This window comes from Pseudorasbora parva, chromosome 2, assembly GCF_024679245.1.
Source record: "Pseudorasbora parva isolate DD20220531a chromosome 2, ASM2467924v1, whole genome shotgun sequence".
NCBI lineage: Eukaryota > Metazoa > Chordata > Actinopteri > Cypriniformes > Gobionidae > Pseudorasbora > Pseudorasbora parva.
Window position 1 is genome coordinate 14,234,338 of NC_090173.1, and position 283,074 is coordinate 14,517,411.

General features: G+C 39.2%; 6 protein-coding genes across 14 annotated transcripts; 2 read left to right on the forward strand and 4 right to left on the reverse strand.

The window, feature by feature from the left end:
• Positions 1-806: 806 nt before the first annotated feature.
• On the reverse strand, positions 807-113,339 carry kcnt2b (potassium sodium-activated channel subfamily T member 2b). Its single transcript, XM_067426941.1, has 31 exons — positions 113,032-113,339; positions 73,169-73,248; positions 72,786-72,885; positions 71,541-71,594; positions 67,820-67,868; positions 67,315-67,374; positions 62,825-62,899; positions 60,505-60,588; positions 60,101-60,195; positions 57,066-57,246; positions 52,170-52,334; positions 51,796-51,932; positions 50,531-50,594; positions 48,355-48,463; positions 37,354-37,462; positions 35,271-35,327; positions 31,237-31,389; positions 30,896-31,146; positions 29,095-29,413; positions 27,522-27,627; positions 27,266-27,438; positions 26,786-26,857; positions 23,935-24,069; positions 23,747-23,858; positions 23,550-23,651; positions 21,717-21,782; positions 21,450-21,578; positions 19,426-19,777; positions 19,311-19,340; positions 14,209-14,293; positions 807-9,025 (listed from the first exon to the last, which is right to left on the reverse strand). Exons 1-31 carry the CDS (start codon positions 113,118-113,120, stop codon positions 8,908-8,910), a joined length of 3,711 nt encoding a protein of 1,236 aa, XP_067283042.1. The 5' UTR covers positions 113,121-113,339; the 3' UTR covers positions 807-8,907.
• A 1,682-nt stretch (positions 113,340-115,021) lies between these two features.
• On the reverse strand, positions 115,022-124,854 carry qtrt1 (queuine tRNA-ribosyltransferase 1). The gene is made up of 9 exons (XM_067456868.1): positions 124,163-124,854; positions 124,002-124,070; positions 123,230-123,368; positions 120,954-121,148; positions 119,276-119,414; positions 116,846-116,921; positions 115,628-115,737; positions 115,362-115,446; positions 115,022-115,266 (listed from the first exon to the last, which is right to left on the reverse strand). Exons 1-9 carry the CDS (start codon positions 124,442-124,444, stop codon positions 115,114-115,116), a joined length of 1,248 nt encoding a protein of 415 aa, XP_067312969.1. The 5' UTR covers positions 124,445-124,854; the 3' UTR covers positions 115,022-115,113.
• Positions 124,855-125,292: 438 nt separating this feature from the next.
• On the forward strand, positions 125,293-200,709 carry dnm2a (dynamin 2a). 8 transcript variants are annotated; one of them, XM_067456819.1, is made up of 21 exons: positions 125,293-125,763; positions 155,811-155,884; positions 159,927-160,076; positions 160,318-160,521; positions 161,207-161,305; positions 161,945-162,105; positions 162,254-162,396; positions 162,485-162,620; positions 162,824-162,891; positions 165,364-165,502; positions 171,608-171,694; positions 171,778-171,848; positions 178,880-178,928; positions 180,517-180,549; positions 186,120-186,230; positions 188,105-188,214; positions 188,296-188,407; positions 193,222-193,386; positions 193,481-193,704; positions 194,546-194,773; positions 198,483-200,709. In XM_067456819.1, exons 1-21 carry the CDS (start codon positions 125,603-125,605, stop codon positions 198,547-198,549), a joined length of 2,592 nt encoding a protein of 863 aa, XP_067312920.1. In that variant the 5' UTR covers positions 125,293-125,602; the 3' UTR covers positions 198,550-200,709. The 8 variants fall into 8 exon arrangements, with proteins under 8 accessions (XP_067312920.1, XP_067312933.1, XP_067312913.1 ...); XM_067456832.1 differs by lacking the exons at positions 165,364-165,502; positions 180,517-180,549 and adding exons at positions 168,763-168,901; positions 180,328-180,339 and having other exon boundaries at positions 198,480-200,709; XM_067456812.1 differs by lacking the exon at positions 165,364-165,502 and adding an exon at positions 168,763-168,901 and having other exon boundaries at positions 198,480-200,709.
• Positions 200,710-208,055: 7,346 nt separating this feature from the next.
• On the reverse strand, positions 208,056-220,511 carry tmed1a (transmembrane p24 trafficking protein 1a). Its single transcript, XM_067456698.1, has 4 exons — positions 220,139-220,511; positions 213,804-213,901; positions 212,241-212,427; positions 208,056-208,653 (listed from the first exon to the last, which is right to left on the reverse strand). Exons 1-4 carry the CDS (start codon positions 220,337-220,339, stop codon positions 208,435-208,437), a joined length of 705 nt encoding a protein of 234 aa, XP_067312799.1. The 5' UTR covers positions 220,340-220,511; the 3' UTR covers positions 208,056-208,434.
• A 6,682-nt stretch (positions 220,512-227,193) lies between these two features.
• tnfsf14 (TNF superfamily member 14) lies at positions 227,194-235,797 on the forward strand. The gene is made up of 4 exons (XM_067428783.1): positions 227,194-227,475; positions 231,379-231,418; positions 231,551-231,625; positions 232,091-235,797. The coding sequence occupies exons 1-4, from the start codon at positions 227,272-227,274 to the stop codon at positions 232,468-232,470; spliced, it is 699 nt and encodes a 232-aa protein (XP_067284884.1). The 5' UTR covers positions 227,194-227,271; the 3' UTR covers positions 232,471-235,797.
• Positions 235,798-247,568: 11,771 nt separating this feature from the next.
• Positions 247,569-252,632, reverse strand: tnfsf18 (TNF superfamily member 18). 2 transcript variants are annotated; one of them, XM_067428785.1, is made up of 3 exons: positions 252,309-252,632; positions 249,093-249,159; positions 247,569-248,365 (listed from the first exon to the last, which is right to left on the reverse strand). In XM_067428785.1, the coding sequence occupies exons 1-3, from the start codon at positions 252,492-252,494 to the stop codon at positions 248,028-248,030; spliced, it is 591 nt and encodes a 196-aa protein (XP_067284886.1). In that variant the 5' UTR covers positions 252,495-252,632; the 3' UTR covers positions 247,569-248,027. The 2 variants fall into 2 exon arrangements, with proteins under 2 accessions (XP_067284886.1, XP_067284885.1); XM_067428784.1 differs by having other exon boundaries at positions 249,093-249,162.
• Positions 252,633-283,074: the final 30,442 nt, after the last annotated feature.

A 283,074-nucleotide genomic window follows, 5' to 3' on the forward strand; every position in this document is an offset into this window, starting at 1 on the left:
AAACTAATATATATCTATATACACACCTTCTTCCATTGCTCTGTGGTCCAGTTCTGATGCTCACATGCCTACTGTTGGCAACAAACTGGGATGCACTGTGTATTCTGACACCTTTCTGAGCTGTTATAACTGCATGGAGGGACCACATCCTTATTATTGTTTAATATGTAATAATCACAATGATTTTCTACATATACTCTATATATTGTTTTGGTTTTTAACAAGTCTTATAAGTCTCTTTATTTAAGTTTTCTTTTGTAACAAATTATACTTTTTTTTACCCACTTTGTATTAGGTGGCCTTCTATAAGGCCTGTATTTTAGGTGACCCACTTATTGTGTACATGTTTTTACATTGTATTTACATTTTAAAAATTACCTCAATGTAATTACATCTGCTATTAATATCTGTAGTGACATTTACAATTACACTGTCGACTCTTCCCTTACACCTCTTCTGTACTGAAGCATTTCTCACATTTCATTGATTTCTAAAGGGGGTGAAATTGACTTGTGATGGAAGGATTTGTTACTTTTTAAAATGTCAAACACTAAAGTCCTTGAATCCAGGTAACATTTTTTTTTTTTTTGACAACTCCAATGAACACTCAATTTCTTCAGTTTCTTTTAAAAATGAAGTCCAAAAATATCCTTAGTAATATGTAGGCTGTATATTTACATCCCAAAAAGGGGTGGGTCAAAGAGATCAAAAGGCGTAGGTGAGATATTTGCCTGGAGTATTTGGTAACCCTTTAGTGAATTTTCACACAGAATCATGAGAAGAGACAAGTCATCAGTTTGGCTGATTTTATTATGCTCGTGTGTTTAAATGGCACCGAATCAAGGCAATAGTGCACTATCAACACAGAGCAGCGGGACGGTACATTCTCGCTCACTCCTGTACTTTATGGCAGGACGAACAAATCCCTGGTCTATACATGCATGATCTTTAGCATGCATGCCAGCAACAGGATATTAAACTGACAAATGACAAAAACAGCCTTAACAAAGGCATAAACATCTCAATGGGGGGTGGGGGGGGGGAATAGAAACCCACAAATAAACCCACAAACCCAAAGCTGAACAGATGACCTTATCAATGCAAACATCAAACAGACTTGGGCCATTTCACAGAAAGAATCAAATTTAGTTTAAAGACGATGACTTCAAAATGTCACTGACGACACAGAAGACCTGTTCCCAAAGCCTCCTCTGAGAAAAACAAAAACAAACCAAACAGACGTCGTCGTGGTGGTTAAAGAATGAGAAAGATTGCAGATCATTCATTTGGTCCAGTAGGCATTTAATAAACTCCATTTTGCCATCTTGCTGCTTATAAAGCAATATGCAAGTCCAGAGCGCTTGAGAATTTAGAATGTTAGAAACTGTTCGCAAAATGTGCGAGCGCTGCGATTCTGATACAGGCCGACTAATCGTCCCACAGTCCGCTGAGTGGCTGACAGTTACTGAATGCACATGAGCAACAGAGAACAAAACCCTTCCACATACATTTGGCAACGCGTTCCTTTGGCAGTCCAAGTCAAGATTGGCAGTGTTGTCTATTTAACACACATGCACAGAAACTAATACAAGTTACATCATTAAATGCACTTACGTGGCCTCGTTTGTCTCGCAACAAAAATAAATCAAATGCAAAACAGTTTTTCAAAGGTCCATGCGTTGGAAAGTCCTTTTGTAATAAAATAAGGATTAGTTTACACTGCAAAAAGTGATTTGTTGCTTAAATGTATAAAAAGTTCGGAATCCATTTGCATTGATATGATTTAAAATGATCAAGTTAATCCAGTATTTTATTTGGAGAAACCTTTTTTATACACATTTACTGTATTTAAAAGCAATTAAACATATATTGTATTAATACTCTGCTTGTCTTGACAAATTATAAAGCCTCAAGTGTCACCTTATCATGGTGGAGGGGTTTGAATACCTGAAGGATCCTAGGAGCTATGTTGTCCAGGGCTATATGCCCCTGGTAGGGTCTCCCAAGGCAAACAGGTCCTTGGTGATGGGTCAGACTAAGAGCTGTTCAGAAGCCCACTATGATTGTTTCAAAACCAAAGGCTAAGACGTCGCCCGGCATGGTGCAACCGGGGCCCCACCCTGGAACCAGGCCCGGGGTTGAAGCTCGTATGTGAGCGCCTGGTGGCCGGGCCTTCCACCATGGGGCCTGGCCAAGCTCAGCCCGAAAGAGCGATGTTGGAACGCCCTCCCTTTGGCCCACCACCTGCCGGAGGGCTCATAAGGGGCCGGTGCATAGTGGATCGGGCCACAGTCGAAGGCGAGGCCTCAGACGACTCGATCTCTGGACACGGAAACTGGCTTTAGGGATGTGGAATGTCACCTCACTTCTCGAGAGAGGCTGGACTATCTACCACTCTGGAGTTGCCCATGGTGAGAGGCGGCGGGCTGGAGTGGGTTTGCTTATAGCCCCCCAGCTAAGCTGCCATGTTTTGGAGTTCAACCCAGTGAACGAGAGAGTCGCTTCCCTTCGAGTCGGGGATAGGTCTCTCACTGTCGTATGTGCCTACGGGCCGAACGGCAGTGCAGAGTACCGGCCCTCTTGGGGTCTCTGGTAGGGGTGCTGGAGAGAGACTGGAGACTCCATCATTCTACTAGGGGACTTCAACGCCCACGTGGGCAGTGACAGAGACACCTGGAGGGGCATGATTGGGAGGAACGCCCCCCCTGATCTGAACCGGAGTGATGTTCTGTTATTGGACTTCTGTGCTAACCACAGCTTGTCCATAACGAACACCATGATCAAGCATAAGGGTGCCCATCAGTGCACATGGCACCAGGACACCCTAGGCCGAAGGTCGATGATCGACTTTGTGGTCGTCTCATCTGACCTCCGGCCGTATGTCTTGGACACTCGGGTGAAGAGAGGGGCGAATCTGTCAACCGATCACTACCTGGTGGTGTGTTGGATCCAATGGCGGGGGAGGAAGCTGGACAGACTCGGCAGATGCAAACGTACTGCGAGGGTCTGCTGGAAATGATTGGCTAAACCCCCTGTCAGAGAGTTCTTCAACTCCCACCTCCGGCAGAGCTTCAAATGGATCCAGAGGGAGTCTGGAGATATTGAGTCTGAATGGACCATGTTCTCCACCTCTATTGTCGGAGCTGCCACTCGGAGCTGTGGCCGTAAGGTCTCCAGTGCCTGTCGATTCGGCAATCCCTGAATCCAGTGGTGGACACCGGAAGTAAGGAAAGCCGTCAAACGGAAGAAGGAGTCCTATCGGGCCTGGCTGGCTTGTGGGGCTCCTGACGGAGCAGCTGACAGGTACGGACAGGCCAAGCAGACTGCAGCCCGGGTAGTTGTAGAGGCAAAAACTCGGGCATGGGAAGAGTCCGGTGAGGCCATGGAGAAAGACGTATCGATTGGCCTCGAAGAGATTCTGGCAAACCGTTCGACGCCTCAGGAGGGGGAAGCAATGCCCTACCAGCACTGTCTACAGTGGAGATGGGCTGCTGTTGACCTCAACTGGGGATATTGTTGGACGGTGGAAGGAATACTTAGAGGATCTCCTAAATACCACTGACACATCTTCCTTTGAGGAAGCAATGGCTGAAGGCTCGGAGGGGGACTCGCCCATCACCCGAGCTGAATTCTTCGAGGTAGTTAATAAGCTCCTCGGTGGCAAGGCGCCGGGGGTGGATGAGATTCGCCCTGAGTACCGGATGTTGCGGGGGTGTCTTGGCTGACATGCCTCTGCAGCATCGCGGTTGGGGACAGTACCTATGGACTGGCAGACCAGGGTGGGGGTCCCTTTTTTTCAAGAAGGGGGACCGGAGAGTGTGTTCCAACTACAGGGGGATCACACTTCTCAGCCTCCCTGGGAAAGTCTATGCCAGGGTACTGGAGAGGAGAATTCGGCCTATAGTGGAAGCTCGGATTCAGGAGGAACAGTGTGGTTTTTGTCCCGGTTGTGGAACACTGGGCCAGCTCTATATCCTTTCCAGGGTGCTGGAGGGTTCATGGGAGTTTGCCCAACCAGTCCAAATGTGTTTTGTGAATTTGGAGAAGGCATTCGACTGTGTTCCTCATGGCACCCTGTGGAGAGTGTTTTGGGAGTATAGGGTCCGGGGCCTCCTGCTTAGGGCTGTTTGGTCCCTTTACGACCAGAGCAGGAGCTTGGTCCGCATTGCCGGCAGTAAGTCAAATTTGTTCTCAGTACATGTTGGTCTCCGGCAGGGCTGCCCTTTGTCACCGGTTCTGTTCATCATTTTAATGGACAGAATTTCTAGACGCAGCCAAGGGCCGGAGAGTGTCCGGTTTGGGGACCACACGATTTCGTCACTGCTCTTTGCAGATGATGTTGTCATGTTGGCAACCTCAGACCAGGGCCCTCATTTATCAACAGTGCGTAGAAAAGGTTCTATATTTCGTCGTATGACTGAAATTTAGAATGTCTAAGTACAAGAAAATCCATATTTATCAAACGTGCGTACACAGTTCTTACGCACATGAGTAAGCAATCGTTGTTGATAAATCCCACAAGTGCGTAAGTGCCATGCTCGTTCACGTTCACAGTCATTAGCATTCAGAAAAGCCTCCAATGAACCATATATGGTGACAACACATCCCTTTAAAAATCACGCGATTGTTTTTTTTTCTGTCACCGCAATTATGGCAAAAAGAGGAACTTCACAAACACAAAATGAGTCAATCATTTTGATGTTGACGGCAATGACAATGACAATGACGACAATAACGTTTAACAACAACAACAACAAATTTGCAACACAAATGATGATTTGTCTAGCAGAAAACAAAATGAAACACTTTTCTATTTACATAGTTAAATTTGTTAGTTTATGATGGTGCTTTTATGGCGATGTGGGTGCAATCTGTGGCTCCAATTCTGTTTGGAAATCTGACGATAGCATGCAAGCCCCATTTTATTTTGGCTTGTTGAGGATTTCAGTAAGGGAACTGTGGGTTGGGTCCAAGGAAATAATTGCATCCAACATTTGTCACAACTGTTTTTTTTAGGGTTAGAAACCAATTACGCATTGTGTTTAAAATGACTTTATATCTATATCTATATATCCATCCATCCATCCATCTATAGATAAAGATATAATCATTTTAAAGACAATGCATAATTGTATATATAAATTTAGTGTCAAATAAATTTAGCACGATCATTCGAATATACTCCAAGGTTTCAACTGATACAAAGCCAAATACGTTAATTGCTGAAGTAACCCTTTACATGCTGTTTTATGTGTAGTATCGCTGTTCTACCACTAGGTTCTCTGCGTAAGCATGCTCAGAGGTGTGCTTATATTTACACACATTTCTACGTATAAGTACAATCCCACACTTTGCGTGAAACTGTTCTTACGCACTCACTACGCACAGAACTGTGCGTACGCACCCTTGATAAATGAGGGCCCTAGACCTTCAGAATGCACTGGGACGGTGGAGGAAGTGGCTAGGGAGAAGGAAGTCTGGGCGTCTCTGCTAAGACTGTTGCCCCCGCGACCTGGCCCCGGATAAGTGGAAGATGATGAATAGATGGATGGACAAACGTAGTTTTTTTTTTTTACTTAGTTGTTTTCAGTTGCATTGTCTTGAGTCTCAGTCATATATTTACATTTTCATCTTTTATTTTGTTACTGTGCATCTAAAGTGAACATTTTAAAAGTATGTCTTCCCTGGGAATCAATCTCATGAATGACCTACAGGAACATGACTTTTGAACATGTTGAAAAAACTACTTTCACTGAACAAAATTATAAACAACAATTATGGTTTGCCTCCATTTTTTATGAGCTGAACTCAAAGAGCTAAGACTATTTCTATGTACTCGACCTATTTCTCTCAAATATTGTTCACAAATCTGTCTAAATTTGTGTTATTGAGCACTTCTCCTTTGCTGAGATAATCCATCCACCTTACAGGTGTGGCATTTCAAGATGCTGACTAGAAGTCATTTTTAATCTAAATGTCAACTAACTCTCATTTGAATATTAGTACTGTCTGCTTAATATCTGCTCACACTTTATTTTGATGCTGCTCTTGTCAGGTTTTAGTTAAGCGATGAAGTGAGGACTCAGTGATGCAGAAGACTTTGCGCTTTTTATTATTAATAAATTCAAACAAAAAACTACCACGTGGAGGAAAACAAGACTGGCATCCGGTCAAAGCAGGACTGGAAATGGTAACAGGATCAGGCATGGTAGGACACAAATGGTACAATAGACGACAAACGGACCCAGGACTGAAAATCCATTGGCTGCATCCAAAATCCCATACTTTCTTGATTAGGTACTTACTTTTAAAGTAATTACTTCACAACTGCTAAAAAGTATGTTCTATATAGTATGAATGTGTGTAGTATGAATGTAATCTGGACATACTACATTTGCCAGGTTGCCCTTATCATGTGACCTACAAGTGTCATTTATGTCGCTTCACTGTCTTATAAGTACTGTGAATTTCAGACATACTTTTGTCACATACTGTGAGAGCAAACAAAGCAGGAAACAAGGGCGGACAGGTGGGGCACATGGCACATAGAAACAAGCATGACAAGCCATGTCTCCCACCGAACATAACAAAAACAACGAGTACATGGCCAGGGAAAACAATCACAAGCCATGTGCGCAAACAAAACATGACACGAACACAGCCAATGAAAGCACTCGCCGACTGAGTGTCCACACAAAACAGGACAACGTGAAAGCACACAGCCAAAGAAAAACATAAGCTGCGTGAAACACAGCACGACAAATGCCGGCAAGTCAAGATGCTTGGGTGGAGCTCAAAGACTGTAAAAAAAGAACATGGACGTAGTGTCGCGACGTCAATCATAGGATTCTGAAGAGCAGTTTTGAAGCATAAAGTAGATACGAGCTGGCCGTTGCCATCTTGCCAGCGCGTCACGCCCAGATAACAGAAAATGGGCAAAGAGGCGGGACGTGGGCAGAGCTGAGGTGACACAATGACTAACAGAGAGCGGATAAATGGCTATCTACCTTTCAATCAAAGTGGCCACACCCTTAATTATGCAGAACTTTAAGGCTTTATATAATGTAAACGAATGAGTTACAAAAAAATTCACCCCCTCACAGTTGTCATGAAGGGCAAAATTAGCCATAATAGTCCAAAACCACAATTTGTACCAGTTTGTAAACATGTTTTTTTCTACTGTAAAGTTGGGCATTTTAACATGGGGCTCAATGAGATTCTGCTCTCTTCTGGAGCATGTCCCTAGTGGCCAGTCGAGGAATTGCAGTTTAAGTCACTTCCATATTGGCTTGAACAGAAACCGGGGAGGTTGCCGCTTGGTGGAGGCAGTAAAGGCGCTTCCTCCTTGGTAGCGAGAGAGTTCCGAAGTGACAGAATCCAGAATCCTCAACAGACACTCTACTGACTATAAGAAACTTTGCAGCTACATCAACTTATTCAACTAATGACAGTTAGTTAACAAGTTACTTATATTAATTAATATATACTATACAATATATTAATTAAATGGTAAAGTATACAGTATAATACAATATTATATAGTATATGTAATGGTTATGTTCGGTGTGTGGACTCTTATGTTGTTTGCCTTTGGTTTCCATGTTTCCTTGCTGTGTTTAGTTCCTGTTCTCTTTGCTAGCCGATTTTTATGGTTACGCATTTTTTTATTAAGTTCACCTGAGTCTTGTTTGGTTCCTCATTGAGGGTACGTTTACACAACAACGATGTACTAAAAACAGAAAATTTTTGCGTTGTTCCGTGTACAGACGACAACGTTGTCAAAACATTCCCTTATTCACAAGGATCGGCGAAAATGACTTAAACACTTTGTTATTCATGCCAAGCCAGTAGTTGCTGATGTCACATTGTAAGAAACTACACGGCAACACGTAATACGCATGCGCATGACGTCACCGTTTTTGCGTTTCTTTTGTTGTTTACATGGAGACAGTAACGTTCAATTTATAACCCGATTTCAAAAGCTTGCGTTCCCAGGTCCCCTTGAGTCATCGCCAAGGAAATGTGCGGCCAAAACGCATAAAAAGTTTTCAATTTTTAGTTGAAAGTAATGTCATGTAAACGCCCCCTTAGCCATGCATTTAAGCCTTTGGTTGGGTTCTTCTCTTCGACATATATTGTCTTTAAATGCGTGAAGCTGTTACATTGATTTTTATTTTATTTTATGATGTAACCAAGCCTTGTTTACTGAAATCAAATGTGACTTTGCCAGTTTGGATACAATCTCCAAATCACTGGTTCGAAACAAATGATTTGCGAAGGTTTTAAAGCCTTCATCACTAGCTGCTGTTTAGATCCTCCACTCCTCTTTCCTTGCCCGAATCCTAACGGTATAATACGTCATGGTAGTATTTCTTGCACTGTTTATGCTGATTTAAATAAAAACTATTGTATTACACAACTGTTTTATTACAATATAGTAAAATGTAATTGGAATATAATGAAAATAACCACTGAGAATGTTAATTACAAGGTAGAAAAAGCTAAATTTCCCAATTTGGACTGGAAATGTGTTTAATTTAATTCAAAACATCTAAAAATTGTCCTAATACAAAGTATATATATTTTTTCTTTTAATTCTGGCATGAAATGTGATTTTTTTTTTTTTTTTTTTTAAGTGAAATGCATCTTTTTGTAGTTTATTTCACTGAAACCTTTAAAAAAAAAGTGTTTTCTCAATTTCAGTTGTATTGATTAGTTGACATGAAAGTTGAGTGAAGGCAACTAAAAGCAAGATCACTTTTTACAGTGTAGATTCTGCTCACAGTCCCATCTGCACAGGTATTCCTCCCTCTTGCTCTCATGCTCAACTGTACAAACGCACAAACATCAGTATGACCCATCTCCTCTGGAGGTGATTCTCATGCTGGTGGCCTGTGGCGATCGTGTTCATAGATGAGTGCTGTCCTGTGTGTCAAATCTGTGTCCCTCTGCTGGCCCTGCGCTAGGCTTGCGAGCGCCGGCCTGGTTAGGCACTGGTGACAGAAGATCTGGTCTGATCAGATACCTGCAGAAATGACCAATGTTCATGAGCGAAGTGTTAAACAGCCAAGTGTGTGTTTCCTCAACAGAATACAACATCTATTAAAGCATAAAAATACAAAAAAGTATATACTCGTTTTTTAAATTACAATTGAAGTATGTAGTTTCTGTAAACCTAGCAAAATTACAATAAGCATACGTTTACATACCCCTTACAGAATCTGTGAAAATGTGAATCATTTACATTTAGCACTGTCCTTAATAAGATATTTTACAAAAAACATGTCTACATAGTCCACAAGACAAAAAAAATAAATAGCTGAATTTATTAAAGGTGTCATGAACTGCCTTTTTTATTTTTTATACTGTATTCTGAGATCAACTAATGACGTTTGTGTGGTTTTTACATTCAAAAACATCATAATGAATAAGTAATAGGCTATTTTCTTCACTGGTTTTTGAGGCTCTCTCCTGAATGCTGGGTTTTGATGAGAGTGCCGCACTTGAGACATAAGCCCAATTTATACTTCTGCGCCAAGTCCACGCAGAAGGTACGGCGTACCATATGAATAGATGCGTTACATACGCCGTACCTGATGCGCACCTCTCTAAAAATGTAACTACCCGTCAATTCTATGCAGGCCGCAAGCGCCATGATTGGTCTGCCAGAACCAGCTTCTTCAGATCTAAATAAATAAATAAATAAATCTGATAAATAAAATAAGATATATAAATAAATCTGCGATAGGAGTGTGGGTGTCCAGAAATGATCTGGATAGTTTCATCCTATATCTGCTATATGACACAATATTTTGTAGTGCAGAGAATCTTTATGTTAGTGAATAAATACATAGATCTGCTGTGTATAGTTAATTTATTTTCCCATTAAAACCAAAGATGTTAATCAGTGATTGTATATCAAGAACAGGGACACATCACAATGGGTGCATTACGTTTTGTGATTTCAATGGAATGAATAGTCTCTGCAACAGGAACCGATTGAAGCGCTAGTCAGTGCACAAGCCACCAATACTGAAAACAGCGGCCACGAGCACTCTGCATGATTTCACAAACGCATTCAGTGTCAGATCACCTCATGTTAATCTACTAGTCAACAAGAAATGCTTCATTTGTATACAACAACTCAAGGTGCAGAAAAAAACGCTTTCTGCCAGCATCACTGCTGATACTTCAGGTGCATGCAATGACAGTGTAAACAAATCACTTCTTCGGCATTTGCCTTGAGACTGGGGTTAGCATCAACATGCCTGTGGACACTGCCCACTAGCGGTCTGCATGTGTAATTGCATATTGACACGGACAACAATGCAGAAATATAAATGAAATAGGGCATAGAGGATACGGCGTAGGTCCAACGAAGAAGTATAAATGAAATAGGGCATAGAGGATGCGGCGTAGGTCCAACGCAGAAGTATAAATCAGCCGTTAGAAGTAAACGTCCACGGTTTACGTCCGGGAAGTAAACGGGAAGTAAACGTCCACGGGATTGATTGTTTTGAAAGCGTCAACTGGAATAATTCTCTGACCGGGCTCTCAAAACGTATTTATCAAACAAACACAATGACTTATCACGCCCTTCAAATATCAAGTCAAGAGAGTGAACAAGTGAACATTAACAACGCAGATCAAGCAATGAATGTTATTTCACTATTTAAGATTCACCGGCCTGCCGACGTGCTTATGTTTTGGTAGCCCGTCTGGAAAACACATAGCCCCGGGATGTTGGGCTTTGCGAGCCCTGGCTCACACGTCTGAGTCTGATCCCGAATCACAATGAAACAACAAATAAAGGATTCTCCAGCCTGTGACAGCGTGCTAAAGGTATGTTCTGTTAGACATAATCAATACGATCTGTAACAATGCAATACTATCACATATTTAAAAAAAAACCTGTTTTGCTCACATAAGTGTGTTGCACCATTCCTGTCAGATCCAGTATAGAAGGCACAGCATTGTGTTTTAATCTCAATATGTGACCAGTCACGGAAAGTAGGGACAAAAGTCGGTTCTGGGGCATTTTGAGTTATTCACAGATTCTGAAAGTGTAGTCTCCAAGCTTTCCAACGATGTGTAACACATGGAAATCTGATAATATTTGGAGAAGTTGTGGCCATCCTAATGTATGCCTTTAGAAAAGTGTAAACGAGAGAAAACAGCCTCTAAAATTTGGCAGTTCTCACCTGCTGGGAGTGACAATAGGGCTCATTTACATCTCATTTAGATAAGCCATACCCCCTGTAAAGCTGCATGGTTGCTAGTAACGACAGACGCAACGGGAAAAATCGGACCACATAATAATTAAGATGCTAACATTACCATCTAGAAGCCCATTATAGTAATGTTTTTTTTTTTGGCAAGTGATACGATGCTAACGATTACAATTAAAACGACAGTTAAGAACAATAGGTAGGTGTGGGAAGGTCTAAACATGAGATAACGTGTGTGTGTTCTTAGAGATGTGGGTACACTTCTTAACCGTGGCTATAATGTCGGGGTATGACGCATGTCATCAAGTTTTGACGCAACTCGATCAGAGGATCGACTCCGCCTTTTGCCACACACTCTAACCGAGAAACACTTATTAATAAACACGTGTTAGATGCTTTATTTCCACTAACATTTTCTCAATTCTTTTTGAAAATAAATGCCTTTCCGATCTGATATGTGATGGGAAAAGGGAGTAGAGAGAGTGTGGCAAAAGGCAGATTCGGTTACAGATTTGAGCCATTTCTCTGCCTTTATCCCTGTCAAATGTTACTATCGATATAGCCTCTGATTTCTTACGGTCCAACTCGTCTGACCCAAGTCTGATACATTCTTCCTCTTCTTCATCTTCGCTCAGTTGTAGATTAGGGATATTATCCAGTCTTATTATGCTGCTTTCATCATCGCTCAGATCATCTCTACAGCTGGCCAGAGCGCTGCATCAATAATTAGCCACGCGTCCCTTGGAGGGCGGGGCAATAATAAAGGCCAGTATGGAAATACACAGACAAAACAAGGTGATTTCAACCTAAAAATATACGCTTTTAAATATACAATTAATGCCATCTCAAACACGTAGAGGCTTCTTCGTGATTTCAACTAAAAGATTATGCAAAAAAGCGAAAATCACATAATTTGAAAAAAACCCCTCTTCTTTCTCATTTTTCTCAATAGTAGAGCTGCCGACTTGTGTCCCTGGTTTCCGTGACGGGTCACATACAGTCTTGTTCAAAATAATAGCAGTACAATGTGACTAACCAGAATAATCAAGGTTTTTCGTATATTTTTTTTATTGCTACGTGGCAAACAAGTTACCAGTAGGTTCAGTAGATTCTCAGAAAACAAATGAGACCCAGCATTCATGATATGCACGCTCTTAAGGCTGTGCAATTGGGCAATTAGTTGAAAGGGGTGTGTTCAAAAAAATAGCAGTGTGGCATTCAATCACTGAGGTCATCAATTTTGTGAAGAAACAGGTGTGAATCAGGTGGCCCCTATTTAAGGATGAAGCCAACACTTGTTGAACATGCATTTGAAAGCTGAGGAAAATGGGTCGTTCAAGACATTGTTCAGAAGAACAGCGTACTTTGATTAAAAAGTTGATTAGAGAGGGGAAAACCTATAAAGAGGTGCAAAAAATGATAGGCTGTTCAGCTAAAATGATCTCCAATGCCTTAAAATGGAGAGCAAAACCAGAGAGACGTGGAAGAAAACGGAAGACAACCATCAAAATGGATAGAAGAATAACCAGAATGGCAAAGGCTCAGCCAATGATCACCTCCAGGATGATCAAAGACAGTCTGGAGTTACCTGTAAGTACTGTGACAGTTAGAAGACGTCTGTGTGAAGCTAATCTATTTTCAAGAATCCCCCGCAAAGTCCCTCTGTTAAAAAAAAGGCATGTGCAGAAGAGGTTACAATTTGCCAAAGAACACATAGACTGGCCTAAAGAGAAATGGAGGAACATTTTGTGGACTGATGAGAGTAAAATTGTTCTTTTTGGGTCCAAGGGCCACAGGCAGTTTGTGAGACGACCCCCAAACTCTGAATTCAAGCCACAGTACACAGTGAAGACAGTGAAGCATGGAGGTGCAAGCATCATGATATGGGCATGTTTCTCCTACTATGGTGTTGGGCCTATTTATCGCATACCAGGGATCATGGATCAGTTTGCATATGTTAAAATACTTGAAGAGGTCATGTTGCCCTATGCTGAAGAGGACATGCCCTTGAAACGGTTGTTTCAACAAGACAATGACCCAAAACACACTAGTAAACGGGCAAAGTCTTGGTTCCAAACCAACAAAATTAATGTTATGGAGTGGCCAGCCCAATCTCCAGACCTTAATCCAATTGAGAACTTGTGGGGTGATATCAAAAATGCTGTTTCTGAAGCAAAACCAAGAAATGTGAATGAATTGTGGAATGTTGTTAAAGAATCATGGAGTGGAATAACAGCTGAGAGGTGCCACAAGTTGGTTGACTCCATGCCACACAGATGTCAAGCAGTTTTAAAAAACTGTGGTCATACAACTAAATATTAGTTTAGTGATTCACAGGATTGCTAAATCCCAGAAAAAAAAAATGTTTGTACAAAATAGTTTTGAGTTTGTACAGTCAAAGGTAGACACTGCTATTTTTTTGAACACACCCCTTTCAACTAATTGCCCAATTGCACAGCCTTAAGAGCGTGCATATCATGAATGCTGGGTCTTGTTTGTTTTCTGACAATCTACTGAACCTACTGGCAACTTGTTTGCCACGTAGCAATAAAAAATATACTAAAAACCTTGATTATTCTGGTTTGTCACATTGTACTGCTATTATTTTGAACAAGACTGTATGTCTGCAAATCCAGTGTCGACTTGTGTCTTGTTAACAAACGATTATCTTGCTATCTTCTGCGTGTTTATTGGTAGTTTAGCTCCACAAGTCGGTGGGCGGGGCTACAGAAGCAGCAGTACACATTTATCTGTAGAGGTGGCAGTTCCCTTCTTCTAATACATCACTGATTTGAGAGCTCACGTTTTCTGGGCCTATAAAAGCTTTTCTTTGACTAACAAGGACGTTTTCAGCTCTGAAATGTACAGGATATTCTTATATTACCATGACCTTTTATATATCAAAGGCTCAAGGGAAAGTTGATTTCACAATTCATCACCCCTATAAATGGCTACTGTTGTGATGTCACTGTATACTCACACGACATCATGGAGCTCCAGGCGTGTGTCAGGGGAAGGGTTGATAAGAATATAGGACAGTCTGTTGCCCTGGTCCGTCATCCCATCTGACACAAGAAGAGCAGGACACAAGACTATTAGTCACAAAGTCCAAACATACGATATCAGATATGATATATTAAAATGAGGCATAAATATTTTTGAAGTATTTGTTTTGCATATAACATTTCCACCCATTTGGATTACATAGATTTTAACCTAAACTAGTAAACCTGATGTGGTGCATATGTGTCAGTCATAAAAGAAACAAGATTTTATAATACTGTAATACTAATGAACTCAATGTGTTTTAATAGCTTTATAAATTTGTCATCAATAAATCCAATTCAACTGCATTATATTTTAATTAACTGCTTGTTCCACAGCTAGACATATTTTAACCATGTTCATATTTATTTTAACTGAATAATTTTTTTCCACATAAGGGGGAAAAAGCAATTTGAATAAATGTTCAAAAAAAAAATGTGTCTAATAAACAAGTCTCATTCTGCATTCATTTGATCAAAATGAAAGTAATTCAGAAATCATTCTAATATGCAGATTTGCTGCTCAAGAGTCGCCGCTTTGGACTTTCAGTTTGTTTTCACTTGTCACGTGTTTCTTTGATATGACTCCCGGCACTCTGTCACCATAGTCACCGTCATTACTAGTTCATATGTGTCAGCTGTTTTAATTATCATCCTCGGTTGTGTTGCTACTTAAGTTGTTCCTTCCCCTGCACTCCTTTTCTGCTCACTGTTATGTTTGCACTGCCTGCCTTTCAGAATTAGTTTTGATAACTCTCGTGGATGCTGGCCAACAAATTCAGGCCCCTCTTATATCGAAATCCCCCTCCATTTCTCTTAAAAAAATTCTCCTTTTAGACTCTAATTCATGACTGGTGTTTTATTTTGCTCTGTCCTCAACAGAGTCTGCACTTCTGTGTTCGTCAATATGCATGCGACAGAGTCTCAAGGGTCAAGGGTTACTCTTTCGCTGTAAATCGATGCTTATAGCAATCCGCCAGAAGTTTGTTATTTTAGTCTATGAAGCTTTAAATATCAATATTTTTCTTACACAAAGCTGCCACTTTGCTTCAGAAGGCCTTTATTAAAGGTCCCATGGCATGGATTTTTTTTTTTTTTTTTTAATAATGTTTTCTGAGGTGTACTTTTTAGTTGTGAGGCGTATATTGTTAGTGTGGTTTTTACATCAAAAAATGTCATAATTTAGAAATAAAAGGCATTTTTTCTATACTGATATTAGCCCTCTTACTGGAATGCTCTGTTTCAAGGGGGCGTGTCTGCTGTGAGTCTTCAGTGAAAACACCCACTGTTGTGATTGGCTGACATCTTTGCATTTGAAATGAGATTATGTGTGGAGGGGGCGTGGACATTACTCACTGCCAGTCTAAAGAGAGAGAGATGAAGCTGGGGAATGTGTGCTAAAAAAACTGTTATTTTATATATATAGTCACGCAAGTTTATTTTGTTTGTATCTGAGAGCTCTAAATTAACACGAGTGAACTTTGCAACGTTATTTCTCTCACAAAATGCTTTCCCCACATTTGATCGCTCTCTGTAGTTTAATCATTTAAATAACAGATTTGTTTCATGCTGCTAACAGAAATGACGTGAAGTTGATTGTTTTAGTCACTGGCTTGATTCACTGATGCATCAAAACGGCGAGCGGCAGGACTGACAGTATTAAACGACTTAGAAAGAAAGTCTGTGTTAGGGATGTCAACGATTAATCGATGATCGATTAATTGTCGATAAGACATTTGATCGATAAGACTTATCGATCATCGATTAAGCAGGGTCATGCGCGTGCGTGAGGAAGCGGGAGGAAAAATGATGCGAGCGTGCCCGAGTTCTATTTGGAACCATTTTACAGCTGGAGTTACACACCTTCATCAGGAATGCAAGCTTGCATGTGCATTCACAGCCTTTTGTTTTGTGCAAATGTAAGTTGTAATATTGTGTTTATATTGTGCAGGCCTATCTATAGCTGATTTATCTCGTAAGGATGCATTTGGTTAATAATTCCGTCCTTCGGATGAGACGTTAAACCAAGGTCCTGACTCTCTGTGGTCATTAAAAATCCCAGGATGTTCTTCGATAAAGAGTAGGGGTGTAACCCCGGCATCCTGGCCAAATTTGCCCACTGGCCTCTGTCCATCATGGCCTCCTAATCTTCCCCCTATCCTGATTGGCTTCATCACTCTGTCTCCTCTCCACCAATCAGCTGGTGTGTGGTGAGCGTTCTGGCGCAATATGGCTGCCGTCGCATCATCCAAGTGGATGCTGCACATTGGTGGTGGTTTGAGGAGATTCCCCCTTCTATGTAAAGCGCTTTGAGTGCCTAGAAAAGCGCTATATAAATGTAATGAATTATTATTATTATTATTATTATTAACGTTAGAGGTGAGCGGTAAAAGCGTGGCGGTGATCAGCCTCAGCGTGCAGGTCCAACAGCACTAATAATAGTGTTTCATTGCGTTGATCCAGGAAGAGCGTGTGCACAACATGAGTCACGCATTCTGACTCGCGCATGTAACTTAGTTCAAGTTCACTTGTGCATTCGCATCAGATTGTGCTGAAGTAATTTGTAATATTACATTTATTTTGTGACGTTATATATGTGATCAATCATATAGGATGCGTTTCTTTCAGCGAAATAAAACGCACTAACAAAAGGCTTCAGTCAGTGATGGCTACCGGTTTTCATTCAGTGCTTCGGCTTTAGCGCATACAGAGCAATGCATAATAACGATGATTGGGATGGTCATATTATATAACAGAAATGAGAACACTTTTAATAAATGGTTGTAGTCATTGGGTTTAGGTGCCGTGTTCAGAGTGTTGTTCCTAGAGCGCGTGAGCATCACGCGTCTCCCATTCTGAAGATGAATATCAGCAACTCAATTCAAGTTCACTTGTCCATTCGCATCATTTTGTGAAGATATATAATTTGTAATATTTTGTTAACTTTATATAAATCTGATTAATCTCATATAGGAAGCTTTTTGTTGAGTTAAATAATGCGCTAACAAAGAGATTCAGTGCCTTGCCTAACTTACCAGTGTTGATTCAGCGCATCAGCTTCAGCTCGCGCTGTTCAAACAGCAACGCACGACTAATAATAACTATCATTGGGACTGTCACATTACATAACATTAATGAAAACAATATTGTAATAAATCGTTTTGAATTAACTGGGTTTAGGTGACGTTTCAGCACGTTGCTCTTGCAAGTGCGTCCACAAATTATGTATAACAGATCTGAGGCGGCGTTCGTGTTGTATTACATGTTATATTTGGGTATTAAATAAGTAATTAAATTAAATTATAAATAGCATCGACTAATTTTACAATCCCATAGCCCTTTGTTTAGATAAAAAAAATCCTTCTCATTCATTTGGTGAAGAACATAGCGTTTTGAGCAGCATTGCACATCCAAGCCACTGCTAGACGCATATTTCAGTATTATGGTTAACGATTAATCGATTAATTGATCGTTAATTTAAACGACGATCGATCATGGGAATTTGTGAAAATTGACATCCCTAGTCTGTGTAAACTTCAATGATTAGCTACACATCAGAACTCACTGATCCCAGATCAGGCATTAATGAACACTGTTACTCACTGTTTGTGGCGGTGCTGTTGAATCTGTATGGTAAAGCCTGTGGTGACATTGCGACTGATAAACTGAATCCATTCTCTACTAATTCTCTGGGCGGCAAAGCAGAGGAAGGGAAGGAAACCTTTCCTAGTATGACGTCATTACAGGAGAATTCAAGATCAGCTCGTCTCAAAGGCAGAGAAAGACAGCTAGAACTCAGTATACACCGATCAAAATGTCTAGCCACTTGGGGACAATATTCAGGCTAGGGGAACTCATATTAATGTTGAAAAACCTCATAAAATAAAAATGTCATGCCATGGGACCTTTAACCCCCTGGAGTCGTGTGGAGAAGTTATATTGTGGATAGATGCACTTTTATAGACGTCAAAAACAACAAACGTTCACTGCCATATAAAGCTTGGAAGAGCCAGGACATTTTCAATCTAACTGATTTGTAATCGCTTGATAGAAGAATGCCGTATACACCTCGGATGACATGAGGGTGAGTAAATCATGGGCTAATTTTAATTTTTGGGTGAACAATCCTTTTAAGTAAACTTAGTTGTTTGGAATATTATTCTTGTGCCATCTTCTTGCCTGCATACACCTGTGACCAGGGGCGTCGGACTGGGGGGATAAAGGGTACCGAGTAACCAGGGCCCGAGGCAGGGGGGGGCCCTTAGAAGTCAGTTTTCTATACATACACATACATGGTACGGGGGCCCAGTAAGATGGTTTGTACCCAGGGCCCAAAATTTGGTGCTACGCCGCTGCCTGTGACATCGATATATTTCTTATTATTGTCAATGCTTAAAACAGTTGTGCTGCTTAATATTTTTGTGGAAACAGTGATGATTTTTTTAAGGATTCTCTGATGAAATTTCAAAAGAACAGCATTTATGAAATCCTTCATTTTTTTTTTATAGCTAGTGATATTTTTTAGGATTCTTTGATAAATAAAATACAAAAATAATAATTATACTTGTATTCAGCTTGTATTTTTAATATTGATAAAAAAAATAGTGAAACATTTTGTTTGAAAATATTTCTAGTTTGAATAAATGGTTATTGATCTTGATACATTTTTATTTCATTAAAGAATCTGTGTCACACATTGATAATTGAGTATCAAATCATCATATTAGAATGATTTCTGGAGGATCATGTGACACTGAAGACTGGAGTAATGATGCTGATAAAATTAAAATATAATACCATTATTTTAAATATTTCACAATATATTGTACTATAGTACTGTTTTTGTTTTTCAAAAATATATAATACTTATGTAAATAGTAATGTTTTCAAACTTCTGACTGGTACTGTATGTATATATACATAATATATATATATCTTTAGTCTTTTTTTTTTATTATCTGTGTACTGTTTTTGTCTCTGTGTACTGTATGTAAGCTTCTTCTGTCACCAAACAGATTCCTTGTGTGTGCAAACATACTTGGCAATAAAGCTCTTTCTGATTCTGATTCTGAAAAAGATAGTAGATATGCAATATTATATATTTAGCTACAGTAAATCACCCAGTCTGAAAAAGAAGCGGTGTGCACACTCACTAAATCCAGATGGCGAGAGCCCCAGGTGCTTCATGCGTGTGCGGACCAAAGCGTTGAGCTCCTGCCTCTCGGAGCGGCGGAAAAGGCTGAGTCTCTGCTGGCTGATGCGCTCCGCAGCGCTCCCAACTCCCTTGGCCCCGCCGGAGCTCCGTCCACCTTTACGACTCAATCGACGAGCCCACTGCATGCTCTTCCTCCTCAGGAGCGGGTGGTCCATAGCCTGTGACGATGAAGAGGACGACGAGGGCGGCTCGGACGATGTCGAGTTACGGTGAAGCCCGGAGCGGCAGAGCAGAGGCTCACGCGGCTCTCGCGTATCCTCATAATCCTCCACCGTGATGGACACCTGAGACTGAGACAAGGCACACAGTCATTCCTCCACAGAAACACGATAATATCCACAGCAGAAAGATGTGACTTTTTCAAGTAACCTGTTTACATAACTCGTTACCTGTAATGTGTTACTTTACAAGTTACTTAAAAAAGTAATCTGATTACGTAACTCACATTACTTGTAATGCATTACTTGTTACTTGAAAAAGTAAACTGATTACAGAGCTCACGTTACTTGTAATCTGTTACTTGAAAAAGTAAACTGATTACGTACTACACATTACTTGTAATGTTACATGTTACTTGAAAAAGTAATCTGATTATATAACTCACGTTACTTGTAGTGTGTTACTTGAAAAAGTAATCTGATTACATAGCTCACATTACTTGTAATGCGTTACTTGAAAAAGTAAACTGATTGCGTAATACACGTTACTTGTAATGTTACATGTTACTTGAAAAAGTAATCTGATTATATAACTCACGTTACTTGTAGTGTGTTACTTGAAAAAGTAATCTGATTACATAGCTCACATTACTTGTAATGTTACATGTTACTTGAAAAAGTAATCTGATTATATAACTCACGTTACTTGTAGTGTGTTACTTGAAAAAGTAATCTGATTACATAGCTCACATTACTTGTAATGCGTTACTTGAAAAAGTAAACTGATTGCGTAATACACGTTACTTGTAATGTTACATGTTACTTGAAAAAGTAATCTGATTATATAACTCATGTTACTTGTAATGCATTTCTTTACTTGTTACTTGAAAAAGTAATCTGATTACATAACTCATGTTACTTGTAATACGTTACTTTACGAGTTATTTAAAAAATAAATCTGATTACATAACTCGCGTTACTTGTAATGTGTTACTTGTTTCTTGAAAAAGTAACCTGAATACATAACTCGCGTTACTTGTAATGTGTTACTTGAAAAAGTAATCTGACTACATAGCTCACATTACTTGTAATGTGTTACTTGAAAAATTAACCTGATTACATAACTCATGTAACTTGTAATGTGTTACTTTACTTGTTACTTGAAAAAGTAATCTGACTACATAGCTCACATTACTTGTAATGTGTTACTTGAAAAATTAACCTGATTACATAACTCATGTAACTTGTAATGTGTTACTTTACATGTTACTTAAAAAAGTAATCAGATTATTTAACTCACATAATGCGTTGCTTGTAATGCTTTGCGTTACTTGTTACTTGAAAAAGTAATCAGAATACAGAATACAGAATCAGAACTCAAGTTACTTGTAATGCTTTACCCCAACAATGTCTAGAACACCTTCACAAACACAAAACAACATCCTGGCTACAACACAGAATAAATTAACAACTACAAAGTAACAAACTGAAAGTTGTTTTTAACATTGATAATAATAATAATAATGAGTAAATGTTTCTTGAGCAGCAAATCGTCATATTAGAATGATTTTTTGAAGGATCATGTGACACTGAAGACTGGAGTAATGATGCTGAAAATTATACTTTGATCACAGGAGTAAACTACAAATTAGAAAACTGCGATTTAAACTGTAATAATATTTCCCAATATTTCTGTTTTTAGAGTTTTTTTCTATCAAATAAATGCAGCCTTGGTGAACAAAAGAGACTTCATAGAAAACCATTAAAAAACAATTGTTCCAAACTTTTGGCTGGTATAATGTACCTCTGAAACAGGAAGTTTCTGTGCTTCAGTGCGGTAGATGCCAATGGGAATGTCTCCTGTCGACGAGCACAGCTTCTGGTAAAGCCGGCCGTAAGTGCGAATCCACAGATCCTCCTCTGTGATCTTCATCTACAAGGAATATCAAGACAGTATTATCATCAATGTCCTAAAATCCATTATGACCGCCATCATTATTGGCATAATTGTCCAGATACTAAGTTATAGTCTCATTATGACTGAGAGATGAGCCGCTGGCACTCACAGCACACAGAAGCCAGATCCAGGCATGGAGTCCAGACCGAGCAGTAGTCTGGTGATGGAGATCATGTAGTCCTTCACAAAGACTAAAACACACCACACAGACATAATGACTCAACGACACATTCAATTCAGCTTAGGGTTGCTTTTACTGTGAAACTGTACATTCAGTATTGGCTCAGAGCTTCTGTTTTGGGATTGTGTTATTGACTGTGTTCCATCCATATCATGCTCAAAATCTGTTAATCTTAAACTAAACAACATGGAAACATGGAACATGGAAATCAAACAAAATAATGTCCAGACATCTAAATAAAGCCTCTCCCATGATTAGGGCATTGACACATATAGTTACAGGACTTATTATTGGTCATATTGGATCATAATGGCAAGTCTACAATCTGCCTTTCGGACCCGAGAATAAACACTCTTATGGCTCTATTAATCAAAAAAAAAAAAAAAAAGGAATTACTTCTGGTCTGAAGTTTGTCTTAAACTGTGAACAGGTATAACTTAACTCAGGGCCGGCGTTTGCTATAGGCGAGCTAGGCGGTCGCCTAGGGCGACAATTGTGTTAGGGGCGCGAGCGCACTCTAGTGCCGCCCAATTACTTCCCATTAAGCATAGAATCGGAACAAGCGAAATACAACATAATGTTCATTAAACATGATCGTCATAGGGTGCCCCCTCAGCCACACGTTTAATTACTTATCAACCTGATTATTAGATGAATTGATGGTGATTATTAATTATTAGTTCAGGCGTTAGGTCAGGCAAGTGCTCATCTGCGCGTTCATCAAAAATGAGGCGCCTAAACCACGCACAGGGACGGAAAAAGAGAAAAAAAGAAAGGAAGAAAATCAAAAGAAAGCCCAGTATAGAGGTTAGTCTTCTTATCTCAGCCAATAAGTTGTCAAACTAAATAAAATTACTTAGTATCAATCTTATCAACTAATATTTATTTTATAAATATTATTAATATTGTCACTAAGCTATCCCTTGCTAGTTTTCTACATAATTACTATACGTATTGCAAACATAACTTCACTGACAATAATCTACAATAACCTACATGGATGTCATTTAAATATAAAAAGTCCAGTTGGTTATGAATGTAACGTATGCATTTTATTTATAAAAAGTACAAACGTACGTGGGCGTCGGAAGGAAATAAATACGGCCTCTCGTTTTTTTTTTTTTTACTGGAGCAGCCTAACGATAGACGCCATATTATTTACATTAAACACAAAATATGCTGTGTTCACCTAATTCTTTACAGTGGCTGTAGTGTAGTGTAGACGCATGGCATAAAGATTTGATGCAGATCGATCAGAGGTTCGATTCTGCCTTTTACCACACTCGCTCTATTCCCTTTTCCCATCACATATCAGATCGGAAAGGCATTTATTTTCAATAAAAAGTGAGAAAATGTTTGAAAAGTGGAAATAAAGCGTCGAACGTGTTTAATAATAAGTGCTTCTCGGTTAGGCCTAGGAAAAAGACGTGCTGAATTAGAATAGAGACGATAAAAGTGAGTGGGGAGGGGTGGGGGGCGCAAAACTCCATCTCGCCTAGGGCAACCAAAGACCTAGAGCCGGCCCTGACTTAACTCATTCAATGATATTGTAATTTGTATAGGAATTGATATAAATCGATCTTTATATAAATTGTAGCACTGTACGTGTGAACAAAAATGAACAATCATTAAAACATGAATCAAAACTCAGTATGATGACATTCTCTCATAGTTTTCCACACAGAATGAACACCCTTTTACGGTATAATTAAATTATCATAATCAAAGGCAGCAGTTCAGTTATGGGATGTTTGCTTTATGGTTACCTGATACAGCAGAGTGTCTACACATACTGACACTAAACACCTTCCAGCTGCAAACGGTAATCTGAACATGAAGACCAGGTTAGAGCCTCTCTCTCTCTCTTTCTACAGCACAAATGGAGCAAAAGAGGGGATTGAGTTATTTCGGGACTGTTTAGAAAATATAATGATGTTTATATTATATTGCATTTGTGTCTCACCTTTTCCAGTTTAGAAAGAGCTAGAGAATAGTGGTCTTTCACTTTGAACTGCATGAAACGCATGTTGGCTGGGTGGGTGAGTTCAGTTATGATACTGAGAGCTGGAAAAAGCCTTTTGAGAAACAGTGAGGAGAGGGTGTCAGGTTCCCCAATGGTTCAAGCAGAAAGACGCGTGTGGAAGAACCTACCTGAAGAGTGTCTGAACATTAACTATGGTCTTTGCATCAGCCATGTAATCCTCCTCAGCGATCATGGAGCTCTCTTTATCCACCACAACCATGGTGTCAGCCAACGTCACGCCACAACGCAGAAGACTATCCAAACTGCACACAGTTTTTAAGGGACAAGCTCAGTAAAACAACATTATCACACAGTACGGAATTCGAAAAAACCCAAAGAACTCAAACAGATGAAAAGGTATTTTTGTTACAGTTTATATCAGATGGCCTTAACTACTATGATTTGATACAATTGACTAATTATAAAAATACATGTTGGTGCATTGTAATTACATTTTAAGGACAGTTAACATTTACTGTTATCTATAACCTTAACTGTAACCCAACCATTAACCCAAACCACTAACCCCTATAATCCTAACCCTAAACATACAGTGGGTACAGAAAGTATTCAGACCCCCTTAAATTTTCACTCTGTTATATTACAGCCATTTGCTAAAATAATAATTTTAAAAAAGTATCATTAATGTACACACAGTACCCCATACTGACAGAAAAACACAGAATTGTTGACATTTTTGCAGATTTATTAAAAAAGAAACGCTGAAATATCACATGGTTCTAAATTCAGACCCTTTGCTTTGACACTCATATATTTAACTCCGGTGCTGTCCATTTCTTCGGATCTTCTTCATTTGAGTCCAGCTGTGTTTGATTATACTGATTGGACTTGATTAGGAAAGCCACACACCTGTCTATTTAAGACCTTACACCTCACAGTGCATGCCAGAGCAAATGAGAATCATGAGGCCAGAGGAACTGCCTGAAGAGCTCAGAGATGGAATTGTGGCAAGGCACAGATCTGGCCAAGGTTACAAAAACATTTCTGCTGCACTTAAGGTTCCTAAGAGCACAGTGACTTCCATAATCCTTAAATGGAAGACGTTTGGGACGACCAGAACCCTTCCTAGAACTGGCCGTCCAGCCAAACTGAGCTATCAGGGAGAAGAGCCTTGGTGAGAGAGGTAAAGAAGAATCCAAAGATCACTGTGGATGAGCTCCAGAGATAGAGTTGGGAGATGGGAGAAAGATGTAGAAAGTTAACCATCACTGCAGCCCTCCACCAGTCAGGGCTTTATTGCAGATTGGCCCGATGGAAGCATCTCCTCAGTGCAAGACACATGAAAACCTGGATGGAGTTTGATAGGACATCAAGATGGTGAGAAATAAGATTCTTTGGTCTGATGAGACCAAGATAAAACATTTGGGCCTTAATTCTAAGCGTTATGTGTGGAGAAACCAAGGCACTGGTCATCACCTGTCCAATACAGTTCCAACAGTGAAGAATGGTGGTGGCAGCATTATGCTGTGGGGGTGTTTTTCAGCTGCAGGGACAGGACGACTGGTTGCAGTCGAGGGAAAGATAAATGTGGCCAAGGACATATCCTGGACGAAAACATTCTCCAGAATGCTCAAGACCTCAGACTGGGCCGAAAGTTCAACTTCCAACAAGATAATGACCCTAAGCACACAGCTAAAATAACTTCACAACAATTCTGTGACTGTTCTTGAATGGCCCAGCCAGAGCCCTGACTTAAAACCAATTGAGCAACTCTGGAGAGACCTGAAAATTGCTGTCCACCAATGTTTACCTGACAGAACTGAAGAGGATCTGCATGGAGGAATGGAAGAGGATCCCCAAAAACATTTTGCACCTTTCCCAAAAAGACTCATGGCTGTTTTAGATAAAAAAGGGTGCTTCTACTAAATACTAAATAAGGGTCTGAATACTTAGGGCCATGTGATATTTCAGTTTTTCTATTTTAATAAATCTGCAAAAATGTGTATGTGCATTAATGAGAAAAAAAATGAACTAAAACTATTTTAGCAAATAGGTGCAATATAACAAAGAGTGAAAAATTAAAGGGGTTCTGAATACTTTCCGTACACACTGTACCTCAAAAACATTAGCAGTAAATGTGGGAATATTCAAGAATGACATGAAGTTACACAGTAAATACACATATAGCGTATCATTATCTATACTAAAGTCTCAAAAGAAACCAGGTTATACCGGTTTAGTATTGTTCGGTTAATATGAAAAATCTGGTAAATTTAGCACCCACTGATTGATTTAATAACTCACTCTTATAGAACGCCACTTGTTTGTTCTTAAATTAATCTTTGTATTTGAATAAATCGGTTGAGGGAATGATTCAATGACTCACTAATGAAAAGAGTCACTAGTTTCTGAATGAATCTGTGTTTGAATAAATCAGCTGAATTAATGATCTAATAATTTAATTCATGAAGACTGTCACTAGTTTCTGAAAGAATCTGTTTGTTGGAATGAATCAGCTGAATTAATCATCTAATGATTCATTCATGAAGGCAGACACTAGTTTCTGAATGAATGTGTTTGAATGAATCGGCTGAATTAATGATCTAATGATTTATTCATGAAGACAGTCTCTAGTTTTGTTGTTGTGTTTGAATGAAATATCCGAGTGAATGTTTTAATGACTTTTTTATTAAGGCTTCTACTTGTTTCTTTTCATAATGAATCAGTTTATTTGACTTAATCGGCTGAATGAATGCTTTAATGACTCATGAAGACACTTGTCACCACCTACTGATGTTAACTGATGTAACCCACAGAAAGTGTCTCTTTCTGCCTCACTAAAGCACAGACTGACATTCTGCCAGGAGCGAACACAGTGAGATGAGTGATACAAAGCGTGAAAAATGTCCCAGTGCTGTTGGACCGTTTTTCAGCACTCAAATTCAACAACCAGAACTAAGTGTTCCACAATACATGTGAATACCTTTATAGGCAGGCTTCAAGTAAAGCTTCTCTTACTTGTCGATGGAGCCCACTGTGTAGTAGACCATAGGAAACCAGCAGATGGCCTCCAAGAAGTCTGCCTCAGGTCTAGCAAACATCACAGAGAGAGATGTTGAGAATCTGATGTGATGCCTTGACAAAAACATGCAAACTGAATTACAAATGTCTCTTTCCAAGTATTTTACAAAAATGACCCAATGTCTATAAAAATCCCACAGCTTCGCCCTGCTCCAGGGCATCTCAATAATGAAATCCAGAGTGCAGCTGCTCCCCAGTGTACATCCAATCAGGAAAAAAACAAGATGACTCAGAGTTTTATTACATTTGATTGAATTATATGACAGCGAATCTCCCCATATTAGTTTTCTGTTACAGGAGAAACAATTATTATGTCATAATAAATACGGAAAGGTGATCAGTGCTGTGAAAAACAAAGGATGAGAGGTATCTAAAGGCTTGAGAATTTCTCAATGTTTCTGTTTTTAGGACACTCACACGTTCTCCAGTAGCAAAACAATGGGGTTGAGCTCCTTCCTGGGCCGGTAATACGCCCGCAGCGGAACTATGAAGTTATAGAGGCCGTTTCCAGCACTTTCTGCCGACACGATGATCAGTTTGTTTTTAAATCCGTACGAGCGAGCGTCCTCATAGGGCATATGATGACAAGCCTGAGAAAGCAATCTGCTGTTAGGACCTTGTGCTGAGAGGGGTGTAGTTAGTGAGCGTCTATGGAGATTTGGAGATTTCTCACCTTATCCAGGCGCAGACAGCAAAATGGCATTTTCTCCTGCAGGAGGTGGCAGAGGGCGGGAGAGCTGCCGATGTATGGAGAGTTCAGCGGGTAGCCTTTAACCCATCTGTGTGAGAAATACAAGTGCACGAACATCACATCTAACATTCAAATGTTTTTGAAATTTTTGAAAAACTGTACTGTTTTTAAATGCTATTATAATTTGAAATAACTAGTTTTCTATTTAAATATGTTTTAAAATGTAAATGTTTCCTGTAATGGAAAAGCTGAATTTTCAGCATCATTATTCCAGTCTTCAGTGTCACATGATATTATCAATGTTGAAAAAAAATATGTTATGCTTAAAGGACAACTCCGGCGAATTTTTAAGTTTATCTTGATCATTATATCTTTGTGAGTACAGTCTATAGAAAAAACAACTAACCGGATTGGTGCTTGCAACACTGAGTTATTACAGTTAATGCCCAGAGCCCCCCCCCCCCCCCCCCCCCCCTCAGCTAAAACTGCAGCATTGGGGGCATACACGTAAAGAGTGTCTTTGTGCCTATTAACAGACACAAAATGCAATTTAAACCTCTGTCCAACATTAACAGGTCCCTCACACGACAATGAGATGCGTTTAGCCACTTAGCCATTGTTTAAATTCACCTGTTTTAGCCGGCTAGCTGCGTCTCGCGCTGAAGTCCCGTGGGGACTCAGTGGTAGCCGGAAAACCAGTCCAGTGGGGAGTAGAGGCTCTGCTCATCGGCTCGTCGGTCCTCAGTATTGAACGTGTCCGAGAGAAATAGTTTTTGATTCTGTACTGCTGATCCTGAGGAGAGGACCGCTGCTCGTTCAGTTACTCGCTCATCCTCAGTATCAGCGGCTCGTGAGTTCATCGGTTCTCTCAGCAAAACATGACTCAGTTCAGTGAACGGTTGGAGTTACAAAATATAATTCAAGACATTGCTTTATTTATATTCGGAGGGACTGTCACTCATGTCAGAAAGTGAGTAACTAAAGTAACTTTTGTGATCAGCGCTGATTTGAGACACAAACCGTTTAGAACGATTCAGTCTGATTTGGTGAACTGGTTCGCCCGGTTCACTGAAAAGAACCAGTTAAAAATCACTAGAGTGATGATCTGATTGGGCTCACGAGTGAAGAAGAAATAGTTCGAGTTTGTGGCTTTCTGAATTGTAAAAAATTTTCCCCTATAGACTGTACTCACAAAGATATAACGATCAAGATAAACTTAAATTCGCCGGAGTTGTCCTTTTAATGTTGTTGTGGAAACCATGAAACATTTATAGATTAAACTTTAAACTCTTATTGATTTTGCAATGAATAGAAAGTTCAAAAGAATCCTTTTTCTTAATCTTTTTATCAGTTGAATGTGTCCTTGTTGCATAACGTATTCATTTAAATTCTAAATCTTTAATGCTAAAGTTATGTGAATTGTACTTCATAACTATACTATAATGTTAACTGAAATAGTATTATTTTAAGGAAATGTTATATTATTGGAACGTACATAATTTACATAATCTGGTCTAGAGACCAAGACCTGGTCCATTGTGGCCGTAATACTCACTCGCAGTGTGCTCCCCACCACTGGCCTTTCTGCTCTCCCCCCTCTTCCTCCTTCCCATCCTCTCCTCCCTCATCCTCTGATTGGTCCCCCAGTAGGTCAAACGTGGGGTTGTGCACCCTGTCAACCACCTCCAGGACGGGGGCGATGCTGTGCCTCCTCTCCTCGCCCGAGCCACCCATGGCGGGCAGCGCTAGAGTGTTACAGCCCCCCACTTCTGTCCTGGACCCGCTCCTGCTCACAGTCCCACTGCCCAGAACCGCTGGGCCTGTCCCCTCCGGACTGCTGTCGCTCGAGTCCTGCAGGTCTATGGCTACTGTGCCTGTTACAGGACAAAAGAGATTTAAGACTGAAGATTACATTAAACCAAAACGGACCGAATTTGCATTATTAAAGGAATAGTTCATCCAAAAATATGATTCATTTATCATTTACTCACCCTCAAGTTGGTTCAAACCTGTATTAATGTATTTCTTCTTCTAAACACAAAATAATATATTTTAAAGAATATGGGTTAACAGGCACAGGGCTCCGTTGACTTCCACAGTAAGAAAAGGGGGGAAAAAAACTATGGAACTCAAAGGGGCCTATCTGTTTGGTTTGGTCTTCTGTGTTCAGCAGAAGAAACAAAGAAATTCATACAGGTTTGGAACACCTTCAGGGTGAGTAAATGATGACAAAATGTTGATTTTTAGTTAAACTAACCCTTTAATACACATTTCTAGTCTTACTTTTCTCGATTCATCAGAGCAATTATTCCTAATCTTTCATGAAAATGTAATAACGTTTGATGGAGTTTTGGAAAGCTGAAAAAGGATAGAAATGAGCAGATCGGCTCCAATCTCTTAAAGCAACTTTAATCAAACCACTGAAGGCCAAAAGACGACAGATGATTCATGAGTTCCTGCGCTTTTCACTAGATGGTGATATTGCACTAAAATGGAATGTTTTGTTTGCAAAAAAAAAAAAAAAAAAAAGTGAAATTATAGTGAATTTAAGAAGCATGTTTCTCTTTTTCTGTCTACATCCATCTCAAATCCACAGTAAAGAACAAGAGTAACTGAATTTACTGGTCTGTGAGCAGAATATATGACATTTTACTAATACATAATGAAAAATATTTAATTCAGACAGACATAATGTAATTTAAATCTTCAGAAAGTTTTCATACAGTGAAAATGACTGCCTCAATAATTAAATTCAAGTAAATATTTTAAACTTTAAAATGTAATTATTTATATTTAAAATATTTAAACAGTGTAATATTAAAAATTACTCATCATTCTAATCCTGTGCAATATTGGCTTACAAAACATTAAAGGAAATCACACAGTTAACTGTATGATTTCAGATTCAATGTGAATAAATTATTAAAGTCATGATGAAACTGAAGTGAAATATATTTTTGTTCATATTGTGATGTTTATTGGATTATGAAACTTAAAATTATGGAGGAAGGGGAGTAGGATGGGGACTTAGTTATATTCATTGGTTTTGATTGGATGGAGGTCGATCTGAATGCAAAAAAAGGCGGAGATTGAATGGACTAAATGATTGGAGAAGTCCTGCATACATCAAAACAGGGAAGTCGTTTCACTTGAAGATCCAGTTATGACATTACAAGGTCAAAAAAATATGGATGGATGAATCATTCACAATAATTCGATAATATGCATGTAGAAAATAGAGAGGGTGAACTTCTACTTCATGCCAACTATAATGAAAAAAAATATTATTATAAATAATAATATTCTCAATAATCTGTGTGATGATTAATCATAAAAATTTGAGTCGACAAACTTACCCATGCTGGCTATAATGCTGTGCACTGGCAGGCGAGTGAGCCCATGATAGATTGTCTGCGGGACCCCTCTGGATTCGCCCCCAGGGCCCCTCACTGGCTCTCTGTGGCCCCTGACAAAGGCTGAGTTCTCCTCTTTGGAGATATTGATGTAGAAACAGGTGTCGGAGGTTCCCATGATGTGGCAGGGTCCAGGGTTCAAGAGGATATTGGCTGTGTCCATCCTGCGCACCCCAATCAGACACACCCCGTATCTGCCACAGCAGTTAACAGCGTTATTGTGTGCATATACTGAAATGCAAATTTAAAAAATGGATTCACTGGTGCTTAATCCAAAGGCTTACTTCTTATGTGCATGAAAGGAGGCAAAGGTGAAACTCTTTCCCTGATATTCTCCAAAAAACTTGCTCTCTTCTAGCCGGATGTGGTGCACCTCATTGGCCGCACAGCGCCTGTAGGTGCGCTGCCATTGATCGACTGAGCCAGCACCGCCTTCCCTGTGACAAAAAGACATGGATGATCTTTTAAAACCTGAAAGATTTTTGTTCCTCCATTGAAAGTCCTTTACACCGACATTTTGAGACTGTGACAAAGAGATTGTGAAATTAATTCATATAAATTGAGTGATTTAACTCAAGTCTTGTGAATAGATACCATGGTTTCCTGAGAAGTGGAATGAGACATTGCATGCTCTAGAGAATGCCTCCGGCATGACCGGTGTCTGAAGCACGCATCTACAAAATAAACAAATACCCACTCTGCCATGCCAAGGGCAAGGCAACCAGAGGGAGTCAAAATACCCCAAATAACGCACCAGCTACTAACAATGACACTATTCCCTACAGCCACTGCCCAAGCTACATACCCAAAAAAGATACTGTTCTTTGCTCCTCACTTGCAGGAGCCAAATAGAAATTGGCCTATGGGTAAAGCTCAAATACTTGAAATCATACTTTAAAAAAGAGATTCCTTAAACGGAATATGGCCAAAGCCAAATTACATGAACCCTGGCCTATCACCTCAGGGGGACAACAACACCCCCCTAAAACCACCAGGGAAGCTATATCCACTCCCTTGTCAGAAAAAAGCCTACAACCTGCCTGCCGGTGCAAAATCTCTAGATTTACCACTCTCAAAGAGGCTGTCACTGATCTGTGAGAGATTACTCAAAAAAAGTGTTCATGGGTTTATTAAAAAACAGCAGATAAGTCAAGATATTGTGAGGAGATGAACACAGTCGAAACAGTGGGCATGTATGGGAAACAATCACAGGCAAGCAGGAAGAGCAACCACTGTAACCAGCTCAAGATGAGGGCATGCTGGAGAGCAGTTTTTGCAGAGCAGAACAAGACCAGAGGATACCAGTGACAGCCAGGCAGGAACTCTAAGTACAACAGGCAATGTGCTCAGGTATCTCAGGCTCTGCACCAGGTTTGCTGCTAGGCAAGGAGAGTAAGCAGTCAGGGAAGCTCTAGGACAGGACTGAAACTAGAGACACGGGAAACAAGACGAGACAGACAGGACTGATGGCAGAACTAATGCACTGCAAAACTACAAGAAAAGTACCAGGCAGCACAGAAGTACACAGTGACACAATGTTTAACAAACTAGCAAAACATAAGGGAAAACGCACATTAAAAAGGAGCAGAAAACATGAGGAATAGGTGACAACAAAGAAGGAGTTCAGAAAATGAGGATAGAGTGAGCACACTTAGACAAGGAGCAAGTGGCACACACAATTGGAAATGAGGAAGGAATAAAGGAGCACACGACCAACACAAACAAAGACAGAGCCATGTGTTTAAGTACAACACAAACAAAGAAACATTAAACAAAGACACGATTGACAGAACTGTCAGAAGGGAACCCTGACAGAGGCCCCTAATGAATAGGGATTGTATTTCTTGAACCAATACCGCTTCACATAGGATTCCAGAGATGACAGTCCCGGAAAAAAGAGACTCAAATAGCCGATCAACTTGATATACCCGTCAAACAGAGCACTAGGGAGCGAAATACTCTATATAAAGACCCTAAAAAACAAGGGGAACGATACTTAATCACACACTGTAAACAGAGTTTAAAGAGCAGACAAAAACAACTCTTTAAACCGAGGGGATGCCTAACCACACTCTATGCCAAAAGCACATCATATGCCAAAGGCACATCATCACACATAATTTCCAAGGAGCTATACACCCTGACAATAATGTCTGTCCGGAGCCCTGGGAAATGGAGGACTCAGTAGGATGACTCTCTAGAAGGAGAGGAGACCTCACAACACTCATCCCTAAAGACAGTTAACCAAGGAGCTTCACAAAGATCCTACAACATTGTTTCAACTGTCTGTATGGAGCTCTAGGAGCAGAGGCCTCTCTAAAATTACTCTCTAAAACAAGATGAGGCCTAACAAAACTCTATGCCAGACACAGTCTAATCCAAGAGGCTGCTAAAGAGCCATCTTACTGATAACACTTTGTGTGGAGCTCTGGAGAGCGGACGCTTATATGCACCTTACGCCTTACACAGTTCCATCAAAGAGGCTCCAAAGAGCCTACAACTCCAGTACTACTGTCTGTTTGGAGTTCTAAGAGCGGAAGCCTCAACAACACTATCCTCTATTCGAGAGGAAGTCTAACTATACTCTACATTGAAGACCATCTATCAAGAAGGCTCTAAAAAAGGATAACTGTGGAGGCTCTCGAGAGAGCTTTTGAATATAGCACTACCTGTATCATGGTATAAGGCAAAAGACAGACTAATATCTATGTGAAGCTAGTTCTCCACAGTATGACTCTCTATAGGGGACCTCACAATGCTCAACCTAAAAACAAGTGTGTCTAGGGGGCTACAGCCATCACCGGACAGTGCTAAAAAACTCAATTTTCTGGGGAGCGGAGGCATATATCCTGCCTTTCAGGAGTGATGTAGTATTATGATGTGATGTAGTGATGTATTTTAAAATTGCAGTATGGAGGCATCAATACATCTCCATGCACATGCAATCCCTTCACATTTACTTGTTGTGATAAAAGGATAAATGCAGACCAAAAATTGTTTCTCTTATGATCTCTCTGCCTCCGTGTAGAGATCAAAAGTGAACCAGACGGCTCATAGGAGCGTAACAGTTATGCCACAAGCAATCTCACAACTTGTGTGCCACCAAACCAGATCTTAATCTGTTCGTGGCACAGGCTATAACTCCCCACAGCTCTTAAATTACTATATTAATTACAACTATCCACTTTCTGCTTTGAGCAGTAGCAATATTTGAGCCAACAATGACTCCAAAATTGTAAAGTTCCTGTATGATGCCTCCCTTGCACCATCAACAACTGCCTGAGCGTGCAGGTGCTGGTGCTCAACACTCTTTTTCAAGGGAGAGTCAAACCTAGGTGGAACCAATTACTGCAACCACATTGTAAAATTATGAATGCGCTCGTACAAACGCTAACTACTATCCCTCTAGAGGGCACTATGTGAGTGTAACTTCACAAAACTCTCTAGACACTCTAGTGACTGGCACTAGGGGCTGCAGTCTTTATCTTCCTTGTTAGAGCATCCGAATTTCATGCCAGCGGACCCAGGTTCGAGTCCCGCTTGGAGTGGGCGGTCCGAACAGAAGGGGTTACATTGGTGCTGTGACCCGGATAGGAGTGAGGTTTAGGGGGGTGAGTGTAATGGAGGCCAGCAAGTAGTTGGTGTGCGAGTAAACCTCACTCCTCTGATCTCAAGAGACAACCTGTAGCCTCCTTGTTAAAGTCTAACTCTCATGCTGGCGGATCTAGGTTCAAGTCCTGCTTGGAGCGGGCAGTTCAAACAGGAGGGGTTTCATGCGTTCCCATTTAAAAGAAAACTCTCAGGTGAAATCATTAAATATATTGTCATTTGTATTTTAAAGATGAACAAAAGTCTTTTAAAACATCATGAGGGTTAAATATAAAAATGCATGCTCTCGCAGGTACTTTCTTATCCAAGTTAGAATTTGACAGCATAAATCACCATCCAGTTTTGTTGTATGGGAAAGAGCAGTGTGGACATTACATAACACAACAAAGAAAATCATGCATGGGGATGAGTAAATGATGGCAGTATTTAATATTTTGAGTAAACTCTTCGTTTGACTTGTCCTCCAAATGTTTTCACAGCTTGCAGAAGGGCAGAGAAAATAAAAACAGCTTGATGTGTCTTTGATATCCCCGCGAATGGCTGAGATGATGTAGGGGAGGTGAGAACCAGAGGGAGTAGGGAGTGTTAAAATGGAGGGGGTGAAGAAACAAGGATGCATGACTCATAGATAAATTCACAGTTTATGGGATCGTTGCCGGTGTGTGTATTGATGTGTATGCGTCAATAATTTCCAGTCAGTGGGTCTGACCTGTTGAGTGGCTGGAAGGCACCCGCTCGTTGCTTGAAGGCCTCTGAAGATGCTGTTCTGATAATAGAAAAAATCCACAGTTAAACACAAGCTGATGGTTCAGTGAATGAGGACTCTGTATATCTGCCCCTCATTTCATAGTTGAAGAAATCTGTGAAGCAACACAAGCATTGTGGTCTATTCCAGGCATCATTTGTGTAAATATATTTAAAAGAGCAAATTGGCATCCATCTACATCATAAATGTAACCAATGTCTTTAAACAGAGAACACAACAGAAAATGCTTTATTGACACATTAGCCTCAAATGTATATACACAGTGTATTTATAGTAGCTGAAAATGCACTTAAATGTGGTTGGTCACTTTCAATGTTAGTCAATAGATCTCTTCCATGTGTAAAGATGCAATCACATTAGTGAACAGTTATGTAGGGGTAAATAGTGTAGCGATGTTGTTTGTAAACAGCTATGATGTGTTCTGGTGACAATTATGCAGTAGTAGTCTATGAAAGCCACAGAGTTTGCGAGTTTACACTGATAAGGTATAACATTATCATATCCTAATGTGTTGGTCACACTTTTGCTGCCAAAACAGCCCTGACCCATGGACTCCACTAAACCCTTGAAGGTGTGCTGTGGTATCTGGTACCGATATGTTAGCAGCAGATCCTTTTAATTCCTGTAAGTTTCGAGGTGGGGGCTCATCCCACAGATGCTCGATTGGATTGAGATCTGGGGAATTTCTTAAGTCAACACCTCAAATTCATTGTTGAGCTCCTCAAACACTTCCTAAACCATTTTTTGCTTTGTAGCAGGGCACAATTATCCTTCTGAAAGAGGCCACAATCATGAAAGTGTGTGCATGGTCTGCAACAATGCTTAGGTAGGTGGTACTTGTCAAAGTAACATCCACATGGATGGCAGGACCCAAGTTTTCTCAGCAAAACATTGCCCAAAGCATCACACTGTCTCCGCCGGGTTGCCTTCTTCCTATAGTGCATCCTAGTGGCATATCCCCAGGTAAGCGACATGCACCCAGCCATCCAAGTGATGTAAAAGAAAATCTGGTTCATTAGACCAGACCACCTTCTTCCATTGCTCTGTGGTCCAATTATGATGCTCACATGCCCACTGTTTTCGGCGGTGGATAGGGGTCAGCATGGGCACCCTAAGTGGTCTGCGTCTATGCAGCCCCATACGCCACAAACTGAGATGCACTGTGTATTCTGAGACATTTCTATCAGAATCAGCATTAACTTCTTAAGTAATATCAGCTACAAGATCTTGTCTTTTTGATCACTCCCCACGTGCATTATTGAGCCTTGGCCGCCCATGACCCTGTCGCCGGTTCACCACTGTTCCTTCCTAGGAACACTTTTGATAGATACGGACCACTAGTCCAGTCCAGTCTGCCTGTTTAATGGCTTGCAACCATAAACGTCTGTGTTTAGCTTAAGAGGGTGTCTTTGACGATGGTATTCTATAAAAATTAAGACCATCTTTTTTTTACATTTCTGACATCCAAAGGGAAAGGACATTTTTTTTCTTGCCTTATTTTGTGGATTTTGTCCTTTTCCCCCCACTTCCTACCAATATTTGTTTCTGTCACCATAGTGCACAAACAACTTCAGTGACGTAGCTGTGACATCTACTCCCTAATTTGCTATTGTAGTATAAAGCACAGCTCACAAAGAAGTCACTTTAAAACTAAGCAGCTTTCTGTTGTTCAGCGCAGCAAACTCTTTCGACCATCTTGAAAATGAGCTAAATTAGCTAGTGTTGGGAAATCTTTCATCCTTATACGGAACTCAGAATTCAGATTCAAATTACCGGATTTCGCCAGTGAAATCCATTAACTGTCCGATTACCAACATTCTTCAAAATATCTTCTTTTGTGTTTCGCAGATGAAAGAAACTCATACAGGTTTGGAACAACATGAGGATAAGTAAATGATGACAATTTTCATTTTTGGGTGAACTAACTCTTTGAGCCTGTAAGCTACAATCTGACTAGATTTAATGCTGTTGTCAAAATTCTGGCTACTAGAAGTGAGTGAGTGTGAGAGGGACGATTTATACTCACTGTCCTCTGGAGGAGTGAATCAATAAGGTAATCAGGGTGGAGGTGGCAGGACACACACAGTTGAGGGCCAACATGGCGTACTTAAACTCTTCCTCACAAACCACATGGTCTGCAAAATAAACACACAGGATATATATTAATTCTTAGATTTTTGTGTCAATGGATGTATTTTCATAATTAAGGAATGTTCAAGATAATTTAATCTTTTAACATCGTATTGATTACCAGAGAAAATAATACACAGTTCTGACATGAAACTCTAGATGGTGCGAGCTGATAAGTCCTTAGCTCAATCTGCTTGCAATCATATCCTTTTCAATAGGGCACAGCTGATTGGTTCCTGCAGTATCAGCAGCCAATGAGCTCCCCGCTCAAGCTTCAAGTAAAAATTGCATAATGCACAATCAGTAACTATGGGGGAAATGTTTTTCTTCACAATTTGTACAATGCCGCAACTTTTTTGGAATTGAGTTTGTATTATTTTTATGTGACATCCCAAAATATACTTGGATGGAAACAGTTGTGCTGCTTAATATTTCTAACCTGTGATTCAGTTTTTTTTTTTCAGGATTCTTTAACCCTTAAAGACCTAGAACATTTTTGGGGCGCCTGATGTGCCTCTACTTTTCTTTGTTTTTCTCCCCCATTCTAGCAGTTATCATCAAGTGCTATATATCATTTTAAACAGGAGAACCTGAAGTTTCTATCTAGCTCATTTGATGTCCCAATTTTACATTTATTTATTCTGAGAATGGATTAAATTAATATAATTTCAAGAAAAATGGCAGCAAAAATGTGATATTTTTACTGTGAACTCAAACAGAACTTCATGAAGTTTGGATTTTTTCCTTTAGAAAGTTAGACTTGGTTGTTTTACACTTCCAGATTAAATTTTGTCTACATGTAACAATCCCTCAACAAGTTATAGCCATTTATTATAACATTATTCTAGGCGTTTCTAGGTTTTTGAGTGAAAACAGGTGTATTTTATTTACTGATAATGTGTCCAAAAAAGTTCAAGTAATAAAGTAAATAGAAAGATTGTTATATAATAACAACACTGAAACAAACATTTTTCTTCATAGAAATATATTATAATTTGAACATGAAAAACAACCGCAAACAATACATCAAGTTGTGACAACAAACCATGAAATAAAATATACTGAGGCGACTTTTACATGTGGGCGGCTATTTTCATAAACGGACATTTCAACCTCTCTGCACATAATCTTCTCAAACACAAATTGAGGAAAATATAATAGTGAAAATTGTGTAAAACACAAACTACATACAAATAGAGAAATATACTAGCTGTGCTCTGAGAGAGCGCTTTGCACGCGTTTATTTCTGTTTGGTTTCATGATGCATGCAAATTCACACCCACGTTAATTTTTCAGAGAAACGTGATTCGTGGTTCAAAAGACCAAACACTGTGTTTATTGGTTGAATTGATCAAAGTTTCAACGAATCTGGGCACAGGTGGGGTGGGACTAATAAAAAAAAAAAATCTGTTTGGCTCAGGGGAACAACCCACGTGTGTTTCCTGGACAAATCAATGCTGCATATTTTGTTGACGCATCCACGCTGACTATGGAGCCTCTGAATGATCAATCGCGAGACATATTATACCTATGGAAAGCAGAGATTCTCCTCTTTATGGTGCAGTTTACAGCATACAGATTGGATTAGCGGTTTAAAAGTTATTAAACATTTTAGAACGATAGTTATTTTTAGTCAATGCTGCATATTTTGATGACGCATCGATGCTGACTACGGAGCCCCTGAATGATCAATCGCGATTAATGTTATACCTTTAGAAAGCGGAGATTCTCCTCTTTACGGTGCAGTTTACAGCATACAGATTGGATTTGCGGTTTAAAAGTTATTAAACATTTTAGAACGATAGTTATTTTTAGCCGCGGGCGGCTGTCTCGGTCTTTAAGGGTTAATGAATAAAAACTTCAAAAGAACAGCGTTTATTTGAAATATGAATATTTTGTAACATTATAAATGTCTCTACTGTCACTTTTGATCAATTTAACGTGACCTATGAACATTTCCATGACTTTACCAAGCCTGTAAATCAAATCAAACTTTTCTAATATCTGACCATACACTGATGGAACCCTACTAATATAGCATGCAGAAAGGCAATCCCACCAGAACATAAATTGAAATTATCATCAGCACCGATTAGTATTGCTAAACCATATGCACGTCTCAGTTCTCTGCATTTGATTCTCAAAGACACATTGCAGAGGTCAAAGCCTCTCGATGCCATTAACAGAGTGTGAAATAAGGCAACTCCTGAGATATCATGCTCCTTTAACTCCCATGCTCAAAGCAGCTGCCCTCTTAAACACCATCCACACAGATGAATGAGCACACATCAGGTTGAGACCTCCACTGCCATTTAAATGCCAGCAACAGTTTCAGAGAAACACACAGAAAGACAGCTTAGAAAAAATGGGGGCAAAAGAAGACCTTCTTCTTTCGGCTGTTTCCTTCAGGGGTCACCACAGCAAATCATCTGCCTCCATCTAGTCCTATCCACTGTATCCTCTTCTCTCAGACCGCCTACCTTTATGTCTTCCTTCACTACATCCATAAAGACGTCTTTGGTCTTCCTCTTGACCTCCTGTCTGGCAGCTCTAACCTCAGCATTCTTTTACAGATATATTCACTCTCCCTCATCTGAACCTGTCCAAACCATCTGAATCTGGCCTCTCTAACTTTGTCTCCAAAACATCTCACATGTGCTGTCCCTCTGATGTCCTCATTCCTGATCCTATCCATCCTCGTCACTCCCAAAGAGAACCTCAACATCTTCAGCTCTGCTACCTCTAGCTCTTTCTCTGCTACCTCTAACCTGCCTGCACACACTTCTTCACCTCTTTTCCACACTCCCTATTGCTGAGGACTGTTGTAAGTATACAGTCCCTGACAAACATCTTGTCGCTCATCTATTTTCTAGAAATACCTGATATTAACCTGATTTTTAATTAATTAATTGGTGTTAGAAATAGCTCATATGAAGAGCTAAAAACCCTCCCAAATGATGTTTAATGCACTGAAATAAATAATTTTCACAGAAAAAATATTTATCATTTAATCAAGACAGAAAGGTCAAATTTTGGCAAGACAAAAGTTTCCGAATCCGACAAACTGTTCTGGTTGACACAGGGACTTCAGGTGACCAGGTCTCGTGGAGCTCTGCTGCAGTGGAAAATGGGCTGGCCTTGGATTTTCGAGCCAACAAACGGTCCTCTCGAGCAGTTGTCTTGCGGGGTCTGCCTGACCTGGGCTTGTCAAAAACGTCTCCAGTCTCTTCAAATCTTTTTTTTATCCTCTGTACTTGACGCTGAGACACATTGAAGGTGTCTGCCACATCAGCAGTGGATCTGGTCTTCAGCCTCTTGATAATCAAAACTTTAGTCTCTGGGTGAATCTTAGGCATGTTTGCAGAGGTCTAGTTGCAGTTGATGTGAAGGTCTAGTGTACTGGGGTTCTTTTTATACACACTTGAGACCTAATTGATCCATTATTAGTCACAGGTGAAGCTCATATGACAAGGTGACAACACTTATGTCTTTGCAAAAATTGACTCAATGGGCTTTACCAAGCTGTGAATATTAGAATACTTTTTGAAAGTTTAGTTTTTCACTGAAACATTATCACAAAAGCTGGTGGGATTAAAATTAGCCATTTCTTGTAAAAATATCTTGATTAGAAATATATTTCAGCGGCACTTTAGGTCAATTTGTACACGAGCGACAAGACTTTTGTCAGGGACTGTACATATAGTAATGATGCATTCATCCGGAGGAAAAAATGGCAGGCATGGCGCTAATGACTTCCTCGCGGATGGAGAGCAATTTTGATGTGGCTTGTTAGCAATGAGTGAAAACACATTTGCTAATTTTGCTAATTAGGAAAATTAGTCAATAAAATCGCATTAGCATTGAGGAAAACATTGACTCTGGTTTACCTCGGATTCTGTAAAAGCTCTTTGTCCTTTATGAGAGTGTTTTTTTTTTTTTTTAATCTCTTATATGTTGTCTTCAGTCCAAGCCAGCATTGAATTTAGTTAAATAATAAATGGAATAAAAGTAGCCAAAAGGCATGAGAGGGGTGGATTTATTATGGTGGATGAGTTAACACAGTATGGTCGGAATTTATTATTTTGCTCTAATACAATGTTGTGTTTTCTCTCAGAAAGGATTTGAGGAATTATAATTATTTTAGTGTTGCACAAACAATGTGGAACGTGTGCTGCATTTTTTTTTTGCAAGTCTTTTATACAATAGAAAAACCATCAGACAACCATAGCTAGATTTTACTGCATCTATTCAAACATGCTACTCAACTAATGATAGAAGAATGCTGCAATTGTTTGAATAACCCGAGTCAATTCAGAGAAAAGCGTAGGCAAAGGCACGAAGAAGGATTGAAGGTAAAATTGTGAAATGGGGAGAATCAGGAGGAGAGTAGGACTGATTGTGCTCTTTGGTACAATTTAGCAAAAGTGTAACTTTGAAGCTTAAATAAAGTGTTATTTGACTAGGCTACTTTATATTTTTTTTATTTTATTTTTTACTTTTGGTCTAATTGTCTTTGTTATGCTCAACATATCTATTTAATGTTTAATGAATGTTTTGTATTTTTATTACATTTCTGTCAAGCATTTAATAAGGTGTTGCTTTTTTTCCTTTTCAGCTAATCTTGTTAAAATTCAATTATAAATTTTTGATAGAATTTTAAAAAATTGTATTCATTATTCTTTAGTATTTTCTATAAATAATAGTGTTATTATTCATGTAATATTGTTTTGCTAGACATTGCTTTGTCTATTTGTAGTTTATTTACTGTTGTGGTTTAAGTTTCTGCTAACATATTTTGTTATTTATTTATTTTTGTAGTCTATGTTATTGGCATAATATTGATTTGATAACCAATGCTGTGTTTATTTATTTTTTAGGTACACTATATTGCCAAAATTGGGAATTTTTGACCGTTCATCCAGTACAGCATTTGCGACGTTCAGGCACTGATGTTGGTCATCCCCAAACTGTTCCCTCAAAGCAGAGAGCGTGAAATTGTCCAAAATGTCTTGTCATGCTGAAACATTAAGAGTTCCTTTCTCTGGAACGGCTTCTTTCTTTCTTGGAATGGAAACGTGTTGAAATGCCGACGCTATAGGGGTCCCTCTTGGAAGCCCCAAACAACTCTGGAATTGGCTAATCATAGCTTCATGACAATTAAGATAATTTAGTAAATTAGTCATTGAGATAAGTGACAATGTGAATGCCCACCTCCCTTAATTGGGCAAGGGCAGCCTCTGCGACTTTCGCAAAGATGCGAGGAGACAGGGACATGGAAGGAAAATGGTCCCTTGAAGGAAAACGGTACAAATGGTCTGTGTCAAAAAAAGGGTCGAGACATAAAAGTTTTTTTTTTTCCTTCAGGTCTATCACCGCAAACCAATCTATCCATGTATAACACATGTGAGTGGGTGGTGTCTAAGCATATTCATATTTTTTGAAATGTGTTGCAGGTCTGAATGACAGGAAAGGATGCATATTTACAAATGACATGAAGTTGACCAGACAAAACATGAAATATTTTGTGTTCATATTGTCTGCAATGAAATACAAGTCAAAGTAATTTTAGAAATCACTTCTTTTTTATTTTATTTGCACATTCCATACCGTCCCAACTTTTTCTGATTTGGGGTTGTACTTTAATCAGTAATTAATAAAGCTTTTTATACTTTTTGATTTCTTTTTATTTCTGTCAATGCATCTTCATGAATATATAACTAAATAGGCCTTGTTCTTTGAATTATTCTCCATGTCAGGCTGAAGTACTGGAGGCAGCACTTGAAGATGCACATTGACTCATAAAGATCAAACAGTGAATAAAAGACCTCAGTTCCTCCTTATGCAGGCCCTATCTCTTCGACTATCTCCTCTTCCACTAACTCCCTCATTTACAGCAACCTCAGAAAGCACACACTGACCTCGACTAAAGCGGGGACGCAGCACAGCAGGCTAGAGCACTGTCATAATTGTGTTTCTACACTCCGTTTTTCTCTGAAGCTGCTGTTTTTGTCCCCATTTGAGGACTGTAGCAGTGAGAGATTGTGCTCATTCTGTGAACCCCAGCAAGACGGTAACAACAGAGCCACTTCTCTGCCATTAGCATTAATTAAAACAGCATGCTGGTTATGTTTATGAATGACCTGGCCATTGATATAGCTAGGCATAACACTGCAGAACTGAAAGAGGCAAAGCAGCCGGTTGCTATTTCCAAACATGCCCACGGAAAGGAAAAGAAAATCAATTAACGCAGCAAAAGTCAAACAAAACAAACAGTGGCCCAGAAGTCCCGGAATAGCCATGCGAGAACAGGCTGCATGTGAACAAAACGCTCTTCTCATCAGACGAACCACTCTGTGATCTCCTGTTACAGTGATGTAAACATTAAGGTGCGATTAAGCTATTTGTAGAGCTGAAGTCAAGTCCACAGTCATACTCATTTATGCCACCCACTCAGGCACTTAGTGCCTATATTCTAAGCACTGTCACAACATGTCTGCCACGCAGGGAAAACTGCATATTGATGCGTTCTGCCGAACTGTCAAGAAGCAAGCGCTCTGTAAAACACCAAGACGCCATGCCGCCCACAGGGGATAACCACCTCTGACTGATATAAAACATAAGTATATATAATCGCAAGTGTTATTTTAACGATAACTCTCTATAAAAGATTAAGTCTTTTTCATAATTCAACATATTGCACATATAGTCGAAGCAGATAAAACCAAAATTTGGCAAATGCATCATCACTTTTACATCCTACTTCTGGGAAAGTTTGCCCAATGTCACATCCGCCTATATATTTTAATTTTCATAAATATATGTACACACAAAAAAATAGTCTAGATTTGTTAAAGTATTAATATATTTACTAGATTTCACTTGATAGCCATATTGTATATACAGCTGCTGGTTATATAATTAGAATATCATTAAAAAGTTTATGTATTTCACTAATTCTATTCAAAAAGTGAAACTTGTATATTAAATTCATTCATTACACTCAGACTGATACATTTCAAATGTTTATTTATTTTTATTTTGATGATTATAACTGACAACTAAGGCAAATCCCAAATTCAGTATCTCAGAAAATTAGAATATTACTAAAGACCAATACAAAGAAAGGCTTTTTAGAAAACTTAGCCAACTGAAAAGTATGAACATGAAAAGTATGAGCATGTACAGCACTCAATACTTAGTTGAGGCTCCTTTTGCCTGAATTACTGCAGCAATGCGGCGTGGCATGGAGTTGATCAGTCTGTGGCACTGCTCAGGTGTTATGAGAGCCCAGGTTGCTCTGATAGTGGCCTTCGGCTCTTCTGTATTGTTGGGTCTGGCATATCGTATCTTCCTCTTCACAATTAAGGTCAGGTGAGTTTCTGGCTAATTATGAACAGGGATACCATGGTCCTTAAACTAGGCACTGGATGTATTGGCACTGTATGAAGGTACCAAGTCCTGTTGGAAAATGAAATCTGCATCTTCATAAAGTTGTTCAGCAGCAGGAAGCATAAAGTGCTCTAAAACTTCCTGGTATACGGCTGTGATGACCTTGGACCTCAGAAAACACAGTGGACCAACACCAGCAGATGACATGGCACCCCAAAACCATCCCTGACTGTGGAGACTTTACACTGGACCTCAAGTAAAGTGGATTGTGTGCCTCTCCTCTCTTCCTCCAGATTCTGAGACCCTGATTTCCAAAGGAAATGCAAAATATACTTTCATCAAAAAACAGAACTTTGGATCACTCAACAGTTTAGTCCTTTTTGTCTTTAGCCCAAGTGACACGCTTCTGACGCTGTCTATTGTCCAAGAGTGGCTTGATAGAAGGAATGCGGCAGCTGAAACCCATGTCTTGCATACATCTGAGCGTAGTGGTTCTTAAAGCACTGACTCCAGTTGCAGTGCACTCTTTGTGAATCTCCCCCACATTTTTTAATGGGTTTTGTTTCAAAATCCTAACCAGGGTGAGGTTATCCCTATTGCTTGTACACTTTTTTTCTACCACACCTTTTTTTCCCTTCACCTCTCTATTAATGTACTTGGACACAGAGCTGTGAACATCCAGCCTCTTTTGTAACAATATTTTGTGTCTTGCCCACCTTGTGCAAGGTGTCAATGGTCGTCTTTTGGACAACTGTCAAGTCAGCAGTCTTCCCCATGATTGTGTAGCCTACAGAACTAGACTGAGAGAACGCCTTCGCAGGTGTTTTAAGTTAGTTAGATGTTTAGAGTGTGGCACCAGGTGTCTTCAATATTGAACCTTTTCACAATATTCTAATTTTCTGAGAAACTGAATTTGGGATTTTCCTTAGTTGTCAGTTATAATCATCAAAATAAAATCATTAAAAAAAAAAAAAAAAACATTTGAAATATATCAGTCTGTGTGTGATGAATGAATATAATATACACGTTTCACTTTTTGAATGGAATTAGTGAAATAAATAAACTTGTTGATGAAATTCTAATTATATGACCAGCACTTCTATGCAGTGACATGGCAGCAAGAAATGAAGGTCCCATTCGTCAGTTTCAGATACAGAAAATAGTGAACAACAGACTAATTTCTCCTTTTCCTTTGATGGCAGCACTCTACAGTGACTTTGTTCGACTGACAGATTGTGTGATGCTGTGTAATCTGCGGTTATCTCTGGGTAAAGCTCACTGACTCTTCAGCTGCCTCAACCACTGACTCATCATGTCTGTTCCTCCTCCGCATTCTCATTGACCCTAAAACAAGTGCCGGCAGACCATCATGTCCTCAGCATCACAACCACAGGTGATGTGTCTCTACAGGTCATTACGAAAGTGAGTCTTCAGACAAGAGAGCAATGCGTCTTCTTTGCATTTTTCATTTGCTGCTCACTGAAGCAGCGAAGGCAGCTGTGATCTCACTTCACATCCTGCTGCACTGTGAAATTCATCATTTCCCGGTAATCGCTCCAAAATAACCCTCACATACACACACACACACAGCAATCCCACAAACTTTCTGCAATTTTTGTATGTATCCCACAGGGCTAAGAAAGCTACTGGATGTGAATCTTCCTAAACAAGAACAAACTCTCAAACAACCGTTGTATCTACTAGTCCACTAGTTATCAGTGGTACTTCCGTTCCAGGGAGGTTAACAGAATGAAATTGGATCCCATCGGTTTCCAAATAAAGAGCAAATGTGAAGTGTGAGGTTGGAGTGGAATAGAAGCAGGTGGAGGGTGAAGAGAATGAATTTTCTTCATTTTTCCAACACAAGTAAATGCGGACGGGTACAGTTGCTTGTGACAATCATTGTGCAACAGAGCCTGGAGGTTTAAGTACTCCAAAAAGTATGCTTGATTGACCGGGGTTTTCCACACACCGGAGACTTGCTCTGCCAAAAACAGCCTGGATGACTATGAGCCAGTCATTATAGTTCTGAATATTTTAGTTTATTACAAAATTGTAATATAAAACATATAAAACATTTTGGGGTTTAATTTCAGTTTATTTTAGTACATTTAAGTTTTTATCTTTTAGTTTAATAGTGCATAAATATATATATTTTGTATTTTTAATGACTATTTTTAGTTTTTTCAGCACAATTACTCCATAATAACAACATATAGACTTTAAAGGTCCCGTTCTTCGCGATTCCATCTTTCAAACTTTAGTTAGTGTGTAATGTTGCTGTTAGAGCATAAATAATACCTGTAAAATTATAAAGCTCAAAGTTCAATGCCAAGCGAGATATTTTATTTAACAGAAGTTCCCTTTCAAAGCCTACAGCGAACGGCAGGTTTGGACTACACCTCTGCACTTCCTTCAGGGAATGACGTCACTAGAACCGTTTGTTGACTAACCCTCCACCCACAAGAACACGCAAAATAGGGGGCGTGGCCTTGTTGCTATCTCACGTGGAGAAAAGCGCGCATTCAGCGCTTGCATCTCCCCATTATGGTAAGAGGCGGGACCTTTCCGGGCAAAGTGCGCTAAGCTGCTGTCCAATCACAACACGGGAAGCGCTGGCCCAATCAGAACTCGTTACGTGTTTCTGAAGGAGGGACTTCATAGAACAAGGAAATCATCAGGCCGTTTTTAGGACAGAGGAAACAGCGCTGTACAGATAAGTCAATTGTGTGAAAAATACTGTTTTTTTACACGCGAAACATGAACTCATGTTATATTGCACTGTAAACATAATCAAAGCTTCGAAAACACGCAAAGAATGGGACATTTAAATAATGACACGTATTAAAATCATAAATGAATACTGCTTTATTGGGACATCCTTGTCCCTAAAGCCCTTCCATTAAATAGTTTTTCCCCCACTATTAAATGCATGTTAGGCACTTTATTTACACTTTTTGATATTTACATATTTTCTTCATTTTATTTAAAATAAATCCCTTTCCGAGCTGATATGCGATAAGAAAAGAAAAAGTATTTGTTCAGAAAAGACGGATTCGAACTCGTGTTGGTCTTGACAAAGGTTAATGCCACTCACCTTACTCTCCAAACCACTGATTGTGTTGTCTGTGGGATTTAATTTGCAAGTTTGCCTGGCTAAACCAGACAATAGAGGGCGGAGTTAGTGTAAATATGCTCTGCCAACAAGGCAGACTATTTGCACTTGGCGTAAATGGATGGATTATGTGTGTGTAGGCCAGTATTATTACAGAGTGTCTATCACAGCATAGCATGTTGTGAGGAATGGGTGGACTGAGGAAGTAAAAAGCATTATTCACATTTACACAGCTGAAGAGGGATATGAAGTGGGTTGAATGTTGAAGGACAGCTTCAGAGGGAAGGAGATTGGCTGATCGCCTGATTCTCAGCACACTCACATATCGCATATAACACTCTCCTCCACTCTCCACACATGCATCCCTGAGAGAAACACATTTTTCACGCTGACCTGCGAACTTGATGTGGAACTTATTCTCAGGTTTGAGGATCTGCACATAGAGAGGGCAGTTTGGGGCAAAGTCCTTCACGGCCCAGGCTCTTAGAATGGTCTGATGGTCCTGAGTTAAAAAAGCAGAGAGAAAGAGAGGCACATGAACAGAATCATACCATTAGTCCGTCTGCTCTTATGTACCAGCCATTACCCTCTTTACAGCAAAATTAACATCTAAAGTGCCTGACAACTAGGTGAATCTCATTAAAAACTGTACAGGTCTCAGTTTACCACAAAGAAAAATGAAAAAATAAATCTGGAAATTCTGTTTTTCATAATGAATATAAAGCCTATTTTAAGGACAAGCACTTTTTTAAGGACAAGTACATTTTTCACCACATTCTGTCATGGGTAGTGTGTCTAAACAGCACACAGATGAAGGAGATTCAAATAATCGTTTAATGACAACACTCTGGAGAATAGGAACATATACAAGCAACATACACAAATGAAAATGGACAGTGAATGAAGGAGAGCATCGGGTATACACTCACCTAAAGGATTATTAGGAACACCTGTTCCATTTCTCATTAATGCAATTATCTAATCAACCAATCACAAGGCAGTTGCTTAATTGGATTTAGGGGTGTGGTCCTGGTCAAGACAATCTCCTGAACTCCAAACTGAATGTCAGAATGGGAAAGAAAGGTGATTTAAGAAATGTTGAGCGTGGCATGGATGTCAGTGCCAGACGGGCCGGTCTGAGTATTTCACAATCTGCTCAGTTACTGGGATTTTCACGCACAACCATTTCTAGGGTTTACAAAGAATGGTGTGAAAAGGGAAAAACATCCAGTATGCAGAAGTCCTGTGGGCGAAAAGCACCTTGTTGATGCTAGAGGTCAGAGGAGAATGGGCCGACTGATTCAAGCTGATAGAAGAGCAACTTTGACTGAAATAACCACTCGTTACAACCGAGCAAAACAATTGTGAAGCAACAACACACACAACCTTGAGGCGGATGGGCTACAACAGCAGAAGACCCCACCGGGTACCACTCATCTCCACTACAAATAGGAAAATAAGGCTAAAAATTGCTGATCGTGGTTTTGAGTATCGATGCATCTGGCCTCTTCAGGGAACACAAAAACATGCAGATATCTCAGATAATAATACAATCCAAAAATTAGTTTGAAGAACCAAATTAGCCAGAGATCAGTTATCTCGATTAGAAGATCTGGGATCTGTCAAATCATCTCCAATGTATTAAGCGAGGTAAGAAGAACGGATCCCTGGATTCAACTGCATGTTTGTATTTTGGTTTATTGTCAGTGTTGGGAAAGTTACTTTGGAAATGTAATTGGTTACCAATTTCAAATAACCCTATTTAAAATGCTATTTAAATTACTTGATTAAAGTAATGTAAATGATTACATTTGATTACTTTTGGATTACTTTTCGCCATGATGGCAACACTCAGACAGCTTTCAGCGGAAATGTGGATTGATGCAATTGGCAGATGGGGTGTGCTGCAAATTCAAATGAGAGCCAATCAAAAGCATCAGAATAGCCTCGCTTTACTAATCAGCCTATAAATGGCAGGAGGAATTGTGCACATCATAAACAGGCAAAGCAACAAATTAATAATAAATTATTTAGATCTAACTAAAAAAATATTTAGATCTAACCCTCTTTGTAATCATTTACATTTTCATAAGTAATTGTAATTTAATCACATTTTTTTTCTCAGTAACTGTACATTTTATTTTGTAATTAAATTACGTAATCCAATTACATGTAACTAGTTACTCCCAACACTGTTTATTGTTAATAAAACATTTTATTTATATATATTACAGCAATGAAATCATTTTTTATTATTGTATGTATTACAGTAATGGGAGATAATTAATGTCACAATGCAAAATTAGGCAATTTTTTCTTAATGCTAAATATAAAATATAAGTTTTCTTGACAGGTTTTGATGAGAAAAACTTTCAACTGCCTTCAGGATAAATCATTTCATGCCGAACTGTCAAAATGTGAAATCTGTAAGGAGAATGAGAAGGAGTAAAAGAGAAACTAATACACGGGATGTCTGAATCCGCTGCTTTCTATTTTTCGGACAGAAATGAGGTTAGAGAAGTAGAATGGGAAAAAAAAGGTGAGAAAATTGAGCTGGAGGGGAACGTACAGCGGCGAAACGGTCCACTTCAAACCGGTTGCTTAGGATAAAGCAGGCCTCGGCATCGTCCATCCTGCAGCCAATCACGATGAAGAGGATGCAAGCGACCAGAGAAACAGGGTCAGGTTCCATAACGGGGAAAAGGAGGGAGACAAAGAGAGATAGAGAGTGAACAGAAGAAAAAAATATTTTCATCTGACATCTGTGGGTTTCTACTGATCACCACAAAAATAACTTCAACTTGTCTCTCGTTCCAAAAATTAATGGGAAATGTGAGTTCTAGTTTATCAAAAAAGCTTTACTTAACTAGTTAGAGCTGACATGCTAAGCTAAGATGTTAGCTTGCTACTTGAGACTAACTGAAACATAAAGAAAGGGACATTTTTGACCATTTTAGCAATGAAAATGTGATATATGAGATATATTTTCATGATTAGTACTAAACACCACAAACAAACAGTGTTAGAAATATTTAGTAATACATGTTTTGTTTTTTTTACTCAAGTGCATTATCATTAATATAAGCTAACACTGCTTTTAAAGCCTCCAGTCAACATGGCAGTGACTCTGGGAGTAAGAAAATGAGTCAAATGTATTGATTACAAGCTAATGAAATGGAATATTTATAAAGACTTAAAGCACAGTTGGTGAAGTCCCTTGTGAGAAAAAAGTATGCTTTAGCATACTTAAAAAAGTACTGATTATGGAAATAATATACTACAAAAGAATACGTACACTTATGTTAAATGCAATTAGCTGAACTTAAGTGTGTTGTTTGACCCACTTAAGTAGGATTTATGAACATCTTTATATGTAATATCATAATTACTTCTATTGTCTTATTTTTACAGGCAAATGTATACTGACAAGCATTTATGCTAAACTAAAATATAATGGGTTACGCTATTTTAAGGTGTCCTTGTTACAGTCTAATTATGCATTTAACTCTTCCCCGCCAGCATAAAAAAAAAAGATTTTCATGGCCCCCAGATTATGTTGTTGTATAAATATATATATATCAAAAGACACACACAAACACACACACACACACACACAGGTTTTTGTGAATTGTGGGGACTTTCCATAGGCATAATGGATTTTAAACAATGTAGGTGATCTCAGGTTTGTATTACATTGTGGGAACATTTGCTCCCCATAATGTAGTATAAACAAGTACACACACACACACACACACACACACATACACACACACAGACAATTCTAAATACATATGACATTATCTGTATCTACTTCTTCACGTGCAGCAGGCTTACTTTGCCCTCATTAGGTCCTGGTCTTTGAGAGCAGATCCCTGCAGGTATATGACCCTCTGGGCCCACAGCGGGATATGGAGTACTCTCCGCACCTGGACGTCCATTTCAGCAGGACATAAGATGACCACATAGTAATCCTGGACATGATGAGCGCAAGTTAGTGGGAAACGGGGTCAGAGAGACACTACAAGCCAATGCAGCCCGTATCAAACACAAATAGGTTAAATTAAATTGATGTTCAGTTAATCCTAATACAAGAACCTCCGCTTCCAGCGCTCCTGAAGAGGATTAACAGCGCACAGCAGGCTGTCTGAGCTCAAATTAACATGAACGTACACACATTTACATGAGAACATACGCACACGCACACTCACCTGCAGTCTGGGGTGTGCGAAGAACTCGTTGAGAAAGTCCATGAGTAGGTCTATCTTGAGACAGCTGACACACAACACCACATGTTTCTCGGTCTGGGCGCGATAGCGGCTGTAGTTCCCTCCGGACTTCTGTCGCTCCATCCACAAGAAAGCCAACTGCTCAAACTAGGGGAAACCACAGTGAACGAGGCATCATTAAGACGAGTTTAGACTACATCAGACTACACATCGGGTTATCAGAGCCTGAGATAACCATCAAGACATCCTAGGTGTATATGACTTAATTTTTTGTAATGTACAAAATCAGAGTTATAATATCCGGATGTTTCCAAGCTTTGTAATGGCAGTGAACGCCTTTCATATTCAACTTTTCAAAGAAAGTGTAACGCCTCTTGCAGTTCAAAATGCTTACATTACTGTATGTCCTGCATCATATGGTGCAGCAGTTACATTTTCGTATAAGTTGAATACGAAATTACTCGCTTTGCCTTTTATAAGGCCTTTATTAACCACCTTAAGCCATGTGGATTACTTTTATAATAGATGGATGCACTTTTTTGGGCTTCAAATTCTGGACTCCCATTAAAGTTTGGAAACATCTTGACATTTATAACTTTGTTCATCAGAAAGAATGAAGTCATATACTTAGGATGTCTTGAGATTGAATAAATCATGGGGCAATTTTCATTTTAAAGTGAACAAATCCTTTAAGTTCAGCAGGCAAACTAATTCTGAATACATTCTGATTCATATAATGAGGTATATTGAGGAAAGACAAAAGATGGGTTTGATGTGGATTGTACTCATGTTTTAACCCTTGAATGCATGAATGTTTCGCCAGTCATTATTACATATTTGGGTCTTTAGCGACCCGGATCAATATCTAACATGGATGGATCTCTACCTGTCGTGATAATATAAAACTCTCCTGATATTAGAGTATAAATTACAGAAGAATAATATGAAGCACATTTTGTTTCCTTGTGGAGCTTGTAAGGGTTCAGTTTGAGCAGATGTTTTCCACCATCATCACTGTCCTCATCAGAGCTCATTTCAGTACATTCAGCATCTGCCTCATATTCACCATCTCAAACATATTCTCAAAACTATCATTTTCAACATCTTCAAAATCAATATTTTGATCTCTAACAGCTTCTTCAGCAGATCCGCCATCAGTGACAGTAATATCTGATTGTGTTCAGTTCTTGCTCTGCAGTAAATCTCTGAGCCATTTCAAGTTTTGCTGATGATTCTTCCTATTCTTTTGTTTTCTGCCTGCGGTGACTGTGAGTGAAACGTCACTTCATCATTGTGTATCAGACACTGACACCTTGAGGATCAAAGGTGAATTACACTTATTTAGTCATCAAAGATTCAACTATGAATCATTTATGATGTTGTTCAGAAAAAAAAAATACCCTCACACAGTTACACACAAATGTGTTTAAGGATTAAACGCGTAGTTTTGAGTTGACTAGTCTTGAATATTGCTGTGGACTGTTTGCGTAGAAACCGTTTCTGTTTTTGATCATGATTGTGGATCATCTTTCCGCAAAGAGATGGCTTATGTTGTGGTTTGTGTGGGTGATATTGGCAGTGAGGATCTTTTATATGTTCCTGTATAAAAGAGCTCAGACGCATTTTTAATAGCAAGCGTAAATATCTGACAGAAGTGCTTTGCACCCGGTATTGAGTACATAAAGGGATTCTCAGCAAAGATTCGAGGTGTTTTATTGGTAGTCGTGGGTACTGTCTGCTATTTAATGGCTTTCAGGCAAAGGGTATTTGGGAATTGAGATTTAGCACTGTTTAATTGCAACACAAAAGCTACGAAGAAAAAAACAAACTCATTGAGATGTGTGCACAGGGAGCGATGGGATACGGCGGCTGCTGTCAGTCTGTGCTGTAGGATGGCTCTCTGCGGGCCGTGAGCCATACCGGGAGATTTCCCCTGTCAGGCCAGAAACAAACACAGGCTCAGGCGTAACGCTCGTGCGCCAGCTGTATGTGGGGGGCAGCAGTAAATGTCAGCTGGTTTTTTGTAGATGAAAAGAGTAGGAGGGCCTCGCTGGAGCCACTGCCATTTCCTGTGTGACGGAAACATAGCAGCCTCCCCAAAGAGGAAGCTGGCAGGGAAGCCCTCACATCACACATGAAAGACAAGCCCACTCTCATTTCATTCTCTCCTCAGCCCCATGGGAGGCTTGTGCTCGTGAGTGAGCGAGTGTGTGTGAAACTTGTTTGGGTGAGTGTGTGTCAGCAATACAAGGTATACGCTGAAATGGGATATAAAATGCGTTTCATTAAAAGCACTGTGTACATGGACGAGCTTGTGTGTGTCAGACTGTGAAAATCACCAGCCGTGGAGCGTCTCAAGGGGCCTTTATAACACAAAAGTGATTCAGCTCAGTGCTTTTGTCCTCACAGACGCACAATATTTGCATAAAATGTCTGACAGTTGAAAGCGGAAAACCTTTTCGAAATCATATTGGTTATGTGAAAGACCAATGCAGATAGCCTGACGTGGTCATACTTAATTCTAGTCAGAATATGAGTCCGAAACTGCTGTGATTATGGGGCGTGTCTCAACCGAACCAGGAAAGACCTCAATTGGATAGAACTACAACCAATCAGAGCAACGGACCGACACATGGTAGTCAACAGAACTCAACTGCATGCACGCTGGAAGAAGTAAAAGAGGAAGATGAGTCTAAAGGTACGTTTACACCATCTGGGGCGAATGATCTCCATGTTAAGTCAATGGAAAGACGCGTTGACCCGCGTCTGAAGGTCCTGCGGCGAGATAGACGCGTTTCGCGCGACGCGATTCCGCCTCATTCACGGGTCCAGTTCGCGCGAATAACGCGAATTTGAAGCAAATTGAGCGTCTTGTGCGATATGCGCGAGTGGTGCTTTTTGTGCATTCAAAAAATACTGATATTTTGTCACTGAATGTAGTTTTAATGCTTTTCAGTTGATAATATAATTGTTTAAAGCTAAAATATGTGGTTTACTTATAAAGACAGTGCCTATTTAAAAAGAATACTCTTGCGTTTTTGGAGTTGTGAGATCCAGGGGATCTCCGGGCGCTCAGCGCTCTTTAACACCAGTGAGAGCAGCCTTTCCTCGGCCAGTCCTTCTGCCGTTTGCCGCTGGCTCGGATGTCTATTTAGAGGTTAAACATGACATATACTTTGTCTTGTGTACATCTAATGGGCAATCTTTGGTCCAATTAATCTGTTGTTGCCTACCAAATCATTTTGACTGAAGGCAAAGTGAAGTTTCATAACTTTATATTTTATTTAAATATACATGCAGTGAAGATAATCCAGGAAGTGCGTTGGCTGAACCACATGCGTGGCTGTTAATGCTTAATATATTTGACGTGCGTCTATTTCGCTTTAAATGCTCGATTTCTACGTGCGTCCAATTAGCTGCGGACGTGCGAATGGATTCAAAATGTTCATGCGTCAAACTAAACGCGGTAGACGCGATTTTGACGCTCAATTCGCGTTTGGTGTGAACGCAGTGTAAACGATCTTTGCCGGTGTTGTAAAAGAATTTAAGGGTACACGGAGTACTTACCAACACGATCATCAGTTTTGAGTGAGATAGTAAAGGTAATGCATATACGAACAAGTTCTCCATTTAGGATTAGAACGAATTCAACCCAAGAGCTCTATTGTGACCATGAACGCTTACGTTACTGTTAATCTGTCCATCATCGTATATAAAAAGCCTGCCCTGACAATTTGATTGGTCCGAACAGCTCCTGTTCGGGTATAGTTTCTCCACAAGAGATCAAGTCCAGACCGAACTTCCCGACCACAAATGTTGTGGGCGGGGCTAAATTCGGCTGGCCTACAAGCTACAATGCAGAACTACTGTTAAGGGAAACTGAGCGAAGTCAAGATGAAATAATCCCTTTCATTCACTAGAATCACTGTAAAGTTCCACACCATCTCACAAAATTTGATTAAAATTCACTCTAATTCACTAAAAGCTCCTTATAAGAATTTGTCGAAAGCTTGATGTGAATATCAAGTGGAAAATGTAAACATAAGTTAACTATTACTATTAGTACGGCTACTATGATTGTTAAGTTTAATCCTCTGAAATCTTTTATTAATCTTTTTGAATATCTGCAATTTATAAAATGTCAAAACTGTAACAAATATCTACCTCATTTAACTTAATTTGCTCCCTTAAATTTTTAAGTATAACCATATTGAACAAATAAGTAATTTCAAGTCATTTTTATAAAATCGTTTCTAGTTGAAGCCTAAAACAATTAAGCGCTAATGGTTAAATGATTTAACTATTTAAATTATGAAATGGTTAAGTTAAAGTTTTGGGGAAAAAATTATGTTGCCATGATTTATAGATCATATAAGCTACAGCTTTTTGACCAATCAATAAACATGTGACAATGTAAAAATAAGGGGCTTGGGGCAAAAAAAAAAAAAAAAAAATTACCCAAATTAATAAAAGCCACCACAATTTGAGATATGGGTGCTGGGTGCAAAAATGCCTCTTTATTAGCTTTTAATATTTATTTTTATCACTTAAGCAATAGTGCTGTTTTCTGTTTTGTAAGACATGCTGCTGAATGAACAGACATACATAAATCCAATGCCAGATTTAGACAGGTATAGCTGGAGGAGGTGGAGGGTGTCAGAGGAACTCTGATAGCATGCTGCAGGACTAGCTTACAGCAAACACTTAACCAGACCTTTTTAAATGTTGAGAAAGCAATCTCGTTGGCTGCAGGAGCAGCAGCAAATCAGCTTTGTGACGTGTGGTAATGATGTGATGGCTAGAAGATTTCATGTAACTGGCCAGCCTGCTAGGGTTTCATGATGGAGCGATATACAGTCAGATCGTGTATTTATTTACCTGTATTGGTAGAACTATAAGAGCCACACAGATCATGATGACCACCAGAAGCTGAGAGGGCCAGATCTGGGGTGTGACATCACCAAAGCCCACCGTAGAGAAGGTGACGACACAGAAATACAGAGAGTCAAAGAGCGTCAGGTTGTTCCCTGCTCGTTCCAAGTGCTGAATCCCACAAATACTGGAAAAGAAAGAGAAAATGGTGTAAGAACCGATCTAATATGAATTTAAAGACATAGTTCACCCCAACATTAAAAGTCTACCATTCTTTACTTACTCTCATGCTGTTCCAAACCTCTATAATGTTATTTTAATAATATATATATATATATATAAGTAATCAGTAGTTAATAAGTAATATATCTGTTTTCTGTTCACCATCAGCTCTGTTTCTGTTCAGTTTTCTGTGTTGGTTGATTGTTTGTAGTATTCTATATTTTTACTTGTTATTCTTTTTTTTCTTCTTTTTTTTTCCTTTGTTGCACTTTGAGATTCTTCGGAATGAAAAGTGCATTATAAATAAAATCTATTATAATATACATACATACATTAGGGGTGACCAAGAATAGTTGAAGATTCGATGCATCGATATGTGGAGCCGGATTCGACCACTGATCTCACGGTCAAATCTTCGCGGGTGTTCGCCAAACATTTTGGCAATATGGGGGTGCTCAATATTTTAAAGACGTATATGTACATACTAATTTCACCCTGTCCTACAAGATAAACCCATTGTGCAGCTCCTCTGTCAGAAGTCGATTCAAAATTGAGCTTGCATTTGCTATAATGTGCGCATCTGGTGGCGGTGTGAGATACCCGAGACGCGGCGCTGAGTTTCGTTTTTGGTGTGTGACCACCTTTAGGCACTATTGGCTTAAGAACGTGCATGTAAACACACTCAAAGGGCTCTATTTTAACGATCTGAAACGCAAGTGTCAAAGCGCGAAGCGCAAGTAACTTTTGTGGGCGGGTCTCGGCGCTGTTGCTATTTTCGCGGCGGGATAAATGGCTCTTGCGCCCGGCACAAATCTAAAATGGGTTGGTCTGAAGTAGCTTCATTATTCATAGGTGTGGTTTGGGTGTAACGGGAATAAACCAATGTATTTACCAGGCGCACGCCAGGAGCGGTTCACAGCCGAGGAGACTGATGTTCTTGTAAGAACAGTGAAAGACAGAGAAGTTGTGTTGTATGGGGATGGGAGAAACCCACCCAAAATAGCGTCGGTTAAACAGTCGTCGGTTAAACAGTTTTTCAGTCGATTTTTTTTCCTGGATCTTGACGGACAAACCAATTTGTCAGATGTCCTTATATACATATATGTCTTGCCACTATTGGTCAAACCGGTCTGATCCTTAATTACTACAATTGAATAATTTGTAAGCTAGATTTATGCCTATTTTTTCACATCTTCGTCGCACACCACAATGATTTCCGTCATCTCATGTGTTAATATTTTTTTAGTGTAACAATTTAGGATTTGCAAAAATAACTGTTGCATCTGTGTAGATTTCATGAGCAAAGTGTATGCGCGTTGTGCACGCTATACATTATGGTCAAGCATGCGCCCTTAAAATAGCATAATGAACAACGCGCAACACGCCACTGACTTTAGACCAGGTTTTTTCTGGTCAGTGGCGCAACTGTTTAATGGAACAGCAAAATAGCACCAGGGATTGTTTGCACCGGAACACGCCTCCTTTTTTGCGCTGAACCGCCCAGGGAGCGCAAGTTCATTCACTAGTTTAGCGACGTGCTTCTGTGGAGGGAAAAGCGCGCTTTGCGCGGGTGCAAAATAGGAATGACACATGCGTCGGTGTACAAAGTCAATTGCGCTGGGTGCAAGATAGGGCCCATTGTGTTCTTTTCCTCTCTAGGCAGGTATTTTTTTAGGTTTATTTATCAAAATGTTATTTTATATTTGTGTGATGTTCTGTATTTCGATCACGGCTTTAACATGTTATGAGAAAACTGTTTACGAATGTTCATCCCCCACATTACGTTTTATTTAAACCTCAATAAGAAAGCCATTGTCAGTTCGTCTGTCAGTTGGCAGGCAGTTTTGGTCACTTTATTAAAAGTTGTTGCTGTGCGCAGTGTGTAAAGGAAAATAAAAAGTAGTTTTACCATCCTGCTGACTGGTGTCATGCCCCTCCTAACCCATTCACACACACATAGATGATTCGACTATCAGTCGACCATAGAGAGATTCGACAATTCTGATTCGAATGTGAAATTCCTTAATCGGGGACACTCCTAATATATACATATATATATATATATATATATATATATATATACACCGGTGAATCTCTGAAAAAAAAATTCTATGAAAGGCTTTTCAGGTGGACAGGTTTGCAGGCATTTGCATGTGTATGGAAAGCCAGAGGATTTATGTTTTGGAGCAAACTGTGATAAACACGAGCCAAAACGGTGTGGTGAGCCACATGTAAGACGACATGATGTAAGCCCTGTTTGTGTGCCTGTGTGTGGGTTATCTTTCAGTACCTCTGGTGTGTGTGTGTGTGTGTGTGTGTGTGTGTGTGTGTGTGTGTGTGTGTGTGTGTGTGTGTGTGTGTGTGTGTGTGTGTGTGTGTGTGTGTGTGTGTGTGTGTGTGTGTGTGTGTGTGTGTGTGTTTGCTCAGTCAACACGCAGCTGTCACAGTGGTGAAAAGGTCATTCAATTCTCTCCGTTCGGATTTACAAATGCACCGTCACCCTGTACATTCAGCACCTCCCTGTTACTTCCCTCACAGAACAAGAGAACACACACACACACAACATGGTGTTTAATTAATCAGCTCTTTGGAAACATCATCCTGTCAAATCCTGACCAGCCACACAACCGCACCATCTTCACAGATCCCATTCTGCATTGTAAAATGGCCTTATTCTACATTTTATAGTCCACTGATGCTTTTCTTGTATCAAAAGCTCAATTTAGTGTTCTGCTCTCCCACTGATTTATTGTAAATTTAAAAAAATTATCTTAGAAATAAATGAACAATTTCAGACCCTGTTTGCGTTTTTCTCTCACCAGGTGAAGATGAGGCAGAGTAGGGTGCTGATGAGGATGAGCACCTGGTTGAACATGGCCGAGTGTGTGCGTTGAATCGCCCTGTGCAGGTCGTTCTGAAAACAACATGAAGGAGGACAGAAACAGAGATAAAAGAAGGCAGAGATGAGAGACAGTGAGACGTTTAATACCATATAGTGCAATCGTGCTTGAACTTATGATATATATATTAAAAAAAACATTCATCAAGAGGTCTGGCAAATTTGATAACAAGCAAGCTTTCAACAGCAGAGGACAGATGCAATCAGAAAAGTAAGGAAGTAAGATAGAGATGAAGAAGAAAATAAGAGCTTTGTGATGAAAGTGGATTCACACAGACACAATTTCACTGGAAGAAAGGACAGAAGATAGGCTTCATTTCTTACAATCATATTCTCAAGAGCGTGTTTGGCCAGCCAGCAGTTCAGGAAAACAGGAATGAACAAGTTTCTGAGGGAGGGCAAAATCACCTGTTTTGAAAGGGAAAAAAAGACTTAATTTACTTAAATTCAAAGAGTTTTGTGATACAGTTATAACACACAATACAGATTTTCTAGCACTGCTATTCAGAAGCACTGCGCCACTGATGATTTTTTAGCTCCATGGCAAAAAAAGAAGAAAAAAAAGACAAAGAAAATAGTGTGTATCATAGGCAGGCAAAAGCTAATTGCTGCTTATACATTGCATGATAAATACAATTCCTGCTATAGATATGCACTTTCATGAGATTGGTTCTGTTGATTTAGCCCAATCAGATTATTCAAACAGGAGTCCTCAATCTGAATCATAAACTGAATCGCACAACTCACTTCCTCACTGATTCAGCCTGGATTATTCTATCATAATTTGTATTCAATTATTACGATTTTTCAATCATAATCACAGTTACGAAAATAATGTTAAAAATGCTAAAATGTAGGTCTATACTGACTTGTAGTCATACTAAATAATGATAATAAAAATGTCAGAAGCAAAATATTGTTTAATTGTTAGTAAAATACTACTACTACAAACCCGATTCCAAAAAAGTTGGTACACTGTACAAATTGTGAATAAAACAGAATGCAATGATGTGGAAGTTTCAAATTTTAATATTTTATTCACATTACAACATAGAGGACGTATCAAATGTTTAAACTAAGAAAATTTATAATTTTAAGGGGAAAATAAGTTGATTTTCTATTTCATGCCATCAACACATATAAAAAAAGTTGTGACAAGGCAATGTTTACCACTGTGTGGCATCCCCTCTTTTTTTTATAACAGTCTGCAAACGTCTGGGGACTGAGGAGACAATTTGTTCAAGTTTAGGAATATGAACGTTGTCTAATACAGGCTTCTAGTTGCTAAGCTGTCTTAGGTCTTCTTTGTCGCATCTTCCTCTTTATGATGTGCCAAATGTTTTCTATGGGAGAAAGATCTGGACTGCAGGCTGGCCATTTCAGTACCCTGTTCCTTCATCTACGCAGCCATGATGTTGTAATTGATGCAGTATGTGGTCTGACATTGTCATGCTGTAAAATGCAAGGTCTTCCCTGAAAGAGACGACATCTGGATGGGAGCATATGTTGTTCTAGAACTTGCATATACCTTTCAGCATTGATGGTGCCTTTCCAGATGTGTAAGCTCCCCATGCCACACACACTCATGCAACCCCATACCATCAGAGATGCAGGCTACTGAACTGAGCGCTGATAACAACTTGGGTTGTCCTTGTCCACTTTAGTCCGGATGATATTGCGTCTCAGTTTTCCAAAAAGAACTTCAAATTTTGATTCGCCTGACCACAGAACAGTTTTCCACTTTGCCACGGTCCATTTTAAATGAGCCTTGGCCCAGAGAAAACGTCTGCGCCTCTGGATCATGTTTAGATTTGGCTTCTTTTTTGACCTAAAGAGTTTGCCTTTTTGACCAATGGCAAATGGGACGTTGGATTGGGTTCACCGACTATGTTTTTTGTTAGTATTCCTGAGCCCATGTTGCTATTTCCATTACAGGAGCATTTCTGTATGTGATGCAGTGTCGTCTAAGGGCCCGAAGATCACGGGCATCTAGTATGGTTTTCTGGCCTTGACCCTTGCCCACAGAGACAGTTCCAGATTCTCTGAATCTTTGGCTGATATTATGCACTGTAGATGATGGTAACTTCAAACTCTTTGCAATTTTTCTCTGAGAAACTCCTTTCTTATATTGCGCCACTATTTTTCACTGCAGCATTGGGGGAATTGGTGATCCTCTGCCCATCTTGACTTCTGAGAGACACTGCCACTCTGAGAGGCTCTTTTTCCCAATCCCGATTCCCAAACCAATCATGTTATCAATTGACCTAATATGTTGCAAATTGGTCCTCCAGCTGTTCCTTATATGTACATTTAACTGTTCCGGCCTCTTATTGCTACCTTACTATAACTTTTTAGGAATGTGTAGCTCTCATGAAAGACAATATTTGGCATGACATTTCAAAATGTCTCACTTTGAGCATTTGAAATGTTATCTATATTCTATTGTAAATAAAAGTTTATAAGATTTGTAAATTATTACATTTCCTTTTTTTATTCACAATTTTCAACTACTACTACTACTAATAATAAAAATTACAGAAACAAAATAAAATAATTTTAAATGTAAAAAACAATAATAATAATAATAACAACAACAACAGATAATCCATGTCCATTACAATCCCATTGGCACATTTTTACTCACAGTGATCACAAAAGGAACGGCGCTGATCATCTCCAGAATGAATGGAATGCGCAATACTTGCTCCCAAACGTTGCCCTGGAAATAAGGATACTTGTGTCAGGGTCAAGTACAACTAGTGTTTGTGTGACCTCTTGGATTAAAAGATAAAACTGTGCTTAGATTGGGTTTGAACCACTGAAAAACAGCAGGGTTAAAGGTCACTCTTTTCGCCCACTCGGAAATATGTTTCATATATTGGAAGCAGTTTACAAGCTGGATATATGTTTAGGTCTCACCCATGTGGGACCTGCATGGGCGAAAAAACTTGTAGGTTTTGAAATAAATCAAAGGAGATACAAAAAATGAGAGAGATGTGTTGATGCAGGTTGTACTCATCGCATGGGGATCAAACAAGGTGTAAGAGCCTCTAAGAGATCCCTTCACTATCGGTGTCTGAAGGACAAACATGCCTCGTGCGTTCTCTCACCACTTAGTCCCTTGAAAACAGCTCAACGCAAACAACTGATTGCCCCGGCAAACTCTTCCTCTTTCAGTCACTCTCTATCACTGTTTGAGAAAACTGGTCAAATCAGTTTAAGGTGGTTAAGCTTGTTTTTGAAATGCTGTAGCTTGCTTGTTTCTTGACTAAGATGGTCTGCCAGCCCTAACTAGATCGACCGACATAAGCCAGTTCGGAGTAACTAATGACCATAAATACCAGCTAAGAACATCTAGGAACCACACTGTACCAGGTGCCAGGTTTTAGATTGATAGTCCAGAAAGATTTTTTTTCTATTTGGAGATCTTTTTCTCCATCTCATTTTGTCTGACCTTCTCAAATACACTCTGAGGACTGCAGATCTAATATATTCAGGGTGAAGGAACAATCTAAATAGTCATTGGGACACAATATTAAACATATCAGCTCTGCTCATGAACATTAATTACAAGAGGTTACACAGTCTAAACGGATTTTCTAATAGCATTAGATATACCACAATAGCAATAATGATCGGCCCTTCGGATAAGACGTTAAACCGAGCTCCTGACTTTCTGTGGTCATTAAAAATCCCAGGATGTTCTGGCCAAATTTGCCCATTGGCCTCTGTCCATGATGGCCTCCTAATCATCCCTCTTTCCTGATTTGCTCCATCACTCTGTCTCCTCTTTACCAATCAGCTGGTGTGTGGTGGGCATTCTGGCACAATATGGCTGCCATGGTTAGTCAATCACCGACAATATGGGTGGTTGAGGAGACCCCCCCCCCCTCCATGTTAAGCACTTTGAGGACCTAGAAAAAGCATGATATAAATGTAACAAATTATTATTATTATTATTATTATTATTATTATCAATGCTCACAATTTGTTTAGTCTACGGCCGAGCAAACAGTTAGTTTGTATCATTGAGAGTTGTTGGTTTGTGCAGTGAGCTACTTTTTCTTTGGACTGAGCAAATCAAACATATTAATTATCAGTTATGTATTACAACGTGCAAGATAAATATCACAACAGAATATTGTTGTGTGCCATTTCCAGTCAAGCTGCAATTTTGTATGTAAAAGACATGCAACATTTTTAATTGTATTTAGGATGCATAAAATTCTAGCTATTAAATAGAATTAATTAACATTTAGCAAGGACCTAATTAGCCATTTTGTTATAAAAATGTTTATTATTCTTTGTAAAAAAAAAAAAACCACAAAAAACGCAGAACACAGAACTGTGAAATATGAAGGGTTAAATACTCAGAACTAATCAACAGAACATGGAATAGGTGCGTAATTCAAATCAGAAACCATAGGAACAAACTAGAAAAAAGGCCTTCTCAAAAAGTGGGAAAGCTTAATTCAGCACTAGGTAACTTTTCAACCTTCATAATATATTTTTAAGACTCTTGTGATACATCGACTTACAATAGGTTGAATGACACGTCTGCCATAGCCTGATGGGGTCTGTTTCGTTTTCAATCGTACTTTTAAACTTCGGGTTTCGGGTAGTAACCCGAGAACAAAAAGAACTACAAAATTCGACTGCTTTACGGCATATACGTCACTTCCACCAACACCCACACTTCCTTACATTCGGACGTGCGAGCCCAACTTTGTTCGTCGGATAATATAGTCATGTCCGAAGCAGCACAGACAAATAAGAAAGAAAAGGTTTTGTTGGAGGAAAGCAATAAGAGGAAATGAAAAAGTGATGGGATTAAAGGCAGGACGAGGATCAACATTGGACCAGCATTTGCTCGTTGGCGTGAGCTGAAGGAGGCGTGCCCGACCGATGCTGTCATGGTGATAACCTACCACTCAAACATTGAACTGAAGTATCATATAGATTCTGTAAAACGGTAACCAATAGACTACTATAATGACGCTGGCTTGTAAACGTGAGCATCGTGATTATTTGGCGTTTGAAAAAAATAAAACCCATGAAATTATAATCATATGACATGCTGAAACATGCCACTGACTGTAACGTTACCTGGGATGAAGACATTTCACACGCGACGCCAGAAGAACACCTGCATGTGAACTCCTCTTGCAGTGTTCAGGGGAACTGTTAGTGCTGCACCGACCCGCGGGACGCTTTTATGAAGTTATTTGGCCCGCACCACTGTATATATTTTTACAACCCGCCCCACACCTGCGACCATTAAATAGACATACGGACCCACGCATCACTAGTTCAGGGCTATCAGGGCTGTCATGTCAACAAATGCACGTGCGATGGCACCCCCTGTTGTAGGATGACAGATCTTACGACAGTAGTTAAGGACATTATTTTTTCCAAACTGTAGGGGGACCCCGAGAGCAAAAGTAGCCAAGTGCTGGTTTAATTTCTATCTGTAAAACTGCATTATTCCATCTTACAAATATATATCAAAATTACGGCATATGCTTTCAAAGCAAAATTCTGAACAGTTAGTATATTCATGAGCTCATGGCTAGATTATTGTAATGCTCTACTGGGTGGTTGCCCTGCTTGCTTAATAAACAAACTCCAAACTGGTCTAAAACGCAGCAGCTCGAGTTCTTACTAGAACCAGGAAGTACAATCATATTAGCCCAGTTCTGTCAATACTACACTGGTTCTGATTTTAAACATTGCATACATTTTAAAATCTTGCTAATTACTTACAAAGCACTAAATGGTTTAGCTCCCCAGTACTTAAGGGAGCTCTTAACACATTATACTCCATCACGTCTATTGCGGTCTCAAAACTCTGGCCAGTTGATAATACCTAGAATATCTAAATCAACTGCAGGCGGTCGATCCTTTTCCTGCTCAGCACCTAAACTCTGGAACAGTCTTCCTAGCATTGTTCGGGAAGCAGACACACTCTGTCAGTTTAAATCTAGACTAAAAATGCATTTCTTTACTATGGCATACACAGCATCATGGCAATTGAGCATTATCAATTTCTATTATTCAAATCAGTTAAATGATTGTTAGGCCGCATAACTAGGTCAGCCGGAACCGGGAACATATCCCATAACACCTGATGTACTCGTTACATCATAAAGAGAATGGCATCTACGCTAATGTTAGGCTACATCTACACTAATCCGGATAAATTTAAAAACGGAGTTTTCGTCTAAAAACGCTCTGCGTCCACACTATCAATTTCAATCGTTTTCCCAAAAAATTTAATCTACACTGAAACGTCTAAAAGCGATTACATCCCCGTACTGCACATGAGCAAATCCAAGAGGCTTTGACTTGCGACATTTCCGCTACTCGTTTATTTACTCTTTGAAATTTTGCGGCAATGTCGAGAAAAGGCACTGAGTTTTTTAACAGTATGTACAAAATGACATTAATATTTAACAAGGCTGTCAAAACAGAAAGCATACAAAACAACTGCTGTACAATGTCATTTACTATCTTGGCTGAATTGGTCATATGACTGCATCACATGGCTAAATGCGTCATCGTATTAAAAAGCCTCCGTTTTCACAGTCCACACTACTACGCGAAAACGCCGTTTTCAAATGTATCCGCTTTGGAGAGCGTTTTCAAAACGATACGTTTTCAGTGACTTAAAATGCTGTCTCAGTGTGGATGGAAGGCCAAAACGGAGAGAAAAATATACATTTTCAAATGAAAACGTATTAGTGTGGACATGGCCTTAGTGTCTAGTGTAGTCAGCCAGACCTGCGCCTACACACGACCAGTGCAGCCCTGAAGTCTCACCCTGACTGAGCCTGGTTTCTCTTAAGGTTTTTTTCTCCATTCTGTCCCCTGATGGAGTTTGGGTTCCTTGCCACCGTTGCCTCTGGAACTAAAACAAGCCCATTTCTCCTTTTGATGGTTGTCAAAATGCATACATGTTTTCTACCTAAATCAGAGTTGTATCAAGCAGGGTTCTTCAAAGCTAAAATGCAGCTGGCGTTGTGATGAATGGAACTCTGACAGATACAGTACTTCTCTCCAGGTATCACAGGTCTCTTTGAAGGCCTCATAGTGTACTAGAGATAAAACCACAAGCACATGGGTTGTTTGACTCACCTTGTAGCTGAGGTACACCAGCAGCATTGTCTCTGAAAAACTGATGAATGCAACAAGCACCTGGAGAGAGAAGAAAATAGACAAACAGAGACAAAAAGAGCTGGATGAGAGAGAAGCAGAGGCTGTGTAGGAAGAAACAGCAGGAGCAGTGAGTTTCACACTGTCTGAGAATAAATGACGAAGCTGTGGGCAACACAACAATGGAAAACGTGTCTGTGTGTGTGTCTTTCAACCACAGGGTTTTGTATGGACCATGCATTGATTTACTATTTATTTTTGCAACTTGTATTTACATATTTGGTAACATCTTCAGTGATGCGTGTGCATCTATTGTTTTAATATTAAATACTATCATGAGTGCCTGAATATATATATATATATATATATATATATATATATATATATATATATATATATATATATTTTAAAAAAATCACACAAAGCATGAAATTGCCTCTAGAAGAGACATCTGTGTATGTGTGTGCGTTAATGAATTTGTTCTGACCTGAAGAGCCCAGAGTGGCAGAGGCCTGTTCACCCAAATAATGAGGGACCTGATGACAGGAAGCCATTATTATGACAAAATGAGGTAAAGAATGAAAGGAAATTACAAATTAGAGACACTCGGATCAAGAAGAGGGCCTATAATTGAACCCCTTTTTCTCCACATGTCAAACAAACACACCAATTCCAGAAACCAATTCATTTACAGTGTCTGAGCAATAAACAGATTCAAATTAATATTTTTGTTAAGAATTAAGAAATCATAGCTTCGTGGTGAGTATTCTGCATTAAAGTAATGAGCACAGTGGCATCGTGTCAGACACACACCATTAAACGCTTACATACTGCCGCCAGAATTTTTGATACTTAATAAATGGAAAAAACTGGAGCGCCTTGGTAAACAGGTCACAGAGACTCCTTATGCGGTGTCCTGAAGTCAATAAATCAATTCTACTGCTGGCATGAGACAAAACAGCCTAACTGTACACAGCAAAATACATTTCCAGCAAAAGAAAAAAAAAAAAATCATTTGAATCACAGCCCATCAGAACAAGTTGGACGTTTAATAAACAGTTCAATTGTGAAGTGTGGGATTTTAGACCAATCAGATCTGAATGTGGGCGAGGCTACCCAGCACAACATCACAGAAATAGGAAACAACCACGTGTTGGAGTCGGCTAAAACCATTCTGCTTGTGTTTCATGAATGAAGAGGTTTGGTGTCACAGCAGGTTTACTCTTGTTAAAACTGTGCATGCCTTTAGAAATGTCCTTATTATGGAAATATTATACTTTAAAATAATATACTTAAGTGTGACCTGAATATTTTTAGACGCTCAACTGCATGTTATTTAATATGAAATGAAAATGTATTACATTTACATTTACATTTATGCATTTAGCAGACGCTTTTATCCAAAGCGACTTACAACTCAGGAGAACAGGAAGCGATCCGTCAAGAAGAGGCAACGAAACACAAAAAGTGCCCTAAATACTAAGATTTGTACACTGCTCAGAGTAGCAAAGACCAGAAAAGGAAAGAAGAAAGGAGGAATAAAGGGGGAAATATATATTTTTTTATTTTTTATTTTATTTTATTTTTTATGTAAGATTAAGTGCTCATGGAAGAGATGAGTTTTTACCTGTCTTTTGAACGAAGTGAGTGATTCTGTTGTGCGTATGGAGGACGGAAGATCGTTCCACCAACCCGGAACAATGAAAGAAAAAGTTCGAGAGAGGGATTTCATGCCTCTCTGTGATGGTACCACAAGCCTTCGCTCATTAGCTGAGCGAAGGCTTCTGGTGGGTGTGTAGACGCGTAGGAGTGAGTCGAAGTATGTGGGTGCTGCGCTTGTGGAAGATCCATAAGCAAGAGTCAGGGCTTTGAATTATAGTTTCAATTTATATTAAATGCAGTTGTAGGGCATTTAGAGTGGTAATAGGACATCTTTATATGTAATTTTGTCTTAATGTAATACGCATGCTAAACTAAAATATACTTTACTTTAATGTCTATTGAAGCTTGTGTATATATATATATATATATATATATATATATATATATATATATAATATAAACACTGTATACAGGTGCTGGTCATATAATTAGAATATCATCAAAAGTTGATTTATTTCACTAATTACATTCAAAAAGTGAAACGTGTATGTTATATTCATTCATTATACACAGACTGATATATTTCAAATGTTTATTTCTTTTCATTTTGATAATAATAATTGACAACTAAGGAAAATACGCAAATTTGTCTGTGCGTAGTGGTTCTTAAAGCACTGACTCCAGCTGCAGTCTACTCTTTGTGAACACATTTTTTGAATGGGTTTTGTTTCACAATCTTCTCCAGGGTGCAGTTATCCCTATTGCTGTTACACTTTTTTTCTCCTTCTCCTCTTTATTAAAGGGTTACTTCAGCAATCAGCATATGGCTTTGTATCAGTAGAAACCCTGGAGTATATTCAAATGATCCCCCCCACCCCACCACCACCACCACAGCACTCAGCTAGGGCAGCTGCGGGCATTCATGTAAACAGTGCGGCGGACGGAGCAAAGTTCAACTTCTCAAATTCCTATGAAAGTTAAGCTTCCAAAGGCATAAACTGAAAACGTCCCAGACTGAACACGCGTTGTGAATGTATGCCTCGGGTGTGGACGCTTTTACCTCAGCTCTTTAGCTCAACACGAATGTATGTAATTTGACTCCTGCTGTGTTTGTGCTGACACTTCAGCAGCTAAATCACATATTGAACAGACACATTCAGTTTTTAATTGTAGTGTCTGTTCTCTAACTGAACTGATTTTATGAAAATGAACGCACTCACGGTGTGAAAGTGATCAGTGATCCAGTAATGCAGTAGTGGTGGCTTTGGGAGTGGCTTCATAGGGCAGCGAAGCATTCTGGGAATTTTTGTCTTTCATCCCCATGAGACAAAATACATTTTCTGTCTTTTCTTAGTCTAGAAAGCACTAAATGAAACAAATATTTCACATTTCTACTACATTAATGACCCAGTTTAAATACAAATTCATCTTCCCAGCGCTGAAGTACCCCTTTAATGTGCTTAGACACTGAGCTCTGTGAACAGCCAGCCTCTTTTGCAATGACCTTCCCCATGATAGTGTAGCCTGAAGAACTAGACTGAGAGACTATTTAAAGTAGCCTGACAAGCCAGACACACATCAAGATGTTTTGTCTGGAAACTCACCATTGACAGGACTCAATCTGAGGGACGGGATAAACAGTTGCCTTTTTTATTTCCTTTAACTCCCTCTGCACACAATTGGATAGCGCTACAACCAACCAGAGCAATGAAGGTGAAACGGTGCTCGTTGACAGATGAAACTTTTGCCGTATCCGGTCGGCAAAACTCCAAACACATCTTCCTTTCTTAAGAATGACTTCAGTGCCGTTCTTTGTTCTTTTCTCAGAGAAAAGCTTAACTCCAAGTCTTCCAGAGTCGCGGTCAAAGCTGATTCGAAAGACCGCCGTTCGCCAGCTTCTGTGTTTACTAGAAGCACGCAAGCGCAACACGGCCGTCATTATGTTAAGCCCCGCACATCGACGATGTGACCAGAGTTAGGCGAATACAGCTCAGAAGTGTATTGAGAGTTGCTAGACGACAATTGCGGCAGATTAGATTTGCTGCCGCTAGAGTGCGTCTAGATTACTAGGCTATATTTAAAGGCCTTTGCAGGTGTTTTGAGTTAATTTGCTGATTAGAGTGTCGCACCAGGTTTCTTCAATATTGAACCTTTTCAAAATGTTCTAATTTACTAAATTTAGGTTTTATAATCATCAAAATTAAAAGAAATAAACATTTGAAATATGTCAGTCTGTGTGTAATGAAATAATATAATATACTTACACTTTTTGAATGGAATTAGTGAAAAAAATCAACTTTTTGATGATATTCACACATATTTTATGTAAACACAAACTTTTATTTTGGATGTGGAAATATTATAATTAACACTTCAAAGCACACTTCTTTTTCACAAGGGTATATTAAGCTTAATATGACATATCAAATGAGATGAGCTGCAAAGCTATTTGCACCTGAATAAATTAATTCAAAAATGAAGATTTACATTCATTAGATTTGTATTGATTTTCTCTATTAAAATGTCCGTATGTCTGCGTGTGTTTCGGCCCTCTGACCATGATCATGTTCATTTCTCATGCCAGAGTCAAGAGCCTGGCTACTTACCAGTCGAAATGGCTTCTGTTGTGGGCAGAGGCATTCTGTCTGAGACAGCCAGGACTGCAGGGGAAGCAAACACACACACACACACGCACAGAGATAAGAGATGCAACTGCTTCCCTTTTAAGCATGGACTATCCAAAAGCACTTCAGTCTTCTCCAGATCTCACTTTCCCTCTGTCCACCCACACTCTCTCTCCAACACCACATGAACTCAACTCTGAACTGAAAATAGAATTACACTTTTGACCATCCTTCTCCTTTCCTGTTGATCACTTGCATCTCTTTGGCGTAAGTTTCTCGCTATGCACTTTGGCAGAAAAAGTTGTGTTGTTTATTATCATTCGCACTCAGAAACTCAACAGATTCTGACCCGTTTCTCTGTCTATGCCTGTCTTTCTTCATCACTCTTTCAGTGAGAGTTGGTGATTTCCAGTGCCCTGAGTGACAACCTCTTCTGGCGATGTGCAAAGTTGAACTTTATGCAAATGAGAAGTGATGTAATGCCGCGACTACCAATACAAATGCAGATAGCTATTCGACGGATACAGCTACAGTTGAAAAGGAACACCTACTAGCAAAAGAAACAGTACAGCTAGTCACTGACCTCAAGCGATTATGGTTCATCCAAATGACGATGGATTAAAATGAGAAATCAATATTGTCAACCCAGTTCCGGGTTAATGACATTTTTATGTAACGACTGACGCTAGAGGTTGCAGCCTTTAGCCTCCTTGTTAGAGCGTCCGACTCTCATGCCGGCGGACCCGGGTTCGAGTCCCGGTCCGAACAGAAGGGGTTACATTGGTGCCGTGACCCGGATGGGAGTGAGTTTTAGGGGGGTGAGTGTAACGGAGGCCAGCTAGTAGAAGTTGCTGTGAGAGTAAACCTCACTCCTCTGACCTCAAGAGAAGCTCTAGCGACTTACGCTAGAGGTTGCAGCCTTTAGCCTCCTTGTTAGAGCGTGTGACTCACATGCCGGCGGACCGGGGTTCGAGTCCCGGTCCGAACAGAAGGGGTTACATTTAGTAAATGTGTTTTTGCTGTTTCTCTGTCTAATATTTCCGGTTGCCGGCATCACTACTACATTTTTTGCTCATGAAATGTAAGTGGAATTTTGTTAATATGAGGCACCTTTAGAATTTGGCTTAAACAATATATCTTAAAAGGCTGATTAACTTTGCCGTCTAGCAACTGAAACATCTTTCACGTCAAATAAAATTTCCTCAGTCCCATCCGTCTGTGTCTCACCAGTCTCTCTCCTCCCGCGGGTCATCCAGCAGGACTCGCACGATGTAGAGCAGGCAGCTCACAACCTTCAGGAAGAAGTTGAAGAGTCGCACTCTCAAACCTGCACAGAAGAGCGTGAGGCCGTCACCAATCAACATTACAAACAGCTTCACAAACAACAGACACACGAAGCCGAGTACTCACGGACAGGACACGACAGCTAGAGGACAGCACATCAAACGGCCAGAAACAAATACAAGACCAACCAATTACCCAGCACCAGCTCCACAGAGCCACTCACAGGGGTCAACAGCACTCCACGTGAAAGCAAAAAACAAACTACCACCTCACAGGACAAGAAAAGAAACAATTAGAGCCACCCCTCGGTCTGGCCGAGAACTCACTGGATCTTTGGTTTTTGATGAAGAACAGCTTCAGACGTTCCTTGAAAGTGTTTTCATTCACATAGAACTCTACCTGCACTCTAAAAGGAATGATGATGTTTGGTTGGAGATGAAGAGGAAGGGGGGAGGACAGGTAATGATGACATGTATGAGAGAGGAGGCAAGAAAGTTAGACATATTGCCATTGCGGTCATAATAAAAAGCAATCAGTTGAGAGCTAGAAAGTGCTTTTGCTATATTAAACTCTAATAGCTTTAGAAGGAAATGATGTTGCCTTTTGTGCGTAAGGTGGCTGTGGCTGACCTCGCTATCCACGCTGACTTAATCCAGAGTTATAAATGACTTCCACAGCGAGGGCGAACGCAACAGGAGAAGCCATAACTCTGGAACGCATTAAGAGTTTTCTATTTTTGCTGAAAATGGTGTCATATAAGTGGCCCCAAAGTAAATAGCAATTTTTTTGACAACATAAATCAATCAAAAACTTAGAGCTGGACAATAACTATTTTCTAGAGCTGATGCACAGCCAAAACTATCTCCCTTCCATTCATTTTCTTTATCACTGTAAAGCTGCTTTGAAACTATCTATTTTGTAAAAAAAAAAGCTACATAAATGGTGACTTTTCACAGAACTGACTGTAGAGTAATATTCCAGCTCATGTTCAGCCAGATGCCAATAACCACAGGCAATCATTTCGAAACAAGAATTGAAATGCGTTTCCTTGCACAAATTGGCACTAGATGGTTTAAAAGCAGAAACGGTAAGCTCTTGTGTTTGGTAAAGCACTTAGATGGACTCCTCAGCAAAAATGTTTGTTGTTTAAACTGTAAAGCTGTCCAAATCTGTTCAGAGCATTTGCATTTATTCATTTAGCAGATGCTTTTATCCAAAGCGACTTTCAATTGAGGAATGTAGCAAGTGATTCATCTAAAAGATGGAATTCAAACGGGAAGTGCAAGCAATACAAAGCTTCAGCCATCGTTCATACATGTTAGAATTAGGGAGGGATTAAGGAATAGTGAGAGCACAGATAAAAGAATAGATAGAAAAACTTGATTTGTCTTTTTTTCCAGCAGGATGCAGTTAAGTGCTGATGGAAGAGATGAGTTTTTAGCTGTCTCCTGAAAACTGTCAGGGATTCCGGACGTGTTTTCCTGACATTTATATGAGCCTGATTTCGATAAATATTTATCACTGTCAGTCATCACAATTTCGAGAGTATATCTTGCATTTATATGCGGATGGGCCTATGTATTGGAGCGTGAATGTGGCTGCTTGTCAAGAAAACACACGTTTTAATATATTATAGGCCTATTATTATTATTATTTTATATATATATATATATATATATATATATATATATATATATATATATATATATATATATATATATATATATATATATATCACCTAGACAGAGCGCTCCCTTTAAAATCACTAAAAGATGTCACTCATTCAATGAATGCGATCTCACAAAGTTCTGTTATATTATTAAGTGAAGCTGACGACACAATTAATCTCTTATTAACATAATGTCTACACTTTGTCAAAGAAGATTTGCGCGAGGACAGAACTGGACAAAAACTCGAGCAGTGAGTCGATGCTAACTTCAACGCCTGTGATTGGCCATTGCGTTCAAGAAATCAACAAACTGAATTACTCACCGAAGCGAAAACACGTTGGAAACGGAAGTTTTGACAAGCCTCAATACAGATACGCACCGGATCTTTTGGCAACTCTTTTTCTCCGATGCTGTCTCACTCAGTGGGCATAACCTCAGTCACTCTGGCCGATGTGCATACCCTCTATTAGAACATTCCTGCATCCCAATTTGCCAATACTTATACTACGTCCTAAAAGTATGTACTCTTTTTGTGAACAAAAAGTATTTACTTGCAAGTGTGTAGAAGAAGAGTATGCACATTTTGGACATTCTACTTGGTCATATTTAACTCTGTTGCTTAGTTACATGCATCTCATCACAGTTTAAAATGCCGTCAATTATTATCACATTCCAAATCCTCCAGATTCTGTTTAATTTCCTACTGCATCGGAGAGAAATGTAGCCGCACGTTGATCTCCCATGTGTGGGTCTTTAATGCAGAGACTCTCCTCATGTGTTTGCAGTTTAAAGGGGGGGTGAAACACTCATGTCAATCTTGAGTACTTATAGAGTAGTATTGCATCCTTCATATCTCCGAAAAGTCTTTAGTTTTATTATATTTATAAAAGAAATATGGGCTGTACCGAGTCTTTCTGGAAAAAACCGAGCGCCTGGAGGCATATCGAGTGGGCAGAGCTAAAAAATGACGAGTGCGCACAAAGCGATGACGTCCTCAACCGTGAAGAAACCCATGGCTATCGATCCAGAATCAGATTCGGAGGCTGAAATAAATTGAACAGGAGAAGCAGCAACAGCAGGACGTCCGTCTCTGTGGTATGTACTGTATTTAGTGGCCTGTCAACATTTGTGTGTGTTTACTCGCAGTTTATGAGGACATGATTCGGTTTATGGACTATTGTATGCGACTAAACCTTAGCAGTAGCAAGCAAAACGGTTTTGCACGTCAGACTAGTGTAACGTTATACATAGAACAACAATGGAGTAACCGTTAGCGCATTTGAATGACGAAGCACGCGATCGTGTCGTTTACTGATGTTTACTCACGCGACGATAGCCAACAGCACAGACATTTGAAGCAGTTTTACTCACCGGCTGCTTCCAAAGCAGGACCGAACCTTTATCGCTGGGACCGCTCCGTCAAAAACACACGTCTTTGGTATGATTTGGTGAAGTCCTGACAGCAGTGACTGTGGGGATCCACTTTTGCGACGCGACTGAAGTGATGTTGGGAAGCTTCCCGTCATTTCTGCGTTCAAATCGGTTCAAATGCAGCGCTGCCTTCCCAGAATGCTGTGCTGAAGCGTTTGAGTTGCTTGAGGTCCCCCATAGGAATAAAGTGGAGCGTGGCGCAGAGTGTTTATGGGCGTGCATTTCCTCTCTCGCATTAGTCAGGGGCGCGCACGCGCACCCTACCGGGAGAAGAGCCCGTACGGCCCATACAAAGACCTTCCGCTCTATTAACGTCAAGCCGACCCATACTCGAAAAAAACTCTCCGAAACTTGTGAGAAACCGGAAGGAGTATTTTTGACACAGAAATACTCCATCAAACGTCCAACATTAGTTTTTGAAACTTTGTCTATGTTTAGGATGGGAATCCAAGTCTTTAACAGTGTAAAAAGCTCAGTATGCATGAAACAGCATTCCCCCCCCCCCCCTTTAAATAAAAAGATGCATTTGAAAGTTAATGGCCAAACGTGTCATTACAAAAGTTCACAATGCTGCTGAAGGTGAAATATAATTCATTCAGGACAACACTGAATGAATATATTTTTGTCAGGCTAAATACTGAAAAATGATCACTCAAACCCCTTTATTAAAACTCTCAACTTAACCAACGGACTTGCACATCCGTCATGTTTGTAGTTTTTTAACACTTTTTTTATCCGCGTTTGTAGTTCTAATCAAAATCATGTCAAACACGCAATGGGTTGTGGGAAATATCAACTGTGAGAGTGTGCGTCGATCCGCACATCGAATTCTGACCGGAAATAGTAAACCATCCGGGTATCTTCGGAATACTCTTTTCAACCTACTACAATTTCGGACATACTAATTCTTATTTTCGAATACTATTATATTATATAGACTAGGGAAGCACATGACATGATCACATGATGGGAAGGGAATCACATGGCCAATCCAGGAACCTACCCTGCGTCCCAATTTGCATACTATCCATACTAAATAGTACTCGAAAATAGAAGTAGTATGTCCCACATCGTAGTATGCTGAAAGAGTATTCCAAAGATGCCTGGATGGTCTATTTCCAGTCAGAATTCAAAGTCTGGATCGATGCACACTGTTAACGGCTAATATTGCGAGTTGGATGAGGATTTAATTAGAACTACAAACCTAAAACTACAAACATGACGGATGTGTGAGTCCGGTGGTTAAGTAGAGAAGTTTAGATAAAGGTTTGAGTGACCAACTGTCAGTATTTAGCCTGAAAAAAATATATTTAGTCAGTGTTGTCCACATTACTTTTCACCTGAAGCAGCATTTTGAACTTTTGTAATGACACATTTGGACATTAGCTTTTAAATGCATTATAATATTTAAACTGCAAACACATGAAGAGAGTCTCTGCATTAAAGACCCACACATAGCAGATCAACGAGCGGCTACATTTCTCTCCGATACGGTAGGAGATTAAATGTGATTAAATGTGAATGTGGAGGATTGAACTGTAACGAATCTGACAATGATTGACATGGCAGTTTTAAACGGTGATGGGATGCACGTAACTAAACTACAGAGACCGTTAAAGATGTCGAAGTAGTGTGTCCCAAAGCTTGCATACTTTTCTGCTACACACTCAAAAGTATGTACTTTTTCTTCACAAAAAGAGCACATACTTTTAGGACGTAGTATAAGTAGGCGAATTGGGACGCAGCACTAGACTAAGCCAAATTACAAAATAAAAGACATGAAACATAAACGTGACCCACAAAATATTCGCATTTATTAATTTTTTTATATTAAGTAATTTGTTTCTAATAGACACTTTAAGTGGGCTATTAAAAAGTGTGATGTTTTTTTTCTAAATATACACGCAGATTTTGGCATCAAATTGTGACTGTTGTAGTGTGACTGTCAACGGTGGTCCACCTTTGGTTTTGTGTAAGACAGGCACGTTTTTTGTGTTCATTTTTATTTCCTATCACTGTGCAGGCTCTTTTATGATATAACCTTGCACAGATAAAGTTGGTAACCAATCGCACGAATCTAATGCTAGCCTGCGGGCCGGCTGACGCTCACTGGGTGCGTTTACATGCACGTTCTTAAGCCGATTATACTCAATAAGCCGATGAACATGGTCATGTAAACGCGGTAACCCGTTTTCTACCCGGGACAGGTCGTTTTTTTGCCTCTTTCCCCGTTGTTGCGCTGCATGTAAACGCATTATCCTGCTTTCTGTTGGCTTACTGAAGTGCGCATGTGTGATAGGTGAAAAAAAGGCAAATTTAGAGCAGATTTAAACGCATCCAGACAGAGCGAGCTAGTGCGTTGCATGAAATAAGGACATATATTACAAACACAGACTCTTTTAAGACCCAGAAAATTGTGAAGATGTGTTCTCTTCTCATGCAGCAGAAGTAGAAGAGGTTCAGTCAAAACGCTGCATCTGGAACTGCATGAGGGATAATATGAGCCGTAAATCTCCCGCCGACACGGTGCACGCTTTATTTAACATCACAACTGACGTAACATTTAGAAAACTCAGAGTCAGATACGGACATTATTATTTTTGACGTCACTACAAGGAAATAACCCGGTTTATTAATAAAGTCATGTAAACGCGGTTTACTTGCATTGTCAGTTTACTGGTTTGCATGTAAATGGGGAAAACTGGTTATATAAGCTGATATTTGTGAGTTATCAGCTTACTGGTGTGCATGTAAACATGCTCAATGAAGGCCAATCATCGGCTTGGTGTGTCAGGACCTTTATGCCATTAGTCTAAGGTAACCTCCAATGTGCCTTATGATTATATAGATATAATACATTTTTATTTAAGGCTTCCAAACTTTCTTTCAGTGTATGTGTTTCCAGTTCATTTAAAGACACTGAAGGCAGAGTCAATACGATAGTCTGTGGTTATTGACATCACGCCACAGAAGCTGTCCACACACATTAAGCGGTAAATAACAATTATGCTCCTTTAAAGGTCACTAATGGGAGAATGTCACACACACTGAGTTCACTGTACTCTGGCACGTTTCCAGTCCTGTTTTAATCGGTTTTCCTGGGCTCCAACTACCCAGGGACTCATAAAGAGGCATTAGCCACCGACCAGATCAGTGTGAGCCAGACCCCTCAAGCCTTTTTAAAGACTTCCTCTCAGATCTCTGGAGCCAGCCTCATTTCCACAGAGCTCTGCGTAATTGGACGGAAACACGGAAGGGACACATAATTTCCGGTGAGTCATGTCATAACAATGGGAATAAAAGACGAGAATGTGGGATCTGTCCATCTCTCACAGTCCGGAAAAGGGGTCCCGGACCCCACGTGGTGGACGGCCCTAACGTATCCTCTCCTCACAGCGAGATCCCCGTCAGAACATGCTGTGTGTTGCTATGGCGACAGAGAGTACCTCCGGGTTTCCTAACACATACACACACATCTAGTTGTAATAATCAAGTTTTGTGGGTGATTCATTCTGAGCATCTTGGAAATAATGGCCTGTGCACACAATCTTACCTACTGTAAGTACAGTGATTGCTGTGAGAAAATCAGTATCACAAAACAAAAAAACACTCTCTTGATGCACAATGTCTCATCATTTTGGTTATTGTGAGGACTACCTTAACAATATTTTATTGCTGTGTCCTTGTGTTGGGTAAGATAATATTTGTGTAAGCTAGAGAAAAAGATATCAGGATTTATACTCACAAAAACACATTAACTTCACAGCAAAATCAAAAGAAATATTATATATATACATATATATATATATATATATATAGCATTAGATTACTCTATACTATTATATTTGCATTTACAAATCATACTTTTTTATTGTGACATTATTTTAATGACAATTATCATTTGTTCACATAACAAAATAAAGGCTTTTCTCCAAAACACTTTGGCCACAATTATTGGCATCCTTTTATTAAATATTTTTGCAACCTCCTTTTCCCAAGATAACAGCTCTGAGCCTTCTCCATAATGCCTGATGAGTTTGGAGAACACCTGACAAGAGATCAGAGACCATTCCTCCATACAGAACCTCTCCAGATCCTTCAGATTCCCAGATCTATGATGGTACTTCTTCTCTTCAGTTCAACCCACTCATTTTCTAAAGTGTTCAGGTGAGTAGTGGGATGGCAATGGCAGAAGCTTCATTTTGTGCTCAGTGACACATTTGTGTGGTGATTTTGATGTTTGTTTTGGATCGTTGTCCTGATGGAGGATCCAACCACGGCCCATTATTAGATTTCTAGCAGAGGCCATCAGGTTTTAGATTTTTTATCTGTTGGTATTTGGTAGAATCCATGATACCATGTATCTGAACAAGATGTCTAGGACCTCCAGCAAATAAAAAAAAATAAAATAAAAAATAAGCCCTCAAAATTATAGGTCCAGCTGTATTTTTAGCCGTGGGCATGGGGTACTTTTTATCCATGTTTGCACCAAACCCATCTGGTAGATTTGCTGGCAAAAATCTCTTGTTATAGTTTCATCTGACTACAGAACCAGGTCCTTTTTGACTTTCCAGTCGTGTCTGACAACAGAATATGCTGGAGTTCGTTTCTGGATGAGTGAGGAGGATTTTTCTTGAAACCCTCCCAAACAACATGTGGTGATGCAGGGGTTGTTTGATATTTTTCAAAAAAAAAAATTTAACCCAAAACTCAACTAATCTAAACTAATCATCCTCCTTGTGCATTAGAACGATATACACACACATCCTCTTTCAGGCAGATTTGTAACATCTTTGTAACATACACTAGCTGGCAGTATGCCATTTATATTATCAAATTATATTTCCAATGTCTTCTTTTACTCCTCAAGCAGGGTTAATTGCTCGCATCACATTTTTGGCGTAAATCACTAATTTCTGTTATTGGATGCCCTACTTAATAAAAGTGCAACATACAAAACATAATCAACAGCTAGGCCTACTATAGCAGAGAAAAAAGAAAGAAAGTGGAGAGTGACAGCAGCTGAATTTCGGGGATGAGCTCCGTCGGGTTTTCTTAACAAAGTTGGACCAACAAGATCTAAAAGCTGCTGATTTTGCTGTCTTGCCAGACAGCATTTATTTTGAATTGCAGCTTTTGACATGGTGGCCAGGGGACTAAAGTTTTCACAGATGAAATAGTGACCATAGAAATGGTTCCACGGACAGTACCATCTTTGATTTAGCACAACAAATCGCTGTCTCGCTGCCATAGTTTGACTGAACTCCCCTCCACAATCATTCCCCTTAAATAGACTCCATAACGGTTTGCCAGCTGATGTAGCCTACCTTTGCATAATATGATTAAAAAGCCAACAACCATCAGTCTAATGACAATTGTATTATTTGCATGGAATCATATTTGTATAGACTGAGATGTAAAGAAAAAGTGGTGGCCACTATCAGAATGAACTGTCAGCATTGATAAGGTATAGCTAAAAGTGGTCCAGACCAACCTTACGAAAGAATGACTTACAGAAGGCATACTAAACTATGTTTCAGGAAACACGTATTAACGTTAAGATACACCTTAATGTATAACTTAAAAATGACTTAGTGTTAAGAGGGTTTCGGGAAATGCAGCCCAACACAATCTACCAAGAGCAATGCAAATTAGCATCTGGTTTGCTTTTTGGGGGCGTTAAATAATGTAAATTGGCTTGCAATTTTTGCAAGTCTGAGCACAAACGTAAAGTAAATCTGACAGTAATGGCAAAAAAGGAGCTAGCTGTTAGTATATTCTGGTCCTTAGTGCTTTATCCTGCTCTGTACATCGGTGGCTGTGTTTAGCCAAATTCTGACTCTACCATCTGAATGTCTCAACAGAAATCGAGACTCATCAGACCAGGCAACATTTTTCCAGTCTTCAGCTGTCCAGTTTTGGTGAGCTCGTGCAAATTGTAGCCTCTTTGTCCTATTTGTAGTGGAGATGAGTGGTACCCGGTGGGGTCTTCTGCTGTTGTAGCCCATTCGCCTCAAGTTTGGGCGTGTTGTTGCTTCACAAATGCTTTGCTGCATACCTCGGTTGTAACGAGTGGTTATTTCAGTCAAAGTTGCTCTTCTATCAGCTTGAATCAGTCGGCCCATTCTCCTCTGACCTCTAGCATCAACAAGGCGTTTTCACCCACAGGACTGCTGCATACTGGATGTTTTTCCCTTTTCACACCATTCTTTGTAAACCCTAGAAATGGTTGTACGTGAAAATCCCAGTAAAATAAGTTTAAATGTTAATGCAATTCAAATATATGTACATTTTTTTTTACTGTCATCTCACATATAGATCTGCATTCAATTAATTAATGTCAAGCTAACAATAGAATCCTTAATCTCAGTGAATAAGATTACTTATTAAAAGAAAACATTAAAAAAATTATTGCACAACCACCCAATTGATAGCGATGTCCATTAAGTAGGTTATGTAAATCACCATTAAATAAAAGAAGAGGAGGAAGTGGAATGGCAAGCTTTTACTTAGCGTCTGTTTCCATGGTGAATCATTGATTCATTGTTCTGTTGAGAATGTCTTGTGTGTTCATGGTTAACATACTCTGAGTTGTCTGAACTTACTCCCGGACTTGTTTTTGGAACCAGCATACCTCGAGTAAACCAGTTATGGGTTAATCAACCGAGAGTTCAAGGTATATGTGACGGTGAGTTAACCTTGCTTTCTGGAATACACCCCGGCATTATGAGACGGAACAAAGAAACACGTGACAAATAAAATCCAACTGAACTAAAATAAACACAATGGTGACAATGATATTATTTTGTGTGCATTTGACTGTTAAAGTACAATAAGCAGCAAAAAAATAACTCAATTTAGTATTGAGAGAGGCGGCTTTATGTGCGCACACTTTGGGTGTGAGCATGAAATCTGCAGGAAATAGTAAAATGATGCGCAATATGCACAATATTCAGCAACATAATACAGCAATAATATTCATGGTGTGATTGAGGGGAGGCAGGTTTGTGTGTGACTCGCTGTTGGAGAGATGAGAGAGAAAGAGCAGCTGGTATTGTGTGTCGATTCTGTGGAAAATGAGTATTGGAAGCGTTTCGGATATTTCATTATCGATATGTATCGAAAAAGTATTATCTTTGACAACACTGCATTGCACTTAATTTAATATTTCAGATGCCTTTTAAAAGACTACATCTGAAAAATGTATAGATTATATATAAAATTCAACCCACCAAAGTGGTTTCACGAGTTTGTGTGCCCATATAATCTTAGTGAAAGTGGTAAACAGATTTGGCTTGCTGTCTGCTATAGAGGGGCTCGGAGAGGATATTCTACCCGAGCTCCGATTGCCCCCCTATAACAGGCAAATTGAATGAATAAAATAATGAATGAATGAGTCATTTATATATCGCTTTCATAAGTACTACTGTACACCTAAAGTGCTTTACACTCATGTCAGGGATCTCTCCTCAACCACCACCAATGTGGTGTACAAAAGGAGGAGCAGGGGAGGAGGAGGGATGCTTCAGAAACCAAAAAGGGGAAGAGGTAAGCTGCTGGTTTTATACCTTGGTATTAATTGAAAGATTAGATGGGCGTACCCCTCCCGAAATTACGTTTATTAAAGGGGTACTTCAGCGCTGGGAAGATGAATCTGTATTTAAACTGGGTCATCAATGCAGTAGAAATGTGAAATAATTTTTGAATTTGGTGTCTTCTAGACTGAGAAAAGACAGAAAATGTATTTTTGTCTCATGGGGATGAAAGACTACAATTCCCAGAATGCTTCGCTGCCCTGCGAGGACATTCCCAACGCCACCAACTTCATTACTGTGACTGAGTTAGAGAAGACACTACAATTAAAAACTGAACGTGTCTGTTCAATATAATGAGTGAGTCACCGCGCGAGTATCACAGCACTGAGCACTAACTGCACGAGTGATGAGAGCTGAGGTAATCGTGACTACACTCGCGGCATACATTCACAACGCGAGTTAAGTCTGGCGCATTTCAGTTCATGCCTTTGCAAGCTTAACTTTCATAGAAATGAATTTGAGAAGTTAAAAGACTTACATTGCTCACCATAGCTCCGTTTAAATGATCCTGTAACTGCAAGCTGAGCTCTCCCTGCAAGCTGAGTGTTATCTCCCATCCCCCATGCGCAGATTCAAAACATGCGGAAATGGCTCCCTCTGCTGGCTGTAGTCTTTAGCCTCTGGGCAAACATTCCTCCTATGATGCAAAAATCGTCAATTTGCATCATAGGAGGAATTTTTCCAGAAATAAAATGCAGAAATCTCTCGTCTCAGGGAGATATGAGGGGGGAAAGCACAATCATTTGAATATACTCCAGGGTTTATACTTATACAAAGCCATATGCTAATCGCTGAAGTAACCCTTTAACTTCACTAGTAGGACTGGTTCCAGTTATATTTTCACTTGAGCTTGGTTCAGTGCGAGCAAAGTTAACGCAAATTATTATTATTAATTTTTTTAATCTGATCATCCTCCATAACGGGGGAGCTATTTACATCTCATATCATCTGTACTTTTTACCAAGGCAAATTAAAATCATATCCGCACCAAATGGGCAGGAATTAAATGGTTAAACAATGAGGACGGTTTGGCCTGACAGTAAAAAACTTCCCTAAGCACTTCCCCTTTTTTAAAGTTTATTTGGGTCGACTGTCGACCCCTCAATTTTTACCAAGGGAGTCGGTCTACTCTTCAAGCAGATCCATAGACCTCAATGAAACATTTCCATTTCCATTTAAACACATTGCAAGGGTTCCGCCAATAGTGGACACTCCTGCAACGCAAGCAATGACGTACAACCGAGTGAACGAGATGAAGGGAAGTGTGCGAGAGAAGGGCATTATAAAGTGAATTTAAATGCAGCCAGAGAGTACATTTACAGGAATGACAACCACATTCTACAACCGAATTAACCCCTGAAAAAAATAAGGTAGTGACAACATTTACAAAAATTCCACACAGTGTGTACAGAACCAAAACTCAACTAGTTAATGAATCATTTAAAAAAAATGCACATCAGATATTTCTTCTATATGCACAATGCAAAAACAAAACTTCTTTCTCATACCCCTTTGGTGAGCATATTCTGACCAGTATAATCCTAATGTATTCGTTGCTAATTAGCTCTTAAGAGTAATTGGACCACAGACCAGGGAAAGCACAGTCAAAGCATTTAATGAACCAGTGTCTAATATAAGGTGACAGACGCTTCATTAAATATACATCAAATCATGCCATATTTATGGCCATTTCTCTAACAGGCCATCCTTCAGGAAAAGCACAAATTATAGGAATGAATGCTGTATGTTTGTCACTCTCATTTCAGTTCATTCGTTTAATCAAAATAGCCATTTCTTCTTCCTTGAATTCAGTAATCTCATTGTTTATCCCGTTGATTTATTTTATTATTAAAGGAATATATAAATAACAACACTTGGGGAAAAGCATGGAAAACATGGTAAAGGATAGACAAACATAGAATTAATTAAACACAGTGAATATGAAATTAATAACAGCCAATTAGTTATAGCACACTGGGATTTGAAAGCTTAGGCCCTCTGTGAATCTCCTGGTCATGCCTAGTTAACACAACCCTGATAATATAATATAATATAATATAATATAATATAATATAATATAATATAATATAATATAATATAATATAATGTTTAGGGTGTATAAAGACCTTACATAATAAATACTTATATTTTTGTTATCTAAAAACTTGCCATTTCTATTGTCATACACCGTGGGTCACCACTTGAATTTTACCACTTCAGTCCTAGTTCGTTAGCCTGGATGCCAGCCGAACTCAGCCCCGGCCACAACATTTGAGCTCGGGCAGTTCGGTCTGGACTCGACCCATAGAGGAGTAATTATTCCTGAACAGAAACTATTCGGACCAATGAAATCATCAGGGCGGGCTTTAGACGATGACGGACAGATGATCAACAGTAACGTAATCATGCACGTCATCAAAGGGGCTTGGATTATATTTGTTCGAATCATAAACGGAGAGCTTGTTTGTATCTGCATTCACCTTCACTATTTCTCTCTGAAAGGATGATCATGTTGGGTAAGTACTCTGTGTATCATTAAATTATTTATTTTTATACAACACCGGCAAAGATCGTTTATTTCAGCGCGCGTGCAGACAAATTTGCCAGGTTTTTACAACAAATCCCGCCAACTACTAGCCCTAAACAATAGCTTCTCGGGGGGTTCTCCGGAAAAAATGGTGTTTGGGGGGTAAAATGTGTTATTTTGGCAAATTTGCCTGCTAAAATTCGCACTCCTGGGTCTGTATATCACATAATAGTCGCTTCAACCCGCGGACATGGAAAACAACCCGCGGGGAAAAAAACGCGGACTTGGCAACACAGTGCAGTTGAGCTCTGTTGACATTTGACAAGTAACGTTATGCGTCGCTCCGTTGCTCTGATTGGTTGTAGTTCTATCCAATTGATGTCTTTCCTAGTTCGGTTGAAACACGCCCCATAATCACAGCCCAATGGAGCAGTTTCAGACTCATATTCTGACTTTTGAGTATGACCACATCCAACACATTCTCACACCCAACTCGTCACATATGGACGCTTGACCAGGACCCCTTCTCGTCACTTTCAACGAACTGGGCGTACCTTTATCGTCAATTTTCGATGCGCTGGGTGCTCCATTCATTTCAATGAGAAACCTTTGGCGTCATACACAGACGCATTTAATTCTTTGCATTTGTAAAAGCAGACATGGTTTTATTAATATTTAAAGGCTACTTTTATATTTTGGAGCAACTAACCCAACTCCTACCCTAAACCTACCCATATCTAAACAATATAAAACACATAATAGGCAAATAAATGTACAGTCACAAGTATTTATTGCAAAATCTGACCAAAACAGTATAAAAGTATTAGCTCATGTTGCATTCCAAGTCTTCTGAAGTCCTACGATGTCTTCATGTGAAGAACAGAGTTGATCTTGATGTTTTAATCGCTGAAATGATGATCCCACTGCCCCGTGAACGAACTCATTCATAACTCATTCAAAAGACTCCTGAGCATGACACAATCGGTCACAAGACACAGGAGAGCCAATGACATTTTACAATCAATGCTGACGTAATGACGCAATTGGTCACAAGACATATGAGAGCCAATGCAATTTCACTATGAAATCTGAAGTACGGGCGGCAATATTTGAAATTTGATGTTTCATGATCTTCGGCGGATGGAGATGCTGATCGCTTTTGGGGATTTTCTTCATGCAAATCAATCGTTTGGCCTCGGAAAACTTGGATTACTTAACTTTTTTGAATAACTCGTGGATGCAGTCGTATGTTATATCCTGTGTTTTATATCATGTTCACACAAATGGGTAGGTTTAGGGATGAGTTGGGGTTGGGTTACATGTTAAAATGTGTCTAAATAGCGTAAATAAAATAAATGCAAATGAAATCATGTTAAAATGTGTCTAAATAGCGTAAATAAAATAAATGTAAATGAAATTATGCTTGCTGATGAATACATTTCACCATGACGATAATATTCCCATTCCCAGTGTGTCTGTGTATGGCACCGAAGGTTTCTCATTGAAATGAATGGAGCACCCAGCGCGTCGAAAATTGACGATAAAGGTACGCCCAGTTCGTTGAAAAGTGACGACAAGGGGTCCTGGTCAAGCGTCCATATGTGACGAGTTGGGTGTGAGAATGTGTTGCCACGTCAGGCTACTAGTGTGTTGCTGTCCTGCAGAGTTTGGCTCCAACCCTGAAAGACATCTATACAAGCTCTTATTGAGAATTAATAGAGGTTTAATATGTTGATTGTTTTATTGAAAATGTTTGATCACCATTATGGTGATCAATATTTCCTTTGGTTGGGCAGTTTAACTCTCGGCTTTTTATGTGAGTTTATGGTTTTTGTTGCTGTGTTAAAAAAATTAAAATAGATAAAAAGAAGCCATAAACAAAAATTGACATGAAGAAAAATGTTTGACTAAACTCATTACTAATTAAATGTTTTAATAAATAATATTTGCCAACAATACTTTCTTGCCACAGATCAGACAGTCTAAATTTTGATTTCTAAATACATCATATATCAAGAATCAGCATATGAATCTCAACAATGGTGGCACACTTAATGCTGCAATACATACTGGGAGCCATGAGTTTTATACTCTGGAGGCTTAGTAGGGTTGGAGATAAACTTTGCCAGTTTGCCAGATACCACTGAACTTGCCTACCCCTGACTTAGAGGTACACAACTGTACCCTTAAGGGTACCACCCCAGTGATGGCCATTATCACCTTAAAAGGTGCATGTGTATAAATTGACATTGCTAAGGTATTATTTGGTCACTGCCTAAAACAACACATTTTTGCTGCTGTGTGTGATTTGTTTGAAGTTGTGGATTTTGTTGTTGGCTTGGAATAAAAGAGCTATGACCCAGTGAGATTACTGACATCCATATTTCTTGTTTACAGCATTGAAACACCCACATTGCTGTAGTTAGCAGTTTGTCAACCATCACAGTTTCATGAATGCATTCTATACACATGGAATGATAATTCAAGACATTCACTTGTGTTTACATGTGTTTGAGGCTCATGTAATTTGATGCTAACCAGTGCAGAAAGTGGTCATTGTTGAACTGTTGTTTAGTATGTTCATAACTGCACAATATTGCAAAGCTTTGAGCAAAGACTGGTTCTCCACGTTTGGAAATTCACCAGAGGCTGGAGCAAGATGCATGTCCTGGAGATCACAAAATCATCCAGCCACTTGCTTGAGTAGACAGAGACAGATGATGCAACTCGCATTAACACTTACTGAGTCATGATCTCATATCTACAAGACTCACAATCTCACCAAACTAGACCTGTCTTTCTGTTCCTTTTACATCATCTTCAACTTCTTAAGAAGTAAATAATAAAATATGTTGTACTTAATAATCCCAATGTTATAAAATCTTCCATATTATGTCAGTCTTTATCAGTATTTCACCATCCGTCTACTCATCCATGCACCCTTAATTAAAGGTACATTTCTCAAAAAAATAGAAGTGTGTGTGTGTGTGTGTGTGTGTGTGTGTGTGTGTGTGTGTGTATGTGTTAGTAATGTAATTTTTATTACTCATTTTAGGTCATGTATTCTGACTACTTCTTGACCTAACTCTTTTACCACACTGATTTGAATAGTATAATCATGTACCATATTAATGTAAAAATACAAAGAGAAAAATACAAGTCATAAAGTACATTAAATATTACATTAGGTTAGGCTTTGACAAACTTAGGTTTGTGAGTTGAGAAACTAATTAAATTATTAAATCATTAAAAGTAAAAAATGTAGTAAATATTTTTAAATAAAAACAACCAAATTAAACTGTTTTTTTTACTGTTTTTTTATTATATATATATATATATATATATATATATATATATATATATATATATATATATATATATATGATATAGTAAAATATATATATATATATACATATATATATATATATATATATATATATATATATATATATATTTGTTTACTATATCATGTGACCATTAATCAACATCAAAGAACCATGAACTTTTTTATTATTATTATTGACCTAACATATTAACTTAAAATCTAAGAGGTTACGTCAAGTAAATATATTAGGGCAAAGAGATGCAGCTGATATAAAAAAGTTGGGGAATCCCTGCATTGCATGTAAATGTGAAATTATGTGAATTGGTACATTTAATGTGTTTGAAAGACAAAATCCTTCCAAAATTCAAATAATAATCGCGTCTGTTTAGAGCTGATTAGGCATGCAATGTTGCAATATTGAAAAAAGGCTTCTTAAAAGTAAAATGATTTTTGTAAATCCTGTGATCAAATGCTCTACCTCGGTTTTCAGTGATCGGCACTGTGAGTGCAATTCCTTAAACCTGGAAGAGCTTCTGAATGGATACAAACAATAGATTTTTTTTAGAAAGGAACATTTAAAAGATAACAAAGAAGGATCGATGAATTATGAATAGTTAACCGCCGTTGTGAGAATAACATGTAATCATGTAATCAATAGAAAAGAGCAAAAATGCGTGGAAGTGAAGAACTGTTTTCAAGATCCTTTAAAGCATCCCTGTGGTCTTGCTCTCTCACAGCAGGGATAATGCTCACCCTAGAGTCGATCGTTCCCTGTGTCGTACAGTAGTTATGTTATTTCAAATGCTTTTTTTCATATCTTAAACTCTTTTCCACTTGAAGGAGTAAGAGCAGTGAGCAAGTAAAGTGTAAACATCTCCACATGAAAGGAACCGAGCATTGGGTTTGATAAGACCGGAAAAAGGAAAAACAAAAAAAACACAAAAAAAACATTAAAAACTCATAAAAGCATTTGAGCTCTAGAAGCAGACACACTATCCCGTACAGCTCCCTTGCTAATAATTCTGGGAATACTGGCAATACAGTTGTTTTCTCAAAAAAGGCAATTACACAACAATCATGCCTAAAATTGCTTTTTTACTATATTTAACTTATGGGGTAACCCTCTGATGAAGTGCACACAGTTCCTCTGAAAATGAGAGGAGGGGGACTTCTTAATAATGCTGCAAAAACGAATTAGTTATTTTGTTTGTGCCCGTCACGCATCCCTGATCCCTCAGGACGTAAAGGAATATTTCACACAGAAATTAAAATGCTGCCATTACTTGCTTTCTCACACTACATTCATGTTGTTCCAAACCTACACGGTCTCACACCAACTCGTCACCTATTGACGCTTGGTCAGTTCACTTTGGCGTCACTTTTTAATGGACAGGGAACCCCTTTAGCAACATTTCTCGACAGAGGTGGACAGTAACTAAGTACATTTACTTACTGTACTTAAGTACACTTTTTGAGTATCTGTACTTTACTGGAGTATTATTTTTTCTGGAAACTTATGACTTTTACTTCACTACATTTGAAAGACAAATATCGTACTTTTTACTCCACTACATTTCTATCAAGGTCGAAAGTCGTTTCTGTAGCACCTCTGAAAGTCGGAGGATGATTTTTTCATCTTTAAAAGGTTTTTTGTTGTTGTTGTTTCAGACAGTCTATCAGGAATCACTCTTATAGAGTCATATACATTTTCCCAACTTTTTTTGAACACTGATCAGTTCATAGGAAAATGGAAGAAGACTGTTCTTAGGCTCAAGTGTGTGCACCCATAGCCATACTTTGAAAGTATGTTTCAGTTCTGAAAATCTTTCAGATTTCAAAAAAATCTAGATTAGTTTAGTTGGTATACACTTGGTGTATTTTAAATATTAAAAATATAAACATCTGGGAGAAAGAGAAGAGGAAAGTTGGGAGAATATCAGAAGTGTATCAGTGTATTGGATCCATGCATTTGGCCTTAAAGTGACAGCAGCTTTGTAAAGAGCTTTGTAACTTATATATGTAGTGATTTTTACTTTTGTCCACCCAAGGACACTAAGTAAGGTAGTGATTGGTACTCATGTCACCGCTGACGTTGTGAATTTTGGATCACACGTCACTTAAGGTGTGGTTAGGAGTACATCAGATGACCACCTTCCCCCCTCTTAGTTTGGGACACTGGTCAAGGCCTTTTACCTTGGCTGTATGAGAACACTCCGAACAGGAGGCTGCCCAGTCATTTATAATGAATGTAAAGGGGGGAGAGTTGGTCAGCTGATTTATCTGAAAGATTGGTGAGATTTCTAACTTGTAGAGCCTTTTCTGCTTTATCAGCACAAGGAAGACACAATTGTAATAAAATAGATTTTATTAACAAAAGATAAACAGACAAATTAACACAACTACTAAATGAATACAATGAATGATAAAGGAATAAAGTGCGTAAAATGCATAAAATACATGTGAGTAAGTAAAGTGTGGCTATAGAAGAGTTATGTTATCTTACGGAAAGATAAACTGTTGTTTCTCTGAAACTAAGGTGAAGAACCTTATTATGCATTAAACAAATAAACGAAAGGTTATTTGTTATTAACAAGCATCAGTTATATTACCTCTAATGTAAATTAGAAAATCATATACTGATAATATACAACAATGCCAAGGTCTCTAGAAAGAGGTTTGGTTAAGTGATATTTACGTTCCACGTGGTTGAGTAAGCAGTCCGATGGTGATGACTTCTTCCACTGGTTTTGCTGGGAGACAATGCAGTGAAGAAAGGAGCTGGAATCTGTTTCAACAGCCTTGAACACGAAGATCTGTGGGATGCGGATCTCCTGGGGCACCAAAGGGTCCTAAAATCTGGAACACGCAGATGAGGCCCTGAAGTAGGTGCAGAAGGTCCTTAATCTGGAACACGCAGACAAAGGAACCTTGAAGTAAAGGTTTGCTCTCCTGAGCTTAACCTTGTTGCAAATGTCTCTGTGTGTCTTCTGCCTCTTTGGACCAGACACTCAGAAGTTGGTCAATCTGCTCTGGTCTCTTTAGCATGGAGACTCGGGACGTGCTGTAGTCGTCTGGCTGGACTAAAACTCTGAACGTAGTGTTGGTTAATGTCTCTTTCCTCACAGGCCGGAGGCTCAGAACATTGTCGTATCTGTCACTGCCTCACAAGCTGTAGATTCAGATCCTCGGATCTTGTGTTGTCTCTCTGGTTAAACCAGAGGCTCAGAACTTGGTTGCTCTGTCACAGTCTAATCCTCAGCGGACAGACTCAGAACTTGGTGAACTGTTCGTCTCTCGGATGTGGAGACTCAGAACCTGGTTGCTCTGTCTAGGTTAGTCATATGCTAGTACGTCAGATGGAGCATCACTGAATGACTTAAACCATGATGACAGTGTGCACTTATACAACAATAATAAAATAATTAATTGGCATAAAAAAGGAAATTTACTTTGATACTTAAGTACTTTTTAAAACAAATACTTCTGTACTTTTACTTGAGTAAAAATCTGTTTTTACAACTTCCACTTGTAACGGAGTAATATTTGACCAGCAGTACTTTTACTTTTACTCAAGTAATAGAGTTGTGTACTTTGTCCACCTCTGTTTCTCGATGAGAGGGTAGGCTACTCCATTGATTTCAATGAGAAACATTTGGTGTGAGACGCGTTGAGCATGGTTAAATTAAACCATATATTGGGTTATGATTTTGCCATAATGACATGGAGTATGATTCTCAATTTAATCAGCCAGCATAATTTTATTTACATTTATTTTCTTTCTTTTTTTCTTCTTTTTTTTCTATTTACAGTATTCTTATGTTTTGAACATGAAACCCAAATCTCTTCCCTAAACCTACATATTTGTGTATCATAAAACACAGGATATAACAGGCAGATACGACTACAGGCCCAATTTATCTTAAAAAAATACAAATATTACAATTGTTCTGAGGCCAAACGATTGATTTGTGTGAAGAAAATTCCCAAAAGCGATCAGTGTTTCCATCCGCAGATGATCATGCACACATTCAAAAATTGCCGCCCTACGTTACGTCATCTTTGATAGTGAAGTTGCATTGGCTCTCATATGTCTCATTACCAATTGCGTCATTACTTCAGCTTTCATTGCAAAATGTAACTGGCTCTCGTTTGTCTTTTGACCGATTGCATCATGCTCAAGAGCTGTGTGTATCATTTGAATGAGTGGAGTGTGTGTGTTCACGTAGCGGCAAGATCATAATTTCAGCGATTAAAACATTAAAGGGGGGGTGAAATGCTGTTTCATGCATACTGATCTTTTTACACTGTTAAAGACTTGGAATCCCATACTAAACATAGACAAAGTTTCAAAAGTTAAGGTGGACGTTTGATGGGAGTATTTCTTTGTCAAAAATACTACTTCCGGTTAGTCATAAGTTTCGGCAAGTTTTTTGAGATCATGCGTTCCCATTGACGTTAGTGGGGGCGGAATTTCCTTGTATGGGCCTTACGGACAATTCTACCGGAAGCGCGTGAGAGAGAGCGAGGGAGAGAGCGAAAGCAACAGCCTACGCCCATCAAAGCGCTGGCTTGTAGGATGCTAAACAGGTGATATAACCAGTAGCTACTGACTTACCCACTGATAGGCCGGCGGTCGATCTGTATTAGCACTTTCCTCACGCGACGGGCGAATCACTTTCCTCACAGAGCGACTCACTTTCCTCAGGCGGCAGGCGAATCGCTTTCCTCACTGAGCGAATCACTTTCCTCACGCGACGGGCGAATCACTTTCCTCACAGAGCGACTCACTTTCCTCAGGCGGCAGGCGAATCGCTTTCCTCACTGAGCGAATCACTTTCCTCACGCGGCGGGCGAATCACTTTCCTCACCGAGCGACTCACTTTCCTCACGCGGCGGGCGAATCACTTTCCTCACTGAGCGAATTACTTTCCTCACAGAGCGAATCCCTTTCCTCACAGAGCGACTCACTTTCCTCACGCGGCGGGCGAATCACTTTCCTCACAGAGCGAATCACTTTTCTCACGCGGCGGGCGAATCACTTTCCTCACTGAGCGAATCACTTTCCTCACAGAGCGAATCACTTTGCTCACAGAGCGAATCACTTTGCTCACAGAGCGACTCACTTTCCTCACTGCAGCGCGCTGCTGCACACGTCATTATTTAGCTCCACTCACACGACACGCCCCCACCCGCTCGGCTTTTTTCGGAAAGACTCGGAACAGCGCATCTTTCTTATATAATTATAAAAAAAATAAAGACTTTTCGGAGATATGCAGGATGCAATGCTACTCTATAGGTACTCAAGATTGACATGACACTGACTGAAACTGAGTGTTTCACCCCCCCTTTAAGATCAACTCTTTACATGAAGATATCGAATGACTTCAGAGGACTTGGAATGCAACATGAGTTAATACTTGTATACTGTTTTGGTCAGTTTGTGTAATAAATACCTGTGACTGTACTTTTATTTGCCTGTAACACGGTTTATTTTGTTTTAGAAGTGGCTAGGTGTTGGGTTAGTTGCTCCAAAATATAAAAGTAGCCAATACATATTCATAAAATCATGTCTGCTTTCACAAATGCAAAAAATGTTATGCATTTAATCTGATGTGAGACCGTGTTGTCCGCTTCAAACCTATATGACTTTATTCTGTCGAGCACAAAAGGAGAACTTTAGCATAACGTTCATGCTGCTCCTTTTCATAAAATGAAAAGTATAGTGATCAGACTAGAGATAATGTGATTTTTTTAGTTCATTCATTTTATTTAACCCTTTCCTCTCTGGTGTATTTATTGCAAAAACAAGTATGATGTTAATAGAATATTTGTTATAAAACAAAGGTCATAAAATTATGACCATGTTTGGTGTACGGGCCAGTTCATAGTTACCAGGTCAACTATAGACTAGTGTCAAAAGTACCGACCACAATACCAAGTTGATACTGAAATGCAAAAAATGTGACGCTTAAAGCACTGTTGAGCTGGAATCATAAACACCTCTGACTGGCCATTGTGCTCACGCGCTCATCTGATGTGCCTGTGATTGCCTGTGAGAGCACACGGAAGTGTTTAAAAGTGTTTTTAAAGCAGGAGTGTTTGAAAGCACAAGCAGGCTTCAACCAGCGGACATTTTCAACATGTTTTTGAAGCGCTGGTCATTGCAGCAAAAGCCGTACATTTACATTAAATACACTATAACATTTAATTTACCTAAATGTTTTCAATCTCTTTCAATCTCAAATCTTGTTTTTGAACATCCATTCATCCATACTTTCAGAATGGATTGAAACCATTCAATAAAATTAATCAAATTCTCACAATACAATTAGATAAAACAATTTGTAGAGTTTTTGCCAAAAACGAAAACTAGCCTCATGTCATTTGAAATGTTTCAAATGACATGTGGCTAGTTTTCATTTTTGGGTAAATTATCAATCATTACAGGTTTTTCCAAACTGGACTACATAACGGAATTGAAAAGAAGTTCATAAAAATGAAAAAATTTAAATCTATAATTTTCACACACACAAAATAATAAAATAAAATAAAAAACCCTTAACTGACACCAGAACAATGTGAACATTATTAGTTGTTTAATGTTGTTAAAATGTAACTTATTCTTGAAACATTTTACTTAGTATATAAACATTGTCTGTATAAATTATAATAGTTTTATATATTGGTATAGCAGAGCCTTTTAATAAAAGACAAACTTGTCAAATGTCTACAGATTTATAAATAGATTTCTACACTACCCAGCACTCGATCAATTATATGCCTGAGCGTCCATTCACATCATTTGTTATATTGTGATAGTTACACGCAGTCCAATAAATATGATGGATACATTGCGGCGTGCAAACAGACACAAGAAATGCAAAAGAAGGACAATTTTACATTACACCTATATAAATATTCTGACCTCCAAACATTGCTCAGGAGCTACTTTATGAATTTAATTATATTAACAGCATGCATTTGAGACTGCTATCTGGCTTTTATTCATCATAAAGAAATGTTTGATTTGTAATTGAGTGTCAGTTACAGCCTCAATTAAAAAGACTAATGCTGGCACGACTCCACGATGATGAACTGTAGCACAATACTTGTGTTGATGTTGATGAAGATCTTAAAGAAATGTTTCTCCTGAGCGATAAAGATACGGGGAATACAGACACATACACTTCTCAAGGATATGCAGACAAAAGCAGCACTCTAGTAGTACAAGAAAAATTACATTCGTAGAGAGAATGAGAGACGCTCTCTCAACCACGACGCAAAGCAAGAAATTGCACACCTTACCGGCGCTACATCTAAAGAAAGGTTTGTGAGTAGTCTACTTTATCAAGCTGAAAGAAGGCTGAGGCAGCCTGAACCTGACCTACCGTCTGCACAGTGATTTCTCAAAAGTTGTAGAGAGGGACATTTAGGAGATAAACCAATTTGAGCCTTTACAGCTGAAGAGAATGTCAGAGCATATTCTGCTAAATAATTATTGTCAGGTCCGTACCTGGGAATGAGCTGATATGATGAATCTCTGAGAGGCTGTGAGAAAAAAAAGAAAGAAAAAAACTACACCCGTAAAATAGCATCTGTTTGATACTAGATGTATATCAGTAGCAGTGGTGTTCTAATATCACTGGAGCAAAGAGTGTTAAGAAGAGAAATGGAGTGCGTAGTTTAGCTCCAACATTCCTGCAGAGTTTCTAGTAATACTGAAGATCTTTATTAGCTGGTTCAGGTGTGTTTGATTACGATTGACGCTAAACTCTGCAGGAAAATGGATCTAACAAAAATGTTAAACAAAAATATCCTCAAATCCTGTCCTGCAGCGTTTATCTCTAATCAAAGACACCTGTACAAACTAATCAAGGTCTTCAGAGTTACTAGAAACTTACAGGTAAGCAGCTTTGATCAGGGTTTGCATGACAGTGGCCCACCACAGCTGAATTTAAAGAACCCTGCCTCTCATTTGATCTTGTTATAGTAAAGACCAGCTCATTTCAAATCTGGGCTGTAATCTATAGGTTGAGCCTGAGCCATGACCGAGACCAGAATAGGGTCAGGTGGGAGTCAAGACAGAGACCCGAATAGGGTCAGGTGCGAGTCAAGACGGAGACCAGAATAGGGTCAGGTGTGAGTCAAGACGGAGACCAGAATAGGGTCAGGTGCGAGTCAAGACAGAGACCCGAATAGGGTCAGGTGCGAGAGACCCGAATGGGGTCAGGTGCGAGTCAAGAGGGAGACCCGAATAGGGTCAGGTGCGAGTCAAGACGGAGACCGGAATAGGTTCAGGTGTGAGAGACCCGAATGGGGTCAGGTGAGAGTCAAAGCAGAGACCCGAATAGAGTCAGGTGCGAGTCAAGACAGAGACCAGAATAGGGTCAGGTGCGAGTCAAGACGGAGACCAGAATAGGGTCAGGTGCGAGAGACCCGAATGGGGTCAGGTGCGAGTCAAGACGGAGACCCGAATAGGGTCAGGTGCGAGTCAAGACAGAGACCGGAATAGGTTCAGGTGTGAGAGACCCGAATGGGGTCAGGTGAGAGTCAAAGCAGAGACCCGAATAGAGTCAGGTGCGAGTCAAGACAGAGACCAGAATAGGGTCAGGTGCGAGTCAAGACGGAGACCCGATATGGGGTCAGGTGCGAGTCAAGACGGAGACCCGAATAGGGTCAGGTGAGAGTCAAGGCAGAGACCAGAATAGGGTCAGGTGAGAGTCAAGACAGAAACCAGAATGGGGTCAGGTGCGAGTCAAATCAGAGACCAGAATAGGGTCAGATGCGAGTCAAGACAGAAACCAGAATGGGGTCAGGTGCGAGTCAAATCAGAGACCATAATAGGGTCAGGTGCGAGTCAAGACAGAAACCAGAATGGGGTCAGGTGCAAGTCAAATCAGAGACCAGAATAGGGTCAGGTGCGAGTCAAATCAGAGACCAGAATAGGGTCAGGTGCAAGTCAAATCAGAGACCAGAATAGGGTCAGGTGCGAGTCAAATCAGAGACCAGAATAGGGTCAGGTGCAAGTCAAATCAGAGACCAGAGTGGGGTCAGGTGCGAGTCAAGACAGAGACCTGAATGGGGTAAGTTACGAGTCATGACAGAGACCCGAATGGGGTCAGGTGCGAGCCAAATGAGAGACCAGAATAGGGTTAGGTGCGACTCAAGACAGAACCCAGAATTGGGGTCAGGTGCGACTCAAGACAGAGACCTGAATTGGATCAGGTACGAGTCATGACAGAGACCCGAATGGGGTCAGGTGCGAGTCAAGACAGAGACCCGAATGGGATCATGTGCGAGTCAAGACAGAGACTCGAAGTAAATATGTTTTCCGATTGGGTAAATGAAGTCTAGTACTTGAGACAAAACTTGATCCAAATGCTCCCAAGTCCATGATGAGAACAAGACCCTGAATGTATGGTCTTTGACTCTGACCCAAGAGGGGATTGAGACAAAGTCTAGTCTTGAGTTCTACAACACCCATTCATAATGATCTCATGCCCAATAGTCCATTCAACAGACCCTGGCATCAAATGGAGCCCTTCTTGTCCTCCTGTTGGTATTGTCATGAGTTAGTTTGCACAAAAGTCCACACATGAACCCCCTTTTGAATATTTAATGACAAATGGGACACCTTCCAGGAGGGCAACTGCACTGGTTTGCTCCAACCCAAATCAAAGATACCTGAGGAAGATAGTCAAGGTCTTCAGATGTACTAGAAAGTTACAGGCAAGCAAGTTTGATCTGGGTTTGAGTTAAAGCTTATGGACTTCATTGACAAGCAAAGGATACAAGCCATCATCAAAGTGAGTAGGACTGCGAGGGATCAGGATGCCATTTGCTGCTTTCACAAAATCGTTTGTGTCCCTGCCTCCCTAACCTTTTCTAAAACGGCAAAGAAGTATCCACTGACTGATGGGAGTGTATGTCATAGTCTCCCGCTGTCTCAGCATGCTTTCCAGCCAACAAATAAAATGAAGGCTATCATTTACCCTTATATGCAAGAGTCTTTGACAGTAAGTAAATGCACTCAACAGTTTCCCCCCTACTGAATATAGTAGACTTCATTATAACACTCATCACCTTCTATCTCCCAAGATCCTTTACTCATATTTCTACTCATGTGCCAGTGCTGCTTTTAAATCCATCAGATGTCTTAATTAATGAAGTGTGCATCTTTGGGCTTACTGTAATCAAATGAAATGTGACTGAACCTAAGTGGCAGGTTAATATGAATATAAAGGTGTAAAATGCCAGTGTAATTTGAAGAGACGTGCCCCTGGTCTAGCCCCTGCTTTTAATGTCCATTATCCCATTTAGAGTGCAATCTTTCCTTATGTTACCCCAGAGCTGCAGTACTGCCCAGAGCTCTGTCAGCATTAGCAAGAGTCACTACTTGGCGTCGCCATCCCTTCTGCCTTCTCTGTAGCCCTGTAAATTTCATACGTACACATATTTGGCATTTCATCAAATGAAAATAAATGTCAGTCTATTACATGGCCTGTCATGAACTGCCGCTAAAAGCAATTTACAAATGAAAATTTATGAAATATGGTAAGTGTATTGTTCTTCAAAGCCAATGCACTCTCTCTGAGGTTACAGAAGGCCAAACGAAATTCTGCCAGCTAACGTGATTTGGGAACAGGGGAGATCCAATCATGAGTCGAGTGTGTTGAAAAAATATCCTGGCAGCAGAGATACACAATACTACACATGCACAGACAGACATCATGGGAGAATCTGTTTAGCTTACACCAAGGCTAGCAAGGGTATTCCCTGACAGGTACCATACATTGTCAGCACACAGACCATTCAGCCTAATTTTCAGGATCTTAATTTATCCCCAAAGGACCCACAAGAATCGGCTCTGCCTTTAATTATTAATTAGATTTTGCCTTTTTTTTAAATAAAGTGTGGGAAGCTTGGTTTAATTTGGCAGGTCCACAGTCGTGATACTGTCACACTCCCACAAGCCCGAGGCTCTAAGGTTTATTATAGTCCAAGTTAATTAAACCCACACTCTAATTGATGTCAAATAAACGCAAAGTTTGACCAAATTATACAGGTCGGCAGGGTAATATGCGATGGAGGTATATATCATCTAATATATAATACATCCAATCAGGAGATGTATCTCACTACTTAACTACCATAGCATGATGCATCATTGGAGAAATTAACTAGCTGGTCCCTGGTTCATAAACCCGTAGAACCAAGGTTTTGGAAAACACCAAAATTGTTGAATTGTGTGGGTAACAATAAAATCTGCAACCATAATTGGCTAACTATGCTTTTGGAAATGCACCCCAGATATGACATTTTTTCAATGCTAGTTTATCGCCTTTTTAATCAATATATTTGAATCTTAGTTATGGGTGATGTCTCAAAATTTCACTTGGTAATCTCAGATTTGCTCAGACATGATGTTAAGGCAATCCACATAAGTGAGATGTATAGACTGTAAGTTAATTAGCTGTTAAGCTGATGTTAATATTTTAGAGGCCACATACTTTGTAGAGAGGGAATCCTGCTAATGTTCTGCATAACTGTTAATGTTTCTGTTCATCTGCTGGGTTAATGATAAGGTTAATGATAACAGTAGCTTGTAAAATTATGTTTAGGCTACATTAACAAGTGACATCCTTTGAAGGCCATACTTATACACCACAGCACTCCTCCCAAAGTTTTCAGAATTTAACATACATATGTTGTATATGTATTATTATTGTTTTTTTCCTAGACACCCCTGCAAAATAAGGGAACTCTATTTCACTTAACATGATCCTGTGCCCTTAAGAGATCTTAGTTAGAGTAGCACATTATAATTTTTTTGACAAGAATAACAACAAGGCTGTGATGGATGGACTACAGTGCATTCAATAGATTCTACTGATGTTTAACAAAATAGCAATTGTTCAGCTGACGAACCTGAGTTGTGAGTTATGACAGTTACGTGAACTAGGACCTTTTATGTGTGTGCCATTGTAAAGACTTTAAGGCAGTGTGTCCACCAAAGTTTATTAGCCAGCTGAAAATACTTAGCTGTGACAATTTCGCATCACAGCATTTATTTTTCAGTTGAGACGCTTTGCTTGCTTTGATTCAGAATATCTGCGGAAGTGTTACTAGTAATTTCTAATTTCACAGATTTTGTTTCTGTATTATTGTTTCTATAGAAAAATGTTGATGGAATGTAAAGCATTTGCTCTGGCTCTTGTTTTAAATGATTTTGTTCTGTTATTATGCTTGTTGTTGTTGTTGTAGAATGCGGCAGTGGTTTGGTATTGTATTTGTCCCGCCCCTCCTCCACTGTGATTGGACAGCAACCCAAAGCATTTTACCCAAAGTTGAACATTCCTAAACTATTGGTGTTCTTAAAAAAACACATATTAAACAGCGATTCATTGTAAAATAGATGCCTCGTTACGCTCCTGCCATTTTAAAAAGTGGTGCTCCCATTGAAAAACATGCTAGACTTGGGCAAAAACGCCTTTTGGACACCAAAGTGCTTTTTTCCTGTGTTTTCATCCTCGCGGCTTGGGGGTTTCAGCTGGCTAAAAACCAAGTTGCAACCTCCCGAAATTTCCCTGGAAGGCAATACGGTCGTGACTTAAACTGTAATTCATTGACTGGTCACTAGGGTCAGGCTCCAGAAGGGAGCAGAATCTCATTGAGCCCCATTTTAAAATACCCAACTTTACAGTAGAAAAAAACATGTTTACAGTCTGGTAAAAATAGTGGTTTTGGTCTATACTGTATGGCTAATTTTGCCCTTCATGACAACAGTAAGGACAGTGATTTTTTTTAAATAACTCATTCGTTTACATTATATAAAGCCTTAAAGTACTGCACAATTAAAGGCGTGGCCATTATGAGTGACAGGTGGATTGCCGTTTGTCTGCTGTCTGTTAGTCATCGCTATCCTCAGCTCCAGCCACGTCCCGCCTCTTTGCCCATTTTCTGTTATCCGGGAGTGACGTCTGGCGAAAAAGATGACTGAACTGCTCTTCAGAATCCTATAGGTGACGTCACTGACACTACTTACTATTTTTTTTTACAGTCTATGCTAAAAAAAAACATGGGCAGTGGAATAGTGAATAAAGACAAGTCTTTTGAAAAGCTGACCAAATTTGAACTTTTGCTCCGTGTTTTTAGAACGCTGCGCAATGCAGATGCAAGACATGAGCGCAATGGTTATATAAGTCCCTCTAGTGCGTGTTTTAATAGAAATGAAAAGGTAACACACTGCAATGGAAAAAAATTATTCTGTTTGGATGACTCATAAGCCTTGTTTTATTCCGGAATGAATTCAATATGGTATCTAACCTGAATATGGTTTATACTGGCAAATGGCTAAAAACACCTCTGAACTCCTGGTTATATATAATGAAGGTATATATACATAGGCGTAATTTACGGGTGGGACAGGGGGGACATGTCCCCACCACTTTTTTTAAAACATCTTGCTTCACGGATGAACCTAACTTATACAAACAAAACATCTCTGGTTAACTAGAAGAGCATCATTTTGTTCGTTTGTTAAATAAGAGGCGATCTGGCGCTCGTTGCCGCTGTTATCAGTGCTGCAGATTTCTCTCGCGGCTCATGCAGTCTTCACACAGACGAGCGCTTTAATCTAACGATATAACGCCGTTGCAGAGACTTTCTATTTGTTCCGGTCAGATCACGAAACAAAATGCACAAAAAATGTCCCTTCTCTTGATGTACTAATGATATTCGGTTTTGATGAGAGAAAAAATAGGCTACGAGGGCAGATTAGAAACGAGAACTTCTAACAAATTTAACACACTAGACCAGGGATTATAAGCAAAGTGTGCAAATCTATATGCCTTTATTCACGTGAAAAAACCTTGGCACAACGCTTTATTGTGTTTAGATGCAGTAATTAAATGAGATCTATATCAATAAATGAACTATTTAATTGATTTACGGACATCTTAATACTAATTTTTCTGCAATTGTTATTGTACATATTTTACATCTGATACAACATTGTATTAGTAATGCAACCCCCCTTAATACGCCATATAGTGCATATCATATGCACGCGAAAAACTGCCTACCATATGCATCCAAAACTCATTTTGACGTATGAGCGCCCCCATACGCCCCACATGAACGTCAAAATGAGCTTTAGCGTGCATATAGTACGCAGTTTTTCGCGTGCATATGATACGCAATTTATGTCCCACCCACTTTTTAAAACAAAGTTACGCCACTGTATACACATTACTTCTGTATAGTCTATCAGGGGTCCCCAATCTCGGTCCTGGAGGGCCACTTTCCTGCAGAGTTTAGCTCCAACCCCAATCAAACACACCTAAACTGTGCAGGACAGTGGCCCTCCAGGACCGAGATTGGGGACCCCTGGTCTATATCGTGTAAAGTATTTAACCAATATTATATGGTCATTCCACTGAACCCTTTAATTTCAGTTTCTTTTAAAGCATACACAACAAGTGACTTGTTGATCTAATCCAGAGCTTTCCCTCTCTGAGCTGTATAAGCTAGTTCATCAAGGTCGATGCTAGACAAGGAGCTTAAAGAGGAATAATGGGGCTGCAGGGGGAAGTCTGCGAAGTGGGAGACACAGCGGCAAAGTCAATAAAAAGATCTGGCCTGTAAGACTGAAGGCTGTTATTTGTATGGTAATACCGAGCCAAGTGCCATCACTGAGCTGCGGGCCACTGTAGTCCCATTCTACCGGTTTAGATGAACGGCGCCGCTTGTGAAGCACGTTCTGCAAAAAAAGGTGTCAGTGTGTGACTGAGCATGATGGATGGAGTGTGTTTGCGTGTGTGTGTGCGAGAGTGAATTTGTGTGCGAGACTGGAGATGTTGATTTTATCATTTTGTTTGTGATTGGATGGTGTTTCGGCATGGCTTTGGAGTAAATCAAAGATAAAGAGTGGCAGTCACGTTCTCTTTTAATCAATGCCTGAAGCTTTATTTTAACTCTTGTTCAAAGCAAAGGCTAGACTGCTCGTTTTACAGTGAGAACCGTTGCATCAACCCACACCAGATCTGAAATGCTACAGCTATTCATGTAATATTTCTGAGTCATGGGTTATTGTCAGAAACAGAAATGCTCTTGGTTTAATAGACTGGTGAGACGGTTTAATTTGGGCCTTCCATTATGTACTCGACACTGTCTGATCAAGGCTAGGTATGTATAAAAAAAGAACAGCTCACTAAAGAATATTACTATTTGGATCCTTATGGAGTGAGTAAATGCTGCTATATTTTTTAGTAGAGTGACAGTAATGCACTTTCAGATTTTGTAATGCAGCTTTCCTTGTCTTCTTTTTTTCCAACAGTATTGCATGACCAAATTCAGACTTCACGATATCAACCCGATCTTGGTGCGGTCCATTTTAACGTAGGGTGTAGCCATTCGTAAATGAATATGGGTATCGGGACACAAGAATCAATCGTAGGGAAGCAACAGGCGGTCTGAATTTAAGAAGTTAGGTCAAAACGTGTATCCTGACCATAGACTGTAAACAAATATGGACATAGTATTCATGACATCACCCATGGGATTCTGAAGAGCCGTTTTGAAGCGTAAAGTAGAGACTAGAGTCTCTCTACCGCGTCACTCCTGGGAAACAAACAATGGGCAAAGAGGCGGGGCGTGGGCGGAGCTGAGGTGATGCGATGACTAACAGACAGCGGATAAATGGCTATCTGTCAATCAAAGTGACCACGCCCTTAATTATGCAAAACTTTAAGGCTTTATATAATGTAGACGAATGATTTATTAAAAAAATTCACCCCCTCACAGTTGTCATGAAGGGCAAATTTAGCCATATAGACCAAAACCCAAAACTTTTTTTTTCCTACTGTACATTTGGGCCTTTTAACATGGGGCTCAATGAGATTCTGCTCTCTTCTGGAGCCTGTTCCTAGTGGCCAGTCGATGAATTGCAGTTTAAGTCACTTCCGCATTGGCTTCAACAGAAACTGGGGGAGGTTGCCACTTGATCATGATGTAAAATGCTGTCTACATATAGAATTATTAAAAGAAATACTTAATAAAATGTCTCCTAGCTGGTTTAAGGTGTAAACATTTAACTTAGACGTTACAGTGTATAATATTCCAATATATAATCAATAAATAGTCCCATACATGACGACAGATCTGAATATTCACTGACAACCCCCACCACAACAACAATAACTGACAACCCTCCCGCCCCAGTTTTAATGCTTTTCATATTTTGTATAATTTCCCATTTTCAGAGACCTTTCAAGGCCACGTTAATATCCTGTGGGTGGGCTAACTTAGACATTTAATGTTTTTTTATTTTTTTATTAAATGGGCTAATGATGTTTTGATTGACGAAAAATGAAATGATTAAAAAAACAATAATAATATGACTCCATTAATGAAAACATAGAGGTAATTAGATCTCTAGATACTGTCAATAATGCCGGTTTTCCGTTACGTTCCCGCTGGATCAGAAGAGGATGTCTGGAAGGCCCGGTTCCTGCATCTGCTGCCCAGAACCACATTCTGAGCTCAAGAAAATCATGGCAACTCACATGCTGCCATTAACAGAACAAATGTGCTTTTAGTATTATGTCAATTACAGCTGGGAATCCATATAAGACATTAAAACCACAGTCCTGTTTATCTTTTGAGATTAAATAATTGTCTTTTTTCCAACCAACACACGTCCGAATTAGCTGACATGCTTTACAGCAACTTGCAGATGCAAATTCTGATACATCCACAGCTCAGATGACGGCTCTTGAGCCTCCGTTGTTGGCGGTGTGAGCTTTTCAAAAGGTAATGGGGTTGGTTATATGGGTTATTCGACGAGGTACTCAAATAATCTGAACAAACACGCACAGAGTACAGGGAAAGAGTATATGGTTCAAAACAAAAGTTCAAAAACACAAGTGTGTTTAGCTAGAATCAAGAGGGCATAAGTGGCTGACAGAGTGTTGTTGCATATATATGCGTAGGCATCCGTGTGTTTGTGTGTGTGTGTACACTAGAGACTTGCGTAGGAGATTAATAGAAGTGAGAGGTGTAAGACATGTAGGACAAGATTTGGCTGCTGAATTAACCTGTCTGTCACTTTTAATCGCCGCTAGGCCTTCATTCCCCAGAACTTACTGTCTTCTGCTCAAACCTAATCAAGTCCCTCTGACACAACGTTTGTCAGGTATTTTCCTCAAATAGCTACTTGCTTCTCCCTAAAGTCTCTGTACCTTTCAGAAGAGTAAATGCGTCGGTCCTGTGATGTAATCGAATGTTTATTAAAGATTCTCAGAATCACTTCAGTATAATTATGTCAAGATCAAAAGTTAAGTAAGCTGTTTAAAAAATAAATTTGACCCTGCTTACGGAAAAAAAAAAAACCTTCTTTGAACATTTTCCCTAATGCTTACATTAAGTGATGAAAATGTTATTCCTGAATATTCTCTAAATGTTACTTTTGAATGTTCTTAAACAATTAATAATGCTCTGAGAACATTATTAAAGACCAGGGCTGCATGGGTTTCCCGATAACATTTTTTCTTACCACACTACGAAGACTCTAAAGGTATAACTTAACTAAAGGTATACCTTTTCTAGGCTTGTTCCCCGAACTATATCTTAGCAGGGTGCTAAAGGTTAACATCCTTCTCAAGTGCGACATTACCAGGTGTTAACTGTGAGAGCGGTGCTGAATTGGATTATATCAATGGCTCAAAAATCAATGATTCACTCTATGCAGGGGCTGTTTCACTGCGTTATGTGAGAAAGCAGAATATTTGAAATTGCATTTATCAGGACCTCATATAAAAATAATCAAAATTGCAAATTAAATCCAACCCTGGATATTTTATATAAATATGAAATGTCTATGCTCTCATGCCCAAGCATATCATGCATCAACCCACTACACTAACTGGCACTATGTAAGGGCATTGAAAGAGTAATTTATATTATCATAATATACAGTATATTGCCAAAGGTTTTGGCACACCTTCTGTTACAGGAACTTTAGTGACATCCCATTCTTAATTTGTAGGGTTTAATATGGAGTTGGCCCACCCTTTACAGCTATAACAGCTTCAACTCTTCTGGGAAGGCTTTCCACAAGTGTGCTTATGGACATTTTTGGCCGTTCTTCTAGAAGCGAATTTGTGACGTTCAGGCACTGATGTTGGGCGTGTAGGCCTGGCTCTCAGTCTCCGCTCTAATTCATCCCAAAGGTGATCTATCAGGTTGAGGTCAGGACTCTGTGCAGACCAGTCAAGTTCCTCCACACCAAACTCTCTCATCCATGTCTTTATGGACCTTGCTTTGTGTGCCGGTGCGCAGTCATGCTGGAACAGGAAGGGGCCATCCCCAAAGTTTTTCCCACAAAGTTGGGAGCATGAAATTGTCCAAAATGTCTTGGTGTGCTGAAGCATTAAGAGTTCCTTTCACTGGAACTAAGGGGCCAACCCCAACCCCTGAGAAACAGCCCCACACCATAATATCCCCCTGAGCACAGATTCACCAATCATCCACCACAGAACACCATCACATGGATCACATGGAACCCCTTGAATTGCAGTAGGCCACTGTGCATTGTCTATCTAGCTATCCACAGTGTGTTTGTTATGCATGTAAGGAGGTGATAGTGACAACACACAGAGAGGAACACCATGACATGGGATCTTCAGGGAAGAGGAATTACTGCCTCTGACACACACACACACACACACACACACACACACACACACACACACACACACACACACACACACACACACACACACACACACACACACACACACACACTCACACACACACACACACACGTCGTGTTTCCATGTTTTATGGGGACATTCCATAGGCGTAATGGATTTCATACTGTACAAACTGTACATCCTATCCCCTTACACTACCCCTGCCCCTAAACCTACCCATCACAGGAAACATTCTGCATTTTTACTTTCTCAAAAAAACTCCTTCTGTGCAATTTATAAGATGTTTTCCTCATGGGGACCTAAAAATGTCCCCACAAGGATAAGGATTTCGGATATTGCCATCTTTGTGGGGACATTTTGTCCCCATAACGTAGGGATTACAAGGCACACACACACACACACACACACACACACTAGATTTTTAGGTTTTATGGGACAACCAAAAATGTTCCCACAAGGGATGGCAATACAATAAATCTATAAATACATAGTTTACAAATGAGCTGTAATTAAGTAAGTTTAATGTATATTTGGGAATGCAATATAATGAATGTGGCAGATTCATTATATTGGCACATAATTTAACCAGATTTACCATAATAAGCATTTATAAACCTGCTGTCAACTAAACAGAGACAGTTTTACACCAAAATAAAAATTGGAGGGTTTAACACAACACAGGAAAGTGAATAGATTAGACATAGAGTTTAATATATGAACTTTATCATTGTGTAGAGTAAAATACAATTGCTATAATTTTTATTGTATTTCACAGAACAACTGTATTACAAAAAAATATGTCTAAAGAGGTATTATTATATATGTCACATGTATAGTCTGTTTCTGTCGTGCGTTTGTATTCGTCACGTTTCTCTGTCTTAGTTTCCCGCCACTTGTCTGTTTCCTTGGTTACCCTCATTAGTTAATTCTGTTCCAGCTGTGTCCTGTTAATCAACTTGTTTTGGTTCCCTATTTAAGTTCATCCTCTTCACTCAGTCTTAGTCTGGTCTCCGTTTGTGTTAGCTGTTATGTTAACCCATTGTTTTTCGCAGTTACTTGCAGTTCTGTTCAATTGTGTAGTACGCTTATTCCTATGTTTATTGCCTGGTTTGCGAAACTTGAGCCAAACAGTGACAATATAGTTATAGTATTATGCTGTTGCTGATGTTCTTATATTTAAACTAATTGGATTCCTAAAAACATGAGGGTTTAATCATAAATGTTTTGAAACACTATAACCACTACAAAGTGGTTTGAGTCCACTTTACAGTCCAGACACGAAGTCAATGTAAACTATGTTCAGTTTGATCACTAAAAGAGTTGAGTTGTTTTCTGTAAAAAAAAAAAAAAGTACATATCAAATAATGGTAGTTTTCATGTACCCGTTACCAAACCTCTGATGTCAAAACCTGACTCCTTTATTAAATCTGCATTTACCATTACGGATTTGCTCAAAACTTTTGTGATATTTTCTAAATGTCGATAAAAAAATGTGTGAAATCACAGCGTTTCCCATCAACTCCAAAATGTTGTTCATTTAGACCAATTTGGGAACACACACGAAAACAAGAGGCGGGATTTATCATACAAACCAATCCTATCCGTCCAATCAACGCATGATGGAGGCATTTCCTCCTCTCACGTGACTTTAACCCATTCATTCTCAATTAACCCCCCAACCACCGAACCCACTGCATGTTAAAAGCATTAAAAGTCAATGGGCTCAGGGGAGGCAAGACAGATCCTTGACAGTGTAACTTTAGAAAAACGAGTTACGATTTAGACACTTTTAATGTCACATTTTGTAATTTTGCATTGTTTTATTTTTGCAATATGAATTGTATTCTCATCCTATTTTTTGAGGAGGGACTGCCTCCCTTGCCTCCTCAGAGGAAACGCCTCTGAAACATATAGATGGAAAAGAGCAGATGATGGTTCTTCAGATTCTGATGATTCTTTCATGCCGCAATATTAATAATGAAAGTAAATTATGATAGAATGTGGATTCCTTTAATGCCCACTTTCTGTTTACATTGGCATAAAGTGATTTCCATACTTGGACTTTGCCTTTTGGCTTTACGAGGTCTTTAATTCAGAGCAGAAGGAGCCAGACATCCTTATTTGAGTCCTCGGGGAGACAGGTTGAGCAGGTTAATATTTCACACGCACACAGACACACACACGCACACACACAGAGAGAGAGTAGTGTATTGTAAGCTTTATGCAATGAAAGTGTTCAGTGGGTTGTCTGCACAGGAAACAAGCTTCCCTATCTTTATCAGCTCTACTACAAAACGCATCCACAGGGAGAGCGACAGACCACGGCGTTTGCCACCCCCGCAAGCTCGCTGATAGGCAAATAACATAATCAATCCCCAGTAGGTGAGAGTGATTAGATATGATTTCAGTAATGAGATCCCTTTGAAACTGTCAAATGGAGGCTGTTTCACATGTGGAATTATCACCTGAAGTAGTTGCTCCATTTACGAAGGCATGTCCCCTACTTTTAACCCCCTTACGAATGAGCGCTCGCCAATTAGTGCATTTTAAACGCCCACTCAGGAAGACCAGAAGCGAGGGAGAAAACTCATTCTTATCTTTCTAAAGGACTAAAGTGTCTTGGTCCTCAGTCCTCACCTAGCAACAGTGTATCAAGCATAAAATGCTCATTTTTATGTTCCACTGTCTGGCTAAATGGCATATTTAGCTCATGTGTACGTTTAGCTGCTGGTAACACAGGATAATTGGCATCATTAAAAAAAGTTAATGTTAGATTTGCAACAGTTGGCAAATTATAAATGATAACTGATAAAGGTCAATATATTAGGACAGTCAACAATTCCTGTGATTAATATTTTCTGTTTAGCACATTAAAATCGTTTAAAATATTATTAATTTTTTTATCATTACACTTGATAATTTTGATCATTTAAAAAAATGTCATGGCCCTAGGAATATTTTGTTGTAATGTGTAATATAACAAACCTTTTTTTTTGTTTTTAGCATTGTTTTATATGATTAAATATTGGTAAGTTTCATTAAAAAAAATTTTTTTAGAACAAAAGTTTTTTTTTTTTTTTTTTACATTAGGATCACATTTCAGAACAATGAGGAAAACAGATGACAAGGAACTTTATTGAGTCCATCAACACCCCTTTAAAGCTTCAAAGTCCTGATGTAGCTCATCCTGGGTTGACATTTTATTCAGCAACATTAGATCGTTTTGATTTATATGCTTTTTAATGTTTATGATCGCGTCAGAGACGCATAAATGTGTATTGAGTCTTAAAGTGACAGCAGCCTAATAAACCTGCGACAGTCAGTTGAGCAGAGAACAAAAAAAGAGAAAATGCTCACTTGACTGAATAACTTTTGTAGCTGTAATAAGGATAAATATATATATTTAATTTATACAGTGAAGACAATACAGTGTCAATTTCCATTTAAATACTTTAGTACATTTCTATACTATTTCTTACCTAAATATTACTGATAGACCTATCTGAAAAAAACTTAAAACACTGTTTGTTCCATTGTATTTGTGCTATTGCTTGTAATTTATTTGTTCTTGTCTTTAAAAATGTTTAGACGTATTAGTTAGGCTATAGTTCTTATTATGCGATTAAAAATTGGAATTGGGAATTGGTAAAAGTTTACTTGTATGTAAAATGTTGGTGCTGAATAGTTTTAAAGGGTTAGTTCACCAAAAAAAAAATGTAAATGTTGCCATTAATTACTCACCCTCATGTCTTTCGAAACCAGTAAGACCTTTGTTTATCTTCAGAACACAAATGAAGATATTTTTGATGAAATCCGAGAGCTTTCTGACCCCTCCATAGATTGATTAACACTTTAAAGGTACAGAAAGGCAGTAAAGACATCGGGGGGGAAAAAGTCCATGTAACTTGAGTGGTTCAACCTAAATGTTATGAAGCGACGAGAATACTTTTTGTGCGCAAAACACAAACAAAAATACCGTTTTGATTCGACAATTTCTTCTCGTCTGCGTCAGTCTCCTACGCTGTTTACATTGTACAGTGCAGCGAAGCGATTCATCAGAACGACCATTGGCTGCTCATGTGAACAACACCAGCCAATAGTGAGCTGCCATATTTACACTGTATTTAAAATGTAAACCTAGGAGAATGGCACAGGACTGACAGGGGGGAAAACCTACTTAATAGAGACATCCGTGGCAGTGTTGATATTAGTGGTACTGGCCTTCTTTTATAGTATAGGCTACTAAAAATATTTTATTTAAATATAGGCTACCCTCTTCATGTTTCCACATTCATTTGAAGACCTGATGATGCATTCCACTTACTAACTGCTAGATTAAATTGAATAAACAGGCAGTAATAGCATCTGAGGTGTGCAATACATCATCAGATATTAAATGTGACACAAGCATGCACGGACACAAATTTGTCGGTTTGTTTTGATCCTGCTTTTGCTATCTGTAAAATGGCTGTTGAAGTCAAAGAGATCAAAATGTAACCAGGCTGCATAAAACAACTACGCATGATAGGATAAACACACAGGCTGCCTAGCTAGACATCACAAGATGCTTAATAAGTTTTAAGAGACAGCCAGATGTATAAAGCTACACTCACACTGATAGTAGGTTACAGTAAAAGGCTGCCAATAGCCTATACTATATACTAATGCATTCCAATGATCCTATTACTACCAATAGCTATTGATCTAATTACCAGGTACTAATACTCTAATGTCAATTGGAATTTTTACTGTATGCCCACACTACTGAATCTAACACTACATAATAGGCTACTCGTACTATTACAATGCATATTAATTCTAGAGTAATTCCCTGTGCAAGTGCTCACACGCAGTTATTTCAACTGGAAGCATGTGTCATTGGTAAAGCACGTATGTAAACATAGGCTGAGGAGTTGAAGTTGCTCTACCTGTCGTCCGCCTGCCAGTCCCCGAGCAACAGGTCTCGGAACCGGTACCGCGGCGGCAGCGGCAGAACCTCCTTCTCCAGCTCCACCATAGTCGGCACGAATCAACGCGGGGTGGAAATTAAAACGCCTTCGCCCTCGTTTATCCCTCCGCTGTGACTGTTTCAGGTCGCTCGCACATATAAAGTGTTGTCATCACTCAGTAACGGAGACACGGATCCTCAGCAGCGACTGAGCAACTGGTGCCTCCCCGAGCTCACCCAAAACACTGACACAAGACCTCAGAGCGCCTGCCTGGACATCCTGCTCCACTGCTGACACAAGCGGTTACACACCGGCTGTAACAGTTGCCAGTTATTGCTGCAGTGCATTATTTCACAATTGTCTAGTATTGATTGCTATTTTAGGGGTGGGGAAGTTCATTTATAATTCAGATACTTGCAAGGCGTCTGAAGTACTAATGCTGCGTTGTAAAAATGCATAGCTCTGAGACGTCAATCAAAGCTCACTGTCAATAACAAAGCAGTTTTGTAATTAAAATCCTGCCATATAATTGATTAATTTCACATCAGCTTTACCAAAAATAACGCATGATCGAATTTACACACAAAGTGGAGGGGGGCACCTGTTGCAGTGTTTGACATGCTTTAACCGCATGTATGCAGTTAACATAATTACCTAATCAAAATCAAAGAAGTCAGATTTCCACGCTGGAGTCAAATTAATTGCGTTGTCACATTGGATTTCTCCACTGGAACAGAATCGAGTCTCAGATGATGCCGTCAATAATCCACAGTGAGATCTTGAGCGCTCTGCCCCTTAGTGGCTGCCTGTGGGAGAAGCCCAATGAATCTCCCCTGCTTTGCGACTGGAAGGATTCATACAGCATAACCTCGAGGTTTAAAGGTTTTGAGGCTCTTTTCAGACACAACTGTTCAGTGGAGGCGAACATTCTCATCATGCCAGTAAAACACAATAAAGAACATTCATGTAAAGGGTAATAAGGTTATGATATTAAACAATATAGATTACGCACAATACTGTTCAAATTGTTGGGGTCGGTACTAAGTTATAATATAATAAGTTATTATAATACATAATGTACCAAGAATGCATTAAATTATTAATCATTACGTTACACCGGATGTAACCATGTTACACCAAGTTTCTATTTCAAATAAATGCTGTTTGAACTCCCTATTCATTGCCAAATCCATAAAAGAAAACTTTGTTTCTGCATAAATATTAAGCAGAACACCTGTATTGAACTTTGAAATGTTTTTGTACATCAAATCAGCATATAAGAATGATTTATGAAGGATCATGTGACACTGAATATTCACAGAAAATTATATTTTACAATAGGCCTATATTCAAATAAGTTATTTAAATCTGTATGTGTGTGTGTTTGTATATATATATATATAATATTATATATATATATATATATATATATAATGTATGCATTTGTATAATACATTATATATATATATATATATATATATATATATATATATATATATATATATATATATATATATATATATATACACATTATATATATACACATTATATATATATATATATATCTAACATTTCACAATATTATTGTTTTTACTGAATTTGGATAAAATAAATGCCGCATAAGATACTTTTTCAACAACATTAAACTTCCCAATTCAAAATGTTTCAACTGTATATAATATAGCCTACATGTATACGAAATCCCATAATAGTATTTATGGTTAAACTAAACAAGACTATATTGATAAAATTAATGATAAAATGATCACAAGAAATGCAGTTTAAAATGGTCTCTCTCTCTCTCTCTCTCTCTCTCTCTCTCTCTCTCTCTCTCTCTCTCTCTCTCTCTCTCTCTCTCTAAAAAATATATATATATAATATATTACATATATATATATATATATATATATATATATATATATTACATACAAACACACCACATATGATCATTTTGGTGAAAAGACGGAAATAAAAAAAGAAGCTTTTATTTACAAAACAGGGATATTTCCATTAAAAACAGCACGTCTTTCTCTTCTCTTCATGTCCCCTGATGTGGGCGTCTCAGCTGAGGGTGATATTGACTGACTGCAGCGCCTCTACAGCCCAGCTGGGGTACTGCTCACGGGACGGGAACATCCTCTTCATGAATGCCTTCACGAACTCAGGAAACCTCTGATCTATGATGCTCTGACGCACTGAACGCATGAGCGTGAGCTAATGTGGACGGCAGGAAATTAAGCCACAGCAATGGTAACAGATACTGTATTTAAACAACATGTAGTACATTTGACACCACGGTTGACAATTACCTGGTAAGAGATGTTATGGATGGTGATGTGATGCATGGCTGCTGTGTCGCTCTTGAACAGGGCGTGAAGGTAAGCCCGACTGTGTCTGTCAGTGTCGAGACGAAGAAAATTCATTCACAATCATTTTTAGGTTTTGAAGTAGAGATTTTGTTTAGGATAAGCACATGTCTGGATCAAAACATTTTCCTCAAAGCACAGCTGACAGCTGAACATCAGCATATTAAACCAACGATTTAGCCAGTTAATTTCCAGACAGATGTCCGTACCTCTTGCATGTGGGACACTGGCAGTCAGGATCAATCGGCTGAAAGTCTTTCGCATATTGCTTCTGTTTGAGTTGCAGAGATCCCCAGGGAACCAAAGCGGATCCAAATCTCTGAAACAACCAGACATTGACTCATTAAAATCCGAGAAACACTGACAAGATTATAGTACACATTTATCCAAGTATTTCTACACAGTTCTAAAGCCTTAAAGCCTATTATGCCCTTGATTTTGAGTCATGATTTTGTTTTTGGGGCTCTACTAGAATATGTTTTCATGCTTGAATGTTCAAAAAACACATTTTTCACATATTTGTGAACCGATTTTACGATATATTCAAATAGAAAACTGGTATTTAAAATGTTAGTAAGATTTCACATTACCGTTTTACTGTATTTTTGATCAAATAAATACAGCCTAGATGAGACTTATTTCAAAGACATTAACCCTTGTATGGTGTTCGGGTCTGTTGGACCCGTTTTCCTTTTTTATCGAAAGAAAAATGATATGATTAATTATTTTTTCAAACATTTATATTACACACAGGATGTTCGGGTCCACTGGACCCGGGGCTCATAAAAGTGTGGGAATTGTAGGTCCTGTGTACCTTTACTCTGTCCTCCTCCTGTCAGGGCCTGCTGTTAGTGTGTGTGTATGTTCATGTACATGGTTTATGAGGACACAAATGTGTATAATGACATGGGTATAACAACCTAAACATGGTTTTTGACGATATCTGTGTCCTCATACTAAAACATACTAAATGGTGTTTTTTGGGTGGTTGCGTGTGTGTGTGTTATGGTTGTGTGTGTGTGTATGTGTGCGCATGAGTGTGTGTGTGTGTGTGTGTGAGAGAGAGAGATTGGGTGTAAGTGTGAGAGAGAAGCTACAAGAGTGAGTTCTGTTTCTACCCCTGCCGTTCTCACACGAGGTTGCAATTCTTAAATGTGATCTAACAAAGGTAAAGAGAAAATATTAACCATATATGTTGTTTATATTGCTTGTAATTGGGATGAACTAAACATCTGTTGAGTATTTTAACATAACATTTTTGATTTTGTTGAATTTAAAAACCCAAAAATGCAGCGGGTCCATCAGACCCACGAACACTGGCTGAGTAACAAAAATATGAACACCACACAAGGGTTAAAAAAAAAACTCTTACAGACCCCAAACGTTAGCCTTACAGAAAGGGAAGTCAACAGAAATCTAACACTTACTGCTGTCCGGGTTGGGAAAACACAGTCAAACATATCACAGCCCAAGGCAACACAGACCACCAGGTCTAGCGCATAGCTAAAACACACAGCAAGGAGACAATTAACAACTAATACTCAGTCACAATCAGGGCTTGACATTAACTTTTTTGCTCACCAGCCACTGTGGCTAGTTGTTTTCCAAAGTTTCTAGCCACTCAGCATTTTCACTGGCCACAATTTCGACATCAATACCATGGGAAAATCTGCCACGTAGATTTTTATCATCTCATAATTTGGCAGCAGGTTTATTAGGCTGCTGTCACTTTAAGACATGACACACGGATCCAATATACTGTTACCCATGCGTTTACTTTCTCAACTGTTTACGTTCACTTAAAACTAGGGCTTTAGATGAATTATGGTTAAAAAATGCGTTAAAATTATTAAATCATGTAACACTTTCCCCCGTATTCAGTATAGCATGCAGTTAGAAAGACTCATATTTACTCTCATATTTACATCATGATAATTAATGAGCGCTATATTACACTTCTGCTGTTTTTCCTGTCTGGAATAGCAAGTGTGCGAATGAGGATGAGGGTAATGAATGACGTCCTGGGTCACTAAAGATCTGAGGTATGCATTTAAAGGTTCATTTACAATTCATTTGATTACCGTATTTTCCGCACTATAAGGCGCACTTAAAAGCCTTTAATTTTCTCAAAAAAACACAGTGCGCCTTATAATCCGGAGCGACTTATATATGGATCAAGGCGCTCTGTCAAAATGTTTCAGTATGAAAAACCAATAAAAACTATTTAATAATAATACAATGTTTCAGTACGACTGGTAAACTACAAAGCCGCACCGCGTCTCTACAGTCACTATTTGAATGAAGGCAACAGCACTAGTACGGGGCATGAACATCGATGAATTTCGAGGCGGTCCTTCTTGGTGCTTTCGTTTTATGAAAAGACGTAATCTCTCCATACGCAAACGAACTACCGTCTCGCAGCAACTGCCAAAAGATTACCAAGGCTGGGAGATATTGTTAATATGCACATCAACGTTTGAACAACGTTACCATGGGAGTTAACAGAGTTGTCAGAACGCTTAATAAAGTTTGACTTAAGCCCTATTCGCATGGGATTAGTATCTGGGACCTCTGTGATTTAGAAATTTCTCCCCCACATCTGAGTTTTGCATGGCTCATTCGCACGGGATAAGCAAACCCTGTGATTTTACTCAAATTTACTGACTTCTCCCGGATATGATGTCAGGACTTGTAAATGTTTTTTCGTTATAGCTGTATGAAATCATAAACAGTCGTATCGATATCGTTTTGATAGTTTTATAGTAATACAAATTATTTCGTTCAGTTAGAGAACACGCTACAATTAAAAACTGAACTGAGTACAGACCAGCGGCAGGAGTCAGATTTCATTCATCACGAGTGAGAAGCTGACAATATACGGCGGAAGACTGAGTTTCAAAGCTAAAAGTAAAAGCGCCCATTTAAGCAAGCTTGTCATTGAACTGTTCTGTTGTTATGCTTTTCATTAAGAATAGTATTGATGTTAATAATAAACACACCATTCAAGCAATTTGCTCCCAAATTGGTACTCATTCAAGTGAAAGTATAATCCGTGCGGTGCGCATAATGAATGCAGCCTCCATTCTTCGTGAAAGATAAAGATAGAAATGCGCACAGGAAAAAAAAAACCTTGCAAAAATGATAAACGATCCGCCTAATCCTGGCCAAATCACAGAGATGCCGATTCGCAAGGGACTAATATTACCACAGGACCTCGGTGTTCAGCGAAATATGGTAGGTAATTTGCGGGGGAATTTTTACTTTACAAATTACAGATATGGCCGATTCGCACGGGATTAAGATCACAGACAGTCTCTGCAATAATTACAAATCACCAGAGGTCCCCAGATAATACTAGTCCCGTGCGAATAGTCAGTTTGTCTCACTGTTTTGTTGACATTCCCCTTAGCATAGCTCCATCTAGTGGATGCATAACGCAAACCCAGTCAAACGTTTGACTGCAGTAGTTTCTATTCTATGCGTCTTATAATCCGGTGCGCCCTATACATGAAAACAGTTTTAAAATAGGCCATTCATTGAAGGTGCGCCTTATAATCGGGTGCGGCTTATAGTGCCGAAAATACGGTAATTAATCACCACATGTAATTAATTTGATTAAACATTTGAATCGCTTGACAGCCCTACTTAAAACATAACTAACTGTGTTTATGTGAATACTCACAATTTTGACATAATGTTTTGTGCATTTGACTGTTAAAGCACAAGGCGCGCACTTTGGGTCTGAGCACAAATTCTGTGGGTTGGCGGGTGTTAATGTCAAGCCCCGCTCACAAATAAGGAAAAGTGTATTTATTAAACGAAAGCACAAGCACAGTCTCAAAGGAAGTGTGTCTTACCCGACTCCCATGAGATAGCGGGGCTTTTCTCTGGGGAGGTGGTCTGTGCTGAGAGTCACCATCTTCCAGAAGTCGTCTTTTTCTTCTCCCCCACTCAAACCACCAATGGCGAAGCCAGGCACGTCACGCTTTGTCATTTCTGAGGGAAGGAACAGAAAGGGAAAATTCTAGCAAGGTGGAGCACAGATAAGTTTAATGCTTCAGGATTGTGAGTGTAACGCTAGTGGATCACGTTCATAGTGTGACTGAAACCAGCTGCTAAAAAGTCATTAAAAATGGTTCAGACAATTTAAGTTCGTTCTGAGAATTTTCTTTTTTTCTGTTATAATATAGAGACTACTTAGTTTGATATTTTGTCTTTTATGTCATGACATTCAGACATTTCATTGTAGTCTTTAAGCTCACCAAGGCAGCATTTGTGTGATCAAAAATACAGCCAAAACAGTAATATTGCGAAATATTACAATTTAAAATAATAGTTTTCTATTGTAATATATTGTAAAATGTGATTCATTATTTATTCTTGATTTATTCTTGTGCATTATTAGACTTTAGGGTCACATGATCCTTCAGAAATCAATATAATATGCTGATTTGCTGCCCAAGAAACATTTATTTGTATTATTGATAGTTGTTTCCATACCGGTTTGTATGCAAATTTTGGGATATTGCAACAAAAAACATTGGATGGAAATGGAGAGATAAAAAACATATGCGCTCAATCGACGCGGACCATTTTAAATCTGATGAGACGACATGCGCATAAGTTACGATGCAAACGTATTTACCAAAATAAATAGAAATAAATCATAATAAAATCATAATAAATCAGACCAATTTCCTCGCACAGCATCTCAAATATTGGTTTGGTTGTTCCGAAATGCCTTAGCTAAAGAAACATAACTTTTTAAAGCAACTTCCATTTTTATTACTTATATTTAGTGCCAGTTTCCCAGAAAGTGATGAGTTTGTTGTCCTGAACGCATGGGATGGGAACGCTGCTCTGTTCGCAAACATTTTACACAATATTCCAAGTTAAAGCCACAACTTTGGATGGAAACAGATAATGTTGAAAACAGCTGCTGCTTAATAATTTTGTTAAAATGATTCTATGATGAATAAAGTTGTTTGAAATAGAAATATGTTGTAATATTATAAACATCTTTACTGTCACTTTTGATCGAACTAAAGGTCTACTATGTAACTTTTCCATCCGCTAGAGGGCGTCTATTCAAAACAAGGCGTAGTTTGATGACAGCAAGTTTGAGCTCAGAATCTTGGGACATTTGGTCTTCATCTCACAGCCGCTGGAGAAGAATCAGGATAGGACTCATGTTGATGAATGTGATTATTAACGTTACTGTAGTGTGAAGCAGAGCAGGACCGAGTGTTGAGGAGCTGAGCACAGCTGCTGGAGCGATTGTTACGCAAACACACGCCTCGCGAGAAGCGGGACTTTTATTATGACGGAACACAGTCGCGGCGCCATTTCCGTTTTTAGTAGTAGTTCAAGTAATTTCAGTCGGCGCCACCTTTAACGTGTCTTTGCCAAATGTCTTTAAAACTATTCTTACCGACCCCAAACATGTTCATGTATTTTAATGGTTTTATTGATGTGCTGTCGCACTAATGCCACTCAATTGTGACAGGCAGACTTTTGCTGTCCTGCAGCGCTCACCATCTAAACAGGCCTTCCGCAGTTTGGCATCAAGCCCCCCTTGAATAATGGCGAACAGGTTCTGTCGATCTGGATTCTTATTGGCCGTGATGCAGCGGTCCAGCCAGCGCACGGAGCGGTGCATGGCCTCCTCCACCCGCGGGCCTCTCACCGTACTGCTGACCACGTCATCCAGCTGCATCATGATGTCTGAACCTGCACACACACATTTCAACAGGCATCAGAGTGGAGAGCAACACGACTCGTCGTTTTAGCATCATTCACATACACTATGTACTATACATAATCTAAAAAGGTTCTATATACTAGTAAATACTAGGTTATGTACGAGTTTTTATTACTATTTTGACTTTGTTATTATTAGGGCCGGGACTTTAACGCGTTAATTAAGATTAATTAATTACGTGACTTTAACGCGTTAATTTATAATTAATAAGGCAAAAAAAAAAAAAAAAAAAAAAATTAAGCACACGCGGAACGTTTTTCAATGAATGAGTTTCGACGGACCGATTATACTGGAACACCAACTAGCGCTCCGGAGTCACGATAACAACAAACCATGGGTGCGTGTCAATCAGCTCCCTAGTTCAGTAGTCAGGGCACTGATCAGGGAGTCAGCCCATTGCCTTATGTCCTGATCAGTGCCCTGACTAGTGAACTAGGGAGCTGATTGAGACGCAGGGCATGAGTGAACATGAACGAAGAAGCTGATGAGACTGCTTTGCTTGGCCCCGTGGATGGGGAATTTTGTTTTAAAAAACGAAAGAATGGAAGCGTCGCCAAGAGCGTGGTTGTGAGCAAGCTATACAACAAGGAGTTAGCGTATCACCGCAGCACATCGAGCCTCAAATATCACAAATATGCGTATTGCTACACATAATGGCAAACATTGCGCTGGTCTGCTGGACTGAAATAAATAAACAATATTTTGTTGATTAAGCTTATGTATTCAGTCATTATTCAATGGTATACTAAAAATACATGTGAAAAATTACTTCTCATTGTTCTCAGGTCAAATATTTATATGCAATTAAAATGTGATTAATTTCGATTAATTAATTACAAAGCCTCTAATTAATTAGATTAATTTTTTTAATCGAGTCCCGGCCCTAGTTATTATATTTATGTTTTCCATTTTTATTTTAAATTTAAAGGTTTAGTAATTATGTTGTGTTTTTGACATTTATTTTTTATTTTCAAAAGTTATTTTAGTACATTAAGTTAAAGCCGCACTGTCATTTTTTCGTCGGCTAGATGGTGCATCTTCAAAACAAGGCGTAGTTTGATGACGGCAAGTTTGAGCTCAGAATCTTGGGACATGCGGTCTTCACCTCATAGCCGGTGGAGAAGAATAGAGATTAGACTCGGGCAGAAATTATGTTGATGGATGTGATTATTAACGTTACTGTAGTGTGAAGCAGAGCAGGACCGAGTGTTGAGGAGCTGAGCAAGGCCGCTGGAGCGATTGATACACAAACACACGCCTCGCGAGCAGCGGGACTTTTATTATGACGGGACACAGTCGCCGGCGCCATTTCCTCTTTTCCGGTCATGAGTATGAGGTAACGCAGCTCTGTTTATCATATTAGACACATTTAAGTGTGTTTAAAATGATGTTATGACGTTACTCTGTGCGTTCGCTCAGCGGCTGCTGTGACACTTGATCACACTGCTAAGAGGAAAGCACTTCTGCCGAATAAAACCAGAAACCGAGAGTAACGCAGATATGACGCCATTGACAGGCGACTCCCTCAGACGTCCCGGCTCCTTGTTTAGAGTAGCAATTTTCTCATAATTTACAAATAATTGGAAACATTTGGGATATTGTAACACTGGCCTGGTGGTTTTTGGATATTTTGCAAAAATCCTACATAGTGCCCCTTTAACAATAATAAATGTATATCTATATATATATGTATATAAATATGTATATGTATATATATATATATATATGTATATATATATGTATATATATATATATATATATATATATATATATATATATATATATATATATATATATATATATATAAAAATGTACAAAAATATATATAATTTTTTTTTTAATATATATATTTTTGTATTTTCACAATGAAAATTCTTCAAAACCCATACGACTTTTTCGTTCATATTTGGAACACAGATGAGAAAATTAAGATTTCCATCCCTCCATTTAAGGTTTATTCACCCAAAACTGACGCTTCAAAAGTTCATTAAGAGATTGTAAAATTAATCCACATGAATTGAGCAATAATGTTAAATTATATTTTACAGACCGAGGCTGTTCTGTATGGCGATGGATTGCTCAGGGGTGAGCATGATTTCCTTTCCATCGTAAGGGGAACGAAACGTGACGCCCTCCTCCGTCACCTCAGACAGCTCCACCAGAGACACCATCTGGAACCCGCCACTGTCCTATTAGAAGAAATTTGGGGGTGAAATACAGAATTCTCCTAAAACAGGTTTACATGCAAAAAACACTTCAATTTTCTAATAATATACATTACACATCACCTCATTTCTCAAAGAGTTTGTTTAAAGACTCTGTTGTGATTGGTCAGATGGTCCAGTCTGTTGTGAGTCAAATGTTGTGTTGGACAACCGGTGGCCTTCATTTGTGTCAAAAAAATGTGAGAACCATGTATTTGCACTCATAGTTACTTGCTGAGAATTGCTGCAACAGATTTCCATTTGTATACGCAAAAACAATATTTGGAAGAAATAGTATTTTTTAAATTAATTATCAGTATGCAAATGTTTTCAATAAAACATTATGTAGTCTATGAAATATTTTTGTATATTCACTATGTAAACAACAACAACTTATTTTTGAGAGTCGCTTTGGATAAAATTATCTGCTAAATGCATACATGTAAATGTGAAAACGGTGACTTTTTTTCTTTTCTTTATAAGTCTTTACTATTTCTATGATTTCTTCGAATAGACACTTCTGCCAAATCTGCATTAGAAAGAGAATAACACAAACCATGCTTCCCACATTTTACTCTTACTAGTAATTTTGGTGTCTGGGAATAAAGTAATAATTACCGTAAGGAGATTTCTATTCCACTTCATAAATCCGTGCAATCCATTGGCTTTCTCTATTAACTCAGGACCCTGTTGGGACAAAGCAGTTAAGTAAGTTTTAAACATAGTGTTTTGGTTCTGATGAAACACTAAAACAATTTGAAGTATTTCCTCTCACATACCGGTCTCATGCCCAGATGATAAGTGTTCCCCAGGCATATCTGACAGTCCAGATCCTCCAGCTGGTCTACAGTGATGCCTTTCAGGGTACCCTGGGTGCCCACGGGCATGAACACCGGGGTGTTTACAGCGCAGTGGGGCAGAGTAAGAGTGCAAGCTCTCGCCTTGCTCACGGGACACTCCGCGACGATACGAAGAACAAGAGGAGCAGCAGAGGATACAGCCTTTATTGATGCCATACTGTCTTTACACTCATGTGTGCTGTTGTTTATGGGCGCAGCCATTTTGAATAGCGATTCATCAAAAGATCCGATTCAAAACAACAGCGAGTCATCAAGAAGAGCCTATACTCCAATGATTGATTCAGCAAGCCGTATTTTTCTAAAAATGTCTAATACATTAATTATGTATTTTAAATTATTAGTTTGTTTCCTTGGGTAAAATGTGCCAACAATAAATCACATAAACACACCCTTACGAAAATTAACCACAGTTTTTACTAAATTGTAATAGAAACATGTTTAATGTACCAGAACCACGAATTAACCATGTGTTTGCTACACAGTTTTTCTACAAATACCATGGATATACAAACCAATCCGCTGTAAACGGCAAATTTGCGGGAAATTACGTAAAATAATTATTGAATGGTTGTTTTGAACGAAGTGTTTAGAAGAACCGATTCGCGAAAATGAGTCGGACTTCCCGTAACAAGACATGACAGAAACAAGATCAGAATCCAAAATCGTTGCATGATTGTCTGAACTCCACTTAAACATGTTCACTTTTTTTTTTTTTTTTTTTTTTTTTTTTACTAGATAATAAACAAAAGACCCAAAATTATGTATTCATTATGTTCTCATGGGACGAAATATGATACAAATTATTAAAATTGTAGTATGGTTCATTTACTCATGTTAATCTTAAAGTAATTGTATATTCGCCATTTAATACAATTATTAATTGTTTTTACTGAACACTATTGCAACGTTGACAATTTTATTTTCATTGAAACCAAATTGACATTTGAGCCGTCCAATAGCAATCCTCCGCTGTTTGAGTCAGAGACGAAGAGCGCGCCAATCAAAAGACAGAGCACACAAGGAAGCGCTCTCTCGGACCAATCCGATAGCACGAAATCGGTTGACAGGAGGCGGGACTCGCGTCACCGGTGGAGGTCGGATGTCGCCTGACCGGATGATAGCGAGAAGTTTTGTTTTGTGAGTTTACGAATGATTGATCCTTCCTCAGATCACAACACGGATCTTAACGAATGCGCCGTGATACGCGCCGTCAGCCTGTCAGCGAGTGATTCATGAGTTATTTGTCTTTGACGGACTGATCTGGAAGTGTTTGAAGGGTGGAAATTGAACACTTGAAAGTAACCCGAGCGCCGTGCCGCCGCGAGCCCGTTCCTGCGCGCTGAGAGACGGTCAGAAACCATGGGCAACCGGGGGATGGAGGATTTGATCCCCCTGATCAATAAACTCCAAGATGCTTTCAGTTCCATTGGCCAAAGTTGTAACTTGGATCTGCCGCAGATAGCCGTAGTCGGAGGACAGAGCGCCGGAAAAAGCTCCGTGCTGGAAAATTTCGTCGGCAGGTTGGTTACCATGTCACCCATTTCTCATTTTGGTTTGACTTCGACCGCATGCAAAAGCTCAGCTTGCTACATTCATTAATATCTAACTTAATAGGAGGATACATGTCTCGTTTATCACTTTCCAGCTGCGTTTTTCTACTCGATTCAGTTGGATAGGGTGTCATTCACAGATGTGAGTTACGCAGTTGACGTAAGCTGACGCTCGTCTTCATTCATTGAAATGACTTGGGCGTAAGTGGAAGCGCAGCGCAAAAAGGGGAAGCTGGCGGCACAGTGCATTGCACACACAAACACATACACACACAGATGAAGTTATAGCCCTAGTGTCAACCTTGAGAGTTGAATTGCCTTAAAGGGAAATCAAAACCTCTAAGATATTCATTGTTGTGTCTTAAGCCGTCAAAGTCATTTCCTCGTTTAAAGTGGTAATGTGTTGAAAATGTGTGGTAAACTGACACTGACGTCATGTGTGTGCGTGTCCTTGTAAAATCTCTTAACACGGTTGAGTAATTCTTTCAGGTAGTAATAACATTGTATTTTTAGGATATAATATGGTTGTAAAGGATTACTATCTGTTATAGAGATATTTGCTTGAGGTGTCTCAGAGAACAGTGTCACCACCATGGTTAATGCAACAAACTTTTTCCATAGCGACATTATTTTCAGGAGAACTAAGTACATTGCACTCAAGTTATTATTACTGTAAAATGCCAGAATTATTTATTTTGGAGAGTTTAATAACTGTATTATTGCAATACACTTATGTTTGTAGTAATTACACCTCTAAATATGCTGTATTTCTATTTAAATTGCAATTTATAATTTCATAAAACGCATAAATACCATTTCCTCATTGCAGTGATGTGAATTATGACCATTATTATTTAAAAAAAAGAGAAAAAAAAAAACCTGTATCTGCATTACATTCACGAGAAAATCATAATTTATTATTGGTTCTAAATATAGCTTTTGATGTATTATGGTAATACACATCTACATATTTCTTTTTAAATTGCAATTTTAATAAAATATAATTGTAATTTCTTCCTTGCAGTGATGATAATTATGACCATTGTTATAAAAAAAACATAATTCATAAAAAATGGCTATTGTTTGAATGCATAATTTTAATGTTTACTTGCTTTTTAAGCTCTTTTGAATTAGATTTTTATTATTGTAATACTATTTTTTTAAAACCAGAATAATTGTCACATAATAAATACTTTACGTAATATATAAATATTATACATTCATGAAAATGAGTTATTTTAGTTGCTATTTAAATTACACATACATGTCATTTCCTCATTTCCGTGATGATAACTATGATCATTATTGAAAAACAAAAAAGAGAACATAGTTCATTAAAAATGACAATGGTCCTAAAACTAGGCTATCATTACGGTAATCATTGTAATTACAGCCATGAGAATTCGTTTTTTTTTTTTTTTTTTTTTTGCATTACAATAATGAAAATTATGATCAATGCTATTTAAATTCATTAAAAATAGCAATGGTTTTAAAACTAGCCTTTGTATCTCATTGCCGTAAATCATTGTAATGTTTACTTTTGAAGGTTTTATAAATTAATTTCTCATTCGTGTATGCATAATTTTATTCAATTGAAATCAGGATCATTTATAGACAGTACATTATGTACAAATGTTTTCAATTAAAATAATATCAGCATTTTTTCACTTTAGAGTAAGGCGAAGGTGGTTTTTAAGCACTACAGCAATGGCCATTATCAACACAATTTTTTTTTTTTTTTAATTTAAATATCACAATGATTAAAAAAAATAGCTCATATTTGACCAGTTCACTCGTACGAGCCACAGAGTTCTGCATGCTACGTTTAGATTATTAAGGGGACAATATTTCATTATTAAAGGATCCAGATAGTGCAGTATATTTGCATTTCAAATCACTTCTGAGGGGTGAACAAGCTATTATCTTGTGAAAATAAAGTGTAATGTTTACAGTTGAGAGTGATTTCCCACCGTCCTGTTCCACCTGACCTTGAGTTTTTGTGGTTGGTGTAACCGCCTGTTTTGCAGTATTCATAGGTCACTGGCGCCACACCTGTATGATATCAGACGGCCGGCTCCAGCTCCAGCTCTGAAAGGCCTCTCGTTCAAACCCTGTCTGATGTGGAGATGTTTGTTACTTGATTCCTTTTGCATTATGAGCTGCACCTTCCTGTGTTCATTTCCTCCCGCAGTCATCCTAATGTGCGGCTGCTCTGTCTCCGGTCCAATTTGGATGAATTTTCTCGTGATGTTTAGCAGAGGACAGAATATGAGTCAAACTGATTGGCTGAAATTTAGTTTCAATTTCCCGTAGATGCAGACGTTCGTCTCTTGGGAGATTTTCTTCATCAATGAAGCTGATTAGTCACGAAAGACGGATATGTCTGCCAGAATATTTATCAGTTTTGAGATTATTAGCATAGAAGGTTTGCCGTTTGTAATTCTGAAATGTCCTGACAGTTTGGTCGATGGATTTTTAACAATATTTTGGTGGATTTTGAGTTAAAATGCAGCAAGAGAAGGGTGCATGATAAAAGCAGGCTTTATCTGATATCCTTGCAAAAGAAGCGATGTTTCTCAATGATATTGTCCTGCATTAACATCCCTAGAGGTGTCAAGTTTTCCTGGTGACAAAGGATGCATAGCAACATTACCTCGGATTTCATAGTCAGGTTGAGCAGGTTTGTCCATTACAGTATCAACAATCAGTGTTGGAACTGGCAGTAGAAGTTAGACATAAACCATTAGGTAAAGCTATTTGGCATCTTATACCAGGTTCAGCCAATCCGTTTGACGTAGGGTGTCATCGTGAGTCGAAGGACTGTCAAACGATTAATCGCAATTAATTGCATCCAAAAGAAAACTTTGTGTTGTGTTTCATAATATATATATATATATATATATATATATATATATATATATATATATATATATATATATATACACACGTGTGTGTACTGTGTATAATTATTATAATTCGATATATATTCAATGTATTTAAGACAAATTTGTTATATTTATATATCATATATTTTCTTAAAAAAATATATGAAAAAAAAAAAGTAGCCCCTCTCGCAGTTCAAAATACTTACACTACGTCTGCCGAGCGTAACTGGTGTCCAATGTCGTCAGACGTAACATAAGCATGTTGAACTACGAGAGGGGCTACTTTTTCCATAAATTGAAAATAAAAGCCGATTCGCGGGAAACTAGATAATTTACAATCAAATTTTAAATGTGGATATTTTTCTTACACAAACGTATCGATTCGCTTCAGAAGGTCTTTATTAAACCCCGGAGCCGTGTGGAGCAGTTATACGGGAAAAGCGTCACCCGGCACGCCTCAAGGTAACCGTTTTATTCAGGGGTCACACTCACACTCCGCCCGATAATGGGTAGATGCACTTTTATGGACTTCAAAAATGACCCAACAGTCACTGCCATTACAAAGCTTGGAAGAGCCAGGACATTTTTAATATAACTGGTTTTATTTGTCTGAAAGAAGAATGTCATGTACATAAATTTTCATTTTTGGATGAACTAACCCTTTTATTTTATACTTGGTTTGTGTGTGTGTGTGTGTGTGTGTGTGTGTGTGTGTGTGTGTGTGTGTGTGTGTGTGTGTGTGTGTGTGTGTGTATATATAATATTATCTACCATTTTGTGCAAATATCGACACAATGCTTTTCCATTTAACTTAAGCGTATCCTATGTCGATTCTTCAAATGTCACGAAAAACTCAGTTCGCGTGTCAGACTGCTGAAATCACATGACATTGCCGATCCGAATCATGACTCAATCCGCTGATTCATAACCGTTCGAATCTTTATTTGAGGTTTAAAAACAAACGCGGAAGAGAAGTCAAGGCTGAATAAAGTCGTAGTTTTTGTTATTTTTGGACCAAAATGTATTTTGGATGCTTCAAGATATTCTAATAAACTGATCTCTCATATGGACGACTTTGATGATGTTTTTATTCCCTTTCTGGACATGGACAGTATAGTGTGCATACACTTAGATGTGACTAAATATAAAATATCTTAAACTGTGTCTGAGGTCTTCAGGTGTGGAACGACATTAGGGTGGGTGAGTAATTAATGACATCAATTTCATTTTGGGGTGAACTAGCCCTCTAAGGCCTCCATTTACAGTGCATGATTCAAGTGACCCAATTCCAATTTTTTCCTCTCATGTGGCACAAATCAGATATGAAATGTGAATGTGTAAGCAGGAAAAAAAACCATGAATTCCAATATCCTCAGATCGGACTCAGGCCTCACTCATATATGATTTGGATGCGTGCATTTGCGTCTGCCATGTAAGCGGTCAAATCAGCTATTCCCCAGTAAATGCGAGTCGTACGTCATTGAAAAAAGGACGGAGGCGAATGACGTCAACTCAGGTGGACACGTACTGCGATCAAGGGCCAGTGTTGCCAAGTCTGCGGTTTTCATGCAGAATTGGGCTACTTTAACTCCGTTTTGAGTTGCAATTGGACGGGTTTTGTTGTGAAAACCTGGCAACCCTGTCAAGGGCTCTCCTCTTTTTCTCAGCCTTACGAGAGAAATGTTTTGCCGACCTTTAAAGATGTGTGGAACAGTGCAGACAGCAAAACATTGTGCAATCATTTTGTCTGCGTCCATTGCATATCTCGTTTTACTTCCTTTCATCGGTTAAGAACGTCTTGGGCTGTTTTGCCAGTGTACAGTGCAAATGCAAATATCGCATACGGGTCGCTTTTGAAAAGATGATGTAAAACCGGGTCGTCAAAAAAATCAGATAGTGTCACCAAATCGGAATTGTGCATCAAGACCTTCAGTGTAAATGCAGCCTAAGAGTGAAGACCAAGAGTCAGAAGACAAATTTTACTGAAGAGTAGTTTGCAGTTGTATCAGCAGAAGCCAGCTTCAGGTCTCACAAGGAGTTTGTAGGCCTTGCTCTGCATACATTAAATTTTTCAACGGTTATACTCTTTTCAAAGTCTAGCTACATCATTACTGCAGGTTGAATGATTCTGATTGGCTAAGAGTAAATAGATGATCAAAGTACATTTCCACTCATTGACTGAGGCTAAAGCATATCTAATGGATAGAACTGCTGATGCTGGTAACCGTCAAGCTCCAGACCAGAAATGTTCCCAAAACATACTGATAGCATGTGTGTTCTCTCAGGGTGCGTTCACACTTGTCATGTTTGGTTCGATTAAAACGAACCCTGGTGCGGTTGCTCGGTTAGTGCGGTTCATTTGAACATATTTGAACGCTGCCATCCGAACCCTGGTGCGCACCAAACAAGCGGACCGAGACCGCTAAAAAGATGGGTCTCGGTCCGCTTCCAAACGAACTCTGGTGCGGTTCGATTGATATATGAACGCACCACGGACCAAAGACATGTAAACGGACCAAAAACCGGACGTAATGTCACAAGACGCATAATGCAGCTGATTTGACGACGCGGAAAGATCGATGTATCCAAAATGAGTAACTTTAACGTTAGAGGGCAAACGTGGAGCAACGAGGAAGTGCCTAATCAATATTTGGTCAGACGAGCATGTTTCGAAAATGCTAGAAAAAACACAAAAAGCATACCTGGCTCTTCTCATCAAAGTTCCTGTGTTGCCCATTATTAGCAGGTACAGACGACAGAACGGCCGTCTCTTTTCTGCACAACGGAGGAAATCCTGCTACTGTTTTGAATGTTTTGAACATTTTATGAGCTCTTCATGAGTTCTCAGCGGGTAAAAATAATGCCACATGTACAAGCTTAAAATGATGGCGTTTAATCCAGCACACAGCGTTGTTTTGAATGTTGTGAACATTTCATGAGCTCGAGTTCTCTGGTAAAAAATAATACCATGTACACACTGTAAAAAATGTATTGTCAAATTAACAGTAACTTACTGGCAACAATTATCCAGTAGTTGCTGTATTTTATTCAACAGTAAAATTACTGTAATACTAACTACAGTAGTATTAAGCATACCGTAAAATTAAAAACATTATTTTACTGTATTTTTACCATGTTGAAGTACAGTATTACACTGTTGATTTTTATTAATACTGTATAGTAGTATACAGTTATGAAATGTTATTTTTATTTTATTTTATAGTGCTGCTTTGTAACCGGTAGAATATGTAGAAAATTTACTTTTAAAGGCAAATAGAAAAAGAACAATTGAAGCTTTAACTGCACAAGGTTTATTGTTTATTTTGAAACATATTTTTAATACATTAGTAATAATAATGTAATATAATACAACAATTAAAAACAAGATTTATGAAAAATGTATAATTTAACCAGTGAACAACTGGTTACATTTCATCATGTAAAAATGATCCTGAACAGGTAAAAAAAAGAAAAATAGACAGGTTAAGATGAAGGCCAGGTGAGGGAAAAAGTGGGAGCAACAGCACTTCTGATAATCCTGCAACGAAAGATAAGCACAAATCAATCAGTGGCAAGACATACAACTAATAATCAAAAAACCTTTTTAGGGGAAATAATTTTGTGCCATTAATTGCAGCGGAATATCATAAATCAGCATAATTTTGTCTGATATTAACATTTGTCAATGTGTTTTTTATAATTATTTGAAAATTAGAAAAGGATATGTTTGCTGTGCTGGGTTAGTAGTACCTGGCTGGTTTGTCATGGGTAAATATCACACTAAAACTGCAGTTAGCATCAAATATGTCATGTTGAGTGGTTTATTATAACTTATTCATTCAAGTTCAAAACTGCTGATTCTCTTAGAAACAAAGCAAGTGGCGGTTTTAATAATAAATTATTAAATCGTTCACTCAAATGATTCGTTCAAAAACAGATTTATTCAGGAACAAAACACTGCAGTGTCGCTTTAATAAGCTCTGCTCCGGCTTGGTTAAAACGTTTTTTTGTAGAAAAAGAGCAAAAACAGACACACTCATGTCTAAAGTGTAATTTATCACTTTATGTAATTTATTAATATTTTTTTTGGACTGTTGTTTAAAATCTATTAAATTATCATCACATTATTGGGGAAAACGTCTCTCTCGCTTTTGTGATATCACGTATTTTAAACTTTCAATGCGTCCCCCACCCCACCCACTTGAGTAACCAAGTCAGAACAACAATTACGATATTATAGCAGACAATAATGTAAATGTCACACCTAGCTTTGTCTTTGGGGAAAAAATGGACTTTTGAACGCTTCCCTCAGTCCAGATAGACAGTCCAGATAGACTGAGGTAACCTTAAATGAGCGCGCAACTGCACAAGGTCCTGGCAGATCGCCAGTTCAGGTCATTAAAGACGTACAGAATAAAGTTGTGATTTACACGATAATAAGCGCGAATAAATCGATAAGAGCAATCGAAAAAATTTTTTTAACAATAATCCGAGTCCAAACCTGTGGTATCAGATTTCAGTTTCAATTCCAAACCCTAATGAACGCGCAGGCGCTGGTAAATGGCAAAAAGATTCATGTTAAATTATTCTGACCTTATAAGAGTATGCAATAAATCACATTTAACCTTACTAATCATGTAACGTTAGGCTATAAGCTTTCAACATGAAGGAAATCCGCTCTTGCCTTACATACGTTAATATAGAACATGCCGTGGGCAGTTCTTATTTAAACTAACGGTAACCTGTTACTGATCATTTGATTGCATTAAAAATATATAAAGATTCATCACTAACCAGATATTTATGGCGAACACTTTGCTGACAGAGACAACGACGCGATGCGGCCTGCGCTCTCAAAGTTGCTCAGGGAACTGAAGAGAGTTCTTCTTCATAAAATGGCAGCTTGATGTTATTTTTCGCGGTCATTTCGTACTACTGTATTTAAATGAACAGTATCATGTCCCGAACTACATTGTACACAGCGTATAGCAAAATTTTGAGAAATAAATTCAATATCTAAATCGTGGTCAGCTATTCTAAATAATTTTAAATTATTAGAATCCATATAAATACAAATGCTACTTACCAGACGAAGTTCCAGGTCGGCAGAAAAGACTGATGATGCACTGTCACGACAGAAAATCTTTCAAATGGCCTCTTGTGCACCAGCACCCCCCACTGACATAAATGAAGACTGTTAATAGTCACCCAGTCCTGAAAATGTTTTATTTGTAGGCGATTTTACCTGCAGAATTGTGTGTTGTGTTTTTCGCGGTCAATTTGCACTGCTGTATTTAGATTTACAGTAGCTGATAATTTCCCAGAATGCACTGGAAATCTACAGTAAAATACTGTGAACTGTGTACACAATACATAACTGTTGAAAATACAAAATAATACTGTGAAAGCAACAAAATCTACAGTAACATAATGTAAATGTGTTATACAGCAAGACACTGTTGAGAAAACAGCATAATACTGTGAAAACAACAGAAATCATTTACAGTGCACGCATAAAATGCCCGCGTGTAATCCGCACACAGCATTGTTTTGAATGTTCGGTAAGCAGCTCCTACGTCATATAAGCCGACCAATCAGGTTGTGTCCGTCTCCCTATGCCTTTGGTTCGGTAACTTGAGGTTTGCTGTTAAAAATGCCCGTGTGAACGCTAAGCGGACCAGGACTATATGTTTTGTTTTTGTTTTTTGGTCCGGACCAAACAAACCAAACTAACCGAACTACAAGTGTGAACGCACCCTCAGTAAGAGGTACAGACGATTCACTATTTATTCTCTATGGATGGAAGTTGAGCAGTAAAATAAAAGCAACACAGTTCTTTAACTCCATTGAAACAAACGAAAGAAGAATCCATATTTCATCTCTGGAAGCACTGCACTCGTGGCCGTTATAGACCCTCAGTCCCTCCTCCGAGGCCAAATGCAGACTTCAGGGAAAATAAAGAGCAATAAACAATCAAACTTTAGTTCTTTTGATAAATTCATATCATAAACTAGAAGAAATCACTAACACTAAATGGTTGAAATGGTTCCTACAGCACCTTTAATAAAAGACATGTTGAGTTTGAATCTGTTGAAGCCGACATGACTTCATATTATTATTGTTATCCAGTAGTTTATTTCCCTATCTAAGATGCGCATGGTATCTTCATCATCATACTTCATTACCATTCGCAAATCTCTGACGGTCACGTGACTGTTACGTGACAGTTTCTACTCTGTTGTCAGGTGAATCATTGTTTGATATGTGCATGTCACACCCACAAGTTTGTGTAGGGTTCATGTCCTGAAAGAGACTTTCCATTCACATTCACTGTCTTTAATATACAGGATTCATATTGCTATGGAAAACCTGGAAATATCATGGAGTTTCCAAGCCTGGAAAAGTTATAAAACTTGTTTAATGTTAATATGTCTTTAGCTAGATTTGGCGTTTTAAACAAATTGATGCATTTTGAATGAAACCGACTCTAAATGGTTTATTAGTGAATCTGTTTGAGGTGGTGTGGTGTTCACACTTGGCATATTTGGTTGGATTGAAACGAACCCTGGTGCGAGTGCTCCGTAAGTGCGGTTCATTTGAATAAATGAACCTGGTGTGCACCAAACAAATGGATCGAGACCCCTGAAAAGAGGGGCGTCGGTCCGCTTCCAAACGAACTTTGATATATGAACGCAACACAGACCAAAGACACGTAAACGAGCCAAAAACGTAAAGATGCGACCCTAAAAAGACAGGATGCCAGTATGGTGGCCGATATCGTGCATCCCTGTGTTGCCATAAGCTAGTAAAACACGTGTGCTTGTAGAAATAACATGTTTGTGTGTGTGACAGAGGCAGGGCATTCCTTCAGGGAGGCAAAATGGAGTCAAACCACTAGCGTTCACCTGACATCTGTTTGCTCATCAGGAATTTCTGGAAGCTCTCGTTTCTAATCACAGACTCGGTCAATCATCCAGTGTTTGTTTCATCAGAAAGACTTATTTAAATGATGTTCGCATGGCACTCGTGGGCATGTTCTAGTGCGGCTGTGAGAGTTTGGTCAACTTAATTGGACGTTGTTTATGAGTCTTTAGTTGTAAGATGACTCAGAGGACTAGTTTCCTGGAATGGGCTGTGTCTCACAGGTGGTGTTATTTGAATTCACTCGCTCCAGGTTATTGAGTTTGTTCAGAGCGAGGGCTTTTTTCATGGATTTAATTTAGTTCACTTACAGTTAAAGCACTGAACCCTAAAAAATAGTTTTTCTTGGTTTTCAACTATGTTTCTGGTTTTTATTGCACTGTTAGTCAGCACTTGCTTTCTCATGACTCTACAATAAGGATTTCATTTGTTTATTTCTAGTAAACATTTTGTAATGTTTTTATTTAGTATATGCCCCAAAGCGGCCTGGCTAGTTAAAAATAATCCACATTTTGAGACTCTGTTCTGTTCCTTTCAGAGACGCTTGCTCTACCTGTTTTTCAATGCATCTGTATTCCCTTTAAAAGGGTCATATAATGACATTTTTGTACAAGTTAATATGGTTCTTTAGTGTCTAAATAAAAACTTTGTAATATACTTTAATTAAAAACTCTCATTAGTATTATAAGAACACTAATTTTACCTGGTCAAAAACAGCTCTGTTTTCACCAAGACATTTCAGTGTATACGGCTTTAAATGATAAATGACCCCGCCCCTCTGTTCTGTGGGGCGGCAAGTGGAGTGTTGCCCAAGGGGGTAATCTAGCACTCGGAAAGCGTTCCACCCATAGGGGCTGCCATTGCTAACCAAGCCATCACCTGCTGTTAGCATCCCATTGACTCCCATTCATTTTTGCGTCACTTTGACAGTGAATAACTTTACATCTGAGGCGTTTAAAGACTCCATTTGTCCACTGTTTATTTCTAAAGAAACACGACAATGCATAAAAGGCTCCATCACCTTGTATCTTACACTATCGCCCCGTAGAAGCTGTTTTTGTAAAAATAGGCTAACGATTGCGTCATAACCAACGCGACTCTGTCGCACAGTTGAGAAATTACCGTATAGACAGGAGGAGACGCTCAGAAATAATCTTTACTGTCTATGAGGCAGTCGGGGGGACGTGGAGACATAAAGTCTGATAAAGTCAAGGGGGAAGAATGGGGAGAAGCCCATAGTGAGCCAAAAGCAACGAGAGAAAACATTTAAACAACGTGATTCAGATTTCACTTTCCACAACTACTAGAAGTTTAATTACGAACATGATGCAGGGAAACAATGTACTGCAAGATGAATTAAAATGCAGTTAAAATGCCACTAGAAATCAAGAAATCAGGGCAAAAAATGCCCCTTTATGGGGTTTGTCTTGTATGATCATATGGTATAGTTTAGCAATTTCAAACAATTAAGAGTCCTTTTTCCTAAATATCTGCATAATTGCTAATGTGAGATTGAATACAACAGTTCTAGCCTATAGAAATCTAGACGCACCCTAGCGTCCTACATCTAGATGTCTTCTAGCAACTCTCCATTGGATTGTGAGCTTGAAAAACCAAACTCTGATCAGAATGAATTGAAATTCGCGTATAGATTCGGTGGGCGGGCTTAACATAATGACGGCAGAGTTGCGACGGTTCACAGTGAATTCCCTGCTACTTAAAAAGAGAAATGATGGCTAACTTGGAGTTAAGCTTTTCTTTGAGAAAAGAACAGAACGGCATTATCAGGAAATTTTCATTTTGAAGTGAACTAATCGTTTAATTTTGGAAATAATTTGTAAACCCTAGAAATGGTTGTGCGTGAAAATCCCAGTAACTGAGCAGATTGTGAAATACTCAGGCCGGCCCGTCTGGCACCAACAACCATGCCACGCTCAAAATTGCTTAAATCACCTTTCTTTCCCATTCTGACATTCAGTTTGGAGTTCAGGAGATTGTCTTGACCAGGACCACACCCCTAAATGCATTGAAGCAACTGCCATGTGATTGGTTGATTAGATAATTACATTAATGAGAAATTGAACAGGTGTTCCTAATAAGCCTTTAGGTGAGTGTGTGTATGTAAATCAGAGAACAGAATCAGCTCAACTGTTTCCAACATTGATAATGATCAGATCATTGATCAGAAATGCTGATTTCTGAAGGATCATGTGACACTGGAGATATTCTCTCCGGATTACCTGTTATAGGCTAACCTGCAATTTGGCAAATTTCCAGTTTATTCCCATTAATTCTTATATATTCCTGTTAATCCCCATGGAAAGTTTCCAGCCTTGAAAATTCCCAGAATTTTGCGACCCTCTTAATGACACTGTTATGATAGTTCAATTTCTAAAATATATTTGAGATTATAGACCATACATATCTGGCTGTGTGAGGCTAGCTCCTTCGGCATTATCCTGAACATTGTATGCATTTGTTTCATAAGAGAGGTTCTTGGGAGCGCAAATACATGTTATAACATAAGCTCGTTGGCCCAATGCAGGCAAGTGACCGTTCTGTCAGCTGACTCAACTCTTTCACACTAGCCCCTATCATTATTGTATAGCCTTCTGAATCCGTCTGGAAGCAAGGGCTCATTTGGGGACATGGGCGACACCATATTTGAATAAAAAGCCTCTGGAGCAAAGTCGAGTCTGATAAACAACGTCTGTTCAAATATAATAATAAAAAGTGCATGGCACGTTATGAGAACAGTGTTACCTTAGTGCTTTAGCACGCTCTCTGACCTCCTGTCAGGCCTTTATCCGCCATACTAACATTTAGACAGCTGGGAATTAACAAACAAAAGCACTATTCATTTCACGGACACAATCAGAGCTCAGTAAACATTAGTAAGTTACACATATTAATTAGCCCAATCCATGTCGCATCTGCCAACATGTCAAGTAGAATGAGACCAATGTTGTTGAGATTGTTGGTCATATTTCATCCTGCCGAGCTGGATTTTCGAGATCTTTCTCCAGATATGCAGGTTTAAACAGACTCGAGGCCAGCGCCTCCATCATGGCTGTTTATTGCAGGGCTGATGTCATTGTTCTGCGTGACTTCTGCTATCTGGCTCCGCCGGCTGCTTTAGGTGGGGCTGTTGTTCATTTTGCTGTGTTCACTATGGGAGGAGTATAAAACTGGAGCGAGAACACAGCGTGAACCTTGTGTAAGGCAGGCAGATAACGCCACGGGCTGTTTTGTGCAAATGTGGAACTGAACCCATCAGTTATTAATTATGAATTGGATGACACAAAGGAAGTTGTGTTTTTGTGTTACCATATGCTGCTTATTGTGCAGCATTTCCACAAAAAAAGTCAATTCTTTACCATTGGGATCATGTCCAAACACCTTCTCATTGTTGGTTAGAATTAAACAGCCTTTTTTGGTACTGTACCTTTAAGACTTGCATTTGTAAATTATTATTATTTTTTTTTTTTTGATTAGCTGATCTCTGTGTACTGGTGTAATCCAGAAACTTGATGAAGGGGGAGGAGGGGCATCAACATGCTTCAAAATATCTTATTTTTTCCATAATTGTATTCAGATTGAATGTGTTTTTGCACATAATGTATAGCTTGCTTAGATACATTCACTATATTTATTTTCATTGTTTGAGGACAATATTGGTTAGGATGTGGAATTTGTATCCAATTAAAGACGCACTATGTAACTTTTCCGTCCGCTAGAGGGCGCCTATTCAAAACAAAGGCGTAGTTTGATGATGCCAAGTTTGAGCTCAGAATCTTGGGACATGCGGCCTGCACCTCACAGCCTTTGGAAAAAATTGGTAAAAGACTCATGGCAGAAGTCATGTTGATGGATGTGATTATTAATGTTACTGTAGTGTGAAGCAGAGCAGGACCGAATGTTGAGGAGCTGAGCAAGGCCATTGGAGCGATTGATACACAAACACACACCTCGCGAGCAGCGGGACTTTTATTATGACGGGACACAGTCGCCGGCGCCATTTCCGCTTTTCCGGTGTCATGAGTATGAGGTAACGCAGCTCTGTTTATCATATTAGACACATTTAAATCAGCACTAGGTAACTTTTCAACCTTCATAATTTATTTTTTAAGACTCTTGTGATGATAAATCGACTTACAATAGGTTGAATGACACGTCTGCCATAGTCTGATGGGGTCTGTATCGTTTTTAATCCTACTTTTAAACTTCGGGTTTCGGGTAGTAACCCGAGAACAAAAAGAACTACAAAATTCGACTGCTTTACGGCATATACGTCACTTCCACCAACACCCACACTTCCCTAAATTCGGACGTGCGAGCCCAACTTTGTTCGTCGGATAATATAGTCATGTCCGAAGCAGCACAGACAAATAAGAAAGAAAAGGTTTTGTTGGAGGAAAGCAATAAGAGGAAACGAAAAAGTGATGGGATTAAAGGCAGGACGAGGATCAACATGTGACCAGCGTTTGCTCGTCGGCGTGAGCTGAAGGAGGCGTGCCCGACCGATGCTGTCCTGCTTGTTACGGTGATTACCTACCACTCAAACATTGAACTGAAGTATCATATCGATTCTGTAAAACGGTAACCAATAGACTACTATAATGACGCTGGCTTGTAAACGTGAGCATCGTGATTATTTGGCGTTTGAAAAAAATAAAACCCATGAAATTATATTCATATGACATGCTGAAGCATATGCCACTGACTGTAACGTTACCTGGGATGAAGACATTTCACACGCGACGCCAGAAGAACACCTGCATGTGAACTCCTCTTGCAGTGTTCAGGGGAACTGTAAGTGCTGCACCGACCCGCGGGACGCTTTTATGAAGTTATTTGGCCCGCACCGCACCACTGTATATATTTTTAAAACCCGCCCCGCACCCACGACAATTAAATAGACATACGGGGTCCGCGGGTTATGAGACGACCCGCGCATCACTAGTTCAGGGCTATCAGGGTTGTCATGTCAACAAATGCGCGCGCGATGGCATCCCCTGTTGTAGGATGACTGAGTTTACGACAGTAGTTGAGGACATTATTTTTTCCAAACTGTAGGGGGACCCCGAGAGCAAAAGTAGCCAAGTGCGGCTTTAAGTGTGTTTAAAATGATGTTATGACGTTACTCTGTGCGTTCGCTCAGCGGCTGCTGTGACACTTGTTCACACTGCTAAGAGAAAAGCGCTTCTGCAGAATAAAACCAGAAACCGAGAGTAATGCAGATATGACGCCATTGACAGGCGACTCCCTCAGACGTTAAATCAGACTCCCAGCTCATTGGTTAAAATAAAATTTTCTCACAATTTAATTCAACACAACACAACACAATTCAATTCTCGCTATTAGCCAGTTGCTTATTATAATTAAAGTGATAATTAAACAAACATTCTCATAAAGACTTCACTTGTTTCATTAATGGAAGAATCAGTTGTTGTTTTGGTACGAATCTTTTGAGTGAATGAGCCAATGACAAATACTTTTTTAAAAGCCCCTTGTCACCACCTACTGGCGGAACAATGCAATCAATACAATTGTAGTTTGCTGCGTCAAGTTATTTTCAAAAGAAGATTTGCTCTATTTTGATCTCTACCATAGACATCAGTGTTTATATCTGAACTATAAATGCTGATGGATGTTTGAATCAAAATCGTGACTTTTTTTAAACTATTATTATATTTATTGTAGTATTTTCATTGTTCCAGATAAATAGTACAATCACAGGACAGGACCAAAACACACACGCGCACACGCACACACACACACGTTTATTTTTGTGAAATCTGGGGACATTCCATAATACCCATGTCATTATACGTACACACACACACACACACACACACACACACACACACACACACACACACACACACACACACACACACACACACACACACACACACACACACACACACACACATCTTTTAGGTAAATTCAAGGGAGGTCAAAACAGATTTTTGCCCTGTGTGACATTATGGACAAGGTGAGATTGTAGACCAAATTAGAAACAGTGTTAATTAATAATAATAATAAAAATAAAAAAGTAAATAATTACACTTACAGTTGCTAAATAGATACACTTACAGCATAGGCAGCTTTACGATGAAAACATTGGCGAAATTTAAGCAGAGACAATTATAAAGGAAAACATTTAGATTTCGAATAGTATCATCATTGTCCCTGGATTTGACTAATGGGAAGTGGAACTAACTCGGCTTATGAATAAAGGTCATTAAAATATTCTGACTGCAGGTCACATAATGCGTTTCCAGCTTAGCTTTCCTTTCGTCCGGCTTTTAATGATCTAAGTCATCTCTTGGAATATATAAAGGCAAACAAGGCCAGATTTGTTCCCTCCAATCAGAGAGGATACACAGAAGGAAACTGATAGTTAGGTCCATAATTCATGGAGGTCCAGCTCAAAGCCCCTGATTCCACTGTGCGCTCGCTCTTATGAATATTTAACTTGGTTCCAAGATCATAACCATAAATAGCTATGAATGGCTCGGCTCCTCATTACCATAGTTAGGTCAGGTTAACTATGGTTTCTATCAAAAATATGTTCTAATAGAAATGTAGTATAATCAGAGCCAGCCTCATGGGCAGAGCTCCAGCATATAGCGTATCGGCCAACATGAAAAATATAACTATATATTATTAAGTGTGCTGATTATTTCACCTGAGTCTAGAACATATTGGCCAAACTAGTTATAGTTAATACAGATGGTTGTGCTAAACAATATTTACTTACAATATTATGCAATAAAGTTTTATCTTCTTTTCATCATCTGTTCTTTTTCTAAAGCCGTCAGAGATGTTTGACTTTCTCCCATTTAATTCACCGGCCTGTATTTTGGAAAAAAAACGTCATGCCTAGTTTCCCAATGAGCAGTTTTATATCATATACCCATACATAAGTCTACACACATACATGCTGTTCTTTTTTATTCATCCAATATTCCTGAGAAATAAATCACACTTTTCACAAAAAAAACTAAACAAAAACAGTTTTCCTCATTGATGATAATAAACTGATCAGTCGTAACATTACGACCACCTTCCTAATATTGTGTTTGTCCCCCTTTTGCTGCCAAAACAGCCCTGACCCGGCACTCCACTAGACCCCTGAAGGTGTGCTGTGGTATCTGGCACCAAGATGTTAGCAGCAGATCCTTTAAGTCCTGTAAGTTGCGAGGACATCCCACAGATCCTCGATTGGATCGAGATCTGGGGAGTTTGGAAGCCAAGTCAACACCTCAGAGTCATTGTTGTGCTCCTCAAACCATTCCTGAACCATTTTCCTTTGTGGCAGGGCGAATTATCCTGCTGAAACAGGGGTAAACCTGACTGGCCTGCTGTGCAGCCTTAAATGCAACAAACTGCGATACCTGACACCTTTCTATAAGAAACCAGCATTAATTTCTTGAGCAACTTGAGCTACTGTAGCTTGTTTGTTTGATCAGACCACACAGATCAGCCTTTGCTCCCCACGTGCACCAGTGAGCCCTGACCCTGTCACCCGGTTCACCACTGTTCCTTGGAGCACTTTTGATAGAGACTGACCACTGCAGACCGGGAACACCCCTCAAGAGCTGCAGTTTTGGAGATGCTCTTAACTGGTCGTCTAGCCATCACAATTAATTATCCGTATGGCAGAATATGGCCGTTTTCCCAATGGTATCGGATATCAATATTTTAAGGGATCGTATCGAATTTGTAAATTCCAGTGACGACACCACTATAGACTAACACTGTTAAAACACTCTCAAAAAAACCCCTCTCATCTCCTGTAAAGCACCGCCACCACACACCGACACATTTATAGACAGTTTTCTGATTGGCTAAAAAAGAGTGAGGGCTAACTCTTTATTTCTCTATCGTGCTGTCACAGAGACAGATGTGTTACTCAGCAAATGTATTTCAGCGATATCCGTCATGGGGCAGTGACATTTCGTACCTTTATATGTCACAATCTAAAAAAGCTTAATAGCTCCAAAATAGTCTTCATTATTTCTCTTTTCTTTTTTTGATTGTGGGCTGAATGCAACTCATTCTTGACGGGCCCGTATGTCAAACAAACAAGGAAAATGCAGTTTTCCATGATCCATCCTCTATAATGAGTGAACTCTTCTGAGGTGCGCTGTGTTCTGCGCGCTCATGTTTTGTATAATGAGAGCAGGCGATTATCCCGCTGGTGGACGGAGACTCACGCTGGGCGTATAGCTGAAGTGAGACGGGTCCTGTCTGCCTCTCCCCGGTCTCTTTCCACTCTCTCTGCGGCGCTCTGCGGTTGTGCATGCATAATGGATGAAATGATACACAATCTGCTCAGCCTCCTCTATCATTTAAAGCCCATGAATAATGGACAGCAGCCCACCTGCCTGTTTGCTCTGGATATAAGCGAGAAACGAAGCAATGAGTCTTCCGAAGCGCTCATTACCCACCGCGTGGGTATTTGTTCTTATTTGCGAAGCGCCTCGGTCCGCTGCGCATGTGCGCCTTTCCCGGCCATCTTTTTTCCATTGAAATGAGTGTGTGGGTGGGTGTAGGTGTTTGGCTTTGCTGGCAGAGTGGGTGTCGAGAGCCATGCATGCAGGGTTATGCTAGCACACGGCTCTCTGTGGCCTGTTTTCGTTCGCCCCTCTCCCCCTCCGGGCTTTGGCCGTTGTCATATAGTCACGTGCTTCATGCAGCCAGACGGGCTTTCTTCATCATAGGCCACACTTAAAAAGCTCTAGCTCACTTTTTCAGGGCTTAGGCAAGGCAAGGCAAGGCAAGTTTATTTATATAGCACATTTGATACACAATGGCAATTCAAAATGCTTTACATAGAAATGAAATAAAATAGGGATAACAAATGCATAATATTCTCACTCACATAACAGATTCCAGATGTATTCCTATCTGCCTGATTCTAAAGTCAAGTACTCCTATCTGGGATGGAAAGGTGGAGCAGGTTCACAATATCTCCTGGACCTTACAAGTCAGGGCTCCTGTAGGGGACGTTACCTTTGCCCCGCAGGGCCTCCCCGTTCTTGAGTACGCTTCTTTACACTGTCTGCTACCACTGGCAGAAAGAAGCGAAGCACACTTCTAACTGGGGCGGCAGTGGCTCAGTGGTTCATGTAGGTTGTCTACAAACCGAAAGGTTGGTGGTTCAATCCCCGGTTCCACCTGACCAAGTGTCGAAGTGTCCATGAGCAAGACACCTAACCCCAGCTGCTCCTGACGAGCTGGATGGCGCCTTACATGGCTGACATCGCCGTCGATGTATGAATGGGTGAATGTGAGGCAAAAATGTAAAGCGCTTTGGATAAAAGCGCTATATAAATGCAGTCCATTTACAATCAGCGTATCTGCAATGCCTATGTCCTAGCTCATTGAGAGATTTATAAACAAGTAATAGTACTTTAAAGGTCCCGTTCTTCGCGTGTTTTCGAAGCTTTGATTATGTTTACAGTGTGCAATATAACATATATATATATATATATATATATATATATATATATATATATATATATATATATATATATATATATATATATATATATATATATATATGTTTTGCGTGTAAAAAAACACAGTATTTTTCACACAATTGACTTATCTGTACAGCGCTGTTTCCTCTGTCCTAAAAACGGCCTGATGATTTCCTTGTTCTATGAAGTCCCTCCTTCAGAAACACGTAACGAGTTCTGATTGGGCCAGCGCTTCACGTGTTGTGATTGGACAGCAGTAGGCTTGGGCGGTAATACGGTAAAATGGTATACCGCGGGATCTAAAAATAGCAACGGTATCAGTTTCAATACCGTCAAACCGTCAAAAAAAAAAACAGATCAACTTACATATTGCTGATCAACAATTAATTATTAAATATTTAATAAGTTGAACTAATTAAACTATTTACATATTAAATACTATTTATTTATTAAATGCCTAAATATGTGTATGCGTTGTTGTGACAGCGTAGATGAGAGAGAGAGAGAGAGAGAGAGAGAGAGAGAGGGAGGGGAAAAGACGGCGAGTCGGGCGCTGAGTTATTCGGTCTCGAAAAAGAACACAACTTCTGCAGTTTGGAAGTATTTTGTGTTTTGACGGTAAATACAGACGAGGCAATTTGCAAATTGTGCAACAAAAAGATGACCGCGAGAGATGGAAATACCTTGAACCTAAGGGCGCATATCCGAAACCACCATCCACTCACTGCTGCGTGGATGAAAAACCGAGCGCACCCTCGGACTATGCTGTAATATTGCCGAAGCCTTTTGTCACACAGCTGGCAATGTAAGCAATAAGCATGAACTCCACAAAAATCAAGTGGACATGGGACTCACAAAAAAAAATGTCAATTGTCTGACAATTGTCTCATAACGGTAAGCATAAAACGTGCAGAGAGTTTCTCAGGGGCAGGGGCTCAAATGTAAAAAATAAAATAAAAATATAGGCATATATATATATAAGCCAAGCCAACAGTTTGTTGACGCTGTCTGAGCCTTACATCATAATGTTTTAATTATTCACGGTAATACCGTATACCGAGGTAAAATAGGGAGGAGGTTTGACGGTATCAAAATTTGGATACCGCCCAAGCCTAGACAGCAGCTCAGCGCACTTTGCCCAGAAAGGTCCCGCCTCTTACCATAACGGGGAGATGCAAGCCCTGAATGCGCGCTCTTCTCCACGTGGGAGAGCAACGAGACCACTCCCCCTATTTTGCGTGTTCTTGCGGGCGGAGGGTTAGTCAACAAACGGTTCTAGTGACGTCATTCCTGAAGGAAGTGCAGGGGTGTAGTCCAAACCGGCCGCTCGCTGAAGGCTTTGAAAGGGAACTTCTGTTAAATAAAATATCTCGCTTGGCATTGAACTTTGAGCTTTATAATTTTACAGGTATTATTTATGCTCTAACAGCAACATTACACACTAACTAAAGTTTGAAAGATGGAATCACGAAGAACGGGACCTTTAAAATCGATCCTAGATGTAACTGGAAGCCAGTGTAAAGACCTGAGGACTGGTGTGATATGGTCATATTTTCTGGTTCTGCTCAGAATCCTGGCAGCAGCGTTCTGTATGAGCTGCAGCTGTCTAATGGTCTTTTTGGGAAGGCCGGTGAGAAGGCCTTTTTTATGACAGGCTGTGTCATAAAAAGTCATAAAAAGTAATACATTTAACAATAAGAATGTAAAGCCATAAAAAGTCATAAAAACCTTCGGATTTTTCATACAAGGTCATAAAAACATAAAAACACATGTAAGGCCTAAAAAGTCTTAAATTCGCTGAAGCATTGCGTTCAAGTTCTTAAAAAAATGTTAAACAGGTCTTAATTTTCCTACGTCCATGTAACGCTATCTCGTTGAAATGCTCTCGCCTCCCGCAGCGCGCGTTTATCCCGTGGTGTTGTAGTTCTTTCTTTCACTAGTCCAACTATTGTTCGCTGTATTACAACTACAAATTAGACCAGTATGCATCTTGTATTGCAGCCAATCAGCTTTCATGTTATTGGCACGAGCCTCTTTCAGATTGTACCCCACAGACGCATAAAACAGATTTTATTTTTCAGCTGACAATTCTTCCAGTTCCCCGATCGTGAAAGCAAAGGCGAATCTTTCTCACAACCTTGCATGATGACCAAATAAAAGTATAATATACCCGATTGCACTAAAAAGAGTTAATAACAGAGATGTAAACTCCGATGTCAGACTGCCTGTCAGCGCTCCCGCGAGTGTATTGAAGGTTATTTCTAGGCTCATTAGCAATTATCAATTAAAAATATGCCTTAGTTTTGTAATTCTGCTAGGTGCCACTGCCACTAGTGTCACAGAAACTGCATACTTCACCTTTAGACTGGCAAGACTTAAAGGAGTGGTTCCATGTTTTTTTTTCTAGGCTTGGTTGTGTTTATGGGGCGCAGTATAACATGTCTTAATACTTCTTTTTTTAAACACCATATTTTTCTTATATTTTCCCTTTATTCCACACCGCTGTCTCCACTGTCCTCTGAACCGCTCATCTGCTTCCTGCTTCTATGAAGCCCATCCCTCTGAAAAACGCAATGGTCTTTGATTGGTTAGATTGGTTAGATGGCTAAATGTAGTTTCCTGTATTTTTATTGGCTGAAGTGCCAAGCACAGGTTTCCAGAAACGCCATGCCCCTTACCGTTACGGGCAGAAGTCACATCTGCGGAGACTAGCGAGGGTTTATGATGTCACCAACCCAGGAAGAAGCTCGTTGTAGTCCAAGCCGGCCGCTTTTGTAGGCAATAAACTGCCGTAAGTTTAAAAGTCAATATCTCCGTTTGCATTGAACTTTCAGCGCTGTGACTTTGCAGATACTGTTTATGCTCAAGAAGCAACATTACACACCAACTAAAGATAAAAAAGTGAAATTGCATGCAACCACCCCTTTAAACATTTGGAAATTATCATCTTTCTCGCTAACCCCGAGCCATTGGGCAGTCCTCATTGTCAAGCCCTGTTTTGTCTCATCTTCTCTTTGTGTATGAATGTCTGTGTGTGTTTTTGAAGCATGGTTTGTCTTTCCCCTCGGGCTCTGCTGCATTGTGCATTAGGTGGGCCGGTGATTCGGGGGAAATAACGGCTGGATTCACAGCTGACTGCACTGGCTTTGATCAGGACCAGATGTAGAGCAGGAACTCCTGGAGAGACAGGCTTACTCATTAAGGCAGGCTGTGATTGGACGACTCTCGAACCTGCAGACACACTTGCAACACACCCACAGCATGTGGGATGCCATCAAAGCTTCCCATGTGGAAAAGATGCAGCATTGGCATTTCATCATGTGTTTTTACACTGTCCCAAAGGCATAACACATACCGGACGCAATTAAATTAACGCAAATGCTCATAGTGTACTGTAAACTACATCTTCTCCGTATAGTTTTATCTTTTGAATCTATCTTTTTTTATCTATTTAAAGGTGCCCTAGAATGATTTGAACAATATGTTAAAGCTGCAGTCCATAACTTTTTTGGGTTAAAAATTATCCAAAATACATTTTGAGCAATTATATAACCAGCTAGTGTTCAAAACGATCTGCTTACCGTAGCTCGATTTACAGCGGTAATCTTGTAATAATATTTTTAATTCCAGTGGTAATGGTGGATTTCCCCGGGAAATTCAAGCATATGTTTGCGTCATTACGTCACATCTGTACACATAAAGAAGGAGTCCCGGTTAGCTGGCTATCGCATGGGAGGATGTTGAAAGTGGAGATAGCCTTTTCTCACACCACTTGATATAAACTTATCAATTTGATGGCGGATCCAAAAAGGTTCAAACGACAGTCACCAGTGACAACTGGAGATTCATCCGTTGTAAAATGCAAAAGTCTTTGGACTTCGGAGTGAAAAAAAAAGAGACTTCACCTGGGCGATGCGAAAACAAGGATAGTTAAAGGTGACGTGAACTCCGTGTTTTGAAGGTTTTTTTTCTGCTGGACAGGTAAGACATTTCAATGGTTGAATTAGGCTATGTAACCGTAGCACACCTGTTCGCTAATTCATGCAGTTAAGGAGTTTTCCTTTGTTGTGCATTTCTCGTTTTGCTGTGTTCATTATGGTAACATCAGTTATTTTGTGCTTGCTATGAGAGGGAGCTTCACCTCTACTCCACATTAATGTGTTGTCATATGGCGATTAGAAATTAGACTGCACAGAAATGGAAACTGTACTACAGGTAGCCCTAATACACATTAAATGTAGTCACGCAATCCTGATAACATTAACAGTTTGAAAAAGTATCATTTGCAGTTTGACGTGATATGATAAACGATCATCGCGATGTATTGAAATGCTTTTTTCTCCTTAGTTGGTCAGAACAAAAGAGGATGAGCTACATGTTCAGATGACATTCTTATGTCGGTCATACTTTCAAACAGTTAAGTCTGTGATTGTGAATGACAGTTTCCACACCGGCGCGGTGACTGACAGCGCTTCTCCTGACAGCTGCACGTTCTCCTCTAAACATTGATTCCTCCGCGCTGTGCCGACCGGGGCACACCTCACGTAGAGTTGATAATTTGGCGAATAACTGCATTTGCAGTTTTCAAACAGAGATGGCGACAATGAGGAAAAACTACGGACTGCAGCTTTAAATTGTTCTCTGATATCTACATAGAGGGTATGTGGCTTATTTAAGGGCAAAATTTGTCCAGATACAGTTTTACAGGTCCATTTAAAACCCTATAAATTGTCCCTAGGATGTAATGCTCTGTTTTTGCCTTATTTGGAAGAGTCATTAATATTAATGTTAAGCTCTGCTCTGATTGGCTTATTTCAGCAGCTCACAGCAGTTCAGTAAAGCGGCTCGTGAGTCCTGGCCGTCCTGACAGAACACAGACCGACTGAATGACACTTTAAGCAGAACATCTCAAATGGAGATCTCTTAAATGCAGCTTACTTGTTCGCGCGCTCGAGAGAGAGAGCTTGCATGCATATGGTTGCCAGATTGGACATGTTTAGTTAAAACACCAGATAGCGTACATGTTCTTTTCACAGAAAAGCTCTGTTTGGGGGATTTAAATTACTTAAATCTGGCAACCACACAAACGATTTTCTTTCCCAAACCAATACCAGTGATGGCTCGTCTTTTTTCGTCAACGTTATTGCATGTTTATATAACGTTAGTCACAATGTAGGCTACGCAGTGACTGTGGTGTACTCTGAAATACGAGCATGCAAAAACATCATACTTAAGTTCTCAAAAATATAAATATATATTTTTACAAAATGAATAGCCTTGTCAAATGACTATCGTTTTAACTTATATGGTGAAAAAGGTGACGTTTGCTAGAAGGATCGCTTGAATTATCTGTAAGCAACGTATCTATGGTTGTATTTTCTAATACAAATAATATTAACCTTTGTCATTAGACACACAATTTAATTTTGTATGGTACTTGGTGTTTCCTATTGTTACTGTACTAGCATCTTGCATCATCTAGACCAGGGTTATTCAAATCTTACCCTGGAGGGCCAATGCGGTGCAGAGTTTAGCTCCAACCCTAATCAAACACATCCACCTGTGATTTTCTAATGATCCTGAAGACATTAGCTGTGTCTCATTTCGTTAAATTTCGAAAGGCTGCGTCCTCCGGAGGACACGTCCTGTGTAGGATACAGTATACGGAGTGTCCTCAATCAGAATTAAATGAGACGTCCTTCGTAGGACACACAGGCAGGAAGTATTACTTACGTTGCTATGCCAACAAGCTCAGCCTCGTTGCGCTATTAGGCAAGTTATATGAATGAAAATTATTTATAACTTGAAAATGACCATGAAATGTTTCTTGTCTTGACAGCAATGTACTGTTTAACGTTTAAAATGCACTAAACAGTTGTAATCCTGTTAACCACAACTATCTGTTTGAGGTACTAGAGCTTAAAAAACAACAAAAAAAGCTTGAACTACTTAATTTAAACACCACACCTACGCTCGCATGTATATCTGGCGGTGGTGCCGTTTTTTCATATAATATATTTTTAAAATATGACGGTTGTTAACGGAGACGCAAAGAATTGTGGGTTATCTCCAGACGGGAAGGCTGCACCTCAGCACACTCCGAATTCCCGTGAAAGAAGGACGCATTCGAAGGTCGCGTTTGGAGTGTCCTACTCACTTTTTAGAAATGAGACGGCCTTATGACGTATGCACCCTTCAAATGCGACCTCCAGAGGACGCAGCCTTCTGAAATGAGACACAGCTATTGATTAGCACGTTCAGGTGTGTTTGATTAGGGTTGGAGCTAAACTGCACCGCATTGGCCCTCCAGGGTAAGATTTGAATAGCCCTGATCTAGACAATGCGGTTTCTCTAAGAAACTTTCAATTTAATCAGAAATTGTTTAAACAGTCAATAAGTGGATAAATCGCTACTTACTGCTTGCAGGAATACAGTTGTAATTGCCCCTTTCTTCAGTTTAAGACACTGAGCGAAGCTTGATTGAAATGGGCCGAACAAACGAACGATCTTGAATTAAATTGTTGTGGTATCCGATTATAATAAACATCAACCATGACTGTTGACATTTTTTTTATCTGTGGGAAGGGTAAAAAAGTCCTCACTGCACAGCCTGGAACATGACATGTGTCCATTCGGCTTCGTCATTTCCGCCTTACAATGGACATGTTTGGACAGATGCAAATGTTGTGGGCGTGCATATAAATGATCCCCAACGCTTGCGTCACAGTTGGGTTTATGTTGAGAAGCACTTTTTTTTCCGTGGTGTTTTTGATTTACGAGATTTACATATGAAGTAGGAGGCAATGGTGTTTGAGACTCACAGTATGTGATGTCCATGTACTGAACTCTTATTATTTCACTATGCCAAGGTTAATTCAATTTTTCATTCTAGGGCACCTTTAAATTAAAATTAAATGCTATGACTTTTTATGATTGAAACTATATATATATATTAGGGGTGTAACGATACGCGTATTCGTATTGAACCGTTCGGTACGAGGCTTTCGGTTCGGTACGCGGTACGCATTATGTACCGAATGGTTCTTGGAGTAATTAATTAGATTTGGAAAATAAAAAAGTGTGTGAAATATAATTATATGCGTTCAACAAGGTAGCCCAATAACCAAAACGACATAACAGGCAATGCCCCTGACACCGCCGAAGTGAAAAAAAAAAAAAAAACACCAAATATGTTTTAGGCTGCTCAGTCAGGTGCTCGCTTAAGCCTAGTTCACACTGCCCGATTTTTGCCCCGATTTTGAGTCGCCGACAGGTTTTGTGAAATCGCCGACAAATGCCCGAGATCACAGGCAAATCGGTGCTCGTGCACGCGAGTGACAATCACGCAGTATGAATAATCAAAGACGCGATCAGAGAGAATCGCCGACGAGTCGCCGACGCCTGTGAGATATTTGGCATGCTTAATATCTGGACCTGTCGGCGATTGAAACTCCTGCTGTGTGAAATGAGTTCTGACTGAAAATTACACCGACAGCCAATGAGAGAGTGAGATACAGGGCAGCAGGAGGTTCAGGGAGGAGTTATAGAGCAGAATTTCAGTATTTTAATAGATATATTTACAATTCTATCAAACAGAAACAAAGGCCAAACATTTGCACATCCAGCCACAGCAGCAGCACATTAAATAATTATTTATTTACCTCAAACTGTCTTTGCAGAACAAAATCCTGGCTCCCTCTGTCTCTCCAACAATTTCTTCCGCCATAATCTTTTTTCTTTTTCTCCACAAATCAGCGCAAATACAATTTGAAGCAAACTTTGTGCAGTTTATCATTTTTAATAACAATTCCAAGTCTCGCGCGAGAACTCCGGTCTGACGCACGTGTGATCTCGCGTTGTTTACTTGTCACATCGCACGTGTGTTTGGGAAACGTAGTTTGCACACCGGAGAGCGAGAGAGTTGTCGGCGATTCTTCCTCTTGTTCAGTCATGCAGTGTGAACTCCTCTGTCGTCAAACCATCGTGCAGTGTGAACACAGCAGTGACTGAATGATAGCCCAGATAGTCATGCAGTGTGAATAGAGCAGTGACCCGACGAGTTTGAAAATCGTGCAGTGTGAACTAGGCTTTACTCAGTAGGCTACGCGCTGAATGCTCGTGGCAAAATGGCTATTGGGTTTAACAAACCAGAAATAGAAGATCCTCCAATAACCAACAGATCTGGTGTTTGGTGAACTTTGGATTCTTGGTAAGCTATGATGGTGTTGGCAAGATTGATGGATTAAAAAACAACGGTATGTCGCATTTGCTGATGGTACAGCAGCGGGAATAATTCATGTCATGTCAATCAAAGCCGACAACAAGACGATCTTGTTGTCTTTACGCCGACAACAAGACGATAAAAAGGAGAAACAGCCACAAACTATCCCACAAACTATCCCCGCAGCATTTAGACAGACATTTCCAACTTATTCAAATGGCAAAAGACATCACCGCGGCGAGTGGTCCATTTATAGCCGCGGATATGAGCCCTAACGCCCGTTTCACACATACTCCGTCTGCAGTGCGTGTGCGGTGCGTATTTTTTCCCGTACCCATGTTAACGGATCACAGCTTTCAAACTGCACGCGGGTGCTGTCCGTCAGTCCGTTCCAGGAGCGTTGCGTCTGCAGCAGTGCACGGATCGTTTGCGTACCGAGTCTATTTTTTGCTGCGCTGCGCTGCGCTGCGCTGCTGCATTAAAGTGGTAGAACATTGTTCGCATTAAAATAAACATGTACTGACGCGAAAATCTAGTAATTTCACCACAGATGCAAATCATTTAAAATATACTCTTGTTTCAAAGTCAACACATGGCTTTTTTTTTCTCTCAAGTAAAGCAACAAAACGACACCTTACCTGGCATTTAGGTAAAAAAAAGTGCCATAATGGATAGCACTCTTGGAGGTGAAAAGCAAAGTTCTTTTGACCTGCAGGATTTCTTTTAAAAGGGTGTAAAAACGAAAGAAAAGTCGAGAGTCGGCTGTTTTTGAATAGACTATTGTAAGTTTCTAATTTAAAATGTTTGTGATTTAAGGCTATAAACTATGTTTAAATGTTTTGCCACTTGTGTGAGCTAAATCTAAAGTATATAAATATGAATAAATGAATTTAATAAAATGTTGTTAGTAGGCTACGTAACCTTACTTCTATTAAAGAGTAAACAAAGAGAATTGGAATTCTGACGAGGCATGTTCAGTAAAAACTTTTGGATTTTAAATAAAAAATAATGAATAAATGCTGTGTTTGTGATAAGCAACAGCGGATCAGTTGCGGACTGCAAACGCAGCTTATGTAAAGCACTACAGGGTGTGGGGCTCCTGCAACACGCACCGCACACGCTAATGTAAAGAGCTAATGTCTTATTCCTGTAACTACATAGAAGATGGGTAAAATCATACAAAAAAAAATCATACTTTGTTAGTTTTAATAAAAAAATAATTAAAAAAGGTAATTTCTGCCAATTTTTTCTTTTTGCTGTATCTAAAACATACCGAACCGTACCGAACCGAACCGTGACACCAGTGTATCGTATCGAACCGAACCGTGAATTTTGTGAACCGTTACACCCCTAATATATATATATATATATATATATATATATATATATATATATATATATATATATATATATATATACATATATATATATATATATATATATATATATATATATATATATATATATATATATATATATATATATATATATATATATATATATATATATATATATATGTATATGTATTTTATAAATGTCAGTGGTCCAGCTTTTGTCCAGCAATATTCTCAAATGTCAGGATTGCACAACTGCAAACATGGCTCTTTTATTATGAATTGACCAGGTAATAACAGTACAGATGATAATGCATCTTCTAGAAGAGCCCAATTGATCCTTGTGGAAGAAAGAAAAGGTTTGTTGATCTTGCTCAAATACTGGTAAAAATGGCTAAATTCAAGTAGAGTGTATGTTGGAGCACTTTTCACGTCAGGTACAACTACAATATATACATACTATTTGATTGTGACGCCAGACATAAAAAAGGTCAAAAAATTAATTTAAACACTTTGAAATGTCATTTAACAACTGAAACTTGTTTAAACACATTGTTCATGAAACATCTGAAGGTAACATTGAGTACTGGAGGCCGTAATCGCCACAGTAACGCTATATGCGTGTGTATTTGGCTCTGTATTTCAATCCTTCTTGCGTTTCTGATTGTCGACTGATTGAATACCTCCTCATTTTCCCTGATATTACTAATAAAATCTCACCTGTTCTGTCCTCTGTGCTTCTTATTAGAACTGTGGATATATTTGGGGTATAAAGGCTGAAATGGCCCTTCTCTGAGCTCACAGTTTGATCTCAGAGCGCTTTTATTATATGCCTCAGTGGTATTAAATGAACCCCGATTTTGGCTGCAAGATACGGCAGTGATCATTCATTTGCACAAGCAATGCAGCCTCTTAGGAATTGTGGGCCTTCAAAAGATGCCACCGTGTTTTAATATTCATTGGTACAAGGAACCGTCTTGGTTTGTCTGTGTGTTCTGATACGAATGCAAAGAGGTTTCTCCTAGACATTCGGCCCTCACTCATGAATAATTTGATCAATCTTGCAACCCCTGAAAATTGAGCTTGTTTGCTATGAATGACTCAGAAGTGTTTGCCCCTCATCCATCCATACTCACTTTCTTTCTCTCGTTTTTTTTTACAGGGATTTCCTTCCCAGAGGCTCAGGCATCGTCACCCGCAGGCCTCTCATTCTGCAGCTAGTTAACAACAAAGCTGGTGAGTGTGTTAATGAGCACAACCAAACAAATCCTTCTCAGGTACGTAATATGCATGCGGATCGTTGAAACCACATGCTTTCATGCTTCTTCATACACGGTGCCCATATTTAGTATGACAAAAAAAAAAGTGTCACATCAAATGACACATCATGGACCCTATGAAATCCATTTTATTTAACAAACCAACCATCTCCATTGACTTTGCATTGTGTGAAGCGGCCTCCTTGTCTTTTCCTGACTTATAACAAAAAGCAGAACAATGTCTAAAGGCTGATATGTGACAGGGTGTACAGCAAACAAGCTAAAAAACAAACCGCCTAAGTAATTTTTTTTAAGCCTAATAAACATCAAAATTAATAGCTTTCAATTTTGAAGCTATCAGTGATTTTGGCCTTCATTCATAAAAATTCAACAAATCTTTAAAATATAAATTCTGCATTCATTTGGAGAGTAACTGTGAAACTATTACAATATAAAAATGTAAAAAACTTTATGCCTGGTTCAGACTACACGATATTAGCCCGAATTTGGCACGATCTGTTTGACGTAAGGTGTCGTAGGGATTCGTAAACGATAACGGACGTCGGGACGCAAGAATCAACGTTTCATCTCGTATAGTGTGTCATAGTATACGACAACCGAATCCGCGTCTGCGATAGTTCATGACGTCACGACAGAAAGACTAGCATGTTTAATTTTTTTTTGCGGTCCTTCACGACGGGTTCTGTCACGTGTGACGCTGAGCAACCGGAGCACAGATAGTTTTCGTACACAGCTTTCAAACACGGCGAAACGCGTGAGCGATGATGGAGCGGGAGCGGCTAACTTTAGGTGGAATTGTAAAATGGAGGAAAGGTTCGTGGAGTTGTGGCAACAGTACTCCTGCCTGTACGATGTGTCATCGACGGACTACCACAACCAAATAAGAAAAATGCTGGCGAACGCTAGCGGAAGCCCTTCAGGTACCCGGTGAGTAACGTTACTGGAATGTAAGCTTAAAATATGTTTTATATGTTGTGGTGGCAAGCTTTTACTACTGGCTAATAACTAAATATTTAATATAAAAAGAACATTTTTTACCTCAAGTTCTCTGTGGAGGATTGACAGCCCATAATGTCCTCTTCCAGCAAGCCAAGAACATGTTCTTTGTTGGGTTTTCTTTCTATTTTTGCGCTTTTCTAAACATAAAACAGCCAAAACACGCTGCTTCAGACATCGTTTGTTTACGCTCTTGTTTCTTAAAGTCAATGACATCACGCACATCGTGACAACAAGCGATGATTGGTCGAGTAGCAACGTGTAGTCTGACATGTTTCTAGTCCAGGACACGACAAGATTTTAGGAGTAAAAATCGCGTAATCTGACACATTTACTATCGTAACAGACAAAAATATCTTGTAGTCTGAACCAGGCATTAAGAAAAATGGTGTGATTAATAATTTGTTTTAATTGATTGACAGCACTAGTGAAAATATCAATATGTAATATAATGCAAATTTTTTTGTTTTTGAAATTTTTTCCTCTAGAGTTCTTTTTTTAAACTAACTTATCAAGTTCATGCATGACAGTATTTTTTTTTAATGTTAATATTTCCGTCACTGTTGGACATGTTGGAAGCGAAGACTTGGATGTATCTTCAGGAGGATTCTTTCTTGAGAGCGTGTGCTGTCTCTAGCTGCAGTCCAACAAGTCTACTAAGGCCGTATACATTGTCTCCCCTGCCCCCTAAAAATGTATATAAACTACAAAGCAAATGGGTGACGACCAAAACAAAAGCATGTAAACGAAGTATCGGGTAAAGGAACCCGCCCCAGACTAGAGTATCACCAGTCCCAATCCAATCAGGATAATGATTCAAAAAAGGGACAGAGGCTCCAGGAGCCATTAAAGACAAAAGGTGTTATTCTCAGTAATCTTGCTCATTTGACTCACAGTAAAGAGAACAGGAACTGGCAGAAAACTCTTGCTTAACAGAATAATTCATCTGACGTCACCATCTTTACTTTAAAGGCTGAATAAAATGTACTTCCCTTAGTTTTAAGAGGATTCTTACATTTGTAATCCCACACTGGTCAAATTGTGTTATTGCAGGCCCTTCATTTTTTTATTTTTCACTCTTCATTTTTATTGTCGACGTTGTTGAGGTGCTCACTTGCCCATCGCGATGCGTGCCTACCGGCGCGTTTTCAGTTCGTTCTCATGGAAGCTCAACTTCCATAGGAATTCATTGAAAACACTCGCTTTCTCCACTCCGTTATGAACGTGCGCATTTTACTTTCGGTTTAGAGTTAGCGATTAAAAAAGTGTTGTCTACATTGTGTCGTATCTTGAACTTGAACTTGTCACGCCGATTACCCGGTGGGGAAATTTCCTCGCCGTCCCTAGTTTGTTGTTTTCATGAACACATAATGTGCATGACATTTCACAAATTTGCACGGAGTAGTCAAAGTAGTTTGCAAGGAGACGATAAAGGTATCATTTTCAAAAACTTCGAAACCCGTTTTCATTAGTTTCCGTTTTCAGGTTCCCAAAACGCAGTTATCGTGTACTGTATATGAATGGCCAAAACTTTGCCAATCCGACTTTGACAAGTTCCATGACATTCCACATTATGCATAAACATGCTTTATTGCGTTCCAGTTTGAAAACAATAAAGAACAGTTATTTATTGCAGTTCATGTTGCTAGTTGCACAATAATGACACGCTTAATCTTTAACTAACAATGGCATTTCATTCCGATTTCATACACCAGGCAGTTCTCCTCTGAAAATTCCCCTCCTAAAATGTACATCTCTCAGCCACTTTACTAGCAATTATCATTCATATTGCTTTCAGTGTGAGGTACTGTAATGTAGCGAGGACATGGAAGTGCAGATGGAGAATTAATTCGGACGGAAAGACATTACAGAACAAATTATCTCCCAAATGAGTGTAATTGACCGTAAAGGAGAACATAATAAAGCTGTGTTCTGCTTCTAAACGCGTAATGTCGGTGGATGATTCACATGATTGGGAATCGAGAAGCCGCTCTTATAAAGACCCAGTTCCATTTTGAATTAATACTATTTTGTTTGGTTCGGTTAATGTTTAATAAACGTCTGCAATCTTCCACTGTTGTAGACACAACAGGGGCTCCAGACTAACATTTGATAGCGGTAGCACCGGCGCCACTACAGATTGGTGGCACCAGCTCCTGATTCGGTAGAGCTGGGGGGATTTTCAATCATAATGGCAATTTAATAACATTTACATTTAGTAACTAAAAGTTACATAGTACAAAACACATAGTTACTAAAAATAGTACATGTTTATTTCTTGGCAATGTGCATTTGATAGTAAAGCACTGAGCTTGAGTTGAGATGCAGTTAAAATTAACTTTTAGTAACAGCAGTAACCTGTAAAAACTTTTACATGGAAATTGTACATGTTTAAAAATCATTCAAAAGAACATTTTAAAGGGAATGGTTCACCCAAAAAATGAAAACTACCCCATTATTTCCTCGCCCTCAAGCCATCCTAGCTGTATATGACGAATACAATCAGCGTTATATTTAAAAATGTCCTGTCTAATCCAAGCTTAATAATGGCAGTGAATAGGAGCCCAACATTTGAAGGCCAAAAAAGTGCATCCATCCATTATAAAAGCACTCCACACAGCTCCAGGTGGGTTTAATTTCAATTTATAACGTGTTAAATATGGATATTTTCTTACACATATGCATCACTTTGCTTCAGAAGGGCTTTATTAACACTCTGGAGCCGTGTGTACACAAGTGCCAAAACCTTTACCAAGTTTCGTACTCTTCCGATGAAGGAAAACGGGAGTGCACCAGAGGGTTATGGTTTTAGTTTTAGTTACCTATAATAACCCTGGTGTCAAGTGCTTACATTTTATGCCATTGAAAGGGTTTAGCTTTAAAGGAAAAATATACCACTATGTGGTTTTCATGTCTAGCGTGCCTTGATGCTGAAATGTCGTCCGTCCATCTCCCTATCACCCTAAACCAGACTCTCTATCTCTCCATCTCTCTGTCTGAAGAATATGCTGAGTTCTTGCACTGCAAAGGGAGGAAGTTCGTGGACTTTGATGAAGTCCGGCAGGAAATTGAAGCAGAAACCGACAGGATTACAGGGTCCAATAAGGGCATCTCTCCTATTCCCATCAACCTCAGGGTGTACTCTCCGAACGGTAATACAACACAAGGCTCCCTAAGACCACTGCTTTCCTCAGTCCACACTCGTAATCTCGGCAGACGTTGTTAAAATGTCACCTCTCTCTCTCTCTCTCTCTCTCTCTCTCTCTCTCTCTCTCTCTCTCTCTCTCTCTCTCTCTCTCTCTCTCTCTCTCTCTCTCTCTCTCTCTCTCTCTCTCTCTCTCTCTCTCTCTCTCTCTCTCTCTCTCTCTCTCTCTCTCTCTCTCTTTTCAACAGTATTGAATCTGACTCTCATTGATTTGCCTGGTATGACCAAGGTTGCAGTGGGCGACCAGCCGGTAGACATCGAGCACCAGATTCGAGACATGATTATGCAGTTCATCACTAAGGAGAGCTGCCTGATCCTCGCCGTCACCCCGGCCAACACTGACTTGGCCAACTCGGATGCCCTCAAGGTGGCTAAGGAGGTGGACCCTCAAGGTGAGAAATGTTGGGAGGGATGAAATACAGAGAGGAGGTAGTTAAGAGTTTAACCTGTGGCATAGAAACCATAGTGATTTCCACTTTATGAGCGAATCATTCTTTTTAATGAATCCCAAATGCTCTGCTTGTGAATCAACTTGAACTGGTACTGCAATCACTTTCAAATGACTGTAGAGCAGTGTATCTTCCTCCCTCCACCCCCCACCCAAGACTCGAGGTTGCAAGATAAGCTGCAGGATCAGCAGGAGTGTTTGTAGCTGCAGCTGTGGTCACTAGAGCAGAGCTGGCAACCCAGATGCCAAAACACTTCTGACTTCGTGATTGGTCGATAGGTGGAGGGCGGAGCTTCAGGCCAAAACACAACTTGACAACATCAACATCAGTTGAGGGCTGCAACAACAGCTTTTAAATGACAGTATCCGGAACAAGACTGCTGTTTTCAGTGATATAAGGATTTGAAATTAACACGATTTCTTAATGTCTAGTGACATATCAGGGCCATTTTATGATTCATTGAAATACATTTCTTACATATTGTTCCTTTAAGAATCCTGCTCAAGTAATCAACTGGAAAAGTCTCGAAAAAGTTATGGAAACTAACTGGTCAATGGAGCGGGAGCTCTGTGGAGAGAACGCAAGCCCTGACGTTGTTGTTAATGTGTTTCTGTTTGTATTTCAACAGGAGTGCGTACCATTGGTGTGATTACTAAACTAGATCTAATGGATGAGGGTACAGACGCCCGGGATATCCTGGAAAATAAACTCTTACCGCTGCGTAGAGGTGAGCAGTTTGTACTTTACACAATCACATTACAGGAGTGTAATCTACTGTCAATGTCTTATCATTTATGAGTCATGTTATGGGTTAGTGACTACTATAGTGATACAATACTGTTTAAAAGTTTGGGGATGGTAAGATTTTTGAAAGAAGTTTCTTATGCCCAACCAAGGCTGCATTTATTTGGCAGTAAAACGCATATGGTGTACTATTATTACAAATGTTTTCTAATTTATTCCTGTGATGGAAAAGCTGCATTTTCAGCATTACTCCAGTCTTCAGTGTCACATGATTCTTCAGAAATCATTCTTATATGCTGATTTGATGCACAAAAAACCCCCCAAAAACATCCATTATCAGTGTTGAAAAAAGCTATGCTGCTTCATATTTTAGTCAAAACCATGTTGCATGTTTTAGGATACTTAGATGAATAAAAGTTTAAACGAACAACATTATATTACAATGTAATATAATTAATATAATATAATATAGTTTTAATAAATAAATATATATATATATATATCGTGGATTTATTAGCAGCGATATATTAGCAGTATTGCAAGACTCCTGTTGACATATTTGTTCCATTGCATGGGGTATTGCTCTGGCACAGGCTATTTAATGTCATTGTCCTTGCCCCAGGTTATATTGGTGTAGTGAACCGAAGTCAGAAAGACATTGATGGCAGGAAGGATATTCGTGCTGCACTGGCAGCAGAAAGGAAGTTCTTCCTGTCCCATCCCAGCTACAGACACATGGCTGAAAAAATGGGAACGCCGCACCTGCAGAAGACCCTCAACCAGGTAGGAACACATCACTGGCCATGGCATTGCGCAAAAAACTGGAGTATGCTTATGGACTTTAAAGGACTTTGTTTGCTGAATGCCACCCTCTGTTTTGTGCAGTTGTGTTTACACATCACATTCTCACTTCCTTTTCTTCTCTTTTTAGCAATTGACCAACCACATCCGGGACACGCTACCTGGCTTGCGCAGCAAACTCCAGTCTCAGCTTCTCTCTCTGGAAAAGGAGGTGGAAGAGTATAAGAATTTCCGCCCGGATGACCCTACGCGAAAGACCAAGGCTCTGCTGCAGTGAGTGCAGTGACGTGACTAGCGTCTCTAACTAAAAGCAAATTCTAGGCTAGGACAGATGTTTTATAACTTTGAGTACTGCCTTCAGGATGGTCCAGCAGTTTGGAGTGGACTTTGAGAAGTGCATCGAAGGGTCCGGAGACCAGGTGGACACAGCTGAGTTGTCTGGAGGTGCCCGAATTAACCGAATTTTCCACGAGCGCTTCCCCTTTGAGCTAGTCAAGGTAAAGACTTCTATTTTCAACAGAACACTCGGTTTTGTCTGCTTTTGAACTCATCGTTTGTCTGAATGATTGTAAGGGTCTAGAATCCAGCGAATACTACTTTGATCTTAAGATAACAAGTCACAACAAGTTCCCGGAGAACCCAATATGCCACACAGGTGCAGTGGCAAGTCCCTGTTGTGAAGTCTCTCTTTCTCTTTCAGATTGTGTTTGATGAGAAGGAGCTCCGGAGAGAAATCAGTCACGCCATTAAGAACGTCCATGGTGTCAGGCAAGTGGTGTCCCATTGACGGCAGGCGCTTGTCAGCCCTGCAGTCCATACGGTGGCATTAAAGCCACGGCACTTCTTATATCCTCTGTTCACTGCCTAATCCCTCACTCGTTCACTCTAACCACACACTTTCTTTCTCTTTCGTGTCCTATGGTAAGGCCATGTCCTATGGTAAGGCGCGATCACTTGCATTTTTTCCTGACAACAACAGAAACAACTTAAAATACTCCATCATTTTGGTCATACAGATTAAAGTAATACATCATTTGAAACTGTAAAAGCTCTTTTATTTGTGTGAACTCACAATAACAACAAAACGTTGTGCATTTGTAAAATTACGAAAATAAACGGGATGTTCTTTCTGCCATCTTGAGCATAAAAATGTACAAAAATTGCATTGTTAGGCATTGTTGAGAGAGAAACACACAGGTAGGTCACAATGGTGTGTAAGTCACACTTTATTATTACATTTAGAAATAATGTAAGGTACTTGTAAATAAAAAAATTGGAACATTCACAAACATAAAATTATATAATTTTGTATTATTAGTTCCCTAAAAATGAAATGAAATATAAAAATGAAAATATGGCAAAGAAAATGATTGTTCATTCTCTCTCCACCGTTTGTTCTATTATGGTTAGTGGCACATTATTTTTCGCAGTGTTTGCTCATTATGAGGCAAAAATATCGAACATGATTAAAAAACGTAGCATCAGTGTTGGCTCAAATCCTTCTCAAATCACTTTAACTACTCACCTGTTGTAATTGAGACCAGCTCATGCAAGTCAAAGTCAAAACAGAGACCCGAAGAAGATCGAATCCAAGACAAGACATGCTCTGCCTTGACAAGACTAAGACAATGAAAATATAATCTAGAACTCAGACCCAAGGACCAAGAAAATGAAGACCAAGACCATAATATTGTGGTCTTGGACTTGAGGACTAAGACCATGAAAATGTGATCTTGAACTCGAGGACCAAGACCATAAAATTGAGATCTTGGACTCAAGGACATTGACCAAGGAAACATTATTTTGAACTTAGATTTGAAGACAAAGACCAATACCATTATATTGTGGACAGGGACTCAAGGACTAAGACCATGAAAATGTGATCTTGAACTTGAGGACCAAGACCATAAAATTGAGATCTTAGACTCAAGGACCATGACCAGGAAAACATGGTTTTGAACTCAGTTTTGAGGACAAAGACCAAGGCCATAATATTGTGGACAGGGACTCAAGGACTAAGACTATGAAAATGTGATTTTAAACTCGAGGACCAAGACCATAAAATTGAGATCTTGGACTCAAGGACCATGACCAGGAAAACAGGGTTTTGAGGACAAAGACCAAGGCCATAATATTGTGGGCAGGGACTCAAGGACTAAGACCATGAAAATGTGATCTTGAACTCGAGGACCAAGACCATAAAATTGAGATCTTGGACTCAAGGACATTGACCAAGGAAACATTATTTTGAACTTAGATTTGAAGACAAAGACCAATACCATTATATTGTGGACAGGGACTCAAGAACTAAGACCATGAAAATGTGATTTTGATCTCGAGGACCAAGACCTTAAAATTGAGTTCTTGGACTCAAGGACCATGACCAGGAAAATGTGATCCTAATCTCAAGGACCAAGACATGTGAAAATATGGTCTTCATCTCAGATTTGAGCCCAAGACCATGAAAGAAGTAGTTTTGGGCTCAGAATCAAGGACCAAGGCCAAGCCCATTAAATTATGATCTTGAACTCTGAAGACCAAGACCGTGAAAATTTGATCTTGGGGTCACAATTGAGGACCAAGACCATTGAACTTAAGGACCAAGACAATGAAAATATAGTCATGGGCTCATAATCGATAACTTTGACCAAAATCATTAAAATATGGCCTTGTACTTGGACTCAATGGGTGCATGTGGATGGTCTTGTCAGATTCAAACATTTTCTTGACTCAAACGAGCTGGTCTTGACTATGGCATTTTTACATTTTACATTCTTCTGCTTACCGAGTTTCTGCAATTGGAATTAGCATCAATTAGTCTGCGATCTGGGTATCTCTTGTGAGACCCTCAAATATTTGTCTCCGACCGCAAAAACTGCCATGAGGGCATGGCCTAAAGTGATTCGTAAAATCACTGAAGAATCCTGTCTCTGAAATGTTTAATTGAATTCTTTTTCCCCACAGCAAGCCACGCTCATCTGTCCGTTTATTATTTCGGATTCTGTCTCTAGTCTTTGTGAGCTAATCCGATGTCTTTATCCTCTTCTTTCCCTTCACCTCACCTTCAAGTATCCTATTTTCACTTGATTTCACTTCTATGGTGTTTAATTCTCACGTCATTGTCACAAATATTTGTCTTTGAGTTATTTTTTTGCCACTTTTGTCGTTTGTTTTCTTTCACCTCACTGTTTGTCTCCGTCCTCTTACGTCCTGCTGTCTGTTTGTCCTGTGCGTTCTCAGAACTGGGCTGTTCACTCCAGATCTGGCGTTTGAAGCCATCGTGAAAAAGCAGATCATTAAGCTGAAAGAGCCCTGTCTGAAATGTATCGATCTGGTTATTCAGGAGCTCATCAACACATTCAGGCAGTGCACCAACAAGGTACTGCAGTACCCCAGCCTGGCCACAGGGGGGGCTTCCTGTGAGGGGGTCACACTACACCTGAGACAAACAGACTGTGCTTTCAGCCAAAAGCACAGAGGGACAGTTAGAGGTTGAGCGATAGTCTTCGGGGAGCGTGTTTGCGTGTCGGTGTGGCCCCCTCGGCCCCCCTCCTCAACTGCCTTGTGGGCTGGCTCTGCTGTCGTGTGTTGGGGTGTTGTGACAGTCTTGTGATAAGTAGATGAACCGGGAATGACACTCTCTGGTCATCTGCTGGTCTAAAAGGGAAGAGCCGTAGGTCCGCAACATCCTGCTTAATCTCTGTAGCCAAGGGTCAAAATTAAATGTTAGGGCTGTTGAGGATCATTCACACCAAGTCCGAAATACACATCAAATAAAGATCGTGGGATCGTTCCACGATTCTAGTGAATTTATTTATTTTTTTCTTTTGAGGAAGTAACCGATCATCCTTTGCTGGGGTTAGTCCACTGAAGGCAAGTTGAATGTAGATCCATGGTATTGATATAATCCAAGGCGAACAAAACAAGACAATGACTGACGTCTTGACTGAGAACAGACATTAATCTATAACCGTGAACCAGACTTGACCTGACTTGACATCACCAAACAAGCCATAAATGGAAACATGAGGGCTATTTATACAAAAAGGAGTCACAATGAACCAACAAAAACGTGACGCATGAAACAAGGAACCAATCAGAACGAGAAAGCGCAATTGGGAAAGCAATGACATGACAAACAGGAGAACATGAAACATGGTTATGAAAACTAAAATAAAAGGGGGGAAAAAGCACAAAACTGACGTTAAATGTGCTTCTTTAACTGCATGCTGACATATGAACCTCCAGGCCTTCTCACGAGACTTTTCCTTGTGAAAAAGAAGTAAAATCAGAGTAACTGTTTTTGGTTTGTGTCGAGTTGTAACATGACAAAATAAATGCCTTGTCATTTAGAAAATAAGACCTCTTCAATCAATTCAGTCTTTAGACTGATTTAAACTGTTAACTCATGAGTCGGAGGATGTTTTTTTCAACCCTTTCCACCACTTTGGTTTAGTGGTCTTTTTAAGATTAGAGTCATTTTGACTGATTTAATTACAAAGAACCAGTGTAATTTGTCCACAAACTTGACCGTACCGGTTGTGTATGTTGTGTTTTTGCTTGCACACATGTTGTGTGTGCAGAAAGTCTCATTCTGGCTTTCTTCCTCATTCCCAGCATAGACTGCTGTTTGTCAGCTCCGTAGTGCTGTAGATTCAGTCGAATGGTATTTTAATGTGGCATTTTCTCCTCATCGGCTGGACAGAGCTATTAAAGTCGGCATGACATTCAAAAAAACAGATCTATTTTCTAAATGCAATCTTTTTTTTGAGCTCGTAATGTTTGAACAAAATGTCAAAACTGGACCTTCCGGTGAAAACGAAAGAAGTATTCGGGTCTTCTCCAATCATTTAGTCCATTTTAAACCTTTTGGGAGCAACGTCCACAAAATTCAATCAACAAAATCCAATCAACGGCCGATGCACAGAAGCAAGTCCCCGTCCTACATTTTCAATTTTCCAATAAACTGTTTCATTTGGATGTACATCACAATACGGAAGAAAATTAATTTTGCGACCTCCGTTTTGCCGCAACTTTAAAGGATTAGTTCACTTTAAAATGAAAATTTCCTGATAATTGAATCACCCCCATCTCATGCAAGATATTCATGTCTTTCTTTCTTCAGTCGAAAAGAAATCAAGTTTTTTAAGGAAAATATTTTCTTATTTTTCTCCATTATAATGGATTGCAATGGCAGCCAACGGAATAAAGGTCCAATTCAATGCAGTTTTAAAGGAAAGGCTTCAGAGCCTCTGCACGATCCCATCTGAGGAATATGGTCTAATCTACCCAAACCAGAAAAAATTAAATGTATATACTTTTTAACCACAAATGCACGACTTCGGTGTTGTGATTCATTATGGCGTATAACAACATCACGTTGGAAAGGTCATAGCCGTAACGTTGTTGGACAGTGTTGAGAAACTCCATCTCTCATGTTCACCTCCAACTTTAAAATCATACAACATCGTTGTTTTACCTTTATTTTTATAAAGGGCATTTGATATAGTCTTTGCATATTAGTTTTAACTTTAACACTGGCTCAACTTTCCAACACACACATACATATTCATTGTTTTTTATTCTATTTTTGTATATAAGTTTTGTTTAAATGGCCGATGGTTTCGCTAGAAAAGACCCTTCCTCAGATGGGATCGTGCAGAGCCTCGGAAGCCCTTCCTTTGAAACTGCATTGATTTGGACCTTCAACCATTGGTTGCCATTGAAGTCCATTATATGCAGAAAAATCTGAGTGTTTTCCTCAAAAAACGTAAATTCTTTTCGACTGAAGAAAGTAAAACATGAACATCTTGGATGAGATGGGGGTGAGTAAATTATCATGAAATTTTCACGTTGAAGTGATCTAATCCTTTAACTCTTTCCCCGCCAAACACAGAATCTTCCGTTATCTTTGAGAAAACGCTTCCAGGTCCAACACAGAATTTTCCGGGTTTCTGTGTTTTCACTGTGAGATGCTAGGGGGCGCTATTGCACAACCCCTGAATGAGAACAGAATCTCCTGATCTAAACACAAGTGATGAAGACTCAGAAAAGCGAGCGATCGCATGTAAGCAGATGCATTTGAAAAATAACGTGATCGTCAACATTAAACAGCATATGAATCAAAACTATCTAATGTTACTGAATTAAATGTGGAGCCAAGACGAGCTCTAGGACTGTGTAAGCATTAGGAGTGTTGATGGACTCGATCTACTCCATCTGGGTTTGATCGTCGCTTTAAATCTGATCTGGAAACAGTTTTTCACAAAAACGTGATTTTCTCCGCTTTTTGTACAAAATTGCTTTTTTTATGAAACCTACCCATATTCAAATGTTGAGAAAAAAAGGAATGCAGGAAGATAGAAAACGTTTGGCTTTTCTCTAGGGTATATTTATTGTGATGAAAAAAACGCATAACTCATGGATGTGAAAACCCGCGGCTCCCCCTTTTGGATCTCACTTTTGTATCTGTTAATAGAGAAGCTATGATTAATCAACTAAAAGTTTCCTCTCTTTTTATTCTTCCCCTTCTCCATGCTCTCTTCTGCCTTCTTTCTCTTTTTTCCGTCCTCTTTTAACACCTCCACACTTCTTCTCCTCCCCCTCCCCTGCCCAACGGCATCACCCTGACCCCTTCAGAACGGGGTTGTTCACCCCTGACCTTGCCTTTGAGACTATAGTGAAAAAGCAGATCCGCAAACTGAAAGAGCCCAGCCTGAAATGTGTGGACCTGGTGATGTCCGAACTCACCACCCTCGTCAGGAAAAGTGCCAACAAGGTAACCAGGAGCGTATCGAGAAAAGAGGCGGAGCCCAATAACAAAAAACTCCTCCTCCCTCCGTTCCCACGCGCCGCCGCCCACCTGCCCTATCAGCTTTCCACCTCAAATCAGCCCCGCCCTCTCCGCCACACCCATTGTGCGTCTGGAATGTGTTCGTGTCACTCATGTCCGAAGTTGGTGTTCTGTTTCATAATGAGCCTTACATTTCCATAGTCCCTGTGAACTCCAACAAATTGCATCCAGATTGCTTGGGTGTTTCTAAGTTGAATCAGCTTTAGAGCCCCAGTTCCAGTCATTGTCAGTGCCATATCACTTCCTCTCGCTCTTTGTTGCTTTAGTAGAGCATCAGTTAACCTGAACCACAGGCTGTAAAAGTAAACAAAAAAAAAAGCATAGTGACAGACGGTTTGCCAACTGCTCCAGACACAAAAGGCTGCTGCTGTTGTCATAGCAACAAAGAATCGCTCCCCTGCCATCTTGTGGTCGTAGGAGGAACCGCAGTGCAATACTTGTGTTGATTCTGTCTTCCCTCCCCAATGTCCCATGTTTTTTCCCCTTAAATTTTCACATCCTTTCCTTCTTTTCACTGTTTCACTCTCAGATTTGGAAGAGTATTGCATGATTTTTCATCTCAAAAAGTAAATATTTCCTGCACTTCACAACATATGTGTTAACCCAAAATAATTGTATCACTTAAGATTGATAAGTTTTATTGACTAGGGATGGGAATCGTGAAGAATTTATCGATTCTAGTTCCAATTTCATTTTTAAATGATTATTTTAAAACATTTGAGGAAGCACCAAATTAATGATCCTATACTATATTGTTACATAAATTATTTTGGGGGGAAGCCATTATACATATATATAGAAGTAAACGTTACTGTAGTGTGAAGCAGAGCAGGACCGAGTGTTGAGGAGCTGAGCAAGGCCGCTGGAGCGACTGATACACAAACACACGCCTCGCGAGCAGCGGGACTTTTATTATGACGGGACACAGTCGCCGGCACCATTTCCGCTTTTCCGGTGTCATGAGTATGAGGTAACGCAGCGCTGTTTATCATATTAGACACATTTGAGTGTGTTTAAAATGATGTTCTGATGTTACTCTGTGCGTTCCCTCAGTGGCTGCTGTGACACTTGTTCACACTGCTAAGAGGAAAGCACTTCTGCCGAATAAAACCAGAAACCGAGAGTAACGCAGATATGACGCCATTGACAGGCGACTCCCTCAGACGTCCCGGCTCCTTGGTTAAAATAGCAATTTTCTCACAATTTACAAATAGTTGGAAACATTTGGGATTTTGTAAGAACTCAACTGGACAAAATATATAACACTGGCCTGGTGGTTTTTGGATATTTTACTGCAAAAATACTACATAGTGCACCTTTAGTGTAAAATGGGTCCATATAACATAACACACAATTCTTGGTTTATTCCAAGTCTAATTTGACCAAAAAGTTCACCCAAATATTAAAATTAGCCCATGATTTACTCACCCTCAAGTCATCCTGTGTATATATTACTTTCATCTTTCAGACGAATACATTATAAAAGTTATATATAAAAAAAAAAATGTCCTGGATAACCCAAGCTTTATAACGGCAGCCCAAAAAAATTGTATCCACCCATTATAAAGTGTATCCATCCGTAAGTTGAATACGGAAGAAGGTCCACCAGAAGGTAGATATTTTACTTTATAAAGATTTAAATATGGATATCAGAAGGCCTTTATTAACCCCCTGAAGCCGTGTCGATTTCTTTCATAAAAGATGGATGTGTTTTTCTGGGCTTAATTTTGGGCTGCCATTATAAAGCTTGCATAAGCCAGAACATTTTTAATATAACTCTGATTGTAGTCGTCTGAAAGAAAAACGTCATATAGGATGGCTTGAGGGTGAGTAAATCATGGGGTAATTTTCCTTTTTGGGTGAACTAACCCTTTAATTTAGGACAAACTGTGTGTGATTCAGTGAGTGAGTCATTTAAAGTCAATGAGTTTGATTCATAAAAAAAGTTTTAACTAATCATTAAAACATAATGTCCTTTGCCTTGGTTTTATAGAAACCTTTTGTTCTCTCTGCATCAGTGTAAGAATGTCTAATAGAGAGGCCGTTAATGGAACAAAACACTCATTTTGCTGCAGTATTTTAAGTCAAGTCACCTTTATTTAAAAAGCACTTTGTACAATACAGATGATTGCAAAGCAGATTTACAGTGATAGAGAAAATAGTGTTAATTCACTTCAGTTTAAAAATAATCAATTATGAAATGAGTTCAATTCAGCTATAAAGGAACTTGATGTTGCAAACATTTTTTTTTTTTTTTTTATTTAAAGTCATATTCACAACCAGTATTCGATTCCCAACCCTAGTAACATCATCCCTTAAATTTGGTTTACTGCACATTTATTCATTCTCTGTCTATTCCTAGCTGGGAGTGAATGTTGTCTTACCTGCGCAACTTGCTTATATGCCCAAATCTGCATGCTTGTGAGTGTGAGTGTGTGCATTTCTGCTCTCTCTTGTGCACGGTGGCTTAGCTAAACCTAGTCCTCACATCAACCTGTGTTCAAAGGTCTAACTGTGGTTAGCTCCTACCACTTTTATGTCACAGAACGTGTGTGTGTGTGTTTATGTACGTGTGCGTGTGGCCATGTGTACATGCTGTAGCCTGCATCTATCTGGTGTTTTTCCCCACAGCTAGGCTCTTACCCCAGACTACGAGAAGAGACCGAGAGGATCGTCACCACTTACGTCAGAGAGAGAGAAGGCAAGACCAAGGACCAGGTGCGAGAGCAACGAGAGAAGATCCACTTTTATCACGTTGAGTTGAATTCCTTTTTCTCATTGTGTGAAATGGTCTTCACCAGGTCCTTCTGCTGATTGACATTGAGCTGTCATACATCAACACCAACCATGAGGACTTCATTGGATTCGCAAAGTATGTGAAGCATTTTGGGTTTTATTTCCCCCCTGAAAGTTTGACCCCTGACCTTAGCAGTGCTTTAGTCTTGCGTGTCCGCAGTGTAGTTTATTTAGACTCACTTAGACTGGAAGGGGCCATGCGTGGCCAACGTGCAACCAATCACAGTTGACTTTTTTCATACAGTGTTTATTTGAAACCACATTTATTTCTAAGAGCAAAGGAGAATATAATGAGTGTCTGTAGCAACTCAATGCAATAACTGCACATAATATAATAAATATTATATTATTATTGTGATAAAATGTTCATAATGTAATCATTTTCTTATTATAATACAATATTGAGCTCATGCAACCCCATACCATCAGAGATGCAGGCTTCTGAAATGAGCGCTGATAGCTACTTGGGTTGTCCTTGTCCTCTTTAGTCCGGATGACATGCTGTCCCAGTTTTCCAAAAAGAAATTCAAATTTTGATTTGTCTGACCACAGAACAGTTTTCCACTTTGCCACAGTCCATTTTAAATGAGCCTTGGACCAGAGAAAACGTCTGCGCTTCTGGATCATGTTTAGATATGGCTTCTTTTTTGACCTATAGAGTTTTAGCCGGCAACGGCGAATGGAACAGTGAACTGTGTTCACCGACAATGTTTTCTGGAAGTTTTCCTGGGCCCATGTTGTGATTTCCTTTACAGGAGCATTCCTGTATGTGATGCAGTGCCGTCTAAGGGCCTGAAGGTCACGGGCATCTAGTAGGGTTTTCTGGCCTTGACCCTTATGCACAGAGATTGTTCCAGATTCTCTGAATCTTTGGCTGATATTATGCACTGTAGATGATGATAACTTCCATCTCTTTGCAATTGTTCACTGAGAAACTCCTTTCTTATATTGCTCCACTATTTTTCACTGCAGCATTGGGGGAATTGGTGATCCTCTGCCCATCTTGACTTCTGAGAGACACTGCCACTCTGAGAGGCTCTTTTTATATCCAATCATGTTGCCAGTTGACCTAATAAGTTGCAAAGTGGTCCTCCATCTTTTCCTTATGTGTATATTTAACTTTTCCAGCCTCTTATTGCTACCTGTGTAACTTTTTTGGAATGTGTAGCTCTCATGAAATCCAAAATGAGCCAATATTTGGCTTGACATTTCAAAATGTCTCACTTTCAATTAGGCATGTGCCATTTTTCGGTAATGCGATATATCACGATAATGAATATGCCCGATATTGTTATCGTGGGCACTTCAAAATATCACAAATAATAATTTATACAGAATGCAGCGTTTACCCCGGAAACCGTGCAAACAAAAGCAAATGCGCCAGTGAAGTTTTTGAAACAGCCATTCGTTTTTTGTAATCTCAATTCATCACAGCACCTAATACTTAAAGACTTAATAGGCTATTTATTTTTAAACTTAAAGGGGGGGTGAAATGCTGTTTCATGCATACTGAGCTTTTTACACTGTTAAAGACTTGGATTCCCATCCTAAACATAGACAAAGTTTCAAAAACTAATGTTGGGCGTTTGATGGAGTATTTCTGTGTTAAAAATACTCCTTCCGGTTTCTCACAAGTTTCGGAGAGTTTTTTTCGAGTATGGGTCGGCTTGACGTCGATAGAGCGGAAGGTCCTTGTATGGGCCGTACGGGCTCTTCTCCCGGTAGGGTGCGCGTGCACGTGACTAGAGCGAGAGAGGAAATGCAAGCCCCATCAACAATGCTCTCAGCTGCAGAGCCACTCGTCCGTGAACACTTATGTCGTTATAGTCCTTGCCGCGCTCCACTTTATTCCTATGGGTGACATCAAGCAACTTCAACGCTTCAGCACAGCATTCTGGGTAGGTCTGACGTGCAAAACCGTTTTGCTTGCTACTGCTAAGGTTTAGTCGCATACAATAGTCCATAAACAGAATCATGTCCTCATAAACTGCGAGTAAACACACACAAATGTTGACAGGCCACTAAATACAGTTATTCTGGATCATATATCTATTAGCTGAGATAGCGATGGGTTTCTCCACGCTTGAGGACGTCACCGCTTTGTGCACTCGTCATTCTTTAGCTCCGCCCACACCATAAGCCTCCAGGCGCTCGTTTTTTTCCGGAAAGACTCGGTACAGCCCATATTTATTTTATAAATATAATAAAACTAAAGACTTTTCGGAGATATGAAGGATGCAATACTACTCTATAGGTACTCTATAGGTATAGAAACTGAGTGTTTCACCCCCCCTTTAAACATTATGTTTTAATCTGGACTACAACATGCCCTAATGATTAGATTCTTGTTTTTTGATTATTTGTTATTGTTCAGTAAAACTTTGAGACATACAACTACATTAGTTAACATGTTACTTCATTTTTACCAAACTGACAATGAAAAATACTTATAAAGAATTAATTATTCTAAGTAATGTTAATTTCTTAGTTACTATTTAATAACATTAAAATCAAAATAACTTTTTTAATGGACCTAAGATAAAACTAACAATGATCAGTATTTCTTAACTAACATTACCAAAAACATTATACTTTCTGTAACAAATGTAGCTGTTGCTCAATCTTAGTTAATGTATTAAATAATGAGACCTTATATTAATTTGTTACTTGCTGTTCTTTATAGCCTAATTCTTTTGCACTTTAATCTGTTTGAAAACTTTACTTTTACAGTTCTGGAAAAAGCTATTTTGATTTCTCAATGTTAAGTGGTCTCTTAATTTTTTTCCAGAGCTGTATATATTTTTGGTGCATTATTGTATTTAAACATTCAGTTATTTTTGTTATTACGAAAATAGTTATTAAAGCTGTTATGCTATGGCAACACTTTTTTTGCTACTTATGTCAATATCGTGATATGTCAATATCGTGATAAAACTTCAGCAATTAATCGCAACATGAAAAATTAATACAGGGTGTCCGCGGGGTTTTAAAAAGTATTAAAAAGTGATGAATCAAAATTGTCAAATTTAAGGCCATTAAAAGTGTTAAATGTGGTCTCAGAGGTATTATTTTTTTCCAAATTAGGTATTATTTTTTCAGACTATCAGGTGTCCTATTCTGATTTAAATTCTATCTGCGTTTAAATATTGGCTTTAGCATATCTGGGCACATAATCAAAGATCTTTCGTCTCCGGCTCAACGTGTGTTTGATGCTGACGTCATATTCAGTGGTCGTTCGGCATCATCTCAGAACACTGCGCGCTCAACAGAAGTGGCTGGCTTATGTTTTATTGTAGACTTGTTTCAAGGCATATCTTCAACGACTATCCTCATAAGAGCAATCTTAAATGATTTATATAAAGTCTAAAATAAACAAAAAGAGTTGAGAGAATGAGGCGCGATCCATCGACAGTATATAAACAGTGAGATCCGCGTGTCTGTCTGCTCTTAAAGGGACAGCAGCCAATAAAGCTTCCTGTCAGGGAACAGAGAAAATGACTCGCTGCTCTTGACTAAATAACTTTTGTAGCTTTAATAAGGATTAACTATTTAATTTATAGTTTATGCAGTGCAGACTGCATATAACTTTGATAACTTTATTAAATTTCTGTATATTTCCTAACTTTTAAGACAGGAAGGGCAGGAGTAAACATGTCATTTATTATGGGTTTATGTTAGCATTGTTTTAAGTTTACTTAAATTAAAAACTGTTATATTTTTGAAGCCTAATAATAAATGTAAAAAAAAAAATAATTAAACAAAAATCAGTAGCTGTATTAATATCAGTAATACTGGCCTTTATTCATAAAAAGATGCCAGTTAAACAAGTATTTAAAATATATTGTCTTTATGTTGTTTCTACATTAATTTGATTTACTGTGAAATTATTATATTAAAAACGTACAAAAACATTCTTTTTTTATTGTGATTAATCACAGAAAAAATGTGTGATTAATGTAGTTAAAGTTTTGAATCGATTGCCAGCACTAGTTTTTAGTATTTTGTTAAATTCAACAACTTATCACAGTTATTGAAATGTAATATTTGGCTCAGGCTTTGTTTTTGGAAAAAAAACACTAAATAACTGAATTGCTGAATTACCAATTATTAATGTAAATCAAATGTGTGTGCAGTAATGCTTCTCCTTAACATCCTTTGTGAATGTTGAGATGTATTTTACTGTGTCTGAATGATAACTTATAACAGATTTCCTCCTGGTGTCGATTCTAAATCTATTCTTTTTTGTATGTTATATATGTCAAAATCTGTGTAAATAATAGAAAGGTCGCTGATTAACACTTGCAATTCAGTGTCATGATGGTTTTAAAAAATATTCTGAAGGTAGTAAAAAAAGGTATTAAAAAGTAGTAAATTTAACTTAAGGATTGCTGTATATACCCTGTAATATCGGCACATGCCTACTTTCAACATTTATGTTATCTATATTCTATTGTGAATAAAATACATGTTTTTAATTTATTGCAATCACAATTTGTACAGTGTCCAATTTTTTTTGGAATCGGGTTTGTATCAATATATTGGAATACAAATTTTTTGGGTTGTTTGTTTTAAAAGCTATTACAATATGACACAATATTTACAGTGACACAATGACAATACATTTCTCATAATGTCATTTTTTTATTATGAGCTCAAGATTGTATTACGCTTTGATAAAAATATTGCATTTTGTAACATCTTATTACGACAATAATTGTGCAGTTATTACATTATAAGTTGCAGCGTCTCAAACAAATCTCTTGAATCGTTCAAAGCTATGAAGTTAGCATTTGCAAATATAAAATTCTGTCTATTTTTAATTTATTTATTTTTTTGGTATCAACATGGTTTGGAAGCCTCAGTACATTTGAGATCCCCGAGTTAAATTACCTTCTCTGTGATGTCCTTGGGGCATTTAAAACGTAAAAACAATATTTGGATGCATTTTATACATTTAGAAAAATTGTATAGGTAATTTCAGGATGTTTTTAACCCCCTAAAACATCTTTTGGACTGCATCTCCTGTGTACTGTCAGTGCAGTGGACTAAAATGATCAGTTTCCGTCCCTCTGCCCGTGAATTATGGGTAATGCATTGGACATAACTTAAGTGCTCTAAAATTATTAGTGCATGTCTTTGACCTCCCGTAGACAGCTAGTGTACAACTAAAGACTTGCATGTGCAATGTCTGCATGCTCAGTTGGTTACTGTAGAGTTGAGGCAAAGCTAGCCTGCAGCATCGAGCCTGTTTGACCCTGCTCGTCCTGCGTGTGCCCCCATGCGCATGTCGTGAGTTTGTCAGGGCGCCATTGTTAACGGTTCTCATGCCGTCACTTTCAGTCTTGACTTCAGACGGATGGATGACGGTACCATACCAGGGTACAGCAACAACAGGTGCGCTAGCGCCCCCTCAATCACCTAGCTACATTTAGACCAATGTTAAAGGGATAGTTCACCAAAAAAAATGTAATGTGATGTTTATCTGTTCACCCCCAGGGCATACAAGATGTAGGTGTGTTTGTTTCTTCAGTAGAACACAAATTAAGATTTTTAACTCCAACCGTTGCTCGTTTAATGCATGTCAATGGGGTGTGTTTCTATGAGAGTAAAACACAGACATATGAATCCATATTAAACCCTGCGGCTCGTGGCCATACATTGATGTCTTAAAGGTCCCGTTCTTCGCGATTCCATCTTTCAAACTTTAGTTAGTGTGTAATGTTTCGGTTAGAGCATAAATAATACCTGTTAAATTATAAAGCTCAAAGTTCAATGCCAAGCAATATATTTTATTTAACAGAAGTTCCCTTTCAGAGCCTACAGCGAACGGCCGGTTTGGACTACACCGCTGCACTTCCTGCTGTAATGACGTCACTAGAACCGTTTGTTGACTAACCCTCCGCCCGCAAGAACGCGCAAAATAGGGGGCGTGGTCTTGTTGCTCTCCCACGTGGAGAAGAGCGTGCATTCAGCGCTTGCATCTCCTTGTTATGGTAAGAGGCGGGACCTTTCTGGGCAAAGTGCGCTAAGCTGCTGTCCAATCACAACACGGGGAGCGCTGGCCCAATCAGAACTCGTTACGTGTTTCTGAAGGAGGGACTTCATAGAACAAGGAAATCATCAGGCCGTTTTCAGGACAGAGGAAACAGCGCTGTACAGATAAGTACATTGTGGGAAAAATACTGTGTTTTTTTACACGCGAAACATGAACTCATGTTATATTGCACACTGTAAACATAATCAAAGCTTCGAAAACACACGAAGAACGGGACCTTTAAAACACGAAACGATCGGTTTCTGCGAGAAACCAACAGTATTTATGGTGTTTTTTTTACCTCATAGCAGGCGAATCTCATCTAGTATTCCCAATGCCAGCTAGGTCAAAAACCCGGCGCGATACAGCTCTGGAAAAAATTAAGAGACCATTTAATATTGAAAAATCATTAAGTGGTCTCTTAATTTTTTCCATATATATATATATATATATATATATATATATATATATATATATATATATATAATCCTCATTAGTGCTTGCGTGGATGGTGCAGATTGGTCGAGTGAGGCATCTATGTAAATGTATATCTATGATCACGCCTGGTTTTGAGCTTACTTGATGGAAGTAATGGCATTGGGAATACTCGATGAGATTTGTCTGATTTGAAAACCGTTCATTTCGTGTTTTAAGACATCAGTGTGTCGCCACGAGCCACAGGGTTTAATATGGATTCGTATGGCTGTGTGTTTTTTACTCTCATAGAAACACACCCCACTGACATACAAGCATCATTGTACGAGCAACGGTTGGTGTTAAAAATCTTCATTTGTGTTCTACTGAAGAAACAAACACACCTACATCTTGGATGCCCTGGGGGTGAACAGATAAACATTTCATTTTTGAGTGAACTATCCCTTTCATCAGACCACCCATCTTCTCTTTTACCTCCCGCCCTTCCCGTCTTCCTGCCTCAGTGGCAGGATCGCTCCCCCCAGAGCGCTAAGGAGGTTTACACAGGCATTGTTTTACTGTTGTGCTCTTCTAACAATACAGACAGCAGCATGCACTCAGTGTGTAATCATTTTTTTTCTTGTTTCTCCCACGTGCAGCGCCCAGCAAAGGAATATTGTCAACAAGAAGAGGGCCATTCCCAACCAGGTACAGTTTTGTTCTGCTTCCACATTCTCTTGAGTCTACCCTGATAGCTCTATCTTTCCCCACATCCCTCGCTCCAACACCATCACTCCCTCCACCGTTCCATTTAAACACAAAAGGGCCTAACACTAAACCTTGAGGAATCCCTTACATCGCAACCCTTTTAGTTGACCTCCGTTGATCAAATAATGAACAATATGTTTCCGCAAGGCCTCTATCACTTATACATGTCATCAACCACACCCTTTTATATAGAGTCCTTACCAGGTGTGACAAAAACAACGAGCGATAAAACCTATGGCTTCCATGAGTTTTTGCCTTTACCAACCACAGCAAGCAAAACTGAGGTTTTGTTAATTGTCGTTTTTAATTCTGTGGCGTTTTATCCCCACCTAGAGTGAACATTCATTAGTCCAAAATGCAAATCTATGCAACTATACAAAATGTTTTAGTTGAAAGCCCTAAAACCTGGAGCTTTTTTTTCTAGCTTCGAGTAATTACAAAAATACTTTGTTCTGCAAAATGAATGACGTGAAGTCCCTTATTAACTTAGAAATCAAAAACCCATTGGAAATTTCCGAAGGAAGCAAAGGTCTATTAGCCTTCCGGGTTGGACTGCAAACTGACGTGATGACTGAACAGCTGTATTAGAAATCAAATACGGCTGTTATTGTGAAGCATCACAATTTGTGTCGACGGCTGTAATCTCGTCACACCTGGTTGGGACACAGTTGTGCGTTGTTTGATTTGAATGAACGTTTCTCTGGACTGATGAGTAAAAGTTAGAAACATGAAAGAGCCTGAAATGGGCTTGTCGTGTGTGAAGGTTTCAGTGGAAATGACATAAGCAACTTGAAAGTACGCTTTGTTATTAGACAGGGACATTCCCTTTCATTTCCTCCCCTGCTTTTGAGAAACTGCGCTTTCACTTACATCACAGCAATACTATCTGCTAGTAACACTGACGCATGACAAATTAATAACCAGTGCATTGTTTTATTTGTTACAGTTTTGCACTAATTTAATGCAAACTTCCCCCAAGTGTAATTCAGAATGTGCATGGATCCAACCGTGACAATGACACAACCTTTTAGATAATTTTGATTTGTGGTACTGTCTGTGGTTAATCTAATTGCATGTAACTTTGTTCTGTTGCTCTCTCTCTTTCTCTCTTTCTCTCTCTCACTATGTGTCTGCTTCCCTGTCTCCCCAACTTTTTTCTTGCAACTCTTCTCTCTCTCCATCCCACTCTGGTCCCTTTCGAACCTTTTCATTTCCATTTGGCAAACATGTCGTTCTAATACTTCCTCCTACATGGTCCTCCTTTTCTTGCTTTGCTTGTTGTTTGTGTCTCCAATTTTTTTCGACCCAAAACTCACCCCCTCCCTCCCTATTCACGCAGGGTGAAATACTGGTAAGTACCACAAACCTACAAGCCACACCCAGTTAAAGGTCATCAGCGCTCGTCCAGTCAGGAGAACTGAGGCCGTAAGAGGTCAACCAACTCATAATTATCAGTGCGGGCGGGATGTCCGTGTGCTGACTTGACGGCGAGAGTTATAAAGCTGATGGTTTTTCTTTCACTCTGCAGCTAGGTGGCCTGAGAGAAGGCGAAGCCGAGAAGGTATAGTCTGGTGGAAAACCAAAATGGTGGAATCTGGAATAAATAATCAAATCATAGCTGTTCAATTGCAGTTAATAGTAAAGTAAAATCCACCATAAAATGCACACTGTAATTAGTGGCATCACCTAACATTCGGTAATTCTTGTAATTAAACCAAGAGAACATTACTAACCATTTATATGGAGAAAATGTCACAGTGCACAGTGTTTTGGATTTAGCATGAAAGATTTTTGGGGTTTTTAACAAAACAATAATGTATATATGAGTGAAATTGCCTTTGGCTTTTGGCTTGCTCAGCTGGGGACACTTAAATGTCAATTATAGCACCGATCTGCCCGCATTGACACTATATGATAATTGAAATAAGCTGGATAACATCCCCATTTTCTCCTGAGGGGCTGTACAGCCGAATCAAAATCTGTTGCATTATTTTCTTGTTAACACTGTGAGCTGCTTTGAAACAATGGGCATTGTAAAAAGCGCTATATAATTAAAGTTGACTTGACTTGAAATAGAGGCCTCGGTTGTCCTGTTGCTGGATGTGAGTCCTGGCGGCCCAGGCTGGGTGAGCAGAGTTTGCCTTGTGGAGAATCAGCCTCTTCGTCATCATGGGCATATGGTGGGTGGGCGGGGCCAAAAAACATCCAATCATACTAGGGAGTCAAACTCAAATCCAAGATAACGTGGTGTTTGTTTGAGTTTTCTTTTTGTGGTGTGTATTTTTTATTAATTCATGTTTTTTTTTTTTTTTTTTTGAAGTGCTAATCAAAATTATTAGTTTTCTTCATATTAACAACACTTTTGAGGTAGGACTGGGCTATATTGATAAAAAAAAAATCTCAATAACAATATTCAATATCACTGCGTCCAAACAGCCATTCTTGTCATGATTCAAAAGTAAGCAATAAAACTGTAATTAAAGCATGATCATCATTGAATCAGAGATTTTAATTCATTTCAAGGGGTACTTCAGCGCTGGGAAGATTAATCTGTATTTAAACTGGTTCATTAATGTAGTAGAAATGTAAAATTATTTTTGAATTTGGTTCTGTCTATACTGAGAAAAGACAAAATGTATTTTTGTCTCATGGGGATGAAAGACTACAATTCCCAGAATGCTTTGCTGCCATGTGAGGCCACTCCCAAAGCCACCGCTACTGGATTACTGGATCACTTTCCCACGTTCATCTTCATAAAATCAGTTCAGTTAGAGAACAGACACTACAATTAAAAACTGAAAATGTCTGTTCAATATGTGTTCGATGTGATTTAGCCGCTGAGGGAGTGTCACAGCACACACGCTGCAGGAGTCACATTACGTTTATCCTTGATGAATGAGCTCTCGTGATGAGAGCTGAGTTAAACGCATCCGCGCGCGGCATATACTTTCACAGCGCATGTTCAGTATGGTGCGTTTTCAGTTGATGCCTTTGGAAGCTTAACTTCCAAAGGAATTAATTCGAGAAGTTGAAACACTGACTTTGCTCCGTCGGGCGCACCGTTTTAACATGAATGCCCGAGGCTGCAGCTGCGAGCGGAGTGCTGCGAGTGTGATCTCCCATCCCCCACGCGCGAGTTGAAAACATGCGGAAATGGCTCCCTCTGCTTGCTGTAGTCTTTAGCCTCTGGCCAACATTTTTAACGATGAAGCAAATTGACGATATTTGCGCCAGAGTAATTTTTCCAGAAATAAAATGCATAAATCTCTCGTCTCAGGGGGGGACCACGATCATTTGAATTTACTCCAGGGTTTCTACTGATACAAAGCCATATGCTTATTGCTGAAGTAACCCTTTAATGAAATTGGCAGTTTGAACTGATTCATTGACATGAATTGAATTTACTATCTCAAAGTAAAGCCCTTAAAGCAGTGGTGGGCACTTCCAGTCCTGGAGGGCCATTGCCCTGCAGATTTTAGCTCCAACCCTGATCAAACACGCCTGAACCTGCTAATTCATTTCTTCAGGATTACTAGAAGGCTACAGGCTGGTGAGTTTGATCAGGGTTGGAGTGGACCTCTGCAGGACAATGACCCTCCAGTACTGGAAGTGCCCACCGCTGCCTCAAAGTTAGTTCACCCACAAATTAAAATGAGCCCATGATTTACTCACCCTCAAGCCGCCCTAGGTGTATATGACATTTTTCTTTCAGATGAATACAATCGGAGTTATATGAAAAAATGTCCTGGCTAATCTAAGCTTTATAATGGCAGGCCAAAATTTAACGTCCAAAAAAAGTGCACCCATCCATCATAAACGTACTTCACATGGCTCCGGGGGGTTAGTTAAGGCCTTCTGAAACGAATCGATGGGTTTGTGTAAGAAAAAAAAAACATATTTAAGACGTTACGATGTAAAATATCTAGCGTCCGCCAGACCACCTTCTGTATTCAACGGCACTTTCTGCGTAAATTTGTTGCAAACCTGTATGCATTTCTTTCTTCTGCTGAGCACAAAAGAAAATACTTTGAAGAATGTTGGTAACCAAACAGTTGATGGACCCCAATTTGACATACTATGGAAGTCAGTGGGGCCCATCAATCGTTTGGTTACCCATATTCTTCCAAATGTCGTCTTTTTTATTCAGCAGAAGAACTTCACACAGGTTTAGAACAACTTGAGGGTGAGTAAATAGACAGAATTATCATTTGTGGGTAAAGTATTCCTTAAATGGCCAAATAAGTGTTTTAAATCAGCACAATAGTAGCTGTTTCTTAAATGTATACCTTAGTGAAATTATTTTGAATAATCAATATATTGTCTAGTCCTACCATAACTTTTGTTGGTTGTTGGTAATTAGCTCTCTCTCTCTCTCTCTCTCTCTCTCTCTCTCTCTCTCTCTCTCTCTCTCTCTCTCTCTCTCTCTCTCTCTCTCTCTCTCTCTCTCTCTCTCCCGCTCTCTCTCTCTCGCTCTTTCCTTTATGTGCCAGAAATGGCCAGAATGTGGCAGTAGTGGGTTCCTTTTACTAATCAATTGACTCTCATTTACAAAATTAACTGCTCAACCTTAGAGAAATCCTTTCTGGGGCAAAGCTAATTGGAGGATTTCTGTTGAGGTAATTAACATTCGCCTCTCACAGGTAATCAACTAATCATCTCATCTTTAATTCAAAATCACCCAGCCTATATCAACAGATTTCTGTTTGATAAGATAGCTGATCATATTTTGCCAACTGTTTTATTAAGTTAATGATAATTAGGATTAATTAGCGTAAGTTAGAGAGACAGCAGTCAGAATGCGAAATGCAAACACTAACGGAAAATGGGGTCGCGCTCTCGTTTCTTTTCAGTTGTGGGCGGCAAAGGGAAATTGGATCCGCGTTAGAGAACACCGAGCCCGAGTCGAGCTCTGACCGCAGATATTTGCTGGCTTTCTGTCTGATGAAAAGATATTCAAGAGCGTTTTTGTGGTCATTCGTATGGGCCGCTACAGTACGTTCCTCAAACACGAGATGCCCGAGCCGTACTGTCCTGCTGGTGTTCTCACCTTGTCAATCTCTTTTGGCTTTTCGAAGTTTAGGAAGGTTGATGGCAGTTCCCCACCAAGGCAAACTATCTAAATAGTATGTGCCATTAGTTTTATGTCTGTGTTGTTTCTGTTGGCACTCTCTGATTAACTCTAACCTCCTCTTCTCAGCTTCACTCCGACTTTACAGAGAACAAAGCAAAACGGAAAGGGAGAAAAGGGATGGTATCTTAGAAATGCTTGCGGTGCATATTTCTTTGTGTAGTTTAATGTTAATTGATGCCGTGTGGTATCACGAAGTAAAGATGTAGTACCAGGATCATGGAACTAAAACACGCATTCATTTTGATTGCATGTTAACTTTAGGAACACTGAATACCTTTTAACAGTTGAAAATAACATTGAAATCCTGCTGAAAACCCCTCCCTTTTTAAACTCTGTTTCCTTAACTAATATTTTATCTTCCCTTCCTACTCCCGCACCCTTCTCTTCCCAAACAGCCTCTGGTCACCCGTTTGACTCTCCAGCCGATGTCTTCTCTCACTAAATAGGTTTTCACACTTGAGTGCCCACTTGTGTCTGTCCCCATTTTTTACACCACTAACGTCGTTCTGTCTTGTGTACCAGCATGTAGGTTAGCTTTTACTAACTCACCAATTTGACCCTAACATTCCGCTGTCGACCTCTGACCTCCATTCCTCCGGCAGGTCTGGATGGCGTCTGCTGTCACATTGCTTTTGAAAGAGAAAAAAATCGACTAGCACAACACATTTTTTTTTTTCCTTTGTACTTTTATTGTTGCTCTATTTCAAGACTTCAAGACGCTGTGGTTTTGTTAGTGTTTATTCAGAGCGTTTAATCGTGACTAAGCTTTAATTGCTGCCTTATGTTCCGACTCCATGCAGGTTAACGTCAGATACTGTAGAGTCCCGTGGTTCTCAACTGGTGATTCACAGCCTAAACACGGCAGGACAGCAGGGAAATGCGAATGATACAGTGCAAATAAGCATAGGATTGTGCCTTTTTGCTAATGCGAATACAACATTTAGTTGAATGCATTTAGGCTGAAAAGTCATACGTCTGTTATTTATGCATTTATAGCCGTCACTTTGCCTGTTCAACTCATGATTATGTTATTGTACGTTCATGTGTTTGCATATCGACGGTCCCCAGTCACGACGGTTAACCAAATCAACACTATTGGGAGTTTCGCGCGAGGGCTAAAGATTTCCCCACTCAGATTTATCTCATGGTCGAGTTGGTCAGTGTGGAGGATTCAGAAAACTGCTTGGTTTTGAAAGTGGCCTTTGTACGGCCTTTGTAAAATATTTTATGATCAGAAGTTATGACAACATATGTATTAACGGTAACACTTTAGTATGGGGAACACATATTCACTTTTAACTACGACTTTTGCCTCAATAAACTCCTAATTTACTGCTTATTAATAGTTAGTAAGGTAGTTTTTGTAGCATTTAAGTTTAGGCATTGGGTAGGATTAAGGGCTGTAGAATAAGGTCATGCAGAATAAGGCATTAATATGTGCTTTATAAGTATTAATAAACAGCCGATATCCTAGTAATACAGTTAATAGTTAATAACTGAACCTTAAAATAAAGTGTTACTGTATTAACATTGCTTAATCTCATCAAAATAAGCTAAACCATAAGAAATGAGTTGAATCTCGTATAACTAAGTCAGTTTAATGTAATTTAAGTTGAAATGACTTAAACATTCAAGTTGACTGTACTTAAAAATGTAAGGCAGAAACACCGGAGCGTTTTTTTTTTGCGTTTAAATCTTCAATGATATTTCCCCAATTTGGCCCCACCTTCATGTTCCTAATCCAGTTGAGAACCACTACTGTGATATACAAAGCAGCTTTATTTAGTTATTCGGGTTAGTCGCTAGAAGTGATGAGTTTGGCAGGGTACCAGAAAATAGCAGGTAAGTGTGAAAGGTTTAGGTTTGTTCAGCATAGGACAGAAGCTTCCAGAACAAAGACTGTTGAATATACAAGTGTGTGAAATGGATCTCATAAATGTTTCCCCACCCTTGTGGCATGCCCTGCACCCCCTCCCCCCCGTCCGCCTCCCGTCCCACAGGTGATCCGTAAAGGCTGGCTAACCCTCAACATCAGCATCATGAAAGGCGGCTCCAAGGAGTACTGGTTCGTCCTGTCGGCCGAATCGCTGTCCTGGTACAAGGACGAGGAGGTGAGATTCATCTGTTCTTCATTTCTCTTTCGCAGTCCCTGCCCCCTCTCTCGCTCAAGTCGGTACCCCGTGTGTGTGTTTGAAATGAGTGCGAACGTGAGCAGATCTCCAGAGCTCTCATGGCTCGGCTGGTAGTACATGGTGCTGGTTACATCACGGCCATGGTTTGGGAGCTCATACTTTTCTGAGCTTGTTTCTTTGGATATAAACATCTGCCAAATGCATTGATGTACACGTCTTACTTTGGTCCCCAAGAGATTTGGTTTGTATGAAAAAATCCCCCCCCCGTCCAGCGGCGAATGGTAGAGTCCTTGTGCTCAAGGCGCGGGTGTGTGTGTCCCTGCCCAGCCTAACCAATGTGCGGACTACTGTTCAGCTGCAGCATGATGAACAGGTAGTCTGAACACTGGGCAGGCGGGGGGGAGGCAAGAGGGCGGCTGGACCGCAGGTCACTGCCCCGAGGACCGCACACGACTGCAGAGGAGAGTAAACACTGATAAACCCGTCGAGAACATGTTCAGGTCACTGCTTATTTAAAATAAGGCAATATGAAATTATATTTTGTAAGTAAAAGAAGGTTGCTATATTAAATATCATTTCAACAGCATTTTTTTTTACATAAAAATCCCCCAAAATCTCATTTTCATTGATGCAATGTGAATAAAAATATTGATATTACAGTTGTAAAGTTCATTACAATACAATTAGAGTCATTGCAAAGGATGGGAAGTAAAATAATGAATAAAATCCACATTAAAATCCACGTACATACTGCGTTACTGGTAATTTGGTGGAATAAAAAAATGAATTTCTCATGAAAGTAACAGTGCATTAAAATATGTTTAATTTTTAATGCAAAATATACCATCCTATGATTTCGGGGTGAAATCTGACCTTATATTTTTACGTTTAAAAGCTTCCCGTTCAGATTAATAAAGGCACACAAAGAATCGAGTACTTAAAAATTGCCCACAAACTTTATAGTAAAAGTATTATGAATCTGAAATATGTTGAAACCAGTCAGAATAACATTCTGCTTCTTGGTAATCTTTAATTGCGAATTCAAAGGTACATTCGGTATACTCACATGTCCACTTGCTGCGTGGCAAATGAATATTCCAGGCCTCTGCCGTTTCTTCAAGAGAAATACGGACCGTTGTGCCATCACGGCTCCTTTCTCACAATCTGAACCACATACAGTTGTGGTTTTTGCCATTGTTTTACGAAAAACACAGAGAAATGTTCCTTTAGCGGTGGCTTCCGAAGCAAAGAGTAAGCGGTATGCGGAGAAAGGAGAGACGAAGAGCGGGACGAAAGTAAAAAGGGACGAAAGGGGAGGCAAAGTGACGTGGCAAGCGCACTGAAATGTTCCAGCCGGGATCCGACTTTGGAATTTGCAGGAAATCGTACTGGGTTACTGGGGGGTTGTGTGTTAGTGTTTGTGTATGTGTGTGTGTGTGTGTGTGTGTGTGTGTGTGTTGGGGGCAGGGAAGTGTTCCTCTGAGTGATGTAACTGTTGGGGCCGTAGCTGTGCAGACATAAACGTTTCCAGATGCTGCTTCTCAACTCTACAGAACGAGTTGGCAGCATTAGTCTTCATCCAGACTCCTCCTCTTCTCTTTCTTTTCTCTCTCTCTGTCTCACATCCCCCTCTCTGGCTTGGCAACCTGGTGGTCCTTTAAAGGGACAGTTCACTCTAAGAAAATAAAAATTTGCTCATCATTTGCTCGCCATCATTTTGTTCCAGTCCCTATATGACTTGCTTTCTTCTGTTGATCACGAATGAACAATCTTCATGCAGAACTTTTCTATACAGCCATGTACTGTGAAGTGGTTTATAATAATGTTCTTCCTCTCTCGTTTCGCTGCAATAGGAAAAAGAGAAGAAATACATGCTTCCTCTGGACAACCTGAAGCTCAGAGACGTGGAGAAAGGCTTCATGTCCAATAAGCACATTTTTGGTATCTTCAACACCGAGCAAAGGTCAGGGCTGACCGCAGCTCTCTATATTTGTGTGTTTGCGTTTGGTGTTCGGTGACTTCATCTGTTCGATCCCCCTCGCAGGAACGTGTACAAGGACTTGCGTCAGATCGAGCTGGCCTGTGACTCGCAGGAGGACATGGATAGCTGGAAAGCGTCTTTTCTCAGAGCCGGCGTTTATCCTGAGAAAGATCAGGTACAAGCGTTTCCTTTGAACACATGAAAAGTAAAGCACTCCATGTTCTGTGAGATTTTACACATTTAGCTTTCATGATACGATGCTTTTCATATCAAAAGGAATATTCAATGGGAAATGATTGATGGCAGGACTCATCACACTACCAGAAGAATATGCTCGAAAACCCGGTGCCAATATAGCACCGCAACCTATATACCTAACCGGTATGTACCGGACCGAATCAGAACGCAGATTTCGGTTCCTCATTTCATTGCCATCAAACGTGCTTTCGCACTTTGGCTGGAGCTGAGCCAGAGACAGACGCGCTCAGCGCTTGTCACATATCGCAATGATTCAGTGTTTTCAACCACATCATGTTTATTTTAGGTGTCAGACATTTAAATGCACACAAGTAGCAGCAAAAACGCTGATGTCTATGGGCTGTTTTTTTTTTTTTTTTTTGACTGTGTTTTATTTCTATCAGACACACACTATAAGTTACTTATATAGTTTACTCTATTCTTCTCTGAGTCCACCGGTCACTAACTTTCATGTATTTCGTGAGACGAGGATGAATTTACGTGGTGTAAATCCGACAGATCCGATTCTCTGAGGCGCAAACTAACACGGCGGCGCACATCGCGCGTTATAGATCAACTAACATGAGTATTATGACAAAACACATTCACTTACACATATTTGAAAATCAGAATGTCAGATAGCTCATGACATACGTAACAAGTTTGCGAATATTTTGAATAAAAAAGAAAAAAAAACGACAAACCGATACAGCTGAGCTGTCATACAACGCTTTTGCGGCTGCTGCGTGTCATGTGAGACACACGACGCGTTGCAAATGGAAACATGCATTGTAAAATATTTAGCCAGATAATATTTTCATATTAATGCAAAATAATCCTGAACTGGATTAGAATACAGACTACTTTGCTATTATTAGTGCTGTAATATCACTAGGGTTAGTGCTGTTATTTAGTGTTAACTTAGACATATTGTAGTTGGGTTAGGTGGCTTTAGCTTTTACTGTGAATTTAAGGAAATCGTGTTTTGTATCTAATTTAGGGATGCACCGAATCCAGGATTCGGGTTCGGATTCGGCCGAATATTGGGCTTTTTGACTGGGTTCGGTTTCTGCCGAACCTTAGAATTTTTTCCCACCGAACCCGCTTGCACTACGCGATACTGGTCAAACATGATGCCGCGGTTGATTTTGGCAACGTGTTTACTAGGTGGACCGTTCGAATGCAGTAGGCTGTGAGAGAGTGAAAATGGAACTTGTGAACAGAAAATGTGTTGTTTGGCAGTACTTTCAGTCACAAGAAGACAATTCAAGTCGAGCTAAATGTTCAATTTACAATGCCGATTTGTCTCGTGGTGGCATGAAACCCTAAACAATAGCCGCTGGATGTCCGGTTCGCGGACGAATCGTTCTTTTTAACTGGATCTTTTTAGTGATCCGGTCGAACCAGTTCACCAAATTGGACTGAATCGTTCTAAACGGTTCGCGTCTCAAATCAGCGCTGATGCCACAAGTTACTCACTTTCTGACATGAGTGACCGTCCCTCAGACTAGAAATAAACTAATATCTTGAAGTATATGTTGTAACTCCAACAGTTCACTGAACTGAGACATGTTTTGCTGTGAGAGCCGGTGAGCTGAGATACTGCATGCGTGATAGCGTCGTCTTGAACAGAACTGTTTCTCTCGGAGTGGGACGGCTGCTGTTTCTCTCGGAAAACTGATGCTGATAATATATGAGCACGGGTGAACCAAGGATTTGTGTAATTTTATGTTATGTCAATGTAAGTTTATTTAATCTGTGTAAAACATCAGTATTTGCACGACAGTGGCTGTATTGAGTGCTTTTGCAAAACATGAATTAAAAAACGTGTCCAAGATGACGATGATTACTATAATAATTATTACTATACTAAGTTTTGATTACAAATACTTTACATGAATGTGTTTGAATCCGCCGGTATGATAGAAATGACGTCATTACGTAAGGACGTAAAAGAAGCGCTGATCCGTTTTTTTTTGTGCATGAAGGAATCTACTGACAGCAATACGGCACAGTCATCCTGGCACAATGTTTTTTTTTTATTAAAATTACATTAAAAATACACTGCCTTAAACGTTGTTTATGTCATTAATGTGTTTACTGTGATAATGGACTGAGGATGGGAGTTGGATTCGGTTTCGGATTCGGCAGAATCTTAACCAGTGGATTCGGTATTCGGCCGAACCTCAAAAATCTGGATTCGGTGCATCCCTAATCTAATTATATATTAAAGTATACTTTAAACTTTTCATAAATTGTTCAATATAAGGAATTAAAAAAAAAAAAACAATTATATTTAATGTCTATTTAATGTCATCCACCATTGTTTTGTGGCTCTTTTTTTTTAAAGTATCGGTTCACGCACCGTTTGGGCACCGGTACCATTTTAAAAGTACCAGTTTTGCACCGGAATCGTAAAAAAACTAAATGATACCCAACCCTAATGCTTCCCAATGTATTTTGCTCAGAAATACAGTAAAACCCTTCTCATTTATGAGTGAATTTTCAGCATCATTACTCCAGTCTTCAGTGTCACATGATCCTTCAGAAATCATTCTAATATGATGATTTGATGCTCAAGAAATATATATTTGTATTATTGTCAGAGTGGAAAACAGCTGTGCTGCTTAAAGGGGCATAACACTCACAGTTTCTGCCAGTCTCATGTTAATCTTGAGTACCTATAGAGTTGTTTTGCATCCTCCATATCTCCGTCTTTATTTTTATCAGATTTATAAAAGACTGATACGCTGTACCGATTCTTTCTGAAAACAACCGAACTCATGAAGGAGTGCAGTGGGTGGGAGCTAAAGAGTCACACACACACACACACACACACACACACACACTGAGACAGTGTTTTTGTCATCAAAGATGGAGCTTTTTAAAAAAAATCTCTCCCAAGTGGAGAAATGTGAAAATGTTGTTTTCGCCTTGTAGCGTGTACTTCGACAACAGTGACGCATGTTTAGCAATGTGGCACATATTGTACCCATAGATATCTATTATACCCTTACGAAAGGAAAATATATTCACCAATATATTACTTGAAATATATGGAATAATATATTGATGGTATTATACAATATATTATATATTCCTGTATATTTTTGGAATATAAAAATATATTTTTGTTTCGTAAGGGTAAGGATTATACCGGCATTGTTTTGCCTACTTTATATGTTCATAGTGTTGCTAAAGAGAAATGTTTCTTCATAGACTCTTCATATTTCATTCCTGCAAAGATGATTTGCTCGCAATTGCTGTCCTGCAGGAAAAAATGTGTCGTTTTGAATGCAACCTGGACACAACAGTGAATGATGGGATATTTTGCTAATAAAACGACCGTGTTGGAAGAATATCATGTATGAGGAGGTCTGGAGTGGCAGAGAAGTGTTAGAGTGGTCCAGGATATGTATGAGAGCAGTAGGACAGTGGTAATGTGTGCCGTAGGTGAGACAGAGGACTTGCACTTGCAGGAGACACACAGTGAAGGTGGGACTGCATCAAGGATCGGCTCTGAGCCCCTTCTTGTTTGCGGTGGTGATGGACAGGCTGACAGATGAGGTCAGACAGGAATCTTCATGGAGTATGATGTTTCTGGATGACATTGTGATCTGTACTGAGAGCAGGGAGCAGGTGGAGGAAAGTCTAGAGAGGTGGAGGCTTTCTCTGGAGAGAAGTGGAATAAAGGTTAGTCGCGGCAAGACAGAATACATGTGTGTGAATGAGAGAGAACCAAGTGGAACAGTGAGGTTACAGGGAGAAGAGGTAAAGAAGGTGCAGGATTTTAAGTACTTAGGGTCAACAGTCCAGAGCAATGGGGATTGTGGAAAAGAGGTGGAGCGGTCTGTTGTGTGATAAAAGAGTACCAGCAAGAATGAAAGGAAAGGTGTACAGGACAGTAGTGAGACCAGCAATGTTGTATGGTTTGGAGACAGTTGCACTGAGGAAAAGACAGGAGGAAGAGCTAGAGGTAGCAGAGCTGAAGATGTTGAGGTTCTCTTTGGGAGTGACGAGGATGGATAGGATCAGGAAGGAGTACATCAGAGGGACAGCACGTGAGATGTTTTGGAGACAAAGTTAGAGAGGCCAGATTCAGATGGTTTGGACAGGTTCAGATGAGGGAGAGTGAAATATATATCTGAAAAAGGATGCTAAAGTTAGAGCTGCCAGGCAGGAGGTCAAGAGGAAGACCAAAGAGGAGGTTTATGGATGTAGTGAAGGAGGACATGAAGGTAGTCGGTCTGAGAGAAGAGGATACAGAGGATAGGACTAGATGGAGGCAGATGATTTGCTGTGGCGACCCCTGAAGGGAAAAGCCGAAAGAAGATGATCTCTGCTCTCACAGTATCATCCCAGGAGCTTTTATTATGTTTTATGCATGCAGAGTGTGGTGATTGAAGCATTTTGTGATGTTTCGTGTGGGAGAGCAACTTTTGGAAAACTCTTGATAACAAGAGCGTGGACTGGGAGCGTTTTGAAATGGAAAACGCCATTTTAATTCAGATTAATGTAGACGTAGTAGTGTTAGTAGAAATAGTTGTAGTAGTGGTGGTGATGCTTCTAAAGCCAAACATTACTATCAGGGCTTGACATTAACTTTTTTGTTCACCGGCCACTGAGGCTAGTTGTTTTCCAAAGTTACTAGCCACTCAGCATTTTCAACAATACCACGATGAAATATATAGGTCACTTTGTATTTCATAGTCTTTCAAACGCCATAGTCATTCAGTGTATATGTGTGTGTAGGTGGAGTCAGAAGATACTGCCCCAGCCGACACCTTCTCCATGGACCCTCAGCTGGAGAGGCAGGTGGAGACCATCCGTAACTTGGTGGACTCCTACATTGGTATCGTCAACAAGACCATCAGAGACCTCATGCCCAAGACTATCATGCATCTCATGATCAACAGCGTGAGTGCACAACTGTTTAAGCAGTTAATATTGTAACGTATTGCAAACGCCATCTCGTCTTCATCTTCTCCTGTCTTTTCTTTCTGTCCCCCAGGCTAAAGACTTCATCCATTCGGAGCTGCTGGCGTACCTGTACTCCTCAGGAGATCAGAACAGTCTGATGGAGGAGTCTGCTGACCAGGCCCAGCGCAGAGAAGAGATGCTTCGTATGTACCATGCCATCAAAGAGGCCCTCAGCATCATCGGAGACATCAGCACCAGCACTATCTCCACCCCCGTGCCTCCGCCCGTGAACGACAGCTGGATGCCGGAGTCGAGGTTAGAACACCAGCAACATGCATTTAGATTCCCATTATTGTGCTCTTCCCTTGTTCAGAATGGACTTCTAGTATACAGTATAGTAGGGATGCAACGATTATAGATTGTGTTGGTACGATTATAGTCTGAGAAATAAGCCCCGTTTCCACCGAAATTACCCGGAACAATTTGTACCAGGAACTTTTTTCCGCCTAGACCTGCTACTGTCTGCGTTTCCACCGGGGTCTAAAGTACCGTGAAGATTAGGCAAATTAGTCCGGTGATGTTGGACTGCGCGCGACTGCTACTCCCAATCAGCGACGAACACTAATCTTTTTTGCGCGACAAATGTCTGCAACAATAACAAGTAGTGAGGAGATTCAAGCTGTGCTGCTTTTTCTGGTTATGTATTGGTTTACTAAAGAGGTGATTAACCAAACGGCGGAAAACAGCGCTGATACTAAAGCGTATTCTGAAAGCTTGTAAAGCTAGATTTTTGTTATAATCAGCTATTACGGACATTATTGACCGAGACGAATGCGGGCCATCAGACTGAAAGAGCAAGACTGATATTTACTAAACGCAGAATGACCCTCGCAAAAGACTTGCCGGTTGAATTAAAATGCTGCGTGAGCTCAACCAATCAGCATGTTCAGCGCCCAAGTCCCACCCTCGAAAGTTCCTGAACTTTAAAAAAAAGTACCACCTTGCGAGGAGGGGGAAATATTTACCCGGAACTTCATTTAGACCCTGGTTCCTGCGGTCGAAACACACCGAGTACCACCCCAAAGTTCCTGGGGAAAGTTCCTGCGGTGGAAACGCTTGGCTATAATCCCGTTTCTTCTTTCCCTTCCCTGTGTAGCCCCACCCCACAGCGCAGACCGCCTACAACGGCCCCGGCCCCCAGCAGGCCTCCAGCAGTAAGAGGTCCAACACCAGGCCCGCCCACTCTTAACCCCACCCCTGCCTTCATAGCCCCGCCCATTCCCTCTCGGCCCATGAATGCCTTCGGCAACAGCAGCCAGGATCCTTTCAGCGCCCCTCCTCAGATCCCGTCCCGCCCCGCCCGCATCCCTCCGGGCATTCCCAGGTAAGACCATCAGCCAGCGAGTCACCTCCATGTAGATATGTGTTCTCGCATGTGAGTGTGTGTGAGAATGAGGTGTCTGAGGCTCAGAGGAGTGAACGTTTGTTGAGCGAGGTTTCTTCAGTTATTCTCTCCTGTAACGTACTCTATTTTTTTCTCAGCATATTCTCAACCTTCCAGTGTAGTCTTTTTCCTCTTTCAATCTCAACTCATCTGTTTTCTTCAGAGGTCTTCTCGTGTAGCCTCGTCGTCTTTTCATCTTTTCTCATCTAGCCTCATCTCTTCTCCTTCCATCTTTTCTCTTCTCATCTGTTTTTTTTTTCTTTCCTCGTGCTTGCTCAGTTTCATTTAGCATTTTCTCATCTCATCTGTTCTCAACTGGTGTCTCCCCATCTCTTCTTGTGTTTTCTCATTTTCTAGTAGTTTTTTTAACAAAAAACTGCTCCAAACATTTTTCTAAATTAACTTAACAACTTGACAAACTAAACAAAATAACACTACTTCAGTCCTCCACAATACGAGTAAAACACTTGCATATGTGAGTAAATGTTCACTCTGGGCGACTAAATAATGTCTGTCATTAGCTGTTGGCTAATAAATTCTTAGATTTTACTCACCAGTGTGTGTGTTAGAGGTTGAGAATAAGTTAAGCATAGATATTGTCACTCGCTGAACACTCTGACTCGCACTGAACACTTTCAATCGTGAGAGTTTCTCAGCTCATCTGATGACGTGCCGCAAGCCAGTGTGAAGGCGCACAACTCGCCGTCGCTTTTCTCACAAACAGACACGCCCACGCGCAAGAGTTTTACATATTACGCAGAATCGACACGCTACATGTTAAAGGTGCCCTAGAATGATTTGAAACAATATGTTAATTTGTTCTCTGATATCTACATAGAGGCTATGTGGCTTATTTAAGGGAAAAAAATTCTCCAGGTACAGTCACCATTACCTTTTACAGGTCCATTTACAACCCTATAAATTGTCCCTAGGATGTACTGCTCTGTTTTTGCCTTATTTGGAAGAGACATGAATATTAAAGTTCAGCTCTGCTCTGATTGGCTTATTTCAGCAGTTCAGTGAAGCGGCTCGTGAATCCTGACAGAACACAGACCGACTGAATGAAACTAAGCAAAACATCTCAAATGGAGATTGATAAAATGCAGATTACTTGTTTATTTGTCGTTTTCAGATCATCCACGCGCGAGAAAGAGCTCGCGTTTGTGCAGTTGCCAGATTTCAGTAATTTAAATCCCCCAAACAGAGCTTTTCTGTGAAAAGAAACCCGTATACACTCCGGTTTTTACCTAAACATGTCCAATCTGGCAACCATATGCACGCTCTCTCTCTCTCTCTCGCGCACGGACGATATGAAAACACCAATAAACAAGTAAGCTGCATTTTATCAATCTCCATTGAGTATCGTCTTAACTTATATAGTGGACAAGGTGACGTTTGCTAGAAGAATCGCGAGAACGATCTGTAACCAAAGTATCTATGGTTGTATTTTGTAATACAAAATAATATTAACCTTTGTCATTAGACACACTATTTAGTTTTGTATGGTACTTGGAGTATCCTATCGTTACTGTACTAATATCTTGCGTTATCTAGACAATTCGGTCTCTCTAAGAAACTTTTTATTTTAATCAGAAATTGTTTAAACAGTCCATAAGTGGATAAATTATTTACTGCTTGCAGGAATATAGTTGCCCCTTTCTTCAGTTTAAGACGCTGAGCGAAGCTTGCTTGTAATGGGCCAAACAAACGAACGATTTATTGTGGTATCTGATTATAATAAACCTCAACCATGTGTCATGAGAGCTGTTTTTGCTATCTTCGAGTGTCTTGTTTACCATCAGTAGATTCGGCTTGTTGGACAGATGCAAATGTTGGGGGCGTGCATTATATAAATGATCCCCAACGTTTGCGTCACGGTTGGGTTTATGTTGAGAAGCACTTTTTTTTCCGTGGTGTTTTTGATTTACGAGATTTACATAAGAAGTAGGAGGCAATGGTGTTTGAGACTCACAGTATGTGATGTCCATGTACTGAACTCTTATTATTTCACTATGGTAAGGTTAATTCAATTTTTTCATTCTAGGGCACCTTTAACAGTATTCTTTGTTGTATCATCCTGTCAAAATACAAGAGTTCATTTAGAATTATTCAGCTTTTAAGAACAAGCCGTATATGCCGTTTTTTCTGGTAGTGGGCGGGACTAATGCCCAAACGGCAATCTCATTGGCTGGCGCTCATCTTTTTCTGTCCCTGTTTGGATTTCAGCAAATTACGTCGATAGCCAATGCTGTCTACTAGAGTGACCATATTTTGATTACCGAAAACCAGGACGTTTTGCCTGGCAATGAGATACTCAAATGGTACTCGGAAGTTTACTCAAGATTCCTTATAAATTTCAACACATTTAAAGTATGCCCCCTCTGTATAGATAGAAAATTGTTATATTAGGGTCAGGGCAGGACTTGAAAACAGGACATGTCCTGGGAAAACAGGACGTTTGGTCACCCTACTATCAACGTTATTAATATTCATGAACCCAGCAGCTCATCAATCCAACTTCAACTTCAAAAACATATTATATTACAATTATCTTTTTTTGTTTTACAGAAACACCAACAATATCCTAAGCACCACCACCAGTCCAAACTTCAGTTAAATGACAACTATCCATTTATAAAACAGTTTTAGTTCTGATTACTCAAGTTATATCATTAATAGTGCTAGATTATCATAATATCATAACATGATTGATACATTTGGTGTAAGTATAATATAATAAAATATATTAGTCTGGCGAGTAAACTAAAAAATGTACTAGCCAATGGCGATTCTATTGCCAAGGTGGGCATAGAGGGTTGCTACTTTGACATTTAACTATTTTAACGGTTGCAACGATGTGTAATAAAAAAATAAAAAAATCAGGCCTGGCTACATTTGAGCTTCTTGTCTGCAAGCATTCATTTTTCACAAAAGAGAGTAACGTGAGTAACAAACTCATTTCATTTTCAGTCATTCTAATTGCGTTACTGGATTAAAAAATGTTTAGTTACATGCGTGCTACCGCTAAAAGTAGTAGATTTACACTAACACGTTACTTCTAAAACTGCTCTCATCTCATCTCGTGTAGCCTCATCTAGTCTCATCTTTTCTCAACTTTTGTCTTTTCTCATCTCATCTCGTGTAGCCTCATCTAGTCTCATTTCTCCTCAACTTTTGTCTTTTCTTGTCTCATCTAGTCTCATCTCTCCTCAACTTTTGTCTTTTCTCATCTCCTCTCGTGTAGCCTCATCTAGTCTCGTCTGTCCTCAACTTTTGTCTTTTCTCATCTCCTCTCGTGTAGCCTCATCTAGTCTCGTCCTCTCCTCAACTTTTGTCTTTTCTCATCTCCTCTCGTGTAGCCTCATCTAGTCTCGTCTGTCCTCAACTTTTGTCTTTTCTCATCTCCTCTCGTGTGGCCTCATCTAGTCTCGTCTGTCCTCAACTTTTGTCTTTTCTCATCTCCTCTCGTGTGGCCTCATCTAGTCTCGTCTGTCCTCAACTTTTGTCTTTTCTCATCTCCTCTCATGTAGCCTCATCTAGTCTTTGTTGTCCACCTCGTCTAATTTCGTATCCCTTCTCCTCAGTCGGTTCCCTATGGTTGTGGGTATGTCTCACCTCTGTTTCTCACTCTTTTCTCCTCCTGCAGCAGAAGACCCCCTGGCGCTCCCAACCGGCCCACCATTATCCGCCCCGCCGAGCCCTCCCTGCTAGACTAGACCCGTGCGCCGGGCACCATAGTGTGCTCGGGCTGAGAGGAAGGGCTGGAGCGCTGCACTGAAACGTGCACGCGTGTCTACACACACAGCCTGACCAATAGACCTTAATAATCCACTCGAACTGTCCTCTGATCAGTGCTGCTAATCACATCCCTACTTTTAAAGCCCAGAGGTCTAAATTAAGCACATAACTATTCAACAAAAAAATATTATTGTTGTTGTTATTTTGTTCAAATATATAGAGTGACTTAAAGGGTGTAGTGGCCTCCAACTTTCAGTCATTGTATCACTCACATAGGTCAGGTGACCACCAGGGGGTATCCTACTCAACTCGTGTAGACGAACCAACATTAGACGACTCGTGCCTCCTCTCTGACTAGCGGCTTAATGTGGGATAAGATGTATACAAGCACTGTGCAAGCTAGTACACACTAGCCTGTCGTCTTCCTGTTCTTGGGTAACTGAAGGGTGGTTGAAGACCTCTTTCTCGTTATAGACACACTTTTTTTGATTTCATTCTGTGTTTTCTTGATTCTTAACTTGAAATGCTGAAATAAGACACCATTACCATTATTCTATGTGGAGTTTATTTTGATCTGATGTCATTCTTTCAATAGTGGTTTCCATGTTCAATTGGCCGTTTATTGTGTTCATGATTTCCGGTGTTCTGTGACCCTAGTATTGTGCTGATCCGACGTAATCCCAATCCTAACCCTACTGTCACGATTGCGCCTACTAGGGACACATCATTCGGTGGGTCCTGGAATTCAGCACCTAGTACCAGGTGACTGTTCATTATGACTTCATAGCAGCTAACCAATCAGATGAAGAGCTCACAATGAAAAAACCTAGACACTCATATTTGACGTTAACACTCAACACCCTCTTTCTGTCGTGTTGGGAAATTTGGTTCTTAAAAAGCACTTCTAGTTTCATGGACGGGAATTTTCTTAAATAGGCTCGATTTGTATGCAAATCTCTGTGATGGGCTGTTTATACAAATAATAATTTGTGTATATGAATATAATCCTGGAAAGCGCGGTAACCACTGGCGACGGGACGGCCCGTCGGCGCTCTGTAAGATAGTGTCTCAGGTAACATCCCACTCCAAATCTGGTAGCTTAGCGTTTTGATCATTGTAACTTAAATTAATCTGCCTTTATGGGGCTCTTTTATTTGGCGGGAATAATGAGGGTCGGGGGAAAGGGCGCTACAGGAAGTGGGAATGCACTCAAACATGGGGTCGCTGAACATGGTACATGCAGGTGTATTTGGGGTCAGGGGGCGTTTGCTATATGGAACCAGTCCGTTCAATCTTGACACGGGGAACTTTTTGACAGCAAAACGGTGAAACAAATTCTTCATGTAGACGTCATAGATGTACTAACACGCATATTTCATGAATTATTTATAACCTTGGCATCTGTCTTCGTGTTAATTTCCCAAACTGTTTGCATCGGAGTTGAATGAACGATATTCTTCGCTATCGACAGATTTGTGCATAAATATAATAATAGTTGAACATAATTCAGAGTGAAAGCGGTCCAGTCGGTTTCCTATCGATCCGGTTTTGGTTTGCAGAATCTGTGATGTTTGCTTCTATTGATGTGCGTGCAAATTTAGTTTTCTCGATTAACTTGAGGACCGTAATGGGGATTTGGTGCAAGCGGGGGAGCGACTTTGATTTTTAGCACTATGTCTGTAAATATCTGAAGGCTTTGAGTCGGACATGAGGTGGAACTTAAAAACTAGCTTTCAATACTGTGTGTTACGGCTACATTGATGGCAACCGTCGTTCCTTCTTCACAATCCAGTCAAGGATTGATTATAAATTGTATCCAGCTTTATCTTTTCCCGACTCAAATGACTTCAACATCTGTGAAGAACTGGACGAAGGCCGAATCACTGCAGCCGTAACTTTCCCGTGGTCTCTAAGGTTATGCTGACCCGATCCCCGTCTCTCCTTTTAATAATGCTGTCCTTTTGTATGGAGTGAGGGACCGAGGACATATTTAACGATCTTTTTGTATGCTTTTGGAATAACAAATTGTCAAGTGCCTGTGTAGCGATTTAAAATGGACTCGGAGCGAAATGCACAATGAGAATTGGAAGTGAGCTAATAAAAGGTTTTGTGTATAATAAAGGTCTGGTGCTCTGGTGGTCGGTGTTTCCTTGTGTCACGTCTCCTCGATTAAGCATGACATGTCTCTCCCAGCATGCATCTCTTCCTCTTTGTGCTCTCACTGAAATAAATCGGAGGTAACCGATGTAGTGTGATGATGCTCTTGTGTCTTTCAATCCTGCTTCACGTTTAAGGTGTCTCAGTCTATGACTGCGTCCCAAACAGGGGGAGATGGAAAACCCCAAGCCCTTGATCACTTTTATCTGATATGGAGCTGATCAATTATTCATAAATGTTTTCCTTTTACATTTGTTTACACACCATTCTATAGGCCTGTGAGAATACATGTTAACAAATATGAATATATTTATATTACATGTACAATACAATAATACAAATAAAAAAAAGTTAATACAATAAAATATTACTGTTTGAAAGAACAAACAAATAAAAACGGTTTAAGGTAGCTACGAGCATTAAATGCGGTTAAATGTCAAAATAACTCATACACTAGAGTTGTGTGTGGTGGGGGTAAATTAAATGGTTCGTTCACCCAAAAATGAAAATTCTGTCATTAATTACTCACCCTAATGTCGTTCGACACCCGTCAGACCTCCGTTCATCTTCAGACACAAATGAAGGTATTAGTGTTGAAATCCGAGGTCTCAGAAAGGCACTAAAGACGTCGTTACAAAGCCCATCTCACTACAGCGGCTCTACAATCATTTTATGAAGCGACGAGAATAATTTTTGTGTGCAAAAATAACTTGTATAGTGATGGGCCAATTTCAAAACAAAGTTTCGAACGGTTATGAATCAGCATATTGATTCATCATTCAGATCGCGTGCCAAACTGACATTGGCGATCCGAATCCGAGTTTGTCTAAAAGTGGAGTACAAAAATAATAACTGTAATTGTTAGATAATATGATTATGTTGGAACGTAAAAGGCAGAAGCACCTTGACTGCAAAGTGCGATCCCTTATGAAAGGAAAATATATTTACCAATATATTACTTCAAAATATATTATAATATATTGTAAATGCATGGAATAATATATTGATGGTATTATACAATATAATATATATTCCTGTAATATATTGCAAAATATACAAATGATTGCCGCTTTCATATATTGCAATATATTGGTGAATATAAATATTAAATCCCATATATGTGAATATATTGCCTAATGTATTACATGATATTTTCCAATATACTGCTATATATTTTTGTTTCATTAGGGATATAGTGTTGTCAAAAGGTACAATGGGTTTTTGAAGTGTCGTGTATAGTCGCTTATGTTGAGAGTGTGAACGCGATGGCCAATCGCAGGTGTTTAAAGGGTTAGTTCACCCAAAAATGAAAATGATTTCATTAATTACTCACCCTCATGTCGTTGGACACCTGTAACACGTTTGTTCATCTTCAGAACACAAATGAAGATATTTTTGTTGAAAGCTGACGGCTGAGAAAGGCTTCAGAAAGGCCTCCATTGGCATTCAGTATATTTCCACTGACCCACTCACAAGACCCATAAAGGCACTAAAGACGTCGTTACAAAGTCCATCTCACTACAGTGGCTGTACAATAATGTTACAATGCCACGAAAATAGTTATTGTGCGCACAAAAATCAAAATAATGACTTCATCCACTAAGTTATTGACGTGAACTCGACCCATACACGAGAATATGATGCAGCTCCACCGTTTGTCATAGTTCACATCCGAGACCTACACGGAAGACAATAACTTGGCGGATAAAGTCATTATTTAGGGGTTTTTTTGCGCACAAAAAGTATTATCGTCGCTTGGTAGAATGATTGTACAGCCACTGTAGTGAGATGGACTTTGTAACGACGTCTTTAGTGCCTTTTATGGGTCTTGTGAGTGGGAATGTACTAAATGCCAATGGAGGCCTTTCTGAAGCCTTTCTCAGCCGTCAGCTTTCAACAAAAATATCTTCATTTGTGTTCTGAAGATGAACGAAGGTCTTACGGGGGTGTCGAACGACATGAGGGTGAGTAATTAATGAAATCATTTTCATTTTGGGGTAAACTAACCCTTTAAAGGTAAGGTAAGGTAGGAGAAGCTATAGCAAGCTAGCTTCGGTAGCATACGATCACACTTTCCCTTCAGACTATCCAGAAAGCCATGCCTTCAAAACACATGAACGTGCAACTATATTGAGTGATTTGTACAAATGTAGTTGTATGAACAAAAGAAATTCAAGTTCAGCTGAAGTAGAAAACGGTTGAATAACTACAAGCATATTTTAGAAACAAAATGCTTATTTTTTTAAAAACCGAATTGGACAAACAAATTTAACTGAGAGCTTGAAATTCAACCAACATATGTGTCCACAGGCACCAATCTTCTGCATAATGGTAATCACAAAAACATTACAGAAACTCCTCTAAATGTCCAAAGTAACTGAACATTTAAAGTCAAAATTGGACGTGTTCTGAGTTTGTCACACCACAGACAATTAATGTGTTAACCACCCAGCCAAGTTTACTCTGCCAAGTAAAAACTACCTAACACTGAGATAAACTAACAACATATCCCCCTTTACAGAAAAACCCCGCCACAGAATAACACTTTATTCCCTATATTTACTTTCCTAATGCAGTTTCCTCTCAAAGCATGCTGGGAACTACTGCACCACTGCCAAGTTATTTCATGTCAACAAAAATGATTCATGTAGTTTTAGCACAAATAAACTTTAGTTGTAAATATATTAGTTTGATTGAACACAATTAAATTAAGTTGTGACAAAATGTTACTTAAGCTAATTTTAATTCAGCTAGCTTTTCACAGCTGCGTCGCACGATATTCAGTTAAGTGACTGAGCCACTGATTATTATTATTCATTTATTAAAAAAAAGCTGACAATTTTACAGTTTTTCGACTGAAAATTAGTATTAAGTTAATGTAACTTGTCAGAGGTGATCTTCCACAAACTCATTCATAGTGCAAGGGGTAGCCAAAAATCATATAGTTTATATATTCACCAGAAATTCTTTCTTTTTTGCATGGACTAATCTAATCGTGCATAGGAGACGCATAGTGTAGAGCAAATGTGATGCGAGTCAGGAAGGAGCTTATGAATCACATTTGCAGGGTTAAAGGTCTCAGGAACAGGATTGAAACCACATGGCTCCATCACTGCTACATCCACTGTGACGCTGATTTTTCTCTCTCAGCATGACTCATGAGCAAGTTTCCTATGTGGAAGTAAAAAAGAAAAACGGAAGATCCTGTCTGAATAATGACTAGAGTCATTAGTCAGATGTTTAGTTGTGTCAAATATCCGCATGTGACCATGAGTAACACGTTTCTCGTGTTTAACAGCCTTTGACTCAGTGTAAGCTTTTGAGATATTACTCTAACTCCACCCCTCCTTCACACAGAGCACACGGTCATAATGAAAACCTCAGCGCTTTATTCCTCATCAGAGCCTGAGTTACTGTAAACATACTCTGTACCGTACGTAAATGAAATTCTCACTGCTGATGGTGTGGTTTTGGTTGCGGTTGTTGAACAGACGTCCACCTCCCCGACGGCCGGAGAACCAGTGGTGAAGCTGATCCAGTGCTCCGGAGGAGGACCACCATAATGTACAGTGCTGTATGGCTGCTCTACTAGACCGCCACAACACGATGCCCGTTTCCTAAGGATATCTATCATTTGTATAGAAAGAAGCCAACCTAATTTCACTAAGCTATTTTATTTTATTTTTGAGCAAAGGTGAAATTCTTCATGGATCACACATGAAGTGGTCTCGTTTCAACTTCAACTTCTAATGTTGACCTACTTTTCCAGAAGTGTTTTTCCTCATGTATTTTATTCATATGTTAAAATACATATAAACAGTTCTAAGCCTTGAACAAAACAAACCAGCTGATGAACTGCAGCATTGCAAACTGATTTGAAGCAAAACACGGGTGAATAAATGAAAACTAATGAATTTGAGTCATTGATTTAAAGTAATAAATACAATATAATTCAAATATTGCAGAATTGATGTGTTAAATTTGTAGATCAATCCCTTAAGTTTGCATCACACTGTTTCCCTTGACCAAAAAAACCCACTAGGCTTTTGGATTATTGCAGAAAATAAGGTCAGTGACTGACAAAAGTTTATCATGATAATCTTCACAATGTTGAATTTTGAAGCCTAAATACAATCGCAAGAAAAGGGAGCTAAATGTAGGCTATAAACAAACTTCCGACAAAACCTTTCAGTCTTTAAATAACATTTTCCCTGAAAGTTTGCAAGAGTGGGATTATTTGAAGTTTTATTAACTAATCTCGGGAGAAGCACGCGCAGACAATTAAATCTAACTAAACACAGGTGGAGCAGGCTCAGATAATTAACCCAATTGGAACACAAGAGGAGCACATTAAACGAATCAGTTAATCAATGATAGGAGGTGTATATAGACAGCCCATTTACCTTCAACTGCTATAAATATCAAAACAATCATAAACTACAATCTAGACTATCTCCATCACGGAGGGGGGGATACTCTGGGTTCGGGCAAAATTTCCAGACAGCACGCCAAATACGCATAATTTTTACTCTATTTGAAGGCTGTAAAAGCGACTAGTGAGTTGACTTTAGAGTAAAGTTTATGTGTGTTTCTCAAACGGAAGGCTGCATCCAACAGAGACTGCGTGCATCCCAGCCCAGTCTCTCTGACTCTTGTAAAATACTTTATATTACAAATCTTTATATTAACTGGCTTTCTGAATGCAATAATACAGCGAATGACCGCCGTCTTCCAGTGACTTACGTTCTTGTCAGTTTAGTGTTAGTGAATCATTGAAAGCTAAACAAAAGATAGCATGTCTGAAAACATCTTTGTCTTACATTTAATACATTTGGACAAGCTCAGTACTGACTTGTTTTCCATCTGTGTATTTTTTGTGAATTTAAATGTGTTTGTGGGTGAGTTAAAGGGTTAGTTCACCCAAAAATGAAAATGATTTCATTAATTATTCACCCTCATGCCGTTGGACACCCGTAAGACCTTCGTTCATCTTTGGAACACAAATAAAGATATTTTTGTTGAAAGCTGATGGCTGAGAAAGGCTTCAGAAAGGCCTCCATTGGCATTCAGCACATTCCCACTGACCCACTCACAAGACCTATAAAGACGTTGTTACAAAGTCCATCTCACTACAGTGGCTGTACAATAGTTACAATGCGACAAAAATTGTTTTTGTGCGCAAAAAAAATTGAAATCGAGTTATTGTCTTCCGTGTAGGTCTCGGATGTGAACTCATGTGATAGCGGCGCTCCTCCTCTTCCGGGTCATGTATATTACGGCGGATCTGCATCATATTCTCACGCATGCGTCGAGTTCACGTCAATAACTTGGATGACTTTATTCAAAAATAAAGATTTTTGTGCGCACAATAACTATTTTCGTCGCATTGTAACATTATTGTACAGCCACTGTAGTGAGATGGACTTTGTAACGACGTCTTTAGTGCCTTTTATGGGTCTTGTGAGTGGGTCAGTGGGAATGTACTGAATGCCAATGGAGGCCTTTCTCAGCCGTCAGCTTTCAACAAAAATATCTTCATTTGTGTTCTGAAGATGAACGAAGGCCTTACAGGTGTCCAACGACATGAGGGTGAGTAATTAATGAAATAATTTTCATTTTTGGGTGAACTAACACTAAGGCCGAGAAAGGATACATCCGATGCGTCCTTCAAAACAGGCCGAATGAAGGACATGAAACGAAGGCTGCCTTTCAAGGATCCTTCAAATTGAGACGGCCTTCAGCGACTTTTGATGACGCGGCAGCCGATATATGCAGCCTTGCGTTTGAGAAACACTCGGTATCTGTTTCGCCGTGATGACGTTTAATATCCCAGATAACCTCTGTAGTCCAATTTTCCCACTCGTTATCAATTGCCTTTTACAAGACACGTAAAAGCACTAAGAAAATCGCAAGAGGTTATTTTATCGGATTGACTAAAACGTAAAAATATCTTGCGCTTTTGTTCACCACAGACCTTATTTCAGGCATTTTACCCAAACCCACTGACTTCAGGACGATGAAACCAAAAGCACTAAAATGTTAACTCGTTTACAGGTTTTAAACTACAAAAACATCATCCCTGCCACACTATAGAGACTACAGGGATGCCAATGATTTATGGGAGTGGCTGGATCCTGCCAGATCAGAGAAAGTATATGATTGGTTGACACGTGACCCAACTTGGCACAAATTTATTTTAAATATTTTAATGATGAAGTGTAGACTAGTTTTTTTTTTCTTTTTTCTGTGATTTCTGATCAGAGCAACCAATTGATGGGTTGGCCTTTTAAGATTAAGGGAAGTGTAGTTCTATACTGAGAATTTAGCCAGGTGATTTGTGGCCTATAAGAAGCATTGTGACCTTTAAACCAACCATTGTGCTCCATTTGGGAACACAGACGGTGATACACACACACACACATAGTTCCAGCATGCCGTTTGTTCAATCAAATTAGTAGACCAGTTCAACGTTTCAACACTGATGTTTTGGTCTTTACTACAGAATCATTTCCAAAGGGACTAGAGAAGTTAAAGTTTTAGGTTTATAACTTTAGTCTTTTTCTAACTTAATTTAGCAGTCTAATGAAGTATTTGCCGATTACTGATATCAAATATTAAATGTGTTTCAAGTAAACATTAAGCTTCAAAGCACGAGCGCACATTAAAAGAAGCCAGTGAATCAGATCTGTTTGCAGGACTCCAGAATCTGAGCTTTAAATATAGGAAGGCAGCAAATCATTTCACTTTCTTTCTTGGGTCTGTTTTTTGGATTTGTGAACGTTTGGAGTCAAACTGCCACATTTCATGCAGCGACGATATCGTTTAATCTTCTAATATTCATGTTTTGCTTGTTTAATGGCTCTTCTGAGATTTAGTTTTGTGATTTCTACTGAATAAAGGAGTTTTAATAGCGTGCGTAAGATGAAAATTACAATCTTTACCTGCGCGTCATGTTTTGTTGAAACTCAATGACTCTTTATGTATAGGCAGTTTCTAATGAATATGGTTGTACATAATTTTTTTATACTAGCTTTGTTGTTTAATGAAAATATTTGTATGTTGTAGGGTGATGGATGAATATTAGTAATACTGGAAATGAATCAAACCTCGGGTTAGAGATGAATGGCAACAGTCCTGAAAGTATTGTTATGCAATGATGTGATTCTGATTCCCACAATACAGTAATAACTCTTGAAGTGTGACATCACCCATATGAGTTTTAAATGCATTTTCTATTTGCACTTACAATGCCACATATGACTGAGCTGCATTTGTTCCCAAATGAGATGCTAATGTGCTGTATAATAAACCCATTCAATGCCAAACGTTCCCTTGGATCTTTATTTTACTGCCATATAAATCCATAAGAAATATGTTACTCACAATTTACTGCAGTGTTATTCACTTCATAAGTCTCATAAATTACTTTAACCACAGTGTTTTAAAAGTCAAGTACAAAAATTACATTCAAATGCTGCTACAGTACTTCAAGTCAATTTAGTGTTCACCGGTGTTAGTTTGCGCTCTAAAGAAATGTCTAACAATTAAAACTGGGAGTCAAGTTCAAGATTTCAGATTCACTGATATCTCTAAACACATTTCATTCTGACATAAACTGGAGGGTTTTTTCTTCATTTTTGGACCTGAGAGTTTTCTCGCGTCTTCATTTCCAGAATCCATTCATACAGTGTTCCAGCGTCTTCACGCTATGTGCGGCTTCTGTGTGTGTCGCTGAATAATCTGCGTACCGTGTAGACCTGTGTGAGGGCCACGCTGATCATGACCAGCAAACTGACGCTTGACCAGAAGGAAACCCGCCACAGGTTATCCTCCAGCAGGTATCGGTCGCGAGCCTCGAACGCCCGCAGCGTCGTCTGCAGCTGACGGCTCCGCTCCAGGTTCTTGTGCACGGCGTCCATTGTGTCCTGTGTGGCGAGAGAAAACACGAATGCGGCGAAACGTTTTTAAAATTTTGATTGCAGTGAGGTTGTCACTACAACGTTTGAAAAACAATTGAAGAGAACAATGTAACAAAAGCAAGACATACAACTGAGCAAACCGAACAATGTCATTGCAAATCATTTTCTTAATTGTATTCAGCCATAAAAGACATTTTGGAAACATTACAAATACCAGCCTGGTGGGTTTTCTTTAACCTTATAAAGCCTACTGTAGGCTCTCGGATTTGATATACAAATTATACACTGCCTGGCCCAAAAAAATTTGGCTTTAAATAGGCAATACATGCTTAAGAGTCTCGGATTGGATCATTATTGCAGGGATTATTATGTTTCTGACATGTTATATGTTTGGCAACAGTTCTTCTAACCCTAATTGATGGAGTGAGTAGCTTTACATTTCTTAAACCACCATATAGGAAGACAATGGGTGACGTGAGAGAATGGTATAGGTGAATAAATAAGTTCTCCATTGATGTATGGTTTATTAGGATAGGACAATATTTGGCCGAGATACAAGTATTTGAAAATCTGGATTCTTTGGGTGCAAAAAAGTCTAAATATTGAGAAAATCGCCTTTAAAGTTGTTTAAATTAAGTCCTTAGCATTGCATATTACTACTAATAATACATTTAATATATATTTATGGTAGGAAATTTACAAAATATCTTCATGGAATATGATCGTTACTTAATATCCTAATACATTTTGATAATCAATCATTTTGACCTATACAATGTATTGTTGGCTACTGTCACAAATATACCTGTGGGACTTATGACTGGTTTTGTGGATCCAGATCTTAAATTTATTGAAAGTCTTTGGGATGTTCTGGAGGAGAATTTCCAGAGTGGACTCTTGTAGCCTAGTAATCTAGACGCACCCTAGCGGCAGCAAATCTAATCCGCCGCGAGTGTCGTCTAGCAACTCTCAATACACGTCTGAGCTGTAAAAAAAAAAACACTGGTCAGGCCAATCACATCGTGTATAGAGTCAGTGGGCGGGGCTTAACATAATGACGGCCGAGTTGCCAGGCCCGGTTCCAGAATCAAATCACTGAGGGTGCTTCTGAAATTACTGAGGGTGTAATGATTCGTTTAACAACGATTCGATTCGTATCGCGATTTGAGGTTGTCGATACGATTTAAGGACGATATTGGTTCATTTAGAACGATATGATCCGAAACGATTCATTGACTTGAAATCAATTCAGTAACTTTTTAGCCAAAAATTTAAATCCGTGTGAAAGTTTTATTTCAACCGAATCGAATCGTTGTTAAAACGAATCGTTACACCCCTAGAAATGACTGAGGGTGCTCTTAGCAACGGTTCCACCATAGCGGTGTAGAGTAAGACATGTGTGGTTATTTATTTACAGGTCATTTACTTTAATGTGTTACTAGTATTTTAACATGGCAACTTCCTGAGAGCTAAAAAAGGGTATGTGAATTTAGAATTATTTTGTTCTTTTTTTTTATTCCTATGTTATATGCGATATATTCTACTATACAGAGGACACCAGAACCCCTTTATTGAGGAAATTAAAAGACATGAATAGACAAACAATGGATTTTTTTTTCATTCATCCAATCCATTTATTTTACCCATACTTTGTATAAAGATGATTCTAAATGTTATGAAAGATACAGAATAATTTGATATAGACTACCATTTTACTTAATGCAATATGTGTGTAAACATGGCCATAAATGTTTTGGGACTATATGTAATGTACAAAGACATGTAATAATATTTTCATAAGAATATCTTATATTCAATGAGAATATACAGACTTAAAACTGTGCGTTTGCGATGCCAAACCTCTATTCTGGGTCTCAGGGGGATATGTCTCTCGTGCAGAGTTCCATTTATATTTAGATGTCAAAACTTTGCAGCAAGCAATATTTGCCGTCGATTTTAACTATGAATGACTGTAGCCTCGAGAGAGATCCAAGATCGCTCACTACAATGCTGTTGTTTTGTCAGTTTATCGTGATCTCACAGTTTCGTTATAAAAAATAAGTTGTCAACAAATCTCTTACTTGCATAGTGGCTTGACATTGTTTGTTAATAAGAGGTTTCGCGAGCCTGCATTAACTCTGCGCTGAATAAGAGCTATGCAATTTCAAGTGGTGAGATTCTGATCGCGTTCCAGAGATCAACAACTATCTGTGATTGGCTGCATCTTTCACTGCTGTATCTGTGATTGGCTGCATCACTCACTGCTGTATCTGTGATTGGCTGCATCACTCACTGCTGTATCTGCGATTGGCTACACCACTCACGGCTGCAAAAACACGCTGTAAATAGATGCATTTGACGCTCTCCAGAGCTCGGTCACAAATGTGAAAATATGCCAAATCTGTTTCGCCAATATTGTTACTGTGTCAACTGAGGGTGCTTTTGCTTGCGTTTGAGGGTGCTTAGCACCCTCTAGCACCCCCGTAGAACCGGGCCTGCGAGTTGTGCTTGCGTGCTTCTAGTAAACACAGAAACTGGCGAACGGCGGTCATTCGAATCAGCTTTGACCGCGACTCTGGAAGACTTTTCTCTGAGAAAAGAACAAAGAACGGCACTGAAGTCATTCTTAAAGAAGGAAGATGTGTTCGGAGTTTTGCCGACCGGAGACGGTGAATGTTTAATCTGTCAACAAGCTCTGCTTCACCTTCATTGCTCTGGTTGGTGTAGCGCTATCCTATCACGTGCAGAGGGAGTTTGAAAGACAACCGTTTATCCCGCCCCTCGGATTGAGCTGTCAATGGTGAGTTTCCAGACCAAACATCTTGATGTGGGTCTGGCTTGTCAGGCTAGGACTCTTGCATTGTCAATACAAGATATTGACCAAAATTTGATGCACCTCTTTTTTCGTAAACCATGGCAAATGTTCCAGGTTCTAATCCGCTCTCAGATGTTTTTTTTTTTTCCTTCTTCATTAAAATCAAACTTGTTCATCAATGATTGTATATTAAGAGCTGGGACATATTTGTGTGCATTTTTTGGGGATTTCACCGGAAAGAATAGAGTCTCTCTCGATAGACTGACACACTCGTCTGTGTGTGAAGACTGTGTGCACGTGCCAGAAGAGAACGTAAACCCCGCATATTTTGATTTGATTGGCCATCTCAATCCTTTTGACATCAACCAGCAACATTAGACCTGAGGCAAACCAGACTAAAAAAAAAATGTTTTAAAACTTTTTGTCATCCTAACATAAGGAGCACTGCGTAATGAAGTGCAGCAGAGCAGTGCATAAAGGGGGGACAATTTGGTCATTTTTAATTATTTGGGGGGACTTGTCCCTCTTAATGTCTATGGTGGTTACGACCCTGGTTCACAATTTGAGCCTGATGAATCTTAAAATTGTCATCCTGCAGGAATATGGCCATGATGTGTCTTCATACATGGTTGTTTAAGAAATATAAAGATTCACGCTCCATCAGTTAGGGTTAGAAGAACCGTTGCCCAACATATAACATGCTAGAAACATAATAATCACTGCTGGATCAACCGTTAAAATCCCTTTCAGCAAATGAAGAGATATTTGACTGGTGTACCCTGATATCCTCCAGTTTGTACTCCAGCGAGTCTTCCGGTTCAGCCAAAGCAGCCCAGTCTTCCTCATCGTCAGCTTCCTCCTCTGGTCCATCCACGATCACCTCTACGTACACCATCTTCTCTGAAACACGGCTGAAGCTGTTATCAAAGCATATCCTGTAGTCGCCCTCCTCAGTGGGATCCACCCTGACAGAACACCCCCCAGGAAACATTACTCTAATGCACATCATGACGCTAAGACATTTTTGTCCATGCAATAGAAGCTCGAATACAAAATTTGTCAAAATATCAGGTTTGGAACGCCACGAGGCAAAAGATGATAGGATCTTTGTTTCATGTGTGAACGATGCCTTTAAAGGGGTGGTTGCATGCAATTTCACTTTTTTAACTTTAGTTGGTGTGTAATGTTGCTGCTTGAGCATAAACAGTTTCTGCAAAGTTACAGCGCTGAAAGTTCAATGCAAACGGGGATATTGTCTTTTAAAGTTACAGCAGTTTATTGCCTACAAAAGTGGCCGGTTTGGACTACAACAAGCTTCTTCCTGGGTTGGTGACATCATAAACCCTCGCTAGTCTCCGCAGATGTGACTTCTGCCCGTAATGGTAAGGGCTGTGGCGTTTCTGGTAACCTGTGCTTGGCACTTTAGCCAATAAAAATACAGGAAACTACATTTGGCCATCTAACCAATCTAACCAATCAAAGACCATTGCGTTTTTCAGAGGGATGGGCTTCATAGAAGCAGGAAGCAGATGAGCGGTTCAGAGGACAGTGGAGACAGCGGTGTGGAATAAAGGCCAAATATAAGAAAAATATGGCGTTTAAAATGAAAAAAGTTGTATTAAGAGGACAGTAGTGAGACCAGCGATGTTGTATGGTTTGGAGACAGTTGCACTGAGGAAAAGACAGGAGGAAGAGCTAGAGGTAGCAGAGCTGAAGATGTTGAGGTTCTCTTTGGGAGTGACGAGGATGGATAGGATCAGGAATGAGTACATCAGAGGGACAGCACGTGAGATGTTTTGGAGACAAAGTTAGAGAGGCCAGGTTTGGACATGTTCAGAGGAGGGAGAGTGAATATATCGGTAAAAGGATGCTGAGGTTAGAGCTGCCAGACAGGAGGTCAAGACTAGAGGAAGACCAAAGAGGAGGTTTATTGATGTAGTGATGTAGTGAAGGAAGTCTTGTCTGAGAGAAGAGGATACAGAGGATAGGACTAGATGGAAGCAGATGATTTACTGTGGCGACCACTGAAGGGAACAGCCGAAAGAAGAAGACGATACTGCGCCCCATAAACACAACCAAGCCTAGAAAAAAACCACGGCTCCACCCCTTTAAGTGCACTATACTCTTGAGTTGATTACACATTAAAGCATCGGATTCTGTAAACAGCCAACAGCTTTCAGTAAATTCAGTTTGGATGTGGTCACTGTCAGCCTTGCAGATAGCATGCAAAATGTGCAGCAGAGGACATGCAAATCAGGTGGGTTGTGACAGTCCGAAAATAACTGCATATGAGTAAATGTGTGAAGGCTCAGCTCGGCGCACGACGGGATGTGAAACCTACGTGTGGATACCGTCTGATTTTCTGAAGTCAGAGACCAGTCTGTATCCGCCGGGGGAGATCAGAGTGAAGCCCACATCCAGCCCAGAGCCTGCAATCACCTGCACACACAGGGTTAAAATATGACATCAAAATACATTTTTGACATGACTTTTTTTTTTAAGTGAATTACTACAAAAAAACCTTTTTTACTACAAAAAAAAACAAACAAAAAAACGTTTGGGTGAAACTGTACTGTACTGTTTTGATTGTTTTTGAAAGCAGTCTCTTCTGATCACCAAGGCTGCGTGTATTTAATCCAAAATACAGCAAAAACAAAGTATTATTGTGAAATATTTTTACAATTTAAAATAACTTTTTTCTATTTGAATATATTTTAAAATGCAATATATTTCTGATTCAACGCTGTCTTTTCATTATCATTCCTCCAGTCTTCAGTGTCACATGATCCTTTGCTATTGGTCGATCTCGTGATTGACAGGTTGTCCCGCCCTCACGCCAGTATCAGAGAAGAGATGAGCTGCCAGAAGGAGGTTAAGTTATTTTGATTAAATTAGGACATAAATTTAAATAAAATAGCAATGTGCACAGATAAATTATTTACAATAAATACCTCAAAATTCCATTACTAAAAAATCCATTTGATTTCATGGTGACTAAAATTGTAATGTGATGTTTCCATAAAGTGAAAAGTAATAAATTCACCTTACACATTTTAACACATGACGTATTCTTTGGTAACAAATAGCATTACTTATTAAGGCCTAACTCCCATAAATCATTATGTTTTGGGGAGTTGCACCCCATTTGACAAACTAAACTTTTGCCGCGTCATAAAGAAAAATCTTTTTCTGCTATTTTGAGAGACTAATTGACGTCGATACACAGTCACACATTCTATGATATCATTTTCACATTATGTTTTAATTTTTTTTTTTAAATCAAATGCATTTCATTTGGTTGAAGAACGTTTTTCAAATATTAAGCATTCAAGCAGTTTTGTTAATATTTTTCATAAGGATAATTTTTTATTCATTAAAAAAAATTATATATATATATATATATATATATATATATATATATATATATATATATATATATATATATATATATATATATATATATATATATATATATATATACATATTATGGGGTTCCATTTGTGCCAAAAATAAGTTGACTGCCCAGTGCTTTGTACTATACATGTGTCCTTGTCATCAGTTTTTGACAAGTTGTTCGGAAAAATTGGTATATGTTGATGTGTGTGTTCACTGTTTATGTCGATTTGCTCTGTTGTCCTTACTGTATTGATCCTATTTTTTCAGATTAAGTCCGAGCTTTAACTGTATACTGCTGTCCCTACAGTCATCTTAACTGTCGTCCTGTTCAGTCATCTTAACTGTCGTCCTGTTCAGTCATTTGAACTGTCGTCTTGTTCAGTCATCTGAACTGTCGTCTTGTTCAGTCATCTTAACTGTCGTCTTGTTCAGTCATTTGAACTGTCGTCTTGTTCAGTCATTTGAACTGTCGTCTTGTTCAGTCATTTGAACTGTCGTCTTGTTCAGTCATCTTAACTGTCGTCTTGTTCAGTCATCTGAACTGTCGTCTTGTTCAGTCATCTTAACTGTCGTCTTGTTCAGTCATTTGAACTGTCGTCTTGTTCAGTCATTTGAACTGTCGTCTTGTTCAGTCATTTGAACTGTCGTCTTGTTCAGTCATCTGAACTGTCGTCTTGTTCAGTCATCTGAACTGTCGTCTTGTTCAGTCATCTGAACTGTCGTCTTGTTCAGTCATTTGAACTGTCGTCTTATTCAGCCATCTGAACTGTCGTCTTATTCAGTCATCTGAACTGTCGTCTTGTTCAGTCATCTGAACTGTCGTCTTGTTCAGTCATCTGAACTGTCGTCTTGTTCAGTCATCTGAACTGTCATCTTATTCAGTCATCTGAACTGTCGTCTTGTTCTGTCATTTGAACTGTCGTCTTGTTCAGTCATTTGAACTGTCGTCCTGTTCTGTCGTCTTAACTGTCATCCTGTTCTGTCGTCTTGTTCAGTCATCTGAACTGTCGTCTTGTTCAGTCATCTGAACTGTCGTCTTGTTCAGTCATCTGAACTGTCGTCTTGTTCAGTCATCTGAACTGTCATCTTATTCAGTCATCTGAACTGTCGTCTTGTTCTGTCATTTGAACTGTCGTCTTGTTCAGTCATTTGAACTGTCGTCCTGTTCTGTCGTCTTAACTGTCATCCTGTTCTGTCGTCTTGTTCAGTCATCTGAACTGTCGTCCTGTTCTGTCATATGAACTGTCGTGCTGTTCTGTCGTCTTAACTGTCGTTCTGTTCTGTCGTCTGGTTCAGTCATCTGAACTGTCGTCTTGTTCAGTCATCTTAACTGTCGTCCTGTTCAGCCATCTTAACTGTCGCCCTGTTCTGTCGTCATCTGGTTCAGTTGTCTTAAAGAGCTAGTTCACACAAGCTTTTTATTTTTTATTATGTAATGTTACTCACCATCAGGTTGTTCCAAACCTGCATGAATTTATTTGCTGAACCCAAAACAAGTTCTTTTGAAAAATATGGCTAACCATATGGGGTTCCATTTGTGCCAAAAATAAGTTGACTGCCCAGTGCTTTGTACTATACATTTGTCCTTGTCATCAGTCTTTGTCAAGTTGTTCGGAAAAATTGGTATATGTTGATGTGTGTGTTCACTGTTTATGTCGATTTGTTCTGTTGTCCTTACTGTATTGATCCTATTTTTTCAGATAAAGTCCGAGCTTTAACTGTATACTGCTGTCCCTACAGTCATCTTAACTGTCGTCCTGTTCAGTCATCTGAACTGTCGTCCTGTTCTGTCGTCTTGTTCAGTCATTTGAACTGTCGTCTTGTTCAGTCATCTTAACTGTTGTCCTGTTCTGTTGTCTTGTTCAGTCATTTGAACTGTCGTCCTGTTCTGTCATCTTAACTGTCGTCTTGTTCAGTCATTTGAACTGTCATCTTATTCAGTCATCTGAACTGTCGTCTTGTTCAGTCATCTTAACTGTTGTCCTGTTCTGTCGTCTTGTTCAGTCATTTGAACTGTCGTCTTGTTCTGTCATCTTAACTGTCGTCTTGTTCTGTCGTCTTAACTGTCGTCTTGTTCTGTCATCTTAACTGTCGTCTTGTTCTGTCGTCTTAACTGTCGTCTTGTTCTGTCGTCTTGTTCAGTCATTTGAACTGTCGTCTTGTTCTGTCATCTTAACTGTCGTCCTGTTCAGTCATCTTAACTGTCGTCCTGTTCAGTCATTTGAACTGTCGTCTTGTTCAGTCATTTGAACTGTCGTCTTATTCAGTCATCTGAACTGTCGTCTTGTTCAGTCATCTGAACTGTCGTCTTGTTCAGTCATTTGAACTGTCATCTTGTTCTGTCATTTGAACTGTCGTCCTGTTCTGTCGTCTTAACTGTCGTCCTGTTCTGTCGTCTTGTTCAGTCATCTTAACTGTCGTCCTCTTCAGTCATCTTAACTGTCGTCCTGTTCAGTCATCTTAACTGTCGTCCTGTTCAGTCATCTTAACTGTCGTCCTGTTCTGTCATCTTAACTGTCGTCCTGTTCAGTCATCTGAACTGTCGTCCTGTTCTGTCATCTGCACTGTCGTCCTGTGGATTTTGCTTTTATTTTTACATTTTGCTGAATTTGTTGTGTCTGTAGTCTACACATTTTAAACAATAGTAGCCTATAAGGATGAACATAGGAAGACAATGTAATTCAAAGGGTCACCACAACTGTTTGGTTAGCCATATTTTTCAAAATAACTTATTTTGGGTTCAGCAAATAAATTCATGCAGGTTTGGAACAACCTGATGGTGAGTAACGTTACATAATAAAAAATAAAAAGCTTGTGTGAACTATCCCTTTAAGACAACTGAACCAGATGACGACAGAACAGGACGACAGTTAAGATTACTGAACAAGACGACAGAACAGGACGACAGTTAAGAAGACTGAACAAGACGACAGTTAAGATGACTGAACAAGACGACAGAACAGGACGACAGTTCAGATGACAGAACAGGATGACAGTTAAGATGACTGAACAAGACGACAGAACAGGGCGACAGTTAAGACGACAGAACAGGACGACAGCTCAAATGACTGAACAAGACGACAGTTCAAATGAGTGAACAAGACGACAGTTCAAATGAGTGAACAAGACGACAGTTCAAATGAGTGAACAAGACGACAGTTAAGATGACTGTATAGGGACAGCAGTATACAGTTAAAGCTCGGACTTAATCTGAAAAAATAGGATCAATAAGGACAACAGAGCAAATCGACATAAACAGTGAACACACACATCAACATATACCATTTTTTCCGAACAACTTGACAAAGACTGATGACAAGGACAAATGTATAGTACAAAGCACTGGGCAGTCAACTTATTTTTGGCACAAATGGAACCCCATATAACCAAACAGTTGTGGTGACCCTTTGAATTACATTGTATTTTCCCCATACCATGGAAGTCAATGGGGCAAGATTTTTTTTTGAAAAACATAATGTTTTAGGGTACAATTTAAAATAAGTAAACTTAATTAAATAATGACAGAATTTTCATTTTCAAAAACTCACCTTAACTGTCTTCCTATGTTCATCCTTATAGGCTACTATTGTTTAAAATGTGTAGACTACAGACAAGACGACAGTTCAGATGACAGAACAGGACGACAGTTAAGATGACTGAACAAGACGACAGTTCAGATGACTGAACAAGACGACAGTTCAGATGACTGAACAAGACGACAGTTCAAATGACGGAACAAGACGACAGTTCAGATGACTGAACAAGACGACAGTTAAGATGACTGAACAAGACGACAGTTCAGATGACTGAACAAGACGACAGTTCAGATGACTGAACAAGACGACAGTTCAGATGACTGAACAAGACGACAGTTCAAATGACTGAACAAGACGACAGTTCAGATGACTGAACAAGACGACAGTTCAGATGACTGAACAAGACGACAGTTCAGATGACTGAACAAGATGACAGTTCAGATGACTGAACAAGACGACAGTCAAATGACTGAACAAGACGACAGTTCAGATGACTGAACAAGACGACAGTTAAGATGACTGAACAAGACGACAGTTCAAATGACTGAACAGGACGACAGTTAAGATGACTGAACAAGACGACAGTTAAGATGACTGAACAGGACGACAGTTAAGATGACTGTAGGGACAGCAGTATACAGTTAAAGCTCGGACTTAATCTGAAAAAATAGGATCAATACAGTAAGGACAACAGAACAAATCGACATAAACAGTGAACACACACATCAACATATACCAATTTTTCCGAACAACTTGACAAAAACTGATGACAAGGACAAATGTATAGTACAAAGCACTGGGCAGTCAACTTATTTTTGGCACAAATGGAACCCCATAATATATAACATGTTGTTCAGTCCATTCTCTGAAATACACAAATGCATGAGTAAATGTGCAGATAAATGAAGAAATTTTGACCAGCCAAGTTGTTGGCCAATGATAGACAGGCCTATCAAAGACTTCAACCCCTGCCACTAGCCCATTTTTTTCACATGTGTCCCCTTTTCCCCCCAAATTCAAATCTTCCACCAGCTGATAAAGCAGCTCAATGAGGAGCCAATATGCCGGGCCGCCGTCTCTATAGATAAAGTGTTGCAAACAGCAGCCATGCAGGAGACACTCTGATCCCTCCGGCACATGGAATGAGCTTTGGGTCGGGTCAGCTGTCCCGCAGCTGTGCCTGTTTTTAACCTGAAACGGGACGGCTCCACAAACACAACCCCAGACAAGCTTCTGAGAAGGGGTTACAACACAGGGCTCCACAGGAATAACTAATAAGGCAGTGTGTGATATCTAAAGATGACTGAATGAGGATTGCTCAAGTCCTTAGAGTGCAATTGACTTTGATGTCAATAATATTGAGCTGTAGAAAAAAACACAACCATGCAACCAAACCAAGCACAATCTGTTTAACAATGACCAATACAGTATTAAAGTTAAGCCTAGTGTTGGTTGATTAAATTACTAAGATGAAAGTAGGCTAGTTCAAATGCACTTTGACCAAAACACCTGAGAGGAAAAGTCCTGCTACTTCCTGGTCATTACTGCCAAGCAAAATTGCATTGTAATGCAGTAGCTAATGTAATAGAGTTACAGTTAAAAATATACACCAAGAGCTATTCTTAACTTAGCAAACCATTTTTGACAGGTTACTTCTATTTCTAATTTTTCCGAGTCTTTATTTAGTCCGGCTGCTATGTTAAATTGGTTGTCTTGTTAATTCATTTAAAAATATGTCATTGACCTGGTACTCCACTTCTATGCTGCCGCTCTTAATGGCCGTTTGGAAGAAGCACTCGGTTGCTCCGGGAGGTAGAAGGAAAGTGAACTCGCTGTCCTTATTCTGTCCGAACTCGAATCCCAAATCCACGCAGAGCGTCAGAAAGAGCAGCAAACACGCCGCGAGACGCGTCCCTTTAAACCGCTCCATTACTTTGCCCTTCATAAACACACACTGTTTCAAACAGCCCGTCTCCGCAGTGCGAGCGACGCGACCGAGCTAGACGCGATCATTGCCTTCCACACTGCAAGCGCTTCGTTTTGGACATGTGAACTTGCAGTGACAAACAGCCGCGTTTGAAGTTTGACAGCTTCGCTGATAATGGACGCGTTAGTTTTTTTTTTTTTTTTTTTTTACAACGCGCAAACAGCCTCCATTAGGTTTCGACGTCAAGATTCGAGCGTCAACGCGAACGCGCGCTTGCTTCGCTGCGGCGGAGTAGTCACATTTCAGTTTCTAATGCTGTTATTGGACTCAGTGTTTCTATTGCAAGACATATACACACTTTCTCAGAACTTTTGAGAGGGCTCGAATGAACGGTCGTAGTCTGGCTTTAAGTCTGTAAATTGCTCAGGGCGCTGCACTAGGCTACAGGAAACATTTCATTTATTAGACTCGATGTTTCTGTTGCTAAACATGCTTTGTAGCATATACTTTCTCGGAACTTTCCCAAACTTTTTGAGGGCTTTTACATTTTGGTTGTAAATTGCATTCGGACTGTTTCGAGTAACACTAATGCAGTCACACACATTTCTCTGCAACGTTCTGCGAATGTTTGTTTAAGGAAAAATAAAACCAATGTAACCGTTAATGCTTTAGTCTATCGAGTGCAATGTGGTTGTTACAGAAACATCCCTACAACGTCATGAGAACATAGTACATAAAAAATTAGCCCACATAAAAATAACGTTTCAAGAAGTTTAATTTTTGTTTTGTTTAGGTCTAACATGAACTGACTTTGAAGATTATGCAATTCATGATATTTATGCATAGTTTGCTTTGGTGTGAATTGTCAAGTTTGTAAGGAATAGTTCATGTTAAAATTAAAAAATGTCTTTATTCAGTCTCCCAGTGTTACCAGAAATGCTTATTATATAATCGGATTACTTTTTTTCCTACTAAAGTAATCCCTTACGAAAGGAAACTATATTTACCAACTTGAAATATATTATAATATATTTCTAAATACATGGAATAATATATTGATGGTATTATACAATATATTATATATTCCTGTAATATATTGCAAAATATACAAATGATTGCCGCTTTCATATATTGCAATATATTGGAGAATATAAATATTAAATTCCATATATGTGAATATTTTACCTAATGTATTACATGATATTTTCCAATATACTGCAATATATTTTTGTTTCGTTAGGGATGCAAATTCGCAACAAAATACGTAGCGCAAGTTACTTCCATTTATTGACGGAAAGCTCCTGTCCCCATGTCGAGAGAAATCAGGAGTAGCCTAATGCTTCACGTAGGGCCTACTATCGGAATTATCGTAAATACAAGTTTTCGAGGTAAAAATTGCTCATGAACGCCCCCTGATGTCGTGTTTACCACTGGGAAGTTCGGAAATAATTTTGATACCCAAGTTCCTGAGATGGGCGTGGCATAACCGTTAAAATCAAGGGGGTAATCTAGCACTCTGAAAGCGTTCCACCCCTAGGGGCGGCCATTGCGAACCAAGCCATCACCTGCTGTTAGCATCCCATTGACTCCCATTCATTTTTGCGTCACTTTGACAGTGAATAACTTTACATCTGAGGCGTTTAAAGACTCCATTTGTCCATTGTTTATTTATAAAGAAACACGACAATGTATAAAAGGCTCCATTACCTTGTATCTTACACTATCGCCCCGCAGAAGCTGTTTTTTTTTAAATAGGCTAACGATTGGGTCATAACCAACGCGACTCTGTCCCACAGTTGAGAAATTACCGTATAGACCTGAGGAGACGCTCAGAAGCAATCTTTTACTGTCTATGAGGCAGTCGGGGGGACGTGGAGACATAAAGTCCGATAAAGTCAAGGGGGAAGAATGGGGAGAAGCCCATAGTGAGCCAAAAGCAACGGGAGAAAATATTTAAACAACGGGATTCAGATTTCACTTTCCACAACTACTAGAAGACCTACAGCTGTCAGACAGGTTGCTTACGTCACATCTACGTCGCCAAGCTCAGTCTGAGCCTGCGTAGTTCGCTCAGCCATCAGGAAGTGAGGGCCTCTGATTGGCCTCATTTTTCCGCCGTTGAAGTCAATGGGATCGCTCTGTCCATTTATTTTACTGTCTATGGTTAAAATTGCCAGATGGGAGACGAATTTCCGCTGTGGCAGGTTTTATTAGTTTTTTTCTCACAACAATTTCATCGTCTTGTCTTGTCGGTAAAGTAGGCTACACATTTACATAAATTAATAATCGTTTGAAGCATATTGTGTATTTTAAACACTTCGAAAATCGCATCTAGTTGACCATCATTCCAGAATAGTGAGCAAGCTGACTATCTAGATAGTGTGGTAAAAGTAGCTATACAATAGGATCATGTATATGGCTGAAAACTATTGCCATTTTCGTCTTTAAGTAGCCTTACCATGTCTAAATTATGCCTTTATTGTAAATGTGATTATAAACAATATGCTTGTGTTGTGCTGCTAGTGTTTCCCAGTGATTCTATGATTTTTTTGGGACTGGGAAATGGTTATATTGTGAAAATAGCATTTTCCCAAGACGCACAAAAAGGATGAACCTGGCGTCCTCCATTTTTTCTGACAACAAAGCACCTGAACACAACAAGCTCGCAATCACGACTTCTGAAGTGGGAAGTAGGAAACTTCTGATAGCACGTGAAGGCAGAATGCAGATGTGTTGTGTGTGAACATGATGGTTATTGTAGTTTGAGACTAAATGTGAACATGCATTTGCTACTCATCTCACTTTCACAAGATTCAGAGTTCCTCAAAATGAATAAAAACAGTGGAACGCAAACTCAGAATTTTACGCAAACCTATGTATATTAAATTACACAAATATGCTTTATGTATTTATTCTCACTTTATTAACCCGAAGACTTTGCTGCTGACTTTTGATGATCCAATTCAACTAAAAAGCAAAAATGACTTTAGATAAGCATCATATTTGTTTCATTTTGTGTTTTTATTGCTGAATTGTTGAACTTTCTTCTTCTGCGATCCAGAATGGCAGCACAGCTGAAAGGTTTGTTTGCGCTTCGCCCTCTACTGTACACATGTGAATTTGCATTTACATTTTGAGTATTCATGTCACTTTTGGTGTGCCAAAAATATCTTCTTTTTAAAAACAAAACAAACAAGCCCAGCGGCCTGTTGCACAAAGCTGGTTTCAGGTAAGTTCGAGATTAGTTTGAGCAAACTCTGTTTTTTCGGGCTCAAGAAGGTGGATTGGTTTTTATTCTGGGTTAGAGATCGCAAACTCCAACTGGACCAATCAGCTGCAAGTAAAGATGCAATAAAGCCACACCCCCTGTATCTCTCGTCCCAAATTAAAGCAGTTAATAATGAGAAAACTTTAGAAATAGAAATAGAAAAAAAGTGATGAAAGCAAGACAGAAAACACTTCAAAATTTACATCATCTTATCAGAGCATTCCAATATGCAAATATTTTCACAATGACACTGACACGAGGAAAGTAAAGACCAACTGAACCCCATGATTCATATTCAAAATGGTACTGTATATCTGCAGCCCTATACACACACACACACACACACACACACACACACACACACACACACACACACAAATGCTGGGTTAAATACAACCCAATTTGGGTTGAAAATGGACAAACCCAGAAATTGGGTTGGTTCAAAGACAGTGTGTGATTTTTAGTGACATATAGTGAGGTTAGACCTTTAACCCAGCAATTGGGTTGCTTTAAGCAAACATTTAACCCAACCGCTTGGTTAAAACAACCCATTCACTGGGTTAAAACAACCAAATTGCTGGTTTGTCTGTTTTTACCCAACATGGGATGTTTTTAACCCAGCATTTTTTCGAGTTTTAGAGTGTAGGCTGTGTCCGAAATTGCCCCAATAGCCGACCCTTAAAAAGGGCACTATTTCAGCCTTTACCAAAACCATAGTGGACGTTACTGAGTGCACTCATTAAATCCCACAATGCACCGCAATAACGAGTGTACTGATATACGTTCAGCGGCCAAATAATACCCATAATGCACTGTGAGAGTCGCGTGTCGAATGAATTCCTGCGTCTGACCAGAAGATGGTGCCGTAGATGAATCATCCTTACATTTTCCAAACCGCTGGTCTAATGTGGGTGCAGCGTAATATCATACAGGTATAACATCATTTTTAATTGATTGTTAAATTGTTTAATTACAGTTTATACATACTAGCTCTTCCTGCGCGCCCAGTGTCTGAATTCACTCGCTCATTTTCATTCACTCCTTCAAGTGGATTATGAGTAATGTAGGGAATAGTGAATGAGGGTATGGGGGGGGGGGGATTTCGAACACAGCCTAGCTTTCTTTTTTTTAAAAAGACGAATACAGACTACTGCCACCTGCTGGTGTGGAGAGGATCTCTAGCGCAGGCACAGATGTGCTGGTTGGTTGTAGTCTTTGCGGTGCCCAGATGCAGGCAACAACAAAGTCACCACTAGTTCTTTGGTGTTGGTTTGGTTTGTCGCAAGACATGAAACACTAAATAACTGAACAAATATTCTTTTCTCAGTATGCATGCACTTATTGGTAGATCAGCAGCTATACTTGTAGCTACTGGTCTAATTCAGCATGGTTCCTCTTTTGCTCTCATATGGACACTACTATAACAAAACAGAAATATTACATCAGCCTGCATAGACCGTCACTTCTCTATTGCTCCAAAACACCTTTTTGAGAGCTGGTGTGACGTGTTGTTAAATCGTGTCTTTCTCCTACAGCCAAGTTATTTATCGCTTATGTTGTGTCTTTGGGCGTTTTTGGATTTTTTTTTTCCTGAAAATGTTAGTTAATCTTATAATATTTGACCAAATCTTACTGACCTTGCTCACATAGGTTATAACTACTTCCCAAAATGATTTGGATATTTTTTGGTACATTTTTGGCAGGGTTTTTCCCACCTTGACCCACTTGTGATGTTCCATATCTACAAAACAAAATCTGGTTATGCTGCATTTTCACCAAATATCAGATTCAATAGTTTTGTCAATTTGTTTTCTTTCAATTTGGACAGATTTTGTATTTATTTTTGATCTGAGCTTATATTGGTCAAAAATTATCACCTGTTGAACATTCAGTGTTCAGGATCATGCTCATCCAACCCGATCACACATAAATGCGTATAAATAGTACGAGTGTGCAATGTCGTGGAATGAATACGCCAAAACTCATTTTGGCATGCATATGATACGCTGTTTTTCGCGTGCATATGATATGCACTTTATGGTGCGTATATGACACGCTCTCTTGGGTAGGTTTAGGGTAGTTGGGTGGGGGGTTCGTATGTATAATATGCTATAAAGTGCGTATCATATTCATGTTCACATAATGCTCATGTGTGCTTGCAAAGATAGAAGCCTCAGACCTGTGGATGCATGGACACACACACATACACACACACACACACACACACACACACACAAACACACACACATGTTCATGCACATCATCAAACTATTTTATTAACTACACTGTAAAAAAAATTGTTGGTTTAACTTAAAAAAGTAAGTAATCAGGTTGTCTTAAACTTGAGTTTATTGAAATTAAAAATTTGAGTTGATACAATGAAGAAAATTGGTTTAATACATAGAAACTCAAAATATTATTGTATCTGAACCACATAAAAAATTTGATAAATCATTAAAATAGCACAATTTGGCATGTTTTACTTGCATCACAAATAAAACACACAATTACCCAATATGCTTCTTTTAAAAACTAAAATATTTGAATAATATTTGAATAAAGGTTGTCGATTCTCAAAAATGTTCATTGTATTAACTCAAATTTTTAATTTCAAAGAACTGAAAGGAAACAATATTCTTATCCAATATTCTACACCAATCCAATAATAGGTGTTATCACAATGGATATGATATCATTTATAAGCTATTCTTTTGTAGGATAGTCATTTTCGGACAGAAACAACCACAAGTGTGACTTTGTGGCATTTTGTACTTAATAAAAGCATTTCAAAACAAACTCAGATGAATATTAAATAACATTAAGTATTTTGTTGAATATTGACAAAACTGTCCACAAATTATGTTTCTTTTCACACAAAAACTGAGGTGGCTCAAATCATTGAGGCCCATGACCAACAATAAATACAAAACCAGACCTAATTTAGGGAAATCAAGTCAACAAAAAGACTGAAGCCATTATTTGATGATAACATAGAATAGCGAGCAATTTACAAGCATTTTTTAAAAGGCCAGCCATTTTTGACCAGAGACATCAAAGGTGAAACAAGGTTTTCAACCCAGCGTAAGGGTTAAACACTGAAGAAGTGTGTGTGCCGTGTGTAGGACGGGAAGCTGTGGCTGAGAGCTGATGCACAGGAGAGAGGAGGGTGTGAATAGGTGGGCCAGTTGCATGGCCGTGAAAATGCGTGTCTTCTTGTGTAGGCTTTTGTCCCACATGTCTTTGCTTTATCCCATGTATGTAGATTCCACTTCCAACCTACTCAGACCCAAACGGAATATGTCAGTCTGAAAGACAAAAAAAGAGAAGAAAAAAAATTCAGCTTTTACCGTTGAAGATTTTTAAACTCGTTTTGAAACCAAATTAGACTTAAATGTTGCACTTTTTATTTTTTGTAGTTTTTTTGGTAGTGTGTAGTTTTCGCTTTTACTGTCACTTGAAACAACATTACAGGTTAAGTCCAGATTTGATAAGAATGGTTTGACAGGTTTTTTTTGGCCCTCGCTGGAGTGAGCTCACATGCACCGTACGCCCACCTGAGGTTATAAGTGATGGTTATCTCACTCTTACTGTGGGTCTCGCTCTCTCTGTGTTGCAGTGGGTCTTGTCACACTTCTCTAGATGAGCAGTTGTCATCTATAACGTGGCCAGAGACGGTGTGCACATGGCTCAAGGTAAAATTTCGTACCCTTCAGTGTTTGTGGTGGACAGTCCAACGAGACCCCCTCCGCTGCCACCCAAACCCGTCTATAGAAACCGGCAGAAGTGGATCCAGACCCTGCTGGTGATCCTAGTCAGTCTGGCTTTATTTGGGATGACCGTGGAGGCTTGCTTCATCTACCGTCTGTACTCAACCAAAGAACAGCCTGTAAGTACCATCCAGTCCAGCATTTATTTAGCGTTTCATTTAGTCTTGAATAGTATCTTTGGAACTATGGTACATATCAAATAACTCTCTTGAGTATTAGTAGACTGTTAGGTTAGGGTTTGGGTTATTAGAAAAAGTTGACATGTAGTTACTTAAAGTCAGTAGAATTTTAAAAAGTGGACCATTGAAATAAAGTGTTACCAACTTTTCACTCATATTGTCATGCTGATAATACAACAATAGAAACATTGTCAGTGCATGACTACGCACTGTGTGTAGATTGCAAGGTTTCTGTCAGGCTCCTTTCTTCCTCACATGAAGTTTGCAGAAATGCAGCTGGACAGAGCTGCTGGTGCTCAAACCACATAGCATGCTGTGGTTAGTTGACCCAAACACAGTTATGAGAAATGTGTCTTAACCAACATGCAGCAGGGTTATCTGATCTTATCTAATGTGGTAGTGTGACACAAATGAGTTAGCTGGAGGAACTAGGGAAAAAGGAGTCTTTTAGTTCATTGATAACTAAATTGAAGTAACACACATTTTTGGTTTACACATTAGCTGCGCTTGATAACGTTGGCCTACATCACTGTTTTTTATGCATATTATTTATTGTACAATTCCTTACAACCGAGCGAACGCTATATAGAACGTTACAAGTCAGTTCGGTTGATGAGAAGAATAGCGAAAATGATTTATTGACTCATTTGAGTCTCAGAAGGGTTATCTTCACAAAAGTCCCTGTTCAGCATTTTATTTAGTAAAAAAGTAACGTGAAATCGTTTAAAAAAGCTGTACAAACCTAAAAAAGTGACCAATCTTTTCTTCTATATCGTCCAAGTTTTGTCGGAAAATAATCAAATCTGTAGGACGGGGACTTGCTTATGTGCATCGGCTGATTGGATTTTGAAATGTGAATGTTGCTCTCAAAAGTGGAGGCAGATGAACGCAAGCTTGGAAAGGGGTTTAGTTACGACATTTATGATAAACTAAAAAATTGGGGTACTTTTTTTTCTATGAAAATATGATAAATCATTCACAATAAGATCTAGTACATGAATTTAGAAGTAGTTTCATTTTGTGAAGACTTTAATGCTTAATACAAACAATACTTCTAGCAGATGGACGTCTCCGAGATGTACTCGTGCTACATATCGTATAAAGGTTAGTTCACCCAAAAATGAAATTTCTTTCATTAATGGCTCACCCCAATGTCGTTCCACACCCGTAAGACCTCCGTTCATCCTCGGAACACAGTTTAAGATATTTTAGATTTAGTCCGAGGGCTTTCTGTCCTTCGAATGTAAGTGTATGCCCACTTGCTGTCCACGTCCAGAAGGTAATGAAAACATCATCAAAGTAGTCCATATGTGACATCAGTTGGTTAGTTAGACTCTTTAGAAGCGTCGACAATACATTTTGGTCCAAAAATAACAAAAAATATGACTTTATTTAGCATTGTCTTCTCTTCCTTGTTTGTTCTCTTGTTTGCTTTCAAACCTCAAATAAAGAATCAAACAGTCGTGAATCAGCAGATTGATTCGTGATTTGTATCGCCATGTCACGTGATTTCAGCAATTTGCCAGTTTGAAATGCGTTCTGAATCATTGTGACATGAAATAGAGCTCGTTCTGATTCATGACCTTTTGAATTTTTGTTTGAGGAACGTGTCAGAGAAGGCAATGCTGAAATTTTTATTTTATTTTTTGTTATTTTTGGACCAAAATGCATTGTTGACGCTTCAAAAGAGTCTAACTAACCAACTGATGTCACATATGGACTACTTTGATGATGTTTACTTTCTGGACGTGGACAGCAAGTGGGCATACACTTACATTCAAAGGACAGAAAGGCCTCGGACTAAATCTAAAATATCTTAAACTGTGTTCCGAGGATGAACGGAGGTCTTACGGGTGTGGAACGACATTGGGGTGAGTCATTAATGAAAGAAATTTCATTTTTGGGTGAACTAACCCTTTTAAAACGTTTCTTTTCAGATGTTACAGTGACGAAAATAAGTATTTGAACACCCTGCTATTTTGCAAGTCCTCCCACTTGGAAATCATGGAGGGATCTGAAATTGTCATCGTAGGAGCATGTCCACTGTGATAAAAAAATAAATAAAAAAATACAGAAATCACAATGTATGATTTTTTAACTTATTTGTATGATACAGCTACAGATAAGTATTTGAAAACCTGAGAAAATCAATGTTAATATTTGGTACAGTAGCCATTGTTTGCAATTACAGAGGTCAAACGTTTTTCTGTAGTTTTTCACCAGGTTTGCACACACTGCAGGAGGGATTTTGGCCCACTCCTCCACACAGATCTTCTCTAGATCAGTCAGGTTTCTGGCCTGTCGCTGAGAAACACAGAGTTTGAGCTCCCTCCAAAGATTCTCTATTGGGTTTAGGTCTGGAGACTGGCTAGGCCACGCCAGAACCTTGATATGCTTCTTACAGAGCCACTCCTTGGTTATCCTGGCTGTGTGCTTCGGGTCATTGTCATGCTGGAAGACCCAGCCTCGACCCATCTTCAATGCTCTAACTGAGGGAAGGAGGTTGTTCCCCAAAATCTCGCAATACATGGCCCCGGTCATCCTCTCCTGAATACAGTGCAGTCGCCCTGTCCCATGTTCAGAAAAACACTCCCAAAGCATGATGCTACCACCCCCATGCTTCACAGTAGGGATAGTGTTCTTGGGATGGTACTCATCATTCTTCTTCCTCCAAACACGTTTAGTGGAATTATGACTAAAACGTTCAATTTTTTTTTCTCATCTGACCACATGACTTTCTCCCATGACTCCTCTGGATCATCCAAATGGTCATTGGCAAACTTAAGACGGACCTGGACATGTGCTGGTTTAAGCAGGGAAAACTTCCGTGCCATTCATGATTTTAAACCATGACTTCTTAGTGTATTAGCAACAGTAACCATTTACCAGCTCCTCCTGTGTAGTTCTGGGCTGATTTCTCACCTTTCTTAGGATCATTGAGACCCCAAAAGGTGAGATCTTGCATGGAGCCCCAGTCGGAGGTAGATTGACAGTCATGTTTAGCTTCTTCCATTTTCTAATGATTGCTCCAGCAGTGGACCTTTTTTCACCAAGCTGCTTGGCAATTTCCTCGTAGCCCTTTCCAGCCTTGTGGAGGTGTACAATTTTGTCTCTAGTGTCTTTGGACAGCTCTTTGGTCTTGGCCATGTTAGTAGTTGGATTCTTACTGATTGTATGGGGTGGACAGGTGTCTTTATGCAGCTAACAACCTCAAACAGGTGCATCTAATTTAGGATAATATATGTAGTGAAGGTGGACATTTTAAAGGCAGACTAACAGGTCTTTGAGGGTCAGAATTCTAGCTGATAGACAGGTGTTCAAATACTTATTTGCAGTTGTATCATGCAAATAAATAGTTAAAAAATCATATATTGTGATTTCTGGATCTGTTTTTTTTTTTAGATTGTGTCTCTCACAGTGGACATGCACCTACGATGACAATTTCAGGCCCCTCCATGATTTCCAAGTGGGAGAACTTCCAAAATAGCACTGTGTTCAAATCCTTATTTTCCCCACTGTATATAGACATTTGGAAGATGTTTTGAGGAAGTTTATGGTTTCGAATGTGTGTAAAACTTCTTTTTAAAAGATGTCTACACAACAGATGTTTTCCAGATGGAATCAAGATGTACATGTAGAAAATATAGAGGTGATGCTTATGAACTGATGCCATTTTACATTAAATAAAGTGCAAGACTTTGCTGCTAATTAGACACAATAAATGCAGCAGTAGCAGCAGGCCATGAGACAGTATTGTATTTTTTTTATGAGGCGTTTTCACCCAAGGCATTTGAAAAATCATAGACTCGAAGTGAAATCATAAATGTGTGATTCTCTTTTCAGGTGCCTCCAGATGAACCTCAGACTGCCATGAGAAAACAAGGTAAAGATCACTCAAACAGTCTGTATGTCACAAGTTTACTCTGATTTCATTTTTTTTATTCTAGTTAAACATGGCATATTAAGAATATCAGATTGCACTTAAATCTATGGTAAATGTATGCTTTTTCTATAGATAAAATAGACCGCGTACCCTCCAAACACAAGCTTGGAGAAATTAAGCCATCAAAACCAATGGCACAACTGGCAAGTAAGTTCATTTTATTAAATTTTCTGTTTGTTTGTTTGGCATCATTGACAATCAACACTACCGATGTCTACACAGTTTTTCCGGAAACTTTCCAGGAATTATTTTGAAGAGATTTAAAAAAATATATTTTTTGGAAACTTTCTGGAAATTTACATTCAGCCCATATCCACCGCATCTCAGTTTTACATTTGTTATCAGAACTGAAATAATAATAATAATATTAATAATAATAATAATAATAATAACCTGAATATAAATATGGGAATTCCAACATTCACATGGACAGTGGACACTTGTTAGCTGGTTTTACTGCAGTATCCACTGCAATTCAACCCAGTTAATCAAACAAGCAAAGCTTTTACATAAGAATAAGAAATAATAAGACCTTTATACATGGGATCATGAGAAACATAAATTCAGCCAGTCACACATTTGAGTGCTAATGTAATGTCCTCTCCTCTATAGCCAATCAGAAACCAGTTAATGGAGTCATACTGTGGAATTATCAAGCCATCCTTCACCATGTCAAACACAGCGAGGACAAACTCATCATAGAGAAAGAGGGCTATTACTCCGTCTACTCTAAGATCAACTTCCATGACGATACCATCTCATGCTCCCACGCTGTGCTCTGGATTACACCCCGATATGCAGGGAGTGAGCTTGTGCTGCTCCAGTCCTCTAGGTTTCGTTCTACACCCCTGAGGCCGGCGACCACAGACAACAGCTACCTCAGTGGCGTTTTTCATCTCTACAAAGATGATGTTCTCTTTGTCCGGGTGAAAAATTGTACACTTGTGTTGTCCACAGCTGCTGAGAACTACTTTGGCGTCTTCATGGTTTAGATGATTTTCATGGAGTCAGATAATTACCAAATACTTTCAGAAAAGCTGTCACTGGGGCAGTTTCCTTTTAAAAAGTACAAATATGTACACTTTAGAAGGAAATATGGTAACATTTTTGTACCTTTATGAAAGGGTACCAAAAATGCTGGGATAAAAACAACAATTTCTGGGTTATTAGGCAACCCAACGCTGGTTAAATATTGGGCAGAACACTTGCTGGGTTATTTTAATACCCATTTTTAAACCCATTTGATGGGTTGTTTTGACATAGTTCTTGGTCAGCCAACACAATGGTTTGCACCATTAGCGGAAAGGTACAATTTTCATATTAGCACCGGCATGTCGCTAAGCTAGCGTTCCAAGCAGATGCTAGCTGCGAAGTACATGTGAACAGACTAAAGACGTTTACCTAAAGTAATAATTTAATAGGAATACAATGTAATACAACCTTGATTTAATTCTGGAAGTTTTCCCTCAGGACGTTTTCTCAAAATGACCGTTGTAATATTATACAGTTTTAACTGGTTGGGCAAAAACTACCTAACATTGGGTTACATTTACCCATTTGAACCCAGCAGCTGTTTTCAGAAAAACTACGCTTGGGTCATACACAAAATGACCCAACCCAGCAGAGTATATGACAAATCTTTAGAAATGTGAAAATATATATATATTAAAAAAGACTAACAATAAGAGTAAAAGTCATGTAGTTTATGTTTCAAAGTCTGTAATGTTTCTGCCAGTGTGTAGCACCTGCCGCTCTGCAGATCTCAACTTTAATAGCGGCTCAAATATATATTTTAAAAGACCTTTATGGACGTTATAGTTTGTGTGGCACATTTAGTATTTTTGTTTTCTGATTCTTAATGTAATACAGGCTTTGGTTTATAATGTCTGTAACTAGGAAATATCATCTGTATTCTGACTCCTCAGCAACAGGTGTCTGAATAAATTGAGAACGGCTGTATTAATAATTGTTTATGAAGATGAACATTATTTTTTATTGTACCTTTAATTTGCTTGAGATGTAAGATATTATTGCAATATATATATACCTGCTCCTTGCTTTAAAGATCTTAAATATTACCTTTTTAAAAAACTATTTTTTTGAATTGTTCTTATAAATATTTAATTAAATTATATTTAACTATTTGAAGATATTTCTTTCATACGGTGGAGCCTAAAAGTCTGAGACCATGTTGAAAATGTGAATATTTTTGTAACTTTCATGTCACAATGAAACAGCTTCTTTAAAATAGTTTCTTGTGACGTACATCCAAGTTAAACATTTTGAAGCAGCCTCCAATAATTTATTTAAAACTTTATTTACATCCAAATTGCGGCTTGTGATGACACATTGATATCTTAAAGGAACAATATGTAAGAATTGTATTTCAATAAATCATAAAATGGCCCTGATATGTCACTAGACATTAATAAATCATGTTAATATCAAATACTTATATCACTGACAACAGTAGTCTGGCCAGGATATTGTCATTTAAAGGTTGTTTTTGCAGCCCTCAACTGATGTTGATGTTGACATGTCGTGTTTTGGCCTGAAGCTCCGCCTTCCACATAATCGACCAATCACAAAGTCAGTAGTGTTTCGGCATCCGGGTTGCCAGATCTGCTCTAGTTACCACAGCTGCAGCTACAAACACTCCTGCTGATCCTGCAGACTTATCTGGCAACCTCGATTCAGGGGGAGGGGGAGAGGGGATACACCGCTCTACAGTCATTTAAAGGTGATTGCAGTACCAATTTTGGCCACAATCTTACATACACTTCCTTTAAGACACGAAACGATGGGTTTTTGCGAGAAACCGAACAGTATTTATAACATTTTTTTACCTCAAAATACGTCACTATGTCTAACAGCCTTCTGCATGTAATCACTTCCAGTGAGTTAAAATAAAAATTTTGTCATCGTTCACTCAATGTTGGTAATCAAACCATTAACAGCAGCCATTCACTTCCATAGTATTTCCCCCCTGCCTGATTGCCAACATCGAGTAAATGATGACAACATTTTAATTTTTGGGTGAACTATCCAATTAAGTCCTGCATCCATTACCAGAGAGAAGTCTGAGGAATTTTGCAAGATTGCAATTTTGTAAAATAATAATAATAAATAAGTAAGCATAAAGGTCCCTCCCATAACCTAACCTCCATTTGGGCGAAAGTTGTCTGGCTATCACCAGACCAAGCTCACTTTAAGATTGAACATTGATCTGGGGAGTCTGCTCTGTATTTTTACTGCACAAGAGGCGTGATCAACAAGCATTATTTGAATGACTCTGTATGTAATTGGATAGTCCTTCAACCAATCAGACCACAAGAGACATGATCAACAGGCACCGACCCATCGCTTCTCTATCTGCCATCACGTTAAACCCGTCAATAGCGTGACAGGTGGATAAACCAGTCTGTGATTGGTTCCCGCAAAAGTGTAACAGAAGCAGTAAAATTTAATGTACAGGTTTTCAGACTGAGTTGCCGGGCGAAATCAAATTGCTTGCAGATCAGGCTGGGTTTACCCAGTCTAGGGCATAAGCACATTTACAAAAAATTCACAAATGTATAGGAATTCGCTACCAATTTGCCAAAATATAAATAGTTGTGGTTGTGTTGGTTGAAAATATCAAGTTGACATTCTAATTGAACATTGTGGAGTAAAGAAATAGACTTCTGAGCTGGAAAAACCACACTCTGGTCGGGCCAATCGCATCGTGTATAGAGTCGGTGGGCGGGGCTTAACATAATGCCGGCAGAGTTGCACTTGCGTGCTTCTAGTAAACACAGAAGCAGGCGAACGGTGGTCTTTCAAATCGGCTTTGACCGCAACTCTGGAATATTTGGAGTTAAGTTTTTCTCTGAGAAAAGAACGGAACTGAAGTCATTCTTAAGAAGGAAAGATGTGTTCAGAGTTTTGCCGAAAATTTAATCTATCAACTATAGCTCCGCTTCACCTTCGTTGCTCTGGTTGGTGTAGCGCTATCCTATCGCGTGCAGAGGGAGTTTGAAAGACAACCATTTATCCCGCCCCTCGGATTGAGCCCTGTCAATTGTGAGCTTCCGAACCTAAAAATGTTGATGTGGCTTGTCAGGATACAGAAACATTGAATCCCACAGAAATATTCATTTTGCGAAATAAACGCATTTTCTCAAACTTTTGGACCCCTTTATTTGAAAGAGGATGCAATTTATTTGAATGCTTATTTTCTCTGTGTATCAGCGGCACAAAACTTTTCAATTATGTTTTTCTTTATTAAATGTGAATGTTTGTTTATTTCGAATGCATTTTCTACTCATAATAAACTTATGGCAAACCTCAGTCGGCTCCAAGTCATCATTATACGGCCACGTTATGTAACACTCATAGCATGAGATGTCATTTGGGTGAGGATCCGTAATGATGTGCGGTTTGACCTTTCCTTCTCATCTACACTGACACTTTCATTTGTGAATCTTGCTTTATCTGCAAATGTATTTTTAAACTCATAATGTACAGTTTTTCTGACTCATCTCTCCACACCAGGGACTTTGTAGGGTAAGATGAGTCATTTGTCTTTTTGAGATGCTACCTGTTTACATGTCAGATGACATCAACGTGCCACTGCAGCAAACATTTCAAGAAGCGCCCGGTTCACGGTCCGTTTTGCACGCAGATGCGCTTATCGTTTTAATCGGGTCCCGTTTCGTTTGGTTTTGTTCTAAGAAGCTTCTCTTTGTGAACGCCCACGCTGCTGTGTATTCTTAGCAGAGCTTGTAAACTGCAGAGGAAATGGGGGTGGGGGACGCTAGCCACAAACACAGGTACAAAGAACGGCTGTTTCGCTGACTCAGATCTGTCTGTCTAAAGGCTGAAGCTCCTTTAACAGGCTCGGTGGAAGATTCCAACCCACACATTTAGACTCCAACATTTCATGACATTATCACTTTCAGAAAAGAGTATGTTGATTTTGAGCTGTCAGTGCATGAGTTTGATATTTGAAGCTTTGATGTCAGGCACAGTCAGCCTTGAGTTGATTTTGAATGGGAAGGTTTTGTGTGTGTTGATGTGTGTGTATGTATTGTGGATAGTTTATTTGTGGGTGTCCAGTGTATGTTCACATTAGCATATTTAGTCTTTCTCCTGCTTTGGTAGGGTGAAACTGAAAGTTTTTTGACTGGATTTGCCTGCCCTTTCAATTTCCACTATATAGTCAACCCAATCACATGTAAATGCATATAAATAGTAAAGCGTGCGAAGAGATTTGACTTCACATAGAGTAACAATTAAGATCAGAAGTGTTGCTGATTTCAGGACTAAAAAAAATTGCTTTTAGCTCATAAAAACAAAACGCTCACATGGAAATCCAATTTAACCTGTTACGGTTCACTGGCCCACTGGTGGGCCCATTTGCCACTGCATGTTTAAAACAATTATATCCTATATTTATCCTGATCTAATGTTGACAAACTATATATCATTCGAAAGCTTACGAACTCAAGATTCATCCCGTGAAGCCCGTTTTGAAATCGGACCTTGCGTTCCCATGGAAACGGTGCTCTAAATTATTCTAGCGGCCTCCTCCCCAAGATGCGTCGTCATATTTCATATTTATTTAACTACTTTATAATAAAAACCTTTTCTAATCTTGACAAAACACATATCTTCAGAAAGGTCTGAGTCTCATGGTTCTATATCTACAAATTGTTTTGTGATATTTGGAAATAATATATATAATTTTGACACAGGAAATTGCATTAAAATGACACCCGGTGGCTATTTTTTGGTACAACGCCTAAACAAAACCTCATGGGAACTTCAATTTTTGTGATATCAACTTCAAATTTGGAACAAAAACTGATTAGACATATGGCTTTGATTTGATAGTCATTTTAGAGTACAACTTATTTTGTAATATATATATATATATATATATATATATATATATATATATATATATATATATATATATATATATATATATATATATATATATTAAATATTAAATATCTAGTAGAGTATTTTTGATTTACAGTAAATTTAAACTTCCATAACTTTATACTTTATTTTTTTTTGAAGTGATTTCCCTTGAGCAATACTCTGCTGACTGTCTTCTTTAGAAGGATACCAAGCGTATGTCTATATTCAAAAGCATTCCTGAATTGCAACCATTTCAGTTTGGATAGTGAATTTTCATGTATATTTTCAAAAAGGAGGGTGACAGTTAACAGGTTAAAGGGATCTTTATCCAAAAATAAAAATTCTGACATTTACTCATACCCAAGTTGTTACAAACCGTATGACATTTTTTCTTCTGCTGAACCACAGACCTTAAAAAAATATGGACGCGATTTCATTCTCTTCCGGACGCGATTTCATTCTCTTCCGCTGAAGAAAAGTGAAGCCGCCGAATATGGCGCAGATTTTGCGCAGATAATAATATCTTGCGCAGATTTGGGACTGAAGGTGTTTCTCAATGTCAAGGATGCTTCCTTGGAAGGACTGATCCTTCCAAGTCACTTCCTCCAGAGGCTAGGTGAGGCGCCTCTTGAGCATTCGGAGAACACGTAAATGGAACAGGCTAGCAAGTGCACGTCATTGCATCATTACGTCAGTGAAAAGGTATGAACGCCTCCATTTGTTCCTTGGTCCCTGTTAAAAAAGATGAGAAAGCTATTAATAATGCTGTGAATAGCATAATATTAACGTTAAATTAATTTGTAGGCCTACAACTTAACTAGTTATTTATAAAATGCTGGTGACAGCAACCAAGCTTAGTTAAATAACAGGTCCGTTGGCCATCAATAACGTTATGTGAGTATATATTTTTTTTAGGGGTGACCCCTAATAGTCGAAGATTCGATGCATCGATATGCAGGACCGGATTCGACCACTGATCTCATGGTCGAATCTTCGCGGGTGTTATGAAACGAGGATCATACCATTTTGGCAATATGGGGGTGCTCAATATTAGTGTTATAAAGACGTGTCGCTGCGCTGAGCGATCGCCCCTTTAAGGGCACTGAGCTTCGCACCGGACGTGCCGCGCCTTTAAAATTCGAACACATACAGCGACGGTGGCATTCAGTTTTGATCACTTTATTAAAAGTGGTGGCTGTGTGCCGTGTGTAAATTAAAATAAAAATAGTCTTAGCCTCCTGCTGACTATAGGTCTTGCCCTTCCCAAACCGTTTATACCGTTTTTTTTTTCCGGTCTATGGTTTACACACACATAGATGATTCGACTATCGGTCAACCATAGAGAGATTCGAAAATTCGGATTCGAATGTGTAAATCCTTAGTCGGGGACACCCCTAATTTTTTATAAATATCAATACAGTAGTAATTTGTACCAGCATTTAAACCGTAAACTTTAATTATATTTACTACGGTTATAACAAATGTTTGTTAACGTAAATATACTTAAATGTAAAAGCAGTGTGGCAAGCAGGGACCGCCTGGAGTTTATGTTATAGTTTGTTTATGATTTATTACGTGTGTGCGGGCAGTCGTCTGTGAGGGGCTGCCCGTGTTACTTTCGTTTTGTTTATTTTTTATTTATAAAGTTGTTGAACGTTTGCCGGTTCCCGCCTCCTTCCCTCCCAACCCCGATACAAGCATATTTCCCCCGTTAACGCTCCGACTCCGCCAATGTCTGAAGATGGCAAAGCTGCGCGCAGAGGATTGTGGGCGATTTAAGAGCGTGAAGGCTACTCATATGCATCCTTTCCTGTATATGGCATATTTTTCAAACGAAGGACTCAGTCCTTAGTTGAAATTCCGAGGATCCTCGACATTGGAACAGTCCTTCGTTGGATGTCGATGACGTGGCACCCTCGGAATTCTGGCTTCCGAGGATCCTTCCCTGACATTGAGAAACGCCTTGAGTCTCACCTCGGGACCGGAGTCTGCGCAGAAGAGAGCAGGAGATAAAGGTGGAATATCAAATGCCCGCCCATAATGTAGAAACGAAAGCTAAAGCTCCAATTCCCTCCAAAAAACCTGAAAAAAGTCAGTCGGTGCCTCAGTGAATAGCCGTCCATCATAGATGTCAATCAGGACATCACCCCCCCCCCCCCCCCCCGTTTTTATAGCATCAAATAACTAACTAAAACCAAACTTATTTAAAAAAACAGACACTTGAAATGAAATCATCGTGATAATAACTGCCTAAAATGACAGAAACCGTCTTTGGGAAACAATAATTTGAAGTGTAATTTGATTGTTTAGTTTGTCTTTAGAATACACAGAGGGGCGAAGTTATGAGCTATACTTGGATTAACCACCTGCGGCCGATCGAGGCGTTTTGGCTTCAGTTTTTAACATGAGGCTTGTGCTGAACACAACGGAAGAGGTTTGGAAGAATGTTGGTAACCAAGCAGTTTAGTTTCCTATTGACTTTCATTGCATGTTTTTTTTGCATCACCTGTTTGGATACCAACATTCTTCAAAATATATGTTGTGTTCAGCAGGAGAAGGAAACTCACCTTGAACAACTTCGGTGTGAGTAAATGACAGACTTTTCATTTTTTGGGTGATCTATCAGCAATTATTATTATTTTTTTTAAAACAAACAACAAGGAAATATGTAATCTCGTCATTTTTGCTCCAACATCCCCATCATCAAATCTTTTCATATGACTGTATTCCACGTACTACTATGATTGTTTAGTGTAAGAAACGGAACTAATTGAAGTCATACTCACTGATAATTCACTGCATTGCTCAAATCTCACCGACTGCATTAAACAGGGCTTTTAAACGCGACATGCCAGGTGACCATTGAGGCCAAAATGCCATTGTGTGATTGTCACATGCCAGTTTCAATATGTGCAATAGAATGACACATGAGATCTGCAGCGGATGGGAAGAACTTTTAGTCTATATTGATCACACAAAGCTAATATGTTTTTAGAAGACTGCAGAAATTAAAAACTTGTATTATCATTTTGTCTTTGTCCTTTGCAAATCCCAATTGCTTCCCGGTTTAAGCTTTACTGGGTCAATACAGCTACATTGGGTCGTTTTGCCATGGGTTGAGTGTAAATGGCGAGTTAGAATTTGTGCACTTCCGGTTCCATCGTACCAGAGTCAATGGAACAAGAGATAAAGATTATGGCACGTGGATTTTTTAAATTATTTGTTTAATTTATTTGTAAGTCCAAGGATAGGCCTAAATAATTTATAATAAACATTCCAAAAACAACACAACTAATGTCATTTGCATATATTTGTATTTTAAACAAAAACTTTATTTGGGTAGGAAAGAATGAATAGGGTGAATTCGGGTGGATTGGTCCTGTCGACAAACACAAATGTTTTCAGTCACAACAGCTCATCACTTGAACAGCTCACAGTGTTAAGAAGTAAGTAAAACAGCGCCACCTGCTGCTGAAACATGGGAGATCAAGTGACAGAGCCTCTTCACCCCTATCGTCCGCGATCTGTCAGACATGCACTGTTGTCTTATTGTTTGAGGAAGTAGCGACAAATGGGAGTTCAGATAAAGGCCATTGAAGTGTGTGAAATGAGGGCTATTTTCCTCTTGACACCACCGAACAAAACAAGAGACACAAGAACGTCAAATTAGCATATTTCAATTTCATTTCAGTGACACGGGGCGAGAAAGAGAAGTTAGGAAAGAGAAGGGAAAAGAAGCTGATGAACGAGGTTCCCCTCAGCAACAGAAGCACACGCGCAGCGGAAATGTTTCTGCCCTATCTCCTCTTTATGTGGAGGTGGATATAACGGCTGATTTTAACAAGAGTGGGCTGTTAAATTAGCATCATGGACATAAATTTGTGGCTAATAATGAGTGTGTTTGCCCTTTACCGACTCAGCGGGAGCGGCCACAAAATGAGGAACACCCACTCAGGAGAGACGGGATATGAACCAGTTATCGCAATGTATGATTTATTATTTATGCGTAGGACTGCCAATATTATTTAAGCTCAGCCAAATTCCATCAGCTAATTTAAATCAATATTAATATGTCTTTGAAGACTATCATTGTTTTTTAAGTCTGAGTGCCTGATTTAAACCATGAAAATGTTTTATGCTAGTATAAATAACCATATGTTTATGTTGATTCAGTGGTGTCAAATAGTATGACCTGAATAATTCACATAACTTTGTTCGCTACATTTTCACCATAATATTAGCCTACCATTTCCCCCAGTGTGTTAATGGTGAAACATGTTGGAAAACAAATCCTAGTTGCATATCCAACTTATCAACACTTTCCTTATGGGGAAGATGAAGAGAAATATCCAATAGACAGATATTTTTGGAAACAAAGAAAAAAAAGAAGTAATGTAAGTCAGAGGTCTAAAGTTACAGTCATTGCTGTTTTACAAAATTTAGTAATGCAGGTTTTTGTCATGATTCGGGCATTTAGAAACTACATTTATGAGACAGTTGTTGTCAAATTTAGTGATTTCAAATATGAAATTTAATCGTAAGCTTGATGAACAGTTTTGCAGAATTTGATGTTTGACAATTCAAAGAGAGGAGCTGCACTTGCATGCCCGAGAGGCGTTTCAAAGATGGCCGCTGAGTGAAATGACTCGTCTTTGACCAAGAGAACATTTGGGTTGAAAGTGACATCTGTGTGTGTTGCACCAGGGCCTAAAATGAACTCTCACCAAGTGCCAAAAGTGAGTATATAATGTAAAGTATCAATCTCTAATTGGCCGGTGAGATTTTTGTGAATCCAAACAATGCAATGTTGTGAGAACATGAACGTGAACAAATATGAACAGGACTGTTGATAAGCCAGTGCTGCTTTGTCACAAAAGTTTGACCCTTAACATTTTATATATTTAAAGGGTTAGTTCACCCAAAAATGAAATTTATGTCATTAAAGGACCTGTTCTTCGCGATTCCATTTTTCAAATTTTAGTTAGTGTGTAATGTTGCTGTTAGAGCATAAAGAATACCTGTAAAATTATAAAGCTCAAAGTTCAATGCCAAGCAAGATATTTTATTTAACAGAAGTTCCCTTTCAAAGCCTACAGTGAACGGCCGGTTAGGACTACACCCCTGCACTTCCTTCAGGAATGACGTCACTAGAACCGTTTGTTGACTAACACTCCGCCCACAAGAACACGAAAAATAGGGGGCGTGGTCTTGTTGCTCTCCCACGTGGAGAAGAGCGCGCATTCAGCGCTTGCATCTCCCCGTTATGGTAAGAGGCGGGACCTTTCCGGGCAAAGTGCGCTAAGCTGCTGTCCAATCACAACACGGGGAGCGCTGGCCCAATCAGAACTCGTTACGTGTTTCTGAAGGAGGGACTTCATAGAACAAGGAAATCATCAGGCCGTTTTTAGGACAGAGGAAACAGCGCTGTACAGATAAGTCAATTGTGTGAAAAATACTGTGTTTTTTTACATGCGAAACATGAACTCATGTTATATTGCACACTGTAAACATAATCAAAGCTTCGAAAACACGCGAAGAATGGGACCTTTAAAGACCCTGTAAAGGCAATTCTAAAAAAAAATTGTAAACACATAATAAATGTTAGAAATGTATTGCTTAAACACATTGCAAAGATTGTGAACTGTGAAGTCCTGAATTATGGAGTTAGACCGTTAAACAGTTATTCACCATTGCTGTGCTCCGGATTTTCTAAGGCAGGACTAAAATGGCGGCTTGATGACGCACTGGAGCCACTAAGCCTGGCCCCGCCCCTACTGTCGATGACGCACTTTTTTAATGGAGAGCCGAGGATCACCACCAACATCTGCCTCTAGTGATCATTTTACACAGGATAGTTACTTTTGTCGGAGAGAACTGGGATTCACTGATAATCCGCTGTTACTGGCGAATGGGGCTGAACCGACTATCTCCCGCCTCGGCCTCAAACAACTTGTGTCTCAAACTGCTAGGGGTTAACAACGCCGTTCTTTGTAAACCCTAGAAATGATTGTGTGAAAATTCCAGAGCAGATTGTGAAATACTCAGACCGGCCCGTCTGGCACCAACAACCATGCCACGCTCAAAGTTCCTAATAATCCTTTATGGGTGTGTATTTGTGCTATTGCTTGTAATTTAAATGTATATTAGTTATGCTAGTAGTTTTAGCTGTGGCATCAACATTGGAATAGAGAATTTTGAATTTTCACTGGTATCTAAAATGTTTGTGTCATTACATTGTCCTTTAATGGCGAGTAAGAAAAAAATGTATGTTGAAAAGGCTCAGGAAGTTAATCGTGATTGGTGGGTTGGGAATTATTGACGACTGTAGCTTAGTCCCGCCTCCAGAGTTTGACGCACATTGTTATGTTCCGCTTGAAAGCTGCGGAGGGCTTGCGTGTATCCAAGCTATAGATGAGTGTGCGTAACTTGAAAAGTAAGTGTTGCACTGAGTATGTCAGATGGCTTGAACCTTTTATTAAACAACAGTGATTGGACTATTGGACTTTGTGCATTTTTACCGATGCCCTGTGATGATCCCAAATAAGTCAGAACCAGTCAATACAGTCCAGAAACCTATTTAACAATTTATGACCGGTGAATTTTCTTAAGTCACTGACGATTGGCATGTGTGGCAAAAAGTTAGGCCCTGTGCTCCTATTGACAATAGACAATTGACCTTTTTTGCCACAAATGTATGTATTGCATGATAATTAATGGTGCTTGCGTATAATATGGCGGGATAGGAGCAGACTACACTGATAACAATATTGACTGTGAACGCATAACCTAAATACCAAAGTAAACTTTGGACCTATAAGACTGTGAAAACCCTAGTTTTAGAGCAACAGGCCAAAAATACCTGGAGAGAGCTATAGCATTCCCATTCCACACAAAAATCTCAATCAATCAATCAATCAATCAATCAATCAATCAATCAATCAATCAATCAGTCAGTCAGTCAGTCAGTCAGTCAGTCAGTCAGTCAGTCAGTCAACAGCACCGTTAAAACATAGAAACAGGCTTTATATCCACAGATGCCATGTTAGATCATATTTGACTAGCGTCTCTGTTTAATCAGAGTAAATCACCAGAAATAAAATGATAACATTGCTTCCGATTACTGAAGAGCTTTTGATATTAAAAAAATGTAGTGCATATTATATTCAGGGCTGTTAAATGTGAGATGATGAGTGTGTGAAAAGACGTTGATGAGCTAACAAGGGGCTCCTCGAAAGCAGATGTGCTGAGTGATGTTTCGGTTTACGCACTCTCACTTTTTTTCAGAAAGAGGGTCCCGCTATTGAGTCATCAAAACATTATGTCACAGTACACAGAGCGATGACTCTATAGATTCAGGATCTCTGAGACGGATCTCACACGCAGAACCATAACAGAAGGCTCAGAGGTAACTTCACTAAAGATGATTCCGTTTAGTGCCAACGTAAGAGTAGGTACAAATTCGACATGCTTATTGAAAACATGTCAGTGTTGAAAAACCCACAGCTAGCTAATGATGTTTGCTGATGGATTCATGGAAATGAGTCACTGCTGCGTTTCTGCCCCCTCACTCCCACCTCGATGGAAAGTCTTATCATTGTCTGTATCGTTCTTGTAAGTATATCAGCGAGTCTGCCATCAGTATGAATGAGTCATCACAAAAAACACACAGAAAAACCAAACAATTAAAACAAGGTGGAAAAATGCATACGACGTTGGCAGAAAGTGTGTAGTTGTTTATTCAAGCAATTGTCTTACACTGTGTATAAGCTTTCTGTCAGATATAGCTGATAAAATACACAAACAAACAAACATAAACTGAGTAACTTTATTTGAGAGGAGATCTTAAGACATTAAGTAACATTACGAAACAAAACATTCATTCAGCCATATACAGTGACCCAAAAAGTGACAAAATCCACACTTTAAAATGTCATAACAGATCCTGAGTTTCCAGCCAGAGGATACTGTACATATTACATAGAATTTCCTGCTTCATGACATATCTAGCGGTTCAAATGTCAGCTAACCAGAAAAGCCTGATAAGCATCAGTAGTTAAAATTTGTAAAGAGAACACAGCTTTGTTCATCACATTATCTATGAACATGATCCAGTCACATTCAACAATCATAACGGGTCACATTTCTCCATTCTTAAACTGTATATCGGGTTTAAAACAGTACTGCCAGTCATTAGCCAAGTTATTTTTGTGAAACAGATTTTCCATTAAAAGAATTGCCTTCGTTTGATGTGTTCTCCAAACCAATGACTTATCAACCTGATATCATAGGAAATGAAAACGGTGTTATACGAGGTGACGATTGCGTATGTATTCGTTCTATGCGAATCACACAAATCATAAAATATTTAGGGACAAAATAAGCAATTTCCTAACCACACCTCTAAACCTAACCACCAGTGAGCAGATCATGCGAAAACATACAAACTAGATCTTTACCACTTAATACAAAACTAGCCACCAATTGGCCAAACTGTCAAATGGTTACGAAGATTGTGTTGGACTCATTGGTTTCGTTATGTTTGTTCTCTAAACCATACATTTTAAGTACACTGTAAAAAATTATTTAGAAAAAAAGTTACTCGGTTGCCTTAAAATTTTGAGTTCATTGAAATTAAAATTGTGAGTTAATACAATGAACATTTTTTGAGATTCACCAAAAGTGGCCCGGATCTGGGCCGACACTATGTTGCTGTCGGGGTGAAGACACTTTAAGATGATGGCTTTAATGTCTAAAATGTTCAAAGTGCTGACTTACAGTTTGGTGAAAACGACATTAGATTTATGTCCATGTATTGTTGCAGTTGGCTGAGGTTTCTTCGACAACCTTTATTGAAAGATTATTAAAAGATTTTGTAAGCATATTGGATAATTGTGTGTTTTATTTCTGATGATGCAGTGAAACATGCCAAATTGTGCTATTTTCATGATTTATCAAATTTTTTATGTTCAGATACAAACATATTTTGAGTTTCTATTTATTAAACAAATTTCCTTCATTGTATCAACTTAAATTTTTAATTTCAATATACTCAACATTTTAAGGCAACCATGTTACTTACGTTTTTAAGTTAAACCAACAAAAAACAACCTTTTTTTTTTACAGTGTAGCCAATAAATTAGATAGTTGCCACTGTGTAATTACCAACCATAAATACAAATATTATATATATATAAAACAAGAAAATACACATACACAACACAATTCAACGCCATAATTATGTATTGAACATTTATTTATTTATTTTTTAATTTTATAATTTTAATCATTTTATTTAAAGAAATTAAGTAATTAGAGGATTAAGAGGGTTTTAAAGGAATAAAGAAGTTAGAGTTTGTTGCGTTGGAATTCACACTCGCCTTCAGTGAATAGTAAGCCCCGCCTTCTTTTAATCCGATTGAACGTTTAAACGGTCTGTCAAAAAACAATAAACAGTGCGCTACATAATGGAGAACAACATTAAGAAATACATTTTGGGGAGGACAATTTAGCTATTTCCAATTATTGGGGATGGGGTGGGGGTTGGGGGTTCTTGTCCCCTTATGGCTCAGATACAATTACAATATATAATATTTTAGTGGCTTGGCTCCTTTGATATGCCACCTGACCCATGACATGTTAGCTGGCAAAAACTTAGCATAGTAGCCATATTGCCTTATTAAGTGAGTGTGGTTTTTTTGATATTCTTCTTTGTGTGCACTTGACCCTTTTACCCTGCTCTCTTCAGTGTTTGGAGATTCTGTGTGTCTGGCTAGTTTTCAATCAAATTTTACAGTAAAAAAAGAAATAAATATTGTTGTTGAGGAGCTTATAATATTGACACAAGATAACCAGAGTGGCATTTATTCCCCTTTCTCGTTAAATCCTGACAAAAAAATTAAAACAGTAGATTTAATGTTGATAATAATATTCAAACAGACATGTATGACATCAGTATGAAGACCTAAATTAATGTTATTAAACTCATTTAATTGTTCTATTGATTCAGGTTTTGTAGTGTGGATATTAAATAAACCCTTATGAAAGGAAAATATATTTACCAATATATTACTTCAAAATAAATTATAATATATTGTAAATACATGGATTAATATATTGATGGTATTATACAATATATTATATATTCCTGTAATAAATTGCAAAATATACAAATAATTGCCGCTTTCAATATATTGGCGAACATAAATATTAAATCCCATATATGTGAATATATTGCCTAATGTATTGCATGATATTTTCCAATATACTGCAATATATTTTTGTTTCGTTAGGGAAGGGTTCACAATATCTTTTGGAGCAGTTAACAAAGGGTCAATTGCACACAAATACACGTATTTACAAAGTGCATCAATAGTACCCAATTTTACATTGGTACACTCCAAAAAACAATCAGAATTCGGTTATGCAGTAATAAATTGTCCATCAAATGGAGAAAAGCTTAAATATAGTGCAATAAAGGAAGAGAGCTTTGGAGATGCCACTTTACGAAATAAATAAAAACGAGTAATACATTTCTTACCAAATCAAACATGTCGTACACATCCAGTGTACTTCAAAACCCAGCAGATCAGTGCAAATCAGAGTCCACATTCATACTGTCACAGATCCGTTTCCAGATTCAGATTTAACGAAGCTTGATCACACCCAGGTAGGTTTCATTGGTCCAGATTTTGGCTTTAGGCTTGCAGGTCACATTTAAGCTTTCTTTGCTATTCAGCATAATCCCTTTACCCATGAAGCCAGTTGAGTGTTTTGATTCATTGAGAAGACCTTTTAAAATCACATTTCGATTATTCGATTGCAGAGTGATTGTATAGTTTCCTTTCATGCGAGGGTCAAGCGTAACCTGCAGGTACAGGAAGTATAGGCCTTCGGTCTTCACATTCAACTGTTCCGTTATATTGATGAAGCTGAGATCCACTGTTTTCCACTGGAGTAGCTCCACCATTTCTTTTTCAGACCCTGTGAACAAGTCTAGAGATAAGTAATTTTCAGGTTTTTATTATGCTTCAACACACACACTGATAACTGAGTGACCCACAAAAGGTATTCGGACACTTAAGTTGCACTTTAACTTTTGACTCGTTTGAATGTCATTCCGTGAAATGCAACAAATAATAAATAAATCAAACCAAGTGGAAACTGCAAACAAATGAGGGTGGAACTTGTTTCAAAATTAACTTTTCGTTATCATTATCTTTAACCAATTGGTATCAATGTTGTTTTTCATGGATGTTCTTCTCAAGTTCAAACGTATACAGGACATACCATTCAAAGACATTTATTATAAAGCTTTCAGATTTATATTTATCAAAAGATGATCCTGATTAAAATGTATCACGGTTTCCACAAACTAAAGACTGGAGTAATGATGCTGAGAATTCACAGGAATACATTTCGGTTCAGTTTTCAGTTAAATATCATTTTCAATGTGAATTAAGTATCCAAATTGCTTTTGGAGATACTTTGGGATACTGAGTGAATATTTGGGGTCAAGTAAGAAAAGAACAATTACAAATGGCCAAGACAACAACATAGTGTCGGCCCAGATCCGGCCCACATCTGGTACGTCTGGATTCTGCATGTACCAGAAGTGGGCCGGATCTGGGCCGACACTATGTTGCTGTCGGGGTGAAGACACATTAAGATGATGGCTTTAATGTCTAAAAGGTTCAAAGAGCTGACTTACAGTTTGGTGAAAACGACATTAGATTTATGTCCATGTATTGTTGCGGTTGGCTGAGGTTTCTTGAATCCTGCTGGGTTAGACAACATTTTGGTAAGATCAAGGCTTACAGTCAAAATAAGAAATTAAAAAACTAAAAAGACTAATATGAGTAAGAAGAACTATAAAATGAAGGTATATAATAGGTCTTTGTGTTCTTTGCCTGAAATTTAACATTTCAAAATTATGATTAAGACAATTTTAATTATGAGCATTAAACATTAGAGCATTTAAGGTTTCCTACATAAATAGAGACAGTACTAAGATGATGCTCATGTGGTTCAAATTCTAGTCAGTTTGCAAGGTGGTTGTTTTGCGTGGTTGTTAGGGCAGTGGTTAATAAGGTGCTTTTATTGGTTGCCAGGAAGCTGTTAGGTGGTTGCAAAGTTGTTCTGTCCCAGCCAACATTGCAAGGTGGGGCCAATGTAAGCACGATATGGGCTTGAGGTATGGTCCCAAATAGGTTTGTCCATGGGTTGTGTGTATGGGCTCATTCAGATTCAGCAACATGGAACCCTTGAACAAACTCATTCGGGACCCTTCCTCGGGCTAATTCAGATAGGACTGACATGGAAACCATGAACAAACCCATTTAGGACCCTTCCTGGGGCTAATTCAGATAGGACCGACATAAAACCCATCAACAAACTAATTTGGGACCCTTCCCGGAGCTAATTTAGACAGGCGCAACATGGAACCCAAGAACAAACCCATTTAGGGCCCTTTCTGTGGCTAATTCAGATAAAACCCATATAAAACCCACCAACAAACTAATTTGGGATCCTTCCCGGGGCTAATTCAGACAGGGCCAACATGAAACTCATGAACAAACCGGCCCTTTCTGGGGCTAATTCAGATAGGACCGACACGGAAACAATGAACAAACCCATTTAGGGCTCATGCTGGGGTTAATTCAGATATAGGGCCAACGTGGAAACTAAGGACAAGCTCATTTAGGGCCTATACTGGCTAACGTTTTCCCCAAATAAATGTATTTTCAAATGTATGTAAAAGGCATGTGCAAAAGCAGCGCTTATGATGTCAAACAAGCCAGGGAAGAGGGGGGGTGGTGGAGTGGCATTTCCCCTCAGTGGAATGATGTCATAATGTCATGTTCTACTGTTCTGCGGTTGCTGGTTGGTTTTCACGAGTCAATATGCTGCACAACTACATTTGTGTGTGTGTGAGTGTGGAAAACAATTTTTTTTTTCAAGAGAAAGTATAGTTTCAGAACTTAACCAATTTCATTTTCAAACATCAAAATCAGGTTCTCATATCTTATAGGTGTTACTTTTGAATTAAACCGCCAGTTAACCTTTCTGACAAGATCACATCCTAGTCTTCTGGAAGTTACCCGGAAAGGATAGGTTCTTGTGTGTAGGTTTTTTCTTAGCTCTTAAAAACAAAAGTTATTTTGATGAGCATTGATGGTTGCATGAAGGAACATTTTTACATTCCTCAAAAGTTTCTTTATAGCAAAAAAAGGTACTTAAGATTTTTAAAACATTTCTTCACACTAAGGAAAAATATGTTATGAAACGCTTAAAGCCTCTAGGTATAATGCATTACAAAAGGTATTTATTATAATGCATAATATATTTTCATAATTGTAAGCAAAGTTAAAATTTATTATAATACTTCTGATTCTTAAATTGGTTGTTTGTCTTGTGTTTTAATGCATTACACTCTTCATTATAAAAGTGTTTTCAATGCACAGATACATGTTATAATGCATTATAACACACTGTAAAAAAAAGGCCAACTTATGTTTTGTATGACAAATTGGCAAATTCAGCGTTTAAAGTTTATTCAACTATTTAACATAAAGTTGAGATAACTCAAACAAAGTTTGTACAACTATTGACCCTAAGTTGAGAACACTCAAAAAGGTTCTGCAGCTGGTTGGCTTAAACTTTTAAGTTTTCTCAACTTTTTTGTTGTTGTTACAGTGCATGAGACCATGCAATGCATAACAAGGTGCATTACTTAGAAATTAGTAAAGTGATAATGTTCTTTTAACAACTATTAGCTGAACGGTTCTTTGGGGAACCCAAAAGGGTTCTTCTATTGTGAAAATTTCCTGTTTGAACATTTATTTTTAAGAGTGCAAGGAAAGGAGTTTCCTTATATTATGACTGTGACTCAAAAAATGATGGTAAATGGGAATTGCATCAGATGCTGATCTCTATCAACCACGTCTCAGAAAGTTTCATTTCTCTTGCGCTAATTTGTTCGTCCGGCAGCCAGAACATGTTTTGACATGTTCATGTGGTAATCAGATTTGACCTGCCAACTGGCATGATTCTGTAGCTAATCCCTGATCAGACAAACACATTTTCGGCAAATTCAGATCTCTCCACTGTGCTGGAAAGAAAAATGATGATTGATACTGAGCGGCAATATCAACATTGACATGCATACTGAGTTTCCACAAGGAGCTGTTTTCTTACTGCATGTCAATGACTCACTCATATATGAAACAGCATATGGATAATACTGACAGTGGATGTGATGAAGTCTACTCCTGAATATCCACTAGCATTTAGTACACTCATAAAAACCAAAACAGTGAAGTGAAGTCTTTTGAAAGTTTTGAAGTGAGTTTTTGGGACATATTATATAAAAGTTATTGAACATTTATTTGAGCTTATCTATTTGAATCAGTCCTGTTTGTAAATACGAGGTTGCTGTGATTACACACATCTGCGTTCCCCCCATCTGCGGTTTTGAGTCAGCAAGCCACTGCGGTCTCAGAGTATCCCACCAGATTCACATTACAGGTTTAGACAATTGCTTGATTTTATGTATATAATTTTTTTTAATGTTTTTTGATTCAAGTCTCTCCTTAAGTGCTTCATTTAATTATTGTTTTTGTCAGCATACTGTACATGCAAACTTTAGTTTTGTTTAAAGAGCATCCCATATTCTCATACAAAAAGGTACAAAAGCTTTAACTCGGACGGTACCCTTTCAAAAAGTCATATGGACACTTTAGAGTACCTTTAAGGTACTATGTAGGGGGAAATAAGGTACAAAGGTGTACCCCATTAGTGACAGCTTTTGTAGCTTTTATTTCTGAGAGTGAGCAGGATTGATCTCATAAAGTTCACAGACAAATAGTTGAAGAAGCACAAATATAAAGGTTGTAGCATAATCTCGGATTATAGAGCTAATCCATACCTGCAGATCAGGAGCTGGTGATTCTCTGTGAATGCAGTGCAGAGTTATTGACGTGATCAAGCCTAGAGTAAGCAGGGTTGCCCAAACCAGCAATCCCCGGATCAACCTCCTCTGTTGGGCCAGAGCTCCGCCACCGCCACCCCTGTCGCCCGTTTTATCACTGCAGCATTCGGCAGATAGAGACATGATGCTCAGTGCAGGAGAAGAGCGAGCGCACTGAGGCGAAAAAGCTGGTTAGGCTGGGATTGATGATGTCGAAACAAGCGTGGTCTCCTCCTCTCGTCTTCTGGTTGGCCCGTAGAAAAACCTCAGAATGTGTCAAGCTTCCTGTACGATGGCTTTGTGTTTGTGAGTGTCTGTGTTCCTGTTTAGTTTCTCAGCAGATGTCCAAGAGGAGTGCTGTAGTGTACTTTCCCCTAAAGCATGGGTGATGTGCAAAATGAAACATCTCTCGCCTGGGCAGGGACAGGCCCTCCTACTCGCTGTCAACCGGAGGGAAGCAGGTGTCATAGTCCCTTTAATAGACTGCTGGGAGTTTTTACACTACACAAAACCATCACATTCTATAGACCACATGTGACGCACTACATGAGACCTGAACCAAACCATATATTGTGCTGTTGTGTACAGGTGTTGGTTTCGTTTCGTTTTGGTTTGGTTTGCTGTAACTTGCTCAGTGGTCAAAGTGAGCTTGTTTTGACATGTTAAGGATATACAAGGAAGGATCCACCACTAGCACACCTCATCAGACCAGAGCTAAACTGCATGTGCCGTATTCATCTTCTGCATACTTTATTATTCTGATTAAACATGTTCTGACATGTGGTAACAATAACAGGATGCTGATCCATCAAAGCATCATAAACGTTGATATCCATGCACAGCTAATAAAACATTTAATTTACCTTAAAGTAAAAGATGAACAGCAAAATTGTGTACACTGCCATTCAAAAGATGTACTGTACTGTATTGTATGCTGCATTTATTTGACCAAATACAGTAAAAACAGCCAAAAACTTTAATTGAATAATATTATTTTTTGCACTACAGTAAGTCTCAGATAAATGTCTGGGAGACTGAAAAAATTTGGGACACTGTACCAATTGTAAATAAAAAAGGAATGCAATGATTAACAAATCTCATAAACTTATATTTTAATCACAATAGAATATAGATAACATATCAGATGTTGAAAGTGAGACATTTTGAAATGTCATGCCAAATATTGGCTCATTTTGGATTTCAAGAGAGCTTCGATTCGACTGAAATAAATGAAATTTTTGTGCCACCGTGCCATTTGCCGTCGCCGGCTAAAACTCTACAGGTGACAAAAAGAGGCCATATCTAAACATGATCCAGAAGCGCAGACGTCTTCTCTGGGCCAAGGCTCATTTAAAATGGTCTGTGGCAAAGTGAAAACTGTTCTGTGGTCAGACAAATCAAAATTTGAAGTTCTTTTTGGAAAACTGGGATGCAATATCATCCGGACTAAAGAGGACAAGGACAACCCAAGTTGTTATTAGCGCTGAGTTCAGAAGCCTGCACTGTAAAAAGTAATTGTTGAATCTACTAAAGAAAAACTTGTAAAATGAACTGATTTTGGAAAATTTGTTGATTTAACTTGAATACACTGAGTATTGTGAACTTTTAGGTGGATGCGATAGCTAAACTATGCAAGTTTAGTACATTGTACTTAAGAATGTTGAGTGTGTTGTACTAAATGCATGTTCACACTGTTAAATCCAACAGCTGTTCTTACTAAGACTTTTTAGTAAACTTACTTAATGTACAATAATTAGAATTTACTTAAAACTATTTAGTAATCTGAACTGTTTGCATGCTATGCCTTTGTTACTTAGAAAATCCAAGTAAACATTACTTGACTGGTTTGAGTACCATTTTGCCAAAGGAAAAAAACACACACAAAAAACAGGTGGGCGGGCAAAAGATTGAGGCGGGGCAATTCTTAATAGACTTTTCACTCATTTCCTCCACTTCTGCAGTCATCGTTCTTCTTAGTTGCATTCACTCATTTTACAGTCATCTTGAATGTTATTAAAAATACAACTAAATACTTTGGGAAAGCATCACATAAGCTGACTTCATAAATTTATGTTGATTTCCTAAAATTTCTCACCATTACGGTGATAAGTGTTCTCTTTGGTTGGGCACTTGGAACTTAATTTATATTACTGTAAATCTCTTCCTATTGATGCAACAATGCAACATGAAATCACAGATTTCAAAGGAAGGAATAAGTATATATACATATATATATATATATATATATATATATATATATATATATATATATATATATATATATATATATATATATATATATATATATATTCCAAACCAATTTTGTTGGTTTGGAACCAAGACTTTGCCCGTTTACTAGTGTGTTTTGGGTCATTGTCTTGTTGAAACAACCGTTTCAAGGGCATGTCCTCTTCAGCATAGGGCAACATGACCTCTTCAAGTATTTTAACATATGCAAACTGATCCATGATCCCTGGTATGCGATAAATAGGCCCAACACCATAGTAGGAGAAACATGCCCATATCATGATGCTTGCACCTCCATGCTTCACTGTCTTCACTGTGTACTGTGGCTTGAATTCAGAGTTTGTGGGTCGTCTCACAAACTGCCTGTGGCCCTTAGACCCAAAAAGAACAATTTTACTCTCATCAGTCCACAAAATGTTCCTCCATTTCTCTTTAGGCCAGTTGATGTGTTCTTTGGCAAATTGTAACCTCTTCTGCACATGCCTTTTTTTTAACAGAGGGACTTTGCGGGGGATTCTTGAAAATAGATTAGCTTCACACAGACGTCTTCTAACTGTCACAGTACTTACAGGTAACTCCAGACTGTCTTTGATCATCCTGGAGGTGATCATTGGCTGAGCCTTTGCCATTCTGGTTATTCTTCTATCCATTTTGATGGTTGTCTTCCGTTTTCTTCCACGTCTCTCTGGTTTTGCTCTCCATTTTAAGGCATTGGAGATCATTTTAGCTGAACAGCCTATCATTTTTTGCACCTCTTTATAGGTTTTCCCCTCTCTAATCAACTTTTTAATCAAAGTACGCTGTTCTTCTGAACAATGTCTTGAACGACCCATTTTCCTCAGCTTTCAAATGCATGTTCAACAAGTGTTGGCTTCATCCTTAAATAGGGGCCACCTGATTCACACCTGTTTCTTCACAAAATTGATGACCTCAGTGATTGAATGCCACACTGCTATATACGAAAAACCTTGATTATTCTGGTTAGTCACATTGTACTGCTATTATTTTGAACAAGACTGTATATACACACACATATATATAAATGTAATACCAATTAATGATATTTTAACATTTTATTGCTAACACTTCTGACAAATTTTTAATTGAGTTGATATAATGACTCTATATTTGTAACAATATCCAACAATTTACCATGCTTGAGTCATACACAGACTTCAACATTCAGCGTGCAAAACACAACAATGGTAACATTTTTTTTTTTTTACACTTAATAAGACCATTACAAGTTCATTTGCTGTCATTATTGGGGTTATACTGACAAAAGACAGCAAATAAAATGGTAAAATAAAGCCAAAAATAATAAAACGGAGTTACGATTGCCCTGTGATTAATTTATTCATGCTGCAATGCATTCTGGGAGTACACGTCCTCAGCTCACAGATAGAATTATGTCAACTTGAAGGGTTTAAGTAAGATCAACTTGATGCAATTAAGCTAACTTAACTGAGTGTTAAGTTCAGCTTACTTGAGAATTTTAAGGCAATCAGTTTCCACACATTCTTCTAGTAAAATGAACAAGCAGACATTAAAAGAACTAGTTAAAAGAACTATTTTGTTTGAGTTCTGCTTACAAACTCCAACTTATATATGTAAGTTGGCTGAACTTTTGAAATTGAGTTACCTCTACAAATACACAAGATAACTCTACAAAGTAGTAGTAAGTATTATCAAGTCAAAAATGATGACCTAATTTGCTTGAAAATTTTGAGGCAATCAGTTTCCACAGCTTTTCCAAGTGAAGTCAACTTATTACTTTTTACAGTGTGCATCTCTGATGGTATGGGGTTGCATGAGTGTGTGTGGCATGGGGAGCTTACACAAATACTGAAAGTTATATCCAAGTTCTAAAACAACATATGCTCCCATCCAGATGTTGTCTCTTTCTGGGAAGACGTTGCATTTTACAACATGACAATGTCAGACCAATTACAACATCATGGCTGTGTAGAAGAAGGATCCGGGTACTGAAATGGCCAGCCTGCAGTCCAGATCTTTCTCCCATAGAAAACATTTGGCACATCATAAAGAGGAAGATGCGACAAAGAAGACCTAAGACAGTTGAGCAACTAGAAGCCTGTATTAGACAAGAATGGGACAACATTCCTTTTCCTAAACTTGAACACTTGTCTCCTCAGTCCCCCGACGTTTGCAGACTGTTATAAAAAGAAGAGGGAATGCCACACAGTTGTAAACAGGGCCTTGTCCCAACTTTATTGAGATGTGTCGATGCCATGAGATTTAAAAACAACTTATTTTTCAATTTAAAATGTATACATTTTCTCAATTTAAATATGTGTTACGTCCTCTATGTTGTATTCTGAAAAAAATACTGAATGTTGAAACTTCCACATCATTGCATTCTGTTTTTATTCACAATTTGTACAGTGTACCAACTTTTTTGGAATCGTGTTTGTAATAATAGCAGTATAATAAGTATACTATAAATATTTTACAACTTAAATATATCCTTTTTTCACACTAATGTAATGAGAATGAGATATTTTTAGCACTGTACTGAGAAAATTGTGTCAGAATAACAGTGCTGTCACTATCGCGGTACCCTAAGGTACAAAACTGAAAAAGGTTCTAATATGTACCTTTAAGATACTGATATGTACATTTAAGGTACTTATACACGCTCTTAAATAATTGATATGTACCCTTTAGGGTATTAATACGTACCATATAGGGTTGAGTAAAGTACAGAGATGTACCTTTCCACTTTTGTACCTTAGAGCACTGCCCCAGCGACAGCACTGTACCTTTTTGCTAAAAGTGAGGGAATTAATTTTGATTAATGGTTCTGAAAATACACTTAATTTTCAATTTAGCTTTCTAATAAAGCACAACTTCTCTTTTTCTTGTTATTTTGAGGTGTAAAATGAGCTAGATTTATTCTTGGCAGGTTTTTTGAGATCCACTAAATTGCATGCATTATTTTATGTGTGAAAATAATGCATGCAACCTTATATGACCCAGGTGGATATGACCCAGTTGTGGTTATCACCAGCAACCCATAATCATTCAGAAAACCCCAATATGAAAATAAATAAGAAATTATAAGAAATTAATAACCATTAAGTTAGTAATATCCCCTAGCTGACCCTCCTTCAGCTTCCCTTTTTATTTAACAATAATTTATCTTTTTGGAGAATTTCTGCTAAGCATGCAAATGCTGTAATAACTCTGTAATAACTATGTATTGTGGCATTTAATAGCAGAGAAATGAAATGTGTGTTGTCTGGGCATGTATATGTTGACTGACATGTCCTATATTGTGAGCTCCAGGCTGTGGTCTACCTGCGAAAGTTGCTCTATATGAATGATTCTTGCTATTTGTCATCAGCCAGATAAAGTGCTTCACGACACCTGTAGGAAAACAGTAAACCAATAAACCAGAAAGAGGGAAATGATGAAATATCAACACTTTCCAAAGCCACAGGAGATTTTCCCCAGCTTTAGCTTTTTAAAGCCTTGGGTGAGACAATAAATCTGTAACAAACAAAATCAAAAGAGGAACCATGTTGCTCTGATGTGTTTGATTGAGAGGAACAGAAGGAGACGCAGGGGTATATTTAAAAAAATAAGGTCATTCAGTGACTCCAGCTGGGGCGGGTGGTTTTAGAGACTGGTCACTACTCTTGTGGGTGGGACCCTCTACCTCAATAAAGATCAGACCAAAAAACAACTAAGATGTGTGGGGAGAGGAAGTTATATATGGTGTTGAAAATGGTAAAATATAATCTACAACTGACCTTTCTCTCTCCTACTCATTTTCCATCCTTTATCAACTGACCTTGTTGACATCACACCAAATGAATTTATGTACTAAACTGCAGTGTATCGCTACTTTGAAAGGCTTTCAACGGAACAGCTGAAGATGGTGTGGTTTAAAAGATGAAAGAAGCCACTGGGGGATTTTGAAGGTGAGAGACTATGTCAAAAGTGTGACAATAAACCAGCTCAGGATGGATGTGTGCTGTAATTTTAATGCTACTGACAACAGACACACAACCATCCGTTCACTAAATGCTCCATGCAGGCTCTGGGATTGAATGTTTTAACCAGTTAAACTCCGTGGACCCTGTACAGCATCCAGAATGACATCTTCATGTATATACTGTCAAATTTAAATGTCGTGGAGGAGCTAGGATGTCATATGTGGTACCATTTGAAAGCTTAGGCCGTGTGTCCACCAAAGTGTTTTTTCACGCTGCTGGTTGGCGTTTTCAAGTGTTTTCAATGGGAGCGCCGCGTTTTTAGAACGCCTGGAGCGCACCGAGGCGCTGAGCGAGTATTTCATGTTCAAGCGCTGAGCGCACAGCATTTTTTACTGGTCGCTGAGAGTTGAAGAATGTTCAACTTTGAGTAAAACGCAGCGCTCATCACTGTGACTTTTCACCCAGCCGTCCAATCACAGTGAAGGAGGGGCGGGACAAATACAACACAGACCAACCGCCACATTACAACGACACCGACAAGCTGAGCAAACGAACAAACAAACAAAAAATGGATGAGAAATTAATATTGCTAGTTTCTGAATATGCTTGTTTATACCAGATGACATCTCCGGATTGCCACAACGTGAATTTAAAAAACAGTGCTTGGAGGAACATTTCATTGTCGATGGGGCTATCAGGTAAGCGGAAAACAGCTGATCGGGGACGGGATCTGCAGTAGTGTAGTTTATAAACCGTTTCTTTTTTAAAGATATATATATATATATATATATATATATATATATATATATATATATATATATATATATATATATATATATATAAAGGCCTGTATGAATGATCACTCAGAATGTTATCTTTATTTTAGGGTGTGTCTCAATCTCTAACCTCTTTTTATATAAAAATTTCAGTAGAAAAATGCCGTAAAAAATGGAAATACCTGAGGGACACTTATAAGAGAGAAAAAAATGAAGAGAAAGAGAGAAAGAAATCAGGTTCAGGGGCAGCAGGAGGCAACAGGAGGTGGAAGTATATGTCCATCCTCAACTTCCTGGAGCCATACATCACAGACAGGGACACCTGTAGTCATTTCAGGCAGGCTAGTGATGAGGTTGTCAGTGTAGTGGCTCTCCTTGAGTCTATGGTAACACCAGTTGAGGTAGTGTAGCATTATACGTGAAGCTCACTGTTAAAGTGTTATAAGTGGTGCTATTTCTGTTTAAAGAATTGTAGGATAGTCATATTAAATGAATTGAATTGAGTTTTTTTGTTTTGTTAAATAAATAAATTATTATTAATAGTATACTTTATGATTGGCATTCATTTTTTTAATTATTTTTCTGACCCCACCCACAGACATAAGATGAGAACACACAGTCCCTGACACAATCTCTGGCCAACACCACACAGCCGGATCTCCTGATGCACCACCACTTCGCACACCTGAACCTTCTCGCCGTACCATTGCTCCAAAAAGAAGGGCTGAGCCTGATATAACTGAATATCAGCGCAGTGTCCTGAACGTCATTACTAACAAGCCAGATGACGAAGAACATTTTCTTTTAAGTTTAGCTGGGTCTTTGAGAAACCTTCCTCCACGCAGTCGATCTGAGGTTAAGATTAAATTTCAACAGATTTTACATGAAGCAGAATTTAATAATCAGTAAAACACATGCATACAGACACACACACACACACACACACACACACACACACACACACACACACACACACACACACACACACACACACACACACACACATTCCTTTTGAAAAGAGACACAGCAAATTAATATATATGTAATAGTTAACTTTATTTTGTATATTATTTGTATAATATTTTTTAATGACCATTTGCTTTATGAATCTGTATATTAAATGTTATCATTAAAATAATACTACAAGCATTCATCTTTCCCAGTCCTTTATTTTCCTCTTTTGATTTAGACCACCCTTTCAGTAGTATGTGTAGCTTATTAGTGAACGTAAATATGCTCATTTTCTAAGGTTATAGGTGGCTCTTAAAAGAGCATTTTTAGTACAATTGGCAGTGGTCCTGATGGTAGTGGAAGTTGTTATGAAGCATTAGATGACAGAGAAGGTGTCTCTTTAGAGGAAAAGCCTCATCACCCACAAACACATGTGGCACAGGCTGGAGGTCTTCTGCTCCTGGTAAAGGTGCATCGTCTGGCAGTTCGAGAGTCCCCTGGTTGAGGGCCTTGCCAAAGTCGGAGGCACAGAGAGTCCCACCATCGCTGCTTTTGCCGTATGCCCCCACATCCACCATCCTGAAAAGGTATCGAGCATTAACTACTGCTAGACGGACGATGGAGAAGTTCCCCTTGTAATTGAAATACATGGACCCTGTCATGGATGTATTGGGACATGCTTCCCATCAATCGCTCCCAGGCAGTTGGGGAAGTTCCATAATTTATGGAAGTCTTCAGCGATCCTCTTCCAGTGGTGTTGTTCAGGGAAGGGCATATATTCCTGGACCATGACTAATCATATTGCCTCACACACTTCTTTTACCACCCACCCTGTAGCTAAAAGCTATTGATCTGAATGAGTCTCCTGTTGACAGATACCTAAAATAAAGACAGAAAAAGTTGAAAAGGGTCAGTATTGTTACAAATTTGATCAAACTTCTATTTGTTTAAATTATACTTTATTAAGTAAAAATTCAATAAAACGTCTATTTATTTAAATTATTTTAGTTATATTAAATGATTAATGTGTAAAAAAAAATCACTGAATTATATATACAAAAAGAGATATACAAAAAGAGATTAAATGTTGGTAAAAAATTAACTAAATTCAAATTCTTAAGATTAATTTTAAAAATATTAATGAAAACTAAAATCAAACATGAGCCAATGCTCCTATATTATTAACTAATACTGATTAAATGAATTACACTCAAATATTTAAAGATTAAAAATGACAAATGGATTAAATTTATGGATTAAATGGTATTTAAAATCAAACTAGTATTAGACTTAAGAGTTAAAGATTAAATTTAAGGATTAAATGGTATTTAAAATCAAACTAGTATTAGACTTAAGAGTTAAAGATTAAATGTTAAAGGTTATTAAACTAAATCAGCCTAATTCAAAACTAAAGATTAAACATGATAATAAAATGACAACAAAATATAAAATTGAAATAAAATACAAGCAAATTCGAGTCACATCACAGTTATACCCTTCATCTCTGATTTTCACATAGGTGGTCACCCTCTTAAATCTGTGAAAGAAGTTAGAAAATATGCATTGGCTGTTTTTGCGAGATATAGTCTCTATTTTTGTAGCAATCATAGTATAGTCTAAAGTCAGAAAGAAAATGATCGTAATTCCCTAATCCTTAGGGTTCTCATCATTAGAACTATCTAAGTCATTAGTCATGTCATAAAAATCGTTCAGCCATTCCTCAATTTCATCATTTACCGTCACCTTAGCCATTTGAGGTGATACTATTGATGTCACCAATCTTCTCACCAGTCCCGCTACACATTGAAAAACACATGGTAAACATATCAATATCAAACAATTACAGCCATGAATGGCAATACAGTGTATCCTAACATCCCTCTAGGCTTGCTATCCACCCAAACCATGTGTCATCAGCTTCCACAGGTTCCTTCACTGCCATTCTCATATGATCAATAACGTTTGTGATGTTACTGCTGTAATCTGGAATTTCAAAAAAAACATGAGTCCCAACATTTTTCTAAACTAATTCACTTCCTCATTCACCACTTTTAAAACATATTTAGCGTACAGTCCACGCCAACCCATTCCTTTTGTTAGTCACTACTGTTCCCGTTTGGAGTGTGTGGGCTACTTTTGAGCACACATCAAGGCTACTCGGATCTCTTATCACAAGCTCTTGAAATTGTCTCTGGTTTCAACTTTTCACAGAAACAGTCGCTTGATATCTTTCAATAGGCTCTAACTTGAATGTTGGCTCTGTCAGTACCACTCTTGGCAGATGTTCCTGGTCCTGTATCGATCATGGCAGGTGATGTTTATGTTTGACCTCTGCCCGCACCGACATGTGCTTCCTGTTGCTCTCCTCTCGGCTCCTCTATAGCCCCTTTCACACTGCACGTCGGACCCGCAATATTCCCGGAACTTTGCCGGGTCGCCTTCTGTGTGAAAGCAACCACGTCCTGGGATTGATTACCGAATTCGACCCGGGTCGGGGACCTAGTAATATTGCGGGATTCGACCCGGGACGAGCGCTGTGTGAACAAAAGCCAGAACTAATGCCGCAACGTGTATGTGGTTATCGTGTGACTCCTAGAGCTTGTTTTTTCAATAATACAACCCTGCAGTGCCAGAAGAGCTAGTCGGTGTTTTAAACGCAGAGAGTGTTCGTATACAAAATAAAATAAAATTAAACAAGCAGAAATGTGTGCAAACTGGACACAAGTCGAGACCACGGAGCTCCTTACTATCCGCGCTGAAGCTGAGATAGCTCGCCGTTATACGTCACATCAGGATGTCACGTGTCAACTCGACCCGGGACCGTTACGGGTTGTGTGTGAAAGCGCACATATTACGGTATTTCCCTGGCAGTGTGAATGGACCAAATCTAGCGGCCCGGGAACAAATGCCGGGTCGCATTATCCGTGTATTTGCTGGAATCGCAGTGTGAAAGGGGCTTTAGAGAGACCTCTCAGAGTGCCCTCCTCGGTCACCACTGGGACCTTTCTGCAATGGCTTGCATGTACCCACATCGCTCTTTCTGCGACCTTGACGGTGGTGTGTGTCGTCAACAGCACCACGAAAGGTCCAAGCCACCTTTTCACCTTCCAGCTCCTCCTCCTCAGGGTCGTATTACCACGAAATCACCCAGTTCGATATTTTTTTTGGTTTGGTTTGGTTACTTTATTGTCCCCGAGGGGAAATTCTGCTTGGGCACAGTGCATAGTTGCTTCTTAAAAGAACATCACAAACATAACAGAATCCGATTACAGAAATATTGATTAGGCACAGTGCAGAAATACTTCATAAAAAACACCACAGACATCACAGATCACACAAATACTGCTTGGGCATAAGGCAAAGTTAATTCATTAAAAAAAAAAAAGAAAAACACATTATTGACAACTCAGGTCCATGAATGAAAGTGCATGTGCTAAAGTGCTTATATGTTTATTGCACGTTGCCCTAATAGCACCGGAATCATAGATAAACTTCTTTCTTTTCCTTTCTTCCTCTTTCCCTTTGGACACAGCTCTATTTTACATTGTTCAGCAGCTTAATGGAGGCTGGCACAAATGATAATTTTAAGCGATTCGTTTTACATTTTGGTACACGGAGTCTTCTTCCTGATGGCAGGGTTTCGTATTCAAGGAAGAGGGGATGTTTAAGATCAGATTTAATTTTCATAGCCTGTTTCATAATTGTCTGATCATACAGGGTCTGAATAGGCTCATAGTCTCTCCTTCCTATAATTTTCATAGCCGTTTTGTGCATGTTGGCAAGCTTGTTTTTCAGTTTTAGTGTTAAGTTGCCAAACCAAGCACTAATTCCATATCTGATGACACTCTCCAATATTGCACGGTAGAAGATCATCATGATCTGACTGCTCACTCCATACAACCTTAATCGCCGCAGAAAATAAAGCCTCTGCTGCAGTTTATTGCACAGTTTATCTACATGTGTATTCCAGCGGAGAAGATTATCGATGTGGACACCTAAGTATTTGTATGAGGACACCTGAGTTACTTCCTGGTTTTTAATGACCACTGGCTTGTGGTCTGTAACTTTCCTCGGGTCAAAGACCATCTCCTTTGTTTTATGAATGTTTAAAAATAGATAATTTCTGTCACACCATTTAACGAATGTATCTATTTCATCTTGGAACGTAGAGGAGTCTACATCCTTGTATAAAAGGCTCAAGATCGCGGTATCATCTGCAAATTTCATTATATAGTTGTTAACATGAAATTTCCTACAGTCATTGGTGTACAATGTAAACAGTATTGGTGACACTACACAACCTTGAGGAACTCCTGTGTTACAGTATTTGACCTCTGATAGTGTCCTGTTGACCCTCACTTGCTGTGCCCTGTTGTTTAAAAAAGAATAAAACCATTTAATTAAGATAGTATTAACGTTCATGTTTTTAAGCTTCTCTAAAAGCACATGAGTTTGGACTGTGTTAAAAGCTTAACTAAAGTCGACAAACAAGATTCTAGCATAAGCTTTTATGTTTTCGAGGTGTTTAGAAATAAAGTGAGAGATGCATAGAATTGCGTCATCAGTGCTGCGTTCTTGCTTATAGGCAAACTGGTACACATCTAGTTTTGACTCTACATCCCTCATAAGTAAAGACACAACGAATTTTTCAAAACATTTCATTACAGTCGAGGTTAGAGCTATAGGACGAAAATCTTTATTTTCTGAGGCGCCTGTTTTTTTAGGCAATGGAGTTATAATTGATTTCTTCCACAGAGTTGGGACAGGATGAGTAGCCAATGACTGCTGGAAAATAGGGCACCAAGCCATTGATAGTTCTTCTGCACAGCTTTTGAGCAGAAAGGCTGGTAGGCCATCAGGGCCTGTGGCCGTGCCCGTATGTACTTTGCTGAAAAGTCGTTTGATGCTACATGGGTCCACCTCCAGGTAACAGGTAGAGTCAATAGCTGGCAGGGACTGCAAAACACTGTCACATTCCTGAGCAAAGTTTTTAGAGTCAAATCGCAGGAAGAAATCATTCAGCTCATTTGATTTATGTTGATCGTCCAGTGTAATGATATGTTGTTTTGCAGGGTTCATATTAGTCACAGATTTCATTGTGTGCCAGAGTTTTTTGGTATTTAATGTTTGCAAGTTTTGTTCCATCGTTTGCCTATGTTTTTCTCTTGCATTATTGAGGAGTTGTTTAAGTTCTTTTTGGACCACTGACAATCCCGCTCTATCCTTGTTTCTAAAGGCTTGCTTTTTCCTATTTATGCAGTCTTTAATTTCTTTTGTAATATAGGGTTTGTTGTTGGGGTACACTACTATATCCTTCCTGGCCACTACATTATCAACACAAAACCCTATGTAGTCTGTTATAGTACTAGTAGCCTAGTAACTAGTAACAGATTTGTAAGACGGTATAAAATGTAATGTGTCATGGTCTGAGTTGGAGATTGGGGGTTTGGGCTTAACTGAATATGCCCCCCTTATATTTCCATAACATTTATCTAAGATCCTGTTATTTCTCGTGTTACATTTTACATATTGTTGAAAGCCTGGCAGTGCACTCTCCAGTTTGCAGTGAATATAATCGCCCAAGAAAAAGATAGGCGCCCCAGGCGAGCGTTGTAACTGTTCATGTGCGCACTCTGCTATGTGCGCGGCGGCTCTGCCTGCGTTGGCGCTAGGTGGGACATAAACAGCGGCTATAATAATATTGCCAAACTCCCTTGGTAAGTAATGGGGTCTCATAGATACGCAAAGCAGTTCGACATCAGGGCTGCATATAGTCTCTCTCACTGTGTATTGTTTACACCATTTGTCACTCACGTACATGCAGATTCCTCCTCCTTTCCTTTTCCCGGACGTGTCGGAGCGGTCGGCTCGCACCAGTGAGTAACCATCCAAGTTGAGCAAAGAGTCCGGGACTCCCTGATGAAGCCACGTCTCGGAGAACACCATAAGGTTAGATTCCCGGTACTCGAAACAGCTCCTCTGGTTGCTACGAAGCTCATCCATCTTTGGTGTCAGCGATCGCACATTGCTGAGGATTATTGACGGCAGCGGTGGTTTGTTGATTCGCCGGCGGAGCCGTTCCCTGACGCCTCCCCGTCTTCCTCGCTTGCGTTTAAGCCGCGTGCCGGTATGTGTTGCTCGGATGGCCGCTGGCAGGTTGTTCGGTGGTGTTGATTGAAGTGGTCGGAGGGACAGCAAAGTTTCTCTGGAGTAACCACGGCTTAGCTCATGTTCCCACAGCACGATTGTCGCAGAGCGGGAAATTAAGTAATCACTGATAAAAATCAGGACTTGAAGTATAATGTGGAGGCCCAATGCCATTTTGGCCAAGCACAAAAGCACTTAAAACACAAATTAAAACAAACACCAAACGCTTAAAACACGTAGACTACAAGCAACGACAGCACGCGCCCGGGTCGCTACAGAGCAGCGCCACCGGATTGTGTAGAGGAATTTCTGCTGGCTTTCTGATGTTAGATAACACAGACACAACACTATTTCTTTGCAATAATTCTACAAACACAATCTCTCACAGATCTGTGGATGGAAGCTGTTGTTTTCCCCCTTCCATGCCCATAAAAGGCGGTTTTCCAAAGACGACTTCAAACGGACTTAAATTTGCTTTGGGTCTTTTTCTCATTCTCATGTACATTAACACATTTGGCAGGGCCTTTACCCATGTGATTCCAGTGTCCTCACAGCATTTTGCCAATTTGTTCTTTATTGTTGCATTTGCTCATTCTACTGCTCCTCATGAGGCTGCATGGTAACTACAGTGTGTTCTCATGTCTATTCCCAAAAACTGGCCCACTTGTTTGATTGCCTCATTCACAAAATGTGTTCCGTTATCTGAACTGATCTTTTTTTTTTGGAATTCCCCATCTGGGAATAATTTCAGTCAGCAAGGCCTTTGCCACTGCTGCTGCGTCTTGTTTGGAGGTTGGGAATACCTCTACTCATTTTGACCACATGTCAACCATCACCAGGCAGTACCTGTTATCTTCACACAGACTCAATTCAATGAAATCCATCATGAGGTACTCGAATGGTTCTTCTGCCGGTGGGTGTGATGCCAAAGGCATTTTTACTCCCCTTGCCACGTTATGGGCCCTATTTTAACGATCTGAAACGCAAGTGTCAAAGCGTGAAGCGCAAGTAACTTTGTGGGCGGGTCTCGGCGCTGTTGCTATTTTCCCGGCGGGATAAATGGCTCTTGCGCCCGGCGCAAATCTAAATCAGCCATTACTCGGACAGTCAGAGAAAAGAGCTCTGGTCCAATAAAACATGCAATTAATTATATCTTGCATCTGCTTTTTCAGAAGCAACATCACATTTGGTTATCCAATTATACAATCCCTCAGTTACTGGGATTTTCCCTCTGGGGTTTTATTGACACAACAGCCATTTTTAAATCCATGAATAAGCTCTAACATCTAGAAATTTAAATTTCTCTTGTTCTCAATTTTTTTAATAGCCTGTTAAGTTGCTGTTTGCCTTTCTTAAACAGAATTAAAACATTGCTGCCCATTTCTTTAATACGTTCTGCTTTTAAATTGTGGGCTTCAGAGCAGAGCTGCTTACAGCATTTGCTCTCTCTAGTCTCCATCTTTTACCGGACTGATCACATTACTGATCATGTCATTCAAATTGTTAGCTCTAATTTAGTTAACACAAATTGTTATCCATAGCTTAATCAAAGTTCATACTCACCAGCGATCTTTAAACAGCTGCGGCTTCTGTGTGACGAGACAATGCTTTCACTTTCCCTGTTATCTGCTTCACATAGCACAATTACACGTTTCTCACACACATTTCCCATAACAGCTCTTTGATTTATCTCCCCTCTCTCAGACTCCCAGTCTGGTGACACACAGCATTCCCTCTTCTGGGAATCATAATCAAATTACTTTACTTCCTTATACCGTGCATACATTTTTGGCCATATAATTTCTCATATGTCAAAATACCGGTGTATATTCTGCTAGCTTGCTTTGAGATTTCCCGTATTGGCAGTCTGTCTCTGTGATCTTTCACATGCACGCTATTAATCTGTAGAACGTCTCTCACAGATCTGATCCTTCACCCGCAGGACAGACGTGTCGGACGCTTTTCCAAGCGCCCTCAATGTGATCTCAATTTCTTTCCGGATGTCTTAACCCCTTAGTTTCTTCCTCAGATATGATTTCTCCAAAACTCGTTCCAAGTTTAAATCCTCAATATCAATCCTCTCCAACTAATGTAGTCTCAATCGTCCCAGAAATATCTTAACCACTGGCATGATTTAAATTTCTTCCCAATTTCTTAACCACTTGCGTGGTCTCAATTCTCCCAGAATATTTTAATCACCCACGTAACCTCAATTCTCCTAAACTTCTTGATCAAGTTCCATGATTCCAGTTTTCCCAGAATATCTTAGTCACGACGATCACAGAGTCAGACTCCCACTATTGTCATCTCTTTTACCATAAAGGTTAAACTCTCATTTAAACACATTAAAATTCCACTGAATTTTAAGTTTGTCTCTTACCAGAAGCCAGCCAGTTGCCACCTTGGGTTCGTTTTCTCTTTTCTCTGATTCCAGTGTTCGGACCCTCCGGACCCCCCTGAGTGGTCGGCCCTTCTCCCTCAATCATGTCGGGGTGACTCTAACGTCCAGGATGATCAGTCACCGTCCGCTCACGGGGTCCAGACGGCACATCCAAGGAATCCCACCATCTGACACCAAATTGTAATGGCAAAATAATTAACTTATTAATTATTAGCAGGGCCCGTCGCTTCACTGAATAAGAGACAAACATTTGCCAATTATAATTATAAAGGTTTATTTAATAAAAAAGTTTCTTGCAAGAAAGAGTGTGGTTGATGCAACCACAAGGACACACCAAGTGTACACTGAAGTCATAACAGAAGTCACAATCTTTTATACTGTTGGCAGTAACTCCCCCCTCAGTACATTTCCATACAACCGCTGTTTAAGTCAGGATGTCACGCAGGCCATATATCTGATCATACACACCCCAAGGTATCTCTTCTCACAGGTTCAATGTATGTCACACACACCATGTATCGTACATAGTCAACTGTTAGTTCAAGATGTAATCCCCCTAAAGGAAGGAGTCTCCCTCCAACATCAGCTCAGATGGTTCAAGAGCTCTTGACCTCTGAATGCCTCTGCGTGACTAGGCATGACTGTGCATGCCTTGGCATGTCTCTTCATAAACACATTAAATTTTACCACGACACTTAACTGCATTTTTTTGGTTACAAAAGACTTTGAATATTCATAGTAATATAGGCTAATACAAAGTATCACTGTAGAGAGACATTCTTCCGAGCTGATGGCCTCCCGGTAATTTATGTCTCTCTTTGTAATTGAAGGTCCAATTTTCCGGAACAAGACTTCAAACTGTCTTGCTCATCCGAAAGTACTCCTTGAAACGGCTACCATCCAGCTTCAGTTCTTGGACCAAACGATGGTACTCGCCACGATATTTTCTCGCCTCCAAAATCTCATGAACCCACATAGACCGGCGAGTCCGTCCTTTGTTTCTACGTGGTTCAGCCGTCCCTTCATCTAAAGCAAGGACCAAAGCATGTACTCTACACTGTGTCAACATTTTTTTCTGATAAATTAGCTGTGAAATCAGTTACAAGTAACTGCTGCGAATATTCCGTATCATAGCAACGAAGCGTCTCAAAAAAACAACAAAAAACACTGTGCTTCCAAAACGCTCTCAAGCACTCACAGCGAGTAGCTTTCAGCTGAGCGTCTAGCGTTTTTAGCTGGCTAAAAACGCTTTGGTGGACACATGGCCTTACACTGTAAAAAAAAGGCACATTTTTAACTTTTGCAGTACAATCGACTTGGATGTTTAAGTTATTTCAACTTAAATTATGTTAAACTGACTTTAAAAATGAGTTACATCTTGTATAACTAATAAAAACAAGTTTAACATTTCTTAACTTATTTTGATGAGTTAAAACAATGTAAAAACCAACCCAGGCTCATTGGAAATACGTGACTCTGCCTACATTTTTGCAACACCCTAATTATGGACCTCCAGGTACGTTTACCTGCACTTTTTGGGTGAAATGTCCACCGGAGGCACTAAGTGGTAATATTTTTTCTCCATTCCCAGACTGATCTCATGAAATGGCGTATATATGACACGCCAATTCGTATGCTATTTTAAGACGCATAATCGCTTTTTAGCGTGTTTATCAACGGCATTTCATTCTATCCCCCTACACTACCCCTAAACCTACCCATCACACACAGCCCCTAAACCTACCCATCACACAAAGCCCCTAAACCTACCCATCACACAAAGCCCCTAAACCTACCCATCACACACAGCCCCTAAACCTACCCATCACACACAGCCCCTAAACCTACCCATCACACACAGCCCCTAAACCTACCCATCACACACAGCCCCTAAACCTACCCATCACACACAGCCCCTAAACCTACCCATCACACACAGCCCCTAAACCTACCCATCACACACAGCCCCTAAACCTACCCATCACACAAAGCCCCTAAACCTACCCATCACAAGAAACATTCTGCATTTTTACATTTTCAAAAAAAAATGTAGTATGTTTATAAATCCATTTATCTTGTGGACACACACACATATTCAGACACATTTTGAAAGCGTAACTCAATCCCTTCCCTAAACCTACCCATTTGTGTATTATAAAAAACAGGATAACAGGCAGATAGGACTGCATACATAATTTATTCAGAAAGTACAAATACTCCAAGTGTTCCGAGGCAAAACGATTGATTTGTGTGAAGAAAATCCCCAAAAGCGATCAGTAACGTCGAGTCCATCCGCCAAAGATTAATAATACATTTCAAATATTGCCGCCGGAAGAAACGTCACGTCAGCTTTGACAGCATTGGCTGTCGTGTGTCTCGTGACCAATTGCGTCATTACGTCAGCTTTGATTGTAAAATGCCATTGGCTCTCATGTGTCTCGTGACAGATCGCGTCATTCAACTTGTGTGTATCATTTGAATCAGAAATATGAATGAACGAGTGCGTGTGTGTTCTGTTCGCAAAGGAGCGCGATCATCATTTCAACGACTAAAACATTAAGATCAACTCTGTTCTTCACATGAAGATATCGTATGACTTCAGAAGACTTGGAATGAAACATGAGTTAATACTTTTCTACAGTTTTTTGGTCAGTTTTTGCAATAAATACATGTGATTGTACATTTATTTGCCTGTTACTGTTACGTGTTTTATATTGTTAAGAGTTGATAGGTTTAGGGTAGGTATGGAGTTAGTTACTCCAAAATATAAAATTAGGCTATAAATATTCATTCTGTGAGATCAGTCATGATGTCATGTTGCGCATCTGGAATGGAGAAAAAAATATTACCACTTAGTGCCTCCGGTGGACGCTTTACCCCAAAAGTGCAGGTAAACGTACCTGGAGGTACATAATTTGGGTGTTGCAAAAATGTAGGCAGAGTCACGTATTTCCAATGAGCCTGGGTTGGTAAAAACATATGTTGTCATAACTTATTGTAACTTTAAAGGGTTTCCTGTAAAATGACACCAACATTTTGAACTTAGACCACTGTATGTGTGTATGGGAAGCTTTTCAATTTGGGTAGGCCAAATCCAGGCGGAAATCCCAAAAAAGTATCAGATATTCCCATACCAAAACATAAATTTACATATGAAAAGCACATTCAGTTTTCATTTTCACACGGACATCAGTGGATCAGTTTTTGTGATTGAAAACACATTGTGTCAAAAAGGTAGCCTGACGTGGTCATTCTCAATTCTAGTCAGAATATGAGTCTGAAACTGCTCCATTGGGCTGTGATTATGAGGCGTGTTTCAACCGAACTAGGAAAGACATCAATTGGACAGACCTACAACCAATCAGATTGTCAAATGTCAACAGAGCTAAACTGCACTGTGTTGCCAAGTCCGCATTTTTTCCACCGGTTCTTTTCTATGTCCGCGGGTTGAAGCGAATATTATGTGATATATAGACCCTGGAGTGCAAATTTTAGCAGGCAACCTTGCCAAAATAACACACATTTTCCCCCCAAACGCCATTTTTTCACCGGAGAACCCCCCTAGTAGTTGCCGCGTTTTGTTGTAAAAACTTGGCAACCCTGTCTGCACGCGTGCTGAAATCAGGCTGGATTACACGATCTTTGCCAGTGTTGTAAAATAATTTAATGATACACAGAGTACTTACCCAACATGATCATCATTTCTGAGAGAAATAGTGAAGGTGAATGCAGATACAAACAAGCTCTCAGTTTAGGATTCAAACAAATATAACCCAAGCCCCTTTGATGATGTGCATGATTACGTTACTGTTGATCATCTGTCCGTCATCGTCTAAAGCCCGCCCTTGATGATTTCATTGGTCTGAACAGTTTCTGTTCGGGGATAATTACTCCTCTATGGAGCAAGGCCAGACTGAATTGGCCAATCTAAAATTTTTGTGGGCGGGGCTAAGTTCGGCTGGCATCCAGGCTATCAAAAAGGTTCTTTATGAGGAGAAATGTCTTTAATGATTGATAAAGTCTGTTTACACGCTGTTTGATTAAGATTATACAATTTTAAAAAGATATTAAAACTAAATCCATAAAACAATCCCATGTTCAGAACCTTTAAAAGGTTGAACCGTATGACAGAACCCTTTCTTCTTAGGGGTCGTTCTCACAGAACACGTTTTTCCATTGTTTGCAGTGCAAACACACTAAACGAATGCCTTTAACCCCTGCAGCAGCTCGTGCACGACACAACATTCTATAAGGTTAACTTTTTTTCCCACCTACATGCATCTCACGTTTTTAACAGCAAAAATGCATTCCGTGTGAACCGGACCGAAGAGTTTAGTCTTGTCTTGTCCATTTTGAATGCAGCCAACACTGAAAAACAACAACTTTAAACTTGTAAATGACAGCAAGATTATTGGAGTAGGCCTATGTTTTGGAGTTTTTTTTGCCTTTAAAAAAAAAAAAATGTTTTTAATGAAATTCACTAGCAATTTCTGAGTGAAAACTGTTTTGTTTTTTATACACCAGATGTTTAGTGTATTCTGGCCAACCATCGTCAACTTGGACAAAAATGATCTGACATGTAAAGAGACATGTATGTGCAGTTTCTAAAATATTTGAACCTACAGTAACAGAAAGGTGCGGAAAAACTGAATTCAATTGGAGATGTTTGTAATTTTTAATTTCTGATCACTCAGAAGTATCAACCATACATATTGTGTTCATGTTTGGATTTGGTTCACTTTTATGTTTCATGTCTTTTATTTTGAAATGATCATAGTCCATGTTTCCTGGTTTGTCATGTGATTCCCTTGCCCTCATGTGTCCTGTTTTCTCAGTTGTGTATAGCCCTCATCTTCCAATTGTCTAGCCTTGTTCCCTGTAACCGCAGGGTTGGTGAGTGTTATGTTTCTGTTCATGTTCCCAAGTCCAGTCTTTATTTTGTATTTGTTCACTTTTGGATTCAATAAAACTACACGTTCTGAACTACAACTCGCCTCAGTGGACATTGTTACAGAAAGCTATGCAAGAGTGCATTCTGTTTGCTTAGTGCTTAATACACGAAAGGACACTGTACTGTACCAATTACCTCAGTCCTGTATCAACTACTGCCTTTTACTCCAGTCCCTCCAACATCTTTCTGTCTCGGAGCTTCAATTCTCTAGCTTTGCAGTAAGGAGGTTCCCCTGGCTCTGCTTTCAGTCTATGAATCCATCACTACACCATGGCTTGTCAACTTCTTGACTTCACCAGAAACCATCATCCTAATGGGCTCCTCATTCCACCAACTTCACCTTTGGAACTGTCTAGCTCATCCTTCCCTCCGGCTTCACCTTCGTCCTCAGTCCCAACAGCTTCGCCCCAGTCTTCAGGATCCCTGAATGGACGCTTAGTGCCACGGCTCCACTACCGTCAATGAAGTCAGCTCCACCTGGGTCTCCATCTCCTGTTTTACGTCCCCCTCCAGAGCCCCCGTCCTCCCTCCTCATGTGAAGCTTATACAGCACGAGGACGCTCCTTCCCTAGAGGGGGCGTAATGCAACATGTATGTCTTGCTTCTATTCTTGTTGTGTGTGTGTTTCTGTGTTCCTCAGTTCTTCAATTAATTTGTCTCCATAATCATTAAGTTAAGCAGACGGTTTGTGTTTAGTTAACAACCTCACTGTATACAAGCCCTCAGTCAGGGTTCAACTTAAACACTTTCCCAGAAAAGTGGATTTTTGGAAGGTGTAAGTGAAAGAGAATTTTACTTGCCTGACTGGACACGTAAATTAAAACATTAGTGGCAAAAAATAACTAAAGAATTGAAACTTGAAAATTATTCTGTTTTTATTACAAACAGCAACCAGATAGTGTTTTTTTGACTCGTCAACTTGTCTCTCTTTGTGGATTTTTTTTTTTTTTTTTTTTTTTTTGCACAACTACACACAAGAAATGTACAGAAGAAACATACTGAGGTAAAAATTCTAAATGTTGAGTTTTTATTTTATTTTATTTTATTTTTATTAACATATGATTAGTTTAGATGATTAACAATGATTAGTTAAGTAACACAACAATTGTAAATCTTAAATTGATTTTATAGTTCAATAAACAAGTAGATAATATTAAGTTACTTATATTTTAGACACAACATTGACTTTTTTGGTTTTATTTCACTGACAAAAATATTTCCAAAGGAAAGCAACACTGTGTTGTTTTTTTGTTACTTAATGATTCAGCATTTTGAATGAATCATTTGAATGAACGACTCAATGACTCACTCATTAAGACTGTCACTGGCAGCCAACTATTAGTGGTTTAGGTTCATGTTTGAAAGTATCGGTGCAATTTTTCTTATTTACATATTGAAACATTTATTAAAAAAACTAATCTTATAACATTATTTATTGCAGTTGTAATTTTGCAGTATAAACTGTTTAATTTGATTGGTACCAGCCCTTTGTCTTATTATTATAACTGAGTTTATTGATAAAATTCATGAAAAGATGATTTAATATCATTTAATATATTTATAGCCGGTAAATTTTCCTAAGTCACCGGCCATTGGAAGGTAAGGTAAAACGTTAGACCCCTGAAGGTGTGCTGTGGTATCTGGAACCAAGATATTAGCAGATTAGATGGCAGGACCCAAGGTTTCCTAGAACATTAGGGCCCTATAAAATCCGTTTTATTTTTTCCCAAATTCCGTTTTATTTTTTCCCAAATTCCGTTTTTTCCGTTTTAATTTTTGCACATTCCGTTTTTTTCCGTTTTAATTTTTGCAGATTCCTTTTTTTCCATTAAAATGTTTGGCAATTCAGATTTTTTTTAGCCTTTACTGTTATTTTGGTGAAAAAAGAGTGTGCTTTTAATGTTAATATAATAGAACATAAAACAAAAATAGGAATGACCTTAAATTTATTGAGGTAACAAACATCACATTTACTTTTTAGGACAAATATGATGCAACATGCAACATAACACTGCACTTCAAGTACTTCAAATATTAATGGTTATTAGCTTTAAACTTTCCGGCAAAATACATTATAATAGTTTATATAAGTTAAAATGAAAGTGCTCCATTAGCTTTTTCTTTCAAGTAATTTTTTTTAAAAAGAACTAAAAAAAAAAAAAATCATAAGAATCATCTTTTACATACAGTACTATTAAGTAAAACATTTAAAGCTGAAAATTAACATTAAAAAATAACACATTTCACCATGAAATCATGTAGTGAATTGTTCTGTGTGTTTAACATTCACCATTATGATCTCCAGAGCTGTGAAAAATAAAAAATACAACTTCAAAAGGCCCCTTTAAATTATTAAAACTAGATGCTTAATTGTAACTTTAAGGTTACTTATCATGTAAACTACCCATATACAGCATGTTAAATGCATGTTTGGAACAGAGGGGAAAACGGTCGCATTTGCAGCAGATATGCATTGCTGCCTAATGTGCCCATTATAAATCAAAGCACGAGATGAAAGGGGTCGAGCAGAACACCGGAAAATCTGACAGAATGGACAATATTTGTCTGTATGTGTAATACACGAGCCGCGGTTCAGGTGCGCGCGACCAATGCTGCCTGAGCACAACGAGCGCGCGGCTCCCGCTCTCCATACGCAAAGCTTCTGCGGCGCCAGCGCGTGCAGTGTGAAACCGCCGTTAGCGTCGAGTTTCTTAACTTTTTCGCTGCCGAAAGCAGAGCCGTGGAGACCAACTTCGCCGTACTTCCATTTTTTTGAAGGGCGAGCTGAAATGACGGGAGGGGTTGTGTCGCGAAGATTTGCTTCCCCCTCTCTGCGTTTTCCTCAGACATACGTTCTTAACCCACAAGACACAGAATTTCATTACAAAAATATGTAAAATTCCGGGGAAATCTGCGTTAACAACAGATTCCGCGTTTATATGCAAATTCCGCATTAATATGCCAATTCCGCGATTCCGTGATCGCGGAAATTATAGGGCCCTAGAACATTGCCCAAAGCATCACACTCCCTCAGCCGGTTTGCCTTCTTCTCATAGTGCATCCTGGTGCCATGTGTTCCGAAGGTAAGTGACACACACACACACACACACACACCAATCCACCTTTTTCCATTGCTCATGTCCAGGTCTGATGCTCATGTGCCCACTGCTTTCGGTGGTGGACAGGTGAACAGGCACCCTGACTGGTCTGTGGCTATGCAGACCAATACACAACAAAAAAACTGCAATACATTGTGTATTCTGACACCTTTCTGTCAGAACCAGAATTAACTTCTTGAGCAATTTGAGCTCCAGTAGCTCGTCTGTTTGATCGGCCCACACGGGCTAGTCTTCACTCCTCACATGCACCAATGAGCCTTGGCCGCCCATGACCCTGTCGCCGGTTCACCACTGTTACTTCCTTGGGCCACTTTTGATACTGACCACTGCAGACCGGGAACACCCGACAAGAGCTGCAGTTTTCGAGATGCTCTGACCCAGTCGTCTAGCCATCTCAATTTGCCCCTTGTCAAACTTGCTCAAATCCTTACGCTTACCCATTTTACCTGCTTTTAACACATCAACTGTGAGGACAAAATTTTCATTTGCTGCCTAATATATCCCACCCATTCCCCCTGTCATAATGTTATGTGCAACCTGGATTTGGGGATCCTCTTCCATTCCTCCTTACAGACCCTCTCCAGTTCTGCCAGGTTGGATTGTAAATGGTGGGCAGCCATTTTCAGCTCTCTCCAGAGATGCTCAATTAGGTTTAAGTCAGGGCTCTGGCTCGGCCATTCAAGAACAGTCACAGAGTTGCTGTGAAGCCACTTCTTCATTATTTTAGCTGTGTGCTTAGGGTCATTATCTTGTTGGAAGGTGAACCTTCGGCCCAGCCTGAGGTCTTGAGCACTCTGGAGATGGTTTTCGTCCAGGATATCACTGTCCTTGGCTGCATTCATCTTTTCCTTGTTTGCAACCAGTTGTCCCGTCCCTGCAGCTGAAAAACACCCCCACAGCATAATGCTGCCACCACCATGCTTCACTGTTGGGACTGTATTGGACAGGTGATGAGCAGTGCCTGGTTTTCTCCACACAAACTGCTTAGAATTAAAGCCAGAAAGTTCTATCTTGGTCTCATAAGACCAGAGAATCTTATTTCTCACCATCTTGGAGTCCTTCAGGTGTTTTTTTTTTTTTTTAGCAAACTCCATGCGGGCTTTCATGTGTCTTGCACTGAGGAGTGGGGATGCACAAAACCATTTTTTTCAGAACCGATCCAATCCGATACCGATACTTAACTGATACCAATAAGTTGGAGAGAGAACGGGATGATCGAGCGTTTCAGTTAAGGAAGTTGGAGTCCCCAATTTATGTCACGGCCAGCTCGTTCTCGGCCGTTACACAAAGTGGATCACACATCGATTTTACAGCGATCATAATCCCTTGGGTTTTTTAAACCATGAGAAATTGAAATCAATGAATTGTGTGGTGGTGTCTTATTTTACAACCACTTGGAAATTAAGCATGTGCGAGGAAAGGATAATGTAATTGCTGACGCCCTTTCAAGAGTATAACATCCTGATGTCTGTTGCATGTTTCATCTCTTTCATTTTTCATCTCTAGGGCCCAGAGTTGTTGGCAGATGGAGTTGAGTGGTAGATGCTTCATTAATAAGGAACTACTTGACAATTGTCCTTATTCTCATGAGTTGCTTTAATTAATTAGTTTTTCTTTTTGGATTCTTTGCAGAATCTTTTTGAGGAGGGGGGTGTTACGAGGTGTGTGTGTGTGTGTGTGGGGGGGGGGGGGTAGTCTCCTATCGGTCTCTGAGTGTGTTTGATCGGCTGCAGACGATCATGCTCATTAATTGATTTGTGGGCGGAAAGTATAAAACTTGCTTATCAGTGCTTCTTTTGGGGGATCATCTCCAGAGGAGTCATTTTAGCGCCACTTTGTTTTGTAAATCATCTCTCCTTTATCCACATTCCTCACCTTTAGGATTATTATTTTTCCCTTTATTGTTTAAACCCCTAGACATTGTGTTATATTTCTGTACTGATCATAATTGTTTATTTAATAAATAATCTTGTAAGCAAATCATTGGTTTGCGTGTGTGATTCTTTTTGTGTAGCGGCCGAGAACGAGCTGGCCGTGACAGATACCAATGCAGTTTTGTTTAAAAATTGTATGAAGAATTTCTATACCTCAGTGTTTTAAACACAATCTACTAAATACAGACAATTTCATTATAAAAAAAAAAAAAAAAAACACAATTTATGACTAAAATACTACTATAAACTAAATGGTGGATAAATTAGATTAGTGGATAATTCAGCTGCAAAAGTTACTCATGGGACTAAAAATCATGGGTGCACAATAATTGTATAAAATCTAAATATTTAGTGGAGGGGGGCATACGAGTGAAAAAGTGTAGCTCTAAATCTGGTAAAATGTTACACTTTGTTGTAAAATCAGTTCGTGAAAAACAAGTAAATACATAGAAATAGGGCCTATATACTAAGAAATTAAATACATTTTAAATGTATAGCGCACCTTTTCAATGAAGCAGCAACATATTATAAATAGGGCAGAACAAGAAAAACTATTAATTATCTTTCATAGGGGAAAAGTATTATAATACACAGAGGCACAAAGCGCGTATGCACATCCCGTGCGCAGGATGATGCACTTGAAGCAACATCGCACAATGCTCCGTCCGCATTGAGAAGTTCAAAACACAAAGGGAAGATATATTATCATAGTTTAGTTAAACTATGCAATATTTTGATTGAGACGTTTCTTTTAACAGTTTAACATTTCAGTTAATGTGTGTGAAGAACAATACGATATCTAGCCCAGTGTTGTGATCTAACAGACACACGGTAGAAAGTTACGAATTACAGTAATAAATGCCAGCAGATGTTTTATGAAAAGACCATAGAGCGTTATCAACAGATCAAGCATAATAACAGGAACAATGAATCATCTTGGAGAGAGTTTCATCGTGCTGACTATCGTAACCGAATGCAACACACAGGTTAAAGCTGAATGGAGAGTGACTGAGCCGCAGCGGAGGGAAGCATTGACGTAAACTTGAATTTAATAACTTAAATATTTATCTGTACTCATATTAAAATATGAAAGGGTTTCATAACACTTATAATATAGTGCGTGAATCGTTGATGCTTTATAATGTTTTTGTGCCTTTTGTGAGGCACTGGGGCTTAACAATAACACAGAATATTATACGCACAGTATCGGATTTGGATCGGCCCTGTTTGACCGATACACGATCTGGCAAATAATGACAGCTCTAGGAAGGGTTCTGGTCATCCCAAGCGTCTTCCATTGAAGGATTATGGAGGTCACTGTGCTCTTAGGAACCTTAAGTGCAGCAGAAATGTTTTTGTAACCTTGGCCAGATCTGTGCCTTGCCACAATTCCATCTCTGACCTCATGATTCTCATTTACTCTGACATGCACTTTGAGTTGTAAGATCTTAAATAGACAGGTGTGTGGCTTTCCTAATCAAGTCCAATCAGTATAATCAAACACAGCTGGACTCAAATGAAGGTGTAGAACCATCTCAAGTATGATCAGAAGAACTGGACAACACCAGAGTTAAATATATGAGTGTCACAGCAAAGGGTCTGAATACTTAGGGCCATGTGATATTTCTTTTTTTTTTCGTTTTTAGAACAAATTATTTTAGAAAATGACTGCAATATAACAGAGTGAAAAATTGAAGGGGTCTGAATACCTGTTTTTTTCTTTCTTCAATTCTACACACAATACCCCATAAGGACAATGTGAAAGAAGTTTGTTTGAAATCTTTGTACATTCATTAAAAATAAAAAGCGGACAAAAAAATCTAAGTTACATAAGTATTCACAGCTTTTGCCATGACACTCAAAATTGAGCTCAAGTGCTCCTGTTTCCACAGATCATCCTTTAGATGTTTCTAAAACTTGATTGAAGTCCACCTGTGGTAAATTCAGTGGATTGGGCATGATTTGGAAATGCACACACCTGTCTATATAAGGTCCCACAGTTTACAGTGCATGTCAGAGCACAAACCAAGCCATGAAGTCCAAGGAATTGTCTGTAGACCTCCGAGACAGGATGGCATCAGATCTGGGGAAGGGTACATACACATTTCTTCAGCATTGTCCCAATGAGTACAGTGGCCTCCATGTGGTTCACAGTGGAAGAAGTTTGGAACCACCAGGACTGTTCCTAGAGCTGGCCGCACGGCCAAACTGAGCAATCAGGGGACACGGCCCTTAGTCAGGGACTAAGGAGCAAGAACCAGATGGTCACTCTGACAGAGCTCCAGTGTTTCTCTGTGGAGAGAGGAAAACTTACCAGAAGAACAACCATCTCTGCAGCACTCCACCAGTCATGTCTGTATGGTAGAGTGGCCCGACGGAAGCCACTCCTCAGTAAAAGGCACATGATAGCCTGCCGGGAGTTTGCCAAAAGGCACCTGAAGGATTCTCAGATCATGAGAAAATTCTCTGGTCTGATGAAACAAGGTTGAACTCTTTGGCCTGAATGACAAGCATCATATCTGGAGAAAAAAACAGGCAACGCTTATCACCTGGCCAATACCATTCCTACAGTGAAGCATGGTGGTGGCAGCATCAAGTCAAGATCGAGGGAAAGATGAATTCAGCAATGTACAGAGAAATCCTTGATGAAAACCTGCTCCAGAGCACTCTGGACCTCAGACTGGACGAAGGATCCTCTTCCAACAGGACAACAACCCTAAGCACATAGCCAAGATAACAAAGGAGTCGCTACTGTACAATTCAGTGAATGTCCTTGAGTGGCCCAGCCACAGCCCAGACTTGAACTTGATTGAACATCGCTGGAGAGATCTGAAAATCACTGTTACCAACGCTCCCCAACCAACCTGAGCTTGAGAGGTCCTGCAAAGAAGAATGGGAGAAACTGCCCAAAAAATATGTGTGCCAAGCTTGTAGCATCATACTATAAAAGACTTGCGGCCTTAATTGTTGCCAAAGGTGCTTTAGCTAAGTATTTAGCAAAGACTGTGAATACTTGTACATATGTACATGTGATTATTGTACTATATATTATTATTTTTAAAATGCAGTTTATTTATTTAATTATAAATTTGCAAAGATTTTAAACAAACTTATTTCACATTGTCATTCTGGGGTATTGTTTGTCAAATTGAGGAACTCAAATAATGAATTTGATCCATTTTGGAATAAGGCTGTAACAACAAAATGTGGAAAAACTGTAGCATTACAGTTTATACATACTGGATGCACTGTACACAAATTTCCAGTATAATTAAACAAAATAAGTGAATAAGCTATATATATATATATATATATATATATATATATATATATATATATATATATATATATATATATATATATATATATATATATATATATATATATATATATATATATATGTTTATTCACTTTTATTGAATTAGTCTGTATACTGAAAACTTGTGTCATCAAGACACATTTATAGAGTAAGCACACTTTTGAATGTCATTCTGACATGTTTGTCTCCACCTATAGGTCTTGAAACGTTTCTACACATTATGCGATGCTCTGCATTCATGTCTGAGGGTTTAGTAGATCAGGCATTACTGGAATGGAAGTGACTGTACAAAAAACATTAGTTGATCCACAACAAAAATGTTGCTTATTCTGTGGAAAAAAAACTGCATTTCTGCATATTAAGCACATACATTTTGTCTGCATATAAAGCACAGTTGGTGATTGTAATCCATGATAAAAGACTATAAGAAGGGCGTGCACAGCAGTGTGGCACTTGCTGATCTTCAGCTATTTAATCTATATGTCGATGTGAACGTGAGGCACAGTCAGACTGTTGGATTGGATGGAAAATGTCATTGTTAAAACACTCACCAGATGGCAATATTTCCCAATTCTTTAAAGTTCACCAGACCTGCAAATTGAAAACCTTACACAAACCTCTTCAAGAAACCCTTAGAGAGAGGCCCAAGACTTTATAAGATGTGACTTTAATTATTATTATTACATTAGATATCAGCCTCTATTATTTATGATTTACACACTTGACACTTAAGAATAAACGTTCTTTATTGGCAACTATGGTTTCATGAAAAACCTTTATCATCTACAGAATCGTACAACTGCATAAAAAGGTTCTTTAGAGTGCAAATAGTTTCTTTAAGATTATTAAAATGTTCTACACTAAGAAAAACTGTTCAATGAAAGGTTCTTTAGGGAACCCAAAATGGTTATTCTATT

What these genes read in the sequence shown, in the direction of transcription:
- tnfsf18 (XM_067428784.1), bottom strand. Translation starts at nt 252,494, where the DNA reads ATGTCTCTATCTGCCGAATGCTGCAGTGATAAAACGGGCGACAGGGGT. An exon ending in CACCAGCTCCTGATCTGCAG is followed by an intron (nt 249,163 to 252,308) that starts GTATGGATTAGC and finishes TGTCTAACCCAG; the next exon opens with CAGGATTCAAGAAACCTCAG. An exon ending in AATGTCGTTTTCACCAAACT is followed by an intron (nt 248,366 to 249,092) that starts GTAAGTCAGCTC and finishes ACTTGTTCACAG; the next exon opens with GGTCTGAAAAAGAAATGGTG.
- qtrt1 (XM_067456868.1), bottom strand. Translation starts at nt 124,444, where the DNA reads ATGGCTGCGCCCATAAACAACAGCACACATGAGTGTAAAGACAGTATG. An exon ending in ATCATCTGGGCATGAGACCG is followed by an intron (nt 124,071 to 124,162) that starts GTATGTGAGAGG and finishes TTGTCCCAACAG; the next exon opens with GGTCCTGAGTTAATAGAGAA. An exon ending in TTTTCCCAACCCGGACAGCA is followed by an intron (nt 115,738 to 116,845) that starts GTAAGTGTTAGA and finishes TGGTTGTTTCAG; the next exon opens with AGATTTGGATCCGCTTTGGT.
- tmed1a (XM_067456698.1), bottom strand. Translation starts at nt 220,339, where the DNA reads ATGAAGGGCAAAGTAATGGAGCGGTTTAAAGGGACGCGTCTCGCGGCG. An exon ending in GCATAGAAGTGGAGTACCAG is followed by an intron (nt 213,902 to 220,138) that starts GTCAATGACATA and finishes CTGTGTGTGCAG; the next exon opens with GTGATTGCAGGCTCTGGGCT. An exon ending in ACAAACTGGAGGATATCAGG is followed by an intron (nt 208,654 to 212,240) that starts GTACACCAGTCA and finishes CTCGCCACACAG; the next exon opens with GACACAATGGACGCCGTGCA.
- kcnt2b (XM_067426941.1), bottom strand. Translation starts at nt 113,120, where the DNA reads ATGGTGGAGCTGGAGAAGGAGGTTCTGCCGCTGCCGCCGCGGTACCGG. An exon ending in CAGCATTATAGCCAGCATGG is followed by an intron (nt 29,414 to 30,895) that starts GTAAGTTTGTCG and finishes GTCCTGTAACAG; the next exon opens with GCACAGTAGCCATAGACCTG. An exon ending in CTGGAGCTCCATGATGTCGT is followed by an intron (nt 9,026 to 14,208) that starts GTGAGTATACAG and finishes TCATTTCTGCAG; the next exon opens with GTATCTGATCAGACCAGATC.
- dnm2a (XM_067456812.1), top strand. Translation starts at nt 125,603, where the DNA reads ATGGGCAACCGGGGGATGGAGGATTTGATCCCCCTGATCAATAAACTC. An exon ending in TAAGGAGGTGGACCCTCAAG is followed by an intron (nt 160,522 to 161,206) that starts GTGAGAAATGTT and finishes GTATTTCAACAG; the next exon opens with GAGTGCGTACCATTGGTGTG. An exon ending in AAGACCAAGGCTCTGCTGCA is followed by an intron (nt 162,397 to 162,484) that starts GTGAGTGCAGTG and finishes TACTGCCTTCAG; the next exon opens with GATGGTCCAGCAGTTTGGAG.
- tnfsf14 (XM_067428783.1), top strand. Translation starts at nt 227,272, where the DNA reads ATGGCTCAAGGTAAAATTTCGTACCCTTCAGTGTTTGTGGTGGACAGT. An exon ending in GACTGCCATGAGAAAACAAG is followed by an intron (nt 231,419 to 231,550) that starts GTAAAGATCACT and finishes CTTTTTCTATAG; the next exon opens with ATAAAATAGACCGCGTACCC. An exon ending in ACCAATGGCACAACTGGCAA is followed by an intron (nt 231,626 to 232,090) that starts GTAAGTTCATTT and finishes TCTCCTCTATAG; the next exon opens with CCAATCAGAAACCAGTTAAT.